The sequence below is a fragment of the Mustelus asterias genome, chromosome 14, assembly GCF_964213995.1.
Source record: "Mustelus asterias chromosome 14, sMusAst1.hap1.1, whole genome shotgun sequence".
Classification (NCBI taxonomy): Eukaryota; Metazoa; Chordata; class Chondrichthyes; order Carcharhiniformes; family Triakidae; genus Mustelus; species Mustelus asterias.
In genome coordinates, this window is record NC_135814.1 from 80535437 (window position 1) to 80823794 (window position 288358).

General features: G+C 45.7%; 1 protein-coding gene across 3 annotated transcripts; it reads right to left on the minus strand.

The window, feature by feature from the left end:
• Positions 1-57280: 57280 nt before the first annotated feature.
• On the minus strand, positions 57281-179498 carry LOC144503795 (collagen alpha-3(VI) chain-like). 3 transcript variants are annotated; one of them, XM_078228685.1, is made up of 10 exons: positions 179199-179498; positions 144910-145016; positions 106766-107368; positions 104923-105525; positions 98080-98685; positions 87544-88149; positions 71164-71766; positions 68452-69036; positions 62804-63388; positions 57281-59487 (listed from the first exon to the last, which is right to left on the minus strand). In XM_078228685.1, exons 2-9 carry the CDS (start codon positions 144998-145000, stop codon positions 62805-62807), a joined length of 4281 nt encoding a protein of 1426 aa, XP_078084811.1. In that variant the 5' UTR covers positions 145001-145016; positions 179199-179498; the 3' UTR covers positions 57281-59487; position 62804. The 3 variants fall into 3 exon arrangements, with proteins under 3 accessions (XP_078084811.1, XP_078084812.1, XP_078084810.1); XM_078228686.1 differs by having other exon boundaries at positions 98080-98682; positions 179199-179398; XM_078228684.1 differs by lacking the exon at positions 179199-179498 and adding an exon at positions 164518-164615.
• Positions 179499-288358: the final 108860 nt, after the last annotated feature.

A 288358-nucleotide genomic window follows, 5' to 3' on the forward strand; every position in this document is an offset into this window, starting at 1 on the left:
CATTAGACCCCTACTACCCTAGAGTCTTTATCTCTGGTGCTCTGAAGTAAATCCCCAGTCCAAAGATGTGCAGGTTAGAAAAATTGACCATGCTGATTGTCCCTAGCTGTGTAGGTTGGGGGGATTAGCGGGCGAAATAAATTGGATTACAGGGATAGGGCTTGGGTGGGATGCTCTGTCAGAGAGTCGATGTTGACCTGTTGGGCTGAACAGCCTCCTTCTGTGTTTAGGGATTCTACTCTTCCAGTGTACCTCGGAGTCTCTCCAGTGTTACCCTGTTTACCTCCGAGTCTAAGGTCAGTATCTCGAGTCAGAGAGGGTACCCCCGGGTCAAAGTCTGGTTCCCCTAGTCAGAGCTAGTACCCCTGAGTAATACGTTGAACCACTGCATGAGTGGTGCGCACACCTCCAAGCTCCTCTCAGAGAGGTGCTCACCACACCTTTTAGGGGAGGAGGCCATACTAGACTTGATGTTGGGGAATGAGCCGGGTCAGGTGATCAATGCTTCTGCTGGGGAGCATTTTAGGCTTAGCGACCATACTTCCATCAGATTTCAGGTAGTCATGGATAAGGACAAGAGTGACCCTCAGGTGAGGGTGCTTAATTGGGCGAGGGCCAAATATAATCAAATTAGACAGGAGTTAGGGAATGCGGAGTGGGAGTGACTATTTGAGGACAAATCCACATCTGGCACGTGGGAGACGTTTAAAGGCAAGTTGATTGAGTGCAGGACAGGGATGTCCCCACAAAAATGAAGGATAGTAATGGCAGGATTTGGAAACCATAGATGGCAAGTGAAATTGTAAGCTTAGTCAAAAGGGAAAAGGAATCATACGATAGGTCTAGGCAACTAAAAATCGACAAAGCTCTCGCGGTGTATAAAGTAGGAAGAAACTTAAATGCGGAATTAGGGGGGCTAAAAGGGGCTATGAAATGTCTTTAGCAAACAGGGTCAAGGAGAATCCAAGGATTTTTATGCATATATTAGGAGCAAGAGAGTAGCAAGATAAAGAATAGGCCACTCCAGGACAATGGAGGGAAGTTATGTGTGGAGCCACAGGATGTGGGTGAGATCCTTAAAGAATACCTTTGTGACAACACAAAAGTTGGTGGATTTGCAGATAGCGATGAGGACCATCAGAGGATACAGCAGGATATAGATCGGTTGGAGACTTGGGCGGAGAGATGGCAGATGGAGTTTAATCCGGACAAATGTGAGGTAATGCATTTTGGAAGGTCTAACACAGATAGGAAATATACAGTAAATGGCAGAACCCTAAAGAGTATTGATAGGCAGAGGGATTTGGGTGTACAGGTACACAGGTCACTGAAAGTGGCAATGCAGGTGGAGAAGGTAGTCAAGAAGGCATACAGCATGCTTGCCTTCATCGGCCGGGGCATTGAGTTTAGAAATTGATAAGTCATGTTGCAGCTTTATAGAACCTTAATTAGGCCGCACTTGGAATATAGTTGGAGAGGGTACAGAAAAGATTTGCCAGGATGTTGCCTGGAATGGAGGCATTAGCTATGAGGTGAGGTTGGAGAAACTTGGTTTGTTCTCACTGGAACGACGGAGGTTGAGGGGTGACCTGATAGAAGTCTCCAAGATTATGAGGGGCATCGACAGAGTGGATAGTCAGGAGCTTTTTCCCAGGGTGGAAGAGTCAATTACTAGGGGCCATAGGTTTAAGATGTGAGGGGCAAGGTTTAAAGGAGATGTGTGAGGCAAGTTGTTTTTTACACAGAGGGTGGTGGGTGCCTGGAACGCGCTGCCGGGGGAGATAGTGGAAGCAGATACAATAGAGATTTTTAAGGGGTGTCTTGACAAATACATGAATAGGATGAGAATGGAGGGATATAGTCCCCGGAAGGGTCGGGGGTTTTAGTTCAGTCGGGCAGCATGGTCATCGCAGGCTTGGAGGGCTGAAAGGCCTGTTCCTGAGCTGTAATTTTCTTTGTTCTCAGTACTTTGTATCAGTATTCATCAAGGAGAAGGACATGACGGATTTTGAGGTCAGGGAGGGTGTGTGAACGCTTTAGAGAATGTCAATATATCGAAGGAGGAAGTGTTGAGTATCCTGAATTGCATTAAGGTAGACAAGTCCCTGGGGCCTGATGCGATCTATCTCAAGTTACTGCGGAAGACAAGGGAAGAAAGAGTTAGGGCCTTAACAGATACATTTTCATTCTCTTTGACCAAAGGCGAGGCTCTAGAGGACTGGAGAATAGCCAATATTGTTACCTTGGTTAAGAAAGGAAGCTGGGATAATCCAGGAAATTATAGGCCAGTGAGCCTGATGTCAATGATGGGGAAGCTTTTGGAGAAGATACTAAGGGAAAGGACCTTTGCACATTTGGAGGAAAATGGACCACTACGTGACAGGCAGCATCGTTTTGTACGGGGAAGGTCATGTCTCGCCAACTTGAATGAATTTTACGAAGAGGTGACAAAGATAATTGACAAGGGAAGGGCTATGGATGTAGTTTATATGACCTTTAGTAAGGCATTTGAGGTTAAAGTCCCACATGGCAGACTGGTACAAATCTAAAATCAAATGTGATTTGGGGTGGGATTGCTGGATGGATACAGAACTGGCTTGATCATAGAAGACAGACAGTAGCAGTGGAAGGGTATTTTCAGAATGGAGATCTGAAGCCAGTGGTGTTCCACAGGGATCAGTGCTGGGACCTCTGTTGTTTGTAGTATCATAGAAGAAATCATAGAAACTCTACAGTACAGAAAGAGGCCATTCGGCCCATCGAGTCTGCACCGACCACAATCCCACCCGGGCCCTACCCCCATATCCCTACATATTTTACCCACTAATCCCTTTAATCTACGCATTCCAGGACATTAAGGGGCAATTTTTTAGCATGGCCAATCAACCTAACCCGCACATCTTTGGACCGTGGGAGGAAACCGGAGCACCCGGAGGAAACCCACGCAGACACGAGGAGAATGTGCAAACTCCACACAGACAGTGACCCAAGCTGGGAATCGAACCCAGGCCCCTGGAGCTGTGAAGCAGCAGTGCTAACCACTGTGCTACCGTGCCGCCCCATATATCATTTTCATTGATAGTATATATCAAAGATCTGGAGAAAAATGTGGGTGGTCTGATTAGCAAGTTTGCGGATGACACGAAGATTAGTGCAGTTGCTGATAGTGCCAGGGATTGTAAGAGGATACAACAGGATATGTAGATAGATTGGAGACTTAGGCACAGAAATGGCAGATAGAGTTTAATACGGACAAATGCATCCGGTGATGCATTTTGGAGGATCAAATTTAGGTGTGAATTATACTGTAAATGGCAGAACCCTGAGGAACATTAATATACAGAGGGATCTGGGTGTGCAAGTCCACAGATCTCCAAAACTGGCAACACAGGTGGCCAAGATGATTAAGAGGGCATGCTTGCCTTCATCAGCCGGGGCATTGAGTAGAAGAGTTGTGATACCATGTTGCAGCTATATAAAACCATGGTTAGGCTGCATTTGGAGTTCTGCATGCAGTTCTGGTCACCACACTACCAGGAGGATGTGGAAGCTTTGGAGCGAGTGCAAAGAAGGTTCACTAGAATGTTGCCTGGGCTCAAGGATATTCATTATGGGGAGAGGTTGAATAAATTAGGATTGCTTTCACTGGGAAAGACGGAGGCTGAGGGGAGATCTGATAGCGTCTGCAAAATTATGAGAGGCAGACAGGGTGGATAGTCAGAAGCTTTTTCCCAGGTGGAAGTGTCAGTTATAAGGGGGCACAGGTTCAAGGTGAGAAGGGAAAAGTTTAAGGTAGATGTGCAGAGGAAGTTTTTCACGCAGAGAGTGGTGGGTGCCTGGAATGCACTGCCAGAGGAAGTAGTGGAAGCAGGCATCTGGATGGGTACATGGATAGGGAGAGAGTAGAGGGATACAGACCGAGTAAGGGCAGAAGGTTTTTTTTAGTTTAGTTAGGGCATCATGCTCGGCACTGGCTTGGAGGGCCGAAGGGCTTGTTCCTGTCCTGTACGTTTCTTTGTTCTTTAAACCAGTCACGATTTGTGCCGTTCTGACATCACACCACCATAAATCCATAGAATCATAGAATCCCTACAGTGCAGAAGAGACCATTCGGCCCATTAATTCTGCAACACTCTGACAGAGTATCTTACCCAGGCCTTATCCCTGCCCTATCCCTGTAACCCCACACATTTCCCATGGCTAATCCATCTACCTTGCACATCTTTGGATGGATGGATATTTTGACAAAGTGGGTGGGACATCGTATGATTCCAGTATATGGACCTGATAATGAAATGCAAAAGTATTAGAATGATGTTCCTGGTGTTGAACTGTGGGAAAAAAAGGTCCATCACTGGTGGGGGGGGGGGGGGGAAGAGGATGATCACGGCAAACTTTCACACCAATGTAACACGTGCTTTGGCCTTGCGATATTTTCCACTCCCATTGCCAAACCCATCCAACATTAATGGGAGCGGAAAATTCCTGCCACTGTCTTTTTTTCTTATTTTTTAAATTTTCCCATTAAGTATTTAAGATTCCAGTGGTTTTTTGGATATTATGGAATGGTTTTCTGTCTGTGAGGTTGTCTGGCTTGTGTTATCCTTGTGGCAAGAAACAGCTTCGTTAAGCCAGTCAGACATTCCTTGCAATTCTGCTGCTTTGTTACAAGGATATATAAACACATCCACATAATTTGTGACACAAGGATGGAATCCATTGTTTCAGATCATTTTTGTAACATTTTTAAATGTCCAGCAGTAAATCTTTTGTGGGTCACAAAACATTATTTGAAGATAATACAAAGCTGTCAAAAATCATGTGACATAGAATCATACAGAACAGGAGGATGGCATTCAGGTCATTGTGCTCTTTGAAAGAGATATCCAGTTAGTTCACTTGCCAGTTCTTTCCTCTTGCAAATATTTCCTTTTCAATCATTTTTATAATTCCCCTTCAGCAGTTACAATTATTGAACCTGAATCCATCTTTCAGGCAATGCATTGCAAATCCTCACAAATTGCTGCATTTCCCCTTATCCCCTCTCTTGTTCTTTTGCAAAAACCTTCAATCTATGTCCTCTGGCTACTGTCCCGATGCATGTATTGAGCTCTGCTGTCACCATGGACACAAGCTAGATGAGTGGCTCATCTGATGAAGGGGCAGCTCTCTGAAAGCTCGTGATTCCAAATAAACCTGTTGGACTTTAACCTGGTGTTGTGAGCCCTTATTCTTAGACAGTGACCCCTAGGTCTGGTCTTCCCTAACATTGGGAGCATTCTTCCCACATCTAGCCTTTCCAGTCCCATCAGGATTGTATATGTTACTATGAGATCCCCTCTCATTCTTCTAAATTCCAGTGAGTATAAGCCCAGCTGATCCAATCTCTCTTCATATGTCAGTCCTGCCATTCCAGGAATCAGTCTGGTGAACCTTTGTTGGACTCCCTCAATAGCAACAATGTCCTTCCTCAGACTAAGAGACCAAAACTGCACATAACAATCAAGATGTGACTTCACCAAGGCCTTTATAACTGCAGCAAGACATCCTTACACTGATACTCAAATCCTCCTATTATGAAGGCCAACATGCCATTAGCTTTCCTCACCGTCTGCTGTACCTGCATGCCAACCTTCAGCGACTGTTGCATCATCACACCGAGGTCACATTGCACTTCCCCTTTTCCTAAACTGCTACCATTCAGATAATAATCTTTCTTCCTGCTTTTGACACCAAAGTGGATAACCTCACATTTATCCACATTACATGGCATTTGCCAAGTATTTGCCCACTCAGCCGGCCTTTCCAAGCCATCCTGCAGCCTCTTAGCATCCTCATCACAGTGCACACTGCCACCAGCTTAGTGTAATTTGCAATTTTGAAGATATTGCCTTCAATTCCTTCGTCCAAATCATTCATGTATATTGTGAATAGCTGCGGCACAACACTGACCCCTGCGGTACCCCACTAATCATTGCCTGCCACTCCGAAAAGGACCCATTTATTCCCATTCCTGCCACAGTAAGAAGTCTCACAACACCAGGTTAAAGTCCAACAGGTTAATTTGGTAGCACAAGCCACTAGCTTTTAATAAACCTGCTGGACTTTAACATGGTGTTGTGAGACTTCTTACTGTGTTTACCCCAGTCCAACGCTGGCATCTCCACATCATGGCTACCATTCTATCTGCCAGACAGTTCTCTATCCACATCAATACATTACCCTCAATAGCATGAGCTTTAAGTTTGCTCACTAATCTCTTGTATGGGACCTTGTCAAAAGCCTTTTGAAAATTCAGATACACAACATCCACTGGTTCACCCTTGTCGACTCTACGAGTCACGTCCTCAAAAATTCCAGAAGATTTGTCAAGCACAATTTCCCTTTAGTGAATCAATGCTGACTTGGACTGATCCTGTCACTGATCTCCAAATGCTCAGTTATTACATCCTTAATAATTGACTCCAGCATTTTCCCCACCATCCATGTCAGGCTAATGGGTCTATAGTTCCCCATTTTCTCTTTCACTCTTTTTTTCCAAAAAAAGTGGGTTACATTTGCTACCTTCCAAATCCATTGGAGCTCTTCCAGAGTCTGTAGAATGCTGGAAAATGATCACCGATATAACTACTATTTTTAGGGCCATTCCTTGAGTACTCTGGGATGCAAAGCATCTGGCCCTGGGGATTTATCGGATTTTAATCCCAGTAATTTCCCAATACAGTTTCCTGACTAATAAGAATTTCCTTCAGTTCCTCCTTCATGCCAGACCCTCTGTATTTCTGGAAGGTTATTTGTGTCCTCCTAAAATGAAGTGGAGATGCTGGCGTTGGACTGGGGTAAACACAGTAAGAAGTCTCACAACACCAGGTTAAAGTCCAACAGGTTTATTTAGTAGCAAAAGCCACTAGCTTTCGGAGCGCTTGCTGCTCCTTCGTCAGGTGAGTGGGATTTCAGTTCACAAACAGGGCATATAAAGACACAAACTCAATTTACAAAATAAAGACAAAAATACAGCACACCTCAATCAGAGAACTCTTCTACACTCATGATGGAATGCTAGTCACACACACAAACTCAGCTACAAAGACTCAGAGATTGTCTCTCCAATGCCTGTAACTTATTCCTCTGACCATAACTGTAAAGAAACCTGTGTTTGTGAGACATTTCCACCCTTGATCACACTAAACAACACCCCACTAGAGTGGTTAGCAAATTCTACTAGCTTGCGTTCATGGTGACAGCAGAGCTCAATGCATGCATTGGGAAAGCACTACCAACTTTAGCTGACAGGGGAGCATGCATGAAATAACATCAAATAGATTCTTAGACTTAATAACCGGCATCCTAGTCCTATGTTCTCAGCACCTAGTTGTATGACTGAAATATAGGTGACTTACATCTATCAATAAAGAATATTCAACAATTGCAGAGCATTCTGCACATTTGTGAGTTGACAAAATCATGAACTTGGTAGTCATCTCAAAGACAAATCTCCTAAGTTTGTTGACACTCAAGGAGACGTGATTTTTCTGGCTCGGGGACATTCACAGGACAGAAGATTGCATTGCCAAGGATTTTCTGTACAGCAAGGTAGCTGGAGCCAAAGGACCAGTAGGACGCCCAAAACTCTGCTTCAAGGACACTGCAAAGTGTGACATGATGGCCCTAAACATTGATGTTTCACATGGAAGACACATTGACCAATGACAATGGTTAATAATGACGTTAGCTGTGGATTGACATGTGGCACCAATTTGTGACTTCAGCAGTTGGGCATCTGGTGTCAACAACAAAAACAACACCCCACAACTATACGTGACAACCACTTCATATATGACACTTCTGGTAGAAGCTTCCTCTCACGGATTGCTCTATACAGCCATCAGCAAAAGTGAAAAACTACCTGTGGTGAACCATCGTTGGTTCCCACTGTGGGATTGTTCTAATGTTGTTGTTGGGCTAGGGTGTTCCCACTGTGGGATTGTTCTAATGTTGTTGTTGGGCTAGGGTGGGATTAATACACCTGTGGTTCTTACTGTTGTGGCACATCCCAGTCGGGCTCCGCCTCCTGGGAGAGGTATAAGACCCCCTGCTCGGGCGGGACCTCGTCAGTCTGGAGTGGTGTACTTACGTTCTATTAGTTCCATTGTTAGACAATAAAAGCCTTCTGTTACCGAAGCTTCGTGCCTCGTGTTCAATTGACGCGCATCAATTTTATTGTCTAACACTAAGCTCTCGACGGAAAGGAGAGTATGGAGCAAATCCTAAAGCCAGAACGTCTGACGCTGGATCCACGTGCAGTGGGCGCTTCTAACACCTTCGACCACTGGCTGAAGTGTTTTGAGGACTACCTGGCAGCCTCCGCAGTGGTTACCACAGATGATGACAGACTCCAGGTCCTCCATGCGAGGGTAAGCGACACAGTCTACCTCGCGATCCGTGCGGCCACCACTTACCCGAGGGCCCTCGAGCTTTTAAAAAAGCGCTACACGAAACCTCCCAACGAGATCCACGCTCGTTACCTCCTCGCTACACAACATCGGCAGTCGGGCGAAACCATGGAGGACTACGCCAATGAGCTCTTGCAGCTTGCCAGGGGCTGTGACTGCAAAGCTGTGTCGGCTGAGCAGTACATGTACGACCTCGCCCGAGATGCGTTTGTGGCCGGGGTCGGGTCTTCATACATCCGTCTCAAGCTGCTAGAAAAGGGGAATCTCAACCTGACCCAAGCTATGGAATTGGCTGAAATGCTTGAGGCGGCTTCGAAGAGCTTGGTCCTGTATCCGGAGGACCACGTGGAGACAACGTGGCAGGAGCAGTCGCAAATCCCTCCTCGCCCCACGGGCTCGAAGTGCAGTGTTATGGCGTGCTCCCATGTAGACCCGACGACGGCTGCAGCCCCATGCGGCCCGCGGTGCTACTTCTGCGGAGGAGCCAAGCATCCACGACAAAAGTGTCCCGCTAAAGCGGTGGTCTGTAACCAATGCGATAAAAAGAGGCACTACGCAAAGGTGTGCAGATCGAAGCCCAAGAACGGCAGTGCAACCTGTGACCCTTCGGAACGGGGATCGTCACCATCGACGTCGAAGTACCCACGGGGTTCGTCCACGTGCGAGTCCAGGACGACGCCATTGTGGTCGACGGAGTCGGAGGAGGATGACCACCAGGAGTCGCTACGCTTGGCGCCCTCAACCATGTGCGATTCATGGGGGCGGCCATTTTGGTCGACGATGACCAGGAGCGACCAGCAGGGGTCCTCAGCATCGACCTCAGCTGCCTGCAGTGACGTTCACGGACCAACGGTGGCGTCGATCACCCTGAACCAGGCTAAGCACCACAGGCTTGACTGTTCAATGATGGATATAGAGGTAAATGGTCGTGCAATTTATTGTCTGTTTGACAGCGGGAGCACTGAGAGCTTTATTCACCCTGACACTGTAAAGAGGTGTGGACTCCAGATTCAACCTGCCAAACAGACAATCTCTATGGCATCAAGGTCCCGGTCTGTCCCTGTTCAAGGACGTTGTGTGGTAACTTTGAAAGTGCAAGGCACAATTTACGAGCGATTCAGGCTCCTTGTGTTGCCGCATCTTTGCGCACCAATTCTCCTCGGACTAAACTTTATGGTCCACATGAAGAGTGTGATCCTACAGTACGGTGGGCCACTCCCGTCGCTGACAGTAGGGGAACAGCTGCAGTCTCCAAATTGTCCAAAACGCCCCGCATGCAATCTTTCTACATTAAAGATCACCACACCCTCTTTATTCAAGAATCTGGTACCAGGCTGCAAGCCCATTGCTACTAAAAGTAGGCGTTACAGCACTGAAGATCGGATCTTCATCAGATCTGAGGTTCAGCGACTCCTCAAAGAAGGGATCATACAGCCCAGTGTTAGTCCGTGGAGAGCACAGGTTGTGGTGGTCAAGAGTGGGAACAAACCCCGGATGGTCATTGATTACAGTCAGACCATTAATCGATATATGCAGCTGGATGCGTATCCCCTCCCGCGCATATCTGATATGGTCAATCAGATTGCGCAGTACCGGGTGTTCTCCACCATAGACCTTAAGTCCGCCTACCACCAACTCCCCATTCGCCCAGAGGACCGACACTACACGGCCTTTGAGGCGGATGGTCGTCTGTATCAGTTTCTTAGGGTTCCATTTGGTGTCACCAATGGGGTCTCGGTCTTCCAGCGTGCTATGGACCGAATGGTGGACCAGAACAGGCTGCGGGCTACCTTCCCGTACCTGGATAATGTCACCATCTGCGGCCGTGATCAGCAGGACCATGACACAAATCTCCAGAACTTTTTACGCACTGCATCTCGCCTGAATTTGACCTACAACAGGGAGAAGTGTGTATTCCGTACGCGCCGGTTAGCCATCCTGGGATACGTGGTGGAAAACGGGGTCATTGGCCCTGATCCCGACCGTATGCGCCCCCTTGCTGAACTTCCCTTGCCCGCTAGCGCAAAAGCACTGAGGAGATGCCTAGGCTTCTTCTCCTATTATGCGCAGTGGGTCCCCAACTACACGGACAAAGCCCGTCCGCTTATTAAGTCCACGACTTTTCCACTCACGCCAGAGGCCCAATTGGCCTTCAAGGAATTGAAACACGACATCGCGAAAGCCACGATGCACGCGGTAGACGAATCCATCCCTTTTCAGGTGGAAAGTGATGCATCTGATTTCGCCCTGGCCGCCACACTAAACCAGGCGGGCAGGCCCGTCGCGTTTTTTTCCCGCACCCTCCAAGGCCCCGAAATTCGGCATTCAGCGGTGGAAAAGGAGGCCCAGGCCATTGTGGAGGCCGTCAGACACTGGCGCCATTACCTGGCGGGAAAGCGGTTCACCCTGATCACGGACCAGCGGTCCGTGGCGTTCATGTTCAACAACACGCAGAGGGGCAAGATCAAGAATGATAAGATCTTGCGGTGGAGAATTGAACTCTCCACCTATAACTACGATATCATGTATCGTCCAGGGAAACTCAATGAGCCCTCGGATGCCCTCTCGCGCGGAACATGCGCTACTATGCAGGAGGATCGCTTGAACGCCCTCCATAATGACCTGTGCCATCCTGGGGTCACTCGGCTCTACCACTTTATCAAAGCCCGCAACCTGCCTTACTTGGTGGAAGACGGCAGGTCGGTGACAAGGAGCTGTCGGATTTGCGCGGAATGCAAACCACACTTTTACCGACCTTACCGGGCACATTTGGTCAAGGCCACTCGCCCCTTCGAGAGGCTGAGTGTGGATTTTAAGGGCCCCCTTCCCTCAACAGATTGGAACGTGTACTTTCTGAACATAATAGACGAGTACTCCCGGTTCCCGTTTGTTGTCCCCTGCGCGGACACGTCGACTGCCACGGTGATCAAGGCATTCCGTGATCTTTTTACCCTGTTCGGGTACCCCAGCTATATCCATAGCGACAGGGGCTCGTCGTTCATGAGTAATGACTTGAGGCAATTCCTGCTCTCATACAGGATTGCCTCTAGTAGGACCACGAGTTACAACCCTAGGGGTAATGGACAGGTGGAGAGAGAGAATGCTACAGTCTGGAAGGCTGTCCTATTGGCGCTGAAGTCCAAAGGCCTTCCAGTCTCCCATTGGCAGGAGGTCCTCCCTGATGCGCTTCACTCCATTCGCTCCCTCCTGTGTACGGCAACCAATGCTACTCCCCACGAGAGGATGTTCTAATTCCCTCGGAAGTCGTCCTCGGGGATATCTTTACCAGCCTGGTTGACGTACCCAGGACCCGTCCTTCTGCGGCGACATGTAAGGGCGCGCAAGTCCGACCCCTTGGTCGAACAGGTCCACCTCCTCCACGCCAACCCTCAGTATGCCTATATGGCATATCCTGACAGGCGAGAGGACACAGTCTCGATCCGAGACCTGGCGCCCGCAGGGGACGTAGCAACTCCTGTCGCTCCCATACCCCCAGTGACGAATCCCTTATCCCTTATTTCTCCCCCGGACGTGGCGCGGACAGCACCAGGACCAGTGCTTAACAGTTATACTCCAATGCACAGCTTGCCTGAGCCCCGGAGATCGGCGCCATCGCAGAATGTACCGGGATCCCCTGCACTACCGCTTCATCAGGGTCAACCGGCCTGTGAGTCCGTGGGAGAACAGCCGGACGCTGTTTTGGGGAGAACGCCACCGCAAGCACCTACTCCGGTGTCACCGCCGGTATTGAGGAGGTCACAACGACGGTGCGGTCCTCCAGACCGTCTGAATTTATAATCTGTTGACATTTTAGTCTGTTTTCGTACCCCGCCAGCCTTTGTTCTCAAAGGAGGGGTGAATGTTGTGAACCATCGTTGGTTCCCACTGTGGGATTGTTCTAATGTTGTTGTTGGGCTAGGGTGTTCCCACTATGGGGTTGTTCTAATGTTGTTGTTGGGCTAGGGTGTTCCCACTGTGGGATTGTTCTAATGTTGTTGTTGGGCTAGGGTGGGATTAATACACCTGTGGTTGTTACTGTTGTGGCACATCCCAGTCGGGCTCCGCTTCCTGGGAGAGGTATAAGACCCCCTGCTCGGGCGGGACCTCATCAGTCTGGGATGGTGTACTTACGTTCTATTAGTTCCATTGTTAGACAATAAAAGCCTTCTGTTACCGAAGCTTCGTGCCTCGTGTTCAATTGACGCGCATCACTACCCCATCCCCAAAGGATTTGATTTGCTACATGTCCATCAACTTACACAGATGGAAGGGTATCAATGATGGGGAGTTAATGTTGCATCTGCTCATTATCACTTTTCTGCATCAAATTTTACATGAGTTGTCTGCCTATATTGCTGGTTTGTACATCTTCTTGTACATAATTTTCACTAGTTACTATGGGAAGGATTTCACTGCTTCGCTCGTCTCGAAACAATAAAATCGCGCCAGAGGACGGCCCTCGATTCTCGAGGCGCGGCGGTAAATTTCGAGCCTATATTTTTGAATTTTATGTCATCAGAAAACTTTGAAATTGTGAAATTCATACTCACATCAAGGCAATTCATATATATATATTATAATATATATATATTAGATTATATTATAATATATATATATTAGATTATATTATATATATATATATAAAAGAGCAGTGGTCCCAGTGTCAACTAATTGGGGACATGTTCCCTCCAGTCTGAAAAACTATTGTTCACCTCTGCATTTCTGTTCCTGAACTCATATGGCATTTGCACTTCCACTGCTCCTTTAATCCCATGGACTTTAATTTTGTTAACAAATGTATTATGTTGTACTTTATGGAACATCTTTTTAGTTAACCTATTAAATGTTTGAAAATTGAATAGTGTACCTGAATATTATTTCACTTTCCCCTGTCACAAACAAAACAAATGATAAGACAAGAACCAGACTTGAGTGTTGAACATTTGGCATCTTTGTTACCAAATGCCCAATTCTGGTGTATGGACATAACTGGAATGAGGCCATTTTCTTCTTCATTTAGCTTGGCTGATTAACAACTCATTTCAAATAATTCCATTGTTTCTCCTCTTGCTGATTTTACAGCAGAACTTTCCAACTCATAATTCTCAATTACATCTGCTTTGGGACTCACAAACTATCTGCAGTGAGACTGCAGTGTGCTGAAACAGATGATACTATTACATACTACAACAAACTATGTGGCTTGGGTCTTATGGGGTAAGTACTAAAAGATGTTCTGGTTTTTAAAAATGATTAGTTATTTCCTTTAGCTGCAGAACATTCGAGCCTTTAGTTCTAATAAACCAATTTAAAAATTGGTAATGAATTTATGGCATCTAATTCTCTGTAAACAGATGATGTATAGACTCTATCTGATGCTTATGATGTGAATAATGTTGAATAATAAAATGGCCATACCCAACTTTTGAAAATGTAACACCCTAGTATTTAATGAGCTATGACTTGGAGAATTACAAGAAGTCTTGACCCTGAAATCACTGGGGATCAAACTAACAATTAACAATACTGTAAGGTTCTGCTATTTCCAAGACCTACAGTTCAAATCCAGCATCCTTCCATTGGGAGATCTGAATCCACAAAAATACAAAATTACTGGGAAAGATCACCAAAAATGGAACAACCATATATAGAATTGGCTAAACAATCTCCTGGAACAGTCAATTCAAGAAAATCTCAAAGTTATTTTCCTGTTCTCTAGGACAACCAAACAAAGCTGCATGACAGAGCAATGCAAATACCGTTTCACTTTTAGGGAGAGGCCGAGTAGTGTCATTGCTAATCCAGAAACTCAGTTAACATTCTGGGAACCCAGATTCAAATCCCGCCACGGTAAATAATGGAATTTGAATTCAATAAAATCTATCTGGAATTAAGAATCTACTGCCAACCATGAAACCATTGTCGATTGTCGGAAAAACCTATTTGGTTCAATAATGTCCTCTAGGGAAGGAAATCTTTACCTGGTCTGGCCTACATGTGACACCAGAGCCACAGCAATGTGGTTGACTCTCAACTGCCCTCCAAGGGCAACTAGGGATGGGCAATAAATGCTGGCTAGCCAGCAACGCCCTGGTCCCATGAATGAATAAAAAAAATATTGTACCTACTCATAACTTCTCTCAAACCAGAAATGATCTTTTCATATAAGAAACCATCTGGTTTGCTGTCAGGAGAATGTAATGAATCCATATCAACCAGTCTGACTAAGCAATTTCTCTAAACAGTTCTAATCCCAAATTGTATTCTCATAACTAAAATATGGCAATGCCATATTCTGCACACCCCCTCTGCACTTTGTCTAGAGCCTTAATAACTCTCACCAGAGATGGTCACACATGCTGAGCAGTTGTTTCCCCTGGCGGGAGAGTGATGCGCATCAATTGGACACGAGGCACAAAGCTTCGGTAAAAGAAGGCTTTTATTAACTAACAATGGAACTATCAGAACTTTAACACACTATCCCAGACTGAAGGGGTCCCGCCCGAGCAGGGAGTCTTATACCTCTCCCAGGAGGTGGAGCCCGACTGGGATGTGCCACAACAGTTACAACCACAGGTGTATCAATCCCACCCTAGCCCAACAACAACATTAGAACAATCCCACAGTGGGAACCAACGATGGTTCACCACATTCACCCCTCCTTTGAGAACAAAGGCCGGCGGGGTACGAAAACAGACTAAAATGTCAACAGATTATAAGTTCAGACGGTCTGGAGGACCGCACCATCATTGTGACCGCCTCAATACCGGCGGTGACACCGGAGTAGGCACTTGCGGTGGCGTTCTCCCCAAAACAGCGTCCAGCTGTTCTCCCACGGACTCACAGGCCGGTTGACCCTGATGAAGCGGTAGTGCAGGGGATCCTGACACATTCTGCGGTGGCGCCGATCTCCGGGGCTCAGGCAAGCTGTGCATTGGAGTAAAACTGTTAAGCATTGGTCCCGATGCTGTCCGCGCCACGTCCGGGGGAGAAATAAGGGATAAGGGATTCGTCACTGGGTATGGGAGCGACAGGGGTTGCTACGTCCCCTGCGGGCGCCAGGTCTCGGATCGAGACTGTGTCCTCTCGCCCGTCAGGATATGCCACATAGGCATACTGAGGGTTGGCGTGGAGGAGGTGGACCTGTTCGACCAAGGGGTCAGACTTGTGGGCCCTTACATGTCGCCGCAGAAGGACGGGTCCTGGGTACGTCAACCAGGCTGGTAAAGATATCCCCGAGGACGACTTCCGAGGGAATGAGAACATCCTCTCGTGGGGAGTAGCATTGGTTGCCGTACACAGGAGGGAGCGAATGGAGTGAAGCGCATCAGGGAGGACCTCCTGCCAATGGGAGACTGGAAGGCCTTTGGACTTCAGCGCCAATAGGACAGCCTTCCAGATTGTAGCATTCTCTCGTTCCACCTGTCCATTACCCCTAGGGTTGTAACTCGTGGTCCTATTAGAGGCAATCCCGTATGAGAGCAGGAATTGCCTCAAGTCATTACTCATGAACGACGAGCCCCTGTCGCTATGGATATAGCTGGGGTACCCGAACAGGGTAAAAAGATCACGGAATGCCTTGATCACCGTGGCAGTCGACGTGTCCGCGCAGGGGACAACAAACGGGTACCGGGAGTACTCATCTATTATGTTCAGAAAGTACACGTTCCAATCTGTTGAGGGAAGGGGGCCCTTAAAATCCACACTCAGCCTCTCGAAGGGGCGAGTGGCCTTGACCAAATGTGCCCGGTCAGGTCGGTAAAAGTGCGGTTTGCATTCCGCGCAAATCCGACAGCTCCTTGTCACCGACCTGACGTCCTCCACCGAGTAAGGCAGGTTGCGGGCTTTGACAAAGTGGTAGAGCCGAGTGACCCCAGGATGGCACAGGTCATTATGGAGGGCGTTCAAGCGATCCTCCTGCATAGTAGCGCATGTTCCGCGCGAGAGGGCATCCGAGGGCTCATTGAGTTTCCCTGGACGATACATGATATCGTAGTTATAGGTGGAGAGTTCAATTCTCCACCGCAAGATCTTATCATTCTTGATCTTGCCCCTCTGCGTGTTGTCGAACATGAACGCCACGGACCGCTGGTCCGTGATCAGGGTGAACCGCTTTCCCGCCAGGTAATGGCGCCAGTGTCTGACGGCCTCCACAATGGCCTGGGCCTCCTTTTCCACCGCTGAATGCCGAATTTTGGGGCCTTGGAGGGTGTGGGAAAAAAACGCGACGGGCCTGCCCGCCTGGTTTAGTGTGGCGGCCAGGGCGAAATCAGATGCATCGCTTTCCACCTGAAAAGGGATGGATTCGTCTACCGCGTGCATCGTGGCTTTCGCGATGTCGTGTTTCAATTCCTTGAAGGCCAATTGGGCCTCTGGCGTGAGTGGAAAAGTCGTGGACTTAATAAGCGGACGGGCTTTGTCCGCGTAGTTGGGGACCCACTGCGCATAATAGGAGAAGAAGCCTAGGCATCTTCTCAGTGCTTTTGCGCTAGCGGGCAAGGGAAGTTCAGCAAGGGGGCGCATACGGTCGGGATCAGGGCCAATGACCCCGTTTTCCACCACGTATCCCAGGATGGCTAACCGGCACGTACGGAATACACACTTCTCCCTGTTGTAGGTCAAATTCAGGCGAGATGCAGTGCGTAAAAAGTTCTGGAGATTTGTGTCATGGTCCTGCTGATCACGGCCGCAGATGGTGACATTATCCAGGTACGGGAAGGTAGCCCGCAGCCTGTTCTGGTCCACCATTCGGTCCATAGCACGCTGGAAGACCGAGACCCCATTGGTGACACCAAATGGAACCCTAAGGAAATGATACAGACGACCATCCGCCTCAAAGGCCGTGTAATGTCGGTCCTCTGGGCGAATGGGGAGTTGGTGGTAGGCGGACTTAAGGTCTATGGTGGAGAACACCCGGTACTGCGCAATCTGATTGACCATATCAGATATGCGCGGGAGGGGATACGCATCCAGCTGCGTATATCGATTAATGGTCTGACTGTAATCAATGACCATCCAGGGTTTGTTCCCGCTCTTGACCACCACAACCTGTGCTTTCCACGGACTAACACTGGGCTGTATGATCCCTTCTTTGAGGAGTCGCTGAACCTCAGATCTGATGAAGATCCGATCTTCAGTGCTGTAACGCCTACTTTTAGTAGCGATGGGCTTGCAGCCTGGTACCAGATTCTGAAATAAAGAGGGTGTGGTGATCTTTAACGTAGAAAGATTGGAGGCGGGGCGCTTTGGACAATTTGGAGACTGCAGCTGTTCCCCCACTGTCAGCGAAGGGAGTGGCCCACCGTACTGTAGGATCACACTCTTCATGTGGACCATAAAGTTTAGTCCGAGGAGAATTGGTGCGCAAAGATGCGGCAACACAAGGAGCCTGAATCGCTCGTAAATTGTGCCTTGCACTTTCAAAGTTACCACACAACGTCCTAGCACAGCGACAGACCAGGACCTTGATGCCATAGAGATTGTCTGTTTGGCAGGTTGAATCTGGAGTCCACACCTCTTCACAGTGTCAGGGTGAATAAAGCTCTCAGTGCTCCCGCTGTCAAACAGACAATAAATAGCACGACCATTTACCTGTATATCCATCATCGAACAATCAAGCCTGTGATGCTTAGCCTGGTCCAGGGTGATCGACGCCACCATTGGTCCATGAACGTCACTGCAGGCAGCTGAGGTCGATGCTGAGGACCCCTGCTGGTCGCTCATGGTCATCGTCGACCAAAATGGCCGCCCCCATGAATCGCACATGGGTGAGGGCGCCAAACGTAGCGACTCCTGGTGGTCATCCTCCTCCGACTCCGTCGACCGCAATGGCGTCATCCTGGACTCGCACGTGGACGAACCCCGTGAGTACTTTGACGACGATGGTGATGATCCCCGTTCCGAAGGGTCACAGGCCGCACTGCCGTTCTTGGGCTTCGATCTGCACACCTTCGCATAATGCCCCTTTTTACCACATGAGGTACAGACTACCGCTTTAGCGGGACACTTTTGTCGTGGATGTTTGGCTCCTCCGCAGAAGTAGCACCGCGGGCCGCATGGGGCTGCAGCCGTTGGCTGGTCCACATGGGAGCACGCCATAACACTGCACTTCAAGCCCGTGGAGCGAGGAGGGATTTGCGACTGCTCCTGCCACGTTGTCTCCACGTGGTCCTCCGGATACAGGACCAAGCTCTTCGAAGTCGCCTCAAGCATTTCAGCTAATTCCAAAGCTTGGGTCAGGTTGAGATTTCCCTTTTCTAGCAGCTTGAGACGGATGTATGAAGACCCGACCGCGGCCACAAACGCATCTCGGGCGAGGTCGTACATGTACTGCTCAGCCGACACAGCTTTGCAGTCACAGCCCCTGGCAAGCTGCAAGAGCTCATTGGCGTAATCCTCCATGGTTTCGCCCGACTGCCGACGTCGTGTAGCGAGGAGGTAACGAGCGTGGATCTCGTTAGGAGGTTTCGTATAGCGCTTTTTTAAAAGCTCGAGGGCCCTCGGGTAAGTGGTGGCCGCACAGATCGCGAGGTAGACTGTGTCGCTTACCCTCGCATGGAGGACCTGGAGTCTGTCATCGTCTGTGGTGACCGCTGCGGAGGCTGCCAGGTAGTCTTCGAAACACTTCAGCCAGTGGTCGAAGGTGTTAGAAGCGCCCACCGCACGTGGATCTAGCGTCAGACGTTCTGGCTTTAGGATTTGCTCCATACTCTCCTTTCTTTTTTTTTCTTCCGTTGAGAGTTTAATGTTAGTTAATTAAAATGATGCGCATCAATTTGACACAAGGCACAAAGCTTCGGTAAAAGAAGGCTTTTATTAACTAACAATGGAACTATCAGAACTTTAACACACTATCCTAGACTGAAGAGGTCCCGCCCGAGCAGGGGGTCTTATACCTCTCCCAGGAGGCGGAGCCCGACTGGGATGTGCCACAACAGTTACAACCACAGGTGTATCAATCCCACCCTAGCCCAACAACAACATTAGAACAATCCCACAGTGGGAACCAACGATGGTTCACCACAGAGAGTCTAGGACCAGAGGGCATAATCTTAGAGTGAGGGGCTGCCCATTTAACGCAGAAATGAGGAGGAATCTCTTCTCTCCGAGGATTTTGAATCTGTGGAGTTCTCTAGCACAGAAGATTATAGAGGCTGGGTCATTAAATATGAGATTGACAGATTTTCAATTTGTAGGGGAATCAAAGGTTATGTGGATAAAACAAGAAAGTGGAGTTTAAGATTATCACATCAAATTAGTTATGATCTAAGAACATAAGTACTAGGAGCAGGAGGAGGCCATCAGGCCCCTCGAGCCTGCTCCGCCATTCAATAAGATCATGGCTGATCTTTTCGTGGACTCAGCTCCACTTACCTGCCCACTCACTATAACCCTTAATTCCTTTACTGTTCAAAAATGTATCTATCCTTGCCTTAAAAACATTCAATGAGGTAGCCTCAACTGCTTCACTGGGCAGGGAATTCCACACATTCACAACCCTTTGTGTGAAGAGGTTCTTCCTCAACTCAGTCCTAAATCTGCTTCCCCCTTATTTTGAGGCTATGCCCCCTAGTTCTAGTTTCACCCGCCAGTGGAAACAACTTTCCTGCTTCTATCTTATCTATTCCCTTCATAACCTTATATGTTTCTATAAGATCTCCCCTCATTCTTCTGAATTCCAATGAGTAGAGCCCCAGTCTACTCAGTCTCGCCTCATAAACCAACCCTCTCAACTCCGGAATCAACCTAGTGAATCTCCTCTGCACCCCCTCCAGTGCCAATATATCCTTTCTCAAGTAAGGAGACGAAAACTGTACACAGTACTTCAGGTATGGCCTCACCAGCACCTTATACAGCTGCAACATAATCTCACTGTTTTTAAATCCCTCTAGCAATGAAGGACAAAATTCCATTTGCCTTCTTAATTACCTGCTGCTGCAATCCAACTCCTTGAGATTCCTGCACAAGGACACCCAGGTCCCTCTGCACAGCAGCATGCTGCAATTTTTTACCATTTAAATAATAGTCCATTTTGCTGTTATTCTTCCCAAAATGGATGACCTCACATTTACCAACATTGTACTCCATCTGCCAGACTGTCGCCCACTCACTTAGATTATCTATATCCCTTTGCAGACTCTCATTGAACAGCAGAGCAGACTCAATGGGCTGAATGGTCTACTTCTGCTCCTATGTCTTATGAGTATACAACATAAAACCTACAGACATCTGACACGTGTAAAAAGTGACACACAATTATACAAGCTCTTTTATCAGTGAACCTTAACAGGGACTCTGCATGGTAAAAATATAATTAGAAGTTTCGAAAGAAAGAGTATTACTTGTAGTTCAATACATATATCTTTCACAACCACCTGAAAGCATTTTGCAGCCAATGAAGCATTTTTTAAAGTGTAGCCATTGTTTTAATGTCGGAAACACAAGTTCAGGCTTTGGCAGAGTCTTGCCGACTCCAGAGATCTTTAAAAATGGCAGGTGAAGCCAAATGCAGAAGTACCACCCTCATTTCTGATTAATCACAGTTTTGTCAGCGGGAGAAGTTGTTGGGGTGTGGATCACACAGTGGGAAGCCCAAACTCAGCAGGGTCATTTGAATTTAGTGCTGAGTTCAAACAGACCTCAGTTTTATTGTCCCAAAGGACTTGAACTGAAGTGTGGGAGTCAGTAATTTATGGAATAGATGTAAATACTCATGCAGGGCAGATAAAGTCAGTTTCAGTGTCAGTTTCTGAAGTTATTTCAACCCCCAGCCCTTTAAACATGAAAAACCAGACTGCAGTTGACAGAGTTTTAAAAGATACCAGTTGTTCGACTGTTTTGATTGACAGGTCATCTGGTATAGCTTAGAAAATCATAACCACCTGTTCTTCCTGTTTCAGTAAAGTTCATTGTTGACATAGTTGTTAAAATAGTTTATGAATGATCTCTATTAGATTATTAGAAGTGTTTTTGTTTACCTCCACACAGTTCCATAACTAAAGGCCATTGTGGATACTGGATGCATGGCATGGGAGAGGTATAAATTTGACATGGAGATGGAGTGGGGGTATGGGTAGTCATGGAGGTGGGTGGGTGGCATGGAGGGACTATGGCAAGTGAGGGGGGGGTGTGTGAGGGGTGAGGGCTGGAGGGCCAAATAGCTTTGGAAATCCCAGGGAACTGATGTGGGCCATCTAACAAGTGGCCAGCCCTTTGGCTGCTTCTGATCAGCTTCCAGGTTCAGCAGGCCAGACCTGATTACAACCCCACCTGCCCAGAGCACAAATTGCATGTGATGGGGCCCTTTATATTTAGGTGGGTCTGCGAACCAATCCAGGCTACCCGATTCAATAGTTAAAATCCATCTCACTACTACTTCATAGAAACAATACACACAGCACTGTGATAAAGACCAGATCATCTGTTTTTGGGATGTTAATTGAAGGATGAGTATAGGCTGGGGCATAGAGAATGCGTCTCCTGCTTTTCTTCAAAATGAGATATTTTACATCAATAGGACAGGATAGTTGGAGCCTTGATTTAACATCTCATTTGAAAGGCTGCACCTCTGACACCACAGCATTCCGTCTGCACTACACTGATCTGTTATGCTCAGAAAAGGGCTTGAGCGCACACTGACTCAGAAATTGGAGTGCTAGCATCTGAGTCACAGCTGATAATCAAGTGCCAAAATTATTTCTTACACATGGCCTTAAAAATAATTCTTAGTCTGTTTTCAATTTTTAACTTGTACTTTGTATTATGGAAATAGTATGCAAGAGATTAACACCCAGGATCACACAAAGTATTAGTTAACAAAAACCAACAACTTGGACCAGAAGGAATGACTGCAAGAACTCCAACTCAAGTTCACAATACAGAGATTTAAGTTTATTTCTGCCTTTGGTCGTCGGGCTTTACCTTGAACAGCCGGCAGCAAACTACGAAACATAAGTACATGAGTGTAACATAGAACTGTTTCTTCCAGAGGTTTAGATTTTGAAAGCTGATTTTATTTTTAAAAGTCTTAATTGGAATGTTCAGCAGCCATTTTGATGTGGTCAAGGGCAGAGAGGTGTTCTGGTTATTCCTTTGGACCTGTTCATTTTCCATTGGTTACAAGCTGCGTACAGCATAACAAAATAGCCAGTTAACTGACATTTGTGATGTAACGATACATTTCAACTCTTTAATACATATTTTGTTTGGGTTTAATCTGTTTGTTTGGGTTTAATCTCAGTTGTTTGGATTTAATCTCAGTTGTTTGGGTTTAATCTCAGTTTGTTTGGGTTTAATCTCAGTTTGTTTGGGTTTAATCTCAGTTTAGAGTCTTCCACCCTCCCCCCTCCTCTAACCTAAAGAAAAGGACTCGGAGTGAGAGCAGGTAAACTTTCTTTTTCTCTCTTTCGTTTCTTAAAAAGGGAAGTTAGCAGGGATGTCAGTGCAGGCAGTGCAATGTTCCTCCTGTGGGATGTTTGAGGTGAGGGACACTATTAGTGTCCCAGCTGAGTACACCTGCAGGAAGTGCATCCAATTCCAGCTCCTTGAAGACCATGTTAGGGATCTGGAGCTAGAGCTGGATGAACTTCGGATCATTTGGGAGAGGTGGTCATAGATAGAAGCTTCAGGGATGTAGTTACTCCGAAGAATGAAGATAGATGGGCGACGGTGAGAGGGGCTGGGAGGAAGCAGTCAGTACAGGGATCCCCTGTGATCGTTCCCCTCGGCAACAAATATACCACTTTGTTGGGGGGGGGACCTACCAGTGGTAAGCCACGGTGACCGGATCTCCAGCACTGAGTCCATCTCCGTGGCTCAGAAGCTAAGGGGGGAGAGCAGGAGAGCAATAGTTATTGGGGACTCGACAGTTAGAGGGACAGATAGGAGGTTCTGTAGCAGCGAAAGAGACTCACGGATAGTATGTTGCCTCCCGGGTGCCAGGGTCCGTGACGTCTCGGACCGTGTTTTCAGGATCCTTAAGGGGGAGGGGGAACAGTCACAAGTCGTGGTACACATCGGTACGAACGACATAGGTAAGAGAAGGGACGGAGATTTAAAACAGGAATTTAGGGAGCTAGGGTGGAAGCTGAGAGCCAAGACAAACCATGTTGTCATCTCTGGTTTGTTGCCGGTGCCACGTGATAGCGAGTTGAGGAACAGGGAGAGAGTGCAGATAAACACGTGGCTGCAGGGATGGTGTAGGAGGGAGGGTTTCAGTTTCATGGATAATTGGAGCACATTCTGGGGGACGTGGGACCTGTACAAACAGGACGGTTTGCACCTGAACCAGAGAGGCACCAATATCCTGGGAGGGAAATTTGCTACGGCCCTTTGGGGGGGTTTAAACTAATTTGTCAGGGGGATGGGAAAAGGAGCGGTAGTCCAGAAGTCAGTGTTGATTGTAGTGAGGTACTGAGGAGGGTATCAAGGTCACAGGAGTGTACCAGCAGACAGGAAGGTGGGTTGAAGTGTGTCTACTTCAATGCAAGGAGCATCCGGAATAAGGTAGGTGAACTTGGAGCGTGGATTGGTACTTGGGACTACGATGTTGTGGCCATTACGGAGACATGGTTAGAACAGGGACACGAATGGTTGTTGGAAGTTCCAGGGTATAGATGTTTCAGTAAGAGTAGCGAAGGTGGTAAAAGAGGTGGAGGAGTAGCATTGTTAATCAAGAATAGTTTAACGGCTGCGGAAAGGCAATTTGAGGGGGATCTGCCTACTGAGGTAATATGGGCTGAAGTTAGAAATAGGAAAGAGGCGGTCACGTTGTTGGGGGTTTTCTATAGGCCCCCAAATAGTAACAGAGATGTGGAGGAAGAAATTGCAAAGCAGATTATGGATAGGTGTGCAGGTCACAGGGTAGTTGTCATGGGTGACTTTAACTTTCCAAATATTGATTGGAACCTTGATAGGTCGAATAGTTTGGATGGGGCAGTTTTTGTACAGTGTGTGCAGGAGGGTTCCCTGACACAATATGTGGATAGGCCGACAAGAGGTGGGGCCACATTGGACTTGGTACTGGGTAATGAATCAGGCCAAGTGTTAGATTTGGTTGTGGGAGAGCACTTTGGAGATAGTGACCATAATTTGATGTCTTTCATTATTGCAATGGAGAGGGATAGGGCCTTACGGCAGGGCAAGGTTTATAATTGGGGGAGGGGTAATTATGATGCGATGAGGCAAGAATTAGGGAGCATAAGATGGGAACAGAAACTGTCAGGGAAAGACACAAATGAAAAGTGGAGCTTGTTCAAGTAACAAATACTGCGTGCCCTTGATAGGCATGTCCCTGTCAGGCAGGGAGGAAATGGCCGAGTGAGGGAACCATGGTTCACAAAAGAGGTTGAATGTCTTGTCAAGAGGAAAAAGGAAGCGTATCTAAGGATGAGAAAACAAGGTTCAGTTGGGTCGCTTGAGGGTTACAAGGTAACATGGAATGAGCTGAAAAAAGGGCTTAGGAGAGCTTGGAGGGGGCATGAGAAGTCCTTGGCGGGTCGGATCAAGGAAAACCCCAAGGCTTTTTACTCTTATGTGAGAAATAAAAGAATGACCAGGGTGAGGTTAGGGCCGGTCAAGGATAGTAGTGGGAACTTGTGCATGGAGTCAGAAGAGGTAGGAGAGGCAATGAATGAATAATTTTCTTCAGTGTTCACCAAGGAGAGGGACCATGTTTTTGAGGATGAGAGTGGGATACAGGCTGATAGGCTGGAGGAGGTAGATGTTCTGAGGGAAGGTGTATTAGCAATTTTGAAAAACCTGAGGGTCGATAAGTCCCCTGGGCCAGATGAGATATATCCTAGGATTCTTTGGGAAGCAAGGGATGAGATTGCAGAGCCTTTGGCTTTTATCTTTGGGTCCTCACTGTCCACGGGGATAGTGCCAGAGGACTGGAGAGTGGCGAATGTTGTTCCTCTGTTCAGAAAGGAAATAGGAATGACCCTAGTAATTATAGGCCAGTTAGTCTTCGGTGGTCGGTAAGTTAATGGAAAAGGTCCTGAGGGATAGGATTTATGACCATTTGGAAAGATGCAGCTTAATCCGTGATTGTCAGGATGGATTTGTGAAGGGTAAGTCTTGCCTCACAAATTTGATTGAATTCTTTGAGGAGGTAACTAAGTGTGTAGATGAAGGTAGAGCAGTTGATGTCGTATACATGGATTGTAGTAAGGCGTTTGATAAGGTTCTCCATGGTAGGCTCATGAAGAAAGTAAGGAGGTGTGGGATAGAGGGGAATTTGGCTGATTGGATAAGTAACTGGCTATCTCATAGAACCCCCACAGAGTTTCACTGGCTGTCTTGTCTGGAGACAATACACATCTTTTTAGCCTGTCTTGATGCTCTCTCCACTCATGCTGTTTTGTTTCTTAAAGACTTGATTAGTTGTAAGTATTCGCATTCCAACCATTATTCATGTAAATTGAGTTTGTGTCTTTATATGCTCTGTTTGTGAACAGAATTCCCACTCACCTGAAGAAGGGGCTCGCAGCTCCGAAAGCTTGTGTGGCTTTTGCTACCAAATAAACCTGTTGGACTTTAACCTGGTGTTGTTAAACTTCTTACTGTATCTCATAGAAGACAGAGGGTGGTGGTGGATGGAAAATTTTCAGACTGGAGACCAGTTACTTGCGGTGTACCACAGGGATCAGTGCTGGGTCCTCTGCTATTTGTGATTTTTATCAATGACTTGGAGGAGGGGGCTGAAGGGTGGGTCAGTAAATTTGCTGATGACACCAAGATTGGTGGAGTAGTGGATGAGGTGGAGGGCTGTTGTAGGCTGCAAAGAGACATTGATAGGACGCAGAGCTGGGCCGGAAAATGGCAGATGGATTTTAACACTGATAAGTGCGAGGTGATTCATTTTGGTAGGACAAATTTGAATGCGGATTATACAGTCAACGGCAGGGTTCTGAGGAATGTGGAGGAACAGAGAGATCTTGAGGTTCATATCCACAGATCTCTGAAGGTTGCCACTCAAGTGGATAGAGCCGTGAAGAAGGCCTATAGTGTGTTAGCGTTTATTAACAGGGGGTTTGAGTTTAAGAGCCGTGGGGTTATGCTGCAATTGTACAGGACCTTGGTGAGACCACATTTGGAATATTGTGTGCAGTTCTGGTCACCTCACTATAAGAAGGATGTGGAAGCGCTGGAAAGAGTGCAGAGGAGATCTACCAGGATGCTGCCTGGTTTGGAGAGTAGGTCTTATGAGGAAGGGTTGAGGGAGCTAGGGCTTTTCTCTTTAGAGCGGAGGAGGATGAGAGGCGACTTAATAGAGGTTTATAAGATGATAAGGGGGATAGATAGAGTGGACGTTCAGAGACTATTTCCTCGGGTGAATGCAGCTGTTACTAGGGGGCATAACTATAAGGTTCATGGTGGGAGATATAGGAGGGATGTCCGAGGTAGGTTCTTTACTCAGAGAGTGGTTGGGGTGTGGAATGGACTGCCTGCTGTGATAGTGGAGTCGGACACTTTAGGAACTTTCAAGCGGTTATTGGATAGGCACATGGAGCATGCCAGAATGATAGGAAGTGGGATAGCTTGATCTTGGTTTCGAAGAAAGCTTGGCACAACATCGAGGGCCGAAGGGCCTGTACTGTGCTGTACTTGTCGGGCTAGAAGGGGCAGTCCAGCCTCAAGACCCACAATGTTAGTTATGTCTTCTACCAGAGGTCATAGGTTTAAAATCAGTGGCAGAAGATCGAGAGGGGAGTTGAGCAGAATATAGTATAACTGCCAAAACTGGCAGAAGCATGGGGGCAGATTTCACCTGGCAACCTGGGAGCCAGTTCTAGCCACCAGCCAAGAAACAAGGGTGCAGAAACCTTTGTGGAGGCAGTTAAAACCATGGCCGGGATTTTACGGCCTCACTCGTCACAAAATACATGGATAGGATGGGAATATGGTCCCTGGAAGGGTAGGGGGTTTTAGTTAAGTCAGGCAGCATGGTCGGTGCAGGCTTGGAGGGCCAAAGGGCATGTTCCTGTGCTGCAATTTTCTTTGTTCTTTGTTTGTTAAAACTGTAAAATCGGACCTGATGTCCATGGACCATCCCATGCTCTGCCCGCTCCAATTCCCGTGGTGGAAGTGGTGGTAAAAGTCTGGCCCATATCTTCACTGAACTAAGAAGAGACGTTTTCCAAAATAACTCCTCATTCGTGTGCAATGTGGTAACAATAAACTGGCCATAAATTATAGATCTATTAAGGTGGATTTTTTGGGGAAAAGAGAAGTCCTGAAAGAGTTTAGGCCTCTTAAATATATTTTGGATCAAAAGGGTAATTCCTAAATAAACTGTGTGGGTGTGTTTAGTCGTTCCTATGCATAACTGTCCTAGATCATTATGGTCCGGTATATATATATATATATATATGTGTCTTTTCTTTATTGTAATAAAAAGTCTTTAATAAGTGTTAAACTACACCTTGACTGGTTACTGTTCTCACTGGGTCTTACGTGACTTCTCACATCGTTCCCGTGAACAAAATTAATCACTACCATGAACATCCGAATTGGGACAGCCTCGCAATTAACATCAGCTGGGTTTGTGACAGAAGTAGTTTGGAGGAAAAGCAAGAGACATACTTAATCTTCCATATCTTTGTTATCTTACGCATCATTTATTTTATCATTTACTGATGTGTAGGTTTCAATGTTACTGCTTGTGGTCATCTCTGTTTTCTCATTGAATCATACAGTGTAGAAGAGGCATTCAACCTGTATCAGCTCTTTAAAAGTACCATTCACTTGGTCACATACCCTTACTCTTTCCTTTTAGTTCTGCATTTGTTTTTCCTTTTCAAGCATAGATCTAGCTCTCCTCTTCAGAGATCCTATTGAATCTGCTTCCACTGCACTTTCCGCAGTCTATTCTCAATCACAGCAATTCTCTGTGAAAAGAAATTTCTCCTCCTTCCCCCCACTGGTACTTTTGCCAGTTAACCTATTTGTCTGGTTACCAACCCTCCCGTCAGTGAAAAAAGAAACCTCCTCCTTTAAGTCATCAAAAACTTTCATAACTTTGAACACTTTTGTTAAATCTCACCTTCGTCTCCTCTTTTCCGAGGAGAACAAAGCCAACTTCACTAGTCTCTCCACATAACTGAAATTCCTCAATGCTGGCACCATCCTAGTCAATATTGTTATGGATAGGAGGGGGGTTAACTTAAACAGCTCTAATTTCTCTTCTCGCCACCCGTCTCTAAACAGAAAAGTGTTTTGATTTGTTCCCCTTTTATAATTGTTGGCATATTTCCCAACCTTTTGGTTTGATTTAATTTCTATTAATGACCTCACAGCAAACTCAAGACAGGATTTGCACACACTCAGTGTGGGAGGAGGGTCACAACAAACCCCCTTGCATTTGTACAGTAAAATAGGATTGAGAAAAGAAAGAGCAGAGACCACAGGGAAAAGAAATATCACTTCAGAGTCCAGTATCAAAGTCCAATAAGATATCCCTTCTGGATGTCGGTGGACCGAAAACCAATGCTGTATCATTCACTTGTCCGATGGTGTTGATTTCTCAGTGAGACATGCAAGCAGTAATGAATCCATCTTGTTGGTGATGGTACAGAAGTTCCAGCAGAACCAGGGTAGATGGGGCCAAGTATTGCACCTAGGCAGAGCCCCTTTGATATGAGGCTACTTGTGGGATGGTAAACAGACTTACTTTGCAGTTCCACAAGACAATATTATTGGTCCATGTCACATGACTCCGACCTCTACATAGTGAGGGCGATTCTCCCAAAAAAAAGTTCTAAGTGCTGAATTCGTGGAAAACTGATATAAATCACGATTGTTTTTTCAGTGGGAGTTCACCGAAAGCTCACTAAAAGCTTGGGGAGCGGGGCCTAATTATGTCAGAGTCTGAAGTTCCGGAACTCTGTGCATGCGCAGTGGCCCCGAACTGTTCGCCTCCTGTTTTCTGGCCAGCTCGGGACCCTTGCAGTGTTGCCCCTCCACGGCCCGATTACGGTGCCCCTGTCCATTTGCAGGCCAGCAACGACCCCACCCCCCCACCCACCCCGTCCCGGAGCACCTGGATTTCCTGCCTCCCCCCCCTCCATCCTCCCCCCACACTGGCAGACTCCCCAACCCACAGGAGGCAGAACCCTGCACTCTGGCAGACCCCCCACCTCGACAGAACCCCCCCTAACATGGGAGGCAGGCCTCCTGGCAGACCACCCCCCCAGCCCACCCCGATTGCTGGCCTCTCTTCAGCCCCGAACGATCCCAATGGCAGAGTGGCAGCGGAACTCCCCACCCCCACCGATCACCCCTTAGCTGTGCCCCCTAGGCCCTGCCCCCTAGGCCCCATCCCCTTGGCACTGCCCAATGCATTTTGCCAAGGTGCTCCCTGGGCATGAATGCTTTGCCCCTTGGGCAGTGCCAGGGGGCAAGGCTGGCACTGCCAGGGTGCCCATCCCATTTTTCCATGAAAAACAGCATTTCCTGACCTTCTCTGGCAATTTGGTTCTCCACACAAACTGAAAACTGCCTCGATTGCCCCCTCTTCACTCCAGCAGGGTCTCCCTGGAGTTCCCTGAAAGTGGAGAGCTACTCTGAAACCCTGGCGGGGTGGAAGATGCTTTAGGGCCCGGAGACTTCAGTCACAGGCCGGGAGACTTCAGTCCTGGGCCAGATAATGGCATTCAAATAACATTAAAATAAGATTAAAATTTCTCACTTGTTGGTCCCGCCAGTTTCCAGCGTGGTCCCAACTGCACTGGATATCTGACGCTGGGAGATGCGCGTGCATCGGAAACACATGCGCAAATCCCGCGAATCGTCGAACATGCGATTCCCCTGGCCCGATGGGAGAATCGCCTCCAGTGTCTTTGACAAAGGGTGTATAGCCCTTATCTAGGTGCCTGAGATTGTTAAAAGTTTCAGCTGTTGAGATTTGAAAGGAAGTTGTTTACCATCCCTTTGTCCGAGCATGGGAGTAGACTCCAGCATAGGTTATGAAATGCAGATGACCTTTGTAAGCTCTCTTTGAATTTGGTATGTGTATTCCACAGGGAGTTGTTAGTGTCTCTTCAGAGATAATGAGCTGCAAGTTTCCTCAATACTACCAGGCAGCTCCCTTTGCTTGGGGTTACAGACAAACATGATACAGCCACTTTAAAGTCTTTTATCAGTTATACATTTTCGAGATATCAATGAGCTTATCTCTATATATTTTATTTTAAAAATATACAGGGTGATATCTTAGATTCTCAATATCTTCTGCACCCTTTCCAAGGGATTGACATCCTTCCTAAGGAGTTTGTTAGGCATCTGTCCATATTGGGAGATGTTGGACTGTGCCCAACATATATGCCAATTCTGGAGTGAACATTGTTCTGGCTATTGAGGCTGATTTGTGAGTGGCAGTTCCTTCTGTAGTTGGCATAGATGAGTAGCATTGTCCTGAGGCCAACTGATATCTTTTCCTTCCGCCCGCCCTCCTTTATATCATTTGGTAATTTCTTTTGCTCTCTGCTTTTACCAGGCACTCCTGTCACCTGCAACGATGTCCCATGCATCGACTCTGATCCCAGTCAACTCAAAATCCTGTTTCCAGATGTCCTTATATCACAGATGTGGGTGACCTGTTGTACTTGTGCTGATGATAAGCTTAACACAGAGCATGTCCTTGGGGATGTGGCCATTATCCATTTGGTTCACATGACCCAGCCAATGGAGTCGCCACTGAGGGCGGCACGGTAGCACAGTGGTTAGCACTGCTGCTTCACAGCTCCAGGGACCTGGGTTCGATTCCCGGCTCGGGTCACTGTCTGTGTGGAGTTTGCACATTCTCCTCGTGTCTGCGTGGGTTTTCTCCGGGTGCTCCGGTTTCCTCCCACAGTCCAAAGATGTGCGGGTTAGGTTGATTGGCTATGCTAAAATTGCCCTTAGTTTCCTGAGATGCGTAGGTTAGAGGGATTAGTGGATGGATATGGGGGTAGGGCCTGGGTGGGATTGTGGTCGGTGCAGACTCGATGGGCCGAATGGCCTCTTTCTGTACTGTAGGGTTTCTATGATTCTATGATTGACTCGAGAGGTAAAACACATCGGGGCTCCCTGCCTGCTAGTGCATTTCTGTGTTTGCCATTTGTCTTGCTAGGAGATGCCCAATATTCATCGGAGGCAGTGGAAGTGAAAGCTGTTCAGCCACCCTTGGCTTGCATAAGTTGTGATGTGGAGATGCCGGCGTTGGACTGGGGTAAACACAGTAAGAAGTCTAACAACACCAGGTTAAAGTCCAACAGGTTTATTTGGTAGCAAATGCCACTAGCTTTTGGAGCGCTGCTCCTTCGTCAGGTGGAGTGGGAGATGTGGGAGATGGGAGACATCTCCTACTCCACCTGACGAAGGAGCAGCACGCTCTGAAAGCTAGTGGCATTTGCCACCAAATAAACCTGTTGGACTTTAATCTGGTGTTGTTAGACTTCTTATTGCATAAGTTGTCCATGCCTCACTAATATAAATGAGGCTGGTGAAAACACAAGACTGGTACAAGTGGTATTTTGCATTTTTGGTTAATTTACTTTTTTTTATTCATTCATGGGACATAGGCATCACTGCCTGGCCAGCATTTATTACCCATTCTTAGTTGCCTTTGGAAGGCAGTTGAGAGTCAACCACATTGCTGTGGCTCTGAAGTTACATGTAGGCCAAACCAGGTAAGGACGGCAGATTTCCTTCCCTAAAGGACATTAGTGAACCAGATGGGTTTTTATGACAATCAACAATGGTTTAATGGTCATCAGGAGATTCTTAATTCCAGATATTTTTTATTGAATTCAAATTCCACCATCTGCCATGGTGGGATTTTAACCCGGGTCCCCAGAACATTAGTAGTCTAGCAATAATACCACGAAGCCATCGCCTCCCCTACTATTGGTCCACACTCGACATCTCAAATGTGACATTGCAGCTGCAGCCTAGGCAATCCTGGTTCTAATTTTGGCATCAAGGGACAGGTTGCTGGTGATTGTTAATCCAAAGTATGTGAAGCTGTTGCCAACTTTCAGAGTAAAGCTGCCAATCTTGATGGAAGGGAGAGTCTTTACATTCTGCCCCATAACTTTGGTCTTCTTGATGCTGATCGTCAATCCAAACTCCTTGCAGACTCAGGAGAACCGATCTACAGGCTGTTACGAGTGAGCTTCAGTATGGGATGCCAATACAGCATTATCAACAACCAGCAACTCATTAAGCACCTTGCTTTTGGCGTGCAGCCTTGCCCAAGTTGAACAGCTTGTCGCTGTCTGGCATGAAAGTAGATCCCTCACTGGGGTTGCTGAAAGAGTACAATAGCAGCAAGGAGAACAATGTACTAGAATTAGTGCCAGGACACAGCTCTGCTTTACTCCATTTTAAGCTACTTGCAGAAAACAGGTCGCCCATCTGGGTGTCATTTCTTCTCCCCACGAGAACATGCAGTTTCATCAGTAACAATGGAGTAACATCAGAGCAGGGTAAGGCAGGGCTCCTCAAGAGTAAAACCCAGAACTGGACACCATGGAGGGAATTTAATCCCAAAAATGAGTGGGTTTGAGTTCGCTAAAGTGTTACAAAATCCTGGCCCCAAATCACCTCCACATCACCCACTTTTGGTTTTAATGCAGGTGGGATGGGGAGCTGGTAGTAGATTTGGTCATAGAAGGTAATGTAACTACTATAATGAGGCTGTATGCCCCACATTTATGCAGTTTTTAATTTACCGCTGGGTGGTCAGGTGTACCAAGCCTGGAAAGTTGGGTCTGTGAGGTCTAGGAGATAAGAACTTTTCCAATGGCCCACTGAATTCAATCTACCTGCTTCAAAAATTCCCTCCAATTGGACTCCTCACACTTCTGATTCTCCTCCACTCCCCCCCCACCCCACCCCCCCCCCCCGCCGCACCCCCCACCCCCCGCCCCCCTTTGATGCCCACCTTGGAGGCCTCCAACCAAAACATACCCCAGCCTCCAAACCCTGAGGTCCCCATTACCACCAACAACTGCCCCCCCCATCCCCAACCCCCTCAGTTCAGGATTCCACACCTGAAACCCACACCTTCCCCAAATCCTTCATCAAACCAGGGAAACTAAAGAGCCTTTCATTCTCAGTGAGTGATTACATTAAAACTCCTCCCTCCGCCAACACACCAGCTTTAATTCCTAATAACTTTAACTCAAAACAAAACGTCAATTCATGTTGTTGATGGAAGAAATGAGTCAACTATTTTGATCAACAATGGAAAAGATAGCGATCTGCCATTTCAATTTCCTACGCAGAAGTTACATACCATAGATAACATTCCAATCAAATAATACCACAAATGTGAACACTCACATAAAATAATTTCAAACTGGAATGCTGGCTTTTTCCAATTAAGATATAAACATGATTGCACTCTAAACTCTTCCTTGGCAAAGTTTGCCATTTGTATCAGATCTGTTTAGGAGCATCTGCTGAAACAGCAATCAATTTTACTACATGATGCTGGATATTGCAGCATTAAGATTAACTGAAATGGAAACAGTTATAATGTTTTCTTAAGCAAAACACAGTACATCTAGGTCATGCATCTGAGACTAATAAAGACGTCTTTAATCAAATACTTTTGTCCATGATTATGGTTAAGTATGCAACATGGATGTTTCCAAGTTAAATTTTCCAGACGCCAATATCTATGCTTTACAGGCTTGTATGCACATTTCAGATATTCTTTAGGAGAGGCTGGTTGCAGTCTGACTCAGACACTTCTTTTATCGTGGAAACTGCATTAGGCTCTAGATAAGATTGATGGAGCTAAAGTTTCCTTCTCAGTTTTTCGTAAGAGTCATACATAGATTAAGTCAGGAGTAGTCTTGAACAAATTCCAATGCAGATATGAATCCACAGCACAAAACTGTCCATAGTTCAGGAATGTTAAGTATATCTTCACATTCAGGGACCATGGTGTGTGAAATAGAAAAGTTCACATTGATGGCATTAGTCCTGAATTTTTGCTTGAAGAATGTTTACAATAGTATAAAATATGTTCTGGCTCACAGCTAATTTGAATTAAACCAAACATGTGGATGCATGATAGTGCAAGATTAACTGTATCCATCTCATACTGTACTTATCTTGGAAGCTCTAATTGATGACATGTTCCAGTCCCTTTGAGAAAACTATCCATTTTATTTTCCCAGGATTCTTCTCTCTTAATTTGAACCATTCTATTCCTTATAACACTTACATTTATAAGTTTTTTCCCTCTTACACCAGCATAACGGTTGGACAGAGGATTATGTGAAAAATTAGAAAGTGTGAGAGCATTTGGTAGTGAGCCAGGAGCAGATAGGGTGAAGGAACATGACGATGCCAATAAGAACAAACTTGTACTCACATGGTGCCTGTAAAATAATATAAATATCCCAGGGCACTGCACAGAAATTTATAAAACAAAATTTGCCACTTGAGTCACATGAGGAGATATTAGGGCAGATGAACAAAAGCTGAGATGGGTTTTAATTAAAATCAACCCAAAATTATAACATCAATTTGCCTTCAAGTGTACTCAATGCCCTTGATTACAATTTGACAACAAAAGTTTTAGTTTGAGATGAATTTGACATCAAATTTGATAGTGCACTCAAAGCTATCGAGTCCACTCTAAGCTGTCCAATGCGTTCAAATATATCAAGTTCACTCAAAGCTATCAAGCACATTCAAAGCTACCAAGTATGACCAAAGCTATCAAGCGTGCTCAAAGCTATCGAGTGCACTCAAAGCCATTTACCATACTCAAAGCTATTTAGCATGTTTAAAGCTATCCAGCACATTCAAAGCTACCTGGCATACTCAGCAATCTGCATTGAAAAATATAAGAACATTAATTATTTCAATAAAATCTGAATTTATTCCATTTTCATTTACTCCAGAAAATTATTCCGCTGTACAGTACATGCTGGCAAGCACTAACTGATCCCCACGGTTCTTAATTCATTTTGGTATGAGGGTTTATACTAACTATTCACCCACTCACCAGTTTTCAAGCTCCAAACTCACCCCCCACCACCACCACCTCCAGTCTCAGGATTTAAACTCTCCTTTCCCCCTTCAGTTTCCAAACTCTCCCCACCCCCAACCTCTCCCCTTTCCTCCAGTCTCCACCTCCCTTCAGCCTGTAGTAACATCGCCCGTTAAGGAGGGGCATTTCCCAAGGGCCACATTATTGATGAGGACCTTATGGATCATCGCGGTGGGAAACTGAGCCACAGGCAGGAGGCTGCTATAATACAGGTCAAGGACGGATTTGCAGTTGGAGCCTGGGAGCTGAGTAGAGCAGTTGCATTGTCATTTAGTCTGACCTTGTTGTATATATTGGCTGGGATTCTCCTGACCCACTGCGCTCCTGAGGGGGAGGAGACTTGGGCGTCGAGAGTGAGAAGAAGTAAGCTATACTTACTTAGCAATGCCAAAAAATCAAACAATTTGACCCCGAACAAGACAACTGAGGACAACACAGAAAGGCTGAGAGCCAAATTCTCCATTTTCGCTGGCAACGGTATCAGGGCATGCAAGACCAGAGAATTCCAGTCAAAATCTTTTAACTAGTTTGTGGAGTTGTTCAAAAATCATGTTTACCCCCATCCCTCAATCATTACGCTGAGATACAAATTTTATATGGCAAACTGAGCCAGGCTTCGTGGAAAGAAATCATCATAGAAACCCAAAGATCAAAGATGTGCGGGTTAGGTTGATTGGCCAGGTTAAAAATTGCCCCTTAGAGTACTGTGATGCGTGGGTTAGTGGGATTAGCGGGTAAGTGTGTGGGGGTGGGGCCTGGGTGGGATTGTGGTCGGTGCGGACTCGATGGGCCGAATGGCCTCCTTCTGCACTGTAGGGTTTCTATGATTTTTCTATGAAACCCTACAGTGCAGAAGGAGGCCATTCGGCCCATCGAGTCTGCACCGACCACAATCCCACCCAGGCCCTACCCCCACATATTTACCCGCTAATCCCTCTAACCTATGTATCCCAGGACTCTAAGGGACAATTTTTAACCTGGCCAATCAACCTAACCCGCACATCTTTGGACTTAGGAGACTGGCAGAATACTGCAAATTCGGCCTAGCAGTAGCAGAAATGTTAAGGCACAGTATGGTCTGTGATATAGACAACTTAATAATACAAAAAGAGTTACTGGTGGAGACCAAAATTACCTTTGAAAAAACTGTAGAGCTGATCCAGACGACTGAATGCATGGAGCAGGGTGTAACAGAGCAGCAAGGTTTGCAAGGAGTGCCAAACGAGGTAAATCATTTGTGGCGGGAAACAGCTGTGGTGCAAAACAGCCCAGATGCAGGCACAGCAGTGCCCGATAGAAGAAATGCAACAGAGAGGCCTGATGTGTGTTTCCAATGTGGGGGAGGACACTCCCAAGAAGTCCGTCAATGCAAGAACTACATGTGCTTCAGGTGTAAGGTCACTTAAAAGCATATTGCAGAGCAAAGCAATCAGTACAGTCAGTGCAGAAGAAAAGACAGTGGGTGGAATTTTACTGCCTCACTCGACCAGAGACCGGAAAATTCCACCCAAGGTCAATGGACATTTCCGATTCCGTGGCGGGCAGGGCAGTACAATTCTGGCACGTGACTATTAGCTTAACTCCCTCAACCAATTTGGATGAGGAGCCTGGCAAGAGTCATTCACCCTAAACCAGGTCCAGCTAAACAAAGTGCCCCGAATAGAGATAACGTTGCAGGTAAATGGCAAAGCACTTAGGATGGAGGCAGATACAGGGGCTGCAGCCATAATCATAGAGGAACGGGCATATTGTTATCTTCAAAAAGGACTTAGAGTGGCATGGAGGCACAGTGGTTAGCACTGCTGCCTCACAGCGCCAGAGATCCGGGTTCAATTCTGGCCTTGGGTCACTGTCTGTGTGGAGTTTGTACGTTCTCGTTATTCTGCGTAGGTTTCCTCCGGGTGCTCCGGTTTCCTCCCAAAATCCAAAGATGTGTGGGTTAGGTTGATTGGCCATGCTAAATTGACCCCAGTGACGGGGTTAGCAAGGTAAATATGTGAGGTTACGGGATAGGGCCTGGGTGGGATCGTGGTCAGTCAGACTCAATGGGCCAAATGGCCTCCTTCTGCACTGTAGAGATTCTATTCTATAAGACTCCAACCATTAAGATTAAGTGGGTCAGGTGCCATTATGTCCACATATAAAAGAGAGACACTGCAGATTTTAGGCATAGCAACAGTAATTGTGACATATCAGAACTAGACAGTGAAGCTGCCAGTCTTGGTAAGTGAGGATCACAGACCTTGTTTAATGGGCTGTGCTTGGTTAAAGCAAATATGTTTAAACTAGCTAGAAATATTAAACCTGAAGGATGGAAGTTTTCAGGAGCTGCTGTGTAAATATTCCAAGGTCATCCGAGATGAATTGGGATGTATAATGGGAGCTAAAGCTGAAATCCATCTGGATCAGGAAGCTATGCCGTTTTTTTTCAGGCACGCTGGTTGCCTTATGCCCTTCATCAGAATTTGGAAATCAAGCTGTAAGAGACTGGAAGATTTAAGTCTCATAAAGTCGATTCTCTGCTTGGGCTACACCCATAATCTTCATTTTGAAAATGGATTGGATAGCAAGAATTTCTGTTGATTACAAATTAACTGTCGCAGTAAGAAGTCTCACAACCCCAGGTTAAAGTCCAACAGGTTTATTTGGTAGCACAAGCTTTCGGAGCGCTGTCCCTTCAACAGGTGAGTGGAGGATTTGGTTCACAAACAGGGCATATATAGACACAAACTCAATTACAATTTTAATTTTAAACTGAAAACCGTAAGTGGGCCGCTAAGGAGTCTGGGAAGGGTTTTTTTTAAGCGTGTGAAGTATAAAAGGGAGGCTACAGTATACAGCGGGCAGCGTTGGGAGCGGGCAGGGGAGTGAGTGGGAAGCAGAGTGTGAGTGTAAGGGCTTTGGCTCACAGGGCTTCGGGGAAAGGGCGAGCAGGGGTGAGTTTTAATTCTTAGTTTTTAATTCTTATTTACTTTTCTCTGTGTACCTTGGTAAAAAGGGTCAAATATGAGTGTGAAGCCAGTGTGTTGTTCCCAGTGCAGAATGTGGGAGGTCCTGGAGGCACCTGGTCTCCCGGACATCCACATCTCTGAGGGGTGTGACGAGCTGCGGTTCCTGAGGGACCGTGTTAAGGAGCTGGAACTGCAGCTCGAGGATCTTAGGCTGTTAAGGGAGAATGAGGAGGTGATAGACCAGAGCTATCATCAGGTGGTCACACCAGGGCCACGGGTGGAGGCCAAGTGGGTGACAGCCAGGAAGGGTAAAGCTCGGGTGATTGAGAGCACCCCGGTGGATGTGCCCATACACAACGAGTACTCCTGTCTGAGTACTGCTGGGGGGGACAGCCCGCCTGGGGGATGCAGCAGTGGCCGTGTCTCCGGGGTGGAGTCCGGCCCTGTAACTCAGAGGGCTAAGGAAAAGAGGAGGAAGGCAGTGTTAATCGGGGACTCGACAGTAAGGGGGTCGGACAGGCCTTTTTGCGGAGGCAGGCGGGAGTCTCGGATGGTGGCCTGCCTCCCTGGGGCCGGGATCCAGGATGTCGCTGATCGAGTCCCAGAGATCCTGAGGTGGGAGGGAGAGGAGCCAGAGGTAGCGGTACATAGAACCATAGAACCATAGAAAATTACAGCTCAGAAACAGGCCTTTTGGCCCTTCTTGTCTGTGCCGAACCATTTTTTGCCTAGTCCCACTGACCTGCACTTGGACCATATCCCTCCACACCCCTCTCATCCATGAACCCGTCCAAGTTTTTCTTAAATGTTAAAAGTTACCACTTTATCCGGCAGCGCATTCCACACTCCCACCACTCTCTGCATGAAGAAGCCCCCCCTAATATTCCCTTTAAACTTTTCTCCTTTCACCCTTAACCCATGCCCTCTGGTTTTTTTCTCCCCTAGCCTCAGCGGAAAAAGCCTGCTTGCATTCACTCTATCTATACCCATCAAAATCTTATACACCTCTATCAAATCTCCCCTCAATCTTCTACGCTCCAGGGAATAAAGTCCCAACCTATTCAATCTCTCTCTGTAACTCAGCTTCCCAAGTCCCGGCAACATCCTTGTGAACCTTCTCTGTACTCTTTCAACCTTATTTACATCCTTCCTGTAACTAGGTGACCAAAACTGTTCACAATACTCCAAATTCAGCCTCACCAATGCCCTATATAACCTTACCATAACACTCCAACTTTTATACTCGATACTCCGATTTATAAAGGCCAATATACCAAAGGCACTCTTTACGATCCTATCCACCTGTGACGTCACTTTTAGGGAATTCTGTACCTGTATTCCCAGATCCCTCTGTTCAACTGCACTCTTCAGAGTCCTACCATTTACCCTGTACGTTCTACTTTGGTTTGTCCTTCCAATGTGCAATATCTCACACTTGTCTACGTTAAATTCCATTTGCCATTTTTTAGCCCATTTTTCTAGTTGGTCCAAATCCCTCTGCAAGCTTTGAAAACCTTCCTCACTGTCCACTACACCTCTAACTTTTGTATCATCAGCAAACTTGCTGATCCAATTTACCACATTATCATCCAGATCATTGATATAGATGACAAACAACAATGGACCCAACACAGATCCCTGTGGCACACCACTAGTCACAGGCCTCCACTCAGAGAAGCAATCCTCCACAGCCACTCTCTGGCTTCTTCCATTGAGCCAGTGTCTAATCCAATTTACTACCTCCCCATGTATACCTAGCGACTGAACCTTCCTAACTAACCTCCCATGAGGGACCTTGTCAAAGGCCTTGCTGAAATCCAGGTAGACAACATCCACCGCCTTCCCTTCATCCATATACATATTGGTACCGCTGATGTGGGTAGGAAGGGGGAAGGGGTCATGAAAAGAGAGTATAGGGAATTAGGGAGACAGCTGAGAAGGAGGAAAGCAAAGGTAGTAATCTCAGGATTGCTACCTGTGCCACGGGAAGGTGAGGGCAGGAATGGAGTGAGGTGGAGGATGAATGTGTAGCTGAGGGACTGGTGCAGGAGACAGGGATTCAGGTTCCTGGACCATTGGGACCTCTTTAGGGGCAGGTGTGACCTGTACACAAAAAACGGGTGGTACTTGAATCCCAGGGGGACCAATATCCTGGCGGGAAGGTTGGCTAAGGCTACTGGGGAGAGTTTAAACTAGAAAGGTTGGGGGGAGGGGATCGAGACGAGGAGACTGGGAGCGAGGAAATTAGCTCGCAAACAGAGAAGGGTTATAGACAGTGCAAGAGGGAGGATGGACGGGGGCTGGAGAAGGGGAGAGCTCAGACCAAAGGATTGAGATGTGTTTACTTTAATGCTAGGAGTATAGTGAATAAAGGGGATGAGCTCAGAGCGTGGATCGATGCCTGGAAGTGTGATGTGGTGGCCATTACGGAGACTTGGATGTCTTGGGGTCAGGACTGGATACTCCAGGTGCCGGGATTCAGATGCTTCAGGAAGGACAGGGAGGGAGGCAAGAGAGGGGGTAGAGTGGCACTGCTGATCAGGGATAGTGTCACAGCTGTAGAGAAGGTATATGCTGTGGAGGGATTGTCTACAGAGTCTCTGTGGGTGGAAGTTCGGAGTGGGAAAGGGTCGATCACTTTGCTGGGAGTTTTCTATAGGCTGCCCAATAGTAACAGGGAGGTGGAGGAGCAGATAGGGAAACAGATCCTGGAGAGATGCAGTAATAGCAGAGTTGTTGTGATGGGAGACTTTAATTTCCCAAACATAGATTGGAATATCCCGAGGGTAAGGGGATTGGATGTGGAGGAGTTCGTTAGGTGTGCTCAGGAGGGTTTTCTGACACAGCATGTGGACAAGCCTACAAGAGGAGAGGCTGCACATGATCTGATACTGACCAATGAACCTGGACAGGTGTCAGATCTCTCAGTGGGAGAGCATCTTGGGGATAGCGATCATAACTCTATTTCCTTTATGCTTGCATTGGAAAAAGAGAGGATCAGGCAAGCTTGGAAAGCGTTTATATGGAGTAAGGGGAAATATGAAGACATAAGGCAGCAAATTAGAGGAGTAAATTGGAAGGAGGTATTCTCGGGGAAATGTACTGAAGAGAGGTGGCAGTTTTTCAAGGAATGTCTGTCTAGAGTTCTACAGGACAACGTTCCGAGCAGACAGGGAGGTGTTGGTAGGTTAAAGGAACAGTGGTGCATGAAAGCTGTGCGGGACCTAGTCACGAAAAAAAGGAAAGTGTACAAAAGGTTCAGAGAATTTGACGAAGATAGGGATCTAGATGAGTATACAGCTTGTAGGAAGGGACTAAAGAAGGAAATTAGGAGAGCCAGAAAGGGTCACGAGAAGGCCTTGGCAGGTAGGATTAAGGAAAACCCTAAAGCGTTCTATAAATATGTGAAAAGTAAAAGGATGAGACGTGAAGGAATAGGGCCGATAAAAGGTGAAGGCGGGAAAATCTGTACGGAACCAGTAGAAATGGCAGAGGTGCTTAATGAATATTTTGCCTCGGTTTTCACAGAGGAAAAGGACCTGGGTGGATGTACCGCGGGCTTGTGGTGGACTGAAAAGATTGAGTATTTGGACTTTAAGAAAGTGGTTGTGCTGGATTCTCTGAATGGCATCAAGATAGATAAGTCGCCGGGTCTGGATGGGATGTACCCCAGGTTACTGTGGGAGGCGAGGGAAGAGATTGCAGAGCCTCTGGCGATGATCTTTGCGTCGTCGATGGAGACGGGAGAGGTGCCGGAGGATTGTGGATGTGGTTCCTATTTTCAAGAAGGGGAATAGGGATAGCCCAGGAAATTACCGACCGGTGAGTCTAACCTCAGTGCTTGGTAAGCTGATGGAGAAGATCCCGAGGGACAGGATTTATGAGCATTTACAGAGGTTTAGTATGCTCAAGAATACTCAGCACGGCTTTGTCAAAGGCAGATCGTGCCTTACAAGCCTGGTGGAGTTCTTCGAAAATGTGACTAAACACATTGATGAAGGGAAAGCAGTAGATGTGGTTTATATGGATTTTAGCAAGGCGTTTGATAAGGTCCCCTATGCAAGGCTTCCAGAAAAAGTGAGAGGGCATGGGATCCAAGGGGCTGCTGTCCTGTGGATCCAGAACTGGCTTGCCCAAAGGAGGCAGAGAGTGTGTATAGATGGGTCTTTTTCTAAATGGAGGTCGGTCACCAGTGGTGTGCCCCAGGGATCTGTTCTGGGACCCTTGCTGTTTGTCATTTTCGTAAATGACCTGGATGAGGAAGTGGAGGGGTGGGTTGGTAAGTTTGCCGATGACACAAATGTTGGTGGGGTTGTGGATAGTCTGGAGGGATGTCAGAAGTTACAGAGGGACATTGATAGGATGCAAGACTGGGTGGAGAAGTGGCAGATGGACGTCAACCCAGATAAATGCGTAGTGGTCCATTTTGGCAGGTCGAATGGGATGAAGGAGTACAATATTAAGGGAAAGACTCTTAGTACTGTAGAGGATCAGAAGGACCTTGGGGTCCGGGTCCATAGGACTCTAAAATCGGCCCTGCAGGTGGAGGAGGTGGTTAAGAAGGCGTATGGTGTGCTGGCCTTTATCAATCGAGGGATTGAGTTTAGGAGTCCGGGGATAATGATGCAGCTATATAAGACCCTCGTCAGATCCCACTAGGAGTACTGTGCTCAGTTCTGGTCGCCTCATTACAGGAAGGATGTGGAAATGATTGAAAGGGTGCAGAGGAGATTTACAAGGATGTTGCCTGGATTGAGTGGCATGCCTTATGAGGATAGGCTGAGGGAGCTCGGTCTTTTCTCCTTGGAGAGACGTAGGATGAGAGGAGACCTAATAGAGGTATATAAGATGTTGAGAGGTATAGATCAGGTGGACTCTCAGAGGCTTTTCCCTAGGGTGGAAATGGCTGCTATGAAAGGTCACAGGTTTAAGGTGCTGAGGGGTAGGTACAGGGGAAATGTTAGGGGGAAGTTTTTCCACACAGAGGGTGGTGGGCGAGTGGAATCGGCTGTCGTCAGTGGTGGTGGAGGCAAACTCAATAGGGACTTTTAAGAGACTCCTGGATGAGTACATGGGACTTAATAGGATGGAGGGTTATAGGTAGGCCTAAAAGGTAGGGATATGTTCGGCACAAATTGTGGGGCCGAAGGGCCTGTAGTTTTTCTATGTTTCTATGTTTCTTACAAGATAATGGTTGGAATGCGAGTCTTAACAGGGAATCAAGTCTTTACAGGTACAAACAATGTGACTGGAGAGAGGGTTAAGCACAGGTTAAAGAGGTGTGAATTGTCTCCAGCCAGGACAGTTCGTGAGATTTTGCAAGTCCAGGCAAGTCGTGGGGGTTACAGATAGTTTGATATGAACCCAAGATCCTGGTTGAGGCTGTCCTCAAGGGTGCGGAACCTGGCTATCAGTTTCTGCTCAGCGATTCTGCATTGTTGTGTCTCTTGAAGGCCGCCTTGGAGAACGCTTACCCGAAAATCAGAGGCTGAATGCCCTTGACTGCTGAACTGTTCCCCGACAGGAAGGGAAGACAGCCAATGAATGGGGACAGCCGACAGAGAGATCCATGGTGCAGCAACTGAAGAGGAAAGAGTCAAATTGGACTCCTCTGGAAGGCCGCTGCCCTCGATTCGACATGTATGCCCAGGCCGTCAGGAGGTGTGCCAATGCCAGATTCGTCAGCCGCACCCACAAGGCAGCCCAAGGCAGCACAACGCAATGCCATCCGCGCTCTCAAGACCAACTGCAACATTGTCATCAAACCAGCAGACAAAGTGGGGGGGACACTGTCATACTGAACAGAAAGGATTACTGCAAAGCGGTGTACCAACAACTGAACAACAAGGAACACTACAGACAGTTACCTGCAGGTCCGACCAAAGAACACAGCCGTCAACTCAACAGACTGATCAAGACCTTTGATCAAATCTTCAGAGCACCCTCTGTGCTCTCATCCCACGCACTCTCCGCATTGGAGATCTCTACTGCCTCCCAAAAATACACAAGAGCAACATACCTATCGTATCAGGCAATGGGACCCTGTGTGAGAACTTCTCCAGCTACGTCGAGGGCATCCTGAAACCCATCGTACAAAGAACCCCCAGCTTCTGTCGCGATTCTACGGACTTCTTATAGAAACTCAGCACCCATGGTGCAGTTGAACCAGGAACATTCTTCGTCACAATGGATGTCTTGCATTCTACACTCGCATCCCCCATGACGATGGCATTGCTGCAACTGCCTCAGTACCCAACGCTGACAACTGCCAATCTCCAGACGCAATTCTACAACTCATCCGCTTCATCCTGGACCACAACATCTTCACCTTCAACAACCAGTTCTTCATCCAGACACATGGAACAGACATGGGGACCAAATTCGCACCTCAATATGCCAACATTTTTATGCACAAGTTCGAACAAGAATTCTTCACTACACAGGACCTTCAACCGATGCTATACACTAGATACATCGATGACATTTTCTTCCTTTGGACTCATGGCGAACAATCACTGAAACAACTACATGCTGACATCAACAAGTTCCATCCCACCATCAGACTCACCATGGACTACTCTCCGGAATCAATTGCATTCTTGGACACACGCATCTCCATCAAGGACAGTCAGCTCAGCACTTCACTGTATTGCAAGCCCACGGATAACCTCACAATTCTTCACTTCTCCAGCTTCCACCCTAAACACGTTAAAGAAGTCATCCCCTATGGACAAGCCTTCCGTATACACAGGATCTGCTTAGATGAGGAGGATCGCAACAGACACCTACAGATGCTGAAAAACGCCCTCATGAGAACAGGATATGGTGCTCGACTCATTGATCGACAGTTCCAACACGCCACAGCGAAAAACTGCACCGACCTCCTCAGAAGCCAAACACAGGACAGAGTACCCTTCGTCATCCAGTACTTCCCCGGAGACTTCAACATGTCATTGATGAAGATGAACATCTTGCCAAGGCCATCCCCACACCCCCACCACTTGCCTTCAAACAACCGCGCAACCTCAAACCATTGTCCGCAGCAAACTACCCAGCCTTCAGGAGAACAGTGACCATGACACCACACAACCCTGCCACAGCAACCTCTGCAAGACGTGCCGGATCATCGACACAGATGCCTGTGAGAACACCATCCACCAGGTACACGGTACATACTCTTGCGATTCGGCCAATGTTGTCTACCTGATACGCTGCAGGAAAGGATGTCCCGAGGCGTGGTACATTGGGGAAACCATGCAGACACTACGACAACGGATGAATGGACGCCGCTCGACAATCACCAGGCAGGAGTGTTCCTTTCCTGTCACGGAACATTTCAGCAGTCAAGGGCATTCAGCCTCTGATCCTTGGGTAAGCGTTTTTCAAGGCGGCCTTCAAGACACACAATGCAGAATCGTCGAACAGAAACTGATAGCCAAGTTCTGCACACAAGGTCAGCCTCAACCAGGATCTTGGATTCATGTCACACTAGCTGTGACCCCCACAATTTGTCTGGGCTTGCAAACTATTCTGGCTTGAGACAATTCACACCTCTTTAACCTGTACTTTACCCTCTCTCCACTTGTATTGTCAGTACCTGTAAAGGCTTGATTACCTGTTAAGACTCGCATTCCAACCATTATCTTGTAATTGAGTTTGTGTCTATATATGCCCTGTTTGTGAACCAAATCCTCCACTCACCTGATGAAGGGGCAGCGCTCCGAAAGGTCATGCTACCAAATAAACCTGTTGCACTTTTAGCTTGGTGTTGTGAGACTTCTTACTGTGCCTACCCCAGTCCAATGCCAGCATCTCTACATCAAATTAACTGTTAATCGAGGAGCACAAATAGATAGGTATCCCATACCCAGAACTGAAGGTCTCCATGCTAAACAGAAGGAGGTTTAAAATATACTAAATTGGATTTTCTGCTTCGTTGTCATCGGGCAGGATTAGCGATGGGAGCAATGTAAAGGCATGACATGATTGTCCCCTCCCATGACGTAACGGGAATCCCGGCATTCAGGGCGGGATTCTCTGGCCACGCTTGCCTCAAAACCGGAGAATCCTGCCCGTGGTCAATGGACCTTTGCATGGTCTGCCCCCGCTCGCTACAATTCCCGTGGCGGGAAGGACGGGAGAATTCCAGCCTCAATGTCAGGAACCCCATTGCAATAAATTAGCATCTAATTATGAGGCCTCTACATCTAATAATCCCCCTTTCAATTACATTATCCATTCACATCAGTGTGTGGGTATGCCAATGTGAATTATGACAGGTTTCCCATGGCGTGCAGCTGGCGAGCACAATCCGCCAGAGAGCTCAGGTGAGCGCATTGTTTAGGGATGAAAGACATGCCCAGAAAGTACCCTGGGACAGTGCCGGGTGCAATGCTGGGGGCTGTGGCCAGACAGTACCAGGGAGCCAGTGCCAACAGGCAGTTCCTGAGCAGTGTCTGGAAGCAGTGCCCGGGCAGTGTCAGGGACAGTATCGGGAGGTGTTGCGTGTGGAGGGTTGCATCCGAGGAGTGCTTGGGGGTTGGGGTTCTGTTTTTACTTCTTTTATATCGGGTTGGCCTTTAACAATGGTGCCCCAATCTTTAAAAAATGAAGTTGCTGGTAGCACTGTCTCAATCAGAGCTCACCTCACTGTGTGATCTTGTGGGGCCTGTCCCTTGGAGTTCTTTTTCTGTGAGGCTAACAAGAGAAAGCTGCTGTTGTGGACCAACAGTTTCAACGTCACTTTCCCCGTCCGCTGCAACTCTCTGCATAGAAATGGACAAATTCTGCCCTTAGTCTTAACGAACTATCACATGGTATTTTGGTGCATCAATTCAAAGCACCAACAGATCACCAAGTACATAGGAACAGAGGACTTACATTCATTTCTAGAATACAAGAGCAGGGATGTACTGCTGAGGCTGTATAAAGCTCTGGTCAGACCCCATTTGGAATATTGTGAGCAGTTTTGGGCCCCATACCTAAGGAAGGATGTGCTGGCCTTGGAGGAGGTCCAGAGGATGTTCACAAGAATGATCCCAGGAATGAAATGTTTGTCATTTGAAGAGCAGTTGAGGAGTCTGGGTCTATACTTAATCGAGTTTAGAAGGATGAGGGGGGATCTAATTGAAACTTACAGAATACTGACAGGCCTAAATGGAGTGGACGTGGAGAGGATGTTTCCACTAGTGGGAGAGACTAGAACTCGAGGGCACAACCTCAGAGTGAAGGGATACTCCTTTAAAACTGAGATGAGGAGGAATGTCTTCAGACAGAGGGTGGTGAATCATTGACTGCCACAGAGGGCTGTGGAGGCCAGGTCATTGAGTGTCTTTAAGTCAGAGATAGTAAGGACCTTGATCAATAAAGGGATCAAGGGTTATGGGGAGAAGGCAGGAGAATGAGGATGAGAATCATATCAGCCATGATTGAATGGCGGAGCAGACTCAATGGGTCGAATGGACTAATTCTGCTCCTAAAACTTATAGGACTTAAGAGCAGGAGTGCACCATTCAGCCCTTTGAGCCTGCTCTACCATTTAATGTCATGGTTTATCTAGTTATGGTGTCAACTCCACGTTCCTCTTTGCCCCTCATTACCTCTGACTCCCTTATCCATCCAAAATCTGTACAACCCAGCCTTGAGTTAATGAGCAAATATATTTCTGCTTAATAATATGTCATAAAGGCTTAGTTTGTTGTCTTCAGATTGGACACTGCCTTATTACAATTGTCCCAAAATTGTAAACAGCGTACAAGTGTGAAAACATGATATGGATAAAATTAAGGGTAGTTATCTCGACTTACACTTGAATAACGGCTACTTCAGTGAGGTACTGGAGAGCTGTTGTAATCCTTGGAAACCGGCCAGAACACACATTGGTGCTTTTAAGGAAAACTTCAGCAGAGGGAGTCAGAGGAGCAAAAAAAACTCAAGATGTAAAATGAGTTCAGATGTGTTTACTGTTAGAATTTAAATATTATAAATAATGGTGCCTATTCATTTCCTGCCACATCTCTAATATTGTCTCTGCAATCTCCCCCTTCATTTCATCCCTTGTGAAAAGTTCTCACTTTTTGGAAAGGAGATCTATAAAAATACAATCAATCTATAACCATAGAAAGGAGATTTGTAGTTGTTTGGTTTACTCTGTACCAATTTATCTCACGACTCATTGGGAACTAAACATAGCTTCACAGGGATTGATGTCTCTTCACTAGTTCATCAAATGGCTTTAATGGGGCCAATGATGTGATCTGGGCAGCACCTCAGCTGCTAGTCATACATATCATCCCAGATAATGCAGTGAAATCCGCTCATTATCATTGATATACTGAGAAGTCACAGGTGCAACCTATATTTAAGATGTTCAAGAAGCATCTCATATATTTTAACTAGTGGGAAGCAGTAGTGTATAATGTACAGTGGGAGGGAATACAGCAATACCATCGATAAATTGTAAAGATCCATAATAAGTGAGACTGAAGAAGAGAAATTTTGTTCCACATTTGAGTTTTGGGCCCAGTGGAGAGAAAGCTTAATTTGATTTGGATTTGATAAATATCTCGAGAGGACTCCAACCTCATTTCCCTCTCCTGTGTTTGTGAAGATATCCTGTCCCAAATCCATGCACATCTTTCCCAGAATTCCACGTTTGAATCCCTCCAATTAAATTTATCCTCTACTGTTGTACTGAGATGACCCTTATCAAGTGACCGAAAACGTAAACTATTCACAGAGAGGTGTTGGAGGAGGATGATGTAGTTAACTGCGTCAAAAGTTTGCAGCTTTTGACGCAGTTGACAACATTATCCTCCTCCAACACCTCTCTGTGTTCCAATTGGGTGAGTCTGCTCATGCCTGGTTCCATTCTTATCTGTCTAGTCGTAGTCAGGAAATTGCCTGCAATGGCTTCACTTGCCGAATCTATTTCCTCTAGAGTTTCCCAGGGATCTGGCCTTGGCCTACTCCTATTGCTCATCTGCAAAAATGAAATCACAAATTATCTGACAGCACCCAATTCCACCTGACCACCACCTCTCTCGACCTCACCATTCTCTCTGATTGGTCATGCTGCTTGTTTGACATTGAGTACCGAGTAAGCAGAAATATCCTCCAACTATATATTGGAATGAGCAAAGTCATCGTTTTCAGTCCTCATGACAAGCTCACAAGCCACTAACTCCATTCCTCTCCCTCACCACTCTGAGGCGGACCCAGAATGTTTGCACTTTGGCACCCCATTTAACTGAGATAAGCTTCCAAACATACATCCACTCTGATGCCAAAACTACCTACTTTCATCTCCATAACATTACCCTTGTCTACCTCTATCTCAGCTCATCTTGTGCTTACTCATCCATACCATGGTTACCTCTGGACCTGACTATTCCAATGCTCTCCTGATTTTCCTTCCACTTTCCACCCTTCATAAACTTGAGCTCGCCCTAAACTCTGTTACCCATGTCTGAACTTCCAGTAAGTCTCTTCATCCATCACCCTTGTGCTAGCTGGCCACCATTAAATTCATCAGAAATACCTCATTTTGAAATTCTGACCCGTTTCCAAATCTGTCAATGATCTTGGCCCTTCCTATCTCTGTAATCTCCTCAAACTCTACAACCCTCTGAGCTCTCTGTTTTTCCTCCACTATTCATGGTTATGCCTTCAGCTGCCTAGGACCTAAGCTCTGTATTCCCTCCTTAAATCTCTTCACCTCCTTTCTCTTCTAAAATATTTTTTAAAAACGCATCTTTTTGACCAAGCTTTTGGTCTTCTATTATGTAGCTCAGTGTCAAATTTGATTTGCTAACACTCCTGTGGATTAATCATTAACCTCACTACAAGAGCCTCCAGGCAAAAGTGATCATAACATGATAAAATTTCTTGTTCAGTTTGAAGGGGAGAAGTGTGGGTTTATGACTAATATTTTAAACTTATATAAAAGCAGAGCTGGCAAAATAGAGATGTAATGTCATACTTAATAATTCTCAGCAAGAAAGAATCATCCAAAATTCTTTAGGATCACTCAACCATGGAACACTTGGATAACATATGTCAGACTCCTATTATTCAACTGTAGCTCTGCCTTCAACACCATTATTCTTACAAACTCATCTCCAAACTCTGTGGTCTGGGGCTCGGCGCCTCCCTCTGTGATTGAATCCTAGACTTCCTAACCCACCGACCACAATCAGTAAGGATAGGCACCAAAATCTCCTCCATGAACAGGGAGAGAGTGCAGTTAAACATGTGGTTGCAGGGATGGTGTAGGAGGGAGGGTTTCAGATACGTGGATAATTGGAACAAATTCTGGGGAAGGTGGGACCTGTACAAACAGGACGGGGTGCACCTGAACCAGAGGGGCACCAATATCCTGGGAGGGAAATTTGATACGGCCCTTCAGGGGGGTTTAAACTAATTTGTCAGGGGAGTGGGAAAAGGAGTTGTAGTCCAGAAGTCAGTGTTGAGGGTGGTGAGGTATTGGGGAAGGTATCAAGGTCAAGGGTGGGTACCGGTAGACAGGAAGGTAGGTTGAAGTGTGTCTACTTCAATGCAAGGAGCATCCGGAACAAGGTAGATGAACTTGGGGTGTGGATTGGTACTTGGGACTACGATGTTGTGGCCATTACGGAGATGTGGGTAGAACAAGGACAGGAATGGTTGTTGGATGTTCCGGGGTATAGATGTTTCAGTAAGTGTAGGGAAGCTGGTAAAAGAGGTGGAGGAGTAGCATTGTTAATCAAGGATAGTTTAACGGCTGCGGAAAGGCACTTCGAGGGGGATCTGCACACTGAGGTAATATGGGCTGAAGTTAGAAATAGGAAAGGAGCGTTCACATTGTTAGGAGTTTACTATAGGCCCCCAAATAGGAATAGAGATGTGGAGGAAGAAATTGCTAAGCAGATTATGGATATGTGTGGCGGTCACAGGGTAGTTGTCGTGGGGGACTTTAACTTTCCAAATATTGATTGGAACCTTTGTAGGTCAAATAGTTTGGATGGGGCAGTTTTTGTGCAGTGTGTGCAGGAGGGTTTCCTGACACAATATGTGGATAGGCCGACAAGAGGAGGGGCCACATTGGATTTGGTACTGGGAAATGAACCGGGCCAAGTGTTAGATTTGGTTGTGGGAGAGCACTTTGGAGATAGTGACCACAATTCGGTGTCTTTCGTTATTGCAATGGAGAGGGATAGGGCCGTACGGCAGGGCAAGGTTTACAATTGGGGGAGAGGTAATTATGATGCGATTAGGCAAGAATTAGGGGGCATAAAATGGGAACAGAAACTGTCAGGGAAAGGCACTAATGAAAAGTGAACTTTTTCAAGGAACAAATACTGGGTGTCCTTGATAGGTATGTCCCTGTCAGGCAGGGAGGAAATGGCCGAGTGAGGGAACCATGGTTCACAAAAGAGGTGGAATGTCTTGTGAAAAGGAAGAGGGAAGCTTATGTAGGGATGAGGAAACAAGGTTCAGATGGCTCGATTGAGGGTTACAAGTTAGCAAGGAATGAGCTGGAAAAGGGGCTTAGGAGAGCTAGGAGGGGGCATGAGAAGTCCTTGGCAGGTCGGATCAAGGAAAACCCCAAGGCGTTTTACTCTTATGTGAGGAATAAAAGAATGACCAGGGTGAGGTTAGGGCCGGTCAAGGACAGTAATGGGAACTTGTGTATGGAGTCAGTAGAGATAGGCGAGGTGATGAATGAATACTTTTCTTCAGTGTTCACCAAGGAGAGGGGCCATGTTTTTGAGGAAGAGAAGGTGTTACAGGCTAATAGGCTGGAGGAAATAGATGTTCGGAGGGAGAATGTACTGGCAATTTTGAATAAACTGAAGGTCGATAAGTCCCCTGGGACTGATGAAATATTTCCTAGGATTCTTTGGGAGGCAAGGGATGAGATTGCAGAGCCTTTGGTTTTCATCTTTGGGCCCTCACTGTCCACGGGGATGGTGGCAGAAGACTGGAGAATGGCGAATGTTGTTCCTCTGTTTAAGAAAGGGAATAGAAATGACCCTGGTAATTATAGACCGGTTAGTCTTACTTCGGTGGTTGGTAAATTGATGGAAAAGGTCCTTAGAGATGGGATTTACGACCATTTAGAAAGATGCGGATTAATCCGGGATAGTCAGCACGGATTCGTGAAGGGCAAGTCGTGCCTCACAAATTTGATTGAATTTTTTGAGGAGGTAACTAAGTGTGTTGATGAAGGTAGGGCAGTTTATATCATATACATGGATTTTAGTAAGGCGTTTGATAAGGTCCCCCATGGTCGGCTTATGATGAAAGTGAGGAGGTGTGGGATAGAGGGAAAGTTGGCCGATTGGATAGGTAACTGGCTATCTGATCGAAGACAGAGGGTGGTGGTGGATGGAAAATTTTCAGACTGGAGGCAGGTTGCTAGCGGAGTGCCACAGGGATCAGTGCTTGGTCCTCTGCTCTTTGTGATTTTTATTAATGACTTAGAGGGGGCTGAAGGGTGGATCAGTAAATTTTCTGATGACACCAAGATTGGTGGAGTAGTGGATGAGGTGGAGGGCTGTTGTAGGCTGCAAAGAGACATAGGTAGGATGCAAAGCTGGGCTGAAAAATGGCAGATGGAGTTTAACCCTGATAAATGTGGGGTGATTCATTTTGGTAGGACTAATTTAAATGTGGATTACAGGGTCAAAGGTAGGGTTCTGAAGACTGTGGAGGAACAGAGAGATCTTGGGGTCCATATCCACAGATCTCTAAAGGTTGCCACTCAAGTGGATAGAGCTGTGAAGAAGGTCTATAGTGTGTTAGCTTTTATTAACAGGGGTTTGGCGTTTAAGAGCCGTGGGGTTATGCTGCAACTGTACAGGACCTTGGTGAGACCACATTTGGAATATTGTGTGCAGTTCTGGTCACCTCACTATAAGAAGGATGTGGAAGCGCTGGAAAAAGTGCATAGGAGATTTACCAGGATGCTGCCTGGTTTGGAGGAAAGGTTGAGGGAGCTAGGGCTGTTCTCTCTGGAGCGGAGGAGGCTGAGGGGAGACTTAATAGAGGTTTATAAAATGATGAAGGGGATAGATAGAGTGAACGTTCAAAGACTATTTCCTCGGGTGGATGGAGCTATTACAAGGGGGCATAACTATAGGTTTCATGGTGGGAGATATAGGAAGGATATCAGAGGTAGGTTCTTTACGCAGAGAGTGGTTGGGGTGTGGAATGGACTGCCTGCAGTGATAGTGGAGTCAGATACTTTAGGAACATTTAAGCGGTTATTGGATAGGCACATGGAGCACACCAGGATGATAGGGAATGGGATAGCTTGATCTTGGTTTCAGATAAAGCTCGGCACAACATCGTGGGCCGAAGGGCCTGTTCTGTGCTGTACTGTTCTATGTTTCTATGATTATCCTCAACACTGGTGGCCCACAAGGCTGTGTCCTCAGTCCCTTACTATACTCCTTATACACCTCTAATCATGTGGCCAAATTCCCCTCAAAATCGATTTTCAAGTTTGTGATGGCACCACCGCAGCGGGTTGGATCTCAAACAATGCTGAGACAGAGTACAGGAAAGATATAGAGAATATGGTGAACTGGTGCGACGATAATAATCTCTCCCTCAATGTCAGTAAAATGAAAGAGACAGTCATCGACTTCAGGAAGCACAGTGGAGGACATGCCCCTGTCTACATCAACGGGGATGAAGTGGAAATGGTCGATAGCTTCAAGTTTCTAAGTGCCTCGGTCACCAACAACCTGTCTTGGTCCTCCAAGCTGACGCTATTGTTAAGAAAACCCACCAACTTTCTCAGGAGGCTAAGGAAATGTGACATGTCCGCTACGACTCTCACCAACTTTTACAGATGCACCACAGAAAGCATCTTTTCTGCTGATATCAAGGCAAGACCGCAAGAAACTACAAAGGGTTGTGAACAAAGCCCAGTCAATCATGCAAACCAGCCTCCCATCCATCAACACTATCTACGCTTCGGAAAAGCAGCCAGCATAAACAAGGACCCCACGCACCCTGGACATGCTCTCTTCCATCTTTTTCCGTCGGGAAAAAGATACAAAAGTCTGAGGTCACGTACCAACTGACTCAAGAACAGCTTCTTTCCTGCTACCATCAGACTTTTGAATGAACCTACCTTATATTAAGTTGATCTTTTTCTACATCCTAGCAATGACTTGAATGCTACCTTCTGCACCCTCTCCTTTCCTTCTCTATGTATGGTATGCTTTGTCTGTAATACGTACAAGAAACAATTCATTTCACTGTATACTAATATATGTGACAATAATTAATCAAATCAACTTAAATAGATTCAAGAAGACTTCCAGCAGATTGGAAAATAGCAAATGTAACATCTTTATTCAAGAAAGGACAGAGAGAGAAAGCAGGAATCTGTAGGTTAGTTAGCCTAAAAACTGTCATAGGAAAATTGCAAGACTCCATAATTAAGCAAGTTAACAGGTTATTTAGAAACTCATGTGATCAGGCAGAGTCAACATGGCTTAGTGAAAGGAAAATTGTGTTTAATTGATTCATCAGAGCTTTTTGAGGAAGTAACAAGCAAGATGGATAAAGGGAAACCTGTAGATGTAGTATACATGGATATCGAAAAAGCATTTGATAAGTGCTACATCAAAGGTTACTACACATGGTGGTATAGGGGGTAACATGTAACCATGGATAATGGATTGTTAGCTATCATGAAGCAGAGAGTCGTGATAAATAGATATTTTTTGGGTTAGCAAGATGTAACTAGTTGTGTGCCAACTGAGGATTAGTGCTGGATTCTCAATTGTTTACAATCAATATCAGTGACTAAGATAAAGGACCAAATGTATGAAAATTAAATCTGCCAATGACACCAAGATAAATAGGAATGTAAGTTATCAAGAGGTAGACAGTCTGCAAGGGAATATAGATAAAAGCAAAATACTGTGGATGCTGGAATCTGAAACAAAAACAGAAAATGCTGGAAAATCTCAGCAGATCTGACAGTATCTGTGGAGAGAAAATAGAGCCAACATTTCAAGTCAGGATGACCCTTTGTTCAGAGCTAACTCTGATCTGATCTTTATTGAACTGCAGACAGGTTTGAAAGGCCAATGTTCCTATGTGAAGCATCTTGAGATATTTGTTAAATATGCTTTATAAATAGTAGTTTTTGCCAATCTACATTATTTAATTTGTTTGTTAAGGGCCAGAAATCTTTTGGATCAGTGATATTTTCACTGGAATCAACTCCACTGTCCCCAGAGATTTCTCAGGGTTGAGGAAGGTCATTCCATTAGCTGATCATGGTCTCCACTAGCATTACATCTCAGCCATGCTCCTACCGAAGCCTGCACAAAATTCAACAAGTGCTGCCAGTTCCAGGGGGTGCTGGGGTCCCACCCAGAAACTGGCCTGCTTCCAGTGAGCTTCTTTACAAGGGCAATAATAAACTTTGCCATTAACTTTTTCCTTTTGGAGTCTGAATCTGAATCACAGCCTGAGCCCCTTGGTGGCCTGAATTTCACTATTTCGCCATCAAAGCCAAGTAAGGAGATGGGGCGGGCGGCGCGGCGAGTTTCCCAACCAGCACAGCGGGCCGGGAGACTCAAGAGGAAGTCGTTTTGTGGCCTCCGCGAGTCTCCAGCTGCCGGATTTCCGGTGCCATCAGCTCCACACCAGAAATTGGCATGAGCTGCATATATTATGGAATTCCTCATTAGCGGGCCCGGGACTCAAGTCTCCGGGCCCGCTGGCCTCTCCCCCCACCCCACCAAGAGTGTTTCACACCAGCAAGGCTTACAATAGCTCCGCACTTGCGGGGAACTGGTGGCGCAACTCCACTGGAGTGAAGGGGGCAATTGACACCCCGCCCAGAGGTCAGGGTGCCCCTTGGCATTGCCACCTTGGCAGTGCCAGCCTAGCCCCCGGCACTGCCCAAGGGGGGAAAGTGCCAATATCCAGGAGGCACCTTGGCCCTGCCAAGGGGGCAGGGCCTCTGGGGAGGGGATCGGTTGGATAGGGGTCCAGCTGTCACTCTGCACTCGGGCTGAGTGACAGAGTGACAGAGCGAGGGAGGCCAGCAATTGGTGCTGGCCATCGGGGTGGGGTGGGAGTTGGAGCTGCTGGTTGGGGGCGAGGGAATTGGGAGATCAGGGCTGCCGGGGGGTGCGGGGATTAAGGCTTGCCTGAATATGTTTGTGGGGCCAGCAATTGGGCCATGGGGGGATCAGAGGGCCAAAGAAGTTGGGGGCTTGTTGCGCTGACCAGTGAATGAGCTGGCCAACGATTGGGAAGCCAGCAGTGCGGGCTACTGTGCAAGCGCCGATCTCGGCATTGACAGATCGGCGCATGCGCAGTGGCCTGCTCAGTGCTAAACTGCTAGCCTCTCCAGCAGGAATAGGCCACACCCCCTGATTTTTCACAAGATTTATGCACAGAGTGTGGGAGATTCATTTTGAAACTCCCGCTGAAAGAAATAGTTGTATTTACTCCAGTTTTTGCACAACTTCGACACTTTTTTTTGGGAGAATCGCCTGATCATTGAATTCCTTGGGTTTCAGCCCCAGATTGGTGGGGGCCTCGGATTATGTCAGCCCTGCTTGTGACTAATCAGCATGGTAACAGTGAATGCTTCTGATATTGCTGAGGGAACTACATGAGAGGCCTCAAAATACAACATGCAGAACCATTGATATGGCAATTAACTCCCAAATAATTAGCATAATTACCATGCTCTGTGAATTATTTTTGTTGCTTGGTCTAGAGTGGCAGGAGGAGAGTGAAGGGGCAGAGGGTGTGCATTTTATGAAGGGTTAAGTCTCGGAAAAGAAAACACTCCGGTTTTTCCACTTAATTTTTTAATGGAGAATCACAGCCAGAGTTTTACAACATAGAAAGAGGTTCTTCGGCCCATCGTGTCTGTGCTGGCCATCAAACACCTATTTATTCTCATCCCATTTACCCAACACTTGGTCCTTGGCTTTTTATGCTACTGCATTTCAAGTGCTCATCTAAATGTTTCTTAGGTGTTGTGAGGGTTCCCGCCTATATCACCCTTTTAAGCAGTGAGTTCCAGATTTCCACCACCCTCTGAGTGAAAAGGTTTTTCCTCAAACCCTCATACCTTAAATCTACGTCCCTAGTTATCATCCCTTCTACTAAAAGGGGAAAGTTTCTTCCTATCTATCTTATCTATATCCCTCATAATTTTTTATACCTCGATGACATTCCCCTCTCAGGCTTAAAATTAAAGTTTATTTACTAGTCACAAGTAGGCTTCCATTTACACTGCAATGAAGTTACTGTGAAAATCCCCCAGATGCAATACTCCAGCACCTGTTCGGGTGCACAGAGAGAGAATTTAGCATAGCCAATTCACCTAACTTGCACATCTTTGGACTGAGGGAGGAAACTGGAGCACCTGCAGGAAGGCAACGCAGACAGAGAGAGAACATGCAAATTCCACACAGACAGTGGCCCACGTCCGGAACTGAACGTGGGTTCCTGGCACTGTGAGGCAGCAGTGCCTATCCAGCCGCTCTTCATAGCTGAAATGCTCCAGCCTAGGCAACATCCTGGTGAAAATCCTCTGTGCCCTTTCTAGTGCAATCACATACTTCCTATAGTGTGGTGACCAGAACTGCACACTGTAGTCTAGCTGTGGCCGAACAAGCATTTTATACAGCTCCATCATAACCTCCCTGTTCTTATATTCTATGCCTCAGCTAATAAAGGCAAGTATCTCTATGCCTTTCTAACCACCTTTTACTGCCTTCAGGACAAGCACCCCAAGGTCCCTCTGGTCCTCTGTACTCCCGAGGGTCCTATCATTCATTGTGTATTCCTTGCCTTGTTAGTCCTCCCAAAACACATCACCTCACACTTTTCAGAATTAAATTTTATTTGTCACTGTTCTTCCCATCTGACCTTCCCATCTATATTGCCCTATAATCTAAGGCTCTTCTCCTGGTTCTTTACCACACCACCAATTTTCATATAATCTGTGAACTTTCTGATCATATTGCCCACATTTCCGTTTAGAACAATAATGTACACTACAATCAGCAAAGGACCCAGCAACAATCACTGCTGGACACAGGCTTCCAGTCACAGAAACAACATTCAACCATCACCCTCTGCCTCCTGCCACTAAGCCAATTTATCAAATTACCCTACATCCCATGAGCTCTTACCTTCTTGATCAGTCTCCTGTGCGGGACCAAGTCCAAAAGCTCTTGGACATTACATTAACTGCACTGTCCTCATCCACGCATTATGTACTGGCTTTCTGGGCTGGATACAAACCTGGGGACCAAATGATGCTGGGCTGGCACAATCATTTATTTCAACTGAAGTCCTTGTTAGCCTCAAACCTCCAATGAGCTAAATTCTAAAGCAATAGTCTTGAATTAAATTGGAAATGATGGAAAAACACAACAGGTCTGTGGAGAGAAAATCAGATTGAACGTTTTGAGTCCAATATAACTCATCTTTGCGACGCTGTTTCAATCAAAAGTTTTTCATTGGAAAATGCAACTGAGAAATGAGTAAAACACACTTTGTGATTTATAGATGTAAGTTTATAGACTGTGACACTCGCTATGACTTATCTTTGATCTTTTGTATTTAAGCAATCAACAATAATGTTCATTAGCTAATACACATGAACTAAAATATTGCATCAAATCAGACAGAATGGGATTAATGATAGCACAGTATATGAGTTCCTAACATTGTCTTCGTATTGAAGTCAATAGACCTCATGCAACACAAATCATGCACGCCAATTATTTTCAATAAATGTAGATCGTTTTTTTTAAGACAAACCGGTAGTAGAGATATAGTTTTACGATAATAATTATGGCAGTCACTAAGAAATAATCAAAGCGGTGGCTAACAATCAAGACAATCCTGTTGGTTGACTTCCTGTTTGAGTCATGAATCAATTCCTTTCTCATTGATTTTTCTACGCTTGAAGGTACAAGAGGAGCTCGGAGGTTGAAAATTCCAAGACAATAAATCCACAGGTGCAACCATCTGCAAAGTTAGTTATCTGTGGAAGGAAAGGAAAGGAATTGGGTCACTTATAAAGTATGCATTAGCAGTGCTGAAGCTTCTGATCAAAGTGGTGGAAATGTTCCTGCCCAGCCAGGGTTCAGCACCCAGCACATTTCCCAATACGATAAGCCAGGCTGGAGTTGGAATGTTGAATACACATTTTTTATAACTACAAATGCCGGAAATCTGAGTCAAGAACAGCATGTGTTGGAAATAAACAGCATTGGTATAAAAACTGGAAGTGAAAGAAATTGCAAAACTGCATACATTTCCTTAGCCTAGGCTTCTGTTTAAAGTGTTTTACTTTTCTAAGATCTCCACAACTTTCACCATTCACAATGGCTACTATGGAAGAGTTATGAAATATTCAGTCAGTATGCAGCTTAGCTCTGGTACTTGAGGGAATTAGAAAAAAAAACAGATTTTGATGTTCAGAATGCAAGACCTTTGCTAAGAACTCAAAAATCTAATGATTTGAAGCATCAATGCTGTATCGGTGATCTACTGGGTACTTCCAGCATATGTTCCTTCTGTGAACAGGAGAGGAAGACAGAACCCGGGAGCACAGAAGAAAGATCTTGTCCACTGGAACAGGGTTCTCTCAAATTCAGAGTGAGCTGGATGCTGGCTGAATCTTCCATACTGATATAGCTCAGCCAGTCATTTTCCATTGTCAATGGTGAAATTTGTGCAGATCTTAGAAAAATAAAACACTTTAAAACGAAGTCTAGGCTAAGGAAATGCATGCATTTTTTTCATACTTGCATTGACAATTTCTTGCGGCATGGTGGCACAGTGGTTAGCAGTAGTGCCTCTCAGCTCCAGGGACAGGATTCAATTCCGGCCTTGGGTGATTGTCTGTGTGGAGTTTGCACATTCTCCTTGTATCTGCGTGGGTTTCCTCCGGGTGCTCCTGTTTCCTCTCACAGTCCAAAGATGTGCGGGTTAGGTGGATTGGCCATTGTAAATTGTCCCTTCGTATCCCGAGATGTGAAGGTTAGATGGATTAGCCATGGGAAATGTGTAGGGTTATAGGATTAGGGAAGAGGGCCTGGGTAAGGTACTCTGTCAGAAAGTCGGTGCAAACTCAATGGGCCGAATGGCCTCTTCTGGACTGTAGGAATTCAATAATTCTATGATTCTTTCTTCTCCTATTTATATGTCAATGAAATGGTGTGGACTAACTCTGGAATATAGCTCAATTCGCATTAACTGCATTCCAGTCCATTGGCTGGAATTTTTACTTTCAGCATTTCCATTTGGATTCTAATGGGGCCGAGGTTTCATACAACCAGGTACAGCTACAAAAATGTCCTCCTTTGACCACGTTCATTTCCCTAATGTTTAGTTCTAACTTTGTTTTGAGGTATCTAGTATGTTTCATTGTTACATCTTCTTTGCAGGTTTCTTTTTAATCATTTTATCTGTTTGAGTGAGTATACAATATATAAGTAAATACACAAGTGCCAGATTGGGGCTTATGTAAATTAATGTCATAAACTACAGAACATAACAATGGTTTACAATGTCTTAAATGATGCAGAGAAAGAATGGAATGTTACCAAAGCAGTGTTAAGGGCTAGGTCATTTCCTGGCTCCACGAACCCGACCCGGAAGAAGAGGCTTGAGGTTCAAATTTTCATTCCAGGGGAGCAAGCTGATTAGAGGTGAATGGGTGCGGAGGCAGCTGAGTGGAAGGCCTGCCTCAACTTTGTTGAAATTGTTTTTTAAAAAATGAATAAAACAAAAAAAAGCTCTCCAGCCTTCACAACAATCGCTCCACACGCACACATTCCTCATGCTCTATTCCTGCCAACCTATGCCACCTTGTGGAGCGCCAGCCATACCACAATGTCCCCTAAATGCCCTATTCCCACAACACATTGGTTCTTTGTGGCCGCTATCAACCCATGACCCCACCCATCACCCTTTGACCTTACTCCATGCCAACTGACTGAATATCTACCATAGGTAAAGCTCAGGACCCATGCTAATATTGACTAAAGTTGTGCGTCTACTGATGACATCACTATTAAAAACACACTGATTAAAAAAACATTTAATCTGTTGAAAGTCCTTCAACTAATCAATCATTTCATTTAAATACTTAATCTCTTATGAAAACAGTCTTATTCTATATCTATTGGAACTGCCGATCGAACTGCACACTTGAGGTAAAATCAGCCATGCAGCATAAATCCTATAATCAGACTTAATCACAAGTCAGGTTTATGCCAACAGGCAGAGTGAAATAACAAGCAATTATTTTTTAAACTCCATGCATTTTTCAAAAAATTGAAGCCCAGCAGAGTTAATCCCTTGACAGCTTTGACATTCCAATTGAGCTTTGCCAGTTCTTGGACAGCTTTGACAGTTGCAATGCATTCATGCACTTTTTTTGCACAATTATGTCTACTTTTAACAATTGCAAAGGGCAACTGACCTCTCCCAAAGGGTATCTTACCTCTTCCATTGGGGTACCTTTATCCAAATGAATGCATAAGGTGCAGATTGCTCCTACCAGGTCTAATCTGCAAGAGCTTCAGACACTTACTTCATCAAAATCCCGCATGAATGGAGGCAACTGCTAACTTACATTGGCAGCTGCCTATGTAAAGCACAGATATGTAATTTTGAATAAAAGCAAATTACTGTGGATGCTGGAATCTGAAACAAAAAGAGAAAATGCTGGAAAATCTCAGCAGGTCTGGCAGCATCTGTAAAGAGAGAAAAGAGCTGACGTTTCGAGTCCAGATGACCCTTTGTCATCTTTGTAGACCTTTTGTCATCAAGCAAAGCTTTGGCAAAGTGTCATCTGGATTTGAAACGTCAGCTCTTTTTTCTCCTTACAGAGGCTGCCAGACCTGCTGAGATTTTCCAGCATTTTCTCTTTTCGTATGTAATTTTGAAGTACCCCACCCCAATGAAAGTGCTGGAGGCCAGGTTCAAGGGCAGCACTTCCAGATTTGGGGCTCTACTTTTGTGCAGACTGAGAACTTCTCCATCTGCGTTAGAATTCTCACAAAAACATATCTCTGAGTGGGGGTTAAGAACGCTTTTGTAATTTCTGCTTTAGTCGCAGGATAGCAATCAGGGAGGGACCTAATTGCCACCCCAGAGATCTTGAAAGCATTTGTAGCAACCTGGCTGTGATCACAGCTAGAAGTTAGACCGTCTTGGTTCCATCATGGGACAATAAACAAAAGAGCTCAGACATCAGCCAGCGCAAATAATTTTCCATTATTCATGCCTGTTATTTAATTGAATAATTCCACCATGTTGTAACCCAAAAAAGAATGTGGGGAAAATACCTTAAACCGGTGTTTCAACAACTTCGATCGCCACAGATTTCATTATCTGCTGGAGTCGATTCTGAATGTCAAGCAAACCTTGGAAGCTCCTCACGGGAAAAGCCAAGCTGGCGGAGTATGCTATTGGCTCCAGTACTGTTTGATCAGCTTCCTTCAGGCCAATTCCAAACACCACAATTCCCAGTTTTCTTAATTTTTCTGCCTGCTGTACAATATCATCACGGGATTTCCCTGAAGTGAGAAGCAATAGAATCTGTGGAACAGCACTGTCCATCCTGCTTCCTGCTGAGTTTGTGAATACATTCCTCATGACATGGTCCAGTGCAAGTCCAATGTTGATTTTTTTGCCACGCTTTAGTTTGAGTTTCTTAATTGCAGCCAGAACTTCCTTCTTGGTTGAGTGAGTATTCAGGAAGAATTCAGTTCTTGGCGTCTCACTGAACTGTACAACACCAAATTGCACTTTCCCCTCTCCAACATCAAAATTTTCAACCATTTTAGCCATAAACTTACGAACCATTGGAAATCCTTTTCCAATTTTAGCAGAACCATCGATAAGGAAGATGACATCCCTTTTATCAACAGCTGTAACAAGTGAAGGTTGTAAGCCTTTAAAGATTTTTGTTAGCAAAACAAATACAATGCAAATCGAATAATTGCTGGAGAAGCTAGATATTTTGTTTCCCTCTTTTTTTCTCCCCAAATCCAATAGGTACTGATTCAACACCCAATGCCATGTGCTAGTGATAATAGAAATAGGATGTGGTAGATGAATATGTGGCAGGAGAGATGGCACAGGAAGGAGAGTTTTAGATTCTTGGGACAATGAGACCTGTACAAGCTGGACTGGTTGCACCTGAACAGAACCAATGTTCTTACAGGGATTTTAGCTGTTAGGGCAGGTTTAAACCAACTTGGCAGTATTGTAAACTATGAAGAAGATGGTATAGAACATCAAAAGAGCATAAATAGTTTGGTGGAATGGGCAAGCAAGTAACAGATTAAATTTAATGTAGGTAAGTGTGAAGTGATTCTTTTTGGTAGAATGAGCCCAAAGAGACAATATAAAATAAAGGGTATAATTTTAAAGGGGCCACAGAAAAGAGAGACCCAAGTATATATGCGTATAAACCATTGAAGGTGGCCGGAAAGGTTAATAAAGCATTTGGCATCCTGGATTTTATCAATAGGGACATAGAGTACAAAGGCAAGGATCATAGAATCCCTACTTTCCGACAGAGCATCTTATCCAGGTTCAATCTCTGCCCTATCCTTGTAACTCCACACAATATCCCACTAATCCCCCTAACATGTACATCTTGGGACACTGAGGGACTAAAAATTTAACATGGCCAATTCACCCAACCTGTACATCTTTGGACTGTTACATTCAACTTGTCCAAAACACTGGTTTGGAGTATTGCATCCAGTTCTGAACACCAAACTTTAAAGGATAAGGGCATTAGAGAGAGTGCAGAAAATATTCACAAGAATAGTTCCAAGGATGAGGAACTTCATTTACGTCGAAAGATTGGAGAAGTTAGAATTGTTCTCCTTGAAGAAGAGAAGGTTAAAAGGAGATTTGACAGAGGTATTCAAAATCACGAGGAATCTTAACAGAACAAGTAGGCAGAACCTGTTCCCTTTCGTGTAAGGGTTAAGAACCAGATTTAAGGTAATTGACAAAAGAAGCAATGGTGACATGAGGAAAAACTGTTTGATGCAGCAATTAGTTAGTATGGTGGAGATAGGTTCAATTGACGTTTTCAAAAGGGAATTAGATTATTATCTGAAAAAAGGCAAAAAATCCAGGACTTAAAAGAAAAAGGCCAGGGACTGGCATGTGGTCAACTGTTCCTTAAGAGGGCAAGCACAGGGATGCTGTTGTGCTGTAACCATTCTATGATTCTATGGTCTTCCACCTTAGTGCAATCTGCACTATCCTCCTATTTCCCCTTGTTAGCTCTAGGATATATATTGCTACAGAAAACTAGCCTGGACATATACAAGAAATACCTTCCTAAATGTGCTAGTCTGTTTAACCCAATTAACATGAAAGTTAACATCCCCAGTTCAAAACATTCTGCCTTTGCTACAAGTCTGTTTAATCTCTGCATTTACACAATCTGCCACTTTTCAGCTGAGACCAAGGGGCCTTTTATACATAACACCCAATACCAACTTAAAGCCCTTTCCTCAATGCTATCCTTAAAACCTCTACTGTTTCCTGCTATATCCTCTCTTATCATTGAAGTGAGTTAATCACTAAGACTATTCCCACCCCTTTACCATTCTCCCTATCATTCCTATGGATATCTTAACCTGCATCATTTAGTTCCCAGACCTAACCATCTTGTTGCCATGGTTCAGTAATGGCTACCATATCATACGTTCCAAGTTGACCATGCATCTGCAATTCAGTTAAGTTTTTCCTCATATTTCATGACTTTGTAGAAGAAATACTGACCTGGGCTACACACTCTCACCTTTGTTTCAACTCTAATGTTTTACTCACATGTTTCTTATTTCTCTCTCCTAGTTTAATTACTTTACACCTTTAATTTTCTTTTTACCTGCAATATTTAAAGCGTAATTTCTACTCACTTCCCTTTCAGTTTTTTTTGTGAACAATTACTTATATTACCTTTTCTACACAAGTCCTCCCCACAATTCCTACATTAAATTCCTGGTGACCGCCCTATTTATCCTTTCCACTGGGACCTGGTTCAGGTGCAGTTCCTTCCTGTCCCAGTATTCATGCCATTGTCCCATGCAATTGAGCACCTTTATCTCACAGCACTCTCCCTAATCTGCTTGTCCCTATACCAATTTGCACAGGGCTCAAATAACAAACTGGAGATCATCACAAAGAACAAAGAACAGTACAGCACAGGAAACAGGCCCTTCGACCCTCCAAGCCTGTGCCGCTCCTTGGTCCAACTAGACCAATCGTTTGTATCCCTCCATTCCCAGGCTGCTCATGTGACTATCCAGGTAAGTCTTAAACGATGTCAGCGTGCCTGCCTCCACCACCCTACTTGGCAGCGCATTCCAGGCCCCCACCACCCTCTGTGTAAAAAACGTCCCTCTGATGTCTGAGTTATACTTCGCCCCTCTCAGCTTGAGCCCGTGACCCCTCATGATCGTCACCTCCGACCTGGGAAAAAGCTTCCCACTGTTCACCCTATCTATACCCTTCATAATCTTGTATACCTCTATTAGATCTCCCCTCATTCTCTGTCTTTCCAAGGAGAACAACCCCAGTCTACCCAATCTCTCCTCATAGCTAAGACCCTCCATACCAGGCAACATCCTGGTAAACCTTCTCTGCACTCTCTCCAATGCCTCCACGTCCTTCTGGTAGTGTGGCGACCAGAACTGGATGCAGTACTCCAAATGCGGCCTAACCAGCGTTCTATACAGCTGCATCATCAGACTCCAGCTTTTATACTCTATTGACATCCTGCTCTTCAATTTAGCTCCTAGTTCCTGGAACTCTTCAAACAGAACCTCTTGTGTACCCTTCCCTAACTTGTTGGTCCCTCATGGATCAGAATGATTAAATTGTTCCCCCCCCCCTCATCAATATCCTTTTAAGCGAGTTTGAGATGTCCTTCACTCTGTGAAATTCTTGAGCCCACTTACAAAGGATGCTATCTGTCCCCCTAACATAGAATCTCCAAAAACTACCACATTACATTCCTCCTCCTTCTCTCAACTTTGGACTGTCTCCTGCTCTTGGGTCTTATGGCCCATCTTAACAAACATTATTGTACAGAAAGAAGTGACTATTTCTGCTAGTTGAGGAAACTAGGATTCGGAATATAACCTAAAAGTTAGACACTGGTCTTTCATAAGTTAACATCCCTAGGAAGTTAGGAAATAATTCTACATGTAAAGGTGGTGAAAGTATGGAACTCTTCCACCAACAGTTGTTGGCTCATTGTTGATTTTAAATCGGAGACTGACAGATTTCTGTTAACCACAGCATTAACAAAACTGAGTGTGATAGTGGTGCCCTTTATGGAGGAGGGGAGCCCTAAGGACCATGGAGTGGGGATCGGGCTGGGGTGGGGGTCGGGCTGGGGTGGGGGTGGGGGTCGGGCTGGGGTGGGGGTCGGGCTGGGGTGGGGGTCGGGCGGGGGTCGGGCTGGGGTCGGGGTCCCCTAAGGACCACGTGGTCAGGCTGGGGGGGGGCTCTAAGGAGTGTCAAGGCAGGAAGCAGAACCACTCGAGTGTGAGGGCAAGTATCCCGGGCTTGGGGAAGATCCGCAGTTGGAGCCAGGAAGGAGTAATGTACAGTCGCACAGTTATTCTGTCTGACCCTGTTGTAAATCATCATAGAATCCTACAGTGCAAAAGGAGGCCATTCCGCCCATCGAGTCCGCACCGACTACAATCCCACCCAGGTCCTATCCCCATAACCCCATGACCCAGAGAAACCCATGCAGACACAGGGAGAAAATGCAAATTCCACACAGTGACCCAAGCCAGGAATCAAACCCGGGTCCCTGATGCTGTGAGGCAGCAGTACTAACCACTGTGCCACCGTGCCATAAATATATTATTTGTTTGCTGGCAATAAAGCCTTTTGTTCTTTAGCCTCATCAAGTCACCCTTGATTTACTACAGTGAGCAAAAGCAATTGTGCAGGTCACAAATTAACAACTTTCTCATTGGCGACACGGTAGCACAGTGGTTAGCACTGCTGCTTCACAGCTCCAGGGACCTGGGTTCGAATCCTGGCTTGGGTCACTGTCTGTATGGAGTTTGCACATTCTCCTCGTGTCTGTGTGGGTTTCCTCCGGTTTCCTCCCACAGTCCAAAGATGTGTGGGTTAGGTTGATTGGCCATGCTAAAATTGCCCTTAGTGTCCTGGGATGTGTAGGTTAGAGGGATTAGTGGGTAAATATGTAGGGATATGGGGGTAGGGCCTGGGTGGGATTGTGGTCGGTGCAGACTCGATGGGCCGAATGGCCTCTTTCTGTGCTGTAGGGTTTCTGAATTGGCAGAGTAGGCTCAAGAGGCAAAACGTAGCCTCAATTTAGGCCAAATGGCCTGGTCATGTGCTGTAAATCTTAAGTAATACTGCAACACGCTCTTACTATTTATTCCTATTATACATATAAAGTATTGTGATTTTTTTTCTCATTTTAATTAGTTTTCTAGTTCAAATTTGATCACTGCTTACTGATGCTGACAAAAAAGCTGCTTAGTTCTGAATTTGTCTAACTTATACTCTGGGGAGAGATATCAAATTTAAAATACCATCAACAACATTTCAATACATTGGAGCACATGCAGTTGCTGTAATTCACGATTTGGCCACTCATATGTAAACTGCATTGCTGGCTTCTACAGATAGACTGAGCCCAGCACACTCAGAGCCAGAACAAAATTACTGCAACCAAGTACACTGTGTACCAGTGACACTTAGCTTTGGGTGGCAGGACTGGAAAGTACCTCAGTAAGTGGTGTTCTGTGCCTCCAGAGCCAAGTGTACTGCCTCATTAATATTACAGTGCTCCCTTCAAAGACAGTGCTGCCTCTTTTGGGTTCAATCCTAATATTTACCCCTAAAATTTATAATTAACAGTTCTTGTTCAAATAGAGTAAATTGTTGCTAATTTTCAAAATTGCTTGGTTACCTGATGCAGAAATAGGTGGTGTTGTGACACTCTCCACATTCTGTGAAATGCTGAGCAAATGCAAGTCCAGATCTGAAAGACCCCAGTAGTCGTCCACCTGAAAAGTCAGTTTTGGTGAATATGCCACTTGATCGAGTTCATTTCTGTCTACATTCCCGATGCCAATTGCGAATGGCACAACCCCAGCCTGCTTCAGCTCCTCTGATGGCCGCTTTACATCATCCTGTGACTTTCCAGAAGTGACGAGCACTAAAATTTGTGAGATGCCCAAGTGTTGCCTGCCCCCACTGGATCTGCTGAAGACATTCCTCCTGACAAAGTCCAGAGCAAAGCCTGTCTTTAGTCTTCTCCCACCTTTAAGCCGAAGCTTCCTGGTTGCAGCCAAGACCTGTTCTTTATTTGTGTAAGCATTTAATGGAAATTCAATCCTTGCATTGTCACTGTATTGTACCACTGAAATTTGATCTTTGTCCTTTGCAATATTAAAGTTGGGAATTAAATTAATAATAAGGTCACGAATTAAATAAAAAAAAGTTCTCACATTGGAAGAACCATCGATTAGGAACACAATATCTCTCTTGTTGCCTGCAATAAATAAGGAAGAGTAATTATTATCAAGGTTATTGAATGAATATAAATACTAGTGCTTTTTTTATTATGTTAATCGTATTGTTTTGTAACATTGACCTCCTCAGCTCCAATTGGAATTGTCCCATCAACAGCCAGCATGTAAAAAGATTGCTGAAGTATCAGTTTTCTCCTCTCATTCTTCTATTTTAACTTCTCTCTTACTCCTTCACAAAATAATTTCCTCACAAACCACTCTCTGCTACTCCAGGGATATCTTGCCGTCTTCCTATATTCCCTCTCACAGAATTCTTCAGCCCCTATTGCCCCTCAGCATCCCATCCCCACCCATCAAACTCTCTATTCTTTCTTCCCCAACATTTGCTACTCTCTTTACCCCTTCCAGCCCAGCACTGCTAAAATAATCACCTTGTACACATGCTCATTGGAACATTTTCAGGCCGTATGCCACCAAAATATTCTTCTTCACATCATCCAGCTATTCCTTCCTTTACAAGGAATATTGCAAAGACAGAATTTAATTCTCACTCCCCCCGCCTTTATTTTTATTTTGCCCTTCTTCAGTCTCTCCTTTCTTTGTATCTCACTCTGTTGCTCAATTTCAGCTTATTGCACTTTCTCCATTTTACTTAACGTATTGCACTCTTCCGCTTTGTCTTTTTGCCTCTCTCTTGTATTATTTTCCAATAATTCTTTTTTAATTCTTTTCTCAGTATTTCTTTCCCTTTCCTTTGTATTTATTGTTTATTTTTGCCACTTTCTGAGCATTTATCTTTCTTTCCCTGCTGTGTTTACTTCTTTTCTCCTGTATACTTGAATAGAATATTTCCTTCCTCCCCTGGACTGTTTATTCTCTTTTATCCTCAGTATTTTTTGCTCTCTCAGTATTTATCTCAGCGATTGCTGCGGGTTTCTTCATTTTCTGGGAAGAGAGTGCTGAGAGCTTCTCCCCACTCTCACTGGAACTTCCTCGGCTGTGTTTGTCAGAACAAATCTCACTAACCAAGAGATTTAACAAGAGATAGATTAACTATCTGGTGTACAAATGCGAGGTTATTCACTTTGGAAGAAATAATAGCAAATTGAATTATTATCTAAATGGAAAGAAATTACAACATGCTGCTGTGCAGAGGGACCTGGGGTTCCTTGTGCATGAGACGCAAAAACCCAGTCTGCAGGTGCAACATGTGATCAAGAAGGCAAATGGGATGTTGGCCTATATTGCAAGGGGGATAGAATATAAAAGCAGAGATGTCTTGCTGCATCTGTACAGGGCATTGGTGAGGCCGCAGCTGGAATACTGTGTGCAGTATTGGTCCCCTTATTTGCGGAAGGATATATTGGCCTTGGAGGGAGTGCAGAGAAGGTTCACCAGGTTGATACCAGAGATGAGGGGTGTTGATTATGAGGACAGACTGAGCAGATTGGGTTTGTATTCGTTGGAATTTAGAAGGCTGAGGGGGGATCTTATAGAGACCTATAAGATAATGAAGGGGCTGGATAGGGTAGAGGTGGAGAGATTCTTTCCACTTAGAAAGGAAACTAGAACTAGAGGGCACAGCCTCAAAATAAAGGGGGGTCAGTTTAGGATAGAGTTGAGGAGGAACTTCTTCTCTCAGAGGGTGGTGAATCTCTGGAATTCTCTGCCGACTGAAGTGGTGGAGGCTACCTCGTTGAATATGTTTAAATCACGGATAGATGGATTCCTGATCGGTAAGGGAATTAGGGGTTATAGGGATCAGGCGGGTAAGTGGAACTGATCCACTTCAGATCAGCCATGATCTTATTGAATGGTGGGGCAGGCTCGAGGGGCTAGATGGCCTACTCCTGCTCCTATTTCTTATGTTCTTATGTACCTTATTCAAATAGCTATTCTTCATGTGTGAGTGGAGACCGTGAAATATTGTTCTCGTTGGTGACACTTTTCAGCAACAGCTTAGGGACAACAACTGGAGTGGCAATGCTCAAGATGAGAGCTTCCACTCAAAGCTATCCTTTCTGATCTGTGTCTTTTAGTCTTTGTGCAGCAACACACTTACTGAGCGAGTCATCAAATCTCCAAATTACTTCATATATTTAACATGTTACAAAAAATCTAACTGAAAAGTATTCAAACTCGTGTACCTTCAGTGACACTGGATGGCATTTTAATAATTTCAACAATCAGTGTTTTCAGAGGCTGTAACAGCTGATCCTGGATATCTGGAAGGGACTGGAAGTCTTGAACAGCAAACAGCAAATTGGAAGAATATGCAATGTCCTGTAATTCGTTGCCATCTGCATCCATAGCCCCGATTACAAATGTGACTATGGCAGCTCTTCTTAGTGCCTCTGCTGCCTTCTTAACATTGTCATTTGACTTTCCAGAAACGAGAAGCACCAACAGCTGTGGCACACCAGCATCTCGCCTACTTCCAGAAGCTGCCGTGAAGACATTCCTGATGACATAGTTAAGAGCAGCCCCAGTATTCAGCGTTCTTCCACCTTTGGGTTTCATCATTTCCACTGCATCCAAAATGTCATTTTTACTTGAATAGGTGTTCAAAAGAAATTCGACTTTTGGGTCCATGCTGTACTGTACCACTGCGATGCGATTGTCATTCAGCCCAACATTGAGCTGTTCAATTACACCGTGAAGAAATTCGCGTACAGAAGGAAATGAAGAACCAGCTTTTGTCGAGCCATCAATCAAGAACACAATATCTCGTTCCTGGGTATCAATGACATCTACCAAGGCAACAGTCAATAGTTTTGAGTTAAAATATACTCTTTAAAAATGTATTGCTGAAACTAACATGCCTATTGTTATTTTTTTTTCTATTCCTTTCCCTTCTCCTTATAAATGCATAATATTTCTGGTTGTGTGCTTAGGTGATGAGTAAAGCTCCACTTTACGAGACGTCATCAAGGCTGAAAAGGCTTGGACAGAAATAAAAATAAATTAAATAATAGTGGCTAAATGATGGCAAACTTGGGCTTTCAAATCCAACAGACAGTTGTAAGAGAAGACTTGAAGAGGAAAGGAATTTTGTGGAAAAATTTGAAAATACTGAGGATGCAGGAAAAAGAAAGAATAAATTGGGTGGGATATTCAGTGTTTAGCTGAATATCCCACCCAATTGCTGAAGAGAAATGTAGCACAGGCCATAGTATTTTAACTTCCCTCACAGCATGAGACTCCAGCACTTCCAAATCTATAGTCTAACTGTGTTGTTATCTGTAACATTGACAACAAAGTTACCTTGAGATTATTAGCTTTTTGCACCAAACATTTAGTATGGCTAAGGTCAGCCAATATTGCTTTGAATTAGACAAATCTGGCACTCAGAATCATACAGCGCAGAAGAGGCCCTTTGGTCCTCGAGTCTGCACTGACACGTGAGAAATACCTGTGACGGGATCTTACGACCTCGCTAGGGCGAGACCGAAATTCCTGCCCAAAGTCAATGGAGATTTCTGTTGTCAGACCCTCGCTCACGCCGTGGCGGGCGAGGTGGTAGAATTCCAGCTCTGGACTTCAACTTAATCCCATCTGTCAGCACTTGGCCCATATCCTTGAATGTTACGACATTCCAAGTGCTCATCCAGGCATTTTTAAAGGATGTGAAACAACCCACCTCAACCACCCTCCCAGGCAGCACATTTCAGATCGTCACCATCCTCTGGGTGAAAAGAGTTTTCCTCAGATCCCTCCTAAACTTCCTGCCCCTCACTATGAACCTATAAGGGCTGCATGGTGGCACAGTTGGGTGGCACAGTGGTTAGCACAGCTGCCTCACAGCACCAGGGACCCAGGTTCGATTGGGTCACTGTCTGTGTGCAGTCTGCACATTCTCCCCGTGTCTGCGTGGGTTTCCCCCAGGTGCTCTGGTTTCTTCCCACAATCCGAATGACGTGCTGGTTAGGTGCATTGGCCATGCTAAATTCTGCCTCGGTATACCCGAACAGGTGCTGGAATGTGACGACTGGGGGATTATCACAGTAACTTCATTCATAGAATCATAAAATCCTACAGTGCAGAAGGAAGCCATTCGGCCCATCGAGTCTGCACCGACCACAATCCCACCCAGACTGTATTCCCATAATCTCAGATGTTTAGCCTAGCTAGTCCCCCTGACACTAAGGGGCAATTTAGTATGGCCAATCCACCTAACCTGCACATCTTCGGACTGTGGAAGAAAACTGGAGCACCCAGAGGAAACCCATGCAGACACGGGGAGAATGTACAAACCCCATACAGTGACCCAAGCCAGGAATTGAACCTGGGTACCTGGTGCTGTGAGGTAGCAGTGCTAACCATTGTGCCACCGTGCCGCCCATTGCAGTGTTAATGTAAGCCTACTTGTGACACTACTAAATAAACTTTAAACTTTAAGTCATCATGGAATCATAGAATCTCTACAGTGCAGGAGGGCACTTGACCCATCGAGTCTGCACTGACCACAATTCCATCCAGGTCTAATCCCCGTAACCCTATGTATTTATCTTGCTGATTCTCCTGACACCAATCAGGAGGGCCAGTAAGCATGGCCAATCCACCTAATCCACACATCTTTGGACGTGGGAGGAAATCGGAGCACCAGGAGGAAACCCACGGAGACATGGGGAGAATGTGTGAACTCGACACAGTGACCCGAGGCGGGAATTGAACCCGGGTCCCTGGTGCTGCTGGTAGCAGTGCTAACCACTAACTATGTCCCCTTGTGACTGACCCTGCAACCAGGAGCAACAGCTGCTCCTTATCCACTCTGTCCATGTCTCTCATAATCTTGTACACCTCAGGTCGCCCCTCAGTCTTCTCTGCTCCAACGGAAACAACCCAAGCCTACCCAATCTCTCTTCATAATTTAAATGTTCCATCCCAGGCAGCATCCTGTAAATCTTCTCTGCACCCCCTCCAGTGCAATCACATCCTTATTATAATGTGGCAACCAGACTGCACATAATACGCTAGCTGTTGCCTCATCAAAGTTCCATACAATTCCAACATGACTTCCCTGCTTTTGTAATCTATGCCTCATATAATAATGTATCATATGCCATTTTCACCATCCTACTAACATGCCCTTCTGCCTTCAGAGATCTGTGGACAAACAAGCCAAGGTCTTTTTGTTCCACAGAACTTCCTAGCGTCCTACTATTCATTGAGTACTTCCTTGTCAAATTATTCCTTCGAAAGTGTATCACCTCACACTTTTCAGGGTTAAACTCCGTCTGCCACGTATCTGCTTATTTGACCATCACATCGATACCTTCTTGTAGCCTCAGCCTCACTGTTAACCACCCTGCCAATCTTTGTGCCATCCGCAAACTTACTAATCCCCCCACATAGTCATCTATGTCGTTTATATAAATGATGAATAATAGGGAACCCAACCCTTGTGACACACAGTGGATACTGGCTTCCAGTCACTAAAGCAGCCTTTTGTCGTCACCCTCTGTCACCTCCAACTGAGCCAATTTTAGAGGTTTACAGCTTGGAAACAGGCCCTTTGGCCCAACTTGTCCATGCCGCCTTTTTTTAAAACCCGTAAGCTAATCCCAATTGCCTGTATTTGACCCATATCCCTCTATACCCATCGTACCCATGTAACTATCTAATGCGTGTTAAAAGACAAAATTGTACCCGCCTCTACTACTACCTCTTAATTTGTTCCAGACACTCACCACCCTTTTTGTGAAACAATTGCCCCTCTGGACACTTTTGTATCTCTCCCCTCTCACCTTAAACCTATGCCCTCTAGTTTTAGACTCCCCTACCTTTGGGAAAAGATATTGACTATCTAGCTGATCTGTGCCCCTCATTATTTTATAGACCTCTATAAGGTCACCGCTCAGCCTTCTACGCTCCAGAGAAAAAAGTCCCAGTCTATCCAGCCTCTCCTTATAACTCAATCCATCAAGTCCACTTTATCAAATTGCCCTGTATCCCATGTGCATTTACCTTCTTTACAAGTCCCATGAGGGACCTTGTCAAATGCTTTGCTGAAATCCATATAAACTACATCAACTGTACCACCCTCATCTATACACCTGGTCACCTCCTCAAAACTGTAATCAAATTTGGTAGGCATGACTACCCTCTGACGAAACCATGCTGACCAAGTGGAAATAGATGCTCTCCAGAAGTTTCTCTGATATTTTCCCTACTACTGATGTGAGACTTACTGGTCTGTAGTTACCTGGTCTATCTCTACAACTTTTCTTAAAAGCAGAACCACATTAGTTGTTCTCTAGTCATTTGTTTTTAATTCATGACAAAAGAATTATCATTTCTAATCTTTTTTAAAAACTCCCCAAACCACCATATGATTTCTGCTGATAGATAAATCATACAATCCCATGAAGTCTTTCCAGAATATAGAGGCAATGTCATGTCAATGACAGTGAGCTCGGGGGAGGGGGGGAATCAACTAAAATCATAGAATCTCTATGTAGTGTAGAATGAGGCCATTCGGCCCATTGAGTCTGCACCAGCTTTCTGAAAGAGCATCTTACCCAGGCCCACCACCCACGCTATCCCCTTAACACCGTGCATTTACCATGGCTAATTCACCTAACTTACACACCTTGGGACACGAAGGGGTAATTTAGTTTGTGGATGACACAAAGATTGGCTGGGTGGTTAACAGTGAGGCAGGGTGTCTTGGGCTGCAAGAAGATATAGATATGATGGTCAAATGGACAGATACGTGACACATGGAATTTAACCCTGAAAGGTGTGAGGTGATACACTTTGGAAGGAGTAATTGGCCAATCCACCTAACCTTCATGTCATTGGACTGTGGGAGGAAACCGGAGCACCCAGAGAAACCCATGCAGACACTGGGAGAAAATGCAAACTCCACACAGAGTGACCCAAGCCGGGAATCAAACCCGGGTCCCTGATACTGTGAGGCAGCAGTACGAACCACTGTGCCACTGTACAACTTCTGATTGCTATCTAATGACATTTCAGAAGGAAGAACTTGATTGAGCTGGGTTATGATGTCCCCCAATATTATATGGCAAACAGGCTATCAACATCTATTCTCGCACAATATGGAAGGACTAGTGTCTAAAGTAATACATTGTTATTGCCATAGCAACAATTCAATGAAGATGCATACTGTGAGTACATTCACAACCCGACGAATAGATCTGAAGCCCCAAAGTGCTGTAACACAAGCACTGTTTTTTAAAGGCCTTGCAAGAGCCAAGAAAGAACCTCATGACATTTCTTAATAAATTCTTATGCTAGTTATTCCCATGCTGAATTCCCTTGACTTTTTTAACCTGCTCACCAACAAAGCAGCAACATCTGGAATTTCCTTTTGGACTGTCCTTTCAGAGTTTCCCTCTTTGTGATATGTTTGTTTATTATTGTTTCTGAGGATGTGTTGATTTTTAATGTGGATTTCTGGAACTGCAAAATGCTTGGTGCAAAATCTATGAATGGCTTTTGCTTTTTTTTTGCATTGCAAAGTTGCTTTTCTACAATGTTTCTCTCCTCCAAAAGCTTTACTCAACACTGCTAATTCACGGAATCACAGAATTGTTATGGTGCAGAAGGAGGTCATTTGGCCCATTGTGTCTGCACTGGCTCTCCAAATGAACATTATGACTTAGTGCCATTCTCCTGCCTTTTCCCCATAACCCTGCACGTTGTTTTGATTGAAATAATCATCTAATGCCCTCTTGAATGCCTCGATTGAACCTGCCTCCACCACACTTCCAGGCAAAGCATTCCAGGCCCGAACCACTCATTGCGTGAAAAAGACTTTTTCATATCAGATTTGCTTCTTTTGAAAATCACTTTAAATCTGTGACCTCCCATTCTTGGTCCTTTATAAGTGGGAACAGTTTCTCCCTATCTACTTGGTCCAGTCCCCTCATGATTTTGAACATCTCTATCAAATCTCCTCTTAGCCTTCTAGATGGAAGTGGTCATGGGCTTGGAAGGTGCTGTCGAAGGATCTTTTAGGTTTTTTAGGAAACATTAAGACAGACAAATCCCCAGGGCCAGATGGCATCTATCCTAGACTGCTCAGGGAGGCAAGAGATGAAATTGCTGGGCCTCTAACAGAAATCTTTGTCTCTTCACTGGACACAGGTGAGGTCATGATGTGGAGATGCCGGCGTTGGACTGGGGTAAACACAGTAAGAAGTTTAACAACACCAGGTTAAAGTCCAACAGGTTTATTTGGTAGCAAAAGCCACACAAGCTTTCGGAGCTGCAAGCCCCTTCTTCAGGTGAGTGGGAATTCTGTTCAGAAACAGAGCATATAAAGACACAAACTCAATTTACATGAATAATGGTTGGAATGCGAATACTTACAACTAATCAAGTCTTTAAGAAACAAAACAGCATGAGTGGAGAGAGTTGGGCGAGCACTTCAGCGGTCACGGGCATTCGGCCTCTGATATTCGGGTAAGCGTTCTCCAAGGCGGCCTTCGCGACACACGACGGCGCAGAGTCACTGAGCAGAAACTGATAGCCAAGTTCCGCACACACGAGGACGGCCTCAACCGGGATATTGGGTTCATGTCCCACTATTTGTAACCCCCACAGAGTTTCACTGGCTGTCTTGTCTGGAGACAATACACATCTTTTTAGCCTGTCTTGATGCTCTCTCCACTCATGCTGTTTTGTTTCTTAAAGACTTGATTAGTTGTAAGTATTCGCATTCCAACCATTATTCATGTAAATTGAGTTTGTGTCTTTATATGCTCTGTTTGTGAACAGAATTCCCACTCACCTGAAGAAGGGGCTTGCAGCTCCGAAAGCTGGTGTGGCTTTTGCTACCAAATAAACCTGTTGGATTTTAACCTGGTGTTGTTAAACTTCTCACAGGTGAGGTCCCAGAGGATTGGAGGATAGCAAATGTGGTCCCGTTATTTAAGAAGGGTAGCAAGGATAACCCGGGTAATTATAGGCCGGTGAGCTTGACGTCCTTGGTAGGGAAATTGTTGGAGAAGATTCTTAGAGATAGGATATATGCGCATTTAGAACTGAATAATCTCATTAGCGATAGACAGCATGGTTTTGTACGAGGGAGGTCATGCCTCACAAATTTTGTTGAGTTTTTTGAGGAGGTGACAAAAACGATTGACGAGGGAAGGGCCGTGGATGTCGTCTATATGGATTTTAGTAAAGCGTTTGACAAGGTCCCTCATGGCAGGCTGGTGCAAAAGGTTAAATCTCACGGGATAAAAGGTGAGCTAGCTAGATGGGTGGAGAACTGGCTTAGCCATAGAAGACAGAGGGTAACAGTGGAGGGGTCTTTTTCTGGTTGGAGGTCTGTGACTAGTGGTGTTCCGCAGGACTCTGTCCTGGGACCTCTGCTGTTTGTGATATATATAAATGATTTGGAGGAAGATGTAGCTGGTGTGATCAGTAAGTTTGTGGACGACACAAAGATTGCTGGAGTTGCGGATAGTGATGAACATTGTCAGAGAATACAGCAGGATATAGATAGGCTGGAACATTGGGCGGAGAAATGGCAAATGGAATTTAATCCAGATAAATGCAAAGTGATGCATTTCGGTAGATCTAATGTAAGGGGGAGCTATACAATAAATGGCAGAACCATCAGGAGTATAGACACACAGAGGGACCTGGGTGTACAAGTCCACAGATCCTTAAAGGTGGCAGCACAGGTGGAGAGGGTGGTCAAGAAGGCATATGACATGCTTGCCTTTATTGGACGGGGCATAGAATATAAAAGTTAGCATATGATGTTGCAGCTGTATAGAACGTTGGTTAGGCCACATTTGGAATACTGCGTCCAGTTCTGGTCGCCACACTACCAGAAGGACGTGGAGGCTTTGGAGAGAGTACAGAAAAGGTTTACCAGGATGTTGCCTGGTATGGAGGGTCTTAGCTATGAGGAGAGATTAGGTAAACTGGAGCTGTTCTCCCTGGAAAGACGGAGAATGAGGGGCGACCTAATAGAGGTGTATAAAATTATGAAGGACATAGATAGGGTGAACAGTGGGAAGCTTTTTCCCAGGTCGGAGGTGACGAACACAAGGGGTCATGGGTTCAAGGTGAGGAGGGCAATGTTCAACACAGATGTCAGGGGGACGTATTTTACACAGAGGGTGGTGGGGGCCTGGAATGCACTGCCAAGCAAGATGATTGAGGCGGACACGCTGGGATTGTTTAAGACTTATCTCGATAGCCACATGAACAGACTGGGAATAGAGGGATACAAACGAATGGTCTAGTTGGGCACATGAGCGGCGCAGGCTTGGAGGGCCGAAGGGCCTGTTCCTGTGCTGTATTGTTCTTTGATCTTTGATGAATTGCTGCAATGCACCTTGTAGATAGTACACACTGCTGCTACTGAGCGTCAGTGGCGGAAGGAGTGGGTGTTTATAGATGTTGTGCCAATCAAATGGGCTGCTTTGTCCTGGATAGTGTCAAGCTTCTTGAATGTTGCAGTGCACCCATCCAGGCAAGTTGTGAGTATTCCATCACATTCCTGACTTGTGCCTTGTATATGGTGGATAGGCTTTGGGGAGTCAGGAAGTGAGTTACTCGTCGCAGTATTCCTAGCCTCTGACCTGCTCTTTTAGCCACTATGTTTACGTGGTGAGTCCAGTTGCGTTTCTGGTCAATGGTAGCCCCAAGGATGTTGACAGTAGGGGATTCAGTGATGGTAACACCACTGAATGTCAAGGGGCGGTGGTTACAATGTCTCTTATTGGTGATGGTCATTGCCTAGCATTTGTGTGGCATGGACGTTATTTGCCACTTCAGTGTTAAGGACTCCCTGACTTTGCAGGGTCGAAATGGCTGTTTGGTTTTTTGCCATTGTCTTTTCCGGTGCGTAGGTCAACGCCAGGTGGTCTATCCAGTTTCATTTCTTTGTTGAGACATGGCAGCGATTGATACAATTGAGTGGCAATTGAGGGCAGTTGAGAGTCAACCACATTGCAGTGGCTCTGGAGTCATATGTAGGCCAGACCAGGTAAGGACGGCAGATTTCCTTCTCTAAAGGATATTAGTGAACCAGATGGATTTTTCTGACAATCAACAATGGTTTCATGGTCAACAGTAGACTCTGAATTCCAGATTTTTTAAATCAAATTCAAATTCCATGCACAAGTCTCTCTGCTCTGAGAGAGAGACCTGTCACTCAGCCTCTGCTGCTCTCAGTCAGCCTAAAGCAGGCCTCCTCCACTGCCTGGTGCTCAGTGAGCAGTAGTGCCAAGGTGCCGGGCACGTGGTGCCAGACTGGCACTGCCCAAAGGCCATCCACCCTTGCCCCTGACCTCCCGGGGAGCCTCAATGGCTTCTGGTTTTACTGGCAAGGACATCACATTTGATTCCCATTGCTGGGGACCAGCTGTGACTTTTGCCAGAGAGAACCTCTCCCGGTGAGGCCATAGAGGCAAGTAAGCCCAGACAATTGAGTCCCGGGCTCACGAATGACATTAAAATTAGATTTAAATTCAATTTACATAATCTAAAGTAAGTTTATTTATTAGTCACAAGTAGGCTTAAATTAACACTGCAATGAAGTTACCTTGAAAATCCCCTAGTCATCACACTCCGGTACTTGTTCGGGTAGACTGAGGGAAAATTTAGCACGGCCAATGCACCTAACCTGCACATCTTTGGACTCTGGGAGGAAACCGGAGCACTCGGAGGAAACCCACGCAGACATAGGGAGAACGTGCAGACTCCGCACAAATAGTGACCCAAGCCGGGAATCGAAACTGGGTCCCTGGCACTGTGGGGCAGCAGTGCTAATCACTGTGCCACCGTGCCGCCCATTTCCGGTGCGAGGCTGACCCCTGCCAGATATCCAGTGCCAGTAGGATCACAAGAAGCAAGAAATCGGGTGCGAATCTGATTTCTCAGCTCTCATGCGATCAGCCGGCGGGGCGCGATGGTAAGATTGTCCCTTTCTCATAATCCCTCTTTGTTTCGCTAACATGCTTTTTCACCTCTGCTCTGAACCTCTGTGTTCCTCTTGGTTCTCAACTATATTCTCCACCTGACACCTGTCATAAGGACACTTTTTCTTTCTGATCTTAATGTCTATCTTTTTTCTCATCCAGGGAGCTCTGGATTTGTTTGCCCTACCTTTCCCTTTTAAGGGAATACACCTTGACTATTTCCAGACCATTTCTGTTATAAAGGTAGCCTATTGTTCAGCTACAGTTTTTCCCATCAACCTTTCATTCCAGTCTAATCGGCCCAACTCCATTCTTGCCCCATTGAAGTCAGCTCTCCCCAGTTAATTAGTTTTACTCTGGATTGTCCATTGCCGTTTGATATCATCCTAAACCTTACAATACAATGATCACTGTCTCCTAAATATTCCCCCACTGACACTTGATCGACTTGGCCCATCTCATTTCCAAGAACCAGGTTCAACAGTGCATCCTTTCTTGATGGACTGGACACATATTGCTGTAGAAAATATTCCTGAACACACACTTTGGAATTTTGCCCCTTTTCATTACAACTTTCCCAGTCTACATTATAACTACTCTATAATGTTTGCATCTCTCTAATTTCCTTGCAGATTTATTCTTCTACATCCTTCTCACTATTTGGTGGTCCATAGACTACACCGAGCAATATAATTTCAAACTCCAGCCAAATTGATTCTTTCCTTGAATCCCTTGGGACATTCTCTTTCTCCAGCATTGCAATGCTCTCCTTAACCAAATACTGGGAGTCCTCTCCCTTTCCTTCCTTTCTTACCTTTTCTGAACACCTTATACCCAGGAATATTTCACACCCAGTCTTGTCCTTCCATGAGTCAGGTCCCTATTACTGCCACAACATCATTTTTCCACAGTGCAATCTACACCTGCAGCTCCCCAATCTTATTTACTATACTTTGTGCATTCACATACATGCACAGTAACCTTGATTTAGGTTTCATTACTTTCTCCCTTACTCTGGCTCCACCTGTTAACTTACTATCCTCTATACTAGTGCTATCTGTCTCTCTCAGTATATTTTGCAATCCTCTCTATAATTTCCTCTTGGTTTCCACACTCCTGCTGAATTAGTTCGAAGCCCTCCCAAAAGCACTAACAAAACGCAAGGAACTCAATCCCAGTTCTGATCAGGAGCAACCTGCCCAGCTCGTACAGGTGCACCTTCCCTAGAGTCAGTCCCAGTATCCTAGGAATCTAAAGCCCTCTCTCCTGCACCATCTTTCCAGCCACATAGTCAGCTGCCTTATCCTCCTATTTCTGTACTCACTTTCACATGGCACTAGGAGTAATCCAGAGATTACAACATTTGAGGTCCTGCTTGCTAATTTCCTGCCTAGCTTCCTAAATTCAGGGTCTCAACCCTCTACCTACTGAAGTCATTGGTACCAATGTGGACCACAACCTTTGGCTGTTGACCCTCCTCCAGAAGAATGTCCTGCAGCCGCTCTGTGATATCCTTGACCCTAATTGTATCAGGGAGGCAACATACCATCCTGGAGTAACATCTTCAGCCATAGAAATGCCTGTCTCTTCCCTAACTAATGAATCCCCTATCACTATTGCTCTTCCCTTCTTCCTCCTCTATAGTTGAGCTGCTCAAACCTGGCTTGACTGAACTCTGTGGAACCAGCAGTCTCATCAGCTTCCAAAATGGGAAACCAATTTCTGATTGGGACCCCAAGGGACTCCTGCACTACCTATCTAATTATTTTGGACTGCCTGGTGGTCACCCATTCCCTCTCTGCCTTCAGGCGCTCAAGTTGAGGCATGATCACTTCTCTGAACATGCTATCCAAGTAATTCTCAGCCTCAGGGATGCGCCACAATGACTTCAAAACCCAGAACTCAACTTTCTGCAGCTGGCAGCTCTTCCTACACATGTGGCCATCTAGGACATTGGTGGCCTTCATGACTTTGCATATATTACAGGACACAAATTCCATTCAACTGCGCAGCCCTGCCATATCTTAACTTTACTTCCCTTGTGTTAACTCTATTCTACTTTAATTACTTGCATTATCTGACTATATAAGCCCTAACTTTCCCTTCTTCCAGATGCTAGTTTTTCGTACACTGCCTCTTACAGTGTGCATTTACTTGCCAATCAACTTACCAGTTTCCTGTGAGGTCACAGTTGTCTTTTCCCACTGCTGCCCCACAGCATCTGAAATATTCACCAAATAACTAGACTCATCTCCTTCAGCAGGACAAGACCACTTTCTGAGGGGTGAAAAAATTAGAAAGCAAAAAGCAAAAGAGCACCTCTTTCCCCTCGGCACTGAATTTCCAACATGGTCCAAATTGCCAAATATACTCACTCATCTCTGTGTCTTGCTCAGGATGAGGTTTCTCTCACTGCTCCTGTGCCACTTACTGAAAGGTTACTGTGCAAAATAAGAGCTCATGATGTGGGGAGTAACATTAGCATAGACAGAGGATTGGTCAGCTAACAGGAAGCAGAGATTAGGCCCATTTTCAGGTTGGCAAGCTGTAATAATTGGAGTGCCGCAGGGATCAGTGCTGGAACTCACATATTTACATTCTATATCAATGACTTGGATGAAGGAATCAAATGTATTGTTGTTAAATTACTGATAACACAAAGATATATAAGAGAGTAAGTCACGAAGGAAACGTAAGGGCTGGAATTTTCTGACCATTCATGTCAGCTGGATTTTTCCATCCTGCTGCAGTGAATGGAGGATTGGCTTGTAGCCAAGTTCTCCGTCTTCACTGCAGCGGGAGCATGGCATGAATGAGTGGTAAGATTGCACCCAAGGAGTCTGCAAAGGGATTTAGATGAGTGAAGTAAGCAGGCAAAAAATTGGCAGGTGGAGTATACTGTGGGAAAATGTGAACTTGTTCACTTTGACAGGAAGAATATGAAAGCATCATACTATTATGTAGAGAGATAATGCAGAACTTGGTGATACAGAAGGATCTGGGTGCCTTTCCGCATTAATCATAAAAAGTTACAGCATGCAGTTACAGCAAATGACTGGGAAGGCAAATGGAATGTTGTTTATTGCAAGGGGAATGGAACATAGAAGTAGCAGTCTTGCTGCAGTTGTATAGGGAGTTGGTGATAGCTTTGGTCTCCTTAGTTAGAAAAGGATATAATTGCATTAGAAGCAAATCAGCGAAAGTTCACTTGACTGATTATGGAGAAAGGTCAGGCAGGCTGGGCCATTGGAGTTCAGAAGATTGAGAGTTAATCCTATTGAAACATTTAAGATCTTGAGGGGACTTGACAGGGTGGATACTGAAACAACATTTCCCCTTGTGCGAAATCAGGGGAAAACAAGGATGCTTCCATTTAAATGGAGAAGAGGACAAGATGGACCAGAAATCAAAGTTCTAAACTGAGGGTAGGCTAATTTTAATACGATCAGATATGATTTGGCCAGTAGGCAGGGAGCTGTGATGGAACAGTGGGAAGCATTCATGAAGGAAATGGGGAGAGTACAAGGTCAACAAATGCAGTGAACCCTGGATATTGAGGGATATACAGCATTGGATAAAGAGAAAACAGGAGGCTTATGGCAGACATCAAGGGCTCAAAACAGCAGAAGTCCTAGAGGAGTATAGAATGTGCAAGAGGGAACTTAAAAAGTAAATTAGGAGAGCAAAAAGAGGACATCAATGGATATTGGCAGGTAGGAAAAAGAAAAATCCCAAGTTGTTTTACGGGTAGACTGGAGCCTACTCCCACCATCCGTGTGAATGCTAACAGGGACTCAAGATCTCACAAAATCTTGCGATTTTGGATCTTCCTTGCTGGCTCTGATGGGGGTGGGCGGGGGGGGGGGGTGCTGATGGTCACAGAGGGGGAGGTCAGAGTTGAATGCTGCCTCTAATCATGGGCGGAGTTGGAGTTGAATGTCAACTTGATTGGGGGTGGGATGTGGAGAGGTGAGCCCCTGAGACCTCCATGGTGGGCGGGGGAGGATGTTTATTGCTATTCAGATCGGGACGTCCTTTAAACATGGCACCCTGATCTCAGTGCAGCTGGGCTTTGCTGGCGTGTTGAGGCCCTGCACCCTACCCCCCCCCCCCCCCCCCCCCACCCCCCACCACCCCATTTTTTCACTGGAAGCAACACTCTGCCATTTTTTTTGGTGAGATTTGCTCACTAACAGTAACAGGATAACAAGGGAAAGAGGTCCACTGAGGCGCAAAGTGATAATGTGTGTGTGGCGCTGGAGGACATAGATAGGGTTCTACCTGAATACTTTGTGTTGGTGTTCACTAGTGAGAGAAACGATGTGGGTATAGAAATCAGGGAGAAGGACTGTGATACAATTAAAGAAATTAACACAGACAGAGAGGAGGTTCTGAGTGGTCTGACAGGCTTAAAAGTAGATAAAATTCCAGGGCTAGATGAAATGTATCCCAGTCAAGGGGGGAAATTGCAGGGACATGACAATCATTTTCAATTCCTCTCTGACCACAGGAGAGGTGCCAAAGGACTGGAGGACAGTCAAAGTGGTACCATTATTCAAGAAGAGAGGAAGGGATGAACCAGGAAACTACAGGGCAGTCTGTCTAACCTCAATGGTGAGGCAACTATTATAAACAATTCTGATAGACAGAATTAATCTGTATTTGGAGATGCAGGGACTAATCAAGAACAGTCAGTATGGTTTTGTTCAGGTGAGGTCATGTCTGACCAACTTGATTGAATTTTTCAAACAGGTGACCAGGTATGCAGATGAGGGCAATGCATTCAACATAGTCTTCTTGGATTTCAGCAAGGCCTTTGACAAGGTCCCATGTGAGAGACAAAAGGATCCAAGGAAATTTGGCAAATTGGATCCAGCATTGGTTGAGTGGCAGGAAGCAGCAAGTGATGGTCAAGATGATGTTTTTCAGACTGGAAGGCTGTGTCCAGTGGGGTTACGCAGGGATCTGTGTTGGGGCCCTTGCTGTTTGTGGTTTATATAAGTTACTTCGGCTTGAATGTAGGAGGGTTGATCAGTAGGTTCACGGATGATATGAAAATGAGTAGGATGGTAAATAGTGAGGAGGATAGCCTTAGATTACTGGAAGATATAGATGGACTGGTTAGATGGGCTGATCAGTCGCAGATGGAATTCAATCCAGATGAGTGAGAGGTTATGCACTAGGGTAGGCCAAACAAGACAAGGGAATACATGGTGAATGGCAAGTCCCTGGGAAGCACCGAGGATCAGAGGGCTCTTGATGTGCATGTACTCTGGTCCCTTAAGGTAGCAAGACAGGTGGATAAAGTGATTAAAAAGGCATATGGTATACTTGCCTTTATTAGCTGAGGCGTAGAGTTTAAGAGCAGGGAGATTATTCTGGAACTGTATAAAATGTCGGTTAGGCCACAGCTAAATTGTAGTGTGTAGTTCGAGAATCCACATGATAGGAGGGAAGAGGGAAATGGTGCAGAAGAGATTTGCCAAGGTATTACCTGAGCTGGAGCGTTTCAGTTATGAAGAGAGATTGGATAGACTAGGGTTGTTTTCTTTGGAGCAGAGGAGACTGAGGGGGGATGTGATTAAGATGTATAAAATTATGAGGGGCATAGATAGAGTAGACAGGAACAAACATTTCCCCTTTGTGGAGGGATCAATGACTAGGGGCCATAGATTTAAGGTAAGGGGCAGGAAGTTTAGAGAGGATGTGCGGAAAGAAAATTTCACCCAAAAGATGGTGGGAGTCTGGAACTCACTGCCTGAAAGGGCGATGGAGGTAGAGACCCTCATAACATTTAAGAAGCATTTATACTTGCGATGCCAAGATATACAAGGTTATGGGCCAAGTGCTGGAAAATGGGATTACAATAGTTAGGTGGTTTGTCTTTGACTAGCACAGACAAGATGGGCTGAAAGACCTTTATCTGTGCTATAGAGCTCTATGACTATAATTTTTCTATAATTGATCTATAATTTTTCTTCTCTCAGAGGGTCATTAGTCTGTGAAATTCTCTTCCCCAGAGAGCAGTGGAGACTGCGTCATTGAATGTTTTTAAGGCTGAGTTGGATAAGATTCTTGATTGACAAGGGAGTCACTGGTTATGGGGATAGACATGAAAGCAGAGTTGAGGCCACAATTAGATGGATATTGGTAGAATGAATAGGGAGAAGCTGCTTCCATTGGAGGAGGGTCAGTATAATCGGAGGATACAAATTTAATGTAATTGATGATAGAAGAGGAGGGGATATGGGGATGAGGAGAATTCTTTACACAGTGAGTTTTGATCCACCTGAAAGGGTTGCGAAAACAGATTCAACAGTAACTTTCAAACTCTGAAATGGGAAAGATTGCAGAGGTGTGAGTGAATGCCGTTTTGGAAGGCAAACAAAGTAAAGGAATACATAATAAACAGAAAGGTTGAGAGGGGTTGAGGAAATGAGAGACTTTGCAGTGAATGTCCACAGGCCACTGAAGGTGGCAGGATAGATTAGCTAAGGTGGTTGAAAAAAGGCTTTCCTTGATTGGGTGAGTGGAAATTGTTAGCAGCCTAAGGATTCCTATTCATTTATAACAACGCAAAATGTCATCAGACTGCAAAGTGTAAAATTCGAGTACCTTTGGTATTCTTCATTGTTGGCAGTTCAGAAATTATGTGCACACCAGTTAGAGTTGACAATGGTATCAGCACATCCTGTTGTATCTCTGGAAGAGAACTAAATTCATCCAATGTGTAAACCATGCTGGGCTCCAAAGCAATCTGTTGTAGCTGCTGTTCTATGGCATTCTCAGCTCCAATGACTAAAGTCATCACACCAGATCGTAGCAGAGTATCTGATGGCTTTTTGATATCATCTTTTGATCTTCCACCAGTAAGTAGTATCAGAAACTGGGGAACGCCTTCCTCTTTCCTACTTCCTGAATATTTGGTAAAAATATATTTATGGACATAACTTAGTGCTGCTCCAGTGTTGAGCACTGTACCACCTCTCAGGCGGAGTCTGTTTACTTCAGAGAGAAGTTCATCTTTTGATGAGTAGGTGTTCAGATAGAACTCAGGTTCTGCAGTATCGCTGTACTGTACCAGACCAACTCGCACTCGGTCACTTCCAATATCAAGGGTTTCAATTATTCTTGTGACAAAGTCACGAATAGGTTGTAAATTTGTGTTTCCAACATGAAATGATCCATCAATTAAGAACACAATATCTTTCTTGTCAGTTTCTGTTATAAATAAGCATAAGAAATACACACAAATATTTATAATTTCTATAAATTAAATGCATGATTTGTACAGATTATGAAAAGACTTGATTAGTAAAGTCGTGTTGATTTTTCAAGTTGCGATATTATTCAAATCTGAACATTTATGTGCCACACTGACAGATATGGCTCTTTCCATTCTTCTAAATTCTCCGGCAGCTTAGGTAAGGTTTGATTTAAGTTGATTGAAGAACTATACCTCTCACACCCAATCTATTCTAGCTTTACCCACTTTGTATTCTGAGATTGAGATCTGCATTTCGAGGATCGAAGTACTGTTGCACAGCCCATGACCAAGCCCTGCTCATTTGGCAACGATTCTAGGATAGAATTGGTGGCACAATGGTTAGCACTGCTGCCTCTCAGTGGTAGGGTGGCAGGTTCAAATCTGGCCTTGGGTGACTGTCTGTGTGGGATTTGCACATTCTCCCCATCTGTGCGGGTTCCCTCTGGGACCTCCCCACAGTCCAAATATGTGCTAGGTAGATTGGCCTGTTAAGTTGCCCCTTATTGCCATAAAATGTGTCGGTTAGGTGTAAATAGCCATGGTAAATGCGTGGGGTTATAGGGATACTGCCTGGGTGGAATGCTCTTTTGGAGAGTTGGTGCAAGCTGGTTGGCATTCTTCTGCACTGAAGGGATTCTATAGATCTATGGTTCTAATAAGTTGCTGTAAAAGCCCTTTGATGCAAAGAGAATAAATGGATTTATACTATAATCTGTGCAGAAAGAAGAAACATGAACAGGTGCGGTAGGTGGGTTGAGGTGACACGTGAAAAAGGATAACTGTTTTATTTTTGCTGTTATCATCATCATGAGTCAGAAGGTGGAGACTGGTTTTCTCTAGCCTGTGAAACTTGTGAAAGATGAGCCATTCATATTTCAGGAATGTAATTCTTTCCCATTTCTTTACAACAATCTAAGGTTCCTTTCTGCTTTAAGAAGATGACCAGGGGAAATCAAAGATGGTGCTGGTGTGAGAGGAAGGATAATCTTGAAATCCGGTTGTTGAGTCTGGAGAGAGATAAATGTACATCAAACAAGCTTTAAACATACCTGGGAGTGAAGTTGCAAAGAGAGAACTTCTTCCATCGGGAAAAGGATACAAAAGTCTGAGGTCACGTACCAACCGATTCAAGAACAGCTTCTTCCCTGCTGCTGTCAGACTTTTGAATGGACCTACCTTGTATTAAGTTGATCTTTCTCTACACCCTAGCTATGACTGTAACACTACATTCTGCACTGTCTCATTTCCTTCTCTATGAACGGTATGCTTTGTCTGTATAGCGCGCAAGAAACAATACTTTTCACTGTATGTTAATACATGTGACAATAAAAAATCAAATCAAATCTAGCTGGAAAGGGTGATTTTTAGATTCCTTCCTGCCGGTTGGAATTTACTGTGTGTGCTCAGCGTTTCACTTGCACCTCTTTCAATTTGGTCTATTGCATTCGCTGCTCCCAATGTGATCACCTCTATGTCGGAGAGACCAAGCGCAGACTGGTTGATTGCTTTGCTGAGCACTTTCGGTCTGTGCGCAATCAGGACCCTGCCATTCCGGTTGCTGCCATTTTAACACACGATCCTGCTCCCATGCCCACATGTCTGTCCTTGGCTTGCTGCAATGTTCCAGTGAAGCTCAACGCAAATTGGAGGAACAGCATCTCATTTTCCGGCTCGGCACTTTACAGCCAGATGATTTGCTCTACCCCACCCTTTGTTTTCATTCTATTATACTTAATTTTTTACTGTTCTCTACCTTTCAACTCACTGCAAACTCTCTGTTCTTTTTTCACCCAAGAAAGGGTGAATTAAAGTGGGAAGCAGGAGCCACTGAGCCCCTGCTGCAAATTGCAAGCTGCTATTTCTACTTTTGGATTGCTTTTTTTGCAGCGAGAGCTCAATGAGGGGCATGTTGGGATTTGCAGTTCGGCCTGGAACCATCTTGTAGTTTTTTCACTTAGTGAAGTGTGAATTGGTTTAGGGTGGGGAGGGGGGGGCAGCCCAGGGAAGAACTCCTGTGACATAAAAATTGCAACCGTCAGATCAACCTGGGGACACTCTGCTGTTGCTTTCTTCACCCAACTAAGGGTGAATTAAAAAGTGAGGGAGAAGAGTTGCAACTTGCAGCTCGGCTGGGAACCCTTTGCTGCTTCTGTTCGCCCAATTAAGGGTGAAGTAAGGTGAAAAGCAATCCATGTAAGAACTCTGGTAGATCGAACAGCAAGACAGTTTGATACGTGGACCAAGAAATAGCGCTCCAGGCTGGAGGAAATGGGTAAGCCCACAGGCGCTGGCACTGGAAAAATGGCAGGAGACAAACCACAATCGAAGAGTGAGAAGAGCTGAGAGAGGAGCTCGGATCATCTGTTAAATCTCTCCAAGGCGTCACCGTCGCCCATGAGAACCGCTTGAAGGAGTTTGAGGACTTGGAGGCATTTAGTTGAAACACTATTTCCGAGCTGAAGAGCCAGGTTACTCATCTGACATCGGAGGTTAAGTCCCTGAGGGTGAAGTGTAATGAGATGGATGGTCGCCAAAGACGAAATAACATCTGTCTGATGGGCCTTCTGGAGGGAATCAAGGGCCCAAATATCACAGACTTTGTCGCCCGGCTATTGAAAAATGTGTTGAAACTGGAGGATGAGCTGCTTCTGGGTCACGCACAGAGTGCTACGGACCATTATTGCACGAGTACATTACGCCTCAGCACAAGACAGAATCCTGTGGCAAGCAGCACAGGCTCCCACTCTGAAGTAACAGGAAAATAAGCCGTTGATATTTCCAGATTTTACCCCGGTGGTGGCAAGAAGGGCGGCATTCGCTGATGTCAAACAACTTCATCGTGACTGTCCTGGGGTCAGGTTCGGGCTTCGCTTTCCAGCTCGCTTGAGGATTACTCTCAACAATGGAACTGAGCACAAGGTCACGGATCCGGCGGCGGTGATGAAACTTGTGGAGCAGACTTTTGAATCGGGTGACCGCACAGCAGATGTAAACTGATATTTGTTTTTTATGAACCTGTATGCTATACCCGGATCGAATTGTTGGCCAGGAAAGGGTAAATGGGTTTTGTGACTGTTCGGTTAAGTGTTAAGTGTTGGGTATTTCTACAGACCTTTTCAGGTTATAGCACCTGTGAGCGCGATGGGAATGGAGGTGGAGATCGTGTCCCATGTGGAGTGCTGTGAAGGCGTCGTGATAAGGAGGTGTTGGAGGCACAAGCGCCCTGTTTGGGAGGGCATGTGCGGGGAGTGAGAGGGGGGATACTGTGTTTGCGGGTTTGGTTTGTGGGGGTGTTTTTGTGCCTTTGCTACATCCTTTTTTCTCTGTGGGTGTGGTTTGGCTTCTTTCAAGCCCACCCTCTCTTTCTCGTGGCTGGTTCCCCACGGCCGGTGGGGAGGGTGGGGGGTGGGGCCCTGGGGGTGTGGTGTCTGCCGATGTCAGTGGTTGGGGGGAGACACCCCAGTGAGGAGGGATACTGGGCTACTGTTAGGAATGTGAGATGCTGGCTAGGAGGCCCTTACGCTCCGACCTCGGAGCCATCAAGTTCACTGGCTGGAATGTCAGAGGATGAAATCATCCGGTTAAGCGTTGTAAGATATTTCAACACCTTCAACAACTGAGTACCCAAATTGCATTCCTCCAAAAGACCCACCTCAGGCCAGTGGACTATTTTAGGCTCTGTAGAGGATGGGGGTCTGTCAATGCTTTCACTCAACTTTTCACACAAAGGCGCGGGGGGGTTGGCAATCCTCATCCACAAGTCCTTACCCTTGGTAGTGGCCAATGTCATTTCTGACTCAAATGGCCGATACGTCATTGTCACGGGTAAGTTATATGGGACGCCCCTGGTGTTAGCTAGTACGTATGCCCCAAACTGGGACTGTGAAAACTTCTTCCGGTCGTTTTTTGCACTACTTCCAGATTTGAATTCACATCGGTTGATACCGGGCGGAGATTTCAACTATTGGTTGAATCCTGCCCTGACCATTCCTCCCCCAGGATGCTGCATCTTCCAAGTCGGCAGAAATTATTAAATCATTTCTCACGGACTACGCAGTGTCGGACCCATGGAGGTTTCTTAACCCCACAGGTAGAGAATATTCTTTTTTTTCCAACCTGTCCACCGAACGTATTCACATGTCACGCTCCTACGAAACCATTGTATTCTCGGACCATGCTCCCTTCACAATGGACTTGGTAGTGGGGAGAAGGGTGGGCCCCCATACGCCTTGGCGATTTAATACTTGTCTGCTCTCTGATGATGAATTTGCTTTATTTCTGTTAACCTAGATCGATGATTTCTTTGAGTTTAATGATGCTCCGGGAATCTTGCAGCTACAAAGAACAAAGAACAATACAGCACAGGAACAGGCCCTTCGGCCCTCCAAGCCCGTGCCGCTCCCTGGTCCAAACTAGACCATTCTTTTGTATCCCCCCATTCCCACTCCGTTCATATGGCTATCTAGATAAGTCTTAAACGTTCCCAGTGTGTCCGCCTCCACCACCTTGCCCGGCAACGCATTCCAGGCCCCCACCACCCTCTGTGTAAAATATGTCCTTCTGATATCTGTGTTAAACCTCCCCCCCTTCACCTTGAACCTATGACCCCTCGTGAACGTCACCACCGACCTGGGGAAAAGCTTCCCACCGTTCACCCTATCTATGCCTTTCATAATTTTATACACTTCTATTAAGTCTCCCCTCATCCTCCATCTTTCCAGGGAGAACAACCCCAGTTTACCCAATCTCTCCTCATAACTAAGCCCCTCCATACCAGGCAACATCCTGGTAAACCTCCTCTGTACTCTCTCCAAAGCCTCCACATCTTTCTGGTAGTGTGGCGACCAGAACTGGACGCAGTATTCCAAATGCGGCCGAACCAACGTTCTATACATCTGCAATATCAGACCCCAACTTTTATACTCTATGCCCCGTCCTATAAAGGCAAGCATGCCATATGCCTTCTTCACCACCTTCTCCACCTGTGACGTCACCTTCAAGGATCTGTGGACTTGCACACCCAGGTCCCTCTGCATATCTACACCCTTTATGGTTCTGCCATTTATCGTATAGCTCCTCCCTACATTATTTCCACCAAAATGCATCACTTTGCATTCATCAGGATTGAACTCCATCTGCCATTTCTTTGCCCAAATTTCCAGCCTATCTATATCCTTCTGTAGCCTCTGACAATGCTCCTCACTATCTGCAAGTCCTGCCAATTTTGTGTCGTCCGCAAACTTACTGATCACCCCAGTTACACCTTCTTCCAGATCGTTTATATAAATCACAAACAGCAGAGGTCCCAATACAGACCCCTGCGGAACACCACTAGTCACAGGCCTCCAGCCGGAAAAAGACCCTTATGGGACCCTTAAAGCTACCTTATGGGAGACATTGAAGGCTTATTTAAAGGGCCAGATTATATCTTATTCAGCACACGAGATGAAGCACAGAGGTAGGAGGTTATCGGAATTGCTGGGGCGTATAGCCCAAGTTGATGTGTGGGCCCATCCCCAGAGGTGCATAAGGAACGTTTACTGCTACAGGCAGAGTTTGAGATCTTGTCCTCATGTCGAGCGGAAAAGATGCTGTTCAAATCTAAGTATACACACTATGAGCATGGGGACAAGGCAAACTTGGGAGTGCAAGTGACAAGCAAATTTAGTGGGCTCTTTGGAGCTAATTTTGCTCCACTCATGGGGCGGACGGAACAGGACCTCAAACATTGGTCCATCCTCCCATTATCATTAGCGGCCCGTATCAATGCCGTGAAGATGAACATATTACCTGAGTTTTTATATCTCTTTCAGTGCATCCCGGTGTTCATCCCCAAATCCTTTTTTCACAGACTTGATCGGCTCATTTCAAGCTTTGTCTAGAATAGGAAAAACCCAAGAATGCGGAGTCTAGCAAAGCCCTAAACGGGAGGGGATATGGGTTTTCCCAATTTTCTATTTTATTATTGGGTAGCCAATATGAGAGCGGTGTTGGGTACAGAGAGAGAGAGGCAACAGGAGGTTCCTTGTTGGCTGCAGTTAGAATCCTCCTCCTGTGCTCCATCTTCCCTTGATATGTTCCCCGGTAAATTTTCCCTCTTCCCAGTGTACTGGGAGTACACTTGTCAACTTTTAGAACTTGGATGCAATTTAGACACCACTTTAGGTTTCAGGCCTGGTCACTGGCCTCCCCAGTATTGGCTAATCATTTTTTTCCTCCGTCTGTTTTGGATGGTGCCTTCAACATATGGGTCAAGAACAGGATCAGAACATTCCGGGACTTGAATGTGAACGGCTTGTTTGCGTCATTCCAGCAGGTGGTGGATAAGTTTGCTTTACCTGCAACGCACTTTTTCAGATATTTGCAAATTTGAGACTTTGTGCATAGGGCACAATTTCCAAGGCCTCCATGCCTCATGCCTCCATTGACATCTTCTTAGTGCCTTCTATTACTATGCAAGGTATCATTTCTGTTCTTTATTCTCAAATTCTGTCCCAACAAAACTTTCTATCAGTGGTTAAATCTTTATGGGAACGAGATCTGGAGGAGGAGTTCTCGGAGGAGAATTGGGACATAGTGCATAGTACACTCCTCCTCAATATGTGCTGAGCTGGGTGTGATACAATGTAAACTCCTTCACAAAGCATATCTAACTAGGGTTAGACTCTCTAGAATGTACCCAGGCACAAGCCCCATTTGTGAACGGTGCTGGCAAGTTCCCACCACCCTCTCATATATGTTCTGGGCTTGCCCATCACTGTATAACTACTGGACATCGATATCGGAGACGATTGCGCGATTGCGGCAACGCTAGATCGGGACATAAGTGCACCCCCCCCAGACTGCCCTGTTTGGGGTCGTGCCTTAAAATCCACCGCTGCCGAAATTCCAAGCGGATTTTGTAGCTTTCACTACACTCCTGGCAAGACGACTAATCCTGTTTAGGTGGAAATCAGGTGCATCCCCGACGTGGGTGAAGGAGGTGGTAGATACCATTAAGCTGAAGAAGATGAGGTGCACGCTACATGGGTCCACTGCTAGGTTCTTTAAGACCTGCCAACCATTTATAGCACATGTTGGGACGCTGCAGTTGGAGCCGGGTGAATAGATACCCGATGGCCCCAGGACCCCGGGTGCTCCCACAGAATACCCCCTCACCCGATTGGTGGACACGCCCTGGCCCTTTACCCGAGTACACCCGCTCACCCTGCCAAGGTGTGAGGGCCAACACGAGAACTTTTCTGTTTTCCCTCTCACTCTCTTTCTTCTCTATCCTTCACTGTCTCTCTTTCTTTTCTCCGCTCGCTAGTTTATAGCATGGGCTGTTTGGGTGCTCCAGCGGCGTTCCTCTGCCTTTTTGTTTTTAAATTACTACCGTCATTACTGGTGCAATTAGACGGGTCTTGGGTGGGGTGGGTGCCGGGGGTACCAGCGGCTTATCCCCTGGCCATGGGGAGCCCTGTGCCCAGTCGCGTTGGAATGTACATGCGAGCACTGTGTGGATCTGTATCTGTGTTTCTTTGCTATGTAAAATATAATAACATTTTCAATAAACATATTTAAAAAAATGACCATCATCCCGATACCTAAGAAAAACCAAGCAGCGTGCCTCTATGACTATTGTCCGGTGGCTTTGACGTCCATCATTATGAAGTGCTTCAAAAGATTAGTTATGGCACGAATCAATTCCAGCTTCCTGGACTACCTGGATCCACTACAGTTTGCCTACTGCCGCAACAGGTCCACAGCAGACACCATCTCCCTGGCCCTGCACTCAACCCTGGAACACCTAGATAATAAGGACACCTATGTCAGACTCCTATTTATTGACTACAGCTCAGCCTTCAGCACCATTATTCCCATGAAACTCATCTCCAAACTCTGTGCCTGGGCCTCGGCTCCTCCCTCTGCGAATGGATCCTGAACTTCCTAACTCACAGGCCACAATCAGTAAGGATAGGCAACAACACCTCCTCCACGATCATCCTCAATACCAGTGCCCCACAAGGCTGTGTTCTCAGCTCCCTACTATACTCCTTATACACCTATGACTGTGCGGCCAAATTCCCCTCCAATTCGATTTTTAAGTTTGCTAACGACACCACCGTAATGGAACAGATCTCAAACAATGACGAGACAGAGTACAGGAATACGATAGAGAATCTGATGAACTGATGCGGCGACAATAATCTCTCCCTCAATGTCAACAAAATGAAGGAGATCGTCATCGACTTCAGGAAGCGCAGAGGAGAACATGCCCCTGTCCACATCAACGGGGACTAAGTAGAAGGGGTTGAGAACTTCAGGTTTTTAGGTGTCCAGGTCACCAACAACCTGTCTTGGTCCCCCCATGTCGACATTAGGTTAAGAAAGCCCACTAACACCTCTACTTTCTCAGAAGACTCAGGAAATTTGGCATGTCAGCTACGACTCTCATGAACTTTTACAGATGCACCATAGAAAGCATTCTTTCTGATTGTATCACAGCTTGGTATGGCTCCTGCTCTGCCCAGTACTGCAAGGAACTACAAAAGGTCGTGAATGTAGCCCAATCCATCATGCAAACCAGCCTCCCATCCATTGACTCTGTCTACACTTCCTGCTGCCTCGGCAAAGCAGCCAACATAGTTCAGGACCCCACACACTCTGGACATTCTCTCTTCCACCTTCTTCCGTCAGGAAAAAGATACAAAAGTCTGAGGTCACGTACCAACCGACTCAAGAACAGCTTCTTCCCTGCTGCCGTCAGACTTTTGAATTACCTTGTATTAAGTTGATCTTTCTCTACACCCTAGCTATGACTGTAACACTACATTCTGTACTCTCTCATTTCCTTCTCTATGAATGGTATGCTTTGTCTGTATAGCGCGCAAGAAACAATACTTTTCACTGTATGCTAATACACGTGACAATAATAAATCAAATCAAATCAAGATCCTGCTGTTCTTGCTCTGGAAGAACTTCAAAACAGCAAATATAGTGTTATCATACAGATCATGTTACAAGGAACAAGAATAACTGTCCAAGTAGACATGGAGCAAATGACACTTCCTGAACTAGACCAGTGTTCTCCAATATATTCATCACTAGTTGTATGGGGCTAATTAGGAATCCGGATGTGGCGAATTGCATTTCTGATCTGTAAATAAAAAGTGAGTAATAGACATAATGATTGAGCATGTGATCTTGATCTCAATGCTCATTCATGTAACATCTGCATGTGTACTTCAACCATTTTTGTGGATTTGTTGATAAAATATTCAGATAAATAGCAGAGTGAATTAGTGTTTTTTAATATAATTACGAGGGCTTTACTTCCTTGTTTGCTGAACGTTGGTAGATATTTGCTTAGGGGAGGCAGTGGCACAGTGGTATTGTCATAGGATTAGTAATCTAGAGACCCAGGGTAATTCTCTGGGGACTTCGGTTCGAATCCCACCATGGCAGATGGTGAAATTTGGATTAAATAAAATGGAATTAAAAATCTATTGATAACCATGAAACCATTATCAATTGTTGTAAAAATCCATCTGGTTCACTAATGCCCTTTAGGGAGGAAATCTGTTATCCTTACTTGACTTCAGGAGAGCAGTAGAAATTGAAAAAGGTAAGAAAAATCTGTTGTTTACAATGACATTTTGTAACTTGCTCCTGCGCATTGCAGAGAGCATCATGCTGTCATACTACAATCTTCTGATAAACCCATGTTACAATCTCTCCAGAAATAGAACATTAATTTTTATCATGTTGGTATGAAAATAAAAATATATTATTGTTTGGGACTAAATGAGTATTCAGAGATTGTTTAAAGCCAAGTTTTTCTGATAAATGTATTGCAGCATAAGATAAATTAGTCAAAGCATGGTCATTCAAAATGCAGTTACCTTTGGTGGTTGGAGTTGTCTGCCGTTCAGAAGCTTTCCTCACCTCATTTAGTGTTGATAAAGGTAAAAGTACTTCCTGCTGGATCTCTGGGAGCGAAGTGAACTCCTTCACTCCAAATGCTAAACTGGGGTCTGAACTAACCTCCTGTAGCTGTTTGATGACATTCTCCACTCCAATGACTAATGTTATAACACCAGCTTGTTGCAGGGTGTTCGATGGCTGTTTCACATCATCTCTCGATTTTCCACCAGTAATAAGTACCAGAAGCTGGGGAACGCCCTCCTCTTGCCTACTTCCTGAATATTTGGTGAAAAGGTATTTAAGTACAAAGTCCAGTGCTTTGCCAGTTTGGAGAATTGTGCCTCCTCTCTGCCTGAGTCTTCTTACATGAGAGAGAATTTCATTTTTCGATGCGTAGGTGTTCAGAAAGAATTCAGGTTCTGCAGCATCACTGTATTGTACCAGGCCTACTTGAACCTTATCACTTCCAATGTCAAAAGTCGTAATTATTCTTGCAATAAAGTCACGGATAGCAGCTAAGTTTCTCTTTCCAAGATTATATGATCCGTCAACAAGGAACACAATATCTCTCTTGTCCATTTCTGCTATAATTACCAAATGAAATACACAATTACTGAAACATAGTATCACATATCTGTAGATTCTAAAGAACAAAAGCATAGTTTGCTCTTAACATTAGATTTGTGAAATAATTGAATTTTGGGGTGGCACGGTGGCACAATGGTCAGCACTGCTGCCTCACAGCGCCAGGGACCCAGTTCACTTCTGGCCTTGGGTGACTATGTGGAGTTTGCATGTTCTCCCCATGTCTGTGTGGGTTTCCTCTGGGTGCTTCGGTTTCCTCCCACATTCCAAAGATGTGCAATTTAGGTGGATTGGCCATGCTAAATTTCCCCTTCATGTCCTTAGATGTAGGTTAGATGGATTAACCATAGTAAAATGTGCGGGGTTATGGGGATAGGGTAGAGGAAAGGGCCTGGGTAAGATATTCTGTCGGTACTCAGAGTCGGCGCAGACTCGATGGGCTGAATGGCCTCCTTCTGCACTGTAGTGATTCTTATGATTCTATCTCTGAAGGTACGGAGATAATTCTTAAGTCTGAACATTTAAGACACCTGTCAGGTCGACAAGTGTTGCTTGTGTTGTTTTACTTGCCAATTAAATAATTTGTCCAGCTATGAAGTATATTGGTATTTTGGGAAATCCTGTTCCTTCTAACCTCATGCACTTTGTATTCAGCAGATCTGTACCCTGCCAATGGTTCTCTGCTGACTCCTACAATAGGACCCGATCTTCACTCGATTCACCCAATGGATTCTAAGCAGATATTTAAAATCAACTGGGGACGAAAACTCACCAATGTCTTGCCAAAATAGCATCAGGACTAACTTCTTGTAGCCACTTGATCACATTATTAGCTCCAATGTAACACTAACTTGTAAACTGGGCGTCTTTTGGCTGTTTCTGCCAATTCTCAGGGTGTTCAATTTTAAACTGTATTTCTGAGAAGGACACCTACCTTATACTAACAGCATGCTTTAAACATACAAATCAAGGTTCAATGACAATGCAGCTTTCCTGCCAATAAAGCAAGCAGGAAGAGAAACTGAGGCCAGAAAAGGCACAACCACAACCCTCACTCATTCCCAAATACGACTGGACCTTCCCAAAACTTGCGAATCATTTGACTGGTTCTGAGGTGGGGTGGGGGTGGGGGGAATGGTTCTGGAGAGGGGATATGTCAGTTTACAAAGCAAAAGGATATGGCAGCATCGCAAGGCAGCTAATTAGGTAATGATACCCAGAATGTGACAGGAAGGGACAGAATGAACAAACATAAAAAACAACAGCGAATAGGGTCAAAATAGGAATAAATGGTCAAAATGCAAAATTAATGGCTATTTAAATGCGGTATTCAGCACAAAATAAATGAATTAACGGCACGAAGTGAAGTTAATAGGTATGATCTTATAGCCATTACAGAGATGTGGTTACAAGGAGATAAACACTGGGAATTAAATATTCAGGGGTATGCGACGTTTTGTAAAGACAGTCAAGAAGGAAAGGGTGGTGGGGTAGCTTTGTTAGTACAAGATGGAATAAGTACAATAGCAAGAAATAATCTTGGATCAGAAAATGTAGAATCCATAAGGGTGGAGGTAAGAAATAACAAGGGGAAGAAGACACTGGCGAGAATAGTCCAGGCCAACTAACAGCAGCTATACTGTAGGATGGAGAATACATTAGGAGAAAATGAGAGCATGTGAAAAAAAAGGCAATACGTTAATCATGGGTGTATTTAATCTTCATGTAGATTGGGAAAACCAAATTGGCAGAGGTGGCCATCAGGAAGGATTCATGGAGTATATTTGGGACAGTTTCCTAGAACAATGTGTGTGGATCCAACTAGGGCTAAACTAAATAACGGTAATTACAAAGGAAAGAGGGCAGAGTTGGCTGGAGTGGAATGGGAAAGGAGTCTAGCAGAAAAGATGGCAGCCATTTACGAAAATAGTTCATGACTCACAACAATCAGGCCAAAGAGAGATGGCCTTCATCTTGTAGCCTGACATAACAGGCTACAAGATGAAGGCATGTAAAATTGCCAGCTCAATGAGCTCAATGCATTCTACGCCTGTTTTGAGCAAGAGGCCAGCGAGAGCATGCCCTCAACCCTGGAAGCCCTGGATGAACCCATATCTGAGGTCACCATTGCAGATGTCAGAGCAGCTTTCGCAAAGGTCAACCCACGGAAAGCGACTGGCCCGGACGAGCACTCAGATCCTGCGCGGATTCGCTGGCGGGGTTAATCGTAGACATCTTCAACCTCTCTTTACAACAATCTGAGGTCCCTATCTGCTTCAAGAAGACAATCATCATCCCAGTACTAAAAGCCAAGCAGCGTGCCTGAATGACAATCATCCGGTGGCTCTGACATCCATCATTATGAAGTGCTTCCGAAGGCTAGTCATGGCATAAATCAATTCCAGCCTCCCAGACTGTCTGGATCCACTATAGTTCACCTACTGCCGCAACAGGTCCACAGCAGACGCCATCTCCCTGGCCCTGCACTCAACCCTGGAACACCTAGATAATAAAGACCCTGTGTCAGACTCCTATTTAATGATTACAGCTCAGCCTTCAACACCATTATTCTCACAAAACCCATCTCCAAACTCCGTGGCCTGGGCCTCGGCTCCTCCCTCTGTGACTACTTCACACTACCAGAAGGACGTGGAGGCTTTGGAGAGAGTACAGAGGAAGTTTACCAGGATGTTGCCTGGTATGGAGGGGCTTAGTTATGAGGAGAGATTGGGTAAACTGGGGTTGTTCTCCCTGGAAAGACGGAGGATGAGGGGAGACTTAATAGAGGTGTATAAAATTATGAAAGGCATAGATAGGGTGAACGGTGGGAAGCTTTTCCCCAGGTCGGTGGTGACGTTCACGAGGGGTCATAGGTTCAAGGTGAAGGGGGGGAGGTTTAACACAGATATCAGAAGGACATATTTTACACAGAGGGTGGTGGGGGCCTGGAATGCGCTGCCAGGCAAGGTGGTGGAGGCGGACACACTGGGAATGTTTAAGACTTATCTAGATAGCCACATGAACGGAGTGGGAATGGAGGGATACAAAAGAATGGTCTAGTTTGGACCAGGGAGCGGCACGGGCTTGGAGGGCCGAAGGGCCTGTTCCTGTGCTGTATTGTTCTTTGTTCTTCTTTGTTCTTGACTAAATCCTGAACTTCTTAACCCACAGACCACAATCAGGAAGGATAGGCAACAACACCTCCTCCACGATCATCCTCAAGGCTGTGTTCTCAGCCCCCTACTATACTCTTTATACACCTATGACAGTGGCCAAATTCCCCTCCAATTCGATTTTCAAGTTTGCTGACAACACCGTAGTGGGTCGGATCTCAAACAATGACGAGACAGAGTACAGGAATGAGATAGTGAATCTGGTGAACTGGTGCGGCAACAATAATCTCTCCCTCAATGCCAACAAAACGAAGGAGATCGTCATCGACTTCAGGAAGCATAGTGGAGAACATGCCCCTATCTACATCAACGGGGACAAAGTAGAAAGTGTCAAGAGCTTCAAGTTTTTAGGTGTCCAGATCACCAACAATCTGTCCTGGTCCCCTCATGCTGACAGTATAGTTAAGAAAGCCCATTAATGCCTCTACTTTCTCAGAAGACTAAGGAAATTTGACATGTCAGCTACGATTTTCACCAACTTTTACAGATGCACCATAGAAAGCACAGTGGTTAACACTGCTGCCTCACAGCACCAGGGACCCGGGTTCGATTCCCGGCTTGGATCGTTGTCTGTGTGGAGTTTGCACATTCTCCCCGTGCCTTCGTGGGTTTCCTCCGAGTGCTCCAGTTTCCTCCCACAATCCAAAAGATGTGCGGATTAGGTGAACTGGCCATGCTAAATTGCCCATTAGCGTCAGGGAGACTAGCTCGGGTAAATGCATGGGGTTATGGGGATCGGGCGTGGGTGGGATTGTGGTCGGTGCAGACGATCAGCCGATTGGCCTCCTTCTGCACTGTAGGATTCTATGATTCATTCTTTCTGGTTGCATTACAGTTTGATATGGCTCCTGCTCTGCCCAAGACCGCAAGAAATTAGAAAAAGTCGTGGGTGTCGCTAACCCATCCTGCAAACCAATCTCCCGTCCATTGACTCTGTCTACACTTTCCACTGCCTCGCAAAGCAGCCAGCATAAGTAAGGACCCCCACGCACCCCAGACATTCTCTCTTCCACGTTCTTCCGTCGGGAAAAATATACAAAAATCTGAGGTCACGTACCAACCAAATCAAAAACAGCTTCTTCCCTGCTGCCATCAGACTTTTGAATGGATCTACCTTGCATTAAGTTGATCTTTCTCTACACCCTAGCTATGACTGTAACACTACATTTTGCACTCTCGCATTTCTTTCTCTATAAACGGTATGCTTTATCATCATAGAACCCCTACAGTGCAGAAGGAGGCCATTCGGCCCATCGAGTCTGCACCGACCACAATCCCACCCAGGCCCTACCCCCACATATTTTACCCGCTAATCCCTCTAACGTACGCATCCCAGGACTCTAAGGGGCAATTTTTTTAACCTGGCCAATCAACCTAACCCGCACATCTTTGGACTGTGGGAGGAAACCGGAGCACACGGAGAAAACCCACGCAGACACGAGGAGAATGTGCAAACTCCACACAGACAGTGACCCGAGCCAGGAATCGAACCCGGGACGCTGGAGCTGTGAAGCAGCAGTGCTAACCACTGTGCTACCGTGCCGCCCTATCTGCATAGCGCACAAGAAACAATACTTTTTACTGTATGCTAATACATGTGACAATAATAAATCAAATCAAATCAAGATCCTGCTGTTCTTGCTGTGGAAGAACGTCAAGACAGCAAATATAGTGTTATCATAGAGATTATGTTACAAGGAACAAGAATAACTGCTCAAGTGGGCATGCAGCAAATGACACTTCCTGAACTAGACCAGTATTCTCCAATATATAACTGGATCCAATAAATCAAATAACTATCAATACAGAGAAAGTTCTTGGGAAACTTGCATAGTGCCACAAGGATCAGTGCTGGGGCCATAATTATTTACAATATATATTAATAACCTGGATGAGAATATGGAGGGATTTTCTTATGAGCTGAGGTTGAGTAGGTTGGGCCAGTACTCAATGGAGTTTAAAGAATAAGATGTGACCTTATTGAGACATCTAGGATTCTCAGGGGGCTTAACAGGGTAAATGCTAAGAGGTTGTTTCCCCTTGTGAGAGAGTCTAGTACCAGAGGGCATAATCCCAGAGTAAGGGGTGACCCATTTAAGACAAACAGGAGGGAGTTCTTCCCTCAGAGGGCAGTGAATCTGTGGAATTCTCTGGGGTGGTGAAATGTCAATAAAAATCTGGAATTAAAGTCTAATGATGACCATGAAACCATTGTCTCAAAAATGCATTGGGTTCACTAATGTCCTTTAGGGAAGGAAATCTGTCATTCTGGTCTGGCCGACTTGTGTCTCCAGACCCAGAGCAATGTGCCTGAATCTTAAATGCCCTCAGAGTTGGGCCATAAATGCTGGCCCAGCCAGTGACAGCCACAACCCATGAACAAGTAAAACAATAAACATTGATTGGCAATATTTGTCACACAGGAATTTATTATCTTTTAAACGCAATATATTGCCTGACTGAGGTGAACAAAATATCTCTGTCTCCAGGGCAACCTCACTAGGGGAATCCTACAGTTGATATTCACTTTATTAAGAGTGATTTAAATGCAATACAGAAATCTAGAGCAAAAGCACGCAACCACTTCATATGGAATGCATTTTCATAGAATCATAGAATCTCTACAATGCCGAAGGAGGCCATTCGGTCCATCGAGTCTGCACCTACCACAATCCTACCCAGGCCCTATTCCCGTAACCCCACATATTTACCCTGCTAATACACTGACACTAGGGTCAATTTAACATGGCCAATCAATCAACCTAACCTGCACATCTTTGGACTGTGGGAGGAAACCGGAGCACGCAGAGGATACCCACACAGACACGGGGAGAATGTGCAAACTCCACACATACATTGACCCGAGGCCGGAATTGGACCCGGGTGGCTAGCCACTGTGCCACCATGCTGCCATCTCCCCTGCCCCCCCAATGCTGTTTTATTTTAGTGAATCTTCAACATAAAATAAGATCTTGCATAAGAGCACAACATTTCCCAGCATTGTGTTCAATAATAGTTATTTAAAATACCCAAACCCAGAGTGGTTGTTAAAATTTTGGATACCTTTTTTAACTGGAACAGTTGGCTTCTCATAAACTATGGTTACACCAGCCAATGTTGAGAGAGGTGTCATCAACTGTTCCTGTAACTCTCGTAGAGAATGGAAATCATCAACACTGAAAACTAAACTGGGGTCAATCGCAATCTCATTTAGTTGTGCTGGATCTCCGACTCCAACGGCAATGGTCATTATAGCAGCTCGCTTCAGGGTGTCTGCAGGGTGTTTGACATCATCCTCAGACCTTCCACCAGTGATAAGCACCAACAACTGGGGAACACTGTCCTCCTTCCTACTTCCTGCAGCTCTGGTAAAATGGTTTCTGTAGACGTAGTCTAGAGCTGCACCCGTGTTAAGTGTCCATCCACCTCTCAAACTCAGTCTTTTCAGAGCAGTTTGTAAAGCAGATTGTGTTGAGTGGGTATTTAAGTGAAATTCAGTTACTGCAGCATCACTGTACTGTATCACAGCAATCTGAACAGAATCTGGTCCAATTACAAATTTTTCAGTGATACTCATGATCAGTTTGCATATTTGCAAAAAATTTGCATATCCCACACTGGAACTGCCGTCGATCAGGAATATGATGTCCCTTTTGCTGACTTGAACTGCAAAATAACATTATGTTAGTTGAAATTTTGGTTTAAGTCATTTCATACTCCAAAATAATAAACTTTTATTTGTAGCTGGCAGCGTAAAGTGAAGGATTCTTTTCATGCAAAGGGTTTGAACAATATTGAGCTGATTGAAGCAAGGCTAATCAGGACACACAAAGAATTGTACAGATTTGAAATCCCAGAACACAGCTTCACATACTGGGATAAAATAACTGGAATTTAAGCATATGCCCAATGTGATTTTCCAAATTATAGCTGTAAATGATCTGGTCTAATATGCAAAGGGATATGAAACTTAAAATGAATTCTACCAATGATACATACCAAAGTATTTGAAAATTTGTAATTTACAACTCACATTAAGAGCTTAAACAAATTGTTACTTATTTAATAAATAAGCACGCAAAACACCAAATTAGACAAACATAGGCACAGAAAATAGACAAACCTAACAAAGAGCGATAAAAGGTACAACTCTAATTGTAAATTATATACAGAGCAGAAGCAATATCTGTGTCCATCAATACATGTCACATAAAAAGGTCTGTTACTGAATTATTCCTAAATGGGACTGAATACATTTCTATTTGTCAGGCAGTGTGCAGAATAGTGGGAAGCATTAACACAAAGGAAAAATACTGCGCATCTGAAATAGAAATAGATAATGTGGAAATACTCTCCAAGCTAGACAGCATATGTGGAGAGAGGAACAGTTCTGACCAGAGGCCACCTGCCTGAAATGGTCACTCAAGTTTTTTTTTCTCTGCCACCTGGTTGGCCGAGCATTTTGCTCCAATTTCCAGACAATTTATCCAAATCTGGTCATGTGCCAACTTTAGGTTCAAAGACAAAAACAGAAAATGCTGGAAAATCTCAGCAGGTAGGACAGCATCTGTGGAAGAGAATGGAGCCAACGTTTCGAGTCTGCATGTCCCTATCCTCTCTCCACAGATGCTGTCCGACCTGCTGAAATTTTCCAGCATTTTCTGCTTTTATTTCAGATTCCCGCATCTGCAGTATTTTGCCTTAATCTTTAGGTTCAAAGTCCTGGGTAACACAGACCCAAACAATCTAATCATAGAGATGTATCTCGAAAAGGCCAACATCTCTCCAAAGCGAAATACTGGGTTCAAAGGAAAGATATTTGATTAGGGGCAATGTCTTCAATTTTGTTGAATGCTATTTGTACAATTATATATGTAAGTGTTTACAGAAGTTGGAAGCTACGCACCTTCAGACTTAGCTTCTCCCACCTCGATCACCAATTGTTTGGTGGCCACTAATGAAAACAGTGACATCAACTCTTGTCTCGTTTTAGCCATTTGTTGGAAATCGGGAATGTGCAAAACAAATGAAGGATCAGTAGCTATCTGTTTAGCTTCGGCTGCATTAACGCCTCTCGTCCCAACAACAAATGTAAAAGTGCCACGCTTTTTTATTAAAAACACTCCCCGTCTGACATCATCAGTAGACTGTCTTGTAGTCATGAGCACCATCACCTGAGGAACCCCCTCCTCTGCCCTGCTCCCGGCCGATGCAATGAAATGATTGTCAATCAGAAACTGAAGGGCCTTTCCAGTGTTGGCTTGGTTTCCGCCTTTCTGGCGAAGATCTTGTATGGCATTGAGGACTTCTGTTTTTGTGGGATAGGTGTTTAAATAGAACTCCGTACTGGGGGTGTCACTGTATTGCACCAAGCCAATCTGAATGGCATCAAAGCCAATATTGAGATCTTGAATGAAATTTGCGATGAAAGAACGTATGAACTGAAACTCAGCACTTCTCAAATCTCCCGATCCATCAATCAGGAAAATTAGGTCAGCTGATTCCGACACTATAAAAAAGGTAAATGTAAAATATGAACATTTTAAAATAGATAAAGCAATACAGCAAAAAGGAAAGATTTGCATGGGTATAATATTTCATGTCCTTACGATGCGCCAGTGCACTTCAAAGTCAATGGGGCAATCCTGAGCCTGCACTCTCCATGCGGGGGAAGACACCAGTTCTGATCGCGGTGGGGAGCCTCTAAGACCTCTGCCGTGAGACGTGGGGAGACGTTATTTTTCCTTTGATTGGGGCGTCCCAGCCTCTGTGCAATCGGGCTTTACGTGCATGTTTAGGCCCCACCCTCAACACGATGGTATGAAGCACCCCCTCTGCCCCCGCCGCCCCAGGTTTTGTTTGACAAAGTGCTATAAGGTGGAGAAACCTGACCTGTCGGTTTTTAGTCAGACCCTGACACTGCCAGATTTTGGTAAGATTCCTCGCCCAATAATGTATCTTTGCAATGTTACCACTGTGATAACAGGGAGAAAGACCGCGCGAGAAATCTATGTGAGACCAAAGCCTATGACTTATTTATTCTTTCCTGGAATGTTGGCTCTGCTGACAAGAGCAGCTTTTGTTGTTCATCCATAAAGCTTCCTTGTTGAATTGCTGCAGTCTTTCAGGTGTAAGTACTCCCACAGTGCTGTTAATAAGGAGTTGCAGTGAAGGAAGGGAAGTCAGAATGGTGTGTGGCTTGGAGGGAAATGGCAGGTGGTGGTGTTCCCATGTGCCTATTGCCTTTGTTCTAATGGATGGTAGATGTCACAGGTTTGAAAGGTATGATCAAACAAGTCTTGGTGAGTTGCTGCAGTGCATCATGTACATGGCACAAACTCCTGCCACAGTGCTGCAATGATGGAGGGTATGAGTGTTTAAGATGGTTGATGGGCTGCTAAGAAATTGGGCTGCTTTGTCATGATGTTGAGCTTCTTGAGTGTTGCCTCAGCTGCATTCAGCAAGGCAAATGGAGAATTCTCATTCACAATGCTGACTAGTGCCTTGTAGCTGGTAGAAAGGAGGTCAGTTACTCGCTGCAGAATTCCCAGCTTCTGATCAATTCTTGTAGCTACTGTACTTATATGACTGGCCCTGTTCAGTTTCTGGTCAATAACAACCCACAGAATGTTGATAGTAATACACAGAATCAAGAATTTAAAAAAACTAAACAAGTCTTGTAGATTGGAAGAGAAATGGTAAATTGAGGTGACAATGAGTTCAAATATGTTCAAAACATAGGAACGAATAGTTTAGAGAAAGCGTGGTACCCTGAATTCAACAAAATGAAGGAAGAAGACATTATGGGCAGCATTTTGTGGCCACCCTACCACTGAAACCAGAAAATCCCATCCGAGGTCAATAGATCTTTCCATGGTTCGCCCCTCACCCATTACAATTCCCGTGATGGGCAGAATGGGAAAATTCCACCCAATGTGTTGAATGGTGACTTTGTAAGGAAGAGAGAAATCAGGAGGGAAAAAAGGGGACATTAGATTGTTTTGGCAGATAAAGCAAAGGAGAATCCAAAGAGCTTCTGCAAATGCATAAAGGGCAAAAGAGTAACTAGGGAGAGAGTAGGGCTTCTGAAGGATCAACGGGTCATCGATGGGTGAGGTCTTAAATGAATATTTCTCATCGGTATTTACTGTTGAGAAAGGCATGGATGTTAGGGAACTTGAGGAAATAAATAATAATGTCTTGAAAAGTGTACATATTTATAGAGATGGAGGTGCTGGAAGTCTTAAAGTGCATCAAGGTAGATAAATCCTCAGGACCTAATGAAATAGATCCCAGAACATTGTGGGAGGCTAGCGAGGTAATTGTGTGTCCTCTGGCAGAGATATTTGAATCATCGACAGCCACAGGTGAGATGCCTGAAGATTGGAGGGTAGCAAATGTTGTGCCTTTGTTTAAGAAAAGCTGAAGGGAAAAGCCTGGGAACTATAGGCCGGTAAGCCTAACATCTGTAGTGGGTAAGTTGTTAGAAGGTATTCTGAGAGACCGGATCTACAGGCATTTAGAGAGGCAAGGACTGATTAGGGACAGTCAGCATATCTTTGTGAGTGGAAAATCATGTCTCACGAATTTGATTGAGTTTTTTGAAGGAGTAACCAAGAAGGTAGATGAGGGCAGTGCAGTCAACTTCGTCTACATGGACTTTAGCAAGGCCTTTGACAAGGTAGCACATGGTAGGTTGTTGCATAAGGTTAAATCTCACAGGATCCAGGGTGAGGTAGCTAAATGGATACAAAATTGGCTTGATGATAGAAGACAGAGGGTGGTTGTAGAGGGTTGTTTTTCAAACTGGAGGCCTGTGACCAGCGGTGTGCCTCAGGGATCGGTGCCGGGTCCACTGTTATTTGTTATTTATATTAATGATTTGGATGAGAATTTAGGAAGAATGGTTAGTAAGTTTGCAGATGACACAAGATTGGTGGCATAGTGGACAGTGAAGAAGGACTGCAACAGGATCTTGCTCCATTGAGCCAGTGAGCCAATGAATGGCAGATGGAGTTTAATTTAGGTAAATGTGAGGTGATGTATTTTGGTAGATCGATTCGGGGCAGGACCTACTCAGTTAATGGTAGGGCGTTGGAGAGAGTTATAGAACAGAGAGGTCTCGGACTAGAGGTTCATAGCTCCATGAAAGTGGAGTCACAGGTGGACAGGGTGGTGAAGAAGGCATTCGGCATGCTTGGTTTCATTGGTCAGAATACAGGAGTTGGGATGTCTTGTTGAAGTTGTACAAGACATTAGTAAGGCCACACTTGGAAAACTGTGTACAGTTCTGGTCACCCTATTATAGAAAATATATTATTAAACTAGAAAAAGAGTGCAGAAAAGATTTATTAGGGTGCTACCGGGACTTGATGGTTTAGGTTATAAGGAGTATAGACTGGATAGACTGGGACTTTTTTCCTTTGAGCGTAGGAGGCTTAGAGGTGATCTTATGGAGGTCTATAAAATAATAAGGGGCATAGATAAGGTAGAGAGTCAACATCTTTTCCCAAAGGTAAGAGAGTCTAAAACTAGAGGGCATAGGTTTAAGGTGAGAGTGGAGAGATACAAAAGGATCTTGAGGGGCAATTCTTTCACTCAGAGGGTGGTGAGTATCTGGAACGAGTTGCCAGAGACAGTAGTAGAGGCTGGTACAATTTTAAAAAGCATTTAGATAGTTATGTGGGTAAGATGGGTATAGAGGGATATGGGCCAAATGCAGGCATTTGGAACTAGTTTAGTGGTACAAATTGTGCGACATGGACAAATTGCCTGAAAGGCTGTTTGCATGTTGTAAACCTCTATGACTCAATGACAAAATACATTCAGGGGATGTACGATTGATACAACAGAATGAGAGAGTCAAGAAAGGTTCGGATCGAACAAGCTGAGAAGTCTTACACAAAATTAGCTAATCGAATAAAGAGTTTCTGAGATCAAAATAAGTTTAAATTTGATGAGGTAATAATAAGCTGCTTTATTTCCCAGATCTCTAGAATCTAGGGGCCTGATTCTCCCATTGCGACCTCCAACATTTCTGGAAGGTTGGGTTGGGAGATGCGCGTGACGGCCATTTCGTGGGTTCCCTGTGAGCTTTTACGACTCGCGTGCATCTCCGAACTGGATGAAAATGGCACCACTGGGAACATGCCCATGCCCATGGGGAGGTTTGGCGGGAAGTGAGGTAAGTCATTTGAGTATGTTTTACATATACTTTAAATGTATTTTAAATGCGATTATCGGGCTCGGCACGGAACTTGCTGGGCCCGATAACATCTCCCACCCCACCAAGAGTACTTCATTCCAGCGGGGTTTAGAGTAACTCCCCACGTTTGGGGAACTAGCGGGAGACCCTGCCGGAGTGAAAGGGGGGTAATCGGTGCCCCCATGGGCATGGGCACCCTGGCAGTGCCAGCCGGTGCCCCCTGGCACTGCCCAAGTGACAAAGTGCCCATGCTCGGGGCATCTTGGCACTGTCCACCAGGCATTGGGCAGCGCCAAGGGGGAGGAGGTGTGTTGTGGGCAGGGCCTTGGGACGGTTGGGGGGGTCCCGCTGCCACTCTGCATTGGGATCAGTCTGGGCTGGAGGGAGGCCAGCGATCGGGGTGGGCTGGGGGGGGAGGAGGGTGGTCTGCGGGGAGACGTGCCTCCTGGAGAGGGGGGGGGGGTCTGCCGAGGTGAGGGGAATCGCCACTGTTTGGGGGGGGAGGCTGGACATCGAGGTGCTCCGGGCTGGCGGAGGGTGTCAGGGCAGCACTGCGGGGATCCCAGGCAAACGGGGAGACTGACAGATCTGGGCCACTGCGGAGCGAATAGGCCCCGTCCCCTGGGTTTTAATGATATTCACGATTGTGATCTCCATACCCATCTTACCCACATAACTATCTAAATGCTTTTTAAAATTGTACCAGCCTCTACTACTGTCTCTGGCAACTCGTTCCAGATAATCACCACCCTCTGAGTGAAAAAAGTGCCCCTCAAGTGGGGAGATTCGGGTCTGAAGCTGCTCTGAAAAAACAGTCATGATCTAGAACAGTTTTCCACCAATTCAGCACTTTTGAAAGAATCGCCCCCTAGATCTCTCGATGATAAACAAAAGAAAAGAGAAACATAATGATCTAGTTGCTGCCCACTCCGGGCAGGAACCTGATCGGGTCAGTGGGGTCGGTCAGTTGAATCCTGATAGTTCTCACACCTGGCAGGAATCTTGGTTTTCGCCCCAATGCCTGATTCAGCAGGCAATCAGGATTCCTGCCATTGATGAATGGGGCTGGTGAATCACCCCCAGTGTCTACCGTCCTCCAGCCTGATAAACAATCATTTACCATGACTCATTGTTTTCTGTTCATAAGCCAGTTTTTTATTTAAATACAAACTTGCACTGACGTTCCCATTCCACGAACCTCAATTTTGTTAACACTCTTAAAATCAATATTCACTGCATCCCCTTCATCAACCTTTTCTGTTAATTCATCAAAAGTTTTATTAGTCAATCACAATGTACCATTTACAAATCTGTGCTGACTATTCTTAATTAACTCAAACCTCCACAAATCTTTTCCCTGATTGTTATTACTAAAACCTGACCCACTACTAATGAAAACTGATCTGCCCATTGCTGCAGTTAATGTTCTTGCATCCTTTTGTGAGTAAAGGTGTCATCTTTGTCACGCTGAAATTCTCTGCCACCTCCCCCTTACCTGATTGGATGATTGTAAGATTATGGCATGCCATTTCACTATCTTCGTCCCCATTTCTTTTAGCAACCTGGGATGGAAGTCATCCAGATAAAGTGGCTTAATACACGCTACATTTAGTCAGTCTTTCCATTACATCCTGCCTTTCAATGTTCATCCCACCCATTGGGCGGAATCTTATCACCATTCATGCCGACGAGATTTTCCCATCCCGCTGCATTGAACGGAGATTTGGCTGTTCTGTGACCTCGCTGCAGCAGGAGCGTGACATGAACGGTAGGTAAGATTGTGACCATTATCTCTACCATCTCTGCTCTTACTTATACTTTGTCAGAATCCTCTTCCTTGAGTAAACATCTATAAAAAGTACTCATGGGCCACAATTTTACAGCCCCTCAATCCATTGGTATAATATGATCCTGGCAATTTAAATGGCCTGCTGCATCCGCTGGGAGGAGACACTCTGTGATGGAGCCATTAAATCCTGGTCTCTAAGTATTTCAGGCTTGCTCTGCACCTCTCCCTCTTTGTTCCTAATTGGACCCACCCTGCCTCTTACTATCCCCACATACTATTTACATAAAGGTTAAAGATTTTTGGGTTTCTTTTCATGTTGACTACCACACTAATCTCACATTCTCTCTTTGCCGGTCTTATTTTTCTCTTTGAATCCTACCTCAACCTATTATATTTGGTTTGGTTCGTACTTGAAGAATTCCCCTCACAAGCACCCTACAACCTTCATTTCTGTTTCATCACAATCTCTATCTCCCTCATCATCCAAGGAGCCATTCTTTTGTTCCCCTCCCCATTTGTTAGAATGTACATAGCCTTTAGTTGAACCTTAAAAACCCATTGTTCCATTACACGAGCTTGACGTCCGTGGTAGGGAAGTTGTTGGAGAGGATTCTTAGAGACAGGATGTATGTGCATTTAGAACGGAACAATCTCATTAGTGACAGACAGCATGGTTTTGTAAGAGGGAGGTCGGCCTTACAAATTTGGTGGAGTTTTTTGAGGAAGTGACAAAAACGGTTGATGAAGGAAGGGCCGTGGATGTCGTCTATATGGATTTCAGTAAGGCATTTGACAAAGTCCCACATGGCAGGTTGGTTAAGAAAGTTAAGGCTCATGGGATACAAGGAGAAGTGGCTAGATGGGTGGAGAACTGGCTTGGCCATAGGAGACAGAGGGTAGTGGTCGAAGGGTATTTTTCCGGCTGGAGATCTGTGACCAGTGGTGTTCCGCAGGGCTCTGTACTGGGACCTCTGCTATTTGTGATATATATAAATGATTTGGAAGAGGGTGTAACTGGTGTAATCAGCAAGTTTGCGGATGACACGAAAATGGCTGGACTTGCGGATAGCGAAGAGCATTGTCGGGCAATACAGCAGGATATAGATAAGCTGGGAAATTGGGCGGAGAGGTGGCAGATGGAGTTTAATCCGGATAAATGCGAAGTGATGCATTTTGGAAGAAATAATGTAGGGAGGAGTTATACAATAAATGGCAGAGTCATCAGGAGTACAGAAACACAGAGGGACCTAGCCTTTAGTTGAACCTTAAAAACCCATTGTTCCATTACGCGAGCTTGACGTCCGTGGTAGGGAAGTTGTTGGAGAGGATTTGCAAATTTGCAAGTCCACAAATCCTTGAAGGTGGCAACACAGGTGGAGAAGGTGGTGAAGAAGGCATATGGTATGCTTGCCTTTATAGGACGGGGTATAGAGTATAAAAGCTGGAGTCTGATGATGCAGCTGTATAGAACGCTGGTTAGGCCACATTTGGAGTACTGCGTCCAGTTCTGGTCGCCGCACTACCAGAAGGATGTGGAGGCATTGGAGAGAGTGCAGAGAAGGTTTACCAGGATGTTGCCTGGTATGGAGGGTCTTAGCTATGAGGAGAGATTGGGTAGACTGGGGTTGTTCTCCTTGGAAAGACGGAGAATGAGGGGAGATCTAATAGAGGTATACAAGATTATGAAGGGTATAGATAGGGTGAACAATGGGAAACTTTTTCCCCAGGTCGGAGGTGACGATCACGAGGGGTCACGGGCTCAAGCTGAGAGGGGCGAAGTATAACTCAGACATCAGAGGGACGTTTTTTACACAGAGGGTGGTGGGGGCCTGGAATGCGCTGCCAAGTAGGGTGGTGGAGGCAGGCACGCTGACATTGTTTAAGACTTACCTGGATAGTCACATGAGCAGCCTGGGAATGGAGGGATACAAACGATTGGTCTAATTGGACCAAGGAGCGGCACAGGCTTGGAGGGCCGAAGGGCCTGTTTCCTGTGCTGTACTGTTCTTTGTTCTTTGTATGGAGGGTCTTAGCTATGAGGAGAGATTGGGTAAACTGGGGTTGTTCTCCCTGGAAAGACGGAGAATGAGGGGAGATCTAATAGAGGTGTACAAGATTATGAAGGGTATAGATAGGGTGAACAGTGGGACGTTTTTTCCCAGGTCGGAGGTGACGATCACAAGGGGTCACGGGCTCAAGGTGAGAGGGGCGAAGTATAACTCAGATATCAGAGGGACGTTTTTTACACAGAGGGTGGTGGGGGCCTGGAATGCGCTGCCAAGTAGGGTGGTGGAGGCAGGCACGCTGACATCGTTTAAGACTTACCTGGATAGTCACATGAGCAGCCTGGGAATGGAGGGATACAAACGATTGGTCTAGTTGGACCAAGGAGCGGCACAGGCTTGGAGGGCCGAAGGCCTGTTTCCTGTGCTGTACTGTTCTTTGTCCTTTGTTCTTTGTACACATTTTCTTATCAGTCTCCCTGGCTAGTTCTCTTTTATATCCCATTGAAGTTAGGCCTCTTCCAATTTGGAAGTTCTTCTTTAGATTGGTCCTTGCACTTCTCCACTACTAATCTGAACCTGCTGATATGATGATCACTCTTACCCAAGTGTTCCCTCCCAGATACTTGGTCCACTTGACTCAACTGATTTCCTAGCTCTAGATCTAGCAAAACCTTGTTCCAAGTTGGACAAGAATGTACTTGTCCAACTTGAAGCTCTCCTGAACACATTTCAGAAATGATTCTCTTTCCTTTTCCTTTAATAGTACCCCAGTTGATATTTGGGTAACTGATGTCCCCCAGTATCACCACTCTATAGTTCTTGTACATCTCTGTGATCTCCATGCTCCTCTATCTCCATCTCCCAATATTTTGCAGCCTATAGAATACCCCCAATAGTCAGACCATACTTTTGTTGTTTCTGAACTCATACCAAATGGATTTTATGCTTGCTCCCACAAGGACATCCGTTTTTTTCCAACATAACAAAGCCCTCCCTAATGAATTCAAGCCACATCGAGTCACCCTCAATCTATTACTCTGGGGCTCCTGCTATCACTTGTCTCACTGATCTGGGGCACTTTCTCTCGAGTCAGGTTACTGGGACCAGGATGTTTCCCAACACTGCACTCTCAATTCTGGAGCAGAAATTCAGGCCTTTGTGTCTGCCTTCAGTTCAGAAGACACAAATAGCATCCCAAAAATATTTGTAAATCAAGAGGCATGAAGGAAGAACTTTAAACAATTAAAAAGGCAGGGAACTTAGAAAATCTTAATGTAATTAGGCACATCAATATGGTTCTGTGAATGAAAAATCATGTTTGAATGATTTATTTGAGTTTTTTGAGTAAGTGACATGGATAAAGGGGAATCTGTAGATGAGGTGTACCTGGATTTCCAAAAATGTTTTAATAAGATGCAACATCAAAGGTTACTACACAAAATAAGAGCATTTGGTGCAGGGGATATATTAGCATAGACAGAGGATTGTTTGGCTCAGAGGAAGCAGAGAATAAGGATAATCGCATTATTTTCAGGCTGGAATGCTGTAACAAATGGAGCACCAAAAGAATCATTGCTGGGGACACAACTATCTACAAATTACTTAGATGGAGGGATAAAATGTATGCTTGCTAAATTTGCTGATGACACAAAGATAGAAAGGAAATTAAATTGTGAGGATGATATAAAGTGTCTACAGAGGGATATAGCTAGATAAGTGAGTGGGTAAAAAATTGCAAATGGAATATGATGTGGGAAAATGCAAATTCATAGAAAAGCAGTGTATTATTTAAATAGAGAAAGATTGCAAAGCTCTTCAGTACCCTCTTGGTACATGAATCACAAAAGATTCGAATGCAGATGCAGCATGTGATTAGGAAGGCAAATGGAATGTTGCGCTTATTATAAGGGGAAAAGAATATAAAACTGGTGACTTTTTTTGTAACTATATGGGGCATAGGTAAGACCTCGGGCCAGATTTTCCGACCTTGCTCACAGCGGGATTCTCTGGTCCCGCTGCAGTGAATGGAGACTTGGCTAAGCATCAAATTCTCCGTTCTCACTGGCAATGGTGGAATTCCAGTCCACATCTGGGGTACTGTGAAGAGTTTTGTTCTCTATAATAGCATTGGAAGCAATTCAGAGAAGGTTCACTCAACTGATCCTTGAAGATGAAGGGGTTACCTTAAAAGGAAAGGTTGGACAGATATCCATTGGATATTGGATCCAGGATGTATCATCTGGGCTGCAGAGGAATCTGGAGTGGGAGGGTGAAAATCCAGTTGTCGTGGTCCATGTAGGTGCCAATAACATAGACAAAACAGGAACTAAGGATCTACAGAGGGAGTATGAAGAGCTGGGGAACAAATTAAAAAGGAGAACCAACAAGATGGCAATCTCTGGATTACTACCTGAGCCACGCGCAAATTGGCGCAGGGTTAATAGGATTAAGGAGACGAATGCGTGGCTCAAGGATTGGCGTGGGAGGAATGGGTTCGAATTCATGGGGCATTGGCACCAGTATTTGGGCAGATGGGACCTGTATAGATGGGATGGTCTCCGTTTGAACCGTGCTGGGACCAGAGTCCTAGTGAATCGTATCACTAGGGCTGTAGATAGGGCTTTAAACTAATTTATGGGGGGGAGGGTGCAGAGGTAAGAGGAATTACGAAATCAATGGTAGAGGAGAGGGAGCGAGTGCAAGTGAATGAGGGCATTCAAGTAGTTAAAGGAGTAGAGGGCGAGGGAGAGGTTGATAGCGTTTCATCAAATCGGGTCCAGATAAAAGCTGGAATAAAGACACTTTGCCTGAATGCAAGAAGCATTCGGAACAAAGTTAATGAGTTGATGGTGCAAATCAGCACTAATGGGTATGATCTAGTGGCCATTACAGAAACGTGGCTGCACGGAGACCAGGACTGGGAGATGAATATCCAGGGGTATCAGGCATTTAGGAAGAATAGACAGGAAGGAAAAGGTGGTGGGGTAGCTCTATTAATAAAAGATAATATCAGGGTAGTAGTGAGGGATGACATAGGCTCTAAGGAACAAAACGTGGAATCGTTATGGGTAGAGAAAAGGAATAGTAGGGGGAGAAAGACACTAGTAGGCGTGGTCTATAGGCCCCCAAATAATAATGTTGAGGTGGGGAGGGCTATAAACAAGCAAATAATGGATGCGTGCAAAAACGGAATGGCAATAATCATGGGGGACTTCAACCTGCATATTGATTGGCTGACTCAAGTTGGAAGGGGTGGGATGGAGGAAGAGTTCTTAGAATGCTGTCGAGATAGTTACCTTGAACAGTATGTTACAGAACCGACGAGGGAACGAGTTATCTTAGATCTGGTAATGTGTAACGAGGTAGGTAGAGTTAAGGATGTTCTTGTGAAGAACCCTCTTGGGTCAACTGATCACAATATGGTCGAATTTCTGATACAAATGGAAGAGGAGAAAGTAGGGTCCCATACCACTGTCCTCTGTTTGAACAGAGGGAAGTACGATAGGATGAGGGCTGAATTGGCTCAGGTGGACTGGGAGAGCAGACTGGTAGGTAGGACAGCTGAGGAACAGTGGAGGATTTTTAAGGAGATCCTTTTCAGTACTCAGCAACAATATATTCCGGTGATAAAGAAGGGCTGTAAGAAAAGGGATAACCGGCCGTGGATAACAAAGGAAATTAAGGAGAGTATTAAATTAGAGACCGATGCGTACAGAGTGGCCAAAAATAGTGGAGAATCGGAAGATTGGGAAAACTTTAAGAAACAACAAAGAACGACTAAGAAAGCGATAAAGAAAGGAAAGATAGGTTATGAAGCTAGGCTAGCTCTAAATATAAAAAATGATAGTAAAAGCTTTTACAAATATATAAAAAGGAATAGAGTGGCAAGAGTGAATGTTGGACCCTTGGAGGACGAGAGGGGGGATTTAATAGTGGAAAATGAGGAAATGGCTGAAACTTTAAATAAGTTTTTTGTGTCGGTCTTCACGGTGGAAGACACAAATAGTTTACCGAATATTAACGATAGAGGGTTGGTAGGAGGAGAGGTACTCAATACAATTAACATCACCAGCGAGGCAGTGCTTGATAGGCTAACGGGACTGAAGGTGGACAAGTCCCCGGGCCTGGATGGAATGCATCCCAGGGTACTGAAAGAAATGTCAGAGGTAATAGCGGATGCATTAGTGGTTATTTATGAAAATTCGTTGGATTCTGGGGTAGTGCCGGCGGATTGGAAAACGGCTAATGTTACGCCGCTGTTTAAAAAAGGAAATAGACAAAAGGCGGGTAACTACAGGCCGGTTAGCTTAACGTCTGTAGTTGGGAAAATGCTGGAATCCATCATTAAAGAAGAAATAGCAGGCCATCTGGATAAGAATGGTTTGACTAAGCAGACGCAGCATGGATTCATGAGGGGAAAGTCGTGCTTGACGAACTTGTTGGATTTTTATGAAGATGTGACTAGTGCGGTTGACGGAGGGGAACCGGTGGATGCGGTGTTTTTGGATTTCCAAAAGGCGTTTGATAAGGTTGCTGAAGAAGATTGGGGCACACGGAGTTGGGGGTAGGGTGTTAGCGTGGATTGGGGATTGGCTATCCAACAGGAAGCAGAGAGTCGGAATAAATGGGTGCTTTTCTGGTTGGCAGATGGTAAATAGTGGCGTGTCGCAAGGATCGGTACTGGGGCCTCAACTATTTACCATTTATATAGACGATCTGGAGGAGGGGAGTGAGTGTAGGGTAACAAAGTTTGCAGACGGGGTCGGTTTAGGACAGAGTTGAGGAGGAACTTCTTCTCTCAGAGGGTGGTGAATCTCTGGAATTCTCTGCCCACTGAAGTGGTGGAGGCTACCTTGTTGAATATGTTCAAATCACGGATAGATGGATTCCTGATCGGTAAGGGAATTAGGGGTTATAGGGATCAGGCGGGTAAGTGGAACTGATCCACGTCAGATCAGCCACGATCTTATTGAATGGCGGGGCAGGCTCGAGGGGCTAGATGGCCTACTCCTGCTCCTATTTCTTATGTTCTTATGGAGTTTAGAATAATGAGAGGTGATTCCATTCAGACAAAAAAGATCTTGAGGGGATTGACAGGGTGGAAGCTGAGAGGATATTTTCCCTTGTGGGAGAGACTAGAACGAAGGGACACAGTTTAAAAATAATGGGTCCCCCATTTAAGTCATGATGTGGAGATGCCGGCGTTGGACTGGGGTAAACAGAGTAAGAAGTTTAACAACATCAGGTTAAAGTCCAACAAGTTTATTTGGTAGCAAATGCCACTAGCTTTTGGAGCGCTACCCCTTCGTCAGGAGGAGTGGAGATCTGCTCACAAACAGGGCACACAGAGAGACAAATTCAATTTACAGAATAATGATTGGAATGCAGTCTGCATAAACTTTTGGTTTAGGCTTAGACTGAAAAGTGGAATTGAGGCCACAATCAGGTCAGCCATGATTATATCAAATGGGAGAGTGGGCCCAATGGGCTGAATGGCTTACACCTGGTCCTAATTTGTTTGCTTGTATGCTTGTAAGTGGTAATAACCAGTAACTCGCTGCCTACATGGGTGGTGAAGCATAAATGATTTCAAATGGAAATTGGATGGGCACTTGAGGGAATCAAACTACAAGGGCTACAAGGATAGAGTGGATGGATGGCACTGACTGTATTCCTTCACAGAGTACATTTTCTGGATCTCTTTAAGGCCTCTTTTGCTGCTGTAGTGACTCTAAGATAATCTGAAATCTGTAAATATAAAGGGGTCAGGGATGTCACTACTGTCAGTGAAGGCTGATGTAGCTGGATAGTAAAATAGCATGCAGGGTAATTTTAGAAACTTTATAACAATCGCAACTACGAGCAGAAGCAGAGCTATTGTGAACTGAGTGTTAAAAGGAATTTAATACACTGGAGTTATGAAAAAGACCAATGGATTTGTGTATATGTGGAACCGATCCTGACCGTGCAGTTCTCAGGTATATAGCATCACTCCGAGAATGCAAGGAAACCCAGCACAATGAAACCTCCGTCAAATGCCATAAGAAAGGAAACTTCTATTTTTGGATGGAAATCGGTAGTGAACCATATTCGTATACATTTTATTCTTAATGCTCTAAATATGGAAAACGTGCTTTGATTTTACTTGATGTCAGACAAAATGAGGTAGTTGTTAATAGTCTGGGCAATAAAGTGAAGCCTTGCACGAGTCTTTCAAAGAAAATTCAGCAGTTAATGAAGAAGACTAATAATTGAAGTGAGAGATAATGGAGGCTCCACTGCAGATTGCAATATATGTTGCAGCATTTTAGCGAATGACTTTTTGAAAACCCTTTGTTCACCTCTACTAAAGGCAATGAGCTGGCTTGGTTTTTTGTTTCCAGAGGAGCAGATGATGAACAAATATCTTGTTCTTCGTGTATTGGATAAGATATTGAGGCCAAAATTCTCTGATGTCGTATGCACCAGCAAGAATGGAGAATTTAATGCTCAGCCAAATCTCCATTTGCATCAGCGGGGCCGGAGAATCCCAGCCACAGGCAAGATCAGAGAATCCGGCCTGAACGTCAGTACGCAATGCACCCTCAAGATTGTCAAAACTAATAGTGACTTTGTTTTAAACCATCAGACAATGTTTTCACACGAACATTGGGCGGGCTTCTCTGGCCTCCCCATGGTGTGTTTTTCAGCGACGGGAGATGGACTGCCGTTTGCTGATGGTGGGATCTTCTGGTCCCGCTGCTGTCAATGAGATTTCCCATTCAATCCAGTCCACGCCGCCAGGAAATCTGGGGCAGGGATGCGCCGTTGGAGGGACCAGAATATCCCATCGGCATGAAGAGCCAGAAAGTTCTGTCCAGTAAAATCATAGTTTGGCCAGAAAGAATCAACAAATTGTACAGCATTTTTAATTTATTTGTAACATGGTGCTTTAAACATCTGTTTTCACTCATGAACAGTGCAGCATTCTAGTTATTTTGAGATGTTTTGACAGGTCTAAATGCCACTAGGCTTCAAATATTGAAAATAGGATTAGTGATGTTGGCTTGTCAAAGTGGAAAGCTTTGGTCACAGTTCTCCGGTAAGTACGATAAACTTGGAAGTGCTTTCGTGCAAATATCAATCGTGTCTAAATTGACAAATTCCCAACAGAATTTACACTATTACAGAGGATCTAGCGTGGAAAGCAGGGAACGCCATGATACAGCATCCATTCCAGGGCCCAGGATATCATTTTAACTGAGTGTGTTAGCTGCAAGAGTCCTATGAGAAATTAGTCTAATTTTAATGAACTTGTGCATAATTTACCTCGGCCACTGAAAGTCGGCAGAGATAAGGTTTTCACCCATTAATCTGTTTGCCTATAAACAATATATCTCAAAAACGAATGGATGGATTTTAATGAAACTTGGTATATGGATAGGGGATAGTCCATGAAAGAACTGATTGGGTTTTGGCAAAGATGCAGATCGGATTTTGCAATTTGTTTCATGGATCTCTTACCATTGGGAGATAGGGTGAATTGACTTTTCGAATTTTTTAATTCATTTGTGGGACATGGGCGTCGCTGGCTGGCCAGCATTTATTGCCCATCCCTAGTTGCCCAAGGGCAGTTGAGTATCAACCACATTGCTGTGGCTCTGGAGTCACATTTAGGTCAGACCAGGTAAGGAGGGCAGATTTCCTTCCCTAAAGGACATTAGTGAACCAGATAGGTTTTTCTGACAATGGTTTCATGGTCATCAGTAGATTTTTAATTCTAGATTTTTTTAAAATTCAAATTCTACGACCTGCCATGGTGGGATTCAAACCCAGGTCTCCAGAACATTAGCTGAGCTTCTGGATTAATAGTCTAGTGATAATACCATTAAGCCATCACCTCCCAATAGGTTGTTTGAGTACACGGCACTACACAGATGGCATGGTTGCACAGTGGTTAGCACTGCTGCCTCATAGCGCTAGGGACCTGGGTTTAGTAAAGCGTTTGACAAAATCCCTCATGGTAGGTTGGTGCAAAAGGTTGGATCTCATGGGATAAAGGGGGAGGTGGCTAGATGGGTGGAGAACTGGCTTGGTCACAGAAGACAGAGGGTGGTAGTGAAAGGGTCTTTTTCCGGCTGGATGCCTGTGACTAGTGGTGTTCCACAGGGCTCTGTATTGGGGGCTCTGTATTGGGACCTCTGCTGTTCGTGATTTATATAAACGATCTGGAAGAAGGTGTAACTGGTGTGATCAGTAAGTTTGCGGACGACACGAAAATGGCTGGACTTGCAGATAGTGAGGAACATTGTCAGAGGTTACAGAAGGATATAGATAGGCTGGAAATTTGGGCAAAGAAATGGCAGATGGAGTTCAATCCAGATAAATGCGAAGTGATGCATTTTGGTAGAACTAACGTAGGGGGGAGCTATACGATAAATGGCAGAACCATAAAGGGTGTAGATACGCAGAGGGACCTGGGTGTGCAAGTCCACAGATCCTTGAAGGTGACGTCACAGGTGGAGAAGGTAGTGATTAAGGCATATGGCATGCTTGCCTTTATAGGACGGGGCATAGAGTATTGGGTCTGATGTTGCAGTTGTATAGAACATTGGTTCGGCCGCATTTGGAATACTGCGCCCAGTTCTGGTCGCCACACTACCGGAAGGATGTGGAGGCTTTAGAGAGAGGGCAGAGGAGGTTTACCAGGATGTTGCCTGGTATGGAAGGGCTTAGTTATGAGGAGAGATTGGGTAAACTGGGGTTGTTCTCACTGGAAAGACGGAGGATGACGGGTGACCTAATAGAGGTGTATAAAATTATGAAAGTCATAGATAGGGTGAACGGTGGGAAGCTTTTTCCCACATCGGTGGTGACGTTCACGAGGGGTCATAGGTTCAAGGTGAGGGGGGGGGAGGTTTAACACGGATATCAGAAGGACGTATTTTACACAGAGAGGGTGGTGGGGGCCTGGAATGCGCTGCCGGGCAAGGTGGTGGAGGCGGACACACTGGGAACGTTTAAGACTTATCTAGATAGCCACATGAACAGAGTGGGAATGGAGGGATACAAAAGAATGGTCTAGTTTGGACCAGGGAGCGGCGCGGGCTTGGAGGGCCGAAGGGCCTGTTCCTGTGCTGTTTTGTTCTTTGTTCTTTTGATTCCAGCCTTGGGTGACTGTGTAGAGTTTACATGTTCTCCCTGTGTCTATGTGGGTTTCCTCTAGGTGCTCTGGTTTCCTCCCACAGTCCAAAGATGTGCAGATTAGAGGGTTGGCCATGAAAAATTGTTTTTTCGTGTCCACAGATGTGTCGGTTAGGGGGATTATCAGGGTGGATGCATGGGTTATGGAAAAAGGGCGGATGGTGGGCCTGGGTAAGATGCTGTGTCGGAGGGTTGGTGCGAGCTGAATTGCCTTCTTGTGCACTGTTGGGATTCTATGATGACTTTAAATTGTAGTGATTATTTTGGAATGTTGTGGATTGTCTTAGCTGCTGTGATAGAATTTGTTATGGTTGTCAAACTGTGAACAGAGTTTTCAGAGCAGAAGGAGTAGGCCATACAGTCCCTTGAGTCTGCACCACCATTCCAATAAGATCATAGTTGATCTGACTGTGGCCTCAACTCCTCATTCCACCTACCCTTCCAAAACCTTTGACACCCTTCTTAGCCAGGAATCTATCTACCCATGCCTTTAAAATATTCAGTGACCCTGGCCCCACTGATCTCGGGGAAGAGAGTGCCAATGACTCACCACCACCTGACAGAAACAAAATCTTCCATCTCTATCTTAAAAGATACACCCTTTTTCTTAAACTGTGTTCCCTAGTTCTAGACTCACCCACAAAGGGAAACAACCTTTCAGCGTTCACTTTGTCAAGTCACATGGGGGCCCTGTATGTTTCAAGAGGATCACTTCTAAACTCCAGTGGAAACAGGCCCAGCCTCATATGATATACATCCCACCCCAGGTATCATTCGAGTGAACCTTATCTGAACTGCTTCTGATGCATTTATATCCTTTCTTAAATAGGGAGACAAAAAATGGTATACAGTACTCCAGATGTGGTTTCACCACTGCCCTATACATCTGAAGCAAAACATCCCGACTTCTATGTTTGATTCCCTTTGCAATGAATGACAACATTCCATTTGCCATTACATTCACTTGATGAACTCACAGACAAGCATGATTCATATACCAGGATGCCCAGATCCCTCCGTACCTCAGAGTTCTGCAATCTCCCTCCATTTAAATAATATAGTGCTTTTCTATACTTTGCTCCATCTTCCAAACCTTTGCCACTTAATGTATCAATGTTCTTTTGCAGGGCATGATCTTCTGGCTCTTCTGGTCCTACCAACAGTGCACCCCTGCTGCATGTTTCCCCGTGGTTTGGGGTTGAATCAATGGGAAATCCTATTGACAGCGGCGGGACCAGAAAATCCCCCCACTTACATCCACTTCAGTACTTACTTTCCCATCAATCTTTGTGTCATCATCAAAGTTAGCAACCACATATTTGGTCCCTTCACCAAGTCAATGAGATAAATTGTAAATAGTTGAAGCTCCTGCACTGATTTCTGTGGCACTCCACTTGTTTCATCTTGCCAACCTGAAAATAACCCATTTATGCTTACTCTATAAAAATACAAACATACGTATGAACATACAAAATAGGAGCAGAAGTAGGCCAATCAGCCCCTTGAGCCTGCTCCACCATTTAACAAGACCATGGCTGATCTGTATGTGTTGAATTCCACATTACCCCGAAATTGACTCCTTTGCCTAACAAAAATCTATCTATTTCCTCCTTAAAAGAATTCAGTGACCCCCACTTCCACCACCTTCTGAAGCAGAGAGTTCCAAAGTCACACAACCCTCTGAGAGAAAGAAAAATCCCCTCATCTCTGTCCTGTAATACCTAATTTTTAAACAGTGCCTCCAGGAGGAAACATCCTTTCAATTCCATCTTGTCAATGCTGTTCAGGATCTTTTAAGCTTCAATCAAATCACCCCACACTCTTCTAAACTCCAGTGGAAACAAGTCCAGCCTTTCTAACCTTCCCTCATAAAACAACCATTCATTCCAGGTATCAATGTAATGTAGTAAACCTCTCTTAACTGGCTCCAATGATTTTAATAAGGAGGACAAAACGGCACACAGTATTCAAGATGAGGTCTCACCAATGCCTGTATAACTGAAGCATAACATCCTTATTTTCAGTTTCTCTCATAATAAAGGATAACATTCAATTAGCCTTCTTGAATACATGCTTCAATTGCACAGTAACTTATTGTGACTCATGTACGAGAACATTTAAATCCTCTGCACTTCGGCAATCCACATTTGTTCTCCATTTAAGTAATACTGTGCATTTTTTATCTTCTTTGCTTCCTAATAGCTAAGCAATTTACTGTCCATGTTAATATGCTACGTCCTACACCATGAACTTTTATTTTGCATGGTAATGATTGATGTAGCAACTTATCAAAGGCCTTTTGGAAACCTAAGTAAATCCATGGGTGGAATATTCCAGGCACGTTCGCCCCAAAACTGGAAAATCCTGCCCGACGTCAATGGACCTTTGCAAGGTCCGCCCCCCACACACCCGCTACAATTCCCGTGGCGGGTGGGACGGGAAAATTCCAGTCCATAAGTTCACCTTTATCCATGTTGTTTATTACTTCCTCAAAGAACTCCATAGGAATCTTAAATCTTCCTCAAAGAACTCCATAGGACTCTTAAATCGGCCTCGCAGGTGGAGGAGGTGGTTAAGAAGGCGTATGGTGTGCTGGCCTTCATCAATCGAGGGATTGTGTTTAGGAGTCCGGGGATAATGATGCAGCTTTATAAGACCCTCGTCAGACCCCACTTGGAGTACTGTGCTCAGTTCTGGTCGCCTCATTACAGGAGGGATGTGGAAATGATTGAAAGGGTGCAGAGAAGATTTACAAGGATGTTGCCTGGATTGGTTGGCATGCCTTATGAGGAAAGGCTGAGGGAGCTCGCTCTTTTCTCCTTGGAGAGACGAAGGATGAGAGGTGACCTGATAGAGGTGTACAAGATGTTGAGAGGTAGAGATCGGGTGGATTCTTGGAGGCTTTTTCCCAGGGCTGAAATGGCTGCTACGAGAGGACCCAGGTTTAAGGTGCTGGGGAGTAGGTACAGAGGAGATGTCAGGGGTAAGTTTTTCACTCAGAGGGTGGTGGGTGAGCGGAATCGGCTGTCGTCAGTGGTGCTGGAGGCAAACTCGATAGGGTCTTTTAAGAGACTTCTGGATGAGTACATGGGACTTAATAGGATTGAGGGTTATAGGTAAGCCTATATATAAGCTTAGGTAGGTAGGGACATGACCGGTGCAACTTGTGGGCCGAAGGGCCTGTTTGTGCTGTATTTTTTCTATGTTCTAAGTTCTAACTCCAGCAAAATTAGTCAAACACGACTTTGCTTTCACAAAACCATGTTGACTCTGTCTGATTGCATTGAGATTTTTAAGTGCCCCACTCTAACCTCTTAGAAACAGAAAACTACAGCACAAAACAGGCCCTTTGGCCCCACAAGTTGTGCCGAACATATCCCTATCTTTTAGGCCTACCTATAACGCTCTATCCTATTAAGCCCCATGTACTCATCCAGGAGTCTCTTAAAAGACCCTATTGAGTTTGCCTCCACCACCACTGACGACAGCCGATTCCACTCGCCCACCACCCTCTGTGTGAAAAAACTTCCCCCTAACATTTCCCCTGTACCTACCCCTCAGCACCTTAAACCTGTGTCCCCTCATAGCAGCCATTTCCACCCTGGGAAAAAGCCTCAGAGAGTCCACCCAATCTATGCCTCTCAACATCTTATACACCTCTATTAGGTCTCCTCTCACCCTACGTCTCTCCAAGGAGAAAAGACCGAGCTCCCTCAGCCTATCCTCATAAGACATGCCACTCAATCCAGGCAACATCCTTGTAAATCTTCTCTGCACCCTTTCAATCTTTTCCACATCCTTCCTATAATGAGGCGACCAGAACTGAACACAGTACTCCAAGTGGGGTCTGACGAGGGTCTTATATAGCTGCATCATTATCCCCGGACTCCTAAACTCAATCCCTCGATTGATAAAGGCCAGCACACCATACGCCTTCTTAACCACCTCCTCCACCTGCGGGACCGATTTTAGAGTCCTATGGACCCGGACCCCAAGGTCCTTCTGATCCTCTACCGTACTAAGAGTCTTTCCCGTTATATTGTACTCCTTCATCCCATTCGACCTGCCAAAATGGACCACTACGCATTTATCTGGGTTGAAGTCCATCTGCCACTTCTCTGACCAGTCTTGCATCCTATCTATGTCCCTCTGTAACTTCTGACATCCCTCCAGACTATCCACAACCCCACCAACCTTCGTGTCGTCGGCAAACTTACCAACCCATCCCTCCACTTCCTCATCCAGGTCATTTATGAAAATGACAAACAGCAAGGGTCCCAGAACAGATCCCTGGGGCACACCACTGGTGACCGACCTCCATTTAGAAAAAGACCCATCTATACACACTCTCTGCCTCCTTTGGGGGAGCCAGTTCTGGATCCACAGGGCAGCAGCCCCTTGGATCCCATGCCCTCTCACTTTTTCTAGAAGCCTTGCATGGGGGACCTTATCGAACGCCTTGCTAAAATCCATATAAACCACATCTACCGCCTTCCCTTCGTCAATGTGTTTAGTCACATTTTCGAAGAACTCCACTGGGCTCGTAAGGCACGATCTGCCCTTGACAAAGCCATGCTGAGTATTCTTGAGCATACTAAACCCCTCTAAATGCTCATAAATCTTGTCCCTCAGGATCTTCTCCATCAGCTTACCAACCACTGAGGTTAGACTCACCGGTTGGTAATTTCCTGGGCTATCCTTATTCCCCTTCTTGAAAATAGGAACCACATCCGCAATCCTCCGGCACCTCTCCCGTCTCCATCGACGACGCAAAGATCATCGCCAGGGGCTCGGCAATCTCTTCCCTCACCGCCCACAGTAACCTGGGGTACATCCCATCCAGACCCGGCGACTTATCTATCTTGATGCCATTCAAAGATTCCAGCACAACCTCTTTGTTAAAGTCCACATACTCAATCTTTTCAGTCCACCGCAAGCCCACAGTACATCCACCCAGGTCTTTCTCCTCTGTGAAAACCGAGGCAAAATACTCATTGAGCACCTCTGCCATTTCTACTGGTTCCGTACAGGTTTTCCCGCCTTCACCTTTTATAGGCCCTATTCCTTCACGTCTCATCCTTTTACTCTTCACATATTTATAGAACGCCTTAGGGTTTTCCTTAATTTTACTTGCCAAGGCCTTCTCGTGACCCCTTCTGGCTCTCCTAATTTCCTTCTTTAGTCCCTTCCTACAAGCCGTATACTCATCTAGATCCCTATCTTTGCCAAGCTCTCTGAACCTTTTGTACGCTTTCCTTTTCTTCTCGACGATGTCCCGTACAGCTTTCGTGCACCACGGTTCCTTTAACCTACCAACTCCTCCCTGTCTGCTCGGAACATTGTCCTGAAGAACCCTAGACAGACATTCCTTGAAAAACTGCCACCTCTCTTCAGTAGATTTCCCCGAGAATATCTCCTTCCAATTTACTCCTCTAATTTGCTGCCTTATGTCTACATATTTCCCCTTACTCCATATAAACACTTTCCTAGCTTGCCTGATCCTCTCTTTTTCCAATGCAAGCATCAAGGGGATAGTGTTATGATCACTATCCCCCAAGATGCTCTCCCACTGAGAGATCTGACACCTGTCCAGGCTCATTGGTCAGTATCAGATCAAGTACAGCCTCTCCTCTTGTAGGCTTGTTCACATGCTGTGTCAGGAAACCCTCCTGAACACACCTAACGAACTCCTCCCCATCCAATCCCCTTACCCTCGGGATATTCCAATCTGTGTTTGGGAAATTAAAGTCTCCCATCACAACAACTCTGCTATTATTGCAACTCTCCAGGATCTGTTTCCCTATCTGCTCCTCCACCTCCCTGTCACTATTGGGTGGCCTGTAGAAAACTCCCAGCAAAGTGATCGACCCCTTCCCACTCCGAACTTCCACCCACAGAGACTCTGTAGACAATCCCTCCACAGCATACACCTTCTCTACAGCTGTGACACTATTCCTGATCAGCAGTGCCACTCCACCCCCTCTCTTGCCTCCCTCCCTGTCCTTCCTGAAACATCTGAATCCCGGCACCTGGAGTATCCAGTCCTGTCCCTGAGACATCCAAGTCTCTGTAATGGCCACCACATCACACTTCCAGGCATCGATCCACGCTCTGAGCTCATCCCCTTTATTCACTATACGCCTGGCATTAAAGTAAACACATCTCAATCCTTTGGTCTGAGCTCTCCCCTTCTCTATCCCCCATCCATCCTCCCTCTTGCACCGTCTATAACCCTTCTCTGTTTGCAAGCTAACTTCCTCACTCCCAATCACCTCGTCTCGATCCCCTCCCCCCAACCTATCTAGTTTAAACTCTCCCCAGTAGCCTTAACCAACCTTCCTGCCAGGATATTGGTCCCCCTGGGATTCAAGTGCCACCCGTTTTTTGTGTACAGGTCACACCTGCCCCTAAAGAGGTCCCAATGGTCCAGGAACCTGAATCCCTGCCCCCTGCACCAGTCCCTCATTGTTTGTAAGAAGATTCTAAAGTGTGTTTTTTGAGAGTGGTATTTGGATATTCATCGGAGGGAGGAGGGCAGAATCTGAGGAGAAATCCACAGAGGCCCGATTGGGTGACTGGGTTTCAGAGTGGGGTTTGACCACAGTTAGCCTATCAAGTTACAAGGACTGTGTGTTTCCTGAGAACATCATAGCATAAGATAGATTTTGTAACTGTGTTATCCTTAAAATCTGTGTACATTTGTGAAGATAAATGGGAGTGAAGGAGTATTAAACTATTTGTAATCCTTTTGCAGAACTCTTTCCTAGTTCTAACTATGTAATTGGTATCTATGTGGACCACAACCACTGGATTCTTCCCCTCCCACTGCAATTTCCTCTCCAAACCAGACCAGATGGCCCTATGCATGGCATCAGACAGGAAACAGAGCATTCTTGCTCTCGGCTGTAGAGAACTGTGTCTATCCCCCTGTCGATACTCTCCCCTTCAGTTCTATTAACTACCCTCCACCACCTCTTATAACATGAATGGCTTCCATGGCGCTATGGTCCATTCACTCATCCACCCTGCAGCCACCATTTTCATCCTTACCGCTGACAAGAATCTTGAACCTAAGAACAAAGAAAGGTACAGTACAGGAGCAGGCCCTTCAGCTCTCCAAGCATGTGTTGATCATGATGCCCTAACTACACTAAAAAAAACCTGCTGCCCTTACTCGATCTGTAACCCTCTATTCCCTCCCTATTCATGAACCCATTCATCTGCCTTTTAAATGTTGCTAATGTGCCTGCTTCACCACCTCCTCTGGGAGTGCGTTCCGGGCATCCACCATTCTCTGTGTGAAAAACTTCCCCGCTCATCTGTCTTAAACTTTCCCTTCTCATCTTAAACCAGTGGACCCTTGTAATTGACACTTCCAACCTTGGAAAAAGCCTCTGACTATCCACCCTGTCTATGTCTATGCATCTCATAATTTTGTAGACCTTTATCAGGTCTCCTCTGAGCCTGCATCATTCCTAGTTTATTCAACCTCTCCTCATAGCCGACACCCTCGAGAGCAGGCAACACCCTGGTGAACCTTCTTTGCACTCTCTCCAAAGCTTCCATGTTCTTCTGGTAGTGTGGAGACCGGTACCAAAGAAAGGCCAGGCTGTGTGCCTTAATGACTATCAGTGGCTCTGACATCCGTCATTATGAAGTGCTTTGAAAGGTTAGTCATGGCACGAATCAATTCCGACCTCCCAGATTGCCTGGGTCCATTACAGTTCGCCTATCGCTGCAGCAGGTCCACAGCAAATGCCATCTCCCTGGCCCTACACTCAACCCCGGAACATCTAGATAACAAAGACTCCTATTTATTGACTCCAGCTCAGCCTTCAAAACCATTATTCCTGTGAAACGCATCTCCAAACTCTGTGGCCTGGAGCTCGGTTCTTCCCTCTGTGACTAGATTCTAGACTTCCTAACCCACAGACCGCAATCAGTAAGGATAGGCAACAACGCCTCCTCTATGATCATCACTGGTACCCTACAAGGCTGTGACCTCAGCCCCCTTACTGTATTCCTTATACACCTATGATTGTGTGGCCAAATTTCCATCCAACACGATTTTCAAGTTTGCTGATGACACCACTGTAGTGGGTCGGATCTCAAACAATGATGAGATGGAGTATAGGAAAGAGATAGAGAATCTAATGAACTCGTGCTACGACAATAATCTCTCCCTCAATGTCAACAAAACAACGGAGATAGTCATCAACTTCAGGAAGCATAGTGGAGGTCATGCCCATGTCTACATCAAAGGGGACGAAGTGAAAATGGTCGAGAGCTTCAGGTTTCTGGATGTCCAGACCATCACTAACCTGTCCTGGTCCCCCCATGTGATGTTATAGTTAAGAAAGCCTTCCCATGCCTCTACTTTTTCAGGAGGCTAAGGAAATTTGGAATGTCCGCTACGACTCTCACCAACGTTTACAGATGCACCATTGAAAGCATTCTTTCTGGCTACAGCTTGGTATGTCTCTGCTCTGTTTAAGACTGCAAAAAACTAGAAAGGCTCGTGAACGAAGCCCAGTCCATCACACAAACCAGGAACCCATCCATTGACACTGTCTACTCTTCCCGCTGCATCGGAAAAATAGCCAGCATAATCAATGACCCCACACACCCTGGACATTCTCTCTTCCACCTACTTCCGTCGAGAAAAAGATACAAAAGTCTGAGGACACATACCAAACAGCTTCTTCCCTGCTGCCATCAGACTCTTGAATGTACGTAACTCATATTAAGTTGATACTAAGTTGATCTCACTACACCCTAACTATGACTGTAACACTACATTCTGCACTTTCTTCTTTCCCTCTCTATGCTTGTCTATATAGTGCGCAAGAAACAATAATTTTCACTGCATACTAATACATGTGACAATCATAAATCAAATCAAAGGAACTACACACAATACTCCACATATGGCCTAACCAAGGTTTTATATACTGCAACATGACTTCCCAACTCTTGTACTCAGTGCCCTGCCTGATAAAAGCAAGCATGTAATTTGCCTTCTTAATCAGACTGGCCACTTGTGATGCCACTTTTAGAGAACTGTGGATCTACACGCCCAGATCCCTCTGTATGTTAATGTTCCTAAGGGTTCCGCCATTTACCTTATAATTCACACCGAAATTTGATCTTCCAAAAATGCATCACCTCGCATTTGTTCAGATTAAACTCCATCTGCCTTTTCTGTGCCCAAATCACCAATCCTGTATATCCTGTTGTATCCTCTGACAATCTCCGGCACAATCAGCAACTCCATCAATCTTCGAGTCATCCACAAAGTTACAAATCAGACCACCCCCATTTTCCTCCTGATCATTTATATATACTACAAATAAGAGGTTTCAGTACTAATCCCTGTTTGAGCACTAATCCACTAGCTACAGATCTCGTTCTGAAGAACACCCTTCTACCACTACACTATGACTAAGCCAGTTCTGTATCCACCTCGCCAGCCCACCCCGAATCCCATGTGATTTTAGTTTTTGTACCAGTCTGCCATGTGGGACCTTGTCAAATGCCTTACTAAAGTCCATATAAACTATATCCACAGCCCTTCCCTCATCAATTATCTTTGTCACCTCTTCAAAAAACTCAGTCAAATTGGTGAGACATGACTTTCCCCATACAAAACCATGCTGCCTTTACTAAGTAATCCATTTTCTTCCAAATGTGCATTTTTCCTGTCTCTCAGTATATTTTAACCTATTAGACAATTACAAAGGTTGAGGCTCCTCCACTTCTGCCTTTTTGGTTCCCATATTTGCCTCACTCACAGTCGTACCCTCCTATCCTTGATCAGAGTGACTGGTTCCTTGTACAAATTGTCCAGGTAACTTTCTCGCTCCCTGATGAATCACAGTGTTTGCAGCTCAACCTGCAGCTCAGTGACTCTAAGCCAAAGCTCCACAAGCTGCAGACATGTTTACCCAGGATCACACTGGTAGCCAAGAGTTCCCACATTCTGCAGTCGCAACACATCAACTACCCTGCAATCTTTATTATGTGTTAATTAATTTACTTAATGAATTTATAATTAACAATCACTGTCCCAAAAACCTTTACTGGTCATAAAACTTACAAATAATAAAACCATACAATTGCTAATAAAGTTACTCAAGTTTTGAAGATTAACAAGCAAAATATTCACCAAGCAATCACTTATCTGTTTTTCTGTGATGTCCCACTTTGATATCTCTCACTTCTGAGACCGGACTGGATAGCTCTTCTCAGTGTTGCTGCCTCCGCCGCCACCTCTTTTCACCCACTCTTCTAGGTGCCACTGATTGCCTCCAGGTCTTCTTTTCATACTGTCATCTAGATGCTGCTCACTACCTCTATGTATTCTTTTCAGTCTCTCCACGGTGGTTTAGATTGACATGAAGCCTCATCAATGAGATAGAAGCTTGGAGTAAGAAGACTTCAGTTTTAAGCTTTTTAGTTACAGGGCATCAGTCAGGCAAGGAAAGTGGGCTCAAGAGTGGGCTGCATAATTGTAATGGAGAAGAGCAAGGAACAATCTAAAGAAGAGCTTCTAGAATTGGAAGAGAGCCAGCTTCGGTGGGATGATCATAGATCATAGAATCATAGAAGCCCTACAGTGCAGAAGGAGGCCATTCGGCCATGAGAGGAAATCTAGCCAGGGTAGCATGGAAGCAAAGACTGGCAGGAAAAGTCTCACAAGCAGGAGATGTTTCATGTGTAGGCTGGGCACTATCCAACAAGGATAAAGGCTAGGAGAATCATAGCCTTTTGGAAGAAAAAGGTAGAGAATATGTTGCAGGAATGAAGAGGCTGAATGATGCATGTCAAGTAAATACTTCAAGCAATAACCAAACCAAATACAATAATTGAGAGGGGAAGTAAAGAGAAAAATACTGTCAAAGAATATGAGAATCGAATAAAAGGCAACCCAAAAATCTTCTACGTATTAATATGCAGGTAGTAAGAGATTGGGTCATTTTTATGGACCAAGAGTGATATATGTTTAGAGGCAGAGAGCAAGGCTGGAATACCTAAAGAGTACCTGTGTTTACTCCGATAAAGGATGCTGACAAAATATCAGAACAAGCATGGGAAGCCATGGAGTTCGGAAGCATTTTTATCTCTGTCTTGCATAGTTATTTTCCTCCAAATAAACCCCTGGTCATTCATCTGCCTTGTTGGTCGTCAGTTGCTCGCAGCTGTTACATTTGACGACAAGGTAAATTGAAGCTTTTACTGTTGTCTGCTGCAAGTTGGGAGAGCCTTGAATTGCAAGCCTTTTGAAGAACACTACTACAACAAATAGTGCCAAAATGCCCTTAATTGTGAAATTGGAAGCATTTGACCCTGAAACAGCAATATGTGAGCATCTCCGATGTCTTCAGGGGGGAGAAAAAGCAGAAGGTAATCCTTCCAGCAGCCTGTGGGACTCAGACCTACAATCTGATTCAAAGTCTGACTTCTCCAGAGGCCCAGATATGAAACACTCAAACAGTTAGTTGCTCTTGTGAAAGCATACTATACTCAGAACCTTGGACGACACAAAGGTTGGTGGATTTGCGGATAGCGATGAGGACCATCAGAGGATACAGCAGGATATAGATCAGTTGGAGACTTGGGCGGAGAGATGGCAGATGGAATTTAATCCAGACAAATGTGAGGTAATGCATTTTGGAAGTTCGAATTCAGATAGGAAATATACAATAAATGGCAGAACCCTTAAGAGTATTGATAGGCAAAGGGATCTGGGTGTACAGGTACACAGGTCACTGAAAGTGGCAATGCAGGTGGAGAAGGTAGTCAAGAAGGCATATGGCATGCTTGCCTTCATCGGCCAGGGCATTGAGTTTAAAAATTGGCAAGTCATGTTGCAGCTTTATAGAACTTTAGTTAGGCCGCACTTGGAATATAGTGTTCAATTCTGGTCACCACACTACCAGAAGGATAGAGAACATAGAACATAGAACAGTACAGCACAGAACAGGCCCTTCGGCCCACGATGTTGTGCCGAGCTTTATCTGAAACCAAGATCAAGCTATCCCACTCCCTATCATCCTGGTGTGCTCCATGTGCCTATCCAATAACCGCTTAAATGTTTCTAAAGTGTCTGACTCCACTATCACTGCAGGCAGTCCATTCCACACCCCAACCACTCTCTGCGTAAAGAACCTACCTCTGATATCCGTCCTGTATCTCCCACCACGAACCCTATAGTTATGCCCCCTTGTAATAGCTCCATCCACCCGAGGAAATAGTCTTTGAACGTTCACTCTATCTATCCCCTTCATCATTTTATACACCTCTATTAAGTGGATGTGGAGGCTTTGGAGAGGGTACAGAAAAGATTTACCAGGATGTTGCCTGGAGGGCATTAGCTATGAGGAGAGGTTGGAGAAACTTGGTTTGTTCTCACTGGAACGACAGAGATTGAGGGGCGACCTGATAGAAGTCTACAAGATTATGAGAGGCATGGACAGAGTGGATAGTCAGAAGCTTTTTCCCAGGTGGAAGAGTCAATTACTAGGGGGCACAGGTTTAAGATGTGAGGGGCAAGGTTTAAACAAGATGTACGAGGCAGATTTTTTATGCAGAGAGTGGTGGGTGCCTGGAACTCGTTGCTGGGGGAGGTAGTGGAAGCAAATACGGTAGTGACTTTTAAGGGGCGTCTTGACAAATACATGAATAGGATAGGAATAGAGGAATATGGTCTCTGGAAGGGTAGAGGGTTTTAGTTAAGTCGGGCAGCATGGTCGGTGCAGGCTTGGAGGGCCGAAGGGCCTGTTCCTGTGCTGTAATTTTCTTTGTTTTTTTTTCTTTGGTGATAATGCAGCCATAGAAATTTAGTTCAACAATGAGAAACCCAGGGAGATGGTAGCAGTGTTCATGGCACAGTTAAGGCAGTTAGCTGAGCAATGTGAATTCAGATCGACACTCAACGAAACACTAAGAGATAGGTTAGTTTGTGGTGTGAAGAACCTCAGTATGCATAAAAAAACAAATAACAAAAACAGAAATCACCTTGAGAAGCATTAGAGGTTGCCCAGGCGACAGGAAGCACCACAAAAGGTACATTAGAGTTTCAAAGCATGCAGCTAGGCAAGGGCAACCAACATTGGTGGGAAACCTCAGGGAGCCGGAGTACCAGGGATGAGGGTGTTGAAAGCCATGAATCAAAGAGCAGTAGACAGGACACAGAGATGTTGAAAGTCAGGTCTGCAGACCAAGAACCAAGAAGAATGCTGCAGATGCAACCCCAGGAGAGTTGTAAATTTGAAGATGTAACAAAAGTGAGCAAGTCATTCCCAGTTGTAATTATGTTGATGGTCAACCGTCGACCAATAAGAATGGAGGTGGATACAGGAACCTCTGCCACCAGCATAGGCGAGCAGCTGTATTGGTATTTGTAAGGTGGGGTTCAGCTCCTGAAATTGAAAAGCACAATGGTCAGGCTGGCTACGTACACTGTAGAAGCCTTGAAGATACTCGGTACCACAGTAGCACCAGTAATATATCAACATTAATCGGCCCAGTTACCTATCATCGTGATCAACGGCCAAGGGTTAATTCTCATGGACTAAGATTGGCTCTGTTGGATCGAATTAAATTGATTAGAGATCTTCAGCATTAATGAACTTTTACAGATGCACCATAGAAAGCATTTTTTCTGGTTGTATCATAGCCTGGTATGGCTCCTGCTCTGCCCAAGACCGTAAGGAATTACAAAAGGTCATGAATGTAGCTCAATCCATCACACAAAACAGCCTCCCACAATTGACTCTGTCTACACTTCCCGCTGCCTCGGCAAAGCAGCCAGCATAATTAAGGACCCCACGCACCCCGGACATTCTCTCTCCCACCTTCTTCCATCGAGAAAAAGATACAAAAGTCTGAGGTCACATACCAACCGACTCAAGAACAGCTTCTTTCCTGCTGCTGTCAGACTTTTGAATGGACTTACCTTGCATTAAGTTGATCTTTCTCTACACCCTAGCTATGACTGTAACACTACATTCTGCACTCTTGTTTCCTTCACTGTGAACAGTATGTTTTGTCTGTATAGCGCGCAAGAAACAATACTTTTCACTGTGGGCCTGATTTTACCATTTTCATTCTAAGTGCTGAATCTGGGCGCAATTCAGATCTGACTTGGAAATCTGCTTTCAAGCGTCCCCATTAGCCTGGAAAAAAAATCGTGGGTCCGAACCGCGCTGTGGGCGGGGCTTAGCACGCCCAAAACGATCGGAGCTCTGAACTGCGCATGCGCAGTTTGAAAGAAATTTGAAAAAGCGCGCCCGTGTCAGATCGCTCCCGGGCCGCAGAAAGCGGAGAAAGCAGCCCAGGAGCGAAAGTCGGCAGCGATGGTGCATACACACATCACTGTCCTCCTTATCCACCCACCCCTCCCGCTACCCAAACTGATCGCGACCCCCCGCACCCTTGCCCCCACCGATCGCCCACAGAGTGACAGCGGACTCCCCCGTCCCCCCCAATGCCCCCCACCAGAGATCCATCTGCCCCACCCACCAGTGAGTGATCGGGCCTCCCTTCCCCCCCCCCCTAACCAGAGATACATCTTACCCGCCTCCCTCCCCCCCCCCCCCCCCCCCAATCTTCCCAGAGAATGACCTGGCCTCACACCCCACCCCCCTCCCCTCCAGAGAACGATCTGGCCTCACCCCCCTCCCACCCGAGAATGATCTGGCCTCAATTCCCTTCCCCCACTTCCACCCCGAGGAACACCTGACCCGCCTCCTCCTCCCTCCCCACCCCCTCACCAGAGAATGATCTGGCCTGCCTCCCCCCCTTCCCCCTCCCCAAACAACGATCAGCCCTCCTACCCCCCCAACCAGACAGCAATCGCCCCCCCCCCCTCCCCCCCCCCCCCCCCCCCCCCCCCGCCACCAGACAACGATCTGGCCTCACTCCCCTCTCCCCCCACCACCAGTCTGAGTCAGTGAGCCATCGAAAGCTCTGAACTCACTTCTTCAGCAGTTGGAACGCTCGATTCAGACTTTCATTCAGCAGGTTCATTTTGGTGCGATTCCAGATTGGCGAACGCAGCGGTAAAGGGGGAAATGCTGATAAAGTTGGGCGGGCAGTTCATTAATTCAATTTAAATGCATGCAAATGCATTTAAATCGCCGTTGCGCCCATTTCGGATGCAAATCAGATCACGGCCATTCCTGGGTCTCAGTAAAATGGCCATCTGCACGGACGTGGGCGCGGATCGTGTTAATGGCCTCACACCCGACTTTACCACGTTTTCGCACCAGTTTCCGGGCGCGACGCAATGGTAAAATAGGGCCCTGTATGTTAATAATGTGACAATAATAAATCAAATCAAATCGAACGCAATTTCCATGGAACATTAGGGAAATACCAAGTATTTCAGAACAAACTAGGCAAGATACAAAGTATCAAGGCAAACATCTATGTTGATCCTGAGTCAACACCCAAGTTCTACAGAGCTCGCCCAGTGCCCTATGCTTTACACAAGAAAGTGGAAGCTGAGCTCAACCGGCTGGAGGATTTAGGAATAATTAAACCTGTGTCGTTTTTTGAGTGTGCTGCCCACAACGTCCCTGTTGCTAAGGCGAACAGGAATGTCAGCATATGTGGAGATTGTGAGCTTAATTATCAACCTAGCAGCAAAACTGGATAGGTACCCTTTACTGAAAATCAAAGACCTATATGCTAGGTTAGCTGGAGGGTTGACTTGTATGAAACTCGACATGTATCATGCTTCTCAGCTGACAGGGCTAGATGAGGCATCCAGGGAATTCGTAACAATCAACATCCACAACGGCTGTATCAATATAGCCAGCTGCCATTCGGAGCATCTTCGCTGTGTGCCATATTCCAATGTACCATTGAAAACTTGTTACAGGACCTGCCCAAAATTGTTAGTGATTTCGACTATGCCTTAATTACAGGAGCTTCTGAAGAAGAATACTTAGCAAATTTGGAGGAAGGGTTGAACAGATTTTAAAAAAGCAGGGGTAAAGCTCACGAGAGAAAAATGTACATTCCAAGCCCACAAAGTAATGTATTTGGGATTCAGGGTCGATGCTCAAGGACTGCATCCTATGGAGAAGAAGGTTAAGGTGATCCAGGCAGCTCCAGCCCCCAGAAATATATCAGAACTAAAATCATTCTTGGGGTTGGTAAACTATTATGGACCATTTGTTCCCAATCTGTTCACATTGCTGGCACCTTTACATACACTTCTCAGGAAGTACCAAAGGTGGCATTGGAGTGAACATCAAAAGGAAGTATTTGAGAAGTTTAAAATGGTCTTGCAACCTCTTAGACCATTTTGGTCATTCGAAAGAAATAGTGCTGACCTACTCCAGAGGGAATCTTACTACCTCCGCCCCTTTTCCATAACCTGTGCATTTAGCATGGCCAATCTACCTAACCTGCACATCTTTGGACTGTGAGAGGAAACCGGAGCACCAGAGGAAAATCATGGGGAGAACATACAAACTCCACAGTCACCTAAGGCTGAAATTGAACCCGCATCCCTGGTGCTGTGAGGCAGCAAAGCTTGCCACTGTGTCATCCATGAGTTCATCAAACTTTCTTCACCATTGAGTTGCTGTGTAAGTTTCCAGGCAATGATGTTAACTGCTAAGGCCACTTCCTTTCATTGTACTCAGACCTGTACCTGCATGCTGGGTTGGTCTCCTTCCTTTAGTCCCATATGACTCCCCACTCTCTTCTCTTTGAAACAAAGGAATTTCTATGGCAGAGACTAAAAACATGGCGGGAGGGGGGGATTCTCCCAAAACAATTCTGAGAGTCGAATTTGTAGGAAAACTGGAGTAATTCACGCTGTTTTTTTCAGTGGAAACTCGCACTAGATTCTCCCACACTCTGTGCACTGCAGAGGCCTCCAGTGTGAATATCATTAAATTTCAGCTTCTGGTTTGCCCAGGACCCCCACAGTGCTGCCTCCCCAACCCCCCCACAGCCCGATCGTGGCCCCTCCCCCCCCAACCATTCCCGGGCCAGTCCCAACCCCTCCTGTCCCGGCTCACTCCAGCCCCCGCCTCCAGCAGTGACAATCCCCACCCCGCAGCAAACCACCCCTCCACCCCCTCCAACAAGCCCACCCTCCTGCCCCCACCAATCCCTATGCAGCGTGGCACCAGGATTCCCTGCCCCCACCAATTGCCCCCTATGCTCCTCCCCAATGGGCCTACCCCATTGGCACTGTTCCATGCCTGGTGGGCAGTTCCATGGTGCCCCTGGGCATAGGCACTTTGCTCCTTGAGCAGTGCCAGCTGGCCAACCCCCTGGTGAGCCCTGATTGCGTTCCTTCACTCCAGGGGGGCTATCCCGCTAGGTCCCTGAAAATGAGGAGCTATTGTAATCCTCGCTGGAGCGAAACACTCTAGCAGGGTGGGAGATGTTGTGGGCCAGGAGAATTCAGTCCCGGGCCCGGAGAATTCAGTCCCAGGCACGCTAATAGCATTTAAATGGTATGTAAAATACTATTTAAATGCTAGTCCTGCCTCCCAGCCGATTTCTGGCACCATGCAGACGCCGCTGGAAATCTGGGCCTGGGAGACGCAAGTGCAGCACAAACACTCGCGGGAATCCCGCAAATCCCTTTAATCCCAAGAGCTATATCTAATTTCTTCTTGAAATCACAATGTTTTTGCCCGCAACTACTTTCTGCGGTACTGAATTCCATGGATTCACCACTCTCTGGGTGAAGAAATTTCTCCTCAGCTCAGTTCCAGAAGGTTTACCCCTTATCCTCAAACTATGACCCCCTAGTTCTAGACTGCCCCACCATCGGGAACATTCTTTCTGAATACACACTGTTGTACACACTGAATACACACTGAATACACCTGTTGGATTTTATATAAGTTTCTATGAGATCCCCTCTCATTCTTCTCAACTCCAATGAATACAATCCTAACCGACTTAATCTCTTTTCATATGACAAATCTGCTATCTCAGAAACTAGCCTGATAAGCCTTCGCTGCAGTCCCTCTATGGCAAGGACATCCTTCCTCAGATAAGGACGCCAAAACTGCACACAATACCACACAGGTGTGGCCTCACCAACACCCTGTACAATTGCAGAAAACCTCCCTATTCCTATACTCAAATCCTCTTGCTGTGAAGACCAACATACCATTTGCCTTCTTTATTGCCTGCTGTACCTGCGTGCTTACTTTGTGACTGATGCACGAGGACACCAAGATCTCCCTGAGTATCCAATTCTCTCAATTTACACCATTCAAATAATAGTCTACCTTCCTATTGTTGCTACCAAGGTAAATAACCTCACAGTTATCCACATTATACTGCATCAGCCATGTATATGCCCACTCACTCAGCCTGTCTAAATCACTCTGAAGCATCTCTGCATCCTCCTCACAGCTCACCCTCTCAGCCAACTTTGTATCATCTGCAAATTTGGAGATAATATATTTAGTTCCCTCTTCCAAATCATTATTATATAATGTGAACGGTTGGGGTCCTGGCACAGATCCCTGCGGTACCCACTGGTTACTGCTTGCCAATCGGAAAACGACCCATTTATGCCAACTCTGCTTCCTATCTGCTATCCAACTCGAGATACTTACCTGCAATCCCATGTTCTTTAACTTTGCATAGTAGTCTGCTATGTGAGACCTTGTTGAAAGCTTTCTGAAAGTCTAAATAAGCCACATCCACCAGTTCTCCTTGGTCAACTCGACTAGTTACATATTAAAAAAATTCCAATGGGTTCATCAAGCATAATTTTCCCTTTTTAAATCCATGTTGAATTTGTCTGATTATACCAATGCTTTCCAAATTCGGAGCTATGAAATCTTTGATAATGGACTCAAGCAACTTCCACAGTAGTTAGGCTTACTGGTCCATAGTTCCCTGTTTTCTCTCCACCTCCCTTTTTGAATAGTGGGCTTACATTAGCTACCCTCCAATCTGTAGGATGCAGCCCAGAGTCTAAAGAATTTTGGAAAATAACCATCAATGGATCTGTTATTTCCAGGGCCAGTTCCTTAAGCACTCTGGAATGCAGATTATCAGGCCCTGGAGATTTATCCACCTTCAATCCCATCAATATTCCCACTCCTCGACTAATACCGATTTCCTTCAGCTCCTCACTAAAATTTGTTTCTCTCAGAACATCTCAGAACATTCAAAATTAATGTCCAAAGTCAGACAATACACTCATTTCCTGTGCATCAGCAATTGACAGAAGATTGACTGCCATTTATTTGTGACACGGTAGCACAGTGGTTAGCACTGCTGCTTCACAGCTCCAGGGACCCGGGTTTGATTCCCGGCTTGGGTCACTGTCTGTGTGGAGTTTGCACATTCCCCTCGTGTCTGCGTGGGTTTCCTCCGGGTGCTCCGGTTTCCTCCCACAGTCCAAAGATGTGCGGGTTAGGTTGATTGGCCATGCTAAAAATTGCCCTTAGTGTCCTGAGATGTGTAGGTTAGAGGGATTCAGTGGGTAAATATATAGGGATATGGAGGTAGGGCCTGGGTGGGATTGTGGTCGGTGCAGACTCGATGGGCCGAATGGCCTCTTTCTGTACTGTAGGGTTTCTATGATTTCTCATTAACGATGCATCTTTGGAATGCAGAGCTCAACAGACCAATGTGCTACTTTTTGATGGAAATGTAACAGGGCAGTCGCCGGTTATTGCCAGCTGTTACCATCCATCCACAAACCTTCCTGGTAGGTGGGATATATCACATCAATCACTATATTTTGCTGCATCCATTGAAGTCTGTGGTTAATGTGTCAATATTCCTTTCTCATATGCAGCCATTTTTTAAAAACTCAAACGTCTCAATGGTTTTCCTGTGTTTCGGACGTCACGTAATTTTGAAATTAATTCAACAGCAAAATATTTTTATGCACACGGGAAAACTAATGATTTGGATTGTGAGCTAATGACTATACTTGTCGAGTTCTGAAGTTATAGCCTGTCTTCACAGCAGGAAAGTCGAGACTATGGCAGAGTCCACTGACCGTGGGCGGCACGGTAGCACAGTGGTTAGCACTGCTGCTTCACAGCTCCAGGGACCTGGGTTCGATTCCCGGCTTGGGTCACTGTCTGTGTGGAGTTTGCACGTTCTCCTCGTGTCTGCGTGGGTTTCCTCCGGGTGCTCCGGTTTCCTCACACAGTCCAAAGACGTGCGGGTTAGGTTGATTGGCCATGCTAAAATTGCCCCTTAGTGTCCTGGGATGCGTAGGTTAGAGGGATTATTGGGTAAATATGTAGGGATATGGGAGTAGGGCCTGGGTGGGATTGTGGTCGGTGCAGACTCGATGGGCCGAATGGCCTCTTTCTGTGCTGTAGGGATTCTAAGATTCTAAGACCAAGCAAGCTGCAGTACTGCAGCTACAGTCACAATCTAAATGGGATTTACTGTACATTTAAAAATATACCTCTCTCCTAATTCTTACCTTTTTCTTTCATAAAGTGCATGTAACTTGAATTGTATCAGGCAATGCTAAGCCTTTCCTTCATATCAAAAGTCCACATGCTGGCAATGTCATTGTCTGGGAGGTCCTTACTGTCGGACCGCCTTCTACAAAATGTGAACTATAAACAGAATATCCTGCGTTTTTTAACAGAATCATAGAACATCCTGTGTTTTTTTGAACAGGATCAGTTTATAGGGCAGCCAGAATTTACCCAGCGACACAATTTTAAAATCTCACAACCCACTAGTGAACGGCGACCCCCGCTTTGAAAAAGCCCGTCTTAATTATTACCAACTGACAGTAAACCCTGGAAGAGTATCAGTTTTCTCTCATGTTTACTCTTCACGTTTCGAGGCCAGATTGTGACTCATGCATGAGTTTAATTTTTATGACTCCTTACCCCGCTGTGTTTCAGTCACAGAGTACGAGAGGACTAGGCCAAGCATGACCAGCTGGAACACAGAGCAGTGCATTTTCATTGTTGTTACCATGCACTTTCTACAGGACCTGGAACAAACGGGAAAATTGTTAACATAAAAATTACAATTTTTGTCAAAAAGCAACCACCTTGTTTATTTTCATATCCCTACAGTACAGAAGGAGGCCAAGTGGGCAGCCAACAGAACCATTGTTGTCCTACTCATTCAAATTTACACGCAGCTTCCAAATATAGGACAAGGTTAAAGTGACTCCAAAGACACCAAAGTGAATCCAAAGATGTGCAGGTCAGGTGGATTGACCATGGTAAATTACCTCTTAGTGTCCAAAGATCTGTAGGTTAGAGGGATTAATGGGGTAAATATGTGGGGCCACAGGGATAGGGTCTGGATAAGATGCTCAGTTGGAGAGTCGGTGCAGACTCGATGAGTGGAATGGCCTGTTTCTGCACTGTATGGATTGTATGATTATGTGACTCCTGGAAACTTTTAATGTTCGAGGAGAGACTAGTTACAGAGCATAGATTTAAAATGTGAATGCAGACAGAGTCAGGATACTGATAAGTATCATATATATATTGAGTAATTGTTAATCTCATGCAAAAGTAGATCCCAACTTTTGGCCAAAATGTCCTGAATGTTTCATATACCTCAATTCATTATTCATTAAACAGTATTTGGGAAATATTAAAATAGTGTGGTGTGACATTTTCCAATGGCTTGGCTCTTCCCTTTTTCTCCCTTCCCCTGACATCCGAGCAACATTGAAACTGCAGACCCAGCAGATACCATCACTTCATTTCTTGCTTCATCTCAATGTTTTGCCAGTGTCACAGCAGTACTCAGGTGAGTGAGGAAAGGGTCACCAAGAAGAATGTTTAGGATGGGAGTTAGCATTGGCAGTTGGTATCCATTAAGGGGAATCATGAAGATCACTGTTGTGGGGGGCATTCAGAAGGTTTAGGTTATACATCCTATCCAGGGAACATGTTCACCTGCAGAAATATCCAAAGCATGCATTATGCTTAGATTCTATTAGGTTATCACACCGAATGGGACAATATTATGGAGAAGCAGAAGCTAGAATCATGATGAATGGCGGAGCAGGCTCGAAAGACCAAATGGCTTCCTCCTGCTCCTATCTTCTGTGTTTAAAAAAAAAGGGAATTGTACAACCATAAAACACCCAGCCCTTCTACTGCATCAAAAAACACATCCAAACTCAGAAAGTGGAATTGTGGAAAGCCACCAAGAAAACAATCAAGATTCTGATGACATACAGGATGCCAGCACACCCACAATTCAACAACGCCTCAGTGAGAAGTCTAGATCTCAGGAAGTTCGTACCAGGAGGATTGCCTCTTGAATATTATACAGATCAAAGCAGAGATCCATCTCTTGTGTAAATAGCTTTCAGAATCACCCTACAGTACAGGTAGTTTTACTCTTAAAGTATGTAATGTTATCTTGGGGGGGTAAAAACAGAGGATGTTGTGATATTACCTTAAGGGAATATAAGTAAATAACTGAGCTATAAAGCAGAATGTGGCCAATAGCTAGTAGTGTGTGTGTCGGCCTTGTGGCTAACAGTTACTGAACCCATAAATTCGATGTCTGCTGAGCCATCTGTAATATATGGGCTGGGATTCTCCTAAAACAAACCAAGTGCCCAATGGGTGGGAAAGCAGGAGATTTTCCTGCCTGTTTTTTGGGTGTACCTTCCTGAACGAATCTCCGACACACTGTGTACCACAGAGTGCCTCAGAGAGATTCACGCTGGAAAGTAGGGGGGGTGGGGCCTCAACCCACTGGAGAGGCCGGCATCAGAGCGCTGAGTGGGCTTCTGTACATCTGTCAGTGGGGAGATCAACACATGCACACTGCCCACCCCCTCCCATTGCCGACCTTCTGATTGCTGGCCTCCCGATATCTTCCCAGGCCCCACCCTTCCTGATCATTGGCTTCCCCACCCCCGATGGCTGGCCTACCCGACCACCCCTGCCCCTCCGCGCCCCAATCTCCAACCCACACACTCGTGGCCAGCCTCGATTGATCATCTATTCCCTCCCTCTCCCACCTATTGCAGAGTGCGCAGCGGATCCCCACCATCACTGATCACCCCCCTTCCAGTATGCCCTGCTCCCTCTGGCCCTGCCCCCTTGGCATAGGCTGCTGCCCAGTGGGCAGTGCCAGGGTGTCCCTTGGGCAGCATCAAGGTGTCAGGCTGGCGCTGCCAGACTGGCACTGCCCAAGGAGCACTCCCCTTGCCCCCGACCTCCCGGGGGGGGGGCCTCAATGGCCTCTGTCCCCATCAGAGGGATGAGCACACCTGTTCCCCTTTGGTTGGGAGCAGTTGTAAACCCCTCTGGTTGGAACCGCTCCTGGTTGGGGTTGGGGTGGGGGTGGCGGGGGGGGGAGAAGGGGGGCGTGGTAGAGGGATGCTAACGGACCCGGAGACTACCAATTTCTGGCATGGAGCTGATTATGCATAAAAAAGGTCTTCGGAGACTGAGTCCCACTAAAGTTGATGTCTCCTGGCCTGCTGCGCTACTTGAGCAGCGCAGCGGGCTGGGAAAATCCCCGCCATGGGGATTCCCTTTAAGTTCTCAAAGTGTCATATGACCCAGGCTGACCAATAAGGAACCGAGTTGGGGCTTCGGTCCAACTTGTTTCAGCTTGTCTGAGCAGTTAGACCCTGGAGGCATGACTGTATTCGGGTAAGTTCGGGTAAGCGTTCTCCAAGGCGGCCTTCGCGACACACGACGGCGCAGAGTCGCTGAGCAGAAACTTATAGCCAAGTTCCGCACACATGAGGACGGCCTAAACCGGGATGTTGGGTTCATGTCACACTATCTGTAACCCCCACAGTTGCCTGGACCTGCCGAGTTTCACTGGCTGTCTTGTCTGGAGACAATACACATCTTTTTAGCCTGTCTTGATGCTTTCTCCACTCACATTGTTTTGTTTCTTAAAGACTTGATTAGTTGTAAGTATTCGCATTCCAACCATTATTCATGTAAATTGAGTTTGTGTCTTTATATGCTCTGTTTGTGAACAGAATTCCCACTCACCTGAAGAAGGGGCTTGGAGCTCCGAAAGCTTGTGTGGCTTTTGCTACCAAATAAACCTGTTGGACTTTAACCTGGTGTTGTTAAACTTCTTACGGCATGACTGTAAGCATCGAATCTTCCTTCCTCTGCATACAGTTGTTACTGTGAATAAATGTTCTTTGTTCATTGATAATTGGTGGAGGCAAGTTACTCTATTTGAGGTAAAAAGTAGCAAGTGTATGTGTAGAATCTTCAGCATCGAACCAGGTCCAGTTGCAGTCAAGCTCGCAAAGTATAAAAGAGCTGCAAAGATGCCTGTATTTGGAAGAATGGATCCCTTCAACTCCACTACTGAGGATTGGGTACAGTACATTGAGCGGTTAGAGTAAAAAGGAAGGGGATATTACTAAGTGTGTCTGGGGTCCAAACGTAAAATTTGATCCATAATCTTATGCCCCCAAATACGTGTGATGCAAGTTCCTGTGCAGGAATCATGCAGTTGGTAATAGGCCACCACCACCCTAAGCCTTCCATGATTTTACAACGATTTAAGTTCAATTAAATGGGGACAGCCCAGTGGAGGACACTGCAGTATATATAGCACAGCTTAGGGAAATTGTGAAACATTGTGACTTTGGACAACATTAAATGAGGGATTGATTGGTGTGTGGAGTAAATGATGAGGCAATATAGAGAAAGCTGCTGGAAGAAACTGAGATTGATTTAAAAAGGAGCTGGACACAGCATAAGCAATGGGGAGTTATACATAGAAACCTGACAGTGCAGAAGGAGGCCATTCGGCCCATCGAGTCTGCACCGACCACAATCCCACCCAGGCCCTACCCCCACATATTTACCCGCTAACTACGCATCTCAGGGACAATTTTTTTAACCTGGCCAATCAACCTAACCCGCACATCTTTGGAGTTCTGAGAAGAGCACCCAGGAACTTCAGAGCGAGCAAAATGGCACGGTCCGCCAGTTAGGGAAGGAAACTGCAGACAGCAGTGGCATCAGAAGTAAAGGCATCAGTTTAAATCAGGAACCAGATACCGAAGCTGGGAGAGTTAGAAGGTCCAAGAGAATGAATCAATTGCCCAGGATCAGTCTACATGTTACAAGCGTGGGGGAAACCACTCCCCAGAGATTTGCAGGTTCAGCGATGTGGAATGCTTCATGTCCCACTGAAAGGGCCATTTGAGGCACAGATGTAAGAATAGGCAGAGCCTGCCTAATAACAAGAGTGGGCAGATCAGCACAGAGATAAACGTAAAATACTGCGGATGCTGGAATCTGAAGCAAAAACAGAAAAATGCTGGAAAATCTCAGCAGGTCTGACAAAGGGGCATCTAAATTCAAAATGTTGGCTCTATTCTCTCTCCACAGATGCTGTCGGACCTACTGAGATTTTCCAGCATTTTCTGTTTTTGTTTGAGCACCAATACTTATTGAAGATTTTTCTGCAAAATGTTTTTTCAGATGAATAATGTGAAAACAGGCTGGGTAGCCCCTATTATTGTAGTCAATGGCAGAGAATTAGGAATGAAGTGGACACGGGAGCGTCTGGAGAAGGGGTTCAGCCTCTGAGGTTTAAGAACACCTTAACTGAATTGGCTACCGACACAGGGGATATCGTGGGGACAACCAAAATACCCACGAGCGATGGGTTAAAATCCACCCAACTTCCATTAATCGTGGTGTCTTGTCATGGACCAGGCCTGATGGGCCATGACTGGCTCCAAGAAATTAAACTCAACTGGTTGGAAATTTTCAACATTAAAGAATGAATGAAGTAATCTGGAAGCATCAGGACATTTTTCAGGATATATTTGAGAAAATTAAAGGCGTAAATGAAAAATAGACCCCAAAATGTTTCAGAGCTAGACCTGTGCCCTATGCTTTGGCGGAGAAAGTGGAAACCAAGCTAAAAAGATTGAAAGCACATGGTATCATCCAACTTGTTCAGTTAGTGGACTGGGTAGCCCCAATAGTGCCTATAGTAAAACCAAAAAAAACAGTCCACATCTGTGGAGACTATCAATTAACAGTAAACCAGGCAGCTAAACTGGACGAAAACAAAGGATTTACATGCAAGGCTGGCTGGAGGACAAAAAGAATGTAAGAACATAAGAACTAGGAGCAGGAGTAAGCCATTTGGCCCATCGAGCCTGCCCAGCCATTCAATAAGATCATGGCTGATCTTTTCAGCTCCACTTACCCGCACACTAACCATAACCCTTAATTCCTTTACTGTTCAAAAATCTATCTATCTTTGCCTTAAAAACATTCAGTGAGGTAGCCTCAACTGCTTCACTGGGCAGAGAATTCCACAGATTCACAACCTTTTGGCTGAAGAAGTTCCTCCTCAACTCAGTCCTAAATCTACTCTTCCTTATTTAGAGGCTATGCCCCCTAGTTCTGGTTTCACCTATCAGTGGAAACAACCTTCCTGCTTCTATCTTATAATTCCCTTCATAATTTTAAGTGTTTCTATAAGATCCCCGGCCTCATTCTTCTAAATTCCAATGAGTATAGTCCCAGTCTCTCCTCGTAAGCCAATCCTCTCAACTCCAGAATCAACCTAGTGAATCTCATCTGCATTCCCTCCAGTGCCAGTATATCCTATCTCGAGTAAGGAGACCAAAACTGTACACAGTACTCCAGGTGTGGCCTCACCAGCACCTGATACAGCTGTAACATAACCTCCCTGTTTTTAAACTCTATCCCTCTAGCAATGAAGGACAAAATTCCATTTGCCTTCTTAATTACCTGCTGCAAATCAACTTTTTGTGATTCATGCACAAGGAAGTCCCTCTGCACAGCAGCATGCTGCAATTTTTTACCATTTAAATAATAGTCCATTTTTCTGTTATTCCTGCCAAAATGGATGAGCCCACATTTACCAACCTTGTACTCCATTTGCTAGACCCTTGCCCACTCACTTAAACTATCTATATCCACTTGCAGATGTTCAGTGTCCTCTGCACACTTTGCTCTTCCTTGGTTCACTTTGCTCACCTTAATGTCATCTGCAAAATTTGACACATTACACTTGGTCCCCAAATCATCTGTGTAAATTGTAAGCAATTGTGGTCCCAACACTGATCCCTGAGGCACACCACTAGTCACTGATCGCCAGCTAGAAAACCCCCATTTATCCCCACTCTTTGCTTTCTGTTAGTTAAGCAATCCTCTATCCATGCTAATACTTTACCCGTAACGCCATGCACTTCTTTCTTATGCAGCAGCCTTTTGTGTGGCACCTTGTTGAATGTCTTCTGGAAATCCAGATACACCACATCTACTGGTTCCCTGTTGTCCACTGCATTCAATGTTCTCAAAGAATTCCACTAAATTAGATAAACATGACTTGCCTTTCATGAACCCATGCTGTGTCTTCCCAATGGGACAATTTCTATCCAGATGTCTCGTGATTTGATAGATTAAAGCATTTTCCCCACTACAGAAGGAATGATCATATACCACATTAGATATGAGTTATGCACATCAACAGCTGGAGTTGGATGATGCTTCCTGAGGCTATATGACTATTAACGCCCATTAAGGGTTAGATCAGTCTACACATTTTCAGCATCGTATCAGCTCGTGTCATATTTCAAAGAACCACGGAAAATTTATTACAGGGCTTGCCATGTGTCGTCGTATCTTGGATGATGTACTGATTACTGGTTCAACCGAAGATGAACATTTGGCTAATCTGGAAGAGGTACTGAGAAGATTTCAGGAGGTAGGAGTTTGCCTAAAAAGAGAAGGATGCACTTTCCAGGCCTGCGAAGTTGCTTATCTCGGCTACCGTGTCGATGTCCAGGGATTGCATCCAATGGAGGACAAAGTGAGGGCAATAAAGGAGGCACCGGCCCCTAGAAACACCTGAACTCAAATCATTTCTGGGGATGGTAAACTATTATGGGAAGTTCCTGACAACCTGCCGACACTATTGGCTCCTTTACACATATTATTGAAGAAACACCAGAGATGGTTTTGGAAAACACCACAGAGAGAAGTATTTAACAAAGTCAAACAACTATTGCATTCATAGTGCCTTTTGGTACATTTTGACCATCTAAGAAGTGAATGTTAACATGTGATGCCTCCCTATACGGCATTGAGGCAGTTTTATCACACTGAATGGATGGTGGATCTGAGCAACCTATTGCATATGTGTCAAGAACCCTTTCAAAAGCTGATAGAGAAAGAAAGACTATGTGTGTGGAGTGAGAAAATTCCACCAATATGTCTACGGGAGATATTTTACAGTTGTTGCAGATCACAAGCCAAAGGAGGGTAAAACCATTCCACAGATTGCATTGGTTAGGATTCAGCACTGAACATTGCTCATCAGCCTATGAATAGACATTTGAAATGTGACCAGGGACACAAATAGCCAATGCTGATGCCCTTAGCCATCTTCCACTGACAGAGAGTACCACCCCCACCATCACCATCACCATCCCCATCCCCTCCCCCCAGTGCTGCAAGAGATCATGATGGCAATGAATTTCCTAGACTCCTTGCCAGTCTTGGAACAGCAGATAACATTTTGGACCTGCAGAGACCCACTGTTATCAAAGATCAGAAACAGGATATTAGTAGGTTGACAGAATGAGATGATTTCTGAAGGCATGAAGCCATACCACATTAGGAAGAACAAATTGAGTTGAGAGGATGGTATTACCCTTTAGAGAGCAAAAGTAGTCACCCCACGTTAGGAAGGGAATTGCTCTTCGCAGAGTTGCACAGTGCCCACCCGGCATATCAAAAATGAAAATGTGTGCAAGAAGCTATGTGTTGTGGTCAGGCATCGATACCGATATTAAGAAAATGGTGAAGCACTGTGATCAGTGCCAGTTATAACCACTTTGCACCTTTGGGAATGGTCGGATCAGCCCTGGATGCAAGTCCACATTGACTATGGAGGACCATTTTTTGGCACAATGTTTCAACTATTGGTGGTTGCCTATTTCAAATGGATGGAGGTATTTGAGATGAGATCCACAGACTCACATGCCACAGTTGAAAACTTTGCCAGTGATTCGTGTTCCATGGGCTTCTGGAAATGATCATTTCAGATAACAGCATAGCTTTTATAATTTTACTGCCGAATTTCAAAATTTCATGTCTTCCACTGGAATAAAGCATATCAGAACTGCACCATCTCATCCCTCTTCAGTTGGACTGGCTGAGCGAGCAGTTCAGACTTACAAGGCCGGCTTAAAGAAACAACCACTTGCATCTTTGCCCAATTCCTCTTCACAAACAGGATCACGCCACATTCAACCACAGGTATATCTCCAACTGATGGGTCAACGTCTAGGGACCAGGCTAAGCCTAGTTTTCCCAGATTTATTGGGAAGAGTACAGGAAAGACAGCAACCAAAAGAGAAACCAAGATTTGACAAAAGATGCAAGATCAGTCGAAATAGATGACCCAGTCTATGTGAGGAACTTCGAGAATGGCCCAAGTTGGGTTCCTGGAATTCTGGTGGCCAAGACAGGGCCGTTGTCTTATGAGGTGGAAGTGCAAGACCAGATTTCGAAGAAGCATAAGTTCATATGAAATATGAACAGGAGTAGGCCATTTGACCCTTCAAGCCTGCTCTGCCATTCAATAGGACCATTCCAACATTCCTCATGTCCACTTTCCCACCCTTTCCCCATAATCCTTGATTCCCTTATTGATCAAAAATCTATCTATCTCAGACTTAAATATACACAAGGACTCTATTTTCACAGCTCTCTGAGGCAAGGAGTTCCAAAGACTCAACCATCTGAGAGAAGAAATTCCTCCACATCTCAGTCTTAAATTTGTGCCCCTTTATCATGAGACTCTGGTCCTAATCTCTCCCATGAGGGGAAACATCCTCTCAGCATTTACTCTGTCAAGCCCTTAAGAATCCTATGGGGGGAAAATTTCCAGTCCCGCCCGCCATGGGAATTGTGGCGGGCGGGGGATGAACCATGCAAAGGTCGGTTGACCTCGGGTGGGATTTTCCAGTTTTGGGGCAAGCACGGACAGAAAATCCTGCCCTATGGCTGGAATTTTATTGTCCTGCTCACCACAGGAATCGGAGCAGGCGAGGGGCGGACCATGAAAAGGTCTGTTAACCTTGGGTGGGATTTTAGGGTTTTGGGACAAGTAAGGCTGTAAAATCCCACTGTATATGTTTCAATGAGATCACCTCTCATTCTTCCAAATTCCAATGAGTAGAGTCCCAGGGCATAAGAACAAAGAAACAAAGAACAATACAGCACAGGAACAGGCCCTTCGGCCCTCCAAGCCCGCGCCGCTCCCTGGTCCAAACTAGACCATTCTTTTGTATCCCCCCATTCCCACTCCGTTCATGTGGCTATCTAGATAAGTCTTAAACGTTCCCAGTGTGTCCGCCTCCACCACCTTGCCCAGCAGCGCATTCCAGACCCCCACCACCCTCTGTGTAAAATACGTCCTTCTGATATCCGTGTTAAACCTCCCCCCCCCATCACCTTGAACCTATGACCCCTCGTGAACGTCACCACCGACCTGGGAAAAAGCTTCCCACTGTTCACCCTATCTATGCCTTTCATAATTTTATACACCTCTATTAGGTCACCCCTCATCCTCCTTCTTTCCAGTGAGAACAACCCCAGTTTACCCAATCTCTCCTCATAACTAAGCCCTTCCATACCAGGCAACATCCTGGTAAACCTCCTCTGCACTCTCTCTAAAGCCTCCACATCCTTCTGGTAGTGTGGCGACCAGAACTGGGCGCAGTATTCCAAATGCGGCCGAACCAACGTTCTATACAACTGCAACATCAGACCCCAACTTTTATACTCTATGCCCCGTCCTATAAAGGCAAGCATGCCATATGCCTTATTCACTACCTTCTCCACCTGTGACGTCACCTTCAAGGATCTGTGGACTGGCACACCCAGATCCCTCTGCGTATCTACACCCTTTATGGTTCTGCCATTTATCGTAAAGCTCCCCCCTTCGTTAGTTCTACCAAAATGCATCACTTCGCATTTATCTGGATTGAATTCCATCTGCCATTTCTTTACCCAAATTTTATCACCTCACCGCGTCTGGTGATCAGTGTGGCGAATTAGGAAAATAGCACACCAACTTAAAAATCCGATTTGCACCCAGCACAAAACCATTTGCTACATTCCCCGCCGTTTTTAATGGTGTGACCTGCTTCGTGCCCAAAATTGGTGCGCAGCTGATTAGCATGAATTTAACTGGAATCCAATATCATTAACAAGTTCGGCATGCATGCTTCCCCCTCCCGGATGCTTCCCACTTCTCCAATGAGACATCACGCTGGCACAAATCACGACTGATCTATAAAAGTGTGATTCAGTCACAGCAGTACTGACGGTGAATGAGGAGGTGAGTACCACTGAGCACCAACCTCCTGGGTGCAGGAGTGTCAGGCGCTGCCATGGTGTGTTGTGGGGTGGATTGAGGGCACTCGTACTGGGCTAGGGGTCCTCAGGTTGGGGGCTGCTGATAGCTTGAGGTTCGTGTTGTGTGCATTCCCCAGCAGCTGTACGGCCCCCGAGGGGTTGCACATGGGGTAGAGTCTGAAGAAGGGAAAGGGTTAATGTTTTTTGTACTCAATATATTTTGTGCCTAAAAGGTTGAACTTTGTATCTGGAATGTATCATAAACATATCGTTTCCTTGTGGCGAGTCATCCCTTTTTTATATTGCTCCTGGTAGTAGCATAAGCCATTTGTTCATGTCTTTCATCTTTTACTTTAGTATAAGCCATTTGTTCATGGTTCTCTCGCTTGTTTATATCATTCTGATAAAACAGACAGTTGAATATAGATGTTAGGAGGCTTTCCCGGAGGCTTGTCTGTGATTTAAGCAGAGGAAGCAGCCACCAAATGGTAGAGTGCGAGAATGGCCGTTTGAAGGAGGACTCCCACTGGTACAGTTGCACTCAGTCACTCAGTCACTTCAAAGGAAACGCTGCGGGAAGAGCAGGGGACCAGAGGTGACACCTTGACTGCAACGACCAGGAGAATTGTGCTTTATGACCCAAGGATACCAGATGGTTTCTAACCATGATCCAAAGACTATCAGAATCTGTTAAAGGAACTATAATTTACGATCAAGGACTGTTAACTGGACTTTGCTTCATGACTTGTATTGGGAACCCTGATGTATAAATATCCACGTTTCTTGTGTTCAGTGAGAACTTTGGCTTCCGCTTTCAAGGGGTCAAGTTCTCCCATAAGCTTATGAAAATAAAGCCTGACTGTATTTTTGACTCATATCAGCCTATAGAGGTATAATTTCCGACTTCAGTTTTGGTGCCGAAAGCCGGGACAAAAAAACCCCGGATCTGTTTGGGGGACTCTTTTTTGCAGGCCCAGGTTGAATGGCCACAACCTGTGTACTGGAATAGAGTTCTGAACCTAATAGGGTGAGTCAAACTACAGTGGGCTGAGCATATGTGGTGAGAGTGTGTGAGAGTGAAAGACATCTGAGCTGAACACATGCGGACAAGGAGGCATTTGTCTGTTATGGATTCTCAAGTGAGTGTAAAGACTGGAGAAAAGTTGCCTGAGATGTGATGTTCAGACGTGAGTGAGAAAGAAACTGTTTGTGTGAGAGAGAAACTGTCTGAGTGATCACTGGAATAGTGTAAGCTTAATAGTGTAAGCGGTGGTACGGAGGGATTTGATCACCCCTGACAGGTAACACCGGACTCTGATAAGAGCGACCTAGGAGTGGGAGAGTGAGAAGGGAGAATAGAAGGCTCCAAGTGGTGAGTATAAAACTTATCTGTATTATGGCGGGATCACAAGTACAAGGACAGTGGGGACTTCCGGAATCCCTGATAAATGAGTGTATGACTGAGAGGAACAAATTCATTAAACAGATGAGAAAAGGGGGGTGGAACTTATCCTACCCTCTGGGCCAACAGCATAAGTGGTTGGGTAAAGAAAAGAGAAACATGACAAAGAAAATAGGAATATTGTTAATACATCAGTTAGCTGGACTAATTGAGCAAGTCGTTGCCTCTACTCAAAAGTGGAGTGAGGATAAAGAAAGGATTAGGGAGTTAGAATGCAGAGTGAGGGAACTGGAGAAACAAACCCAAGTATTAGAAGAAAAGCTATGGAGAGGGGAAACTATTCCTCTACCTCCTTATGAGTCCACACAACAGGAACTAAACACTCTTCCAGAGGAATGGGAAGCCCTAGAACACAACTTAGTGCCAGTAACCCAAGGGGGAACAGATACACAGCCAAAAGTAAATTATGAACCTTTCACCCTGGGTGAGAGGCAGCAGATAATGGCTTCCCTGGGTAAATTACAACCTAGAAGCGCAAACACTAAATTCTGGGAAGAATTAGACACAATCTGGATAGGACACCTATTACACCTGAGAGACGTACACCAGCTGGTCAGGGCAGCCTGTCCAGCGGATAAGTGGAGACAGGTAACGGGTGGACCCGCCGCTCCTCCAGCACAGGATTATAGTGGGGGACGGTGGACACATGTAGTCGCCCTAACATCAGAGATAGATGCCCAACAGACATCCTTCGCCCAGTTTAAGGTAGAAATTCTGAGAGTATTAGGGAATGCTCCCACTAACTGGAGCAGAATGACCACAACGAAACAGCTAAAAGGAGCTTCTGAATGTGGGGGATGGTTGTCCCAGGTACATCAGGAGTGCTCTGGACAAGGAAACCCAGGTCAAGGGGATCGAGCGTTCATCCAGGCTTTTAAGGATGAATTCTTTAGTGTTCACCAAAAACTCCTTGAAATGGGAATTCTCAGTACCCCGAACTATGATGAGTTGGTAGAATGGGCTAATGGCATACCTGGAGGTGGATAGGAGAGATCTTAGTTTTTGTATTTCAGTGTGTTTGTGTGATGTGGTTTCTAGTCGAATGTAGGTGGTTGTTGTTGTATTAAATTGAGAGCAGGAATTGTTGAAACCTTTGTTCTTGTGGAGTGTTTATTGCGGGTAATAAATGACCTTCGTTTAGCCTCAGGAATGCTGGGGAGGTGTTAAGACTGTTAAAGATTAAAGTGATAAGATTTCTTGCATTTACTTCTGTTTTGAGTTTTAATTACAGTTTGGAAGAAAGAAGAATAAAAGTGACCGTCTTAATCCAAGTTCTGTATTCTTTTAAATGTTTTACTTACATCTCAGTTTAAGATGTTAAGTTTGAACGAGTGTTGGAAGCTTCCATGTGTGTCTGTGTGTGTTTAACACAGTTGTTTGTTTTGATGTGATTTTACAACTGTGGGTTTGATACAGAGTTTAAATAAAATTAGAAGATAAATTGAAGTATCAAAATCAAAGTACATAATTTGAAGTTGGAAATAGCCAATTTGAATTTTGAATAAACCTGTGTTTGAATTTTGTTAAGAAAGGATTTAAACCTTGGAGGGAACCATGTGCTCTCTCCTTTGTCTTAAAGTGAAGATTATGAGAGAATTAGTAGAGAAATTAGGAGAAGAAATTAAGTAATTTTATGGAAAAGTAGATAAGCAAGAACAAAAGAATGAGGTAAATGTACTGTCTATGAGTCAGTTTAAAATATTTTAAGTTAAGTGAAATGAATTGTAATTCTGCTTATTTCACGTTCCAGCAGGAGATTAATCAATTAAATCTTAGTTGCTAATGCAAATTGCCCTTACAGATGTCTGATAGTTTAATATTCTGTAATTGGTTAAAATTATGTACTGCCGTTGGAATTTTATGTGCTATCTATTGTTCAAAGTTTGCCAAATATTGAGCACTGTCAGGCTTAAAATCTAGCCAGTTAAAATCAAACCAAAATGTTTCTGATTAATTAACTAGTGTGTATTGTACCTACTTTGGTTTTGATTTGGCGCCTGTTGTTTTCCTCGAGTGCGGGGGGGGTTTGATCTGGAGCTTGGTTTAAATTGGAAACGGATTGGATTAAAGGGGTTTGGATATCACAGTTATGGTGTGTGAAGTATGATACAACTGCCGCTTGATTATTTTTATTATACAGTATTGCACTGCTATATCGACCCGGAAATAAAATCAAATTCTGAAAAGCCTTCACCAATTTTGTATAATATAGTTATATATTATGTGTTGTGTATTGATAAAACATAATTCTGTAGGAGCTTCCTGTTTTCCTCGCCATACAAATGATTAAACTAGAGATAATGTAAGAGTACATTATATAAAGATTGGAGCTGTATGGTATGTGATTTTAATGGGGAATGCGATGTTTTTTGATGAGATTATATACAAATGAATGGATGTCCAACTACAGCCAAAAAACCAGTTTAAAGTGTTATTTAATTCACACTAAGCTTTCTATGGAAGGGGGGTGTGTAGTTAACTGTATAATGTACTAGCTAAAGCCATACAGATATCGGGAAATTGTGGACAGAGATATTGCCCACTATACTGATGAGATTAAAAATTACCACAAACTGGACAACCGGATTAACCCCTTATGAATTAATGACAGAATGGGTGATGATGTAGGTTCACTAAAAGATGAATTCAGGAGATATATTTTGGAACTAAGCACCCAACTTAAAGGGATGCGCAAATTGGTAAAAGACAATCCGGAACAAAGAGACACAGAGAGAGAGAGCTTGAAATGCTCCCTGACGGGCGGGAAGTTGCGTCCAAGTAAAAGCACTACTTGACAAACCTGGGTTCGCCCCTCAATGGGAGGGCCCCTATAAAGTTAAAATTGTGTCGTGTGCTTAATTCACAGATATGTGAAACGGTTGACCTCCAAGCAAGCTGAACGGATTCGCGGGCAGTGACGCGCGGGCGGTATAGCCTTTGGACCATTGTATAACGGTCGCGCGGGTTATTAGTTAAGTGATAGGATGATTTTCTTGCTGCTTCTCACGACCCTTGCCCTGCTAGTTACGGAGGGGAAGTATAGATGGAATTGTGTAGACTTGAGGACAGAGCATCACAAGCATGTAACGATGGCTCTGTCTATTGTAACCTTCTGACACATGGAATAAGTCCCTGGGAGGTAACCAGTAGGGACCGCTGCTTGGGATTCCTTAACCATGCCATGTTGCTAACTCTGTTGGAGGGGCGAGGTGATTGGGGTCTCCCATGCATGTAATGTGGTGTAACTGGAATTTTTGGTGTTTAGCTGAGGGACCGGGATGGATCTGTACCCAACAACAGCAGAGGGCTCGGGAGGATGTGTACATCAACACGAGATTTGGTCGATCCAAGCAATCATTGTACCAATCCTCTAAAATCAGGCCCCATCACATGAACACTTTCATGTATATGTCTCACTTGTATGTATTGCAGTCAAAATTTTGAGCAAGTGCTGGGTCTGCTCACATATTCCCATGCACGAAGGAAAGGGGGGAAAGTCTTTTATTCCCTATCCCTTTGTCAACTCCGGGAATAGTAGAGGGGATTTCGAATCAGGATGGAACCCACGATGGGACAAGGAAAGTGACATTTTAAAAAAAAACCCCATCAGGCATGTTGTGAAAAACCAACAAGGGGGATCTATCTGCTTGGTAAGAAATGGAACCATACCTGTGGGCCGTAGCTACTGTACCCAGCAGGTTAATGTCACCAGTGGTGCCTGGGCTTTGGTGCAACAGATTACAGTCCATTGCCCCACTGCTGATGTCCTGGTCAGCCTCTCCTCTACTTATATGAGCAGCATGACTGCATATAACGGTACCTGTTGTGTCTGTGGAAACAATGCCGACCCATGGCTTCCTTGGGATTGGGTAGGATCGTGTTATTTAGCATATGTGGTACCCTATATTCACCATTACTGAGACAGAACGGTTCTTTATGATAGCTTTCCCACTTTATGGGACAGCAAAAGCAGCTCAGGAACTTATGCATATGGCCTCGACCTTGGAGAGAATTGCAAATGAAACTAGAGACAGGTTCGAGGAGGTGAGCACAGCCTTCTCTGAAGTATCAGCCGAGGTTGTAGCTATCCGGACTGTTGCTTTATAGAACCGATTAGCACTCGATTATGTGTTGGCTTTCCAGGGAGGAACGTGCGCTATAATCGAATCTGAATGCTGCATGTATATCCCAGATGTTTCGGAAAATATAACTCGTTTGGCAGATCATATCAAACGAGTGACGATGACAATACAAGGTGAAGGGAGCCAATATCATAATTATAACCCTCCGGGATCGCTGGGGCAACGGTTCAGGTCATGGGAATCATACTTGATGCACGGGTTAATTGTATTAATTGTCATTGTTATCGCATGTTGTATTTGTATGGCATTATTGAACGCTTGTTGTAAAACGGTAACAGCCCGAATTATGCCGAGTGTAAGTGTACAGGCAGAAGGGACAGACTTCCTGATGAAGGAGGTAGGCCCATATGTATTGGTAACATTTGGCTCTGAGTTGGTCATGGGGCCATGTTTGCACTTGGCCTCTGACCAAAGGGGGGATTGAAGAAGGGAAAGGGTTAATGTTTTTTGTACTCAATGTATTTTGTGCCTAAAAGGTTGAACTTTGTATCTGGAATGTATCATAAACATATCGTTTCCTTGTGGCGAGTCATCCCTTTTTTATATTGCTCCTGGTAGTAGCATAAGCCATTTGTTCATGTCTTTCATCTTTTACTTTAGTATAAGCCATTTGTTCATGGTTCTCTCGCTTGTTTATATCATTCTGATAAAACAGACAGTTGAATATAGATGTTAGGAGGCTTTCCCGGAGGCTTGTCTGTGATTTAAGCAGAGGAAGCAGCCACCAAATGGTAGAGTGCGAGAATGGCCGTTTGAAGGAGGACTCCCACTGGTACAGTTGCACTCAGTCACTCAGTCACTTCAAAGGAAACGCTGCGGGAAGAGCAGGGGACCAGAGGTGACACCTTGACTGCAACGACCAGGAGAATTGTGCTTTATGACCCAAGGATACCAGATGGTTTCTAACCATGATCCAAAGACTATCAGAATCTGTTAAAGGAACTATAATTTACGATCAAGGACTGTTAACTGGACTTTGCTTCACGACTTGTATTGGGAACCCTGATGTATAAATATCCACGTTTCTTGTGTTCAGTGAGAACTTTGGCTTCCGCTTTCAAGGGGTCAAGTTCTCCCATAAGCTTATGAAAATAAAGCCTGACTGTATTTTTGACTCATATCAGCCTATAGAGGTATAATTTCCGACTTCAGAGTCCCAAACCCCACACACATCACACTGGTTACCCTGCCATCTGTCTGTTGGACAGGCTCAGTGATTTATTGCAGACATTCCATCCCAGGCGCCACTAACACAAACAAGCAGCCGGTCTGGCAGCTGCTGCTCCAACCAAGGTGTTAACACGGCTCCTCACATTGCATGGACTTCTGACGATGACCACCCGTCTCGTGATAGCCCTGGATCCTTCTTGAAAGTGTTGAATTTCCTTTTCCAAACCGAGCCTCTGGTGTGAACATGCCTGACGTGGGAAGTGATCTGTATAGAGCTGTAGATCCATAGCGAACCACTGCGAACCGAGGGTGCTTCTCCACCATCTGTCTGAACTGCAAGCAATTCCTGGAGCCTCTCCATCAGATATCCAGGTGGGTGTACTTGTGTCTATGCTTCAAGGGTTCCCAATGGGGACCCCCTCACGATCACCCTTATGCTCTCTGTGCCCGCTGTAGCGAGGATGTGGCAACGATCAGCAGCCTATTGATGTGACACATGACACTGGTGATGGTGTTGGGTTGCCAGGGTCCAGACTCATGGGGACAAAGGTGGTTGGGAGACAGTGCGGGCCTAGGATGGATAATCTTGCAGACTGTCTTCCTCTTCTCGCTCTCTCTCTCCCCCACCTCCCTCCCACACCTCCCCCCCCCACCCCTTCCCCACCACCCCTCCTACCCCCAGACCAAATGCAAATATGGATTTTGCATTGGAGCCTGCAGAGCTAGCAGTTATACTTGTGGCTGCTGTGACGGAGAACAGGGGGCAAGGCCAGCCCAGGCCAGAGGCCGCAGCACAAGGACAGGGGGGGGCCACCTCTCACGGCCAGGACGTGGCCACCCATCGGTCCGAGGTGGGGGCCAGCGGATGGCAGAGAAGGTGTAGAGGACCTGCATGTCCTTTAATGAGCTGCTGGACGCCATGTGTCGCCACAGGCTCCGGCTCAGTAGGGAGACAGTGTGGCACCTGTGCCAGGTGCTCGTGGGACATGAGGACACACGTTCCCTTTGGCAGTGGAGGTCACAATGGCCCTCAACTTCTACGCCACCGTGTCCTTCCAGACCTTCAGAGGAGATCTCCGCACCATCTCCCAGTGCTCTGCACACAAGTGCATTTGTGAGGTAGCGGATGCCCTATACACCAGTTGCAGGCCATTACATCAACTTTGACATGGGCCAAGCCCAACAGGAAGCCTGGGCTGCAGGCTTCGGTGCCTGTGCCAGGATGCCCCATGTGCAGGTAACTATCGACAGAACACGCATCACCCTGCGAGTCCCCCATGGAATCGGGGATTGCTCTTTATTAATCAAAAGGGGTTACACGCCCTTAACGTCCAGGTCGTCTGTGATCACCAGATGAACACCTGGGACACTACATGGAACCAGATGTTGGCAGCTCGAGTGAGCTCCAGAAGCTTCTGCTTCACCTGACTCAGCCAGTCCTGGAGGCCCAACATTGCTTGCATCATGGTATGTGAGCCCTTGGCGATGACACAGTGGTTAGCGTTGCTGCCTCACAGCGTCAGGGACCCAAGTTCGATTCTCGGCTTGTCCGTGTGGAGTTTGCACATTCTCCCCATGTGTGTGTGTGTGTGGGTTTCTTCCGGATGCTCCAGTTTCCTCCCACAGTCCAAAGATGTGCAGGTTAGGTGAATTGTCCATGATAAATTGCCCCTTATTGTCAGGGGGCTGGTAGGGTAAATGCATGGTGTTATGGGGATAGGGCCTGGGTGGGATTGTGGTCGGTGCAGACTCGATGGACCGAATGGCCACTTTCTATACTGTAGGATTCTATGATAGCTCTCTGAGTCTGACCAAACTCTGGAGCCCCTCAGCAACAGCCCACTGTGACTAGGCCAAGCTTTCAGACCCCTTCGCATCTGCCTACTGTGACTGGGCCACATTCTCCAAGGCCGCAGCTATGGCCCTCTGTGTCTCCAACATGCTCCCGAGGCCCGCAGCCATGGTCCTCTGTGACTTGGCCATGTCTTGGACCCTGCCACCCATGGCTACCATTTCCGACCCCAGTCTTTCCACTGCGGCCACCACCCTTGCAGTGTTGGCCTGGGTGCCATGCAATGATGGCACCATCTCCTGTACCTGAAGGCTGTGGGACTCCTCCAAACACCCCCCTCCTGCATTCCCCGGCTCTGCTGCTGCATTTCAAACAGCTTCTGGAGAACTGATCCCAGTAGCCGACATCTGGCTGGGGGCCAGCTGTTTCCTTGGCTCCGGCAGACCTCCACCTGCCTGATCCATCGGATGTTCCTGCCTCCACCTGATGGGCATCTACGGCTGTGTTGTGGCACCAGAAAGTGTCCCATTAGCCTCATCACTAACCTATCCCACCAAGGTGTCTGTATCTGCACTGGTCACTGGTGCCTCTTTCGACTGGTGCTTTCCTCAGAGATTTCCTTGGAGCTTTCCTCCAAGGTGTCAACGGGGGTCTCAGCGGGCCACCAACTCTTGAGGGCCCAAGCTCATCCAGGTCATCCCCTGAAAAATAAGACACATGGTTCAGTGCAAGGGAGGGTCAAGTATCTGGGCGGATCACAACTTACTCGAGAAAGGTCATTATGGATAAAGGTTTTGTGGTTCCTCAGTTCTGTGGCGTACACTGACCTGGATGTCGGTCACGGCTCTTTCCTCCAACTCCCCTGAGAGCCCCATGGCACGCTCCTTGAAGGGAGTCAGGAGACGCAGCTCAGAAACTCCACTGCCAGCCTTCTCCTGCTCCTTCCTGTAATGGTCCATCTTCTCCTGCAGGGACATAAGGGGGGCTTGAAGGCCTGATAGATGGAAGGTCACATGACATCGGGGGTGTTGGGAGTGAGGTATCAATGTGTCTGCACCATGCCTCAGCAGGCCGGGGTTGTGACGGGGGTTGCCAGATGTGTTGAATGAAGGTGCCAGGTAGTCACGTGCTGGAAGGCTACAGGGTGTCAGGGAGTGGATCGATGTGGACATTCCAGGCATGACAGACAGGACTGATGCCAGGACAGGATGGACACTCACCTTTGCTGCCTGAACGAGATCATTTATTTTATGTCTGCACTGCTCTTCGGTCCTCTGTGCTAATGTGTGGACACTCACTGCCATGGCCACTACTTCCCAGGCCGCATTGTCAGCCCGACTCCTGGGTCGTTAACCATCTTGGGGGAACAAGATGGCCCTCCTCACCTCCAGCAACCGTACCAGCTCTCCTTCGGTAAAGCGTGGAGCTGCTCTGTGCGGTGCCATCTTCCTGGTGTTACTGACTGTGGCTGCATCGGGAACGTTTAAACATAGCTCCCCCTGCTTAACGGTGCACAGCTTTAGTCACCTTGGGTGAGTCTTGCACCTGGAGCCTCCATAATAGTGTGATTCGCATGTAGGCTCTTTCATAGCACTGAGTGTCAAAAGATTATGATGTGGGACCTGCACGGTTCATCCCAATTGTCTCACGGTTATGACACTTAGAAATTTGGGGGGAAAATTGAACCCCCAACCTGTGTAAGCTTTCATCATAAGACAATCCCTCCATACCAGGGATCATCCTAGTGAACCTTCTCTGAACTGCCACTAATGAAATAATATCTTTCCTTAAATAAGGGGACCAAAACTGCTCACAGTACTCCAGATGTGGTCTCACCAGTACCTTGTACAGTTGCAGCAGGACTTCCCCACGCTTATACTCTAATCCCCTTGAAATAAAGATCAACATTCCAATAGTCTTCCTGTGGACCATTTGCCTGGACATGAGTCATCCTGAGAGCCAGTGTCACAGGCTGATTCATTGTTGCCAGCTGGAAGGTTTTGTGGTTCCTCAGTTCTGTCTGTCCAAGTAGTGAAATATCCAACAGCCTGTGACAGGCGAGAGTATTGTTCTGACTGGAAAAGTGGAGGTTGAAACATCAGTACCAGAAGACAGACCAAGTGATAACCGTTCCTATAGACAGTACCCCAGCAGAAACTCGCCAGTCCGTGGAGCTGTGCTGCTCAATGAAGAAACAGCCACCTGAGAGATTGAGTTTTTAATGGACTGATTAAAGATATTAATTGCTGTAAATTATGGGGAACGACATGAATTAATTTTCATTTTGTGTTTCAGGGAACTTAGGGGGAGGGCTGTAGAAAGCAAGTTGGGCTTCAGAGACAGGGGAGTAGAAGGGTCTAGGAAATTCTGCAAGAAATATCTCAGAGAAGCTCCTTGTTCTGTTCTTGCCTTGTTGCAGTTTTGCTAGAGGTAGTCTTCCAGTATGGCAACAGCTACCCAGCTGGCATTGGCCGGAAGTCAATTAAGAGATTTGAAACATCAATCAGCCCCAACTTTGACACTTTAATTACATTTTCCAATGTCAAACGGGACCCCCACTGTGTATGGAACTTGCCATCTCTCAGGAAGCAAGAGGTAAATAGGAGGTCAGAGTGCCACGGCATGTGTACGCTGAAGAGACTTTCAAAGAGCCAATAGCTATTTTGCAGCACACATTCTGGGAAGGACTTTTATCTGGAAGTGTTTCCCTGAAAACAGCTTCAATGGATTATGTTGAGAATCAGGGTGTGGCTGCTGGTTCCAGCATCAGTATCGACCTTCCATCCTGAGCCACTATCTCCATCTCCACATACCTCAACAGGACTGCACTCAGCGGAGCTGTCTGTCCCTTCAGCCGCTTTGATTGCTCCTCATAAATAAAAGCAATTTACTGCAGATGCTGGAATCAGAAACCAAAAGTGAAAATGCTGGAAAATCTCAGCAGGTCTGGCAGCATCTGTCAGGAGAGAAAAGAGCTGACGTTTTGAGTCCAGATGACCTTTTGTCAAAGCTCCTCCCGTGTCCAGTACCCGCCCACCTGTCCAGTGCCCACCCGCCATCGCTAATTAGCTGTGAATGCTGAGACAGAAATTTAACGGTCTGGAAATGGTCCCTACATTTAAAATGTTTTGTTTGGGAAAAATTATTGCCCAAATGTGTGCAGTGATTCAAATGAAAAATCCCGAGCATCTTGAGGTACTGTTCTTCAGACATGTCGAAGAAGCTGTTGTGGATATCACCTCCTATCAGCTGTACGACTGAGCTCTGTCTCTCTTTCCTGATATTAGCTGTGAGGAAAAGGGAGCTAGGGTGGAAGCTGAGAGCCAGGACAAACCATGTTGTCATCTCTGGTTTGTTGCCGGTGTCACGTGCTAGCGAGTTGAGGAACAGGGAGAGAGTGCAGATAAACAGGTGGCTGCAGGGATGGTGTAGGAGGGAGGCTTTCAGTTACACGGATAATTGGAGCACATTCTGGGGAAGGTGGGACCTGTACAAACAGGACGGTTTGCACCTGAACCAGAGGGGCACCAATATCCTGGGAGGGAAATTTGCTACAGCTCTTTTGGGGGGGGGAGGGGGGGGGTTTAAACTAATTTGTCAGGGGGATGGGAAAATGAGCTGTAGTCCAGAAGCCAGTGTTGAGTGTAGTGAGGTACTGAGGAGAGTATCAAGGTCGCAGGAGTGTACCGGCAGACAGGAAGGTGGGTTCAAGTGTGTCTACTTCAATGCAAGGAGCATCCGGAATAAGGTAAACTTGGAGCGTGGATTGGTACTTGGGACTACGATGTTGTGGCCATTATGGAGACATGGTTAGAACAGGGACAGGAATGGTTGTTGGACGTTCTGGGGTATAGATGTTTCAGTAAGTGTAGGGAAGCTGGTAAAAGAGGTGGAGGAGTGGCATTGTTAATCAAGGATAGTTTCATGGCTGCTGAAAGGCAGTTCGAGGGGGATCTGCCTGCTGAGATAATATGGGCTGAAGTTAGAAATAGGAAAGGAGTGGTCACGTTGTTGGGGGTTTTCTATAGGCCCTCAAATAGTAACAGAGATGTGGAGGAAGAAATTGCAAAGCAGATTATGGATAGGTGTGGATGTCACAGGTAGTTGTCATGGGTGACTATAACTTTTCAAATATTGATTGAAACCTTGATAGGTCGAATAGTTCGGATGGGGCAGTTTTTATACAATGTGTGCAGGAGGGTTTCCTGACACAATATGTGGATAGGCCGACAAGAGGTGGGGCCACATTGGACTTGGTACTGGGAAATGAACCGGGCCAAGTGTTAGATTTGGTTGTGGGAGAGCACTTTGTAGATAGCGACCACAATTCAGTGTCTTTCATTATTGCAATGGAGAGGGATAGGGCCGTACGGCAGGGCAAGGTTTATAATCAGGGGAGGGGTAATTATGATGCAATTAGGCAAGAATTAGGGAGCATAAGATGGGAACAGAAACTGTCAGGGGAAGACACAAATGAAAAGTGGAGTTTGTTCAAGTAACAAATACTGCGTGCCCTTGATAGGTATGTCCCTGTCAAGGCAGGGAGGAAATGGCCGAGTGAGGGAACCATGGTTCACAAAAAAGGTTGAATGTCTTGTCAAGAGGAAAAAGGAAGCGTATCTAAGGATGAGAAAACAAGGTTCAGTTGGGTCGCTTGAGGGTTACAAGGTAGCAAGGAATGAGCTAAAAAAAGGGCTTAGGAGAGCTAGGAGGGGGCATGAGAAGTCCTTGGCGGGTCGGATCAAGGAAAACCCCAAGGCTTTTTACTCTTATGTGAGGAATAAAAGAATGACCAGGATGAGGTTAGGGCCGGTCAAGGATAGTAGTGGGAACTTGTGCATGGAGTCAGAAGAGGTAGGAGAAGCGATGAACGAATACTTTTCTTCAGTGTTCACCAGGAGAGGGGCCATGTTCTTGAGGAAGAGAAGGTGTTACAGGCTAATAAGCTGGAGGAAGTAGATGTTCTGTGGGAAGGCGTATTAGCAATTTTGAAAAACCTGAGGGTCGATAAGTCTCCTGGGCCAGATGGGATATATCCTAGGATTCTTTGGGAGGCAAGGAATGAGATTGCAGAGCCTTTGACTTTGATCTTTGGGTCCTCACTTTCCACGGGGATTGTGCCAGAGGACTGGAGAGTGGCGAATGTTGTTCCTCTGTTCAAGGAAGGAAATAGGAATGACCCTGGTAATTATAGGCCGGTTAGTCTTACTTCGGTGGTCGGTAAGTTAATGGAAAAGGTCCTGAGGGATAGGATTTATGACCATTTGGAAAGATGCAGCTTAATCCGTGATAGCACGGATTCGTGAAGGGTAAGTCTTGCCTCACAAATTTGATTGAATTCTTTGAGGTGGAACAGTTGATGTCGTATACATGGATTTTAGTAAGGCGTTTGATAAGGTTCCCGATGGTAGGCTTGTGAAGAAAGTAAGGAGATGTGGGATAGAGGGAAATTTGGCCGATTGGATAAGTAGCTGGCTATCTCCTAGAAGACAAAGGTTGGTCGTGGATGGAAAATTTTCAGACTGGAGACCAGTTACCAGCGGTGTACCACAGGGATCAGTGCTGGGTCCTCTGCTATTTGTGATTTGTATCAATGACTTAGAGGAGGGGGCTGAAGGGTGGGTCAGTAAATTTGCTGATGACACCAAGATTGGTGGAGTAGTGGATCAGGTGGAGGGTTGTTGTAGGCTGCAAAGAGACATTGATAGGATGCAGAGCTGGGCTGAAAAATGGCAGATGGAGTTTAACATTGATAAGTGCGAGGTGATTCAGTTTGGGAGGACAAATTTGAATGCGAATTACAGGGTCGACGGCAGGGTTCTGAGGAATGTGGAGGAACAGAGAGATCTTGGGGTTCATATCCACAGATCTCTGAAGGTTGCCACTCAAGTGGATAGAGCCGTGAAGAAGGCCGATAGTGTGTTAGCATTTATTAACAGGGGGTTTGAGTTTAAGAGCCGTGGGGTTATGCTGCAACTGTACAGGACCTTGGTGAGACCACATTTGGAATATTGAGTGCAGTTCTGATCACCTCACTATAAGAAGGGTTTGGAAGCAATGGAGAGAGTGCAGAGGAGATTTACCAGGATGCTGCCTGGTTTGGAGGGTAGGTCTTATGAGGAAAGGTTGAGGGAGCTAGGGCTTTTCTCTTTAGAGCAGAGGAGGATGAGAGGCGACTTAATAGAGATTTATAAGGTGATGAGGGGGATAGATAGAGTGGATGTTCAGAGACTATTTCCTCGGGTGGATGGAGCTGTTACTAGGGGGCATAACTATAAGGTTCATGGTGGGAGGTATAGGAAGGATGTCCGAGGTAGGTTCTTTACTCAGAGAGTGGTTGGGGTCTGGAATGGACTGTCTGCTGTAATAGTGGAGTCGGACACTTTAGGAACTTTCAAGCGGTTATTAGATAGGCACATGGAGCACATGAGAATGATAGGGAGTGGGATAGCTTGATCTTGGTTTCGGAGAAAGCTTGGCACAACATCGAGGGCCGAAGGGCCTGTACTGTGCTGTACTGTTCTATGTTCTATGTTTTTTGAAAGATTGGATAGGCTGAGGCTTTTTCTTTGGAACAGCGGAGGCTAAGGCGAGATTTAATTGATCTGTAAAAAAATGGAGGTAAATGAGCGTATGAAACATAGAAAAAAACTACAGCACAATACAGGCCCTTCAGCCCACAAAGTTGTGCCGAACATGTCCCTACCTTAGCGATTACTAGGCTTACCAATAACCCTCTATCTTACTAAGTTCCACGTACTTTTCTAAAAGTCTCTTAAAAGACCCTATCGAATCCGCCTCCACCACTGTTGCTGGCAGCCCATTCCACGCACCCACCACCCTCTGAGTGAAAAACTTACCCCTGACATCTCCTCTGTACCTACTCTCCAGCACCTTAAACCTGTGTCCTCTTGTGGCAACCATTTCAGCCCTGGGAAAAAGCCTCTGACTATCCACTCGATCAATACCTCTCAACATCTTATACACCTCTATCAGGTCACCCTTCATCCTTCGTCTCTCCAAGGAGAAAAGGCCGAGCTCACTCAACCTATCCTCATAAGACATGCTCCCCAACCCAGGCAACATCCTTGTAAATCTCCTCTGCATCCTTTCTATGGCTTCCACATCCTTCCTGTAATGAGGCGACCAGAACTGAGCACAGTACTCCAAGTGTGGTCTGACCAGGTCTTATATAGCTGCAACATTATCTCACCACTCCTAAACTCAATTCCATGATTGATGAAGGCCAGTACACCATACGCCTTCTTTACCACAGCCTCAACCTGCACAGCTGCTTTGAGCGTCCGATGAACTTGGATCCCAAGATCCTTCTGATCTTCCACTCTGCCAAGAGTCCGACCATTAATATCATATTCCGCCATCCTATTTGACCTGCCAAAATGAACCACCTCACACTTATCTGGGTTGAACTCCATTTGCCACTTCTCCGCCCAGTCTTGCATCCTATCAATGTCACGCTGCAACTTCTGACATTCCTCCACACTATCCACAACACCTCCAACCTTTGTGTCATCAGCAAACTTACCAACCCATCCCTCCACTTCCTCATCCAGGTCATTTATAAAAATCACAAAGAGTAAGGGTCCCAGGACAGATCCCTGGGGCACTCTACTGGTGACCGACCTCCATGCAGAATATGACCCATCTCTAACCACTCTTTGCCTTCTGTGGGCAAGCCAGTTCTGGATCCACAAGGCAATGTCCCCTTGGATCCCATGCCCCCTCACTTTCTCAGTGAGCCTTGCATGGGGCACCTTATCAAATGCCTTGCTGAAGTCCATATATACTACATCTACTGCTCTTCCTTCATCAATGTGTTTAGTCACATCCTCAAAAAATTCAATCAGGCTCGTAAGGCATGATCTGCCTTTGACAAAGCCATGCTGGCTATTCTTAATCATATTATACCTCTCCAAATGTTCATAAATCCTGCCTCTCAGGATCTTCTCCATCAACTTGCCAACCACTGAGGTTAGACTCACTATTCTATAATTTCCAGGGCTATCTCTACTCCCTTTTTTGAATAAAGGAACAACATCCGCAATCCTCCAATCCTCCGGAACCTCTCCCGTCTCCATTGATGATGCAAAGATCATCGTAAGAAGTTTAACAACACCAGGTTAAAGTCCAACAGGTTTATTTGGTAGCAAAAGCCACAAGCGTTTGGAGCCTTAAGCCCCTTCTTCAGGTGAGTGGGAATTCTGTTCACAAACAGGGTCTATAAAGACACAAACTCAATTTACAGGATAATGGTTGGAATGCGAATACATACAGCTAATCAAGTCTTTAAGATACAAACAATGTGAGGGGAGAGAGCATTAAGACAGGTTAAAGAGATGTGTGTTGTCTCCAGACAGGACAGCCAGTGAGACTCTGCAGGTCCAGGCAAGCTGTGGGGATTACAGATAGTGTGACATGAACCCAATATCCCGGTTGAGGCCGTCCTCGTGTGCGGAACTTGGCTATCAGTTTCTGCTCAGCAACTCTGCGCCGTCGTGTGTCGTGAAGGCCGCCTTGGAGAACGCTTACCCGAATATCAGAGGCCGAATGCCTGTGACCGCTGAAGTGTTCCCCAACAGGAAGAGAACAGTCTTGCCTTGTGATTGTCGAGCGGTGTTCATTCATCCTTTGTCGTAGCGTCTGCATGGTTTCCCCAATGTACCATGCCTCGGGACATCCTTTCCTGCAGCGTATCAGGTAGACAACGTTGGCCGAGTTGCAAGAGTATGTACCGTGTACCTGGTGGATGGTGTTCTCACCGACCAGATCCTGTGTATATGGAGGGCTTGTCCGTAGGGAATGGCTTCTTTAACGTGTTTAGGGTGGAAGCTGGAGAAGTGGAGCATCGTGAGGTTATCCGTGAGCTTGCGGTATAGTGAGGTGCTGAGGTGACCGCCCTTAATGGAGATGCGGCACGGTAGCACAGTGGTTAGCACTGCTGCTTCACAGCTCCAGGGACCTGGGTTCGATTCCCGGCTCGGGTCACTGTCTGTGTGGAGTTTGCACATTCTCCTCGTGTCTGCGTGGGTTTCCTCCGGGTACTCCGGTTTCCTCCCACAGTCCAAAGATGTGCTGGTTAGGTTGATTGGCCAGGCTAAAATTGCCCCTTAGTGTCCTGAGATGTGTAGGTTAGAGGGATTAGCGGGTAAATATGTAGGGATATGGGGGTAGGGCCTGGGTGGGATTGTGGTCGGTGCAGACTCGATGGGCCGAATGGCCTCCTTCTGCACTGTAGGGTTTCTATGATTCTATGCGTGTGTCCAAGAATGCACCCGATTCCGTGGATGAGGAGGATCGCAACAGACACCTCCAGACGCTGAAAGATGCCCTCATAAGAACAGGATATGGCGCTCGACTCAGCGAAAAACCGCACCGACCTCCTCAGAAGACAAACACGGTACACGGTGGACAGAGTACCCTTCGTCGTCCAGTACTTCCCCGGAGCGGAGAAGCTATGGCATCTCCTCCGGAGCCTTCAATATGTCATTGATGAAGACGAACATCTCGCCAAGGCCATCCCCACACCCCCACTTCGTGCCTTCAAACAACCGCACAATCTCAAACAGACCATTGTCCGCAGCAAACTACCCAGCCTTCAGGAGAACAGTGACCATGACACCACACAACCCTGCCACAGCAACCTCTGCAAGACATGCCGGATCATCGACACAGATGCCATCATCTCACGTGAGAACACCATCCACCAGGCACACGGTACATACTCTTGCAACTCGGCCAATGTTGTCTACCTGATACGCTGCAGGAAAGGATGTCCCGAGGCATGGTACATTGGGGAAACCATGCAGACGCTGTGACAACGGATGAATGAACACCGCTCGACAATCACCAGGCAAGACAGTTCTCTTCCTGTTGGGGAGCACTTCAGCGGTCACGGACATTTGGCCTTTGATATTCGGGTAAGCGTTCTCCAAGGCGACCTTCACGACACACGACAGCGCAGAGTCGCTGAGCAGAAACTGATAGTCAAGTTCCGCACACATGAGGACAGCCGCAACCGGGATATTGGGTTCATGTCACACTATCTGAGGTATCCAGCCTCAAACAGCCTTTCAGGTGCTGAGTTCCAAACCCCAGCATAACCAACCAAAGAATGTTCACCACTCCCAACAGCTTGCCTGGACCTGAAGAGTCTCACTGGCTGTCCTGTCTGGAGACAATACACATCTCTGTAATCTGTCTTAATGCTCTCTCCACTCACATTGTTTGTATCTTCAAGACCTAATTAGCTGTAAGTATTTGCATTCCAACCATTATTCATGTAAATTGAGTCTGTGTCTTTATATGCCCTGTTTGTGAACAGAATTCCCACTCACCTGAAGAAGGGCTTAAGGCTCCGAAAGCTTGTGGCTTTTGCTACCAAATAAACCTGTTGGACTTTAACCTGGTGTTGTTAAACTTCTTACTGTGTTTACCCCAGTCCAACGCCGGCATCTCCACAGCAAAGATCATCGCCAGAGGCTCAGCAATCTCCTCCTTCGCCTCCCACAGTACCCTGGGGTACATCTCATCCGGTCCCGGCGACTTATCCAACTTGATGCTTTTTAAAAGCTACAACACATCCTCTTTCTTAATATTGATGTAAGAAGGATCTGTCTTCCTCAGCAGAGAGATCAATAAGCAATGGGCATAGATTTAAAGTAATTGGCAGAATTATTAGAGTGGAGTGGTGAACATTCTTTGGTTGGTTATGCTGGGGTTTGGAACTCAGCACCTGAAAGGCTGTTTGAGGCTGGATACCTCACCACAATTACAAAATACTTGGCTCTGCACTCAGACGGCTGGAACCTGTAGGGCTACGGATCAAGAGCTGGAAAAAGGGATTAGGCTGCTCAGCTCATTTTCTGCTGGAACAGATACACTGGGCTATTTAATTCCCTGCGGAGCCAGAAATTTTCCGTTTTCATTCTTCAATGTTTGTGAGAACTGCAGCTGTTGGACTGCCTGCTGGTAATGCTTCTGCTGGTAATGCTTCTGCTGGTAATGCTTCTGCTGGTAATGCTGCTGCAGCCAATGCTGCTGCTGCCAATGCTGCTGCTGCCAATGCTGCTGCTGGTAATGCTGCTGCTGGTAATGCTGCTGCTGGTAATGCTGCTGCTGGTAATGCTGCTGCTGTCAATGCTCCTGCTGTCAATGCTCCTGCTGGTAATGCTCCTGCTGGTAATGCTCCTGCTGGTAATGCTCCTGCGGGTAATGCTCCTGTTGGTAATACTCCTGCTAGTATTGCTCTTGCTGGTAATGCTCTTGTGGGTAATGCTCTTGCGGGTAATGCTCTTGCGGGTAATGCTCTTGCGGGTAATGCTCTTGTGGGTAATGCTCCTGTGGGTGATGCTCCTGTGGGTAATGCTCCTGCTGGTAATGCTCTTGCGGGTAATGTTCTTGCGGGTAATGCTCCTGCTGGAAATGTTCTTGCTGGAAATGTTCTTGCTGGAAATGCTCTTGCTGGAAATGCTCTTGTGGGTAATGCTCTTGCGGGTAATGCTCTTGCGGGTAATGCTCTTGCGGGTAATGCTCTTGCGGGTAATGTTCTTGCGGGTAATGCTCCTGCTGGAAATGTTCTTGCTGGAAATGTTCTTGCTGGAAATGCTCTTGCTGGAAATGCTCTTGCGGGTAATGCTCCTGTGGGTGATGCTCCTGTGGGTGATGCTCCTGTGGGTAATGCCCCTGCGGGTAATGCTCCTGCGGGTAATGCTCCTGCTGGAAATGTTCTTGCTGGAAATGCTCTTGCTGGAAATGCTCTTGCTGGAAATGCTCCTGCGGTCAATGCTCTTGCGGGTAATGCTCCTGCGGGTAATGCTCCTGCGGGTAATGCTCCTGCGGGTAATGCTCCTGCGGTCAATGCTCTTGCGGGTAATGCCCCTGCGGGTAATGCTCCTGCGGTCAATGCTCTTGCGGGTAATGCTCTTGCGGGTAATGCTCCTGCGGGTAATGCTCCTGCGGGTAATGCTCCTGCGGTCAATGCTCTTGCGGGTAATGCCCCTGCGGGTAATGCTCCTGCTGGTAATGCTCTTATTCCTCACCGGCAGAACAAAATAAAGCAGCACAAGTTGCTAATTGATGTATCACAGATGGAAATTGAAGATTAGAAGCACAAGCCGGAAGAATAGTAGAAATTACCTTCGAAATAGTGGAAGGTTGCTCTGAACAATAACTGTGAGCAAAAAACAATCACTTAGGCAAGGAACCTGGTGTGAAGTCTTGGTATTTATGGGATTTCTTCAGCCCCATTAATTGCTGCCTTGAACTTACCTTATTTTACCCGGCAAGATCCAGAAATCCAGGAAACCAATGCACCCTCAGTTAAAGTGAAAACCCTTGTTAAAACATCAGTTTATTTCCTCTTAACATAATAAATTTGTCTACCAACCTTTCCTGCGTATGTTTCTCATATGTAACAAAACGCATTGCACTTAAATGCAGTATTTGGTTGGGCAGCTTCTCAAAGTTCTGTCTATTTCTGCACATTTAACCACAAACCCACTCACATATCATGTATCATGTCTGTGACAGAAAAGGTGACTATTTTCTGCAAAGCTCTCCAACACCGCAGATTTTTTTTGTGTTTCTTTTTCTGGGCTTTTCTGTGCCTGTTGCAGACTATAAGTCACCATAGTCCCAGATGACCATCCCCCTATGAGGTGGAGAGCTGACTGGTGGTGATTTAACCTGGAGATCACCACACCTCAGGTGAGAGAAAAGGTTAAGAAGGTGGGACCTTCACAAATAACCTCAGCCAGTATGGGAATTGAACCCATGCTGTTGGCATTGCTTTGCATCATTAGTCAGCTGTCCAGCCAACTAAGCTAAACCAAACCCATACGGTAGTTACTAATTGTGTTATCATTGTATCTTGTGACAACTAGGATGTAGAAAAAGAACTCCAAGGACATCAATATTTTTCATTAACAATTTCTGTGCCTTTGCATGTCAGTCACTATATATACAAAAACCTCTGTTTAACAGTTCACCTGAAATATAGTGTTGCACAGAAATGGTCCCATAATTTCCCATCAACATAAAGACAAATGACCCCCTCTGCAGTCACAGGGAGCATTGGGCGGCACGGTGGCAGAGTGATTAGCACTGCTGCCTCACAGCACTAGGGATCTGGGTTCAATTCCATCCTCAAGTGACTGTGTGGAATTTGCACATTCCCCCTGTGTCTGTGTGGGTCTCCTCTGGGTTCTCTGGTTTCCTCCCACAATCAAAAACATGTGTAGGTTAGGTGGCACAAAAACAGACTCGAAATGTTGGCTCTGTTCTCTTTCCACAGATGCTGTCAGACCTGCTGAGATTTTCCAACATTTTCTCTTTCTGTTTCAGATTCCAGCATCTGCAGTATTTTGCTTTTATGCAGGTTAGGTGGTTTGGCCATGTCCAAGATGGATTAGACGCAGTAAATGTGTGGATAGGCCGGAAGGAAAGTTGGAAGCTTCATTGCAGAGCTCGAAAGAACAACCCTCCTCCTTCTGAAGCTATAAAGGGCCTCTTCTATCTTCAGACCAGCTGAAAATCTCTCCCATAGCCTCCCTTGTTGCCTTTGTTCAAATGTTGGAAACTTGGCCAAGAAATGCAATGAAAGCCAAGCATTAGATTGGCCATTCAGTTCCTTCATCAATATAACTCCAGCCATGCCAACAAAAGGATATGCGTTTAGCCAATGTCACTGTGACCACCAGGTGCATTGGATCTTTAAGTAATATGGAAGTCTAAATATCTGCAGCTTCATAGTTGTCTCAGTAAAGAAAATGCCATTACTTCCAATGAATGGGGCAGTTCAGGAACAAAAATGCCAGTCAGAAAATCTGTAATTCATCTTTGCAATTGTATTATTTTAAAAGAAAAACAATAGCAACTTGGATCTACAACCTGAACAGCAGTTAAGCTCTGAATGACACCACCCTGTATTAATATAAATTGTTGTGAACTTTAAGAGGCGAATGTTCATTTAGCATCAGAATAACAACCTCATGCTGTTAATATCTAACCTACAGCTTCCCAAACTGTGGGTGACATCTCATTTGCATTGCATAAACAGAGAAGGAGGTCTTGAGCTCCAGTTGCTCTATTGCAATAAGTGAGGTGCAGACTGAGAGGGGTTTCACTGAGTTTTCTATCATCGGGGAGTATGGAGAGCTTGCCTGAAATCTACATAAGTATGTGAAATTATAATTCTAATTTAAAGTACAGAATTTCATGCCATATATGTTGATCTATAACATGCAAACTTTAATAATCATGTACTAAATGCTACAAGGCTGGTTTATTGCTGCTTTATACATTGGAAAATCGTTTGGGAAGCACTGATCTAGCCCATAACAAAAAGTATATAAGCACGGTGGCACAGACACTGCTGCCTCACAGCTCCGGGGACCTGGGTTCGGTTCCCGGGTTGGGTCGCAGTCTGTGTGGAGTTTGCATGTTCTCCCCGTGTCTGCATGGGTTTCTTCCAGGTGCTCCGGTTTCCTCCCACAGTCCGGGGATGTGCAGGTTGGATGGATTGGCCATGCTAAATTGCCCCTTCGTGTCCCGGGATGTGTATGTTAGAGGAATTAGCAGGGTAAATATGTGGGGCTTCAGGGATAGGGCTTGGGGTGGGATTGTTGTCGGTGCAGATTCGATGGACCGAATGGCTTCCTTCTGCACTGTAGGGATTCTATGGTTCTATGATGGCAGGGGAGAGGGCCTGCCAGAGAGAGTCGGTGCAGATTCGATGGGCTGAATAGCCTCCTTCTGCACTGCAGGGATTCTGTGATTAGTAAATCTAAGAAGCAGATTACTTACCCAAGCACAGTCTCAGCTGCAAATAGTGTGTGGCCAAATCAGGAAATAACTATCTCTGAAGTAACTTCAGTCAGACAGCAACGATTTTTAAAGATCTTTTAATTCAAAAACGTTATGCCGAATCTTTACAAAAATGTAATCTTTTCTTCCAAGACATTTTGGAGCTGAATTAGTTGCGGAAAATGAAATAGTCATTGCAAACTAAGTATTTAAATAGCTTATACTCAGTCTAAATGGTTCCTAGCTTTTTATAACTGGATCTCAGGTAATACTGATATGTTTTTGCAAAAAATAAGAAACCTCAATGAAATCTTGCACAACACAACAAAATTCTTAAAACCTGACTGCTTCTTAAAGAAATTACTTCCTGCTGCCTAGTTAGATTTGTGAAATAGGCACTTACCGTCACGGCAGCTCTAATGAAGTAAATAAGTACAAGATGTGCATCTGCTAAATACTTCTGATGAAGGATGTCGAGTCAGTGCTGCTCCTCATTGTTTGAAGAATATTATTTATAATTCTTTTCTATTTAACACGGCACAAGAGACATGTAATGAGTTGAGTGCGAGAATCCACCCACTCATTGGTAGATATTTTGGGAATGCTTGCAATAATTGTAGGTTCTGACAGAATTCATTTTTCCTGTTTTTTTGGCTGTTTTGATGCTTTGCACCTCTTACTGCCTTTGCCTGTCTTCATGTGTCCAGAATTGAGCTATTTGTTATGCAGAAAGCGGTCTGTTAGGAATGTGTGGTTGCTAGACTAACTGTTCTACTAAAATCTGCCAAATGTGAAAATAATACTATTATATTTATTGTTCTGTATTGACGCTATGACACTCTGTGGTCAACAGATTAAACATCTCCCTCTCTTGCTTTTTCTTTCCTTGTGTTGTCTTTCAGAATTGTCAGCAGTCATTCAAATGAAAAATGCTTCAAAATTTAATCAGTCCATTGTCCAATGTGCAACTAACTAGTGCAAAAGCTAGAGATGAAATAGGAATGAATAAAGATGAATACTGAAGGGATCATTTTAACTCCGGCTGTTCCAGGAGACTTACCTGCTGACATCCTGTCCTGCGGTATTCCAACCTGCAATCCTGCTGAGGCAAGAGAGATTAACAAGAGAAACCAGTGAGATGCTTTATTAAAAATATACTGTTAACAACTGGGGCTATTCTAAGAAAAGAATTCATTGTAGTTTTCCCAATAGAAGAGACAAAAGAAAGTAAGAGACCATAAAGTAGGTGTTAAGGCTTTGGGTGGGATTTTCTGGCCGTTCCTTATGGCCCCACCAACGTTGGCCCCCCTGCCACAGGCTCCCTGGTGATGGGGGGCACGAACAACAGGAAACTCTGTTGACTGGAAGATCCCGCCACTGACCAATGGCGAGAAACCTCCGCCACAATAAACATGCCACAGAGGGGGGAGGAATGCTGCCCTTTCTTTTAGTATTACAAAGAACAATACAGCACAGGAACAGGCCCTTCAGCCCTCCAAGCCCGCGCCGCTCCCTGGTCCAAACTAGACCATTCACAGTAGAAGACATGAGTAATATCCCAACAATTCAGGAAAGTCAGGGGGCAGAGTTGAATATGGTTGCCATCACAAAGGAGAAAGTGCTAGAGAAACTAAAAGGTCTGAAAATTGATAAATCTCCGGGCCCAGATGGGCTACATCCTAGAGTTCTAAAGGAGATAGCTGAAGAAATAGTGGAGGCGTTAGTTATGATCTTTCAAAAGTCACTGGAGTCAGGGAAAGTCCCAGAGGATTGGAAAATCGCTGTTGTAACCCCACTGTTCAAGAAGGGAACAAGAAAAAAGATGGAAAATTATAGGCCAATTAGCCTAACCTCAGTTGTTGGCAAAATTCTAGAATCCATCGTTAAGGATGAGATTTCTAAATTCTTGGAAGTGCAGGGTCGGATTAGGACAAGTCAGCATGGATTTAGTAAGGGGAGGTCGTGCCTGACAAACCTGTTAGAGTTCTTTGAAGAGATAACAAATAGGTTAGACCAAGGAGAGCCAATGGATGTTATCTATCTTGACTTCCAAAAGGCCTTTGACAAGGTGCCTCACGGGAGACTGCTGAGTAAAATAAGGGCCCATGGTATTCGAGGCAAGGTACTAACATGGATTGACGATTGGCTGTCAGACAGAAGGCAGAGAGTTGGGATAAAAGGTTCTTTCTCAGAATGGCAACCGATGACAAGTGGTGTCCCGCAGGGTTCAGTGTTGGGGCCACAGCTGTTCTCTTTATATATTAACGATCTAGATGACGGGACTGGGGGCATTCTGGCCAAGTTTGCCGATGATACAAAGATAGGTGGAGGGGCAGGTAGTATTGAGGAGGTGGGGAGGCTGCAGAAAGATTTAGACAGTTTAGGAGAGTGGTCCAAGAAGTGGCTGATGAAATTCAACGTGGGCAAGTGCGAGGTCGTGCACTTTGGAAAAAAGAATAGAGGCATGGACTATTTTCTAAACGGTGACAAAATTCATAATGCTAAAGTGCAAAGGGACTTGGGAGTCCTAGTCCAGGATTCTCTAAAGGTAAACTTGCAGGTTGAGTCCGTAATTAAGAAAGCAAATGTAATGTTGTCATTTATCTCAAGAGGCTTGGAATACAAAAGCAGGGATGTACCTCTGAGGCTTTATAAAGCACTGGTTAGGCCCCATTTGGAGTACTGTGAGCAATTTTGGGCCCCACACCTCAGGAAGGACATACTGGCACTGGAGCGGGTCCAGCGGAGATTCACACGGATGATCCCAGGAATGGTAGGCCTGACATACGATGAACGTCTGAGGATCGTGGGATTATATTCATTGGAGTTTAGGAGGTTGAGGGGAGATCTGATAGAAACTTACAAGATAATGAACGGCTTAGATAGGATGGACGTAGGGAAGTTGTTTCCATTAACAGGGGAGACTAGGACGCGGGGGCACAGCCTTAGAATAAAAGGGAGTCACTTTAGAACAGAGATGAGGAGAAATTTCTTCAGCCAGAGAGTGGTGGGTCTGTGGAATTCATTGCCACAGAGGGCTGTGAAGGCCGAGACGTTGAGCGTCTTCAAGACAGAAATTGATAAATTCTTGATTTCTCGAGGAATTAAGGGCTATGGGGAGAGAGCGGGTAAATGGAGTTGAAATCAACCATGATTGAATGGTGGAGTGGACTTGATGGGCCGAATGGCCTTACTTCCGCTCCTATTGTCTTATGGTCTTATGGTCTTATTCTTTTGTATCCCTCCATTCCCACTCCGTTCATGTGGCTATCCAGATAAGTCTTAAACGTTCCCAGTGTGTCCGCCTCCACCACCTTGCCCGGCAGCGCATTCCAGGCCCCCACCACCCTCTGTGTAAAATACATCCTTCTGATATCCGTGTTAAACCTCCCCCCCGTCACCTTGAACCTATGACCCCTCGTGAACATCACCACCGACCTGGGAAAAAGCTTCCCACCATTCACCCTATCTATGCCTTTCATAATTTTATACACCTCTATTAGGTCACCCCTCATCCTCCTTCTTTCCAGTGAGAACAACCCCAGTTTACCCAATCTCTCCTCATAACTAAGCCCTTCCATACCAGGCAACATCCTGGTAAACCTCCTCTGCACTCTCTCTAAAGCCTCCACATCCTTCTGGTAGTGTGGCGACCAGAACTGGGCGCAGTATTCCAAATGCGGCCGTACCAACGTTCTATACAACTGCAACATCAGACCCCAACTTTTATACTCTATGCCCCGTCCTATAAAGGCAAGCATGCCATATGCCTTATTCACTACCTTCTCCACCTGTGACTTCACCTTCAAGGATTTCTGGACTTGCACACCCAGGTCCCTCTGAGTATCTACACCCTTTATGGTTCTGCCATTTATCGTATAGCTTCCCCCTACGTTAGTTCTACCAAAATGCATCACTTCGCATTTATCTGGATTGAACTCTATCTGCCATTTCTTTGCCCAAATTTCCAGCCTATCTATATCCTTCTGTAGCATCTGACAATGTTCCTCACTATCTGCAAGTCCAGCCATTTTCGTGTCGTCCGCAAACTTACTGATCACCCCAGTTCCACCTTCTTCCAGATCGTTTATATATAAATCACAAACAGCAAAGGTCCCAATACAGAGCCCTGCGGAACACCACTAGTCACAGGCATCCAGCCGGAAAAAGACCCTTCCACTACCACCCTCTGTCTTCGGTGACCAAGCCAGTTCTCCACCCATCTAGCCACCTCCCCCTTTATCCCATGAGATCCAACCTTTTGCACCAACCTACCATGAGGGACTTTGTCAAACGCTTTACTAAAGTCCATATAGACGACATCCACGGCCCTTTCCTCGGCAACCATTCTAGTCACTTCTTCAAAAAACACCACCAGGTTAGTGAGACATGACCCCCCTCTCACATAACCATGCTGACTATCGTTAATGAGTTTATTCCTTTCTAAATGCGCATACATCCTATCTCTAAGAATCCTCTCCAACAACTTCCCCAGCACGGACATCAAGCTCACCGGCCTATAATTTCCTGGGTTATCCTTTCTACCCTTCTTAAATAACGGGACCACATTAGCTATCCTCCAATCCTCTGGGACCTCACCTGTGTCCAGTGACGAGGCAAAGATTTGCGTCAGAGGCCCAGCGATTTCATCTCTTGTCTCTCTATGGAGGGAAGGTGAGCAAGAATCCCAAATCTAGAAACCTTCCCAAAAACCTCTATCTCTCAACTTCCTGAGTGTCAGGGACTGTTGCCACAGTCCCGCCCGTTGGCCAATAGTTAGGGATATAGGAACATTAATGGTCTATTAATCTCAGATTTACAGTCAACAATTAGAAACATAGAAACATAGAAAAGCTACAGCACAAACAGGCCCTTCGGCCCACAAGTTGTGCCGAACACATCCCTACCTTCTAGACCTACCTATAACCCTCCATCCTATTAAGCTCCATGTACTCATCCAGGTGTCTCTTAAAAGACCCTATTGAGTTCGCCTCCACCACCACTGACGGCAGCCGATTCCACTCGCCCACCACCCTCTGTGTGAAAAACTTACCCCTAACATCTCCCCTGTACCTACCCCCCAGCACCTTAAACCTGTGTCCTCTCGTAGCAGACATTTCCACCCTGGGAAAAAGCCTCTGAGAGTCCACCCGATCTATGCCTCTCAACATCTTATACACCTCTATTAGGTCTCCTCTTATCCTTCGTCTCTCCAAGGAGAAAAGACCGAGCTCCCTCAGCCTATCCTCATAAGGCATGCCACTCAATCCAGGCAACATCCTTGTAAATCTCCTCTGCACCCTTTCAATCTTTTCCACATCCTTCCTATAGTGAGGCGACCAGGACTGAGCACAGTACTCCAAGTGGGGTCTTATATAGCTGCATCATTATCCCCAGACTCCTAAACTCAATCCCTCGATTGATAAAGGCCAGCACACCATACGCCTTTCTAACCACCTCCTCCACCTGCGGGGCCGATTCTAGAGTCCTATGGACCCGGACCCCAAGGTCCTTCTGATCCTTTACAGTACTAAGAGTCTTTCCCTTTATATTGTACTCCTTCATTCCATTTGACCGACCAAAATGGACCACGACGCATTTATCTGGGTTGAAGTCCATCTGCCACTTGTCCGCCCAGTCTTGCATCCTATCTATGTCCCTCTGTAACTTCTGACATCCCTCCAGACTATCCACAACCCCACCAACCTTCGTGTTGTCGGCAAACTTACCAACCCATCCCTCCACTTCCTCACCCAGGTCATTTATGAAAATGACAAACAGCAAGGGTCCCAGAACAGATCCCTGGGGCACACCACTGGTGACCGACCTCCATTTAGAAAAAGACCCATCTATACACACTCTCTGCCTCCTTTGGGCAAGCCAGTTCTGGATCCACCGGGCAGCAGCCCCTTGGATCCCATGCCCTCTCATTTTTTCTAGAAGCCTTGCATGGGGGACCTTATCGAACGCCTTGCTAAAATCCATATAAACCACATCTACCGCCTTCCCTTCGTCAATGTTTAGTCACATTTTCAAAGAACTCCACCAGGCCCGTAAGGCACGATCTGTCCTTGACAAAGCCATGCTGAATATTCTTGAGCATACTAAACCTCTCTAAATGCTCATATATCCTGTCCCTCAGGATCTTCTCAATTAGTTTACCAACCACTGAGGTTCGACTCACCGGTCAGTAATCACCTGGGCTATCCCTATTCCCCTTCTTGAAAATAGGAACCACATCCGCAATCCTCTGGCACCTCTCCCATCTCCATCGACGACGCAAAGATCATCGCCAGAGGCTCTGCAATCTCTTCTCTCGCCTCCCACAGTAATCTGGGGTACATCCCATCCGGACCCGGCGACTTATCTATCTTGATGCCATTCAAAGATTCCAGCACAACCTCTTTCTTAAAGTCCACATACTCAATCCTTTCAGTCCACCGCTCGCCCGCAGTACATCCACCCAGGTCCTTTTCCTCTGTGAAAACCGAGGCAAAATACTCATTGAGCACCTCTGCCATTTCTACTGGTTCCATACAGACTTTGCCGCCTTCACCTTTTAAAGGCCCTATTCCGCCACGTCTCATCCTTTTACTCTTCACATATTTATAGAACGCCTTAGGGTTCTCCTTAATCCTACCTGCCAGGGCCTTCTCGTGACCCCTTCTGGCTCTCCTAATTTCCTTCCTTAGTCCCTTCCTACAAGCCGTATACTCTTTGAAATCCCTATCTTCGCCAAGCTCTCTGAGCTTTTTGTACACTTTCCTTTTCTTCTCGACGAGGTCCCGCACAGCTTTCGTGCACCACGGTTCCTTTAACCGATCAACACCTCCCTGTCTGCTCGGAACGTTGTCCTGTAGAACTCTGGACAGACATTCCTTGAAAAACTGCCACCTCTCTTCAGTACATTTCCCCGAGAATACCTCCTTCCAATTTACTCCTCTAATTTGCTGTCTAATGTCTTCATATTTCCCCTTACTCCATATAAACACTTTCCTAGCTTGCCTGATCCTCACTTTTTCCAATGCAAGCCTAAAGGAGATAGAGTTATGATTACTATCCCCAAGATGCTCTCCCACTGAGAGATCTGACACCTGTCCAGGTTCATTGGTCAGTATCAGATCAAGTACAGCCTCTCCTCTTGTAGGCTTGTCCACATGCTGCGTCAGGAAACCCTCCTGAATACACCTAACGAACTCTTCCCCATCCAATCTCCTTACCCTAGGGATATTCCAATCTATGTTTGGGAAATTAAAGTCTCCCATCACAACAACTCTGCTATTACTGCATCATGATGTGGAGATGCCGGCATTGGACTTGGGTAAACACAGTAAGAAGTTTAACAACACCAGGTTAAAGTCCAACAGGTTTATTTGGTAGCAAAAGCCACACAAGCTTTCGGAGCTCTAAGCCCCTTCTTCAGGTGAGTGGGAATTCTGTTCACAAACAGAGCTTATAAAGACACAGACTCAATTTACATGAATAATGGTTGGAATGCGAATACTTACAACTAATCAAGTCTTTAAGAAACAAAACAATGTGAGTGGAGAGAGCATCAAGACAGGCTAAAAAGATGTGTATTGTCTCCAGACAAGACAGCCAGTGAAACTCTGCAGGTCCACGCAACTGTGGGAGTTACAAATAGTGTGACATGAACCCAATATCCCGGTTGAGGCCGTCCTCGTGTGTGCGGAACTTGGCTATCAGTTTCTGCTCAGCGACTCTGCGCTGTCGTGTGTCGCGAAGGCCGCCTTGGAGAACGCTTACCCGAATATCAGAGGCCGAATGCCCGTGAATTACTGCATCACTCCAGGATCTGTTTCCCTATCTGCTCCTCCACCTCCCTGTTACTATTGGGCGGCCTATAGAAAACTCCCAGCAAAGTGACCGGCCCCTTCCCACTCTGAACTTCCACCCACAGAGACTCGGTGGACAATCCCTCCACAGCATACACCTTCTCTACAGCTGTGACACTATCCCTGATCAGCAGTGCCACTCCACCCCCTCTCTTGCCTCCCTCCCTGTCCTTCCTGAAACATCTGAATCCCGGCACCTGGAGTATCCAGTCCTGTCCCTGAGACATCCAAGTCTCCGTAATGGCCACCACATCATACTTCCAGGCATCGATCCATGCTCTGAGCTCATCCCCTTTATTCACTATACTCCTGGCATTAAAGTAAACACATCTCAATCCTTTGGTTTGAGCTCTCCCTAGTATCAATTGCTATTTTCTGAAGGGAATGCTCAACTTCTGCTACGCTTTCCCTGTGGAAGTGTTTCCTAATTCCACTCCTGAAAAATCTGACTCTAATTTTTAGACTATGCACCTGATTCCTCGACTCTACAACAGCGGAAAAAATGGCCCTTCTATTATCTCCCCATGTTAAGATCTTTCCTCCCTGCCAATATAATGTTACATCGGTGAGATTTACAACAGTTTTTATAAAATGGGAACCTGGCAAATATAAATACAGCCCCCAGGGGGGAGAGGGTCATGCCCGGGGTGTACCCTGGCACTACCCAGGCACTGTCTCCTCTACTGCCCCCTGGCAGACTGGGGTGGAAGAGGCTTTTGTTGGGAAAGTTTGGGTTTGAGGAGTTTCTCGGGGAGGGGTATGTCTGTGGGAGGAGGTTGCCTCAAGTGAGGGAAGGAGGTCCTGTTCAGTGATGGGGTGTCTTGTGATCATAGGGGAAATACATTTTTTTATTTCTTTCAGATCAGGACATCCTTTAGAAATGGTGCTAGGATTGTCTTTACACCCTTTCTTGAATAAGGTTGCCATATTTGCCACTCTCCAACCCTCTGGCATTCTTCTGTATCTTGGGAAGATTGAAAGATTAAGGCAAGTTCCTCTGCTACCTCAAACCCCATTCCTTTAGAAACCAGGATATAAGCCATTTGGGTGAAGTAAGTTATCAACCCTAAGCATTGCCAGCCATTTCACTACCAGAGAAGGTTTCAGACTATCGATTTCCTCCACCATCTCCACTTCTACTGAAGATTTCCCTTCCTAAATGAACACAATTGCAAATATTTCATTAATATTCTAGCCTCCCCTAAGTATCTCAGGATATATCACCCTCTTTATTCATAAATGGCTCATTCCTCTTCTTCCTACCACTTACGATTTACATATTGGGAGAAGGTTTCTGGGTTCCTTTTATGTTGCCTGCCATTCTATCCCCATACTCTCTCTTTGCCAGTCTTATTTTGCTCTTCACCTCTCCTGTCAAACCATCAAACTTGATATGGTTCTCACTTGAAAGGTTCTCTCATTTTTCGGCCAGTCCCATCGAAGCCAACTCTTCCACAGTGAGTTCCCCGACAATGGAGCTGATGAGCCATACAAATTACCATCAACTTTTGCGAGACTGGAAGATCCCACCAGTGGCCAATACCTTGCTGCCTCTGCTGCTGGGGGTGGGGGAGCAGGCGTGGAAAATCTCAGCCAAAGAATTCACCAGTAATGCACTCTCTTCTTTTATTTCATCATCACCTCTACCTCCCTTGTCATGCAATTAGCCTTGTTTATCCGCCTACCTCCGTGACAACTTGCAAATAGCTCTGGTAATAATCTGTGGGTTACAATCCTTGATGTTGTATTCTTTAGATCCTTCCCCCCTCTCTTCTCCAATATCCTGTCAAGTTGATTTAAGATGTCCCTCACTCTGGAACCAGGGTGATATTCCCAATCCTGCTTAAAAATGATGGTATCTGTCTTCCTAATAAATAAATTCCTTACAAATATCACATGACCCTTCTTTTGCTCCAAGGTGCCTAGTCTGCATTCTAGATGGCCTCCGACAGTCTTTATTCCTGTCCTCAAAGGTAACAAGTATCTATTGAATAGGATTAGTTTCTGAGGATCCTCATTCTCTATCTCACCTTGTTTCCCCTTACTCTGTATACTGTCAGTCATACCAAGCTGTTCTAAACCTGACCCTCTCTATGACACATGATCAAAACCAGGAGCAAACTGTCCAGATACAACTCCCCTCTCTGTGTCAGAGTGTGTCCAACTCTCACTCCAGTGTAATGGCTCTGCACCAGAAAGATTCAAGACAAAGACGTCAACCCCAGATGTGTTTGCTCAGGACAGTCATGCTGTCCAAAAACTCCCACACACTGCAGTCCATACACACAGCTTGCCCTGCTATATCTTAATCTTCATTATTTATATCTCATTATTTTATGAGTTTGTTTTTTTCCTTTTCTACACTGAGCATGAAACAGTGGAAAACAACTTTATTGTCTTAAGCTTATACAAGCCAATACAACTTTTGGAGGCAAAACAGCAGCACATCCTTTCCCCTCTGCTTCGAATTCTCACTCTCACCAAATTCCCAACTTTTTCATTTTAGTTACACAGCACTTCTCTCAGGACCTCTCTGTGAGAACACTCCTGTGCAACTTGGAGCAGGAGAAGGATTGTCATAGGTACATGTAAGGGATTTCATAATTAGGGGGACAGATAGCTCTTTTGTAAGCAAAGTTGAGAGTGCCACATGGTAGGTTTCCTTCCTGGAGCCACGATGAGGGACAATCCAAGCCAGCTTGAAACGATCTTGGAGAGGATCTGCAGCTGACTGGGAAGGAGACAGAGATGAATAAGCAATAAAATCATCTAGGTCTCATCCTGCCAAGGTCATAAGAACATAAGAACTAGGAGCAGGAGTAGGCCATTTGGCCCCTCGAGCCTGCTCCGCCATTCAATAAGATCATGGTTGATCTTTTTGTGGACTCAGCTCCACTTAACCGCCTGCTCGCCATAACACATAATTCAAAACAAGAACAAAGAACAATACAGCACAGGAACAGGCCCTTCGGCCCTCCAAGCCCACGCCGCTCCCTGGTCCAAACTAGACCATTCTTTTGAATCCCTCCTTTCCCACTCCGTTCATGTGGCTATCTAGAAAAGTCTTAAACGTTCCCAGTGTGTCCGCCTCCACCACCTTGCCCGGCAGCGCATTCCAGGCCCCCACCACCCTCTGTGTAAAATACGTCCTTCTGATATCCGTGTTAAACCTCCCCCCCCTCACCTTGAATCTATGACCCCTCGTGAACGTCACCACTGATCTGGGAAAAAGCTTCCCACCATTCACCCTATCTATGCCTTTCATAATTTTATACACCTCTATTAGGTCACCCCTCATCCTCCGTCTTTCCAGTGAGAACAACCCCAATCTCTCCTCATAACTAAGCCCTTCCATACCAGGCAACATCCTGGTAAACCTCCTCTGCACTCTCTCTAAAGCCTCCACATCCTTCTGGTAGTGTGGCGACCAGAACTGGGCGCAGTATTCCAAATGCGGCCGAACCAACGTTCTATACAACTGCAACATCAGACCCCAACTTTTATACTCTATGCCCCGTCCTATAAAGGCAAGCATGCCACATGCCTTATTCACTACCTTCTCCACCTGTGACGTCACCTTCAAGGATCTGTGGACTTGCACATCCAGGTCCCTCTGCATATCTACACCCTTTATGGTTCTGCCATTTATCGTATAGCTTCCCCCTACGTTAGTTCTACCAAAATGCATCACTTCGCATTCATCTGGATTGAACATTTCTTGCCATTTCTTTGCCCAAACTTCCAGCCTATCTATATCCTTCTGTAGCCTCTGACAATGTTCCTCACTATCTGCAAGTCCAGCCATTTTCGTGTCGTCCGCAAACTTACTGATCACCCCAGTTACACCTTCTTCCAGATCGTTTATATAAATCACAAACAGCAGAGGTCCCAATACAGAGCCCTGCGGAACACCACTAGTCACAGGCATCCAGCCGGAAAAAGACCCTTCCACTACCACCCTCTGTCTTCTGTGACCAAGCCAGTTCTCCACCCATCTAGCCACCTCCCCCTTTATCCCATGAGATCCAACCTTTAGCACCAACCTGCCATGAGGGACTTTGTCAAACGCTTTACTAAAGTCCATATAGACGACATCCACGGCCCTTCCCTCGTCAACCATTCTAGTCACTTCTTCAAAAAACTCCACTAGGTTAGTGAGGCATGACCTCCCTCTCACAGAACCATGCTGACTATCGTTAATGAGTTTATTCCTTTCTAAATGCGCATACATCCTATCTTTAAGAATCCTCTCCATCAACTTCCCTACCACAGACGTCAAGCTCACCGGCCTATAATTTCCCGGGGTTATCCTTCCTACCCTTCTTAAATAACGGGACCACATTAGCTATCCTCCAATTCTCTGAAGTTCCTCCTCAACTCAGTCCTAAATCTGCTTCCCCTAGTTCTAGTTTCACCCGCCAGTGGAAACAACTTCCCTGCTTCTATCTTATCTATTCCCTTCATAATCTTATATGTTTCTATAAGATCTCCCCTCATTCTTCTGAATTCCAATGAGTAGAGCCCCAGTCTACTCAGTTTCTCCTCATAAGCCAAACCTCTCAACTCCAGAATCAACTTAGTGAATCTCCTCTGCACCCCCTCCAGTGCCAATATATCCTTTCTCAAGTAAGGAGACCAAAACTGTACACAGTACTCCAGGTGTGGCCTCACCAGCACCTTATACAGCTGCAACATAACCTCGCTGTTTTTAAAATCCATCCCTCTAGCAATGAAGGACAAAATTCCATTTGCCTTCTTAATTATCTGCTGCACCTGCAAACCAACTCCTTGAGTTTCCTGCACAAGGACACCCAGGTCCCTCTGCATGCTGCAATTTTTTACCATTTAAATAATAGTCCATTTTGCTGTTGTTCCTACCAAAATGGATGACCTCACATTTACCAACATTATACTCCATCTGCCAGACCCTCGCCCACTCACTTAGACTATCTATTTCCTTTTGCAGACTTTTAGCGTCCTCTGCATACTTTGCTTTGCCACTCATCTTAGTGTCATCTGCGAATTTTGACACACTACACTTGGTCTCCAACTCCAAATCATCTATGTAAATCATTAACAATTGCGGTCCCAACACTGATCCCTGAGGCACACCACTCGTCACTGATCACCAACCAGATAAACACCCATTTACCCCCACTCTTTGCTTTCTGTTAGTTAACTAATCCTCTATCCATGCTAATACATTATCCGTAACACCGTGCACCTTTACCTTATGTAGCAGTCTTTGGTGCGGCACCTTCTGAAAATCCAGATACACCACATCCACAGGTTCCCCTTTGTCCACTGCACATGTAATGTTCACAAAGAATTCCACCAAATTAGTCAAACATGACCTTCCCTTCATAAACCCATGCTGCGTCTTACCAATGGGACAGTTTATATCCAGATGTCTCGCTATTTCTTCTTTGATGATAGATTCAAGCATTTTCCCTGCAACAGAAGTTAAGCTAACCGGTCTATAGTTACCTGCCTTTTGTCTACCTCCTTTTTTAAACAGTGGTGCCACATTTGGTGTTTTCCAATCTGCGGGAACCACCCCAGAGTCCAGCGAATTTTGGTAAATTACCACTAGTGCATTTGCTATTTCTCCCGCCATTTCTTTTAGTAACCTGGGATGCATTCCATCAGGACCAGGAGACTTATCTACCTTTAGCCCGAGGTCAAACAATTTACAGGCCACAATCAGCCTTGCCCAATTTCCACCCCAAGTTAAAATCAGAACTGGAAAATACAAAATAGGTTTTATCAGAGCCATTGACTGCTGATGTCAGGTTCCACCTAGAAGCTTTATCCTTTCAAATATCAATTCAAATGCTACGAGCATTTCCTACATTTCCTCTTCGAGTTCTCAATAAACATATTGACTGTTGATATGTTGTCAAGAGATTTCAGGCTTTGTTTAGAACAAGAAATATTTATTGATAAGAGAAACTAGGTATAACAGTTGCAGCTCTCGGCTGCCCTGGAGCAGAGTTCCAGTCTTTGTGATGTTAACTACATGGCTGCTGGAAGATTCTGCCTGAGAGAGAACTCTACTCTCTTGGGTAATCACTCACTCACAGTCCCATTGGTTCCTTAGGTCAGGTGTCCAACGTTTGCTCTACTGTCTTATAGAGACAGACACCACATAAGACAACAGCCATTGAAAATGACAAATATTTGGTGGCATAACTCAGTTTCACAGAGCACTGCTTCATTCTTGGCAGCTAATTCAGAGGTCTAGAATTCAAATTTTCTGGATGCAGTGAGTTATTGCTGCTATGTGGTGTTAGAATGCATAACAGAAAACCTGAGAAATTATTTATAGTCAATTTAGTCTGAATCATTACTGAGAATAGTGCTTGGAAATAAAGTCAGTTCTAAAATACCCGCCCAGAAAAATATCCTTCCAGAATTTTTCAATTTAGTGAGGCCTTGGTAAGAAACCAATGGATGATTTAAAAAGATGGTTGCATATTTGGTTTGCAGTCACTCAGAAGATTGCATATTTTGATAGACAATGGCTTGGAATTGCACAGTGGCAGATCGGGTAATCAGGTGCAATAAGCAAAGGCAAGCTGCTGTGTTTCTCAAACTAGTGGGTATGAAATTAGCACCTGTAACACTACTGGAGAAGGTGCTACAGAAGCTGATCAGCCTTCTGCCAATGCACATTATGTCTGATCTGGCCCATGCTGCACCTCATCTTGGGAAGAATGCTTGTGCAGATTCCTCTGCCTGCAGCTATCATTATGTTACACAGCCCATTGGTTGTTGTGATGATCTTTTTACAGGCATTCAACAAATTTGCATGTCACTCATCAAAGAACAAGTGTTCAGCTGCAAGAGGGTTGCAACCTAACATTACTTAAAGGGCCAGGCCTCCAACTGGTGTGAAGAGTTTCTGCTCTTGCAAGATCATTGGGATTACTGTGAAAGAGTTTTGAAGATTTCCGGCCCTTCACTCCAGCGGGATTCTCTCGTCCTGCTGCAGTGAATGTAAATTTGGCTGAACGCAAAATTCATCGTCCTCACTTGCACCACAGCGAGGTGTGAACAGCAGAAAATTCAGTGGTTGTGACTTTTGGATTTGACAGGGTGTGTTTTTGCATCCTCACAAGGAGGGCAGAGGACGAGGTGACCTGTCCACACAACAGGCAGGAGGACTGCAGTTCCAGTACCTCTAGGTCTGTAGGACAACAAAGAGACGTAACAGGAGCTGCAGAGAAGACAAGATCTGCACAGTGCCCTCTGCCAAGGTGGAATTGGATGCTGGCAGGTCAGCCAATGTATCCAGCATCTCAGTGTGCATGCCCATCAGTGTTCTCCTGTATGTTGCCCATTAAGGCCCTCACCCGAGTCCTTTGCAGCAGAATTTGCCTGCCACCTGACTCTCCAGTGAACTGGCACATTATTAGTCAGTTTCCCTGACATGGCTGCAGCCTATGAATGCCCAATAAACTAACCACATACAGATCTATGCCACTGACTAGTGCAATGGAGTCCAGCATCTGAGCTGGAAGCTGTTAGAATCAGATAAATGACAGCTTCTCTTCCTCAATGTTATGATGTTTCCCTCCTTCTGCAGCTGCAAGAGGGCAGATAGCAGTTCTTGAATGTTTGAAAGCAGAAAATCAGAAGGGATGGTTGTTGTCGGCAGGGTTGTAGGGGTTGGGTGTAAAGCAAGAGGTTCAGGATCACAGAAACATAGAAAATAGGAGCAGGAGTAGGTCATTTGGCCCTTTGAGCGTGCTCCATCTTTCATTATGATCATGGCTGATCATCCAACTCAATAGCCTGATCCCACCTTCCCACCCATATCATTTGATCCCTTTAGCATCAAGAGCTATATCTAACTCCTTGAAAACATACAATTGAAACATAGAAACAAGAGCTATATATACTTTCTTCTTGAAATCAGACAACATTTTGGCCTCAACTACTTTCTGTGGCAGTGAATTCCATACATTCACCACCTCTTGGGTGAAGAAATTTCCCCTCACCTCAGTACTCAAACTATGACCCCTAGTTCTGGACTGCCCCACCATCGGGAACATTCTTTCTGAATCTACCCTGTCTAACCCTGTTAGAATTTTATAATTTTCTATGTGATCCCCCCTCATTCTTCTAAACTCCGGTGAATATAATTCTAACCGACTTAGTCTCTCCTCACATGATGGACCTGCCAGTCCAGGAATCAGCCTGGTAAACCTTCGCTGTACTCCCTCTAGAGCAAGGATATCCTTCCTCAGATAAGGACACCAAAACCGCACACAATACTCAAGGTGTGGCCTCACCAATATCCTATACTACTGCAGTAAAACCTCCCAATTCCTATACACAAATCCTCTCACTATGAAGGCCAACATACCATTTGCCTTCTTTACTGCCTGTTTTGGCCTGAACTACTTTCTGCAGGAGAGAATTCCAGTCTCACCACTCTCTAGGTGAATAAATATCTCTTCATCTCAGCCTTAAAGTATTTACTCCTTAACCTTAGACTATGACTCCTGGTTCAGGGCACTCCCACAATCAGGAACTTACCTTCTCTAATCCTTTTTGAAATTTATAGGTTTCTATGAGATATTCCCTCATTCTTCTGAACTCTAGCGAATATAATCCTAACCCATTCAATCTCTCCTCATATGTTAGTCCCGCCATCCCAGGAACAGTCTGGTAAACCTTCACTGCACTCCCTCCGTAGCAAGAGCATCCTTCCTCAGAACAGGAAACCAAAACTGCACACAATATTCCAGGTGTGGCCTCACCTGCATAATTGGAGCAAGACATCCCTGCTCCTGTACTCAAATCCTCTCGCTATGTAGGCCAACATACCATTTGCCTTTTTTACTGCCAGCTGCACCTGCATGCTTACCTTCAGCGACTGGTGCATAAGGACACCCAGCTCTCATTGCACATTCCTCTCTCATAGCCATTCAGATGATCTGCTTTTCTGTTTTTACTACCAAAGTGAATGACCTCACCTTTATCCACATTATACTGCATCAGCCATGTATTTGCCTACTCAGCTTGTTTGAATCACACTAAAGCATCTCTGCATCCTCCTCACAGCTCAAACTCCCACATAGCTTTGTGTAAACTGCAAATTTGGAGATGTTACGTTTAGTTCCCTCATCTAAATCATTAACATACTTTGTGAATAGCTGGGGTCCTGATGCTGATCCTTGCAGTACCCAATTAGTCATTGCCTGCCGTTTTGAAAAAGACTAATTTATTCCTACTCTTTGTTTCCTGTCTGCCAACCAGTGTTCTATCCATTTCAATTCTTGTTTTCCAAGTGCGCTGCGATAAAATCCTTGATAATGAAGTCTAGAATTTTCTCCACTACCAATGTCAGGCTGGTCTATAATTTCCTGTTTTCCCTCTACCTCCCTTTTTAAATAGTGGGGATAGATCACGAAGGGCCTGGAGATTTATAAGCCTTCAATCCCATCAATATCTCCAACACCATTTCCCTACTAATACTGATTTCCTTTATTTCCTCCCTCTCACTAAACCCTGTGTTCCCCAACATTGCTGGTGCATTATTTGTGTCCTCCTTTATAAAAACAGAACTAAAGTATGTATTTCATTGGTCAGCCATTTTTCTTTGTTTCCCATTATAAATTACCCTGTTCCTGACCGTAAGGGATCTACATTTGTCTTCTTCAATCTTTTTCTCCTCACATACCGACAGAAGCTTTAACAAGTCCATTTTCATGTTCCCCGCAGGCTTATTCTCCTACTCCATTTTCCCCTTCTTAATCAGTACCTTGGTCCTCCTTTGCTGAATTCTAAACTGCTCCCATTCCTCGGGTCTATTGTTTCTTGTGACCAATTTGTATGCCAGTCCCTTGGATCATCCTCAGCTTCCCTAGAGTGATGGTGAGCTGGGAGTTGAGAAAAGCATAAAGCATGAACATACCATCATCCCTATGTTGTCAGCAACACGGCCTCTGCATTCAGCATTATAATGCACAGAGCCATTTCCTCAGGGGACAGGCAGGCATCTGCATGCTCCCTACCACGACATAAGAACATAAGAAATAGGAGCAGGAGTAGGCCATCTAGCCCCTCGAGCCTGCCCCGCCATTCAATAAGATCATGGCTGATCTGACGTGGATCAGTACCACTTACCCGCCTGATCCCCATAACCCTTAATTCCCTTACCGATCAGGAATCCATCCATCCGCGCTTTAAACATATTCAGCGAGGTAGCCTCCACCACCTCAGTGGGCAGAGAATTCCAGAGATTCACCACCCTCTGGGAGAAGAAGTTCCTCCTCAACTCTGTCTTAAACCGACCCCCCTTTATTTTGAGGCTGTGTCCTCTAGTTTTAACTTCCTTACTAAGTGGAAAGAATCTCTCCGCCTCCACCCTATCCAGCCCCCGCATTATCTTATAAGTCTCCATAAGATCCCCCCTCATCCTTCTAAACTCCAACGAGTACAAACCCAATCTCCTCAGCCTCTCCTCATAATCCAAACCCCTCATCTCCGGTATCAACCTGGTGAACCTTCTCTGCACTCCCTCCAATGCCAATATATCCTTCCTCATATAAGGGGACCAATACTGCACACAGTATTCCAGCTGCGGCCTCACCAATGCCCTGTACAGGTGCATCAAGACATCCCTGCTTTTATATTCTATCCCCCTCGCAATATAGGCCAACATCCCATTTGCCTTCTTGATCACCTGTTGTACCTGCAGACTGGGCTTTTGCGTCTCATGCACAAGCAAGCAAATTGTCCCCTTCCCCCGCAAAATTGCAACGACCAATTGTTAGTCGATCAGGCAGTTTCATGAGAATGTAAGGAAGACATAGAGCCACAGAAACTCTACTGTGCAGAAAGAAGCCATTTGCCCCATCGAGTCTGCACCGACTTTTCAAATCCTTTTCCCATCCAGGCCCTTCCCTCCGCCCTATCCCTGTAACCCCTCGCATTCGCCATGGCCAATCCACCTAACCTACACATCTTTGGACTGTGGGAGGAAACTGGAGCATCTGAAGGCAACCCATGCAGAGATGGGGAGAACATGCAAATCCTATAGAGACTGGAATCAAACCTGAGTCCCTGGCAGCAGTATTAACCACTGTGCCATCTTGAAGCTTTCAAAAATATTGAAGGAGTGTTTCATGGCAAAGCAATCCTAATGAAACAGAGGACCAAGCATGCAATTTCTTTCGTGATTCTCAGCAGAAATACACTGTACATTTGTTTCACAAGTATGCACCTGCAGCTCTTACATGACATTTGAACACACTGCCATTTCAGTTAGGCACATATTCAAGCTAGGCTCATCTTTCCAAGAGTGTTACAAATCAAACCACTGAAATCTAAACATAATCAGTGTGTAACATACAGGTGTGCTTATGCCATAAGTGATCAGGGAAACTTAGTATTGTGGCACAGTTTGCCAGCTGGCTCTCACTATTGACTAGGAAAGAAGATGAGAACGCAGTGATTGGAAGCATCAATGTAAGCAGCATAAAAACTGATATTACAATGCTGGCTGGGCAGTGAGGCACGTGCATAAGAGGTGGGCAGTGGTGCCAATAACCGGTAGTAAAATCCTTATGTTGCATTTGTTGCCTCTTGTTACACATGCTGTAGATGTAAAATTATCATTTTGAACTCCTGATCCACAATGAGCTTTTGATCCAGGACCCACTCAAAATCAAGCAGATCTCATCAGCCATAGAATCATAGAATCCCTACAGTGCAGAAGGAGCCCATTTGACCCACTGAGTCTGCACCGACCACAATCCCACCCAGGCCCTATTCCCGTAACTCCACTTATTTATCCTCCTAATCCCCCTGACACTAAGGGACAATTTACTCTGGCCAATCAACCTAACCCGCACATCTTTGGACTGTGGGAGGAAATGGGAGCACCCGGAGGAAACCCACGCAGACACGGAGAGAACGTGCAAACTCCACACAGACAGTCATCCAAGGTTGGAATTGAACCCGGGTCACTGGCGCTGTGAGACAGCAATGCCAACCACTGTGCCACCATGCCACCCTTTTCTTTATTGGATGGGGAGCGTCACTCTCACATACCCAGTTATTGGTTCATTATAGATACTTGCTCCCTCCAGTTTCTAATTCTTGCCCTGGTTCCCCCAAACCTCCCTAGCACCTTTAGGACATCTGACTTGACAGTAAAGGGAACTAAGGATTGATCTGCCCAGTTCCTGAAAAATCAACTGCATGATCATTGACTCTCTCCTGCCAGGTAAGTATGGTAGATGGTAGGTTTTTAAAAAGTTTTCTAACTATTGCTCCAGTTTCGGTGTGTATGATGATGGACCGGTGGAAATAACTACCAACATTTTTCCTAAATGAGTAAGGATGCAGTCCATTCTGAGCTCAAATAATTGAGTGACTGCCATGCAGATAATTGAAAAAGATACAAAGTGCAAGTTTTACCTTGTGTAGTTTCAGCTCTCGCTATGATGTAAGAACAAAATGTGATTTTCCCAGCTGTAAATGTTCACACTCATGAATACGACAATGTAGCATTTATCCTCAAATATGGGCTCTATTCTATTCTTTACTGTTTGACACCAAAAAGGGCAACTTTTGTAAAATAAAAACAGAAGATGCTGACAGTTCTCAACAGGTCAGGTTGGTGGGGTGGTGATATACCTGAACCCTGCTATCTTTCTCACTGCATCAGAATTAAATTCTGGACAGGAAGACCCATGTTGACCTTTCCAGTCTTCTGCCAATTCATGACCATTTAAGAGCCTCATCCCTCCATCACTGGGATTAACTTGGCTGCGAGCAGGCTATTCACCATGCAATGTATGACAGGTGAACTTGTCACCCCTCTCTTCCCCAACCCTGTGGCCTTGGTCACTCCACGATTCTGAGATTCCAGGGATGGGGTGGAATAGGACAGTTGCTGGCCACCGATTGGGCAGCAGCTTACACTAGGCATGACTTCTGCTCCTAGAGTTTTGATTCAGGCTCTCTTTGAAGTCGTGTGCAAAGAGGAAGTAAAATAACAGGTTGTCAATCAGGATTAGATTCTGTCTACATTGGCCAGGATCAATGGGGTACTTGAGGTACAGTCAACTCTGAAGAGATTTCAAAATAAACACGAATGACTGGATGCTGATAGAAAGCATTTGATCTGACAGCTGGATCTTTTATGAGGCACTGTCGTGGAACTTGTTACAGATCAAAGACTTCAAGTGCAAAATGGAAAGGGTTTCAACTATTTCTGCCTACTGGGAAGCCTCAGTAACTTCAAATCAAAGCTGTGTGCATACATTGGGGTTGAGTGCACAGCTGGGCAGACTGGAATTCCTCCAAGTGAAATTGACATCAATGGATGTCAAAGGAGTTTGCTGTCACCTCCAGCTTCTAATAGGGAGAAAGGGGAATCTCTGCTGCAGAATGAAGTGCTGCAATGATTTAAAATCTGGCCAGGTGACCAGGAGGCTTGGAGGTTAAAGTGACCAGGCCACTTCAGAATTTTCACAGCTGACAGGCAAGAATGCAGATATTGATCACAGGGTCTGCCCGAAATCACAATGCCCGGGGTGATCTTCAGGTTTGTCAAGGCTAGAAGGGGCAGTCCAGCCATGACTCTCCCATCCTGGCTGAGCTTGGTGAGGTCAACCCCTTGCCCCAGCCCAGATTTCCACTGGCGTGGGCACTTAGTCCCAGTTCGGCAAAAATCTCATATTCTAATTTACTCCATGCTCAACTCTGATAATTATTGCATCACCCTAAAAATTCCCTTCTGTGAGTCTTTGGTCTCTTCAAATCCAGTCTTTGTGCAATCTAGTCACTAACTGCCATGTATTTCATCTTCAACCTCATTCTTTGCTATCCTTGAAATATGGCCCTTGACTGTTTATCTGGATATCTCAATCTTGAGTTGCAGGGAACCCACAAGTGCTTCGCTACATCTTCCAAATAAAAACATGTAACTCACTTCAATAACACTGTTTGGTGAATAATATTTTGAAATATTGACATTGAGGATGAGATAAATCAAAAAGCCATGTGGTTAGGTGAATCAATCCAACTCCTTCTCCTAATTCAAATCAGAACACTTTCCATTGTTTAAAATTAAATTGTAGAATTCTGAAACTTATCCAAGGTAGAATAATTAATCATAACATTCATACCATGTAAATGGAAAAGGTTGAATCTAAACCAATTTGGAACCGTTTTGGATAAATACATTCAACAACAGTTGGTGTTACTCTAAAAGTGTCTGTATTCTGCAACACAGTCCCAATCTCGAACATTCAGAATTAAATTGCTTATCCCAAAATCTTCTAATATTAGTATTTTCATCTCTTACATCCAGTTGTGTTGAGTTACAGGTAGTCTATAGCATAGAATTAGATCATGCAACCCTGTGCTGTCTATACAGGAATATATTTTCCACACAAGCTTCCTATTCTTCTTCACTAAATGCTGTTAACTTAGCCTTCTATTTCTTTCACAACAAAAGTACAGAGAACTTAGGAGCAGGAGTATACTATTGGGCCCTTTGAGCCTGCTCCAACATTCAATAAGACCATGCCTGGTCTGGGTTGTGGACTTAACTCCACTTCCCTGTCTATCCCCCTCCATAACCCTCAACTCCTTTTTCTAACAAAAATCTAACTCAGCCTTGAATCGATTTTAAAGACCCAAATTTCACCACCTCTGGGGAAGAGAATTTCATGCTCTAATAACCCTCATAAGAAAGGAATTTCTCTTCATCTCTGTCTTAAACAGGAGACTCTTATTCTTAACCATGCCCCCGAGTTCTAGGGTCTCACCCTGCAAGAGGAAACATCCTTCAGGTATTAAGCCTATCAAGTCCCCCCAAGGTCTTATATGCTTCAATGAGATCATCTCCCATTCTTCTAAACTCCAATGATAAAATGTTCAACCTTTCTTCATAAGATAATCCCTTCATCCCAGGAGTGAGTCGCGTGAACCTTCTCCTGAACTGCTTCTAAAGCAATTGTACCTTTTTTCCAACACTACTCCAGGTGTGGGTCTCACCAAAGCCCTGTAGCTGCAGCAAAAGTTCCCTACTTTTATATTCCATTCGTCTTGCAATAAATGCCAACCTTTAATTTGCCTTCTTAATTGCTTGCTCTGCCTACATACTAACTTTATGTGATTTAGGTGTAGAAAGTGCAGGGTGGATCTTAAGAAACCAATTAGGAAAGCAATGAAGGGATATGAGAAAACTCTGGCTGGTAAAAGAAGGGATAATCCCAAAATATTCTCTAAATATGTCAATGGGAAAAGGATAACCAGGGAAAGAGTAGGGCCCATTAGGGACCATGGGGGCAATCTGTGGATAGAGCCAGAGGACATTGGTAGAGTGTTGAATGAATATATCACATCCGTCTTTACCCAAAAGAATGAGGACAATGGTATGGAATTCAGGGAGAGAGACTGTGAGATCCTTGAGCAAATTTACATAGGGAAGGACAAGGTCTTGGAGGTGTTGGCAGCCTTAAAAATGGATAAATTTCCAGGTCCAGGTGAATTGTGCTCTAAGCTGCTGTGGGAGGCAAGGGAGGAGATTGCAGGGGCTCTCACCCAAATTTTCAATTCCTCTCTGGCGACGGGAGAAGTCCCTAACGACTGGAGAATAGCTAATGTGGTTGCATATTTAAGAAGGGTTGTAGAGATAAACCAGAGAACTACAGACCAGTGAGTCTCATGTCAGTGGTACGGAAACTATTGGAGAAACCTCTGAAGGAGATCATCTATCTCCACTTGGAGAGGCAAAACTTGATGAAGGATAGTCAGCATGGCTTCGTCAGCTGCTCTGATTGGCACCTCCAACTGCGCGTGCTCACAAAAAAAAAGATAGAATGCTGCTCCCCGACCACATCGCGGCCGGGCCGGATAATGCCTCCCCCTGCCCCCCACAGACATTGCCCCAGCCCCACAACATTACTGAGCCCCTTATCCCCCCATCTGTCTGCTACCCAGACTGATCGCAGTCCCCTCCCCACCTTCCCCCAATGATCTCAGGCAGAGTGGCAGCGGACCCCTCCTTCCCCCTCACTCATCACAGGCAGAGTGGCAGCGGACCCCCCCCTTCCCCTTCACCCATCTCAGGCAGAGTGGCAGTGGATCCTCCCTGCCCCCTCACTCATCTCAGGCAGAGTGGCAGTGTATCCTCCCTGCCCCCCTCACTCATCTCAGGCAGAGTGGCAGCGGACCACCCCTTCCCCCTCACGCATCACAAGCAAAAAGATCCACCGTCCACCCTATAGATACCAGGCAGGGTGATTCCCCTCAGGATGATCCCCCTCACCCCCACCCCAGACCCTCCCGCACAAGGCCCCCAAGTCCTCCGGACTCCGATGGCTGTGTGACACCTTCCTCTCTCTCCCCTGTCCCCAATCATTGAGGCACTCATCCACCACATGCGCCCCTCCTCCCCATCATCACACCTGCAAGTGCTCACTTGCCTTCCCCTCAATGCTAACAAGCAAACTGAATGCAATTTGCTGGAATGATCTGCCAACTGCCTGCAGCTGATCTGCCCTAACGAAAGGCAGCTCCATTAAAAACTCAAGAATGGTCAGGCAATCAGGCATTCCTGCACAAAATGTGTGCACGCCCAGCCCCCCGATTCTCTGAAGGCAACCTGGGGATGCTACTGGATGCAGCAGAGGCAAGACGGGACACCCCCTTCCCCCCAGGAGGACGCAGACCCAGGGGGGCTGATGGAAATGCAGCCTGGGAGGAAGTCGCCGCCTCAGTCAGTGCCAGGGCACTGGCCCCCTGAACCAAGAAGCAGTGCCGGAAAAAAGTCAATGACCTCATCCGTGCAGCAAGGGTGAGTGGTGAACCCCATTTTGCATCTCCCCCAGATCTTCCCATTCCCACCACTCTGCATGCTTCCAGCTCCTGACCCCCAAGCACCTCCTTCCTTTCCCCCCAATGAGCCCCACTTGCCCTTGCGCTTGCCCTCTAAGGGCCACCACCAGATACTCTGTAGGAGTCATACCATTTCTTTTATGGCTCCTTCTGTCTCCACAGGAGAAGACCGAGCACAACACCCGTGAAAGGGCGAAGACAGGGAGTGGTTAGCCAGACCTCCGGGTCCTCATCCCCTTTGAGGAGCGGGAGCTGGAGCTCTCCAGAGAAGGGGAGATGCATACTGTCAGCGACAGCATGGTCGAGCTGCCGTCAAGACATGAGCACTTGTCATTCCTTCAATCACTTTGAGGCAACTTCTCGGGGGCACGAGTTTCGGGTGCAAGGGGCAAGTTTAAAGGAGATGTACGAGGCATGTTTATTTGCGCAGAGAAGATAGTGCGTGCCTGGAACTCAATTTGATTTCATTTATTATTGTCACATGTATTAACATACAGTGAAAAGTATTGCTTCTTGCGCGCTATACAGACAAAACATACCGTTCATAGAGAAGGAAACAAGAGAGTGCAGAATGTAGTGTTACAGTCATAGCTAGGGTGTAGAGAAAGATCAACTTAATGCAAGGTAAGTCCATTCAAAGGTCTGACAGCAGCAGAGAAGAAGCTGTTCTTGAATCGGTTGGTACGTGACCTCAGACTTTTGTATCTTTTTCCCGCCGGAAGAAGGTGGAAGAGAGAATGTCCAGGGTGTGTGGGGTCCTTAATTATGCTGGCTGCTTTGCCAAGGCAGCGGGAAGTGTAGACAGAGTCAATGGATGGGAGGCTGGTTTACGTGATGGATTGGGCTACATTCACAACCTTTTGTAGTTCCTTGCAGTCTTGGGCAGAGCAGGAGCCATACCAAGCTGTGATACAACCAGAAAGAATGCTTTCTATGGTGCATCTGTAAAAGTTGGTGAGAGTTGGAGCTAACATGCCAAATTTCCTTAGTCTTCTGAGAAAGTAGAGGCGTTGGTGGGCTTTCGTAACTATAGTGTCGGCATGGGAGGACAAAGACAGGTTGTTGGTGATCTGGACACCTAAATATATGAAGCTCTCGACCCTTTCTACTTCGTTCCCGTTGATGTAGACAGGAGAATGTTCTCCTTTACGCTTCCTGAAGTCGATAACAATCTTCTTCATTTTGTTGACATTGAGAGAGAGATTATTGTTGCCACACCAGTTCACCAGATTCTTTCTCTCATTCCTGTACTCTACCTCGTCATTGTTTGAGATCTGACCACTACGGTGGTATCATCAGCAAACTTGAAAATCGAGTTGGAGGGGAATTTGGCCACACAGTCATAGGTGTATAAGGAGTATAGTAGGGGGCTGAGAACACAGCCTTGTGGGGCACCGGTGTTGAGGGTGATCGTGGAGGAGGTGTTGTTGCCTATCCTTACTGATTGTGATCTGTGAGTTAGGAAGGTCAGGATCCAGTCACAGAGAGAGGTGCCGAGGCCCAGGCCATGGAGTTTGGAGATGAGTTTTGTGGGAATAATAGTGTTGAAGACTGAGCTGTAGTCACTAAATAGGGGTCTGACATAGCTGTCCTTGTTATCTAGGTGTTCCAGGGTTGAGTGCAGGGCCAGGGAGATGGCGTTTGCTGTGGACCTGTTGCAACGAGGGCTGGAATTGATTCATGCCATGACTAGCCTTTCAAAGCACTTCATAATGATGGATATCAGAGCCACCGGCTGATAGTTATTAAGGCACGTTGCTTGGTTTCTCTTAGGTACCGGGATGATGGTCATCTTCTTGAAGCAGATAGGGACCTCAGATTGTTGTAAAGAGAGGTTGAAGATGTCTGTGAATACCCCCGCCAGCTGATCCACACAGGATCTGAGTGCTCGTCCGGGTACCCCATCCGGGCCAGTTGCTTTCCATGGGTTGACCCAGATACAGGTTCATCCAGGGCTTCCAGGGTGGAGGGCATGCTCTCGCTGACCTCTTGCTCAAAACGGGCATAGATTGTATTGAGCTAATCAGGGAGGGGTGTGTTGGAGCCGGCGATTTTACATGCCTTCATCTTGTAGCCTGTATGTCTTGCAGACCTTGCCATTGTCGGCGGGGGTCGGTGTGGCTAGCCTGGGACTCTAACTTGGACCGGTATTGTCTTTTGGCATCTTTGATGGATTGTCTTAGATCATATCTGGTTTTTTTGTATAGGTCAGTGTCGCCTGACTTGAATCCCTCAGACCTGGACTTCAGCAAGTAGTGGATATCCCTGTTCATCCATGGTTTCCAGTTGGGGAACACACAGATTTGCTTCTTTGGCACACAGTCTTCTACACACTTACTGATGAAGTCAGTTACTGTACTGGCGTACTCGTTCATAGAACATTGAACATTACAGCGCAGTACAGGCCCTTCGGCCCTCGATGTTGCGCCGACCAGTGGAACCAATCTAAAGCCCCTCTAATCTACACTATTCCAATATCATCCATATGTTTATCCAATAACCATTTGAATGCTCTTAATGTTGATGAGTCCACTACTGCTGCAGGCAGGGCATTCCACGCCTTTACTACTCTCTGAGTAAAGAACCTACCTCTAACATCTGTCCTATATCTCTCACCCCTCAATTTAAAGCTATGTCCCCTCGTGCTAGCCATCACCATCCGAGAAAAAGACTCTCACTATCCACCCTATCCACCCTATCTAATCCTCTGATCATCTTGTATGCCTCTATTAAGTCACCTCTTAACCTTCTTCTCTCTAACGAAAACAACCTCAAGCCCCTCAGCCTTTCCTCATACGATTTTCCCACCATAACCAAGCAACATCCTGGTAAATCTCCTCTGCACCCTTTCCAACACTTCCACATCATTCCTATAATACTGCGACCAGAACTGTACGCAATACTCCAAATGCGGCCGCACCAGAGTTTTGTACAGTTGCAGAATGACCGCCTGGCTCCAAAACTCAATCCCTCTACCAATAAAAGCTAACACACCGTATGCCTTCTTAACAACCCTATCAACCTGGGTGCCAACTTTCAGGGATTTATGCACATGGACACCCAGATCCCTCTGTTCATCCACACTACCAAGTATCTTACCATTAGCCCAGTACTCTGTATTCCTGTTACTCCTTCCAAAGTGAATCACCTCACACTTTTCCACATTAAACTCCATTTGCCACCTCTCAGCCTAGCTCTGCAGCTTATCTATGTCCCTCTGTAACCTGCCACTTTCCTCCGCACTATCTACAACTCCACCGACTTTAGTGTCATCCGCAAATTACCAATCCATCCTTCCACGCCCTCATCCAGGTCATTAATAAAAATGACAAACAGCAGTGGCCCCAAAACAGATCCTTGTGGTACACCACTAGTAACTGAACTCCAGGATGAATATTTCCCACCAACCACCACCCTCTGTTTTCTTACAGCTAGCCAATTCCTGATCCAAACCACTAAATCACCCTCAATCCCATGTGTCCGTATTTTTTGCAAAAGCTTACCATGGGAAACCTTATCAAATGCTTTGCTGAAATCCATATACACCACATAAACCGCTTTACCCTCATGCACCTCTTTGGTCACCTTCTCAAAGAACTCAATAAGGTTTGTGAGGCACGACCTACCCTTCACAAAACCGTGCTGACTATCCCTAATCAAATTATTCCTTTCCAGGTGATTATAAATCCTATCTCTTATAATCCTTTCCAATACTTTGCCCACAACAGAAGTAAGGCTCATCGGTCTATAATTACCAGGGTTGACCCTACTCCCCTTCTTGAACAAGGGGACAACATTTGCTATCCTCCAGTCTTCTGGCACAGTTCCTGTAGACAATGACGACACAAAGATCAAAGCCAAAGGCTCTGCAATCTCCTCTCTAGCCTCCCAGAGAATCCTAGGATAAATCCCATCCGGCCCAGGGGACTTATCTATTTTTACCCTTTCCAGAATTGCTAACACCTCCTCCTTATGAACATCAATCCCATCCAGTCCAACAGCCTGCATCTCAGTACTCCCCTCGACAACACTGTCCCTCTCCAGTGTGAATACCGACGAAAAATATTCATTTAGCGCCTCTCCCATCTCTTCAGACTCCACGCACAATTTCCCACTACTGTCCTTGATTGGCCCTAATCTTACCCTAGTCATTCTTTTACTCCTGACATACCTATATCATACCTCCTGACATACCTATATCAGGCTGGTCACAGAGCTTTTAAATACTGATCAGCCCCATAGATCATCATCCAATTCCTCAGATCAACATTGCACGATTTTCTTTGATGGATTCTCCCGCTTCAGTTTTTGCTTGTAAGCCGGGAGCAGGAATCATAGAATCATAGAAACCCTACAGTGCAGAAAGAGGCCATTTAGCCCATCAAGTCTGCACCGACCACAATCCCACCCAGGCCCTATCCCCATATCCCTACATATTTACCCGCTAATCCCTCTAATCTACGCATCTCAGGACACTAAGGGGCAATTTAGCGTGGCCAATCAACCTAACCCGCACATCTTTGGACTGTGGGAGGAAACTGGAGCACCCGAAGGAAACCCACGCAGACACGAGGAGAACGTGCAAACTCCACACAGACAGTGACCCAAGCCGGGAATCGAACCCAGATCCCTGGAGCTGTGAAGCAGCAGTGTTAACCACTGTGCTACCGTGCCGCCCTTGTGGAGCGCAGCCTTGTGGTCTGATTTGCTAAAGTGTGGGCGGGCGATAGAGAGGTAGGCATGTTTGATATTTGTGTAGCAGTGGTCGAGGATGTTTGGGCCTCTGGTGGAGCAGAAGACGTGTTGGTGGTAACTTGGTAGTGCGCTCTTGAGCTTGGCCTGATTGAAGTCCCCGGCCACGATGAACAAGGCCTCGGGATGTTTCGACTCAAGGCTATTCGTAGTGGTTTATATTTCGTCTGCATGGGGTGAGATGTAAACTGCCATCAGTATAACAGAGGTGAACTCCCGCGGAAGATAGCAGGGGCGGCATTTTAGCGACAGGTATTCTCGGTCTGGGGAGCAGAAAGTTGCCAGTGTTGCTACGTCCAGGCACCACGATGATTTGGAAGCAGACCCCACCTCTCCTAGCCTGAGGCTGCTGTACAGTCCATTCAATGGATTGAGAAGCCCTCTGGTTGTAGGGCACTGTCCGGTGAAGCAGGAGTGAGCCATGTCTCTGTGAAACAGAGCACACAGCAGAACCTCAGTTCTCTTTGGAAAGTGAGTCTGGCTCTAAGTTCGTCTGGCTTGCTTTCCAGAGATTGGACATTTGCAAGGAGTAAGCTGGGGAGGGGGGCCTCGCTGCTGGGGGAGGTCGTGGATGCAGGTACGATAATGATCTTTAAAGGGCTCTACAGCTATGTGAATGGGATGGGAATGGAGGCATATGGTCCCCGGAATGGTAGGGGGTTACAAATGAGATGGGCAGCCTGTTCGTTACAGGCCTGGAGGGCCGAAGAGCCTGTTCCTGTGATGTAATTTTCGTGGTCCTTTGTCCTATGTTCAATGGAGACATGTGAATCATGTGTGTGGTGAACCATCGTTGGTTACCACTGTGGGGTTATTCCAATGTTACTGTTGGGTTAGGGTGTTGCCACTGTGGGGGTTGTTATAATGTTGTTTGTTGGGTTAGGGTGTTTACCTGTGGTAGATGTTGTTATGGCACATCCCGGTCGGGCCCCGCCTCCTGGGGAGAGGTATAAGACCCTCTGCTCAGGCGGGACCCCTCCAGTCTGAATTGGTGTACTCGTGTTAGTTAGTTCCATTGTTTGCTAATAAAAGCCTTCAATAGCTGAAGCCTTGTACCTCGTGCTTGATTGTCGCGCATCAATTTTATTAGCAAACATAAAACTCTCGACAGTAAAGGGAGTATGGAACAAATGCTAAAACCAGAGCGTCTGACGTTGGACCCACGTGCGGTCGGTGCCTCTAACACCTTCGACCACTGGTGGAAGTGTTTCGAGGACTACCTGGCAGCCTCTGCAGCTGTTACTACGGACGACGACAAACTCCAGGTCCTCCACGCGAGGGTAAGCGACACGGTCTATCTTGCGATTCGTGCGGCCACCACTTACCCGAGGGCCATCGAGCTCTTGAAGAAACGATACACGAGACCACCCAACGAGATCCACGCTCGTTACCTCCTCGCTACACGACGTCGGCAGTCGGGCGAAACCATGGAGGACTACGCCAATGAGCTCTTGCAGCTTGCCAGGGGCTGCGACTGCAAAGATGTGTCGGCTGAGCAATATATGTACGAGCTCGCCCGAGATGCGTTCGTAGCAGGGGTAGGGTCCTCGTACATCCGGCTTAAGCTATTAGAGAAAGGGAACCTCAACTTGACCCAAGCGATGGAGATGGCTGAGATGCTGGAGGCAGCGTCGAAAAGCTTGGCTCTGTACCCCGAAGACCACGCGGAGACAACGTGGCAGGAGCAAGCACAAATCCCTCCTCGCCCCACGGGCTCGCGCTCCCATATCGATCCAACGACGGCGGCAGCTCCAGGCGGCCAGCGATGCTATTTTTGCGGCGGAGCCAAACATCCACGGCAACAGTGTCCAGCAAAAACGGCGATCTGCAGTCAGTGCGGTAAAAAGGGGCACTATGCTAAAGTTTGCAGGTCGAAGCCCAAGAACGGCAGTGCAGCCTGTGACCCTCCAGAGCGGAGACAATCTCCTTCGACGGCGCAGTACCCGCGAGGCCCGACCACGTGCGAATCCAGGACGGCGCCATCGTGGCTGACGGAGGAGGAGGAAGACCACCAGGAGTCACTACGCTTGGCGCCCTCACCCACGTGCGATTCATGGGGGCGGCCATCATGGTCGACGACAACCAGGAGCGACCAGCAGGGGTCCTCAGTATCAACCTCGGCTGCATGCAGTGACACCCAGGGGCCAACGGTGGCGTCGATCTCTCTGGACCAGACGAAGCATCACAGACTTGACTGTTCCATGATGAACATCAAGGTAAATGGTCGTACTGTGTATTGTCTGTTTGACAGTGGGAGCACCGAGAGTTTTATTCACCCTGACACTGCAAAAAGGTGTGGACTCCGGGTTCTACCTGCCAAACAGACAATTTCTATGGCATCACGGTCCCGGTCTGTACCGATCCAAGGACGTTGTATGGTAACCCTAGAGGTGCAGGGCACAATTTACGAGCGATACAGGCTCCTTGTGTTACCGCACCTTTGTGCGCCAATTCTCCTCGGACTAAACTTTATGGTCCACATGAAGAGTGTGATCCTACAGTACGGTGGGCCACTCCCTTCACTGGCAGTAGGGAATCAGCCGCAGCCCCCAAATTGCCCAAAGCGCCCCGCATGCAATCTTTCCACACTAAAGATCACCACACCTTCTTTATTTAAGAATCTAGTACCAGGCTGCAAGCCCATCGCTACTAAGAGTAGGCGTTACAGCGCTGAAGACCGGATCTTTATCAGATCTGAGGTTCAGCGGCTCCTCAAAGAAGGGATCATACAGGCCAGTGCTAGTCCGTGGAGAGCGCAGGTCGTGGTGGTTAAAAGCGGGAACAAACCTCGGATGGTCATCGACTACAGTCAGACCATTAACCGTTATACGCAGCTGGATGCGTATCCTCTCCCGCGCATATCTGATATGGTCAATCAGATTGCGCAGTACCGGGTGTTCTCCACCATAGACCTTAAGTCCGCCTACCATCAACTCCCCATCCGCCCAGAGGACCGACAATACACGGCTTTTGAGGCGGATGGTCGTCTATACCAGTTTCTTAGGGTTCCATTTGGTGTCACCAATGGGGTCTCGGTCTTCCAGCGTGCTATGGACCGAATGGTGGACCAGAACGGGTTGCGGGCTACCTTCCCGTACCTGGATAACGTCACCATCTGCGGCCATGACCAGCAGGACCATGACACGAATCTCCAAAACTTTCTGCGCACTGCATCTCGCCTGAATCTGACCTATAACAGGGAGAAGTGCGTATTCCATACGCGCAGGTTAGCTATCCTTGGATACGTGGTGGAAAACGGGGTCATCGGCCCTGATCCAGACCGTATGCGCCCCCTTACTGAACTTCCCTTGCCCGCTAGCACAAAAGCACTGAGGAGATGCCTCGGCTTCTTTTCGTATTATGCGCAGTGGGTCCCCAACTACGCGGACAAAGCCCGTCCGCTCATCAAGTCCACGACCTTCCCACTCACGCCGGAGGCCCAATTGGCCTTCAAGGCTTTGAAAAGCGACATTGCGAAAGCCACGATGCACGCGCTGGATGAATCCATCCCTTTTCAGGTGGAAAGTGATGCATCGGATTTCGCCCTGGCCGCCACACTAAACCAGGCAGGCAGGCCCGTCGCGTTTTTTTCCCGCACCCTTCAAGGTCCCGAAATTCGGCACTCAGCGGTGGAGAAGGAGGCTCAGGCCATTGTGGAGGCCATCAGACACTGGCGCCATTACCTGGCGGGGAAGCGGTTCACCCTGATCACGGATCAACGATCCGTGGCGTTTATGTTCAGTAATACGCAGAGGGGCAAGATCAAGAATGATAAGATCTTGCGGTGGAGAATTGAGCTCTCCACCTATAATTACGATATTATGTATCGTCCAGGGAAGCTCAATGAGCCCTCGGATGCCCTCTCACGCGGAACATGCGCCATCATGCAGGAGGACCGCTTGAAGGCCCTCCACAATGACCTGTGCCATCCTGGAGTCACCCGACTCTACCACTTCGTAAAAGCCCGCAACCTGCCCTACTCGGTGGAGGATGTCAGGTCAGTAACAAGAAGCTGTCGGATTTGCGCGGAATGCAAACCGCACTTTTATCGACCGGACCGGGCACAATTGGTCAAAGCCACTCGCCCCTTGAAGAGGCTGAGTGTGGATTTTAAGGGCCCCCTTCCCTCAACGGACCAGAATGTCTATTTTCTCAATATAATAGATGAATACTCCCGGTTCCCGTTTGTTGTCCCCTGTGCGGACATGTCGACTGCCACAGTGATTAAGGCATTCAGTGATCTTTTTACCCTGTTCGGGTACCCCTGCTACATACATAGCGACAGGGGCTCGTCGTTCATGAGTAACGACTTGAGGCAATTCCTGCTCTCATACGGGATTGCCTCTAGTAGAACCACGAGATACAACCCTAGGGGTAACGGACAGGTGGAGAGGGAGAATGCTACAGTCTGGAAGGCTGTCCTACTGGCGCTGAAATCCAGGGGCCTTCCAGTCTCCCGTTGGCAGGAGGTCCTTCCAAATGCGCTTCATTCCATTCGCTCCCTCCTGTGTACGGCAACCAATGCTACTCCCCACGAGAGGATGTTCTCATTCCCTCGGAAGTCGTCCTCGGGGATCTCCTTACCAGCCTGGTTGACGTACCCAGGACCTGTCCTTCTGCGGCGACATGTGAGGGCCCGCAAGTCCGACCCCTTGGTCGAACCGGTCCAACTCCTCCACGCCAACCCTCAGTATGCCTATGTGGCATATCCTGACGGGCGAGAGGACACAGTCTCGATTCGAGACCTGGCGCCCGCAGGGGACGTAGCAACTCCTGTCGCTCCTATACCCCCCGTCACGACCCCCCTTTCACTTCTTTCTTCCCCAGACGTGGCGCGGTCAGCACCGGGACCAGTGCATAACAGTTATACTCCCATGTACAGCTTGCCTGAGACTCGGAGATCGGCGCCACCACAGAAGGTTCCAGGATCCCCTGCACCATCGCCTCACCAGGGTCAACCGGCCCGGGAGTCCTCGAGGAGACAGCCGGACGCTGTTTTGGAGAGAACGCCACCGCAAGCACCTGCTCCGGTGTCGCAACCGGTGTTGAGGAGATCACAGCGACGGTGCGGTCCTCCAGACCGTCTGGACTTGTGAATTTTGTATATATGTGACCTGTTTTCGCACCCCGCCGGCCTTTGTTTTTAAAGGAGGGGTGAATGTGGTGAATCATCGTTGGTTACCACTGTGGGGTTATTCCAATGTTACTGTTGGGTTAGGGTGTTGCCACTGTGGGGGTTGTTATAATGTTGTTAGGTTAGGGTGTTTACCTGTGGTAGATGTTGTTATGGCACATCCCGGTCGGGCCCCGCCTCCTGGGGAGAGGTATAAGACCCTCTGCTCAGGCGGGACCCCTCCAGTCTGAATTGGTGTACTCGTGTTAGTTAGTTCCATTGTTTGCTGATAAAAGCCTTCAATAGCTGAAGCCTTGTACCTCGTGCTTGATTGTCGCGCATCAATGTGTTTGGCATCCCGGATTTCTCTCCCTCCCTTGCACTTAACCTTATGTCCTATGTTGCAGGGACAGATCCAGATGCCCCGGGGCCTTCTGGACTACCCACCCATCCTGGTCAAGACAGCTCGGACGAGTCCTCGGAGGATATGCGTGAAGGGACCTCCGAGGTTGGCACCGTTTTGGCGTCAGCTGCCACCTCACAACTCACCATCCCAGATACTGACACATCGGTGGGTCCAGTTAGTGTTGAGGCTTCTCGGTCACTCTCTGGTGAGCACGACACATCTGCTGATGTACATTGGGTGGAGGAGGGAACATCCGAGGCCTCTGGCACGTGGGGGCTTGCAGGAGGTGAGGACTCAGCTGGCGCCAGGCTACATGCTGGTCCTCTGAGATCACTTCTCCCTCAGCTGCTGGAGATGCAGCAACAGAGCCAGGGAATGCAAGAGGAGCTGACGGCCACACTGGACCGACTGCGAGGTTTTTGGGAGGAATCCCAAAGCTTTCAGGTGGACCAGCTATTGCCTGTCTTGCGTGCTTCCCAGGCCAACACTGCAAGGGTGGCGTATGCAGTGGAAAGGCTGGGGCAGGGGATCCTCACCATGAGCAGCAGGCTCCAAGCGATGGCCCAGTCACAGCAGGCCACAGCAGAGTCCCAGGGGCCACGGCCGAGTCACAATGGGCCACAGCTGAGGGACTGAACAGGCTTCTCGAGATTCTGTGGCCTATGGCTGAGAGGCTCGAGAGCTTGCAGGAGACCCAGCGGGACAGCGCTGAAGCATAGCTGGCTATGGCAGCAGCCGTTGAGAACATGGCCCAGTCTCAGAGGGCACTTGCTGCAGCCATTAAGAGGTGGCCCCTGACTTAAGTGGCCATCGCAGAGGGCTCGGCCACCATGGGTAGGACGCAGGTGGTCCTCCAGGACTGGCAGTGCCATGTGAAGCTGGTGCTTCTGGAGCTCAGTGCAGAAGCACCGCCATCCCATGGGGTGACCCAGGGGCCCACAGGAACCGCAAGGGAAGAGGAAGGGCTTGAGCCCATGCCGGGGCCTTCCAGCCAGGAGATCTTGGCTGTAGCAACACCTTCTGACTCCCCCCTTCCTGAAACCGGGGCATCGCAGGGGCAGAGGGATGAAGAGAGTGTCATGGCAATGTCCCAGAGACTTGGAAGAAGGCCAGGGCCCTCAAGGTCCAGGGCCTCCAGACGCACATCACAGGCCATGGGGCGAGGTAGGCAGCTGGCACCCTCCACCTCCAAAGTACATTCTGGGGAGTCACTGAGACGTAGTGGTAGGCCACATAAGATTAGGAAGTTGTAGTTGCACTGAGATGGCACGGGTAAAGGGCTGCATTAGTTAGAAAGATATTTAAGCATGTTAACATTTTTTGTTCACAAGTTTTTATGCTAGAACGTCTTACTTAAACACCTTTATTGTAAATAAATGTTTTTTCACCATCCACCTGTGACTAATTTGTCTCAATTATGACTCCTCTTCCATTGAAGATCGCCGGAGGGATGCTTCATGTTGATGTCAGTTGGGGAGGCCCCTCAATGCTGTGTCACTGAGAAAGGAAAGGCATTGGTTCCCCAGACCCCACGAGCGATTCTCTCCTGTCCCCCACCCCACCAGCCCCAGGTTCCTGTATGTGGGTTTCAGATCCCTTACCCACTAGACAGACATGGGCCCAGGTGCCAGCGTGCATGTGGAGCTCAGGTAGGAGTCAGACTAGTTTGCACCAGGGTATCTTCATAATGGTGCTTAGCGAGTCGTCATCACCCTCCTGTCTGCCAAAAAACTCACTAACACAGAATACCCAGGCCCACCACTCTGGTGTGACAACATTGCAGGATACAGAAGGAATTTGGGGAGGGCGGGGTGGATGGAACCCACAGACACAAACCTCTAGTGATGAACCGCCCGGTGATCAGGCCCTCCCTTGTCACCCTCGCATGTCTCATTTGGGCTGCCAGCCCTCGAGCGCCTGGTTGGTGTTCCTCGGCATGCTCTTCCTCATCTTCCTCCTCCTCCAGTTGCCGGTCATCCTCCCCAGCGACGCCTGGCTGGTCAGCCTCCGCATCCTCCTCCAAGAGGTCACCTCTATGTAGAGCCAGACTGTGCAAGGCACAGACCACTATGAAGGAACAGATCACTGGGGTGTGTTGGAGGGCCCCGCCAGATCGGTGCAGACACCGGAATCGCATCTTGAGGAGCCCAATGGACCTCTCCACTATCGCGCGGGTGGCTACATGGGCCTCATTATAGCAGGTCTCCACCTCAGACATAGGCGTCATCATCCATGTCCGAAGCAGGTAACCCATATCACCCTCGAGCCAACCTCGCAGCCTGGGCTTCTCCTCGAATGCCTCTGAGATGTCCAAGCTCCTGATAATGAAGCTGTCATGCACAGACGATGGTCATATTATGGTCGCACACTAGCTGAACATTCAGAGAGTGAAACCCCTCTCTATTTACAAATCTCCACGGATTCTGTAGGGGGGGCCTTGAGGGCGACGTGTGCGCAGTCAATCGCCCCCGGCACATTGGGCATCCCCGCAATGGCTGCGAAACCTACAGCTCGGGCTTCCTGCTGCACCTGGTCCATGTTGAAGTTGATGAACTGCCCAGCCCAGGGCTTCTGTGACCTGCCTCACACAGGTGTGCAGGGCAGATTGGGAGATGTCACAGACATCTCCACTCGGGGTCTGAAAAGAGTCAGTAGCTTGGAAGTTTAGAGCGGCCATCAATTTGACAGCCACCGAGAGTGGGTGCCGCCGCCCCCCCCCCCCCCCCCCCCACCCTCCTGCCTCTAGGTGCCAGGTCCTGCAGGTGTTAAATGGTCTCCTTTCCTTTCGGAGTCGGAGACGTTGGCGGCACACGGTGTCCGACATCTGCTCGAAGGACACTCGTGCACAGAACTGCCCCTCCTTCTGCTCCCTCTCTGCTCCCTCCTTCTCCTACGCCCCTCCCTCTGGGTAAATGGTGGCCACCTCCTGCCTCTGGTGGTCGTCTCCCTCTGGTCCTGCAAGTGGCAAGTCCTGGGCCTCCTGTGCCCGCATTTCTTCCTCCTGCTCCTTCTCCTCAGCTCCAGCAGCAACCAAAAGAACAGCTAACTCTATTGCTTGCATAGAAAAAGCCATGTTGTCACTGTGAAGGTGGGGGGAGGAGGGCAGGGTGGGGAGATGGAGAGGAACACATGGAGAGGTTACGGAATGCTGCTTGCCCCTATCCCATCCACAATCACAGCCCTCCCCCAATTTCCCCAGCCATATGCTCCCCACAATCACAGCACCCTCCCCAATTCTCCCAGCCACATGCTCCCCACAACCACAGCTTCTTGCAAGGTTGAGAGGCTGCAGCAGTGCAATCTGCAAGGGCTTTGTGCACATCCTTCAGCTAGAAGTGAGCTGAGTGCACTCTGACCCAGCAGCACCGCAAGATCCGAGGTCAGTGCTGAGACCCTGTTCCGTGCTGCAAGACAGACAATGGAGACTCTGCAGAGCAACAGCCCCCCCACCCCCCCCAAACACTCGCAGAGCTGCCACCGACCCGAGACAGAAAATGACCGCAACAAAAGAACACCTGTGAGCAGCAGAGAGCCGTCGGACACTATACACTTACCTCCTCACTAATGGAGCACTAATGGACTTTTAGTGAACGTGCCTGATTCGTGCCGATTCCTGATTGGCGAACGTGGTGTAAAGGGGGAAGTGCTGGTAAAATTGGGCATCCAGCCCATTAATTCAATTTAAATGCACTCAAATGCATTTAAATTGCCGTCGCGCCCGTTTCGGACGTGGTGCCAATTGCGGCCATTTTCAGCCATTGATAAAGGGGCAACCGGCACAGAGGCGGTCGCGGATCGCGCTACTCGCCTCACGCCCGACTTTACCAAGTTTTCGCGCCCGAAAACGGACACAACTTGATGATAAAATTGGGCCCATTATCCAAGCACAGGATGCTAACCATGGACTGAGAATCATGGTTTGTAGTTCTGACCTACCGGATTGCTGGTTTTGTAAAATGACTGCTATGCAAACATTCCCTCAATTAATACTTAAAGAAATGTTCCAATGAAGAATTATTGTGGATATTTTATTTGAACATCATTTGAAATGCAACCCCTGGCTGCTGGTACCTTGTGAGGGTCATAAACTCCCAATCATGTTATCGTAAGCGAACAATTATAGTTCTTGTCTGGAGGCCTGTTCCGTTCTATTTTATTATATTGTTCTTCAAGGTTTATTGTCCCGTTTATGTCATGATGAGGAATAGAACAGATTGTTTTTTTGCACCAAGTGTCACTCTGACCTTCTGATTCAATAATCTTTGGGACAAATACAGATTCAATTCCTGCTTCTCTGTTCCAACAAGAGACTGAGACTGACCTTCATCTCCCAGGACTGAACAATACAAATTAACAAGACAAAGTAAATCCAGGCACTGCCTGGGCCTTAAGAACGGTGATAAAATCTGAAAGGGGTGTGACAATGAAAACCCCAAAACAGCAGGCTAAACAGCCTCTCAGGAAGGGTGATTTTGCTTTTCGAAAATCCATTCACTCACTAAGACTGTCTGTTAATAAATCATTAATATCCATTGCAGGTTCTGTGAACCCAAAAGAGAAACTGATGGAAAATCTCAGCATGTCTGGCAGCATCTGCGAGAAAAGAGCTGATGTTTCGAGTCCCGATGACCCTTTGTCAAATATTCACAGGTTCTGTGAATGCTGCTTTGCCATGGTCACATCAACCCAGAATCTAACTTTGAGGGTGGTCCTGTGGTACCAAGCAGTAAGTGGACAAACAAGGAAAACAAGTGTGGGAATGCAGACTACTGATAAAGAAATAGATATAGCTTGACTGTGAGGCTTATTCAGTTTGGGCTGAAAGTTGTGTGTGTATGGGGGAACAGGGTACTTCCTTTTGTGGTAGGAAAATAGTTATAGGTCACTGTTTCCTTATTCAGTACAAAGCATTACATTGCAAGATGCCATCTAGACTCATAGAGTCATAGAGGCTTACAGCATGGAAACAGGCCCTTCGGCCCAACTTGTCCATGCTGCACTTTTTTTTTAACTCCCAAGTTAGTCCCAATTGCCCGCATTTGGCCCATATCTCTCTATACCCATCTTACCGCTTTTTAAAAGACAAAATTGTACCCGCCTCTACTACTACCTCTGGCAGCTTTTTCCAGACTTTCACCACCCTCTGTGTGAAAATATTGCCCCACTGGACACTTTTGTATCTCTCCCCTCTCACCTTAAACCTATGCCCTCTAGTTTTAAACTCTCCTACCTTTGGGAAAAGATATTGACTATTTAGCTGATCTATGCCCCTCATTATTTTATAGACCTCTGTAAGATCATCCCTCAGCCTCCTACGCTCCAGAGAAAACAGTCCCAGTCTATCCAGCCTCTCCTTATAACTCAAACCATCAAATCCCGGTAGCATCCTAGTAAATCTTTTCTGCACTCTTTCTAATTTAAAAATATCCTTTCTATAATAGGGTGACCAGAACTGTACCCAGTATTCCAAGTGTGGCCTTACCAATGTCTTGTACAACTTCAACAAGACATCCCAACTCCTGTATTCAATGTTCTGACCAATGAAACCAAGCATGCTGAATGGCTTCTTCACCACTCTGTCAACCTGTGACTCCACTTTCAAGGAGCTATGAACCTGTACCCCTAGATCTCTTTGCCTGTAACTTTCCCCAAAGCCCGACCACTAACTGAGTAAGTTCTGCCCTGGTTCAATCTACCAAAATGCATCATCTCGCATTTATCTAAATTAAGCTCCAACTGCCATTCGTCAGCCCACTGGCCCAATGGAGCAAGATCCTGTTGCAATCGGAGATAACCTTCTTCACTGTCCACTATGCCACCAATCTTGGTGCCATCTGCAAACTTACTAACCATGCCTCCTATATTCTCATCCAAATCATTAATATAAATGACAAATAACAGCACCGATCCCTGAGGCACACCGTTGGTCACAGGCCTCCAGTTTGAAAAACAACCCTCTGCAACCACCCTCTGGCAAGCCAATTTTGTATCCATTTAGCTACCTCACCCTGGATCCTGTAAGATTTAACCTTATGCAACAACCTACCATGCGTTACCTTGTCAAATGCCTTGCTAAAGTCCATATAGGCAACATCAACTGCACTGCCCTCATCTACCTTTTTGGTTACTCCTTCAAAAAACTCAATCAAATTTAAGAGACATGATTTTCCACTCACATAACCATGCTGACTGTCCCTAATCAGTCCTTGCCTCTTTAAATGCCTGCAATTCCGATCTTTCAAAATACCTTCCAACAACTCACCCACCACAGATGTGAGGCTCACCCGGCCTGTAGTTCCCAGGCTTTTCCCTGCAGCCCTTTTTCAACAAAGGCACAACATTTGCCACCCTCCAATCTTCAGGCACCTCACCTGTGACTATCGTTGATTCAAATATCTCTGCTATGGGACCTGCAATTTCCTCCCTAGCCTCCCACAATGTCCTGGGATACACTTCATCAGGTTCCTGGGATTTATCCACCTTGATGCACTTTAAGACTTCCAGCACCTCCTTCTCTGTAATGTGTACAGTCCTCAAGACATCACTATTTATTTCCCCAATTTCCCTAACATTCATGCTTTTCTCAACAGTAAATACTGATGAGAAATATTCATTTAGGATCTCACCCATCTCTTGTGGATCTGCACATAGGTGACCTCCTTTAGGACCTATAATAACTTCTTTGTACATACAGTTCTTGTAAAACCATCCAACATTTGAAGTATGTGATTGCACTGGAGAGGGCGCAGGGGAGAGTCACGAGGGTGTTGCCTGGGATGAAACATTTCAGCTATGAGGAGAGACTAGATCGACTGGGTTTGTTTCCCCTGGAGCAAAGGAGGCTGAGGGGGGATCCGATAGAGGTATACAAAATTATGAGCGGCTTAAATAGGATAAATTGCAAGAATCTTATCTCCCTGGCAGAGGTGTCTCAGACCAGGGACATAGGTTTAAGGTGAGTAGTAAGTGTTTTAGAGAGATCTGAGGAAGAATGTTTTCACCCAGAAGGTGGTGGAAATATGGAACGCACTGCCTGAGAGGGTGGTGGAGGCAGGTACTCTAGTAACATTTAAGAAGCATTTGGATGAGCACTTAAATCATCAAGATATAATAGGCTATGGTCCAAGTGCAGGTAAATGGGATTCGTATAGATTGGTATTTGATGGTTGGCATAGACATGGTGGCTGAAGGGCCTGTGCTCTATGACTTGTATCCTGAGAGATTTCCTTTCTCTTAAACATTTGTTTCAAGCCAGCAAGGTCAATGGATAATATTTTCTCACTCTCCATAGTGTAGATTATCCCACAATGAATGATTATCTACATAACAGTCAATGGATTTACTATCTTCAATAGCACATCCCCTATCCACTACCTCCACAAGGGCCAGTTAACAACAATATTTATTTTCATAGCTTCCCATTCTCACCAGCCATAAATCTTATGAAACCAGTTGAACTGGAATACCCCTCAGGAAGATCAGTATCTAAAGCGTTGCTAAATGTTCTTTGATTCACCCAACAAGTCATAGAATCACAGAATCCCGACAATGCGTAAGGAGGCCATTCAGTCCATTGAGCCTGTACTGACAACATTCCCACCCAGGCCCTACCCATGTACTCCATGTATTTATACTGTTAATCTCCCTGACACTAAAAGGCAATTTATCATGACCAATCAACCTAACTCACACATCTTTGAAGCATTTGGTCTAGTCTGAGTGCTCATCCACTTCAATTGATCTATCAGGTTTCACAATTGCTCTGTCTCTTTTGGTATATCATCGTCCCTCTCTGATAACTTGCTATGATTAATTAGAGTGATCATTCCAGACCTACTCTGCTTAATATCTAAACTGACAAATTCTAAAGCCCCACAAGCCTGACTCCCAATTTTAAATACTAACCTCAACTTATTAAAATACATTTCTTAAATTCTCCAGAAAACAGCTATCAACATGCATCATTAAGATGCCTGAATGTCTTTCTTTATGATACCAATAAAATATTGAGGGACCTGCTTTTCATTAAACACAACCTCAGTTCAGCAAAACAGCTCTCACCAAATAAAGCATTTCCTTGGAGGCAACGTTCAGGCCATAGATCCATTTGTTTAGTTTTTCTTTTGGATCTGCTGCTTCTGTTTGCAGGTTGCGAAACACTTTCCTCTGAAAAAGATCACCCCGCAGAAATGTTGATAGATCTACAGTCCCGTGAATTTGGAGTCAAAGAGTCAAGAGAGTTTAAAACATTTTTAAAAATTACTTCTCCAGCTGTGGAGAGTTTATTAACATCTGTTTTGTCCAGTTGCTTTTTAAAACTAACTTCTCTTTTGTCTTAAGTCCCATCTGCAAGGACATTTTCAGTGCAAATCCACCAATATGATTAAATTGCTCCTTATCAGATACTTCAGAATAAACTCAAAATTTTCCACATCTAGATTCCCGTACTGGTTTATCCTTAAGTTTATTGACACCCACCAAAATAGATGGTCATGAGGATTTTCTGCTTGTAATTCTGTTGCAAGACTGTCCTGTGGTCTTTATTTCATTGGCTAATCCATTCAAACTATGGCCAGAATTTTACATTCCCCTGGGCAGGGGTGGGGACCGTGAAATGGGATTCTCTCTGTTCCCACCCACCCCAACCGTACAGCGATTTTACACTGCAGCGGGCAAGACCTCGGACGGGAAGCCTGCTTTTGCCCCAACTGATGTCCTTAAGTGGCCACTTAAGGGCCATTTCCCACCCAGCCCCAAAAATCAACAGTGTGTTACATCTCAGGCAGGAAGTCACCCCCCCCCCCCACTCCCCCCCCCCCCCCCCGCCCCCCCCCCCCTGTCCCCCATCCCCCACCGAACCCCTTAAGGTCCAGTGCTTTCCGAACCCCCACCTCATCTGGCCTCTCATTGAGACCCCAATCACCCCTACTGTGCTGTGACAGGTCTCCCTGCGCTCCCAGCCCTGTGAATCCATGAACTTACCTCATCCTCCAGTGCCTGGACTTATTCTCATGCATCCTCCTTCATTTCCTCTTCTGCCCACTGCAACTGTCACTGTAGGGACCAGAGACCAGATTGGCAAGCAGCTCTCTCAGGCAGGACTCCCTCCTGAGTAAGCGCTGGGAGTCCTGCCTGCAGCCACCTAACGCTCATTCAAGTGCGAAATGGCTGTGGGGAACGTGGAATCAGTAGGAAGTGAAACCTCGCTGTCTAAAAGCTTCAGGCCCATTACTGCCCTTTCCATGTCTGTCAGGACTGCTACTGTGAGAATGCCTTCCTGTGCTATTGTAGGATCTTTCCCCAGATTGTGATTACTTATTGACACTGGAAAGACTTCCAGACTATCACATCCTGCATGATGCTCCCCACTCTTTCGTCCCATTCTGCCAGCCTCCCTTACTTCCTGGATGTCATTCTGAACATTAACACAATATTTAAACTTGCCAGTAACTTCTTGTACATCCCACACCTTGTTTTCATTAAACCCCCATGGAGTATATGTCACCCAAGTACTTGTTCTGGGCAATTGGTTTGTGGACGTGATAGCTCTCTTCTGCATGTCATGCATGAACACTCATATTACCAATATCCGACTGCATTCAGTTCCTTTGAACCCTCTTCATAAAACAGATGAACATTAGGGGTACATGTTATAAAGCCATGGCACAGTAAAAGCACATTCAGCCAATCAGGATCATGCCAGCTCTCTATGGAGCTATCAAATTAGCGCCCTCCTCCTGCTTTCTCCCCAAAGCCCTCCAAATTCAGATGTGGAGATGCTCAGATTAAATCACCACCAGTCAACTCTCGCCCTCAAATGGGAGAGTAGACTATGGTCATCTCTGACTATAGTGACTGAACCTTTTTAAAAAATCTAACCTCTTCCTGAAATCATTGATCCTCTCTCCTTCCATCATCCTCACACAGGCAGTGAGCTCCAGGTCATTACCACCCACTGCGTAACAGAGTTTTTCTTCACATCTCCCCTGCATTTCTTTCCCAACACCTTCACTCTATATCCCCAGGTCCTTGTACCAACCAATGAATGGGAACAGCTTTTCTTTGTCCAATTTATCTAAACCTGTTATAACTTGCACACACCTGCCAATATTCCTTCAATCTCCACTCCAAGCAATACCTATATTTACAATCCCATAAAATGCTGGAAAATCACAGCAGGTCTGACAGCATCAGTGCAGAGAGAATAGAGCTAATGTTTCGAGTCTGGATGACCCTTTGTCCGAACTCTATTCTATCTCCACAGATGCCGTCAGATCTGCTGAGATTTTCCAGAATTTTCTGTTTTTGTTTCAGATTTCAGCATCTGCAGTGATTTACTTTTATATTATATTTATAATGTTCAAGATTCCATATGCTTTGCTAATTACTCTCAATGACAGGGCTTTTTAAGGTATTGCTGGGGGCAAGAACTAAGGCAGAAAGACAATAAAAATGGCGAGATGGACTAGCACGCCAGTTTCTTGTTGTCATACCCACTACCTGCGAGTTTCACCCAGATGGGGAAGTGACCAGCCCACCTAATCCTTTAATAAGTGGTAGGACATTGGAGAGAGTTGTAGAACAAAGAGATCTGGGGGTACAGGTTCATAGCTCCTTGAAAGGGGAGTCACAGGTGGACAGGGTGGTGAAGAAGGCATTCGGCATTCTTGGTTTCATTGGTCAGAACATTGAATACAGGAGTTGGGACGTCTTGTTGAAGTTGTACAAGACATTGGTAAGGCCACACTTGGAAAACTGTATACAGTTCTGGTCACCCTATTATAGAAAGGATATTATTAAACTAGAAGAATGCAGAAAAGATTTACTAGGATGCTAACGGGACTTGATGGTTTGAGTTATAAGGAGAGGCTGGATAGACTGGGACTTTTTTCTCTGGAGGCTGAGGGTTGACCTTACAGAGATCTATACAATAATGAGGGGCATGGAATAGCTAGATAGTCAATATCTTTTCCCAAAGGTAGGGGAGTCTAAAACTAGAGGGCATAGGTTTAAGTTGAGAGGGCAGAGACACAAAAGTGTCCAGAGGGGCAATTGTTTCACGCAAAGGATGGTGAGTGTTTGGAACAAGCTGCCAGAGATAGTAGTAGAGGCAGGTCCAACCTAGCCTTTTAAAAAGCGTTTAGACAGTTACATCGGTAAGATGGGTATAGGGGGATATGGGTCATACGCGGGCAATTGGGACTAGCTTAGGGGTTAAAAAAGGGTGGCATGGACAAGTTGAGCCGAGGGGCCTGTTTCCATGCTGTAAACGTCTATGACTCTAAGTGCACTTAAGGGTGTTAAAGAGTGGGACACACGAGTTGAGTATGCGAATGGGGCAAATCATGTACATGGAGGCAGGTACACAGTGGTGAGTCAGTCATATAGTCATGCCAAGAAGCTAGGTGGGTGCATAAACAGGAAGAATTGTTCAGAGTGTGATTGAACCTTTGTACAAGGTGCCATCAGGTCAGAGCAGTTTGCAGGGAGTGTGGTCACTAAGCACTCAGGCAGTAGACTGTTGTTATTTTTCTGGCATCAAGGGGGGATAGAGGAGGGAGCAGAGCTTCCAGATAGAACTTGGGAGATCACCTGAGGGCAAAGAAGGCTGCAGTTGGATGGGAACACGACTTTCAGGTCTGGCGATGATAAGCAACATCCTCTGCAGTAAATAGTTAACCAAACTGGACTTAGCCTCTGGCGAAGGCATGGGCCAGGTGCTGGCCACCAGTACATGGAAACATAGAAAAACTACAGCATAATACAGGCCCTTCGGCCCACAAAGTTGTGCCAAACATGTCCCTACCTTAGCGATTACTAGGCTTACCTATAACCCTCTATCTTACTAAGTTCCATGTACTTATCTAAAAGTCTCTTAAAAGACCCTATCGAATCCGCCTCCACCACCGTTGCTGGCAGCCCATTCCACGCACCCACCACCCTCTGAGTGAAAAACTTACCCCTGACATCTCCTCTGTACCTATTCCGCAGCACCTTAAACCTGTGTCCTCTTGTGGCAACCATTTCAGCCCTGGGAAAAAGCCTCTGACTATCCACTCGATCAATACCTCTCAACATCTTACACACCTCTATCAGGTCACCCCTCATCCTTCGTCTCTCCAAGGAGAAAAGGCCGAGCTCACTCAACCTATCCTCATAAGGCATGCTCCCCAACCCAGGCAACATCCTTGTAAATCTCCTCTGCACCCTTTCTATGGCTTCCACATCCTTCCTATAATGAGGCGACCAGAATCATAGAAAGTTCATAGAATCATAGAATCATAGAAACCCTACAGTGCAGAAAGAGGCCATTCGGCCCATCGAGTCTGCACCGACCACAATCCCACCCAGGCCCTACCCCCATATCCCTACATATTTACCCGCTAATCCCTCTAATCCACGCATCCCAGGACACTAAGGGGCAATTTTTAGCATGGCCAATCAACCTAACCCACACATCTTTGGACTGTGGGAGGAAACCGGAGCACCCGGAGGAAACCCACGCAGACACGGGGAGAATGTGCAAACTCCAGATACAGAACTGAGTACAGTATTCCAAGTGTGGTCTGACCAGGGTCTTATATAGCTGCAACATTATCTCACGACTCCTAAACTCAATTCCTCGATTGATGAAGGCCAGTACACCATATGCCTTCTGAACCACAGCCTCAACCTGCACAGCTGCTTTGAGCATCCTATGAACTCGGACCCCAAGATCCTTCTGATCTTCCACTCTGCCAAGAGTCCTACCATTAATATATTCCGCCATCCTATTTGACCTGCCAAAATGAACCACCTCACACTTATCTGGGTTGAACTCCATCTGCCACTTCTCCGCCTAGTCTTGCTCCTATCAATGTCTCTCTGCAACTTCTGACATCCCTCCACACTATCCACAACACCTCCAACCTTTGTGTCATCAGCAAACTTACCCACTCATCCCTCCACTTCCTCATCCAGGTCATTTATAAAAATCACAAAGAGTAAGGGTCTCAGAACAGATCCCTGGGGCACTCCACTGGTGACCGACCTCCATGCAGAATATGACCCATCTATAACCAGCCTTCTGTGGGCAAGCCAGTTCTGGATCCACAAAGCAATGTCCACTTGGATCTCATGCTGCCTCACTTTCTCAATAAGCCTTGCATGGAGCACCTTATCAAATGCCTTGCTGAAGTCCATATATACTACATCTACTGCTCTTCCTTCATCAATGTGTTTTGTCACATCCTCAAAAACTTTAATCAGGCTTGTAAGGCATGATCTGCCTTTGACAAAGCCATGCTGACTATTCTTAATCATATTATACCTCTCCAAATGTTCATAAATCCTGCCTCTCAGGATCTTCTCCATCAACGTACCAACCACTGAGGTTAGACTCACTGGTTTATAATTTCCAGGGCTATCTCTATTCCCTTTCTTGAATAAAGGAACAACATCCGCAATCCTCCAATCCTCCAGAACCTCTCCTGTCTCCACTGATGATGCAAAGATCATCGCCAGAGGCTCAGCAATCTCCTCCCTCGCTTCCCACAGTAGCCTGGGGTACATCTCATCCGGTTCCGGCGACTTATCCAACTTGATGCTTTTCAAAAGCTCCAACATATCCTCTTTCTTAATATCTACATGCTCAAGCTTTTCAGTCCGCTGCAAGTCTGCACTACAACCACCAAGATCCTTTTTCATAGTGAATACTGAAGTATGGTTAACAAAGAGAAAAATGCACCCCAGGCTGCAGTTGCCTGTTGAATTTGGAGGCTCGGGTGAAAATCTGGGCAGAGACGGAATTCTATGAATTCAAGATTATAGGTGTACAAGATTATGAAGGGTATCGATAGGGTGAATAGTGGGAAGCTTTTTCCCAGGTCGGAGGTGACGATCACGAGGGGTCACGGGCTCAAGGTGAGAGGGGCGAAGTATAACTCAGATATCAGAGGGACGTTTTTTACACAGAGGGTGGTGGGGGCCTGGAATGCGCTGCCAAGTAGGGTGGTGGAGGCAGGCACGCTGACATCGTTTAAGACTTACCTGGATAGTCACATGAGCAGCCTGGGAGTGGAGGGATACAAACGATTGGTCTATTTGGACCAAGGAGTGGCACAGGCTTGGAGGGCCGAAGGGCCTGTTTTCTGTGCTGTACTGTTCTTTGTTCTTTATGAAGTCAGATGCACCCAGCTCAAAGTGCAGAGCCCAGGCATGAGGAGAACAGAGGAGAAAGACGATGGGCAGGAAGGCAGTGAAAGCCATCTTCTCAGCATAGGCTGTAGCTACCTGTCAGAGAACCAGTAGCATTGGAAACAGCGACTCTCCAGGCAGTAGGTCAGAGATATGTTCCTTCATCATGGAAGAATTCACACCTCACAGCATTGTTCACCATATACTCACTGTCAGTAGCTGTGACAGTCACCGTGACCTTGACCCTCTTTGCTTCTGGCTCCTATGGACCTTGATGGCATTGGCAAACAGCTGCATACTACTGTATTTCACAGCCCACTGCTGCCCCTTCTTTGCTAGCTAGACAATGCATACAATTACAGATAACTGAGGCCTCAGGCGGGGGCAGTGGAACATTAAACAGAGTCAGGGTTCATCTGCTCCACAATGTTTCTGAATTTGTGTTCTGCTGTTCAGGTCAGGTCAGGTGGGACCCTGCAGTAAACTTTGCAAGGGTCTCTCTTATTGTGGTAGCCTCCAGAGAGGCATGAACTGTGAAAAGAGTGAAGTGCTGAACAGACAGCTCATTGGAGAAAAAGGAGGAGCAATTTATGGAAGAGGAGGCGAAGGGATAAAATGCAGAACACCATGAGGCCTGGGTTGCACAGAGAGGTGGCTGGGCCTGGTTCAGATCTTCGGCCCTGATGCAGGACTTGGGTTCACATCAGGATGTCACCAATGTCAGGGAACAACTAATCCATGTTTTTTTTTAAACAAACAAACGAAGAACAAAGAACAGTACAGCACAGGAAACAGGCCCTTCGGCCCTCCAAGCCTGTGCCGCTCCTTGGTCCAACGAGACCAATCGTTTGTATCCCTCCATTCCCAGGCTGCTCATGTGACTATCCAGGTAAGTCTTAAACGATGTCAGCGTGTCTGCCTCCACCACCCTACTTGGCAGCGCATTCCAGGCCCCCATCACCCTCTGTGTAAAAAACATCCCTCTAATACCTGAGTTATACTTCGCCCCTCTCACCTTGAGCCCGTGATCCCTCGTGATCGTCACTTCTGATCTGGGAAAAAGCTTCCCACTGTCCCCTTCATAATCTTGTACACCTCTATTAGATCTCCCCTCATTCTCCGTCTTTCCAGGGAGAACAACCCCAGTTTACCCAATCTCTCCTCATAGCTAAGACCCTCCATACCAGGCAACATCCTGGTAAACCTTCTCTGCACTCTCTCTAACACCTCCAGGTCCTTCTGGTAGTGCGGCGACCAGAACTGGACGCAGTATTCCAAATGTGGCCTAACCAGCGTTCTATACAGCTGTAACATCAGACTCCAGCTTTTATACTCTATACTCCATCCTATAAAGACAAGCATACCATATGCCTTCTTCACCACCTTCTCCACCTGTGTTGCCACCTTCAAGGATTTGTGGACTTGCACACCTAGGTCCCTCTGTGTTTCTATACTCCTGATGACTCTGCCATTTATTGTATAACTCCTCCCTACATTATTTCTTCCAAAATGCATCACTTCGCATTTATCTGGATTAAATTTCATCTGCCACCTCTCCGCCCAATTTTCCAGCCTATCTATATCCTGCTGTATTGCCCGACAATGCTCTTCGCTATCCGCAAGTCCAGCCATTTTCGTGTCATCCGCGAACTTGCTGATAACACCAGTTACACCTTCTTTCAAATCATTTATATATATCACAAATAGCAGAGGTCCCAGTACAGAGCCCTGCGGAACACCACTGGTAAGAAGTTTAACAACACCAGGTTAAAGTCCAACAGGTTTATTCTCACCTGAAGAAGGGGCTTGGAGCTCCGAAAGCTTGTGTGGCTTTTGCTACCAAATAAACCTGTTGGACTTTAACCTGGTGTTGTTAAACTTCCTACTGTGTTTACCCCAGTCCAACGCCGGCATCTCCACATCATGAACACCATTGGTCACAGACCTCCAGCCGGAAAAAGACCCTTCAACCGCTACCCTCTGTCTTCTATGGCTAAGTCAGTTCTCCACCCATCTAGCTAGCTCACCTTTTATCCCGTGAGATTTAACCTTTTGCACCAGCCTGCCATGAGGGACCTTGTCAAACGTTTTACTAAAATTCATATAGATGACATCCACAGCCCTTCCCTGTCAATCGTTTTTGTCACCTCCTCAAAAAACTCAACCAAATTTGTGAGGCATGACCTCCCTCATACAAAACCATGCTGTCTATCGCTAATGAGATTATTCAGATCTAAATGCGCATATATCCTATCTCTAAGAATCTTCTCCAACAACTTCCCTACCACGGACGTCAAGTTCACTGGCCTATAATTACCCGGGTTATCCTTCAACCACTACCCTCTGTCTCCTATGGCCAAGATGTGGAGATGCCAGCGTTGGACTGGGGTAAACACAGTAAGAAGTTTAACAACACCAGGTAAAAGTCCAACGTGTGGCTTTTGCTACCAAATAAACCTGTTGGACTTTAACCTGGTGTTGTTAAACTTCTTCCTATGGCCAAGCCATAGGTTTACCAGGATGTTGCCTGGTATGGAGGGTCTTAGCTATGAGGAGAGATTGGGTAAACTGGGGTTGTTCTCCACCCATCTAGCCACTTCTCCTTGTATTCCATGAGCCTTAACCTTTTTAACTAACCTGCGATGTGGGACTTTGTCAAATGCCTGACTGAAATCCATATAGACGACATTTCATCCCTCATTTCCTGTCCTTTTATTAATAAAAGGAAGTTCACAGCTCTGGTTTCATGTGTTAATATCTATATGACATTCAAAAGGACAAAAGGTGAAGGAAACCAGAATGGACCCATTTAATACTCTACCTGATGAGATGACCTGCACTCTTGGCCACTTTTATGCGATATTGGCACTGTGCCCTCGGAGGGGATGCAGACAGCATGCTCACTTGTCTCAGTTTGTGGTTGAGATGCACACAGCAGTCGTCCTCCCCATGGTATTCCCAGTGGAGTCACCTCCACACGATGCTCCAACTCCAATGCAGTGTACCCTGCTGCACCGATGGTTCATTTGTAGGGGAGGAGGTGGGGTGGCGGTGGGGGGGTGTGGCTGCGCAGATGGTTCATTACTCGGGGGGGGGCAGCTGCACAGATGGTTCATTACTTCAGGGTGCTGCACAGATGGTTCATTAGTCAGTTGTCGGGGGGGGCAGCACAGATGGTTCATTATTGAGGGGGTGGGCTGCACAGATGGTTCATCACTCGGGGGGCTGCACAGATGGTTCATTAGTCAGTTGTCGGGGGGGGCAGCACAGATGGTTCATTATTGAGGGGGTGGGCTGCACAGATGGTTCATATGTCGGGGGGCTGCACAGATGGCTCGTTGCTTGGGGGGGAGAGGGGGGCGATGCTGCACAGATGCTTCATTACTCGGAGAGACATGAAGATGCAGCTAATGATGATAACACTCTACAAGGTATGGCACTCCCATCCTCAGAGTGACTGCCTCAGCGCCTGGACAATATTCAGGATGGCGCTACTAATTGGGATGCTATTGGTATATCCCCTCCAAACATCCCTCTGGCATCAATGCCATTGACAAATTCAGGCTATACTGTGTGGCCTGAATAGGACGAACACCACCTGGAAAGTTTACTCAGCAGCATGGATGTTTCACCAGGGATTACATCAGTACTTATAAAATTACTTATTCCAGCTAATTTCCAACTTTCTTTCGTAACCGCAATGGGTTGTCATCAGCAAACCTAAAACAATTAGTACTTTTATAATCCCTAACATTGTGTTCAGAATCACATTATTGCTACATTGCAGAAGGAGGTCATTACGTCCATTGTGTCTGCATTGGCTCTCCAAATGAGCATTCCATCTGGTGCCATTCTTCTGCCTTCTCCCCATAACCCTGCACATTGATGTTTATTTGAAAAGAAACAATTTCCTTTTGAAGGCCTTGACTGAACTTGCCACCACACTCTCAAGCAGTGCCATCTAGACCCTAACCACCCACTGCGTTAAAACAATTTTTCTCATATTGCTTTCGTTTCTTTTACCTATTACCTTAAATTTGAGCCCTCTGGTTCTCAATCCTTCCACCAATGGGAACATTTTCCCCTGTCTGTTCTGCCCTGGCCCCTCATGATTTTGAATACTTCTGTCAAATCTCCTGTTGTTGATCCTTGTTGTTGATCAATTAGTGAATCAAGATAACATGTTAATCTATGAATGGTAGGGCACTAGGAAGTTCTGTGGAACAACACGACCTTGGCTTGTTTGTCCACAGATCTCTGAAGACAGAAGGGCATGTTAGTAAGGTGGTGAAAATGGTATATGGGACACTTGCCTTTATCAATCAAGGCATAGATTACAAAAGCAGGGAAGTCGTGTTGGAGTTGTATAGAACTTTGGTAAGGCCACAGCTAGAATACTGTGTGCAGTTCTGGTCACCACATTATAAGAAGAATATGATTGCACTGGAGGGGGTGCAGAGAAGATTCAACAGGAAGCTGCCTGAGATGGAACATTTAAGCAATGAAGAAAGGTTGGATAGGCTTGGGCTGTTTTCGTTGGAGTAGAGAAGACTGAGGGGGCGAGCTGATCGAGGCGTACAAGATTATGAGGGATATGAGAGTGGATAGGGAGCAGCTGTTCCCCTTAGTTTAAGGGTCAGTCACTATGGGAAAAAAGGTTTAGGGGGGATGTGAGGAAAAACCTTTTTAGCCAGAAGGTGGTGATGGTCTGGAATGCGCTGTCTGGGAGGATAGTAGAGGCAGGTTGCCTCGCATCCTTTAAAAGAAATCTGAATGAGCACTTGGCATATAACATTCAAGGCTATGGGCCAAGTGCTGACAGATGGGATTAGGTGGGAGTTCAGGTGTTTCTAATGTGTCGGTGCGGACTCAATGGGCCGAAAGGCCTCTTCTGCACTGTATAATTCTATTATCTCAGATACTGTTCAAGTGTAAGGACTATCTAATGCAGGTAAAGTATTCTTTATCTGAAACCCTTGGAGCTGATGTAAGATTACATGCAGAATCTGATATTACAATAATCTCAGCCGAGGCCAGCTATAATCTAAAGTAATAAAATGGCTAGAAAAGTAAGATGTACCACCAAATAATAAATATAGCGTACGTGTAAGTTTATTTTTGACAAAAAGCTGCATGGTAAACAATGCAGACAATTAGACTTCCCTGCCAATGGTCGATGAAGTTCAAAACAAGACAGATTTTGGAAGCATTTGGTTTTTCGATTTGAAGATAAAGGATAGTTGACCTGTATGGCAAAGTTAAAGAAGTCCACAACTACCACATTCATCACAGGTCTTTGACCAGTATTTGTTCGAATTCATCATTATATTCATCCGCTTCTTCAAAATGGTCTTGGGCATGTATAAAACACTGCCTCACTGCTTTAGGCAGTTTATTGAATAATATCTTTGAATCATACCTGAAGTACCTATTAACAGTTCTTTGGGTATTCCAGGCATTAAATGCTTTTGTACCAATTGTCTTCTGCTGTAATTGCATTCTGATGTAATTGCATTAATCCGATAGCCTAGTGGTATTAGCGCTAGGCTATTAATGCAGAAACTCAGCTGCATTGGGGCGGCATGGTAGCACAGTGGTTAGCACTGCTGCTTCACACCTCCAGGGACCTGGGTTCGATTCCCGGCTCGGGTCACTGTCTGTGTGGAGTTTGCACATTCTCCTCATGTCTGCGTGGGTTTCCTCCGGGTGCTCCGGTTTCCTCCCACAGTCCAAAGATGTGCGGGTTAGGTTGATTGGCCATGATAAAATTGCCCCTTAGTTTCCTGAGATGCGTAGGTTAGAGGGATTAGTGGATAAAATATGTAGGGATATGGGGGTAGAGCCTGGGTGGGATTGTGGTCAGTGCAGACTCGATGGGCCGAATGGCCTCTTTCTGCACTGTAGGGTTCTATGATTCTATGATCAGCTAATGTTCCGGGGATCTGGATACAAATCCCACCATAGCAGATGGTGGAATTTGAATTCAATAAAAAATATCTGGAATTACGAATCAACTGATGACCATGAAACTATTGCCGAATGTCGGAAAAACCCATCTGGTTCACTAATGTCCTTTAGGGAAGGAAATCTGCCGTCCTTACCTTGTCTGGCCTACATGTGATCCCAGAGCCATATGACTCTGGGAGGGACTAACATCCTGGCAGGGAGATTTGCTAGAGCCACTCGGGAGGGTTTAAAACTAGTTTGGCAGGAGGTGGGATCCAAAGCAGTAGGGAGACAGAAGAGAAGGTTGAGGACAGCACAGAAGTTACAGAGCTCATTAAATAGTAAAGGCAGTGTCTGTAACCCTAGTACCAGACAGATCAGGCAAAAGCAAGACAGAGAGCAAGGGAATCCAGATTAAATTGCATTTATTTCAATGCAAGAGACATGACAGACAAGTCAGATGAACTCAGGGCATGGGTGGGTACGTGGGATATTATAGCAATTACTGAAACATGGCTAAGGGAGGGACAGGAATAGCAGCTCAATGTTCCAGGGTACAGATGCTATAGGAAAGGTAGAACAGGAGGTAAGAGAAGAGGAGGAGTTGCACTTTTGATTAGGGAAAACATCACGGCCGTACTGAGAGGGGATATATCCGAAGGTTCGACCACTGAGTCTATATGGGTCGAACTGAGAAATACGAAGGGGGAAATCACTTTGATAGGGCTGTACTATAGGCCCCCAAATAGTCGGCAGGAAATTGAGAAGCAAATATGTAAGGAGATTACAGATAGCTCCAAAAAAAATAGGGTGGTAATAGTAGGGGATTTTAACTTTCCCAACATGGGACAGCCATAGTATTAGAAGGTTGGATGGAGAGAAATTTGTTGAGTGTGTTCAGGAGGAATTTCTCATTCAGTCTGTGGATGGCCCGACTAGTGAGGGGCAAAACCTGACCTCCTCTTGGGAAATAAGGAAGGGCAGGTGGCAGAAATGTTAGTGAGGGATCACTTTGGGACCAGTGACCATAATTCTATTAGTTTTAAGATAGCTATGAAGAATGATAGGTCTGGCCCAAAAGTTAAAATTCTAAATTGGGGCAAGGCCAGTTTGAATGGCATCAGACAGGAACTTTCAAAAATTAATTGGGCGAGTCTGTGGAAAGGCAAAGGACGTCTGGTAAGTGGAGGCTTTCAAAAGTGTGTTAACCAGGGTTCAGTATAAGCACATTCCTCTTAGAGTGAAGGGCAAGTAGGGAACCCTGGATGACTCGGGAAATTGAGACCCTGGTCAAGAAGAAGAAGGAGCCACATGACATGCATAGGCAGCTGGGATCAAGTGAATCCCTTGAAGAGTGTAGGGGGTGTAGGAATAGCGTTAAGAGAGAAATCAGGAGGGCAAAAAGGGGACACAAAATTGTTTTGGCAGATAAGGCAAAGGAGAATCCAAAGAGCTTCTACAAATACATAAAGGGCAAAAGAGTAATAAGGGAGAGAGTAGAGCCTCTTAAGGATCAACAAGGTCATCTATGTGCGGATCCACAAGAGATGGGTGAGATCCTAAATGAATATTTCTCATCAGTATTTACTGTTGAGAAAAACTTGGGGAAATAAATAGTGATGTCTTGAGGAGTGTACATATTACAGAGAAGGAGGTGCTGGAAGTCTTAAAGCGCATCAAGGTAGGTAAATCCCCGGGACCTAATGAAGTGTATCCCAAGACATTGTGGGAGGGTAGGGAGGAAATTGTGGATCCCCTAGCAGAGATATTTGAATCATCGGTAGTCATAGGTGAGGTGCCTGAAGATTGGAGGGTGGCAAATGTTGTGTATTTGTTTAAAAAGTGCTGCAGGGAAAAGCCTGGAAACTACAGGCCAGTGAGCCTTACACCTGTGGTGGGTAGGTTGTTGGAAAGTATTTTGAGAGACAGGATCTACAGGCATTTAGCGACACAAGGACTGATTCGGGACAGCCAGCATGGCTTTGTGAGTGGAAAATCATGTCTCACAAATTTGATTGAGTTTTTGAAGGGGTAACCAAGAAGGTAGATGAGGGCAGTGCAGTTGATGTTGTCTACATGGACTTTAGCAAGGCCTTTGACAAGGTACCGCATGGTAGGTTGTTGCATAAGGTTAAATCTCACAGGATTCAGGGTGAGGTAGCTAAATGGATACAAAATTGGCTTGATGACAGAATAAGAAGTTTAACAACACCAGGTTAAAGTCCAACAGGTTTATTTGGTAGCAAAAGCCACACAAGCTTTCGGAGCTCCAAGCTCCTTCTTCAGGTGAGTGGGAATTCTGTTCACAAACAGGGCATATAAAGACACAAACTCAATTTACATGAATAATGATTGGGAAGCGAATACTTACAGCTAATCAAGTCTTTAAGATACAAACAACGTGAGTGGAGAGAGCATCAAGACAGGCTAAAAAGATGTGTATTGTCTCCAGACAGAACAGCTAGTGAAACTCTGCAGGTCCAGGCAGGCTGTGGGGATTAAAAATAGTGTGACATGAACCCAATATCCCAGTTGAGGCCGTCCTCATGTGTGCGGAACTTGGCTATCAGTTTCTGCTCAGCAACTCTGCGCATCTCTCCACATCTTGATGACAGAAGCCAGAGGGTGATTGCAGAGAGTTGTTTTTCAAACTGGAGGCCTGTGACCGGTTTACCCCAGTCCAACGCCGGCATCTCCACTACATCGACACCGCAAACTGCCAGCTCCAAATGGAGAGGATCTCCAAGAAGATCGTGCATATCGACACAGACATCAAGTTTCTACAACGATGCAAGAAAGCAGACAAGCATTATTTTGTAAATTGAGTTTGTGTCTTTATATGCCCTGTTTGCGAACAGAACTCCCACTTACCTGACGAAGGAGCAGCGCTCCGAAAGCGAGTGGCTTTTGCTACCAAATAAACTTGTTGGTCTTTAACCTGGTGTTGTGAGACTTCTTACTGTGTTTACCCCAGTCCAACGCTGGCATCTCCACATCATGACCAGCAGTGTGCCTCAGGGATCAGTGCTGGGTCCACTGTTATTTGTCATTTATATTAATGATTTGGATGAGAATATAGGAGGCACGGTTAGTAGGTTTACAGATGACACCAAGATTGATGGCATAGTGGACAGTGGAGAAAGTTATCTCCGACTGCAATGGGATCTTGATCAATTGGGCCAATGGGCTGATGACTGGCAGATGGAGTTTAATTTAGATAAATGCGAAGTGAGGCATTTTGGTAGATTAAACCAAAGCAGGACTTATTCAGTTAATGGTAGGGCGTTGGGGAGAGTTACAGAACAAAGAGATCGAGAGGTACGTGTTCATAGCTCCTTGAAAGTGGAGTCACAGGGGGACAGAGTGGTGAAGAAGGCATTCAGCATGCTTGGTTTCATTGTTCAGAACATTGAATACAGGAGTTGGGACGTCTTGTTGAAGTTGTACAGCCTATAAAAGAAAGGATATTTGGGGCGGCACGGTAGCACAATGGTTAGCACTACTGCTTCACACCTCCAGGGACCTGGGTTCGATTCCCGGCTTGGGTCACTGTCTGTGTGGAGTTTGCACATTCTCCTCGTGTCTGCGTGGGTTTCCTCCGGGTGCTCCGGTTTCCTCCCACAGTCCAAAGATGTGCGGGTTAGGTTGATTGGCCATGCTAAAATTGCCCCTTAGTGTCCTGAGATGCGTAGGTTAGAGGGATTAGCGGGTAAATATGTGGGGGTAGGGCCTGGGTGCGATTGTGGTCGGTGCAGACTCGATGGGCCAAATGGCCTCCTTCTGCACTGTAGGGTTTCTATGATTTCTATGATTATTAAACTAGAAGGGGTGCAGAAAAGATTTACTAGGGACTTGATGGTTTGAGTTATAAGGAGAGGCTGGATAGACTGGGACTTTTTTCTCTGGAGCGTAGGAGGCTAAGGGGTGAACTTATAGAGGTCTATAAAATAATGAGGGGCATAGATCAGCTAGATAGTCAATGTTTTTCCCAAAGGTAGGGGAGTCTAAAACTAGAGGGCATAGGTTTAAGGTGAGACGGGGGAGATACAAAAGTGTCCAGAGGGGCAATTTTTTCACACAGAGGGTGGTGAGTGTCTGGAACAAGCTGCCAGAGGTAGCAGTACAGACGAGTACAATTTTGTCTTTTAAAAAGCATTTAGACAGTTACATGGGTAAGATGGATAAGAGGGATATAGGCCAAATGCAGGCAATTGGGACTAGCTTTGGAGTTTTAAAAAAAAGGGTGGCATGGATAAGTTGGGCTGAAGGTCCTGTTTCTATGCTGTAAACCTCCGTGACTCTATGACTCTCACCTGCCCACCAAGGATGGGCAATAAATGTTGACCAGCCAGCGACACACATGTTCCACAAATGAATTTTAAAAACGCTGTCTGATTTTAATCCTTCCGTTATATTAACACCTGCCGATGTCACCATAGAGTGTTTATAATACTTAAAGGCTAAAGGAAAGAACTGTTTCCTCCACAACTCCTTTTAAGGAAGCTGACATGATTTAATGAGGTCCTTATCCAAGAATTGAACAGCAGTTAGAATTAGTAGCCTGCCCATATCAGGCACCTGAATACAAACCAGTAATTTAAACGTTGATAGTGATCCCCAAATTGAATCTTGCCAACCCTTTATTCAATCTCTCAAAGTTATTGATATATTTTTCCATGGAATGATCATCTGTTTTCTAAAATCTATGAAATTCTGACCATGCTTCATAAGATCACAGATCATATTCCTTGTAGATTCCATCCAACAACTCAGTTAGAAGGTTCAACTTCCATCATTGTCTAACTGATGGTCATCCATCTCACAAACTACTTGACTTCTGATTTTACTTCTTATTGGAACTGATAATGCCAAAAGCAAACCATGTTTTTCCTTTGGTAGGGACATAATAATGTCCACATACCAACTTCATTCTTCAACTTCTCATATGATCAGACACCAGGAACGTCCAAGGGCAATCATGCCACTTGCTTTTTGGTATTTTCCCCGGTAGCCACTAGGATTCTACTTTGTTATCTGAAAAATATTTCTTAGTGTTCAACCTTTACCTTTCAACAACCATCATCTGCTACCACAATACAAAACAAAATACTGTGGCTATTGCAAATATGAAATAAACACATGGGATAGGATTTTACAGCCTCGCTCATCCCAAAACCACAAAATCCTGCCCGAGGTCAACAGACCTTTCCATGGTCCACCCCTCACCCACTCCGAATCCCCTGGCAAGCAGGATGTAAAATTCCAGCCATGAAGTTCCAGAAATGCTCACCAGATCAGCTAGCATCTATGGTTAGAAAATAGAGTTAACATTTCATCTCTATGACCTTTCATTTGCCATCAGGTTATTCTACAGAAAGCCACATGTGAAGGATAGAATTGGAGCCAATCTTTACATACTTCCATAGCATTTATTTACAGAGATACACATTGCAAACCTGCACTTCCAAACCCAACTACCATAGATTCAGTCTGTTCCTATTTATAATCTTTGTGTGCAACCAGTTAATTTCCTATTTATAGGATCACAAGTGAATCCCCATTACGCAGAGAGTGGTTGGGGAGTGGAATGGACTGCCTGCAGTGACAGTGGAGTCAGACACTTGAGGAACATTTAAGCGGTATTGGATAGGCACATGGAGCACACCAGGATGATAGGGAGTGGGATAGCTTGATCTTGGTTTCAGATAAAGCTCGGCACAACATCGTGGGCCGAAGGGCCTGTTCTGTGCTGTACTGTTCTATGTTCTATGTTCTAGTTAATGCCCACCATCTGCATACAATTAAATACAATTAACACCTCTTGCCCCCTGTACATGTACATCCCCTGTACCTTCCTCTTCCTCTCCAAAACTTGCACCAAGGCCTCCATTCTACATTATATTAAAACACAGATTCAACTAACAAAGGACACCAACCACAATACACCTGTCCTTTACAAGATGCAGGTTGCACTGACAAGAGTCGGTGCTTCCCAAATTATTTCCCCATTTTAACACTTGAAAATTAATGTGACCCCAAATGCCAACAAAAAGGCAACATTTAAGACATAATTATTAACATTTTGCATATTATAGATTAACCTATTTGAATAACAAAGGCAAGTCCATGGCTCACTGTGTTTTGAAGCTTAATAATGAGCTGTTTTTCGTGACAGTTTATGTTGGGGTGTTTGGCATTTCATTCAATTCTCAGAAGCAGGAAGAGGAGGCAGGTCCCTGGACTACCTCAGCCAGAATGGGAATTGCTCTGTTGGCTTTATTCTGGACCATATGCTATTCATCTAGCCAACTGAGATAACTGGCCCCAACGTCAACTTACAAATATGAAAATCTATGTTTTTAAAGTACTTTGTAAAAATGTTATTATTCTGTGCACTCACCAGTTCATTACTTCATCTGAGCCACTCTGGGAAGCAACATATAATAATGATTGCATCATATGCATTTGGCATAACTGATCTATAGCAACATCACACCAAGGTTCCCTAATTTTAAAGCACAATGGATATTGTTTTGAATGTTTGTTTTGTGTTAATTATTTAGAATAAAACCTTGGGCACAATCAAAATTTAAGTTGTTTAGAGGACAGCATATGAGGGCTTGTTGTTATGTTTCAATAACAGAATCAACCAAATCATCAAGTAAAATTTAAGAGGACAAAGACAGGAGCTTCTGTAATTTGTGTGCATAATTGGCTAGCAATACCATTACTAACGTTCCAAATGCCTCAGTCCTGGATAACATTTCACACACCCTATTTCAACATCTTTGATTGTAGACATGTGTTGACCTCATTCACTTACCACCAACATGATAAATTGCTATTTTGCAATCTAGTGCATCTTAATTGCTAAAGCTGGACATGTTTCACTGTATGGCTACTATCAAACAGAGCAACTCCATCAGACAAGGGCCAATAAGTTGGTTGTATACAGAAATGTTCATTTATGGGACACAAAGAATGTTGAAAGAGGTATGAAAGCCAGGTAAGTTCAAAAGTGTTGCTGACCCTCCAAGCTTGGCTTTCCAAAGTTGCACAGTTTGAGAGTTTGGAAGAGGGACAGTTAAAGGAGGAAGCGCTGCATTGTGGTTTGATTTCAGTCCAATGTGGATGCAGGGAGAAGCAGGAGCATGTCATAGGAGTTATGATGGAGGAAGTGAGGCAGCTATGGGAAGTGCCTTCCAGAAACAGCACCACAAGTCTCCAAGGCAAGTTACCCAATAAGAAGGGGAGGCACAGTGGCACAGTGGTCAGCACTGCTGCCTCACAGCGCCAGAGACCCAGGTTCAAATCTGGCCTCGGGTCACTGTCTGCGTGGAGTTTGCACATTCTCCCTGTGTCTGCGTGTGTTTCCTCCGTGTGCTCCGGTTTCCTCCCACAGTCCAAAGATGTGCGGGTTAGGTTGATTGACCATACTAAGTTGACCCTAGTATCAAGAGATTAGCAGGGTAAATATGTGGGGTTACAGGAATAGGGCCTGGGTAGGATTGTTATCGGTGCAGACTCGATGGGCTGAATAGCCTCTTTCTGCACTGTAGGGATTCTATGATTCTGTGAATAACAAGTGAATTCTATCAGAAAAATACCATACACCTGCAGACAATTTAAAAAAGAAGTTTAAAGATATTGTCAGCCAAAGTAATGCTGGATAAGTATTCATTTCCTCCAAGTAAATACTGAAAAGTCTGAAGTCATTGTTTTCAGTCTCCACTGCCGTTCCCTAGTTACTGAATCTATCCCTCTAGCAATAGTCTCAGGTTAAACCAATATCTTTCCAAACTTTGTTTAACATTTGACCATGCGATGATCTTCCATTCTCATATTTACGGCATCATGAATACCGCCTTTTTCCACTGCTGTAACATTACTTGTCTCAGTTCATCTACTGTTGAAACCTGGGGCCAAGATTTCAAGAGCAGAGCCTAGATGTAGCTGTCAGGGCAGGAAGCGGGTGCCACTTGAGCTTCTAACCTGAACAACTGATTGAACTGCTATTTGAAACCATCTGCCCAATTAACTGTGGGCAGCTGGGTAAGGGCGACTGTTCCAGGAATGGAGGCCAGCACTGAACCAGAGGCTGTGGGGTTCGTTGATGCTGATCGGTGTGCCGGCATCATTTTGAATGGACTGCCAGCACTGGAACACGCCATAGCCTCCCTTGATTGGAGCCAGCCTTGCTTGAAGATCCAGCCAGGAGTCCAGCACTACCAGTGGGAGAAGGCAAACAGTCTGGCAGTAGTGATACTTGCACAGTCACTTCTGAGCGGCCTAATACCAGACACGTTCAAGTGGCTCCAAAATGGATATCTAGGGTGCCAGTCGGTTTTGCATTGTCTCTGTTTTTGTGACACAACCAACATTCCTCTTCCTTCTTTCCTCAGGAGAAAACAACCACAATGTGAAAGAAAGGATGAGACAGGAAATGCGGTTCCATTTCTCATCATCTCATGACCATGAAAGAGGAGGCTCTGAAGATGAGAGGGCAGCATGACGGCCATTCCATCGCAAATAGTGAGGTAGAAATGTGGGTGCAAGAGACCCTTAGCTGAATATGATGGATGGTGTTCCAGTGTTCCCCAGTGTAAACACAGTAAGTTCCAGCTTTAAATCACCTGGTTCAATGTTGTATCATTTTAAATTTACTCTTTATGGCCTGGATTCCAATTAAAATTGTGTTTGACATTTACGTCATCATCATGTTATGCTTTGTTATAGCCTTCAGCAGGGTAACGGAACAGTGCTGTCAGGAGGTTTGTCTGTAACCTGACTGTTGGCTTGGAGATTCACAGACCAGATCATTTCCCACCCTGCTCCCCGCCTCGCTCACCACCCCCACTCGCACCTTGCTTTCTCCCTTATTTACTACACCCTGCTCACACCCTCATTCCCACCCTGCTCACTATCTTTCCCACCCTGCTGAGACCTTCACTCCCACCCTCCTACCTGCAATGTTCCCTGTCTCACTTCCACTCTATCCAGGGTGCCTCTGGGTACTACTGAACATGGGCCACCTCTTCCCAGAAGTCTTCAAATACCTCAAAAGGGTGTACCTTGGGGCTTTCTGAACGGCAGCTCGTCACCCAACGCTCAACCAAACTCGCTGCAGGGAACATTTTAAATTCTGCCCAAAGAGTATGCAAAGGGATTAGGATAGGTTAAATCGGTGGGTGAAAATTTGGCACATAGACTATGATGTGGGAACATGTGAGATTATTCACTTTGGTGGAAGAATTGAAAAGTAGACTATGGAGAAACATTGTGGAACTTTGAAGTGCAGAGGGATCTACTACATGACTCACAAAAATTCAATATGCATGTACAGCAAGTAACGAGTAAAGTAAGCGCTCAGTAGAGTGCATAATCTGCCACGCTGTGTTAACTCAACATTATTACAATTAGGCAGCTCTTCTTTTGGGCCTTTTCCTGCCTGATTGATGCTCTATAATGAGAAAGCTGAAAAAAATTATAAAGAGCACATCCTACAGTCTGCTCTGAAAACACTGCTCAGGTTTTGCTGTGACAAATTCCACCACAGTAGCTGAGACAATCTACAATATTCTAAAAGAATCGACAACATTCTAAATCAAACAACTCATAACATTCTAAAATAAAATTTATTCACCCTAATTATGGCTTCTTTAAATCAATTCCAGGATCCGGATAAGGATCTTCACTTCTTCCTCAGGCCGTACTAATTTGTGTACCAAGTTTTATTGAAATCTATCTTTTAGTTTTGAGATATACTTGTTTACAAACATGCAGACAAACAGGAACAAAGTCCTTACCTCGAACCACCTTCACTGGCAGAGCTAATTAGGAAGGCAGATGGAATGATAGACTTTATTTGCAAAGAGATGGAGTATAACAGTTGGGATGTCTGCTAAAACTGTGCAGAGTATTGATGAGACCGCATTGTTTTGCTGTCCTCATTTAAGGACGGATAGACTTGTATCAACTGCCAAGTAAACGGTTCAGAATGAAACATCTGCAAACATCCGCTCCTGACTCGACATGGTAAATGCTGAGAGGATGTTGTCCCTCATGGTGGAATCTAGAACCAGGGAGTACAGTTTAAAAATAATTGTTCTCCTATGTAAGATGGAGCTGAGGGGAATTGCTTACCTTGCAGAACAATTCATAATTGAACTTCTCTACCCCAGACAGCAGTGGAGACTGGACCACTGAATATATTCAGGGCTGAGTTTGACAGATTTTTGATCAAAAGGGGAGTTGTGTGTTATGGGGGACAGGCAGCAAAGTGGAACTTAGACCATCAGCCATGATCTTATCAAATGGCATAGCTAACTTAAAGGGTCAAATGACCGAGCCAGCTCTATTTTTTATGATCTGTTCTTATAGCTCAATGCTTAGCATGAACTATTAGCCATTGGTTATTCAATAACTCCTTTTCTCACCGCCATTTCCAATTTTATCTCCTCCTATTTCTTAAAGTGATGATTTATTTTCATCCCAGTGCTACAGGTACTGGCAGTCCTTTTTTATCTCATTGAAGTGGAAATTTCTCTATACTGATGTCAGGCAGTGAACATTGGCAGTCTACTGATTTTGGAACATCCTCCAATCACCTCAATCCTTGCTACAGTTTCCTGTAAAAGTCATTAGTTATCAAAAAGGAATGGAAGCCCTGATTGATGCTTTAAGTCCCCGCCAAGGCACACATCATCCACACTCAGGTCGAGGTCCTTTGTCTTTGGAGCAAACTACCGTAACTCCCCTTCTAACACTACTGTGGGATTCCCTTCACCATATAGAATGCAATGGTTCAAGAAAACTAAAACCACCTTCTCAAGGGCAACCAGGGATGACCAGTACATTCTAACCCTGCTTGTGATACCCAATTCACAGAAATAATTATTTTCTGAAATTTAATGCAGTACAACTCAGCAATATGGGGTATGGGCCAAATGTGAGCAATTGGGAATAGCTGGGAGGGCACCATGTTTGGCACGGACCAGTTGGGGCAAAGGCCCTGTTTCCGTGTTGTATTGCTCTATGACTCTATGACTCTAATTGAGCCTGTGGCTTATTTAGTCTGTTTGCCGCATTACCACACTCAGCAATGCATAATCACAATAGTCAGAGTAGGAGATAGAAACTGGTATCTAAACCCTTTAATTATGGGGACAAGGGGTTACATAGAAACAAAGAAATTAGAAGCAGGAGTAGGCCATTCAGTTCTTCAAGCCAGCCCCGCCATTCATTTTGATCATGGTTGATCATCAAATTTAATATCCTGATCCCCCTTCTCCCTACACCCCTTGATCTCTTTAGCCCCAAGAGCTATATCTAATTTCTTCTTGAAATCAGACGTTTTGGCCTCAACTATATTCAGTGGTAGTGAATTCCACACATTCACCACTCTCTGGGTGAAGAAATTTCTTCTCACCTCAGTTCTAAAAGGTTTACCCCTTATCCTCAAACTATGACCCCTAGTTCTGGACTCCCCCACCATTGGGAACATTCTTTCGGAATCTACCCTGTCTAACCCTGTTAGAATTTTATAAGTTTCTATAAGATCCCCTCTCATTCTTCTAAACTCCAATGAAAGTCTCTCCTCATATGACAGACCTGCCATGCCAAGAATCAACCTGGTTAACCTTCACTGTACTCCGTCTATAGCAAGGACATCCTTCCTCAGATGAGGACACCAAAACTGTACACAATACTTCAAGTGTGGCCTCACCAATGCCCTGTACAATTGCAGCAAAACCTCCCTATCCCTAAACTCAAATCCACTCACTATGAAGGCCAACATACCATTTGCCTTCTTTACTGCCTGCTGTACCTGCGCACTTACTGTGACTGATGCACAAGGAGTTCAAGGTCTCGTTAACTATCCACCTCTCTCAATTTACACCCATTCAAGTAATAATCTGTCTTCCTATTATTGCTACCAAAGTGGATAACCTCACATTTATCCCATTATATTGCACATGCCCGCACACTCAGCCTGTCCAAATCACGCTGAAGCATCTCTGCATCCTCCTCACAGCTCACCCTCCCACCCAACTTTGTATCATTTGCAAATATGGAGATAATACATTCAGTTCCCTCTTCCAAATCATTAATATATAATGTGAACAGTTGGGGTCCTAGCACAGATTCCTGCAGAACCCCACTAGTCACTGACTGCCATTTATACCAACACAGGGTTGTGTTTGGAAATGGGACTGTCCTTCAGTTAGCCCTTGCAAGTCTGTGCTTTAGGTTGGATCCTGTAGCCTTTGGCCCCTGCAGTTGGTACAGATGGATATTTCACAGTGCCATCTGAAAAGATAATTTTCACATTTAAATATGAAACACTCTTTTATCTTGCCATTTGCTCCTACTCCCCTGTACCAACCATCAACTTCCTAACCAGATTGACAGCCACACTAACTATTTGTATTGTAATACCTTGACTTTCTATTGGGAGAAATAGTTCCAACATTTTATTTTAAAACAATTTTAACTGTTTAAAAACTTGAATAAAATGTGATTAAAGAAGGATGAGTATCTATGAGGGAAATAGCTTAATCCCTGGAACGTGATTTCAGATTTTGATTATATATATAGAATTAGGATGAAAGATTAAGTTGCAAAGTGCTAAATGCCAGAACAACAGAGTCCCAATGTCAGAAACCAGCCTGCATTGTACCAGTGACAGTCCGTGTGGTGTCCTATTCTGGGAAGAGTATCAGCATAGGCACGTCATATGTGTGCCAGAGGCTTTTAACATGTGCAAATCAAACAGCCTGTCTGTTTCCCACATGTGTGGAATAGTTTCCACACATTTCGATTTTTAGATTGTGCTGGCCCAGTCTCAGCTAAACATGCAGTGATTTGCACAGGAACCTCCTGCTAATGCTACTTAAAGGATCAGACATCCAACATGCAGGTGATTTACTCTTTCAGACTTTGTGGAAGTACGATGGAGATTTTTTTTAAAGAGAGGTTGTGATGAGTTGTTGGATTTGCCAAGAAATGTTACTGCATCTGGAAACCACAAACAGCTCTGGGGCCTCTGACTGTACCACCTTAGCATGGTGGCAGCATTCTGGGCTGGCTGGCTGGCAGGCAACAGAAAGGGTCCTGGTGGAGTGAGTGACAATGGTGGGAACAACACAAATGCTGTGGTCCTGCGAGCAGAAAGCAAGTTAATGTATCACAGAGTCTCTGCCTTTCCCCCAGGATGGGACCTCAGCAATCTCAGTAATCTGTTGGTAGGCAGATTGCTGGATTTCTGCAAGAGTCTGTGTGTGACCCTTTGAGCATTGAGACCCACAACATTCTGAGCCTTACTTATCACACACATGACAACCGTCTGAGCTTCCAGTGCAGCACTCAGACCTCGGGTGACCTTTCCCCACGCTGCAGTGAATGCTGAGAAAGAGGTTACCAGCTACTGCATCATGGATGGGCCCACAGATGCTGCTGTGGAGTTGGCCACCATTTGTTCAAAGGAAAGGATGGGCTCCAATGTCTGCACAATGCCCTGTGCCACAATGAAACTGAACTTCTCCTGTTCCATGACAGTGAAGAGGAGCTGTCCTACAGATCTGCTAGTGTACCATACTTCTCAGTATGCATGGTTCATCAGCATTCTCTGGTATGCAAATGCCGATGAATCAAAGTCCTCACCTACAGCAGAATTCATGTGCAATCTTGTCCATGGTTGAGCTGGTTCATGAATGATTCTGTCCCCCCTGCCCTTGCTGTACTCACTTACCAGATAAAGATCCTGACTCTATACCATCTTCTAAAGTTCACATACTGCTAACATCTGACTTACTGGCTGTCCAATCAAATGCATCCTCAGCAGTATTGTGGTATTGTTTTCACCCCTCCTGGCTAGGCTGCTGTGACCGGGAGAAGGTTGGTAACTGAAAGCAGAAAAGCAGAAGGAGCACGTTGAGATGGGGAAAGTGGAGGTTTGGAGTGAAAATTAAGAAGTCCATAGTCACACTGTAAGCAGCTTGAATCTCATTCCACACAGGAGGATGAGGTGGGAGTTCAGAATGAGTAAAGACAGGAACAACCATCATCCTCAATATTCTTTGCAATGCTTGATGCAATGGGCTGGATTGCTCCATCTCCACGATCTAGGAAACCAGTTCTTTCATAGGGCTAAAGAGATGTATGCTTCCCTGGGACCTGCAATTGTGCTTGAACCTGTCCTACAATGGGAGCAAGAAATTTTTAGTGGTTACATTGCATTGAGTTTGAGTGATGTGTTTAGGTGGAGGTATGTGGCAACTGTGGGAGTTGGATGAGACGGTTACATCATTGGAATTGTTTGAGAGTCTGAATGTTAAACCTATCCACGCCTCCCCCCCCTCCACCCCCCACCCCCAACTGAAGAAACATGGCCTCCATCACTAAGACCTTAGACCTCAAGCTGAATCCAGAAACCTTAGAGCCCTCTGTCCAAAGACATGCAGGTTAGGTGGATTGGCCATGCTAAGTTGCCCCTTAGTGTCCCAAGATATGTAAGTTAGGTGGATTAGCAGGGTAAATACATGGGACTATGGAGATAGAGCCTGAGTGGGATGATTGTCAGAGAGTCAGTGCAGGCTCAATAGCCTGAATGTCCAACTTCTGCACTATAGGGACTCTATGATTGTTGACTGTTGCCCCACTTGTTCAGCTTCTGCTTGAAGCTAATAGTACTACAGGCTGTCAGCAACAGCTTTGCACTCGTGAGTGCAGCTCCCTGTAAGGAGACAATTTTCCTGTTAAGAGGTTCAGACTAGCTGAAACATGTGCTCATCAGACATACTGCCCGCCACTCTGTTTGAGTATTCAGTCAGCCAGCAGAGCAGGTTGTGCTCAGCTGAATGCTAAAATAACGCAAATGAGGAACAGCATGAATCTTCTACCTGAAAATGTGAGGAAAGCAAATTTTTACCTAAAAGTTTCCTTCTACCTGATCTTAATCTGTTTACTGTCCAATTAAAAAGTTAGAGCACAGCTGTTTGTTCAGAGAGAGCTAGCGGAATAGCTACTATTTCCAATTTACTAATATACATTCCTTTAACCATCTGTTATGTATTATGATTCATGCTCTTAAAAAATACAGCGTTCCAGTTATTTTGAACTTTTTGACAGGCCCAAAGGCCATCCAGGTTTCAAACACTGACTAAATAGGATTAGTAGTGTCAATTCCTCAGAGTGGAAATTCACAGTCATGGCATTAGGATAATATGATGGATTTAAAAGGAATCTCTTCGAAATATCAATCATGTCTAACTAAAAGATTCACTGTTAAACTGATGCTATGGTCTTAAAAACAGGGACTTAGTTGGGCTAGGGGATAAATGCTTTATATCCTACTTAATGAAGCACTTTCCTGGAATTTATTGGAAAGGTGTTTACTCTTGTCTCCATTCCCAGACAGAAGAAAAAGCTGGTTGCCCAGAGGACAAATGCCTTAAAGTCCATAAGGCTCAGAACTAATTTCACAAATCCTCTGATTAATGATAAGTGTGCCCAGCTTGTTGTCCGGTGACTGATGGCTATCTGCCGTTATGCCCTGTTCACTAATGGTGAGAAGAAGTGAGCTTTAATCTTGCATTTTGGACAATTAAACATCTGTGAGACATCTGTCAGTTGAAAGGAATATTATGTGGACCTTGCTTGAAACTGATAAATTATCAAAACAGATGGACCTCCTTCCCGTGTGTCCACTCTGCCCTGACAGTAAACCCATCATCTCACCCAAATTAGATTCACCATGGCATCAAAGTTTTTGGCAGTTTCCAACTCCACACCCAACCCTCCTGAAACCTGCTTGACATCTGAACACTTTCCTGCTGCTAATTGCAAAGAAATAATATGCCATTTTTTTGGCTGAAACTATTAGTCAGCAAATTGACATCACATGTCCTTTTACAGTGTTATACTCCCCTGTACAAAATTCTCTGGGGGTAACTTTCACTTCATTTCCACTGAAGTTAGGAAGAAAATGGGACAGGCTGGTCAATTGTAATCAACAATTTTACATCCAGGCCGGAAGTGAAAATTAACTCTCCATCCCCAGAGGAACAAAACAGGAGAGTTCAGAGGATCAAATACTATTGGCATGGTATCTTACCATCTGCTGCCACTATATATGTTGAGGATCTCGATGTAGACCCTAGGGGATTGGTCTCTATGCTATCTATGCCAAACAAGATATTGAGAATGACAAGGGTGCTGGTTGTACACCGTTAAATGAAGTTTATTACTCGCAGCAATTATATGCACCTTTGCACAGGCCTTGGTCTATCCTGGGTCCTAACAGTTACATTAGTTGATTACTTGATTCTATTCCTGACTCATAAGGGATATATGGAGTGTTACTGATACAGAGAAACAAGCAGTAGTGAACATCTGCAGTAGGGATTACAAGCAATAGTGAATGTCTAACATGGCGGCTGTACCTTTTTTCCTTTTTAGAAAGGAATAAACTCATTAACGATAGTCAGCATGGTTTTGTGAGAGGGAGGTCATGCCTCACTAACCTGGTGGAGTTTTTTGAAGAAGTGACTAGAATGGTTGACGAGGGAAGGGCCGTGGATGTCGTCTATATGGACTTTAGTAAGGCGTTTGACAAAGTCCCTCATGGTAGGTTGGTGCAAAAGGTTGGATTTCATGGGATAAAGGGGGAGGTGGCTAGATGGGTGGAGAACTGGCTTGGTCACAGAAGACAGAGGGTGGTAGTGGAAGGGTCTTTTTCCGGCTGGATGTCTGTGACTAGTGGTGTTCCGCAGGGCTCTGTATTGGGATCTCTGCTGTTTGTGATTTATATAAACGATCTGGAAGAAGGTGTAACTGGGGTGATCAGTAAGTTTGCGGACGACACGAAAATGGCTGGACTTGCAGATAGTGAGGAACATTGTCAGAGGCTACAGAAGGATATAGATAGGCTGGAAATTTGGGCAAAGAAATGGCAGATGGAGTTCAATTCAGATAAATGTGAAGTGATGCATTTTGGTAGAACTAACGTATGGGGGAGCTATACGATAAATGGCAGAACCATAAAGGGTGTAGATACAAAGAGGGACCTGGGTGTGCAAGTCCACAGATCCTTGAAGGTGACGTCACAGGTGGAGAAGGTAGTGAATAAGGCATATGGCATGCTTGCCTTTATAGGACGGGGCATAGAGTATAAAAGTTGGGGTCTGATGTTGCGGTTGTATAGAACGTTGGTTCGGCCGCATTTGGAATACTGCGTCCAGTTCTGGTCTCCACACTACCGGAAGGACGTGGAGACTTTAGAGAGAGTGCAGAGGAGGTTTACCAGGATGTTGCCTGGTATGGAAAGGCTTAGTTATGAGGAGAGATTGGGTAAACTGGGGTTGTTCTCACTGGAAAGACGGAGGATGAGGGGTGACCTAATAGAGGTGTATAAAATTATGAAAGGCATAGATAGGGTGAACGCTGGGAAGCTTTTTCCCAGGTCGGTGGTGACGTTCACGAGGGGTCATAGGTTCAAGGTGAGGGGGGGGAGGTTTAACACAGATATCAGAAGGACGTATTTTACGCAGAGGGTGGTGGGGGCCCGGAATGCGCTGCCGGGCAAGGTGGTGGAGGCGAACACACTGGGAACGTTTATGACTTGGCTAGATAGCCACATGAACGGAGTGGGAATGGAGGGATACAAAAGAATGGTCTAGTTTGGACCAGGGAGCGGCGCGGGCTTGGAGGGCCGAAGGGCCTGTTCCTGTGCTGTATTGTTCTTTGTTCTTCCAACCTTACACACAGTGATGCCACAGAGATGTAACTATGCAGCTTCTTAAAGGCACATGCATTGGCTTGTATTCAATATCACAGCTGTCATCATACCATTTGGAAAGTATTAAAAAGCTGTTTGGAATGGAGAAAATGTTGAGACCAGAGGTTAAAGATAAAATACCTTACAGATAGAATCCCTAGAGTACAGAAGGAAGACATTCGGTCCATTGAGTTTGCATCGACTCATCCAATAGAGCAGCTTACCTAGATCCTATCCCCTAACCCCATATATTTACCCCGCTCATCCCTCTTACCTACATACCTTGGGACACTAAGAGGCAACTTAGCATGGCCAATCAACCTGCACATCTTTGGACTGTGGGAGAAAACCAGAGCACCTGGAAGAAACCCACGTAAACACGGGAAGAATGTGCAAACTCCATTCAGACACCCAGGGCTGGAATTGAACCCGGGTCCCTGGCACTGTGAGGCGGCAGTGCTAACCTACTATGCCACATATGAGATAAGCAGCTTCATCTTGTATGGGATGTGTGTGTCACTGGAAAGGCCAGTATTTGGTACCCATCCCTAATTATCCTTAAAATGAATGGCTTGCTAGGCTATTGCAGGGGCTGGTTAACAGTCAACCACATTGCTGCAAATATGAAGTCATCTGTAGGCCAAGTCAGGTGAGGATGGCAGATTTCCTTCCCAAAATGACATTAGTGAACCAGTTGGGTTTTTAAAACAATCAATTATAGTTATGTCACCACACTGCGTTCAACATGACATGACAAATGTGTTGATTGAACTGAAATCCTACCCGCTGTTATGATAGGATTTGAACAATGAATTAAAAGCCTAGTGACATTACTGTTACCATCTCCTCCTTTGCAGGAGGTAAAGTCGGGTGCCGAAAGAGGCTCCTCTGAAGTGTGCATAACATTCAAGAAAGTAAATGTTGGACAGAAACAAGCAATATTTTTGGAGACTGCTTGAACAATAGGGAGGGATGTCGGAATTTTGTTGCATCTAATTCGGATGGTGAGGCTGAGAATGTGATTTGGTGAAAGACAAAGGGTGGGAAAGTATTGAAGGTAAGGGTTTGTAGCTATTGATTGATCAAAACTAAGTGTCATTTTAATAGAATTAGATGCTCCAAGTGGGGAGACATTGTGAGGGATCAAAGATAGGTATGAAACATCAACCCACACTCTTTTCTGAGTATTGCAATTCATAAATAAGTTATTTAATTAAAAATTAATATGTCGACTTTATAATGTTCATTATCCAATAAAGATAAGAAGCAAAGAGAGAGCGTGGGAGGATACTGGCAGCCAACGTAAAGGGGATCCAAAAGTCTTTGTTAGTATATGAATAGTGAAATGGTGAAATTGATTAGGGGTTTAAAAGAGGATTGATGCAATCTTTCAATTGGATACAGAGGTACTGCCAAGAGTGGAAAATTGCACATGTTACACCTTTGATCAAAAAAGGATGTAAGGATAGGTCCAGGCACTTACCAGGCCAGTCAGTTTAACTGTGGTAGTGGGAAATGTTTGAAATACTAATCTGGGACAAAATTAATAGTCACTTGGACAAATCTTGATTAAAGCCAGCAAGGATTTGTTAAGGGCAAATCATGTTTAACTTGTTTAAGTATTTTTAATTAGGTAACTGAGAGGGTTGATGAGGATAATGAGGTTGATGTGATGCATATGGACTTTCAAAAAGTACTTAGTAATGAACCACATAAAGTTAGAACTCATGGAGTAAAAGAAACAGTAGAAGTATGGATGTGAAATTGGTTGAAAAACATGAAGAGAGAAGTGCCAGGCAATGACCAGCTCCAACAAGAGAGAATCTAACCATCTCTTCTTGACATTCAATGGCACTACCATGGCTGAACCCTTCATTAGCAACATCCTAGGAGGTTACCATTGACCCTAAACTGAACCAGACTAGCAATATAAGTACTGCGGCTACCAAAGCAGGTCAGAGATTGGGAATTCTGCAGCAAGTAACTCATCTCCTGACTCCCCAAAGCCTGTCCATCATTTTAATATCCTAACTAAATTGGACGTTGTGGGTTTTAACAGAAAAAGAAAAGACTTGGTTTGCATAAGTGGCAGCAAGCTTGATTTTATTTTTAGATTTGTTCCTGGGATGTGGGTGTCACTGGCTGGGCCAACATTTATTGCCCATCCCTGTGTTGCCCGAGGGCAGTTGAGAATCAACTACATTGCTATGGATCAGGAGTCAGATGTAGGCCAGACCAGGTAAGGATGGCAGATTTCCTTCCCTAAAGGACATTAGTGAACCAGATAGGTTTTTAAAACAATTGACATTGGTTTCATTGTCATCTTTAGACTTTTAATTCCAGATTTTTATTGAATTCAAATTTCACCATCTGCTGTGGTGGGATTTGAATCTGGGTCCCCAGAGTATTACCCTAGGTCAAGATGCAAGGCTACAAATTGCCAAAACCCCTTTGATAAACTTGTGACCTCTATCCACCTCGAAAACTAGGGCGGCAGATGCATGGGAATGCTACCAACTGTGAGTATCCTCCAAGCCACACACTATTAAGCGTCCAGTCCTCATTGTTTTTAAGCTATGTTTCTGTTATTGCCACTGTTCCACTTTGCTTGTGCTGTAGCTCACTAACATTATTCACCATACTGTATTTACATACAGGCATTGTATTCCTATCATTGTATTCCTCAAAGTTCTTTTGGTTCATTCCTGTTGAATATGATACTACTTCCTTCTTTGTAACTGTTCAACACTCTTGGGGACTTCTCTTCCCTCCAAAACCTCAGAACTTCTCTGTTTAGTGAAGCAATTGCTGCCCGGAGCCCCCACTAGGCTCTGCTGTGATCGGGATATTGTCTGTTTCGGCCTCTGCATTTTCCTGTGCTTTTGGGACAGGTCCTGCAGTTTGTGAGGCCTTTTTTCCTATTTAAGCACTGCTCTCTGTGCTTTCACTTCTTTTTTCTTAACAAAAACTCTACAGCAGCTCCCTGTCTCTTCTTTTTACTTAAATTTCATTTTTATAAAAAATCAAAGCCATAGTTCTTGCTCCTGAGGGCTATTTCTCTTCATTTTTTTCCCCTATATATTTCTCAACTTCTGACTGTACCAACCAATCCATGCTTACTGCATGTCCATCCCTCAGGGTCTGAATCATAGAATCTCTACAGTGCAGAAGGAGGGCATTCGGCTCACTGAGTCTGCATCTACTCGCCAACAGAATATGTAACTCAGGTCCTATCCCTGTAATTCCACATATTTACCTCGCTAATCCTCCTAACCTACACATCTTGGGACAGTAAGGGACAATTTAGCATGGCCAATCTACCTAATCTGCACATCTTTGGAGTGTGGGAGGAAACCGGAGCACCCTGAGGAAACTCACGCAGACACAGGGAGAATGTGCAAACTCCACACAGACAGTTACCCAAGGCTGGAATCAAACCTGGGTCCCTGATGGAATTGTACCTGGATCTGGCACTATTTCTTTGGGTCTATTCACCCAAAAGCAGGCATTTGGGTGAGTATCTTTTTTCTTCAGACTTCATTAAAACTGGGTATTCACAGCTTGGCTGTATCATCGTAATCCATTTTATCCTTATCACCAATGTAATGGTGTGCTACAGATTTCATCAGGAACACAAAGGGTATTTATTAGCATGGAAAAACCTGTACCGAGGCTCACAGCCTCACTGGCTGCTCCAATCCCTATATGTCTTCAGACTCTCTGCTGCCTAAGATAGAACTCCAAGTGCTGAAACTGCTAGTGAAATTAGCAAAAGAAGATAAACATGGACTCTCCAGGCAGGTAAAAAAAAAGGTGTAGAGATCGCTCAGAGTTTTCTATCAGTAAATGGAGAAGTTCTGGAGGGTTGGACGAGAAGTTTAAGAAAAGGTTGAAAGGAGGACCTGCCAGTTTTGTGCCAAAACTTCAAAAGTGCGGGAAAAGCACAGAGTGAACCAGCAGCTGCTGGCAAATGTTTTAAATGTTGACGGTCTTAAAACAGTAAAGCATTTCAAGTGTAATACATTTAATGTGACAATGTATTTAAAGCAGCAACAACAACAAGCAGAGGAAATTGGCAAGAAATTTGGAGAATACCCCAGATAGAGGACAACTCTCAAAAAGGTCTGTAAGCAATGAAGACCTCAAGGAAGAGGCAATGCAAGACCTCGGAGGAGGAAATGAAGACCTCAAGAAAGAGACATTGGAAGACCCCAGAGAGCGATCATTGAAGTTGGAGACTTGGGCGGAGAGATGGCAGATGGAGTTTAATCCGGACAAATGTGAGATATGCATTGTGGAAGGTCTAATACAGATAGGAAATATACAGTAAATGGCAGAACCCTTAAGAGTATTGATAAGCAGAGGGATTTGGGTGTACAGGTACACAGGCCACTGAAAGTGGCAACGCAGGTGGAGAAGGTAGTCAAGAAGGCATATGGCATGCTTGCCTTCATCGGCCGGGCCATTGAGTTTAAAAATTGGCAAGTCATTTTGCAGCTTTATAGAATTTTTGTTAGGCCACAGTTGGAATATTGTGTTCAATTCTAGTCGCCACACTACCAGAAAGATGTGGAGGCTTTGGAGAGGGTACAGAAAAGATTTACCAGGATGTTCCCTGTATGGAAGGCATTAGCTATGAGGAGAGGTTGGAGAAACTTGGTTTGTTCTCACTGGAACGACGGAGGTTGAGGGACAACCTGATAGAAGTCTACAAGATTATGAGGGACATGGACAGAGTGGATAGTCGGAAGCTTTTTCCCAGGATGGAAGAGTCAATTACTAGGGGGCATAGGTTTAAGATGCGAGGGGCAAGGTTTAAAGGAGGTGCACGAGGCAAGTCTTTTTTACACAGAGGGTGGTGGGTGCTTGGAACTCACTGCTGGGGAGATAGTGGAAGCAGATACGATAGTGACTTTTAAGGGGTGTCTTGTCAAATACATGAATAGGATGGGAATAGAGGGATACGGTCTGCGGAAGGGTAGGGGGTTTTAGTTCAGTCGGGCAGCATGGTCGGTGCAGGTTTGGAGGGCCGAAGGGCCTGTTCCTATGCTGTAATTTTCTTTGTTCTTTGTTCTTTGAAAGACCCTGGAAGGTGGGCACTGAAAATCCCCAGGTGGGCAATGAAAGACCTCAAAAGGAGGGCAATGACAAAGAACTTCAGAAGAAAGGCAACAAAAGACATTGAGTGGGATTTTTCTGCCCCGTTGTGCCAATCAAGTAGTGTAGCTGGGCGGGAAATATGAACAAGTGGCGAAAAATCGGACTCGTGCCCGATTTCTCGCCTCTCCCAAAATTGCTGGCCCCGATCTTCCGGTGTAATCAGCCTCGCGGCCGTTCGTCACTTCAAATTTTTCTGAAAAATTTCCGTCCATTAAATGACCAAATGAAGAGCAAAGAGAGAATTGCAGAACTCTTCATTGGAGACAAACCCAACCAACAGTGAAGCCAAAAAGGGTTTAGCTGAAGTTAAGATAACTATAAATGAAGGTTCTATTTGTGAAATCCACATGTCCAGTTAGAGCATGCTGGATTTCCCTTGGAAGAAACACAGAACTTAAAAACTAGGAAAACTATTGAACTAATAAACTATTGAACAGAGTAATATTGCAGGTGTAGAGTACCTGTATTAGACCTGAAGGTTTTGGGGAGAAGGGGGAAAGAAAATGTCAAGTTTTGCATTCAATGCTTAGGAGACGGGAAAGTCCCTAGATCCTACCAATGATCATAGAAACCTTACAGTGCAGAAGGAGGCCATTCAGCCCATTGAGCTTGCACCGACAACAATCCCACCCAGACTCTATCCCCTTAATCCCACATTCCCCTGACACGAAGGGGCAATTTACCATGGCCAATCAACCTAACCCACACATCTTTGGAGTGTGGGAGGAAACCGGAGCACCTAGAGGAAACACACGCAGACACAGGGAGAATGTGCAAACTCCACACAGACAGTGACCCGAGGCTGGAATTGAACTCGGGTCCCTGGCGCTGTGAGGCTGCAGTGCTAATCACTGTGCCACCTTGCCACCCAGTGATAATTGCCCTCAGAATGGATTGCTAACAATGCCTCTTAAGGGGAAACACCACCCCTTTCCTGGGGAAAGCAAAACATTTTCAAAACATTTTCTTAAAATAAAAAGGGATAATCACCCCATCCCTACCCCTTCAACTAGTTTATACAATTTTCAAAACTAAGTTACTCAAGCCCAAATTCTAACGAAACACAACACAAGTTAGACAATTAGAAATCGAGTCATAGAGATTTACAGCAAGGAAACAGGTCCCTCACCCAACTTGTCCATGCTGCCCGGTTTTTACCATTAAGCTAGTCCCAATTGCCCATGTTTGGCCCATATCCCTCTATATCAGTCTTACCCATGTAACTGTCAAAATGCTTTTTAAAAGATAAAATTGTACCCGACTCTACTACTACCTCTGGCAGCTTGTTCCAGACACTCACCACACTCTGTGTGAAAATATTGCCCCTCTGGACCCTTTTGTATCTCTCCCCTCTCACCTTAAACCTATGCCCTCTAGTTTTAGACTCCGCTATCTTTGGGAAAAGATCTTGACTATCTAGCTGATCTATGCCCCTCATTATTTTAAAGACCTCTATAAGATCACCCCTAAGCCTCCTGTGCTCCAGGGGAAAAAGTCCCAATCTATCCAGCCTCTCCTTATAACTCAAACCATCAAGTCCCGGTAGCATCCTAGTAACTCTTTTTTGCACTCTTTCTAGTTTAATAATATCCTTTCTATAATAGGGTGACCAGAACTGTATACATTCCAAGTGTGGCCTCACTAATGCCTTGTACAACTTCAACAAGACGTCCCAACTCCTGTATTCAATGTTCTGACCAATGAAGCCAAGCATACCGAATGCCTTCTTCATCACCCTGTCTACCTGTGACTTCACTTTCAAGGAGCTATGAACCTGTACCCCTAGATCTCTTTGTTCTATAAATCTCCCCAACGCCCTACCATTAACTGAGTAAATCCTGCCCTGATTCGATCTATCAAAATGCATAACCTCGCATTTATCTAAATTAAACTCCATCTGATATTAATCAGCCCACTGGCCCAATTGATCAAAATCCTGTTGCAATCCGAGATAACCTTCTTTACTGTCCATATGCCACCAGTCTTGACATCATCTGCAAACATACTAACCATGCCTCCCAAATTCCCATCCTAACCATTAATATAAATGACAAATAACAGTGGACCCAGCACCAATCCCTGAGGCACAGGCCTCCAGTTTGAAAAACAACCCTCTACAACTACCTTCTGTCATCAAGCCAATTTTGCATCCAATTGGCTGCGTCCCCCTGGATCCCGTGATTCTGTAGTGTGAGGTACTTCCACTGGACCGACATTAACAGGAATGGCAATAACTGGTATCTCCTCTGGCACCGGCAGTTCATTACAACATGCTTCTGTGAAGACATCAGTTATGTCTATCACAGGTCAATCAGGTATGCATATACTTTGGTGCTTACCAGTTTGAAAACATTTCTTGATGGGTAATTGATGAGATCTTGAGGCTTATGCATCCAAACATAAACACTTTTATTGGTAGGCTTTAACTGTACAGTATAGTAAGTATAATCTTGCATGGAACTCTTCCATACAGGATTACTGCTTTTCCATTTGCGTGACCAATTCAACAAGCTTATTCTGGTACATAATCTTAGTTTCCTTCTCTGTCTGAGTTGCAGATTCTGCTGTCAATTTCAATGTTTTCACCTCTTAAGTTAATTTCTCATTGTATAGCTTCCTTCTTCAAGCTCTTGTTCTCCTCATTCAATTCTTCATTTGAACTGTTTTTATTTTCTGGTTGCTTTTTCATGCAGTTCAGTTTACTCTCCATTGGCTTGTTAAGTCCTCTTTCTTCTTTATTACATTTTGTGATTTTTTTTAAGTTTGCTGTCAGTCATTTCATTTTATTGTTTTATTGTCTACATAGAACAGTACAGCACAGAACAGGCCCTCCGGCCCACGATGTTGTGCCGAGCTTTATCTGAAACCATGATCAAGCTATCCCACTCCCTATCATCCTGGTGTGCTCCATGTGCCTATCCAATAACCGCTTAAATGTTCCTAAAGTGTCTGACTCCACTATCACTGCAGGCAGTCCATTCCACATCCCAACCACTCTCTGCATAAAGAACCTACCTCTGATATCCTTCCTATATCTCCCACCATGAACCCTATAGTTATGCCCCCTTGTAATAGCTCCATCCACCCAAGGAAATAGTCTTTGAACGTTCACTCTATCTATCCCCTTCATCATTTTATAAATCTCTATTAAGTCTCCCCTTAGCCTCCTCCGCTCTAGAGAGAACAGCCCTAGCTCCCTCAACCTTTCCTCATAAGACCTACCCTCCAAACCAGGCAGCATTCTGGTAAATCTCCTCTGCACTCTCTCCAATGCTTCCACATCCTTCTTATAGTGAGGTGACCAGAACTGCACACAATATTCCAAATGTGGTCTCACCAAGGTCCTGTACAGTTGCAGCATAACCCCACGGCTCTTAAACTCCAACCCCCTGTTAATAAAAGCTAACACACTATAGGCCTTCTTCACAGCTCTATCCACTTGAGTGGCAACCTTTAGAGATCTGTGGATATGGACTCCAAGATCTCTCTGTTCCTCCACAGTCTTCAGAACCCTACCTTTGACCCTGTAATCCACATTTAAATTAGACCTACCAAAATGAATCACCTCACATTTATCAGGGTTAAGCTCCATTTGCCATTTTTCAGCCCAGCTTTGCATCCTATCTATGTCTCTTTGCAGCCTACAACAGTCTTCCACCTCATCCACTACTCCACCAATCTTGGTGTCATCAGAAAATTTACTGATCCACCCTTCAGCCCCCTCCTCTAAGTCATTAATAAAAATCACAAAGAGCAGAGGACCAAGCACTGGTCCCTGTGGCACTCCGCTAGCAACCTGCCTCCAGTCCGAAAATTTTCCATCCATCACCACCCTCTGTCTTCGATCAGATAGCCAGTTACCTATCCAATCGGCCAACTTTCCCTCTATCCCACACCTCCTTACTTTCATCATAAGCCGACCATGGGGGACCTTATCAAACGCCTTACTAAAATCCATGTATATGACATCAACTGCCCTACCTTCATCAACACACTTAGTTACCTCCTCAAAAAATTCAATCAAATTTGTGAGGCACGACTTGCCCTTCATGAATCCGTGCTGACTATCCCGGATTAATCCGTATCTTTCTAAATGGTCGTAAATCCCATCCCTAAGGACCTTTTCCATCAATTTACCAACCACCGAAGTAAGACTAACCGGTCTATAATTACCAGGGTCATTTCTATTCCCTTTCTTAAACAGAGGAACAACATTCACCACTCTCCAGTCCTCTGGCACCATCCCCGTGGACAGTGAGGACCCAAAGATCAAAGCCAAAGGCTCTGCAATCTCATCCCTTGCCTCCCAAAGAATCCTAGGATATATTTCATCAGGCCCAGAGGACTTAACGACCTTCAGTTTATTCAAAACTGCCAGGACATCCTCCCTCCGAACATCTATTTCCTCCAGCCTATTAGCCTGTAACACCATCTCTTCCTCAAAAGCATGGCCCCTCTCCTTGGTGAACACTGAAGAAAAGTATTCATTCATCACCTCGCCTATCTCTACTGACTCCATACACAAGTTCCCACTACTGTCCTTGACCGGCCCTAACCTCACCCTGGTCATTCTTTTATTCCTCATATAAGAGTAAAAAGCCTTGGGGTTTTCCTTGATCCGACCCGCCAAGGACTTCTCATGTCCCCTCCTAGCTCTCCTAAGCCCCTTTCTCAGCTCATTCCTTGCTAACTTGTAACCCTCAATCGAGCCATCTGAACCTTGTTTCCTCATCCCTACATAAGCTTCCCTCTTCCTTTTCACAAGACATTCCACCTCTTTCGTGAACCATGGTTCCCTCGCTCGGCCATTTCCTCCCTGCCTGACAGGGACATACCTATCAAGGACGCCCAGTATTTGTTCCTTGAAAAAGTTCCACTTTTCATTAGTGCCTTTCCCTGACAGTTTCTGTTCCCATCTTATGCCCCCTAATTCTTGCCTAATCGCATCATAATTACCTCTCCCCCAATTGTAAACCTTGCCCTGCCGTACGGCCCTATCCCTCTCCATTGCAATAACGAAAGACACTGAATCGTGATCACTATCTCCAAAGTGCTCTCCCACAACCAAATCTAACACTAGGCCCGGTTCATTTCCCAGTACCAAATCCAATGTGGCCTCACCTCTTGTCGGCCTATCCACATATTGTGTCAGGAAACCCTCCTGCACACACTGCACAAAAATTGCCCCATCCGAACAATTTGACCTACAAAGGTTCCAATCAATATTTGGAAAGTTAAAGTCCCCCATGACAACTACCCTGTGACCCCCACACATATCCATAATCTGCTTAGCAATTTCTTCCTCCACATCTCTATTACTATTTGGGGGTCTTCTCTAAAGCTTTAATTCTTTTTTGCTAATTCCTCTTTATGTTCAATAGTTCCTTGTTTCTTTTGAAGTCTTTAAGTTCTGCATTTCTTCCAAGGGAAAAGAGGGTCACCTGACTTGAGGGACCAACTGGGGAATGAGAGTAAGTAATCACCCCAGGGAGTTAGGCAGAAGACAGTCTGAAGGCATGTAGAAGACATGTAGAGACTGGGGCAGTTGGAATGGGCTGCTCCAGGGCAACTAATGAGGCTGCAAGCCTCTCTACAAGATTTCCCTTGTTAAAAAATGCCCTTTTGTGTTCCTGACCAAGTCTGTAGCACATATCATTACAGTTAGAGAGAGAAGATGTCCTTGAGGGGCATAGGACAAAATCCATTTGATTAGATTCTAGAACCAAGAGGGGTATGATCATGCTACTGGGGATATTGCATCGGCCTCTTATCTAGTGAGAGAAAGATAGAGGAGAAAATCCACATGGATGTCACAAAGACGTATAAGAACTATAGAGTGATGATATTGCGGATTCTAATATCGAAATATCAATTGGAAAAGTGTTAGAGTAAAGGGTAACAAATGTGGAGTGGCGGAGGGGGTGGATGAAATGCATTCAGGAAAACTTCCTTGATCTGCATGTTCTCAGTTCAAATAGAAAGAATTTGGTACTGGGGAATGAGGTGGACCTAGTGCACCAAGTGAATGTGGAAGAATATTTAGGCAAGCATGACTATTATATCAGAAAAGCAGGGAAAAATCCAAACTAGAATATCTAAATTGGAAAAGAAGGCTAATTTCACTGTGATGTAAAGGATCCAGCCCGGATGAAACAGTACCAAAGACTGACAGGAACAACAGTAACAGAACAATAAGGAGGAGATGCTTCAGGTGCAAAATTCCAATAAGGGCAAAAGATAAGAAAACCAAAACAAGGCCTCATTGGACCATGAGGGACATAGAGATTATGTTGAAACAATAAAAGGTTTATGATGAACTTCAAGTGAATTCTTCAAACAAGAACTAGATCAAATGCAACAAGAGAGATGACAGACTATAAGAATAGAAAGGTAGCTAACATAAAAGGGAAAACAAAATCTTCAATCAACATGTAAATATTAAGTAGATAGTAAGAGGTGGGGCTGATTCTATTATGAACAAAGGCACAGGGTAAGACTGGAATACTTAATGGGCATGGTTTTCCCAGTCCGCTGTGCTGTTCAAGTAGCGCAGTGGGTAGGGCAACGTCAGCGCGAGGCCAAAAATAGGAATCGTGACCGCACCAGAGGCCATTGAAACCTCCGGAAGATCAGGTGTGTGCCCCTTGGGCAGTGTCCCCCTGGCACTGCCAGCTTGGCATCCTGGCTCCAGCAGCCAAGGGGGCGGGGCCAGATGGAGTGGAGCCAGACCAGGGGTGGGGAGAGGTAGGAGGGAAGGTAATGGGGGGGTAATGCATCAGGGTGCGGTCTGGCAGTGGGGCCTGTGCTCGGAGGTTGGTCCAGACATCAGGAGGCTGGCCATCGGGGTGGAGGGGGGCGGGTGGCGGTCAGGGCTGACAATCAGGACGGGGGGGTGTGGGTCGGGGTCGGACATCAGGAGCCAGTGACCGGGAGGAGGTGCATGTCAACCGATCTTCCAGTATACTGGGAGATTGGTGCATGTGCACTGGCCCTCTCAGCTCTCTACTGATGGCCTCTCAGATGGGATTAGACCCTCCCCACACTACCGGCATAAATTCCCTGCTGCACAGAGGGCCAGAAATCATTAAACTAAGCGTGCCCAAAAAAAGGTGGGAAAAACTCCCATTTCCCTGCCCGTTGGGCACTTAATTTTTTTTGGAAAATCGTGCCCAACATCTTCATTGGTTCTTTACTAAGGAAAGAGAAGTTGACAATATATATTGGTCGAACCAGAGATGGTAGAATTATAAAAGCAAATGACTGTGGATTCTGGAATCTGAAACCGAAAGAGAAAATGCTGGAAAATCTCAGCATGTCTGGCAGCATCTGAAAGGAGAGAAAAGAGCTGACATTTCAAGTCCAGTCCCTTTGTCAAAGAGTAGAGTTATGGACGGGTTGAAAATTGAGAGGCAGGATGTAGTGGAAAGAGGGCTATGCTCAGAATAAATTTCCAAATGGTTTGCATCCCAGATTGCGAAAGGAAGTGGGGTTGGGGATAACGGAAAAGCTTGATATAATCTTCCCATCTTTATTAGAAAAAATAATCAGAGAAACATCAAGAGACATTTGGAGAAGTTTGATTTAATTAAGGAGGGTCAATTCAGAATTGCAAAAGGCAGATTGTGCTTGACGAATCTAATAGAAATTTTTGATGAAGGAACAGAGAAGGTTGATGAAGGGGATGCAGGGGACATTGTCAATACAGATTGTAAGAAAACATTTTACAATGTACCTCATAAAAGGCTGGTTAACAAAATTTTAGCTATTTAGATCAGTGTCAGCTTAATAGAAAAGATTGGCTTAAGGACTGAAAACAATAAGATTAGGTAAACGCTTGTTTTTCAGACTGGAGGATGATAGAGAATGGTGTTCCCCAAGAATCAGTGCTAGGACCCTGCTTTTTTTGATACTTAAATGACTTGGATATTGAAATACAGAGTAAAATTTCTGTATTTGTTGGAGGAGTGGTAAACAGCAACAATGGGCAGAATTTTCCAAACAAAATGGCAAAGTGTCGCTCTTGGTGCGAAAACCAGTGCAAATCCCATCAGCCCCAGCACACACACTGGACTTCAACTTCTAGACACTTTTGAGAAAAAAATCCCCACGTGAAAAATGCCACGCCTGTGGTGTGAAGTGTCTGATTTGCTTGCTCAGAGGTATTCTGAGCACTTGAATCAAGGAGGCACTGCATTTAAACAGCTCCACGGAACTTGCTTACAGTTAAGCCAGGGGGATGGTAGCAAAGAAGCCTGCACCTCGCCTCACGGAGGGGAACCTCGCCCATCTGCTTGAGGCTCTGGAGGGGAGGAAGCGAACAATCTACCTTCAGGCTGGCAGGAAACTCTCCAGTAAGATAACAAACACCGCCGGATGACAGTGGCAACACTGTTCAGTGCCAGCAGCCTGCACAAGAGGACAAGGTTGCAATGCCACAAGAAGATGAATGACCAGCTCTGTTCACTTGGGGTGAATATGATCAACGGTTATGGAGAGAAATCAGGATTAGGCTATTGAGTTGGACGATCAGCTGTGATTGTGATGAATGACGGAGCAGGTTCGAAGGGTCAAATGGCCTCCTCTTGCTCCTATCATATATGTTTCTATGTTGTGCCAAGGTAAGTTCTCCTGGTCTCCTCTCTGCATGCCACTTTGCTATCGCCCCTTGGAATCTCACCTCAACCCCTCATGCTGCCACCTAGCAGTGCCCCAGCACACAACCACCTAAAGGCTTCCACACAGCCCCTGGGGCACCTCTTTTCAGAACCCCTCCCTGCTTGCGTGTAGTGCCCACACATGCCAGGTATCATCAACATCTGATCCACCACGTGACCGGCTTACATTATCCCCATTTGTGTTCCTGCAGGAGAAGCTTGCCCACAACTGCCCCGAATGAGAGAAGAAAGGCTGTAGGATGCCCGAGCTGCAGATCTTGACTTCGTACAAGGAGAGAACTCTGAAGCTAACAGGGAAGGAGCAGGAGTGGGCCTGTGCTGAGAGGGAGGTGGCCAGCAAGAGAAAAATGAGGAACCACTGCATGTTCATCCAGATGATCAGTCTCAAGTGAGTTCCAAGTATCCCAGACCTTTTACTAGGTCATAGAGTCATAGAGGTTTACAGCATGGAAACAAGCCCTTCGGCCCAACTTGTCCATGCCGCCCTGTTTTTTAAACCGCTAAACTAATCCCAATTGCCCGCATTTGGCCCATATCTTTCTATACCCATCGTACCATGTAACTATCTAAATGCTTTTTAAAAGACAAAATTGTACCTGCCTCTACTACTACCTCTGGTTCAGACACTCACCACCCTCTGTGTGAAAAAATTGCCCCACTGGACACTTTTGTATCTCTCCCCTCTCACCTTAAATCTATGCCTTCTAGTTTTAGACTCCCCTACCTTTGGGAAAAGATATTGACTATCTAGTTGATCTGTGCCCCTCATTATTTTATAGACTTCTATAAGATCACCCCTCAGCCTCCTACGCTCCAGCGAAAAATGTCCCAGTCTATCCATCCTCATAACTCAATCCATCAAATCACGGTAGCATCCTAGTAAATCGTTTCTGCACTCTTTCTAGTTTAATAATATCCTTTCTATAATAGGGTGACCAGAATTGCACACAGTATTCCAAGTGTGGCCTTACCAATGTCTTGTACAACTTCAACGAGACATTCCAATTCCTGTATTCAATGTTCTGACCGATGAAACCAAGCATGCCGAATGCCTTCTTCACTACTCTGTCTACCTGTGACTCCACTTTCAAGGAGCAATGAACATGCACCTCTCGATCTCTTTGTTCTGTAACTCTCCCCAACGCCCTACCATTAACTGAGTAAGTCCTGCCCTGGTTCAATCTACCAAAATGCATCACCTCGCATTTGTCTAAATTAAACTCCATCTGCCATTCGTCAGCCCAATTGGTCAAGATCCCGTTGTAATTGGAGATAGCTTTCTTCACTATCCACTATGCCACCAATCTTAGTATCATCTGCAAACTTACTAACCATGTACTAACCAATACTAACATATTCTCATCCAAATCATTAATATAAATGACAAATAACAGAGGACCCAGCACTGATCCCTGAGGCACACCGCTGGTCACAGGCCTCCAGTTTGAAAAACAACCCTCTACAACCACCTGTCAAGAAGTCAATTTTGTATCTATTTAGATACCTCAACCGGATCCCGTGAGATTTAACCTTATGCAATAACCTACCATGTGGTACCTTGTCAAAGGCCTTGCTAAAGTCCATGTAGACAACATCAACTGCACTGCCCTCACCTACCTTCTTGTCATCTTCTAATACTGTGTCCCTTACCTTGCAGGAACATCACCTGACCAGCAGTGTCCCACTGCCCACTCTTGACACTACCTCGGAGGAGATGACGGAGGAGGACACCAAAGATGCGCCACGGCTATCACCCGCGCCTTCACAGAGACACATCTTGATTGGCCACCTTTGCAGGCAGGCTTCTGGGTCATTATCTGGTGAGAACCACACTGCCTCTGATGCACGTCAGGTGGAGGCAGGAATCTCCCATGGACCAGACAGTTGAAGTTCTGCTGGGTCCCAGGATTCAGCTGTGCCCCAGCCAGGTGCTGCGTCTCTGATCACGTTCATCCTTCAGCAGCTGGAATCATAGAATCATAGAGGTTTACAGCATAAAAACAGGCCCTTCAGCCCAACTTTTCCATGCTACCCTTTTTTTTAAACCCCAAAGTTAGTCCCAATTGCCCGCATTTGGCCCATATCCCTCTATACCCATCTTACCCATATAACTATCTAAACGTTTTTTAAAAGACTAGGTTGTACCCGCCTCTACTACTATCTCTGGCAGCTTGTTCCAGACACTCACCACCCTCTGTGTGAAAAAATTGCTCCTCTGGACCGTTTTGTATCTCTCCTGTCTCACCTTAAACCTATGCCCTCTAGTTTTAGACTCCCCTACCTTTGGAAAAAGATATTGACTATCTAGTTGATCTATGCCCCTCATTATTTTATAGATCTCTGTAAGATCACCCCTCAGCCTCCTGCGCTCCAGAGAAAAAAGTCCCAGTCTATCCTGCATCTCCTTATAATTCAATCCATCAAGTCCCGGTAGCATCCCAGTAAATCTCTTCTGCACTCTTTCTAGTTTAATAATATCCTTTCTATAATAGGGTGACCAGAACTGTATTCTGGAGCAGGCGAAAAGCTTTGTTGGGAAGGAGATGATGATGACAGTGTTGAAAAACAGGTTAAAAATTTCCAAGTGTGGCCTTACCAATATGTTGTACAACTTTAACAAGACGTCCCAACTCCTGTATTCAATGTTCTGACCAATGAAACCAAGCATGCTGAATGCCTTCTTCACCAAGACACAAAGGAAGAGCTGGGAATAGCAGGAGGAAGTGTCAGCAACACTCCAGCAACTGCAAGACCAGACGGAGGAGCCACAAAGACTTCTGTCGTAGTGCATGGTGCCAACAATGAGAGCACCCAGACCAATATTGCAAGGGTGACATCCGCAGTGGAGTCTGCAGCAAGAGGTCAGATACAGGACAGGAATATTCCAAAGCATGGTTTAGTTCCTGAAGACCACGTCTGAGGGCTTCAAGCGTATGGTGCAGACAATGGCGGGCCTCCAGGATAGGCAGGGTTCTGGAGCTCACTCCAGCTGCCCCTCCATCCCATGAGGTAATCCAGGAGCACACAAACACCCAGAAGGAGAAGGAACCATTGGAGCACAGCCTGGGTCTTCCAGATTGGCTGAAGACTCCCAGGAGCCCATGGGAGTCTCCAGCCAATCTGAATCTCCCTTTCCTGAGACCAGCGCAACTCAAGCACAGCGGGCAGAGCAGGGTGATGCAACAACATCAGTGCCACCTGAAGGTAAGCCAATCGGACTTGACTTTCCAGAAGACACCTGCCCAGGGCATTTCAGACAACAGGGCATGGAAAGCAGCAGCTGCCTCCACTTCTGATGTGTATCCTGGGGATAGACCTAGGCGTAGTGGGAGGGTTCACAAAGCTAACGAATCATAGGGGCATAGCATGGGCATGGGTGAAGTTAGGAACTCGTAGTTGGGGGACATTATCACTTGTCACAATTTGATATGCCACTAAATTCAATATTATTGTTGCTCACCACTTTCATGTTCCAGAATCTTTAATCCACCTCCATGGTATCGAAATACTACCAGCACCAATCCTGATTTTGGCCTCACATGACATTTAGTGGCTATGATGGGATTTGCGCCTGTGGTTAACGGGCCCACTAAATTGTATCCAATGATATAGATCAAGAGCAACAGGATATAAATGGGCAGACAAGTGGAAAATGGAATTTAAATGGGTGAGCTGACGATTTTGGCAGAAGGAATAGGGAAAGGCAATATAGGTTGAGATTTTCCAGTTGCACCTCCCTCGAGACCCTAAATTCCCACCCGAAATCAATGGACTTTTGATTGTCCATTCTGCCCGCGACAATTCCGACAGCGGGCGTAGCCAGAAAATTTACCCCATTGACTTAATAATACAACTCTAAAGATTGTGCAGGGGTGCATGCGCACAGATCTTTGAAGTTGACAGGATACATTGATAGAGTGGTTCATAAAGACTATGGAATTTTGGGCTTCATAAATAGGGATATGAGGCAGGGATATTATAGTGAACCTTTATAAAGTTCTCATCAGGCCACAACTAGAGCATTGCATCCAGTTCTGATCACTGCAATTTAAGGATGTGAAAGCCCTCGAGAGGGTGCAGAGAATATTTATCAGAATGTTTCCAGTGATGAGGGATTTTAGCTACAAGGTTAAGTTGAAGAAGCTTTGGTAACAACCCTTGGTGCAAAGGAGATTGAGGGAGACTTGCTCGAGTTGTACAAGACTATGACATGGCTGGATAAAGCAGACAAGGAAAAGAATGCTCCCTTTAGGTGATGTACGAGGAGTAGGAGACATAGATTTAATATTTTGAGCAACAGATACCATGGGAATCTAAGGAAAAATGTTTTTACATAGTAAGTGGTAATGACCTGTAACTTACTGTCTATGAGGGTACTGGAAGCAGAGGCAATCAATGATTTCAAATGGAAATTAGAAAGGCCCTTGAAGAACATACACATGTTGAGTTATGACAGCAGTGAAATGGGACTGACTGGATTGCTCTACAGAGAGCTATCATGAACCTGATGGACTGAATGGCCTTTTTCTATGCCAAAAATAACTCACTGATTTTGACACCATTGGCTAATTGTCTCCTAACACTGTAAAATGAGCTTCAGAGATAAAAGTTGAGTGGTGTTATGGGGATTTTGACAGACACAAACAGTTCCATCCCTGTTTGACTGGAGCTCCAGTTCCAGCATAGGTCTTAACACAGCCCAATAAATGTCAACATATTTCACATTAGAACACGCAAGATGTACATTTTATTGATACAAAATGGCAGTTCTAAAACCCTTGGCACATCACATCAGACTTTAAAAGTATGAATTGCAATTTGTAATTGAGCATGATAGTAGTTTGTGGCTTACCTCAACACTTTTGTGTTGACTGGCACAAAACAGTAGCATTCATAAGAGATGGTGGCAATCCAAAACGCGCTCTTCTGTAAATGTTTTGCACAAATTAATGGCCCAAGATTACCACGGAGCTATTGAGTTGCTAACTGGGATGTCCTCTCCATCCTCAAATGCTTGCCTCCGAAATTAACTTCACTTTAGCCCACCCATCTTTGGTTTTGAAACTTTACTGGTGTTCAGCTTTTCTAGAATCTTTCTAATTGCATTCCTACAGGAGCAACATTGACCTTTTGTGGGAAGTTTGTATTGTACCTATTGTTAATGCTCAAATCATTCATTAGCTTGAAAGTTCTTGATTATTCCATGATCACCTGTAATGTATTTGTCATCACATTTGGACTAGTCGTCATGTTTTGTGATCTAATCCATTAACTCAACTTGTGACATTTGGGTGAATCATCTATCATTGTCTTGGATATCTCCCAGAATCTTTCGAAATAACCTTTCCCTAAAACTACAAACTTAGTTATGTTCTCTGCTGTTATTGCTGGCTCGCACTTCAATTCCCATTAATTCACTTGTCTCCCAAGGATCTGTTCTTGACTCCCACTTTGTTCTCTGCTCACATCATTGACTTCCTGCACTCATCCTTAAACCTCATTAACTTTTCTCTAACCACTTTCTCCATGTTGAAAATGAAACATTATCTCATTGTCACCTTTTTCTTTTTTCCCCCCAGGATCTCAAGCTTTGAACAATTGAGTTGCAGTCTTCCTATAATCTTCAAGTGGTCAATAATGGATGAGAGGTTTTATCCACTTAAATTTATTCTGAATGTCTCACCTCTTCTCCTTTGCTTTGAATTGTTGGCCTTTCTTTTTGACCTTGATTGCTGAATTAAAAATGAAACCTTTCATAGAAAATGATCACCATTGGAATATGTGATGGAGTATTCAATCAGAGACCCTGCAGCTACAAGTCTGATGCAGCATTTGGGAGCAAGCTGTCCTTTCCTCCTGTCTCCTAGGCTGACCAGCCAACTTTAACAAACTCCACAAATCAGGCACCTGAACTGTTCATATCATAGATTTAACAATCTGACATGGTAATCTGAGAAAACATTGATATTCCATTCCTGTTACTCAGGTTAGTAGTGTGATTTTATGATCTTGTTCCCGGTGAGCAGGTTGACTGAGTTGCAGGTTGCAATCTCTGAGATTTTAATACAAGAATGGGCAAGGGGGATGAATGCATCTCTCGGTGCAATGCACATGACATGCTGCCCAGTTGTCAAGTTGAGAGCTGCACTTCCAAAATTAATGCTGCTGAAATGGAGGTGAGCGTCAGTTGGGTTGTCATTTTGAAGACCTGAAGGTCTAATTGTTGCGACCATGGATTTAATGAGGTGAATATCCGTCTAATTCTTCAGCACATTTTCAGCTCAACAGAAGGCAATTCTATTGACATAACTCAGCAGCTGGTGATAAAATATTAGTTCCTCCTACTCATTCTTCTGTTTTCAGGAAAAAAAATAAGATTTACTTTATTTTCTTTTTCCTTTTTTAGAAGGCTGTTTTAAATCTGAAGCGTGACACAAGGAGCAGAATTTCGCGTGATTTTTTCCTCAGTGTCCAGCTAGCCTGATTCGTTTTTTTAGGTGAGTTTTCACTCCTAATCTTATGCACTCTGTCATTGAAAATATGGGCTAGACCGTTTCGACCCACTGGAGGCTGGGGGCGGGGCTTAACTCGCCAGACAACCTGCAGCTCAGATCAGAGCCACAAACTGCACACGCTTACCCCCCCCCTCCCCAATCCCGAGGACCCCCTTGCACATGGCCCATTCATCACCCCCCTGGCCTCAAGTGCTGAGTGACATGACCCTCTCTCTCCCCTACCTCATCACAGAGGCACAATTCACCACCCCCCGCCCCCAACCCCCCACTCCACAGCAAGTGCTGACTTGACTTCCCCTTCACGGTAGCAAGGCAAACTGCATTACATTTGCTGGAATGCTCAAATGGGCACATGCCTCGCCCAAACTGCCAGCAACTGATCTGTCCTAACAAGGGAAAGCTCCATACAAGCCCCAAGGATGGACGGACAGGCAGGCAGTGCAGGAAGAAATGGCCTCGAGGAAGACAGCTCCCAGATTTTCTGATGCTGGTCTGGCCAGTTTTCTGGAGGCAAGGTGGGACACCCTCTTCCCCCCAGCAGGACGCCACCCCAGGGGCAGGGATGGAACTGCAGCACGCGTGAGTGCCAGGGCACTGGCCAGGAGGACCACAAAGCAGTGTATGTTTAACCTCATCTGGCATCTTCCCCCTAAATGGCCCCCCACCCCCAGCACCCTGCATGCTTTCAGCCACAACCCCCATATCCCACCGCAAGAGTATCGCAACCCTTGCTCTCTGACGGTCACCCCCTGAAATCCTGCAGGAGCTGGGCCATCAGATTTTACATGGCTCCTTCTTTCCCCAAGGAAAAGAATGTCCATAATCGCCGGGAGAGGGCGAAGACAGGGGATGGTGTTCCTGAGATCCAGGTCCTCACCCCCATTGAGGAGCGGGCATTGGAGTTTGCGGGAGAGGAGGACATCCGCACCATCAGCGACAGCATGGTCAGGCTGGAGTATAGAAGTAAACATCTGCCAATCTCCACCTGTTTGAGATATCTGAAGTAAGCTGCATGCAACCCAGATTCCTCTTCCTCCCTTGCCTTGTGTTCTGTGTTACAGGAAGGGACTCTGACTCGCTGGGGCCATCTGGCATTGCGGCCCCCACTGGCTGGCACCAGTTGTGCGTCAGCTTCCATCTCGCAATTCACCATCGCAGAGACTCTCACATCGATGGGCCAAGTTAGTGGCGAGGCATCTGGGTCACTCTCTGGTGCGCATGACACATCTGCTGATGTACATCGGGTGAAGGAGGGAACGTCCAAGGCCTCTGGCACGTGGGGGCCTGCCAGAGGTGAGGACTTAGCTGGCCCCAGACTACGTGCGGGGCCTCTGTGATAGCTTCTCCCTCAGCTGCTGGAGATGAAGCAACAGAGCCAGGGATTGCAGGAGGGGCTGACAGCAACACGGAATCTATTACAAGGAGTCCCAAAGCTTTCAGGCGGATCAGCTATCGCCTGTCTTGCATAGTTTCCAGGCCAACACTGCAAGGGTGGCGACTGTTGTGGTAAGGCTGGGCAGGAGATCCTCACCATGAGTGGCAGGTTGCAAGCGATGGCTGAGTCACAGCAGTCCACAGCAGAGTCCCAGAGAGCCTCAACAGGCTTTTCGAGCTTCTGCCACCCATGGCTGAGAGGCTGAGAGCTTGAAGGCGACACAGAAGGACAGTGCTGAGACACAGCGGGCTATGGCTGCAACCCCTGAGAATGTGGCCCAATCACAGAGGATCATGGCTGAGGGTCTGCAAAGCATGCCCTAGTCTCAGAGGGCACAGCAGTTAGCGCTGCTGCCTCACAGCACCAGGGACCCGGGTTCAGTTCCGGCCTCGGGTCACTGTCTGTGTGGAGTTTGCACGTTCTCCCCGTGTCTGCGTGGGTTTCCTTGGGGTGCTCTGGTTTCCTCCCACAGTCCAAAGATGTGTGGGTTAGGTGGATTGGCCATGCTAAATTAACCCTTATTGTCAGGGGGACTAACAGTGTAAATATGTGGGGTTACGGGGATTGGGCCTGGGAGGGATTGTGGTCAGTGGCTCGATGGGCCGAATGGCCTCCTTCTGCATTGTAGGGATTCTATGAGGATCTAGAAACTATCATTATCACTAAAGAGATCATGTTGGGCAAGCTAATGGGGCTAAAGGTAGACCAGTCTCCTGGCCTGATGGAATGCATCCCAGGGTACTAAAAGAGATGGTAGGTAATTTACCAAAATTTGCTGGACTCTGGGGTGATTCCCGCAGATTGGAAAACAGCAAATGTGACTCCACTGTTTAAAAAAGAAGGTAGTCAAAAGGCGGGTAACTAGAGGCCGGTTAGCTTAACTTCTGTAGAAGGGAAAATACTTGAATCTATCATCAAGGAAGAAATAGCGAGACATCTGGATATAAATTGGCCCATTGGGAAGACGCAACATGGGTTCATGAAGGGCAGGTCATGTTTGACTAATTTGGTGGAATTCTTTGAGAACATGACGTGTGCAGTGGACAGTGGGGAACCTGTGGATGTGGTGTACCTGGATTTTCAGAAGGCATTTGACAAGTGCCGTACCAAAGTGCCGTACCATAAGATAAAGGTGCACGGTGTTACAGGCAATGTATTAGCATGGATAGAGGATTGGTTAACTAACAGAAAGCAAAGAGTGGGGCAAATGGGTTCTTTTCTGATGTGCTTCAGGGATCAGTGTTGGGACTGCAATTGTTTGCAATTTACATAGATGATTTGGAGTTGGGGACCAAGTATAGTGTGTCAAAATTTGCAAATGACACTGAGATGAGTGGCAGAGCAAAGTGTGCAGAGGATGCTGAAGGTCTGCAAAGGGATATAGATAGTCTAAATGAGTGAGCAAAGGTCTGGGAGATGGAGTACAATGTTGGTAAATGTGAGGCAGGAATGACACTAAAATGGACTAAAATGGTTAAAAAATTGCAGCATGCTGCAGTGCAGGGGGACCTGGGTGTCCTTGTGCAAGAATCACAAAAAGTTGGTTTGCAGGTGCAGCAGGTAATTAAGAAGGCAAATGGAATTTTGTCCTTCATTGCTAGAGAGATGGAGTTTAAAAACAGGAAGGTTTCTGATCAAAAAGAAAAGAGAGGCGTACATTAGGTCCAGGCAACTGAAAACAGATGGAGCTCTGGAGAATACAGAGAGAGTAGGAAAGAACTCAAACGGGGAGTTAGAAGGGCAAAAAGAGGTCACGAAATGTTCTTGGCAGACAGGATTAAGGAGAATCCTAAGGCATTTTATTCATATGTTAGGAACAAAAGAGTTGTCAGAGAAAAAGTCGGACCTCTCAGGGACAAAGGAGGGGAATTATGCTTAGAACCCAAGGGAATAGGGGAGATCCTAAATGAATACTTTGCATCGGTATTCACAAAGGAGAGGGACTTGTTGACTGGGGGTGTCTCAGAGGGAGGTGTTGACCCGTTAGAGAGAATCCCCGTTACAAGGGAGGAAGTGTTAGGTTTCTTAGATAACATTAAAACTGACAAATCCCCAGGGCCTGATGGCATCTATCCCAGACTGCTCAGGGAGACAAGAGATGTAATTGCTGGGCCTCTGACGGAAATCTTTGTCTCTTCATTGGACACAGGTGAGGTCCCTGAGGATTGGAGGATAGCGAATGTGGTACCGTTATTTAAGCAGGGTAGCAGGGATAACCCAGGTAATTATAGGCCAGTGAGCTTGACGTCCGTGGTAGGGAAGTTGTTGGAGAGGATTCTTAAAGACAGGATGTATGTGCATTTAGAATGGAACAATCTCATTAGTGACAGACAGCATGGTTTTGTAAGAGGGAGGTCGTGCCTTACAAATTTGGTGGAGTTTTTTGAGGAAGTGATAAAAACGGTTGACGAAGGAAGGGCCGTGGATTTCAGTAAGGCATTTGACAAAGTCCCTCATGGCAGGTTGGTTAAGAAGGTTAAGGCTCATGGGATACAAGGAGAGGTGGCGAGATGGGTAGAGAACTGGCTTGGCCACAGGAGACAGGGGGTAGCAGTCGAAGGGTTTTCTTCCGGCTGGAGCTCTGTGACCAGTGGAGTTCACACAGTAAGAGGTTTAACAACACCAGGTTAAAGTCCAACAGGTTTATTTGGTAGCAAAAGCCACACAAGCTTTCAGAGCTCTAAGCCCCTTCTTCAGGTGAGTGGGAATTCTGTTCACAAACAGAGCACATAAAGACACAAACTCAATTTACATGAATAATGGTTGGAATGCGAATACTTACAACTAATCAAGTCTTTAAGAAACAAAACAATGTGAGTGGAGAGAGCATCAAGACAGGCTAAAAAGATGTGTATTGTCTCCAGACAAGACAGCCAGTGAAACTCTGCAGGTCTAGGCAACTGTGGGGGTTACAAATAGTGTGACATGAACCCAATATCCCGGTTGAAGCCGTCCTCGTGTGTGTGGAACTTGGCTATCAGTTTCTGCTCAGCGACTCTGCGCTGTCGTGTGTCGCGAAGGCCGCCTTGGAGAACGCTTACCCGAATATCAGAGGCCGAATGCCCGTGACCGCTGAAGTGCTCCCCAACAGGAAGAGAACACTCTTGCCTGGTGATTGTCGAGTGGTGTTCATTCATCCGTTGTCGCAGTGTCTGCATAGTTTCCCCAATGTACCATGCCTCGGGACATCCTTTCTTGCAGCGTATCAGGTAGACAACGTTGGCCGAATTGCAAGAGTATGTACCGTGTACCTGGTGGATGGTGTTCTCACGTGAGATGATGGCATCTGTGTCGATGATCCGGCACGTCTTGCAGAGGTTGCTGTGGACAGATGAGGAGGATCGCAACAGACACCTCCAGACGCTGAAAGATGCCCTCATAAGAACAGGATATGGCGCTCGACTCATTGATCAAGAGTTCCAATGCGCCACAGCGAAAAACCGCACCGACCTCCTCAGAAGACAAACACGGGACACAGTGGACAGAGTACCCTTCGTTGTCCAGTACTTCCCCGGAGCGGAGAAGCTACGGCATCTCCTCCGGAGCCTTCAACATGTCATTGATGAAGACGAACATCTCGCCAAGGCCATCCCCACACCCCCACTTCTTGCCTTCAAACAACCGTACAACCTCAAACAGACCATTGTCCGCAGCAAACTACCCAGCCTTCAGGAGAACAGTGACCATGACACCACACAACCCTGCCACAGCAACCTCTGCAAGACGTGCCGGATCATCAACACAGATGCCATCATCTCACGTGAGAACACCATCCACCAGGTACACGGTACATACTCTTGCAATTCGGCCAACGTTGTCTACCTGATACGCTGCAAGAAAGGATGTCCCGAGGCATGGTACATTGGGGAAACTATGCAGACGCTGCGACAACGGATGAATGAACACCGCTCGACAATCACCAGGCAAGACTGTTCTCTTCCTGTTGGGGAGCACTTCAGCGGTCACGGGCATTCGGCCTCTGATATTCGGGTAAGCGTTCTCCAAGGCGGCCTTCGCGACACATGACAGTGCAGAGTCGCTGAGCAGAAACTGATAGCCAAGTTCCGCACACACGAGGACGGCCTCAACCGGGATATTGGGTTCATGTCACACTATTTGTAACCCCCACAGTTGCCTAGACCTGCAGAGTTTCACTGGCTGTCTTGTCTGGAGACAATACACATCTTTTTAGCCTGTCTTGATGCTCTCTCCACTCACATTGCTTTGTTTCTTAAAGACTTGATTAGTTGTAAGTATTCGCATTCCAACCATTATTCATGTAAATTGAGTTTGTGTCTTTATGTGCTCTGTTTGTGAACAGAATTCCCACTCACCTGAAGAAGGGGCTTAGAGCTCCGAAAGCTTGTGTGGCTTTTGCTACCAAATAAACCTGTTGGACTTTAACCTGGTGTTGTTAAACTTCTTACTGTGTTTACCCCAGTCCAACGCCGGTATCTCCACATCATGACCAGTGGAGTTTCGCAGGGCTGTGTACTGGGACCTCCGCTATTTGAGATATATATAAATGATTTGGAAATAGGTGTAACTGGTGTTATCAGCAAGTTTGCGGATGACACGAAGATGGCTGGACTTGCGTATAGCGATGAACATTGTCGGATAATGCAGCAGGATATAGATAGGCTGGAAAATTAGGCCGAGAAATGGCAGATGGAATTTAATCCAGATAAATGCGAAGTGATGCATTTTGGAAGAACTAATGTAGGGGGGAGTTATACAATAAATGGCAGAGCTATCAAGAGTATAGAAACACAGAGGGACCTAGGTGTGCAAGTCCACAAATCCTTGAAGGTGGCAGCACAGGTGGAGAAGGTGGTGAAGAAGGCATATGGTATGCTTGCCTTTATAGGACGGGGTATAGAGTATAAAAGCTGGAGTCTGATGTTGCAGCTGTATAGAACGCTGGTTAGGCCACATTTGGAGTACTGCGTCCAGTTCTGGTCGCCGCACTACCAGAAGGACGTGGAGGCTTTAGAGAGAGTGCAGAGGAGGTTTACCAGGATGTTGCCTGGTATGGAGGGTCTTAGCTATGAGGAGAGATTGGGTAAACTGGGGTTGTTCTCCCTGGAAAGACGGAGAATGAGGGGAGACCTAATAGAGGTGTACAAAATTATGAAGGATATAGATAGGGTGAACAGTGGGAAGCTTTTTCCCAGGTCGGAGGTGACGATCACGAGGGGTCACAGGCTCCACGTGAGAGGGGCAAGGTATAACTCAGATATCAGAGGGACGTTTTTTATACAGAGAGTGGTGGGGGTCTGGAATGCGCTGGCAAGTAGGGTGGTGGAGGCAGACACGCTGGCATCGTTTAAGACTTACCTGGATAGTCACATGAGCAGTCTGTGAATGGAGGGATACAAACGAATGGTCTAGTTGGACCAATTAGCGGCACAGTCTTGGAGGGCTGAAGGGCCTGTTTCCTGTGCTGTACTGTTTTTTGTTCTTTGTTCTTTGTTTGTTATGTTGCAGCTGTATAAGGTGCTGGTGAAGCTACACCTGGAATACTGTATACAGTTTTGGTCTCCTTACTTGAGAAAGGATATACTGGCACTGGAGGAAGTGCAGAGATTCACTAGGTTGATTCCGGAGATGAGAGGGTTGGCTTATGAGGAGAGATTGAGTAGACTGGGGCTGTCCTCATTAGAATTTAGAAGGAGTGGAGATCTTTTAGAAACATATAAGATTATGAAGGGAATAGATAAGATAGAAGCAGGGAGATTGTTTCCACTGGCAGAAGAAACTAGAACTAGGGCGCATGGCCTCAAAATAAAGGGGAGCAGATTTAGGACTGAGTTGAGGAGGAACTTCTTCACCCAAAGTATTGTGAATCTGTGGAATTCCCTGCCCAGTGAAGCAGTTGAAGCTACCTGATCGAATGTTTTTAAGACAAGGATAACTTTTTGAGCAGTAAAGGAATTAAGGGTTATGGTGAGGGGGTGGGTAAGTGGAGCTGAGTCCACAAAAAGATCATCCATGATCTATTGAATGGTGGAGCAGACTCGAGGGGCCAAATGTCCTACTCCTGCTCCTAGTTCTTATGTTCTTATGAAGTTATAGCGGCACTAAGAAGGCACGGGTGAAAGAGAACACTAGTTAGATAGAATATTTAGGCAATTTAAACTCACTTTCACATATTTTTATACTATCACTTATTTTGAAGGCACTTATTTTGAAGGCACTTATTTTGGCACCAATAAATGTTACTTCACCCCGCACCTGTGATTAACTTGTCTCTGATTAGCCACCAACAGGAATGAACTTACCCTGACGGTTGCTGGAGGGACCCTGCATGTTGATGTCAGTGGGGGAGGCCTCTCAGCACACTGCTGCTGTGAAAATCAAGGCGCTCAAATCTTTCATGGGATACAGCGGGTGGCATGCATTGGCAACGACGTATAACATCTGCCATGGTATCCCCACAATCCACATTGGGAACGGATGATTTGGAAATGCCACAAAGGTCTCCAGTGGCGGTCTGGAAGCACCCAGTGGTGTAAAGGTTTAAGGCAGCCGTCACTTTCACAGCCAAATGGAGTGGGTGCAAACCTGTGCCCTGAGGTGCCAGGTCCTGCAACAAATGGCATAAGTGTCGCACTGTCTCCGTTCAGAGCTGGAGCTGTCAGTGGCATGTGGTGTCCGACATGCTCAAAGGATACTCGCGTGTGGAACTGCCGGGGTCTCTGTTCCCTCCTTCTCCTGCCACCAACACCCCCCCCCCAACTCACCCGGGCGAATGGCGGCCATGACCTGCCTCTGACATCCATCTTTCCTCCTGTGAATGGGAAGGCATGGGCCTTCTCTACCCACAATTCATCCCCCTGCTCCTCCTCAGCTCCAGCAGCAACCAAAAGAACAACAAGGTCAATGGCTGCACTGCAAAAGCCATCTTGTCAATCTGAGCGTAGTGGGTGTTGGGGAAGGGAAGAAACAGATGGAGAGATTAAAGAACTCTGCTCACCCCCAACCCAGCAACACACACTCCCCAAATACCCCCCCACAGTCCCCCAGCAACACACACTCCCTATAGCCCCCTGAATGGCAACACAACCTTCCCCCCACCCATCACAAGCACACACCCAGAACCCATGCAGTAATGGCCCCAGACATTGCTGCTTGACAAGTCCTGAGGCTGCAGCACTGCCACTTCAGAGAGATTCAGCCCATTCCCCACCAGTAACAGTGTTTGCTGCTGCCTGCACTCGGACCCAGAGTTAGCGCTCACACCCAGGTACATGCTGAGAACAAAGAAAATTACTGCACAGGAACAGGTCCTTCGACCCTCCAAGCCTGCACCAACAATGCTGCCCGACTGAACTGAAACCCCATACCCTTCCAGGGACCATATCCCTCCATTCCCATCCGATTCATATATTTGTCAAGACGCCCCTTAAAACTCACTATCGTATCTGCTTCCACTACCTCCCCCGGCAGCGAGTTCCAGGCACCCACGACCCTCTGTATAAAAACTTTTCCTCATACAAGTCCTTTAAATGTTGCCCCTCACACCCTGAACCTATGCCCCCTAGTAATTGACTCTTCCACCCTGGGAAAAAGCTTCTGACTATCCACTCTGTCCGTGCTTCTCATAATCATTTAGACTTCTATCAGACTGCCTCTCAACCTCCATCATTCCAGTGAGAACAAACCAAGTTTCTCCAACCTCTCCTCATAGCTAATGCCCTCCATACCAGGCAACATCCTGGTAAATCTTTTCTGTACCCTCTCCAAAGCCTCCACATCCTTCTGGCAGTGTGGCGACCAGAATTGAACACTATATTCCAAGTGCAGCCTAACTAAGGTTCTATAAAGCTGCAACATGACTTGCCAATTTTTAAACTCAATGCCCCGGCCAATGAAGGCAAGCATGCCGTATGCCTTCTTGACTACCTTCTCCATCTGCGTTGCCACTTTCAGTGACCTGTGTACTGTACACTCAGATCCCTTTGCCCAATACACTTGAGGGTTCTGCCATTTACTGTATATTTCCTATCTGTATTAGATCTTCCAAAATGCATGATTTCAATTTGCCTGGATTAAATTCCATCTGCCATCTCTCCGCCCAAGTCTCCAACTGATCTGTACCCTCTGATGGTCCTCATCGCTATCCACAAATCCACCAACCTTTGTGTTGTCCGCAAACTTACTAATCAAACCAGTTACATTTTCCTCCAAATCATTTATATATATATATATATATATATATATATATTACAAACAGCAAAGGTCCCAGCACTGATTCCTGAGGAACGCCACTTGTCACAGCCCTCCATTCGGAAATGCACCTTTCCACTGCTACCCTCTGTCTTCTATGACCGAACCAGTTCTGTATGCACCTGGCCAGCTCACCTCTGATCCTATGCAACTTCACTTTCTGCACCAGATTGCCATGAGGGACTTGGTCAAAGGCCTTACTGAAGCCCATGTAGACAATATCCACTGCCCTACCCTCATCAATCATCTTCGTCACTTCCTCAAAAACTCGATCAAGTTAGTGAGGCACGACTTCCCCTTCACAAAACCACATTGCCTCTCACTAATACGTCCACTTATTTCCAAGTGGGAATAAATCCTGTCTCAAAGAAACCTCTCCAATAATTTCCCTACCACTGACGTAAGGTTCACTGGCCTGTAATTACCTGGATTATTCTTCCTACCCTTCTTAAACAAAGGAACAACATTGGCTATTCTCCAATCTACTGGGGACCGCCCCTGTAGCCAGTGAGATTACAAAGATTCCTCTCAAGCACTTTCCTCCCTTGCCTCTTTCAGTATTCTGGGGTATATCCCATCAGGCCCTGGGGACTTGTTTACCTTAATGTTTCTCAAGAACCCCAATACCTCTTCCTTTTTGATCTCAACATTCCCAGTTTCATCATCCACCAAGCCCTTCTCTTTGGTGAATACTGACGCTGGGGTGGCACGGTGGCACAGTGGTTAGCACTGCTGCCGCACAGCACCAGGGACTGGAGTTCAATTCCCGGCTTGAGTCACTGTCTGTGTGGAGTTTGCACATTCTCCCCATGTCTGCGTGGGTTTCCTCCGGGTGCTCCGCTTTCCTCCCACATTCCAAAGATGTGCACGTTAGATGAATTGGCCATGCCAAATTCTCCCTCAGTGTACCCGAACAGGCACCAGAGTTTCACAGTAACTTCATTGCAGTGTTAATGTAAGACTACTTGTGACTAATAAAATAAATAAAGTACTTATTTAATACCGTACCCATTTCCTCTGGCTCCACGCATAGATTCCCTCCCCTGTCCTTGAGTGGGCCAACCCTCTCTCTCGCTACCCTCTTGCTCTTTATATATGTATAAAAAACCTTGTGATTTTCCTTAATTCTGCTGGCCAATTACTTTTTGTGACCCCTTTTAGCCCTCCTTACTCCCTACTTAAGTTTCTTTCTACATTCCTTGTATTCTACGCTTGCTTCGTGTGTTCCCAGCCTCTTAGCCTTGACAAACGCTTCCTTTTTCTCTTTGATTAGGCTCACAATATCTCTTATTATACAAGGTTCCAAAAATTGCCATACTTATCCTTCGTCCTTCCAGGAATGTGCCGGTCCTGAATCCCTATCAACTTACACTTGAAAGCCTCCCACATGCCAGATGTTGATTTGCACTCAAACATCTGCCCCCAATCGACATTCTTCAGTTCCTGCATAATAGTTGGGTTGTTAGTTAGGTTGATTGGCCATGCTAAAAAACTTTGCCCTTGGTGTCCTGAGATGCATAGGTTAGAGGGATTAGTGGGTAAATGTGTGGGGATATGGGGGTAGGGCCTGGGTGGGATTGTGGTCGGTGCAGACTCGATGGGCCGAATGGCCTCTTTCTGTACTGTAGGGTTTCTATGATTCTATGATATTGTTGGAATTTGCCTTCCCCCAATTTAGCACCTTAAGTTGAGGACTACACTTATCTTTATCCATCAGTACCTTAAAGCTTACTGAATTGTGGTCACTATTCCTGAACTGCTCCCCTACTGAAACGTCGACCACCTGGCCGGGCTCATTCCCCAATCCTTGGTCCAGTGCGGCCCCTTCCCTAGTTGGACTATCTACATACTGTTTCACGAAGCCCTCCTGGATGCTCCTTACAAACTCTGTCCCATCCATGAGCACTAAGGGAGTCCCAGTCAACATAGGAGAAGTTAAGATCTCCAACCACAACAACCCTGTTACTTTTACACCTTGCCAAAATCTGTCTACATATCTGTTCTTCTATCTCCCGCTGGCTGTTGGGTCCGAAGCCGGACCTCCGTGAGCAATAACAGCCCACCGCCCCTCCACACACTTACAGGCCCCCCCCCTCCTGACCCAAAACGCAACATGGCCTCCACGAAACAACACCCATTGAAGCAGCATGGACCAGTTTGAAAGCAGAGACTTACCTCCTCACTCACCCTCACTGCTTCAGAGCCTGAAACTGACTTATATACATGAGGCGTTTTCTTCACTGATTTCAGCTGCACCACATGAGGTGGTTAAGACAGGTGAGCTGGGACAATTGGGAGTGAAGTTCACCAATTACATTGTGATGAATGCAAAAAAATGCAAACTGACGTTTTGCCTGTTTTGGTGGTGGTGCCAGTCCCGATCACACCAATTTTTTTTCTTGTGCGGTAAAATGGGAAAAGGCGCACAGGTGGGTGCCATTTCCGCTAGTCGCAACGTGCCCAATTTTATGACTTTTTCCCGCCGCAAAATGGGCACGATGTGGTTGTAAAATTCCACCCAAGTAGTATGTAGCTGGGCATCTACTATGATTGAACATGCAGTTTACAGGGGCATAAATAAAGCCTGCAATATGTTTGGTGATAAAGTGTAGGAAAATCAGGTGGGGTTCTCACTTCAGATAACCAATAACTAACCCCTGCAGGAAGAGGTCATAGAGTCATAGAGGTTTACAGTGTGGAAACAGGCCCTTCGGCCCAACTTGTCCATGCCACCCTTTTTTTTAAACCCCTAAACTAATCCCAATTGCCTGCATTTGGCCCATATCCCTCTATACCCATCTTATCCACGAAACTATCTAAATGCTTTTTAAAAGACAAAATTGTACCTGCCTCTACTACTACCTCTGGCAGCTTGTTCCAGACACTCACCACCCTCTGTGTGAAAAAATTGCCCCTCGAGACACTTTTGTATCTCTCCCCTCTCACCTTAAACCTATGCCCTCTAGTTTTAGACTCCCCTACCTTTGGGAAAAGATCTTGACTATCTATCTTATCTATGCCCATTATTTTATAGACCTTTATAAGGTCACCCCTCAGCCTCCTACACTCCAGAGAAAAAAGTCCCAGTCTATCTAGTCTCTCCTTATAACTCAAATCATCAAGTCCCGGTAGCATCCTAGTAAATCTTTTCTGCACTCTTTCTAGTTTAATAATATCCTTTCTATAATAGGGTGACCAGAATTGCACACAGTGTTCCAAGTGTGGCTTACCAATGTCTTGTACAACTTCAACAAGACGTCCCAACTACTGTATTCAATGTTCTGACTGATGCAACCAAGCATTCCGAATGCCTTCTTCACCACTCTGTCCACCTGTGACTCCACTTTCAAGGTTGAGTGTCATTTACTGATGAGGATGAGTTTGAATTTGCTTATGAAGACATTTTTTTTTAAATTGATTAATTCATGGGATCCAGGCATTGCTGGCAATGACAAGCACTTGTTGATCCTCTCTAATTTTTTTAAAATACTTTTCCAATTCAATCAAATCAAATCCAATTCAGAGTCTCAACAAGTTGAGACATTTCAGATCCAGGCTGACAAGACAGGGCGAGCGACCAAATCACCCTGTCCTGGGCCCGATCTACATGAGCCAAGCTGATTGGAGAAGGGGGAGGTTCCTCCTCCAAGACTTGAGCTCATTTGCATCTTAGCCAAAAGGCCGAGATGCCACTTTTAAAAATTGCTTCATATAAAACATATGAAGCTTCAGTGTAACCTAATGACCTCAACCAAGTGCAGCATCCTATCCATACTACACTTGATTTGATCCTCTCTAATTGCCCTTGAACTGAGTTGCTTGCAATGCCATTTCAGATAGCAGATCAGAGTCCATCACGTTACTTTGGATCTAGTCACATGAAGGTCAGGGGGGGTAAGGATGGCAGATTGCCTTCTCTGAAGAACATTAGTGAACTGGAGGAGTTGATAATAGTTTCATGATCACCATTGCTAAGATTAGCTTTCAACCTTTGGTTCCTCTGTAATTAGATAGGTGCCAACACTCATGGCAGTTCATAGCAAAAGGGGTCAAGATAATCCTTAGTCTGACCTGAGACCTTTCAGGTGAAGACGCTTGTGGAAGCAGCTACACTGTTGGGGATGTATCCCACATCAGCTTTCATCTCTGGAGATGAGAAGGATGGAATGAGGAGAAGGGGGTTCCAGTTCTGACTTCATGATTTTATCTGCTGGAGTGTGGAGGACTAGATCTCGTCAAAACCTGCTGTCTGGTTCAACTTTAGAGGCCAAAATGAGCTGAAGGCTGCTGACACAAGTCGAGACTCCAAATTACAGAAGTCAGTGGCATCTAGTGATGAATCATAGAATCGTATAGTGAGGATGGTGGGACTGAAGGTGGAGGTAAACATGATGTTCTGATCTATGGTGATACAGCAGTTTGAGTCACTTCAATCTGGTTCTATCTATACTGTGAGATATCAATGAGAATTCATTTTACAAACTAACTAAAATTGCATGTCCTAACCCAATCCTCAGGGAAGTCTGTGCCCTCAAGAACATACCAATGCTGGGAGTTCCTTTTTCATTGTTCTTTGGTGGGTTGTGAGCCTTGCTGGCAAGCCCAGTAATTGTTACCTGTCACGAATTGCCCTTGGGAAGGTAATGGTGAGCTTCAATGATACAATGACTCTACAGAAAGGATGTTAGTATCCAACAAGGTGAGCAACAATTGTTTTTCTTTGGTCACTTTAAGTACGACAATATTGACATTGTACTTCAAAAAATAAACCTCCTTTTTTGCCATCAATGTCACAACAACTCAAATGAAATCCAGAGCACAATGGGTTAAATAATGATTATTAGCGGGGAGGGGTATTCATTGTAGCTTCAGTATACCTAAGATTGAGGTGAAGAATATATTCAGGATAGACTGGGTTCATGCCTTGAGACCGCAGGAATGGACTTTATCCTGAGAGAAGGGAGATGACATGGGAGTTTCCCTACAATGTACAATTGTGCTAACTGCAGATACCTTATGTGTGTGTATGTGTGTGTGTGTGTGTGTGAGTGTTCGACTCTCTGTACAGTCAGGATGATATTTTCCCTGAATCAAAGGCGCCCATTTAACTGGAGTCAGGTTGTTCTTGAAGGCACAGACTTCTCTGAGGATTTGATTAGGACATGCAGTTTTCATTAGTTTGAAAAATTAGTTCTATTGATATCTTATAGTATCAGATTGGCGACTGAAATTGCTGTACCACCAGCTCCCACTTGAGGGCAGCTGTGAGAAGCAACTGATGGCAATATAAAGTTTAAAGTAAAGTCTACTTATTAGTCACAAGTAGGTTTACATTAACACTGCAATGAAGTTACTGTGAAAATCCTCTAGTCGCCACACTCTGGCGCCTATTCGGGTACACTGAGGGAGAATTTAGCATGGCCAATGCACCGAACCAGCATGTCTTTTGGACTGTGGGAGGAAACCAGAGCACCCGGAGGAAACCCACACAGACACGGGGAGAACGTGCAGACTCCGCACAGACAGTGACCCAAGCTGGGAATCGAATTCCCTGATGCTGTGAGGCTTACAAATAGTGTGACATGAACCCAAGATCCCGGTTGAGGCCGTCCTCATGTATGCGGAACTTGGCTATCAGTTTCTGCTCAGCGACTCTGCGCTGTCGTGTGTTGTGAAGGCCGCCTTGGAGAACGCTTACCCGAAGATCAGAGGACGAATGCCCGTGACCGCTGAAGTGTTCCCCAACAGGAAGAGAATACTCTTGCCTCGTGATTGTCGAGCGGTGTTCATTCATCCGTTGTCGCAGCATCTGCATGATCTCCCCAATGTACCATGCCTCGGGACATTCTTTCCTGCAGCGTATCAATAGACAACGTTTGCCGAGTTGCAAGTGTATGTACCGTGTACCTGGTAGATGGTGTTCTCACGTGAGATGGTGGCATCCGTGTCGATGATCCGGCAGATCACCATCCACCAGGTACATACACTTGCAACTCGGCCAACGTTGTCTACCTGATACGCTGCAGGAAAGGATGTCCCGAGGCCTGGTACATTGGGGAAACCATGCAGACGCTACAACAACGGATGAATGAACACCGCTCGACAATCACCAGGCAAGACTGTTCTCTTCCTGTTGGGGAACACTTCAGCGGTCATGGGCATTCGGCCTCTGAACTTCGGGTAAGCGTTCTCCAAGGCGGCCTTCACAACACACGACAACGCAGTTGCTGAGCAGAAACTGATAGCCAAGTTCCGCACACATGAGGATGGCCTCAACCGGGATCTTGAGTTCATGTCACACTATCTGTAACCCCCATGACTTGCCTGGGCTTGCAAAATCTTACTAACTGTCCTGGCTGGAGACAATACACATCTCTTTAACCTGCGCTTAACCCTCTCTCCACTCACATTGTCTGTACCTTTAAGACTTGATTACCTGTAAAGACTCACATTCCAACCATTATTTTGTAAATTGAGTTTGTGTCTTTATATGCCCTGTTTGTGAACTGAATTCCCACTCACCTGATGAAGGAGCAGCGCTCCGAAAGCTAGTGGCTTTTGCTACCAAATAAACCCCTTGGACTTTAACCTGGTGTTGTGAGACTTCTTACTGTGTTTACCCCAGTCCAACGCCAGCATCTCCACATCATGGCTGT

Coding starts and splice junctions, on each gene's coding strand:
- LOC144503795 (XM_078228685.1), bottom strand. CDS start 145,000: ATGGTAACAACAATGAAAATGCACTGCTCTGTGTTCCAGCTGGTCATG. Junction 105,526..106,765: donor GGGAGAAGCTAAGTCTGAAG/GTGCGTAGCTTC, acceptor GTTATTTTGCAG/TTCAAGTCAGCAAAAGGGAC. Junction 69,037..71,163: donor GCCATCCAGTGTCACTGAAG/GTACACGAGTTT, acceptor TATTTATTGCAG/GCAACAAGAGAGATATTGTG.